This window comes from Podarcis pityusensis (genome assembly GCF_964106645.2).
Source record: "Podarcis pityusensis genome assembly, chromosome: 2".
NCBI lineage: Eukaryota > Metazoa > Chordata > Lepidosauria > Squamata > Lacertidae > Podarcis > Podarcis pityusensis.
The window spans coordinates 119,898,302-120,125,084 of NC_138029.1; the positions used below are offsets into that span (position 1 = coordinate 119,898,302).

General features: G+C 46.9%; 18 protein-coding genes and 1 long non-coding RNA gene across 47 annotated transcripts; 9 read left to right on the forward strand and 10 right to left on the reverse strand.

Moving 5' to 3' along the window:
• Positions 1–2,299: 2,299 nt before the first annotated feature.
• LOC308469470 (uncharacterized protein) lies at positions 2,300–10,541 on the reverse strand. 2 transcript variants are annotated; one of them, XM_080991972.1, is made up of 3 exons: positions 10,351–10,541; positions 8,605–8,794; positions 2,300–6,795 (listed from the first exon to the last, which is right to left on the reverse strand). In XM_080991972.1, the coding sequence occupies exons 2-3, from the start codon at positions 8,636–8,638 to the stop codon at positions 4,688–4,690; spliced, it is 2,142 nt and encodes a 713-aa protein (XP_080848098.1). In that variant the 5' UTR covers positions 8,639–8,794; positions 10,351–10,541; the 3' UTR covers positions 2,300–4,687. The 2 variants fall into 2 exon arrangements, with proteins under 2 accessions (XP_080848098.1, XP_080848099.1); XM_080991973.1 differs by lacking the exon at positions 8,605–8,794 and having other exon boundaries at positions 10,351–10,398.
• A 4,256-nt stretch (positions 10,542–14,797) lies between these two features.
• Positions 14,798–20,410, reverse strand: LOC308469474 (uncharacterized protein). Of its 2 annotated transcripts, XM_080991985.1 has the most exons (3): positions 20,063–20,410; positions 18,184–18,271; positions 14,798–17,510 (listed from the first exon to the last, which is right to left on the reverse strand). In XM_080991985.1, exon 3 carries the CDS (start codon positions 16,968–16,970, stop codon positions 14,847–14,849), a length of 2,124 nt encoding a protein of 707 aa, XP_080848111.1. In that variant the 5' UTR covers positions 16,971–17,510; positions 18,184–18,271; positions 20,063–20,410; the 3' UTR covers positions 14,798–14,846. The 2 variants fall into 2 exon arrangements, with proteins under 2 accessions (XP_080848111.1, XP_080848110.1); XM_080991984.1 differs by lacking the exon at positions 18,184–18,271.
• Positions 20,411–20,583: 173 nt separating this feature from the next.
• On the forward strand, positions 20,584–33,933 carry LOC308469636 (uncharacterized protein). Of its 4 annotated transcripts, none has more exons than XM_080992375.1 (10): positions 20,584–20,701; positions 22,727–22,861; positions 23,312–23,438; positions 24,151–24,231; positions 25,119–25,189; positions 26,846–26,972; positions 28,051–28,131; positions 29,213–29,293; positions 30,341–30,418; positions 30,888–33,933. In XM_080992375.1, exons 2-10 carry the CDS (start codon positions 22,808–22,810, stop codon positions 31,916–31,918), a joined length of 1,731 nt encoding a protein of 576 aa, XP_080848501.1. In that variant the 5' UTR covers positions 20,584–20,701; positions 22,727–22,807; the 3' UTR covers positions 31,919–33,933. The 4 variants fall into 4 exon arrangements, with proteins under 4 accessions (XP_080848501.1, XP_080848502.1, XP_080848500.1 ...); XM_080992376.1 differs by lacking the exon at positions 20,584–20,701 and adding an exon at positions 20,731–20,887 and having other exon boundaries at positions 22,727–22,852; XM_080992374.1 differs by lacking the exon at positions 20,584–20,701 and adding an exon at positions 20,732–20,887.
• Positions 33,934–37,413: 3,480 nt separating this feature from the next.
• On the forward strand, positions 37,414–46,140 carry LOC308469512 (uncharacterized protein). 4 transcript variants are annotated; one of them, XM_080992083.1, is made up of 4 exons: positions 37,414–38,533; positions 40,768–41,796; positions 42,642–42,756; positions 43,663–46,140. In XM_080992083.1, exons 2-4 carry the CDS (start codon positions 40,975–40,977, stop codon positions 44,736–44,738), a joined length of 2,013 nt encoding a protein of 670 aa, XP_080848209.1. In that variant the 5' UTR covers positions 37,414–38,533; positions 40,768–40,974; the 3' UTR covers positions 44,739–46,140. The 4 variants fall into 4 exon arrangements, with proteins under 4 accessions (XP_080848209.1, XP_080848206.1, XP_080848207.1 ...); XM_080992080.1 differs by having other exon boundaries at positions 37,414–38,514; positions 40,764–41,796; XM_080992081.1 differs by having other exon boundaries at positions 37,414–38,501; positions 40,764–41,796.
• A 5,154-nt stretch (positions 46,141–51,294) lies between these two features.
• On the reverse strand, positions 51,295–63,856 carry LOC308469813 (uncharacterized protein). Of its 2 annotated transcripts, XM_080992783.1 has the most exons (4): positions 63,752–63,856; positions 56,839–57,795; positions 55,545–55,671; positions 51,295–53,900 (listed from the first exon to the last, which is right to left on the reverse strand). In XM_080992783.1, the coding sequence occupies exons 2-4, from the start codon at positions 57,586–57,588 to the stop codon at positions 53,338–53,340; spliced, it is 1,440 nt and encodes a 479-aa protein (XP_080848909.1). In that variant the 5' UTR covers positions 57,589–57,795; positions 63,752–63,856; the 3' UTR covers positions 51,295–53,337. The 2 variants fall into 2 exon arrangements, with proteins under 2 accessions (XP_080848909.1, XP_080848910.1); XM_080992784.1 differs by lacking the exon at positions 63,752–63,856.
• Positions 63,857–68,451: 4,595 nt separating this feature from the next.
• LOC308469736 (uncharacterized protein) lies at positions 68,452–79,551 on the forward strand. Of its 3 annotated transcripts, none has more exons than XM_080992625.1 (4): positions 68,452–69,131; positions 70,853–71,794; positions 74,184–74,262; positions 76,196–79,551. In XM_080992625.1, the coding sequence occupies exons 2-4, from the start codon at positions 71,072–71,074 to the stop codon at positions 76,915–76,917; spliced, it is 1,524 nt and encodes a 507-aa protein (XP_080848751.1). In that variant the 5' UTR covers positions 68,452–69,131; positions 70,853–71,071; the 3' UTR covers positions 76,918–79,551. The 3 variants fall into 3 exon arrangements, with proteins under 3 accessions (XP_080848751.1, XP_080848753.1, XP_080848752.1); XM_080992627.1 differs by lacking the exon at positions 68,452–69,131 and adding an exon at positions 70,634–70,699; XM_080992626.1 differs by lacking the exon at positions 68,452–69,131 and having other exon boundaries at positions 70,789–71,794.
• Positions 79,552–84,221: 4,670 nt separating this feature from the next.
• LOC308469352 (uncharacterized protein) lies at positions 84,222–92,922 on the reverse strand. The gene is made up of 4 exons (XM_080991674.1): positions 92,855–92,922; positions 90,279–90,991; positions 89,452–89,533; positions 84,222–87,895 (listed from the first exon to the last, which is right to left on the reverse strand). Exons 2-4 carry the CDS (start codon positions 90,984–90,986, stop codon positions 85,872–85,874), a joined length of 2,814 nt encoding a protein of 937 aa, XP_080847800.1. The 5' UTR covers positions 90,987–90,991; positions 92,855–92,922; the 3' UTR covers positions 84,222–85,871.
• An 848-nt stretch (positions 92,923–93,770) lies between these two features.
• LOC308469783 (uncharacterized protein) lies at positions 93,771–103,979 on the reverse strand. The gene is made up of 4 exons (XM_080992724.1): positions 103,958–103,979; positions 98,248–99,002; positions 96,554–96,683; positions 93,771–94,555 (listed from the first exon to the last, which is right to left on the reverse strand). Exons 2-4 carry the CDS (start codon positions 98,995–98,997, stop codon positions 93,966–93,968), a joined length of 1,470 nt encoding a protein of 489 aa, XP_080848850.1. The 5' UTR covers positions 98,998–99,002; positions 103,958–103,979; the 3' UTR covers positions 93,771–93,965.
• LOC308469722 (uncharacterized protein) lies at positions 100,309–106,370 on the forward strand. Of its 2 annotated transcripts, none has more exons than XM_080992594.1 (3): positions 100,309–101,959; positions 103,794–103,898; positions 105,559–106,370. In XM_080992594.1, exons 1-3 carry the CDS (start codon positions 101,293–101,295, stop codon positions 106,314–106,316), a joined length of 1,530 nt encoding a protein of 509 aa, XP_080848720.1. In that variant the 5' UTR covers positions 100,309–101,292; the 3' UTR covers positions 106,317–106,370. The 2 variants fall into 2 exon arrangements, with proteins under 2 accessions (XP_080848720.1, XP_080848719.1); XM_080992593.1 differs by having other exon boundaries at positions 100,312–101,958; positions 103,772–103,898.
• A 3,549-nt stretch (positions 106,371–109,919) lies between these two features.
• LOC308469530 (uncharacterized protein) lies at positions 109,920–116,837 on the forward strand. 2 transcript variants are annotated; one of them, XM_080992123.1, is made up of 4 exons: positions 109,920–110,062; positions 112,225–113,038; positions 113,898–114,006; positions 115,395–116,837. In XM_080992123.1, exons 2-4 carry the CDS (start codon positions 112,322–112,324, stop codon positions 116,546–116,548), a joined length of 1,980 nt encoding a protein of 659 aa, XP_080848249.1. In that variant the 5' UTR covers positions 109,920–110,062; positions 112,225–112,321; the 3' UTR covers positions 116,549–116,837. The 2 variants fall into 2 exon arrangements, with proteins under 2 accessions (XP_080848249.1, XP_080848250.1); XM_080992124.1 differs by having other exon boundaries at positions 109,928–110,062; positions 112,279–113,038.
• A 3,143-nt stretch (positions 116,838–119,980) lies between these two features.
• On the forward strand, positions 119,981–129,540 carry LOC308469702 (uncharacterized protein). Of its 4 annotated transcripts, XM_080992548.1 has the most exons (5): positions 119,981–120,746; positions 121,930–121,991; positions 122,396–123,156; positions 126,898–127,033; positions 128,063–129,540. In XM_080992548.1, the coding sequence occupies exons 3-5, from the start codon at positions 122,422–122,424 to the stop codon at positions 128,788–128,790; spliced, it is 1,599 nt and encodes a 532-aa protein (XP_080848674.1). In that variant the 5' UTR covers positions 119,981–120,746; positions 121,930–121,991; positions 122,396–122,421; the 3' UTR covers positions 128,791–129,540. The 4 variants fall into 4 exon arrangements, with proteins under 4 accessions (XP_080848674.1, XP_080848673.1, XP_080848675.1 ...); XM_080992547.1 differs by lacking the exon at positions 121,930–121,991 and having other exon boundaries at positions 119,982–120,746; XM_080992549.1 differs by lacking the exon at positions 121,930–121,991 and having other exon boundaries at positions 119,983–120,746; positions 128,066–129,540.
• Positions 129,541–131,245: 1,705 nt separating this feature from the next.
• LOC308469679 (uncharacterized protein) lies at positions 131,246–144,943 on the forward strand. Of its 2 annotated transcripts, XR_013982128.1 has the most exons (5): positions 131,246–132,277; positions 134,078–134,862; positions 137,553–137,673; positions 138,423–140,015; positions 140,055–144,943. XR_013982128.1 is itself a non-coding variant. In XM_080992482.1 (4 exons), exons 2-4 carry the CDS (start codon positions 134,122–134,124, stop codon positions 139,202–139,204), a joined length of 1,644 nt encoding a protein of 547 aa, XP_080848608.1. In that variant the 5' UTR covers positions 131,246–132,277; positions 134,078–134,121; the 3' UTR covers positions 139,205–144,943. The 2 variants fall into 2 exon arrangements, 1 of the variants encoding a protein (XP_080848608.1); XM_080992482.1 differs by having other exon boundaries at positions 138,423–144,943.
• Positions 144,944–146,267: 1,324 nt separating this feature from the next.
• On the reverse strand, positions 146,268–148,730 carry LOC308470082 (uncharacterized protein). The gene is made up of 2 exons (XM_080993349.1): positions 147,560–148,730; positions 146,268–147,480 (listed from the first exon to the last, which is right to left on the reverse strand). Exon 2 carries the CDS (start codon positions 147,011–147,013, stop codon positions 146,339–146,341), a length of 675 nt encoding a protein of 224 aa, XP_080849475.1. The 5' UTR covers positions 147,014–147,480; positions 147,560–148,730; the 3' UTR covers positions 146,268–146,338.
• Positions 148,731–152,645: 3,915 nt separating this feature from the next.
• LOC308469614 (uncharacterized protein) lies at positions 152,646–159,450 on the reverse strand. Of its 5 annotated transcripts, none has more exons than XM_080992330.1 (4): positions 159,224–159,450; positions 156,292–157,086; positions 154,807–154,936; positions 152,646–153,520 (listed from the first exon to the last, which is right to left on the reverse strand). In XM_080992330.1, the coding sequence occupies exons 1-4, from the start codon at positions 159,386–159,388 to the stop codon at positions 152,847–152,849; spliced, it is 1,764 nt and encodes a 587-aa protein (XP_080848456.1). In that variant the 5' UTR covers positions 159,389–159,450; the 3' UTR covers positions 152,646–152,846. The 5 variants fall into 5 exon arrangements, with proteins under 5 accessions (XP_080848456.1, XP_080848458.1, XP_080848459.1 ...); XM_080992332.1 differs by having other exon boundaries at positions 159,216–159,435; XM_080992333.1 differs by having other exon boundaries at positions 159,212–159,435.
• A 3,006-nt stretch (positions 159,451–162,456) lies between these two features.
• On the reverse strand, positions 162,457–173,272 carry LOC308469491 (uncharacterized protein). Of its 2 annotated transcripts, XM_080992021.1 has the most exons (5): positions 172,915–173,259; positions 170,480–171,209; positions 167,670–167,805; positions 166,077–166,328; positions 162,457–163,987 (listed from the first exon to the last, which is right to left on the reverse strand). In XM_080992021.1, exons 1-5 carry the CDS (start codon positions 172,950–172,952, stop codon positions 163,074–163,076), a joined length of 2,070 nt encoding a protein of 689 aa, XP_080848147.1. In that variant the 5' UTR covers positions 172,953–173,259; the 3' UTR covers positions 162,457–163,073. The 2 variants fall into 2 exon arrangements, with proteins under 2 accessions (XP_080848147.1, XP_080848148.1); XM_080992022.1 differs by lacking the exon at positions 166,077–166,328 and having other exon boundaries at positions 172,915–173,272.
• Positions 173,273–176,163: 2,891 nt separating this feature from the next.
• LOC308466654 (uncharacterized protein) lies at positions 176,164–187,328 on the reverse strand. 2 transcript variants are annotated; one of them, XM_080987587.1, is made up of 5 exons: positions 187,218–187,328; positions 184,529–184,691; positions 182,916–183,568; positions 181,930–182,059; positions 176,164–180,848 (listed from the first exon to the last, which is right to left on the reverse strand). In XM_080987587.1, exons 2-5 carry the CDS (start codon positions 184,599–184,601, stop codon positions 179,425–179,427), a joined length of 2,280 nt encoding a protein of 759 aa, XP_080843713.1. In that variant the 5' UTR covers positions 184,602–184,691; positions 187,218–187,328; the 3' UTR covers positions 176,164–179,424. The 2 variants fall into 2 exon arrangements, with proteins under 2 accessions (XP_080843713.1, XP_080843714.1); XM_080987588.1 differs by lacking the exon at positions 184,529–184,691.
• A 2,193-nt stretch (positions 187,329–189,521) lies between these two features.
• On the reverse strand, positions 189,522–197,417 carry LOC308469450 (uncharacterized protein). The gene is made up of 4 exons (XM_080991929.1): positions 197,304–197,417; positions 194,410–195,354; positions 192,465–193,209; positions 189,522–190,962 (listed from the first exon to the last, which is right to left on the reverse strand). The coding sequence occupies exons 2-4, from the start codon at positions 195,106–195,108 to the stop codon at positions 190,217–190,219; spliced, it is 2,190 nt and encodes a 729-aa protein (XP_080848055.1). The 5' UTR covers positions 195,109–195,354; positions 197,304–197,417; the 3' UTR covers positions 189,522–190,216.
• Positions 197,418–197,545: 128 nt separating this feature from the next.
• On the forward strand, positions 197,546–205,243 carry LOC308470177. Of its 2 annotated transcripts, XR_013982222.1 has the most exons (4): positions 197,546–198,232; positions 200,212–200,290; positions 202,070–202,200; positions 203,369–205,243. It is a non-coding gene; the product is annotated as an uncharacterized lncRNA (long non-coding RNA). The 2 variants fall into 2 exon arrangements; XR_013982223.1 differs by lacking the exon at positions 197,546–198,232 and having other exon boundaries at positions 199,841–200,290.
• A 5,597-nt stretch (positions 205,244–210,840) lies between these two features.
• On the forward strand, positions 210,841–222,249 carry LOC308469657 (uncharacterized protein). 5 transcript variants are annotated; one of them, XM_080992431.1, is made up of 4 exons: positions 210,841–210,978; positions 217,363–218,223; positions 220,422–220,560; positions 221,306–222,249. In XM_080992431.1, exons 2-4 carry the CDS (start codon positions 217,540–217,542, stop codon positions 222,178–222,180), a joined length of 1,698 nt encoding a protein of 565 aa, XP_080848557.1. In that variant the 5' UTR covers positions 210,841–210,978; positions 217,363–217,539; the 3' UTR covers positions 222,181–222,249. The 5 variants fall into 5 exon arrangements, with proteins under 5 accessions (XP_080848557.1, XP_080848561.1, XP_080848560.1 ...); XM_080992435.1 differs by having other exon boundaries at positions 220,422–220,551; XM_080992434.1 differs by lacking the exon at positions 210,841–210,978 and adding an exon at positions 211,403–211,423.
• The last annotated feature ends 4,534 nt before the right edge of the window (positions 222,250–226,783 follow it).

Below are 226,783 nucleotides of genomic sequence, written 5' to 3' on the forward strand. Positions count from 1 at the left end.
GAGTTGGAATTCAAATGGTTTGAATTTTATTAGGTTCATTAGCCCCCCCCCCCTTCACTGCCAAGTCCCAAGGTCGGCTACACCAATAAAATATGCACCTGTAAAGCAAACAAAACAGTTCCAACCTTAAATATATGGTTAAAAACCTTTCCCAATATATAAACAACGGAATGCGGAATTGTTGTACTTTAAAATCATATAATGGTAGATTTCGAAGGGACCACAAGAGTCGTATATCCACCTGCAATTCTGGAACAACTAATGCATCCCTGATGGATGACCATCCAACCTCTTCTTAAAAACCTCCAAGGAAGGAAAGTTCCCCGTCTTCTGACGGCGACCATTCCACTGCCCAATGGCTCTTACTGTCAGAAAGATCTTCCTGATGTTTAGGTCGGAATCTCCTTTCCTGTAATGAAGCCATGGGTTTGAGTCCTGCCCTCCAGAGCAGGAGAAAACAAGCATGCTCCCTCCTCCATGTGACAGCCCTTAAGATATTTGATGATGGCTCTCATTTTTCCTCTCAGTCTCCTCTTTTCCAGGCTCAACATACCCAGCTCCTTCAACCATTCCTCATCAGGCTTGGTTTCCAGACCCCTGATCATCATGGTTGCCCTCCTCTGCACACGTTCCAGCTTGTCAACATCCTTCTTAAATTGTGGTGTCCAGAACTGGACACAGGACTCCAGGTGTGGCCAGACCAAGGCAGAATAGAGAGGGACTATGACTTCCCTTGATCTGGACATGACTTCTGCTGATGCAGCTTAGAATCGTATTCACTTTTTTTGCCACTGCATCACACTGTAGGCTTGTGTTAAGCTTGTGGTCCACCAAGATCCATAGATCCTTTCCACATACACTACTGGCAAGTCAAATGTCCATCACCTTATATTTGTGCAGCTGGCTCTACCTGCCTAAGTGGAGAACCTTGCATAAATTTACATATGGAACTTTAAATTTCACCGTTGTGTGTTTTTACAGTGAAATGCATGGAGATGTGAAAACACATAAAAATATTGCAGCTGCCAAAACAGTATGATGCACTTAAAGAAATGTGAAATCCAAATAAGGAGTTCTGGCCTTATTTGGCTGGTGCGTGAGTTTGTCTTTTTCCTCTTCCCCCCGGATTCCTTTTTCCTTTTGTGCCATAACAATCGTAAGCCTGCGGGCAGGAACCACTATGTTCTACCTGCATATGTTTCAAGGCCCTGTGCTTCTGAATACCATGTGTTGGAAACTGTAGGAGAGTTGTCGTCGCACTTGGATCCTGCTGTGGGACTTCCCATTGGGGAACACAACCCCTCTGCCCTGAAAACAGCTCCCTAGCTTTGCAATATGTTAGTCGGACATAGCTGTCAGGAAGGCAAAGTCTGCCTAGAACCAGAAGCCAAGAATTAGCCGCAGCCAATTAATAATGTTACAGCACAGGGCTAAGAGAGTCCATCACATCCCTGAAGCCCACTTAGGTCAAACCTGCCCTGTTGCAGCAGGTTAACACAAAGCAGGAAGGCAGAGGCTGCTAAACCAGTTTTGGGGGAGAGGGTGTTTATAAACAAATCATGCTGCCAAAGGAGATATTCACTGGATTATCTTTTCAGGGTGACCCTGGTGCCCTAGCATGTTAACATTCACACACACACACACACACACACACACATCCTTAAGATATCAATGACTGTCTGAATAAATATTGTAATATTAAAATTTTAGAAGTTACTTGAAAGTACTAATCAGGCCTAGGACCAAATTTGGAGATAGTTAAATAAATGAGATTTAGATTGTTAAGAAAAGTTAAGAAATCTCATTATAAATGGTATATTCTTTTTTAAAAAATAATGATATTGGAAACTGCTACATTCAGATACAAGGAAATTCAGATGGGAGGGACTAGAGGAAGTCAAATAATATGTTTATGGGATTGGAGTTTAATTAAGTAATTAATTTGTGTTGATTAAGTGTTTGTTGTTATATTTTCTGTTTTAATTTGTTTTAGCAGTTCTATTGGTTATTTTATTTTATTTTTGTCTTATTTGTTTTATAGTATGTGTGATATTTGTATAAACTTAATAAAAATTATTGGGGGGGGGAACCAAATTTTAATTTTACTTAAAAAAAAAAGGTATCAATGACTTCCCTTCTTCTCTTTCCCTGGTTCATTTTGCATATCCTAAATCCCTGCATATTTTACAAAAACTAAACCATTCAGTGTTCCATTATTGCATCCATCAAAACTTGTTTACACTGTTGAATTTATCTTAATGCTGTCCTAGCAGAGTGACCGGAATAAAGCAAGCATGAGTCCAGAGAGAAAGGAGCCTTTACTGAGGTAAAATTTGACCAAAACAGTACATATAGCTTGAGGAGAAACACGTGAAGAGGTTTGTCTTTGTTAGGTCAGGCCCTCTATTGCATGGCGTTGGACTGGATGATTCTCAGGGTCCCTTACAGCTCTACAGTTCTATGATCTTGTCAGTCAGGGAATGAACCCCTGAAGTCATACACAGAAGAATTCCTGGGTGTACTTCCAAGAATAATAATGCAACAAAAAAAAGAACAAACTGCTGTCTCTGGGCAAGAGGTAGTAACAACATGAATTGCTTCAGCCCTGGACCTTGACGTCTCTATGCCGGAAGATATCCAACTCTATTGTTCTGTGTTAGCAACACCAACTTTCATGTTTTCTTTACTTAGGGATGCAGGTGACACTGTGGTGTAAACCACAGAGCCTAGGGCTTGCCGATCAGAAGGTTGGCGGTTCGAATCCCCACGATGGGGTGAGCTCCCATTGCTTGGTCCCTGCTCCTGCCAACCTAGCAGTTCGAAAGCACAAAGTGCAAGTAGATAAATAGGTACCACTCCGGCGGGAAGATAAACAGCGTTTCCGTGCGCTGCTCTGGTTCGCCAGAAGCAGCTTAGTCATGCTGGCCACATGGCCCGGAAGCTGTACGCCGGCTCCCTCGGCCTGTAAAGCGAGATGAGTGCCACAACCCCAGAATTGTTCGCCACTGGACTTAACTGTCAGAGGTCCTTTACCTTTTTTTAGTTACGGCTCCGGCTGAGAGAGCTCTGAGGATGCTCAGTGGCAGAGCACATGCTTCTGCATGCAGAAGGCTCATGGTAGAATTACAGAATTGTAGAGTTGGAAGGGACCCCAACAGTCATCTAGTCTAATAATAATAACTTATACTCAGCCTATCTGGTTGGGTTCCCCAGCCACTTTGGGCGGCTCCCAACAGAATATTAAAAACACGACAAAACATCAAACATTAAAAACTTCCCTAAACAGGGCTGCCTTCAGATGTCTTCTAAAAGTCAGATAGTTGTTTATTTCCTTGACATCTGATGGGAGGGCATTCCTGTCTGGTTCCCTGTATCCTCACTTCTTGCAGGAAGGGAACCACCAGAAGGCCCTCAGAACTGGAATTCAGAGTCTGGGCTGAACAATGGGGGTAGAGACGCTCCTTCAGGTATACTGGGCCGAGGCCGTTTAGGGCTTTAAAGGTCAGCACCGACACTTTGAATTGTGCTCAGAAATGTCCTGGGAGCCAGTGTAGGTGTTTCAGAATCGGTGTTATGTGGTCTCAGCAGCCACTCCCAGTCACCAGTCTAGCTGCCGCATTCTGGATTAGTTGCAGTTTCTGGGTCACCTTCAAAGGTAGCCCCACGTAGAGTGCATTGCAGTAGTCCAAGCGGGAGATAACTAGAGCATGCACCGTTCCAGCAATGCAGGAATCCTGGCCACAGCAGTCCCTGAGCACAGGACCTCTGTGTAAAAACCTTGGAGTGCTGCTGCCAGCCAGTGTAGTCAATATGGAGCTAGATCAGCGGTCTGATATTGTGTAAGGCAGAGTCCTTTGGAGAGGGGCTATAGGAGAGAAACTGATTTCTCTGCAACCCCATTCCAGGTAGGGCTGGCAATGTCTCCTGCCTGAAACCCTGGAGAATAACTACCGGTCTGTTTGGAACAGGATATGTGGGAAACCGTTCCTGTGAAATATTCTACAGAAGGAAATCCTGGGCAAAGACAGCAAAACATCACTTAAGTACTTTCTGTCAAAGAACTAGTAACATTTCTGTTTTACTTTTTCATTTTTCACATCACTATGAGTGCATGTAACAGGTAGCAAAACCTATACATCTTTACACACCACTACAAGAGAAACAACGCAGTTCTCCTTCCCTCTTTTGCTACAGCGAAATGCAGTGTGCACTTGGAGTCCACATTTATCTATTTTTTTAAAGAACAAGAAAAATATTGAGCCTTGAGGCCATGTAAAAGCTAACAGGTTGATTGTGGCATGGTCATCTTTTGTGGACTAAATCTTAGATGGCTAATAGTCAAAGGAGAAAACAGTAAGGTGGTAGTTGAATGGCAATGAGGTTCAAAAATTAGAGTTAGTGACTCTTTGAGCTCAAATATATGTAAAAACAGACACACCACTGACCTTTTGCAGTGGCAAACTGGCGATTTCAGCAATTATAATCTGTAGGGGAGTGCAGAATCATTTGCATGAAACAGGCGCAGGTGGCAGATGTTCTGGCACCGCTTCATTGACTGACACAGGTGATGCAACAAATGCAGCCACCCCAAATCAACAGGGTATATTCACCAGAGACCTATTTCCAACATTCTTCTATAAAACGAGTGCAGCAAGCCACCTGCCAGCCATGCGACGTCACTATAACATCATGCGATTGACAGGTGGTTTGTTCCACCCACCTGTCCCATTTGGCCCTCTTGGTGGGGCCAGATAATGATCTGGCTCCCAGAGCCTAAAAGGATCTCCACCCCTGATGTATATGATTTCTCTTCCGTGTGGATTCTTTGATGATAAGAAAGGCTAACACTATTAGTGAAGCTCTTCCCACACTCTAAGCATTTATGCGATTTCTCTGTGTGGATTCTTTGATGGGAAGAAAGGCCACTGCTCTGAGCGAAGCTCTTCCCACACTCCGAGCAATTATATGGTTTCTCTCCCGTATGGAGCCTCTGATGATTAGAGAGGGTATTGCTTCGGCTGAAGCTCTTCCCACAGTCTAAGCATTTATATGGTTTCTCTCCCGTATGGGTCCTTTGATGGTTAGTGAGGTGGGTCTTCTGGTTGAAGCTCTTTCCACACTCTGAACATGTAAATGCTTTCTCTCCTGTATGTAGTCTGTAGTGTATTGCTAAAGTTTGGCTACAACTGAAGCTCTTTCCGCACTCTGAGCATTTAAAGATTTTTTCACTTGAATGGGTATTTTGGTGGTAAGTAAGGTTACTGTTGTGACTAAAGCTTTTCCCACATTCTGAACATTTAAATGGTTTCTCGCCTGTATGGAGTCTCTGATGATTAGACAGGCTACTGCTATGAGTGAAGTTCTTGCCACACACTGAGCATATATATGGTTTCACTCCAGTGTGGATTCTTTGATGATTAAGCAGGTCATAGCTCTGAAAAAAACTCTTTCCACACTCACAACATCTAAATGGTTTCTCTCCTATATGAATTTTTTGATGGTAAGAAAGGCTGCTAGTATTAGTGAAGCTCTTTCCACACTCTGAACATTTATACGGTTTCTCTCCTGTGTGGAGTCTCTGATGACTAGAAAGACTACTGCTATGACTGAAGTTTTTGCCACACACCAGGCATTTATAGGGTTTTCCTCCAGTGTGGATTCTTTGATGATAAAGAAGGCCATAGCTCTGAAAAAAACTCTTTCCACACTCAGAACATTTAAACGGTTTGTCTCCTGTATGGATTTTTTGATGGTAAGAAAGGCTACTGCTATGAGTAAAGCTCTTTCCACACTCTGAGCATTTATACAGTTTTTCTCTTGTATGGATTCTTTGATGAGAAAGAAGGTGATTGCTCTGGCTGAAGCTCTTTCCACAATGAAAACATTTATACGGCTTCTCTCCTGTGTGGGTTCTTTCATGATAAGAAAGGCTACTACTATTAGTGAAGCTCTTTCCACACTCTGAGCATGTATACGGTTTCTCTCCTGTATGGATTCTTTTATGTTTACAAAGGCTACTGTTATGAGTGAAGTTCTTTCCACACACTGAGCATTTGTATGGTTTTTCTTCTGTGTGGATTCTTTGATGAGAGATGAGGCCACTGCTCTGACAGAAACTCTTCCCACACTCGGAACATTTATATGGTTTTTCTCCTTTATGAGCCCTTTGATGATAAGAAAGGCTACTGCTGTGAGTAAAACTCTTCCGACACTCTGAGCATTTATAAGGTTTCTCCCCTGTGTGGATTCTCTGATGAGAATGAAGCTCACTCCTCTGGCTGAAGTTCTTTTTGCAATGAAAACATTTGTAAGGTTTCTCTTCAGTGTGGACTCGTTGATGATATGAAAGACTGCTGCTGCTAGTGAAGCTCTTTCCACACTCTGAGCATTCAAACGGTTTCTCTCCTGTATGGATCCTTCGATGATTAAAAAGGGTACTGCTCTGCGTGAAGCTCTTTCCACACTCTGAGCATTTATATGGTTTCTCACCTGTGTGGATTCTCTCATGCACAATGAGATGTTTCCTGTAGTTGAAGCTCCTTCCACATTCTGAACATTTAAATGGTTTCTCCCCTTCATGCAATCTTCTAAGATTTCTAAGGCTTGATATCTTAGTTAGGACTCTTGTACTTTGGGGGATTTTTGCCTGTTTCTTTCCTGTGTGACATTCTTCCGGCATCACAATTTCACTGAAGCCAGTGCCTTCTGGAACAACAGCTTTCTCCCTCAAATTCTCTTCTGCTTCAGTTTTCATTCTCTGCTGCTCATCCTTTTTATTGCTCTCCCTCCCATCACCTGCAGGAATACAAAGGGAAACCTGATCAGGGAGGAACAACTCCCAAAATTAGGGAACAATCCCAGCCATTTACTGTGTGAATGACAGAATGGGAAAGACAGTGGGGAGGCAGATCCTGCAATATACAGGTAATGACTGATTTACACACAATTGTGCACATCCCAAACCAGGAAGTGACCCTGAAACAGCAGAACGGGGGCAGGGCAGAACACTTTACGCCAATGTGTACGGAGACCTAGAACGTAATCCTCATGGAAAACAAGGATTGCCTGTATTAAAACAGCCTTGGGTCTGAGGTCTGGCTCTGCAGCTGCAAGCAAGATTGATTACCTGACAGGAAGAGAGGTTCTCCCTGGCAATACCTTCATAACTAAGAAACATTCACAGCAGGAGATTAAAATAGCAGCTGGCTCCACTTTCCAAGGGTGTCACAATTAAGAGAAAACAAGTAGAGGGGAGCTAGAAACAGAGGGTGAAATGTAGAGATTCAGCAAGAGAAAAATACAGAGGGTGAAGGAGAGGAAAAGTGCGTCTTATAGAGAAAAAATACGGTACTTTATTTATTGCATTTGTCTTCACCTTTTTCTCCAAGGAGTTCCAGGTGCCATACTCGGCTCTTCCCAACCTCAATTAACCCCAACAAGCCTGTGATGAGAGCCAGTCTCAAGAAACTCATTCTAATGAGTTTCCTGTCCGAGTGGTGATTGGAACCTTGGTCTCCCAGGTTCTAGTCCAGGCATAGGCAACCTCAGCCTGCCAGATGTTTTGGTACTACAACTCCCATGATCCCTAGCTTATTATTATTATTATTTTTATTTATTTATTTATACCCCGCCCATCTGGCTGGGTTTCCCCAGCCACTCTGGGCAGCTTCCAACAAAATATTAAAATACCGTAATACATCAAACTTTAAAAGCTTCCCTAAACAGGGCTGCCTTCAGATGTTGTCTAAAAGTCTGGTAGTTGTTGTTCTCTTTGACATCTGGTGGGAGGGCGTGCCACAGGGCAGGTGCCACTACCAAGAAGGCCCTTGGCGCTGGACCTCACTGTCCAGATAGAATGATGGGGGTGGAGACGCTCCTTCAGATATACTGGACCGAGGCTGTTTAGAGCTTTAAAGGTCAGGAGTAGCCAACAGGACTAGTGGTCAGGGATAATGGAAATTGTAGTCCCAAAACATCTGGTGGGCTGAGGTTGCCTATGCCTGTTCTAGCCAGACACTACAACACACTGGTTTTACTCCAGAGGGGAAGGAGAACAGACTTAGAAGGGGTTGGTAAGGGAGGGAGGTCTGGGGAACAGGAAACCTTCAAGAACAGGCTGAATGAAGGCAGGGAACCTATGTTAAAGGAAGTCAGGGGGCGTGTAAGAAGAAGCATTTCCTGGAGGAAGCAAAACTTACAAACAAGACGGGATCACAGGTGACAGGCGGTCTCTGAAAGCAAGAGAAATTTTGGGCTTCTGACAATCCTTCGGACAGGCAGAGGGGGAAGGGAGCGACTGTAGTGCAAATAAAACAGGGGACCCTAAACAACTGGGGAAAGGGTTTTAAAGAAAGCATAGAGGAACAATTTATCGTTCTATCCATTTTGGACCACTCTGGTCCTTTGTTACACAGGAAGGCCAGGGTGGTCTGGAACGTAATGGACAATAAATTATCCTTTTCCCCCTACCCCATGGTTTTCTGAATCCTGAGACAGAAAGGATCTGGCATGGCTGCAGGAGATTCTTCATACAGATAATTAAAAAACAAACCACCAATACTCCCTGCTTTCAGTAACTCAGCCAAGAAAACGAAGGAACCTTACCCACAGAATCCAGATTTCCATAATTCTCCTCCATAACTTCCCTGTGCAGGGCCCTCTGGCCTGGATAAAGCAAAGCTAGCTCACTCCTCTGTGGAAAAGTGCACAGCCACCTTCGCAAAGATCACGGGAGCTTGAAAGCTGGAAGAGGAGGAGCCTTCCTCTCGCAGATCGCTGCATCCCAGGAAGGATACTGTAGAGCGGTAAAAAGGGGCAGAAAAAAAGCCACCACAATGAAAACACTCTGGTTTTCTTTAAAGTCCATTCCTACGGCAGCTAAGTACCATCTTCACCCAGGCCTCTCCCCTTTTACAGTGGTACCTCGGGTTAAGAACTTAATTCATTCTGGAGGTCCGTTCTTAACCTGAACGGGGCCTCCTGCTGCCGCTGCGCGATTTCTATTCTCATCCTGTGTAATAGGAATTTTATGGTCTTAGATATATGACAATGTTCATAACCGCACGTACATAGATCAACACAGGAAGGCCAACCTGGAACCATTTTGATTCCTAAACTGACCAAATGTTTTCTCTGCAAGGTCAAACGGGAAAAGTCTCCCCATTGTCTCTTTCCTCACAAATCCTGTCTTAAGGACACATTTAAGATATGAATAGGGTGTGAGCCTGTGACCTGGCCCAGGAAATAAGTATTTTACCACTACAAAAGAATGGCCAGGCTCCCCAGGCAATCCAATCAAGTAACCTGCCAGACAGGAGATAAACTGCGACAAGAGAAAAACAGCATGGAAATGTTCTGTTTTAGACCGCCTTTTCTGGGATGTATCTGAGGGGTGGTCTTAGGTTACACCCCTTCTGTGATGTATGTATAATGTTTCTGGGGGTGGTCTTGATCTAAAGGAGGGGAATTTCAAAAGTCTTTGTAAGCCCTTACACAGCATTTTTGTGGGTCCTCCTCCTTTCCTGCGAGTGAGGGGAGCACCCTGTTGCAACAGATCAATAAAGATCAAGCTTACTAGCTGCTTTGCTTCTCAATATTTTCTGGTTGGCCTCTGTTATTCTCTCCTACCAATAGGGAACCTATGTAAGGACTCTATATGGGCTCTTGGATACCCCATAAGGGAAGAAGGGCATATTTTTATTTACAACATCCTGAAGCAAAGTTCTTAACCCGAGGTACTATTTCTGGGTTAGCAGAGTCTGTAACCTGAAGCGTCTGTAACCCGAGGTACCACTGTATTTATTTAACCAGATAAACCAGGACATCTGGGCATCTTGGGATGGGCAGTGGCTCCGTGGCAGAGCACCTGCTTTGCAAGCAGAAGGGTTCACCTCCAGGTTTTGCTGGGGAAGAAGACCCTGTGCCTGCCATCGGGAGGGTCGCTGCCAGTCCGTGTGGACAGCACCGTTGCTCTGACCAATGGGCTGGGGCGCAGGGAGCTTTGTGGAAACTTCCATATCCCCATCCTCGCGCGATTCCAGTCGCCTCCTTTGCAAGATTCAGTGGGAGGCGGATTGCTACGCTTCGGGGGAAGGGAGGAGGCTCACGGGCAGAGCACCTGCTCGGCATGCAGAAGGTCCCGGGCTCCATCCCCAGTTGGGCCGGGAAGAGCCCTGGCAGAGCTGCTGCCAGCCTGTGCAGGCAATACTGAGCTGGCTGGACCACTGGTCTGATTCAGCGACGGGGTTTTCCTTCTTCCCTCCCTCCCCCCACCTCCGTCATCACCCCCCGAGCGGCCCCCGAGGCCCCCTTTGCGGCCTCCAGAAACCTCAGCCCCCCCCCCGCGCCCACCTCAAGCGCCGCTCGGCCGCCGTCCTTCTCCTCCGCCGCCCTCCGCGCCTCTCTCGCTCTCGCCCCAAGGCACGACGGGAAAGCCAGTGCCGCCGAGCGCGGCTGCCACGGAAACTCACTGTCCCGGTGGCGGAAGGAAACTACGACTCCCAGCAGCCACCGCGAAGGGAGGACTTAGAACGCCCAGCTGCTCCGCGCTGATTGGGAGGGGAGGGGGAAGAAGAGCGGTATGTTGCTATTATTACCTTCTGTCTTGTCGCGGCGGCTCCCGGCCTGCAGGTGGCGCCGCGCTCTCGCTTCCGGGAGGTGACACTGAAGTCACCTCCTAAGATAATAGTACTGGTCGGAAAGGATTGTAACACTTGCAGAATGCTTTTTAAAAAATTGATCTGCTCAGAGATCCAGGAGTAAACTGAGCAAAAAGGCAAGATGTTCAATCAACGGTGTTCCATTTACATGCACATACTTCCACTGCTTTTCCCCCCTAAAAAATGTTTAGGGGCACTCTCATTTTCCTACTCATAGTGAAATAGGTAAAGGTAAAGGGACCCCTGACCATTAGGGTCCAGTCGTGGCCGACTCTGGGGTTGCAGCGTTCATCTCGCTTTACTGGCCAAGGGAGCTGGCGTACAGCTTCCGGGTCATGTGGCAGCATGACTAAGCCGCTTCTGGTGAACCAGAGCAGCACACGGAAACGCCATTTACCTTCCCGCCAGAGCGGTACCTATTTATCTACTTGCACTTTGATGTGCTTTCAAACTGCTAGGTTGGCAGGAGCTGGGACCGAGCAACAGGAGCTTACCCCATCGTGGGGATTCGAACCACCGACCTTCTGATCGGCAAGTCCTAGGCTCTGTGGTTTAACCCACAGCGCCACCCGCGTCCCTCTCATATTGAAATACTGCCCCTCAATAAGGCCAAACTTAGATTCACAAAATGTTTAGGAGCATGCATACCCCTAGAAAAAAAGCACTGAATACTTCCCTTTAGGATCTATCAAAATTTTATTAATAACAAGTGAACATTTCTTAATTATAAGCATGGCAACTCCACAAGGTTTTGAGCCCCCTATGCAAACCTGCACCCCCAGCCACCCTCCTCCCAAGAATTTTGTCTCGAAAAGACTTCTGCTTCTGGGTCCCCTGCAGCATAACAATGTCTGGCTACTCTCTGTTTGAGGTCACTTCTGTGATGAAGGAGGGAAGCCCAGGACAGCCTCTCCAACCCCCCTCTGTTGCTGACTTGAACACAACGGCCCCGCAGGGTCACCAAATTGTCTCAAAGTAGTCTTATTAAGCTTTTTTGCATGTCCACCATGCACAGTAAAATGTCCCTTCTTATTTTTCAAACTTCCAACAAACATTTGGAACTCCTTTCTACCTTCCAAATTATCTCACAGGTTTTAAATACCAACAGAACCTCATTTTATAAAATTTCTCTTTTAAGATCAGAATACAATGTAAATTTTGGCCCTTTGGTCCAGATGTTGCCACTGTTCCATCTGTATGTTATAACCATTTTTTGCCCATTTAACCACGCATGCCTTACTTAACTACGTCTTGAATTTCAGATTTCAACAAATGCTGATACATTTTTGCAACAACATGCTCATCGTCTGTCTCTGGTCTATACCAAAGAAAGTATATCCACCTTTTCTATCAGATCCCTTTCAAATTGTGAACTCCGGTTCATAAAACCATTTTGCCTAGCTAATTTGAACATTTACTTTTAATTGGTGATATTGAAGCCAGTCTGTCGCTGCATAACAAGCACCAGCAAAGGTCTGTAGCTTAAAAGTTCCATTTTAAATCTTTATCATTTTCTCATCTTGCCTAATGTGTCTAAGCAAAACTTCCAAGACCAAAATGAAAAGGAACAGGGAAAACAGCCAGCCTTGTCTAGTCCCCTTTTGTATCTCGCAGGGTTTTGTCAATTCTCCATTAACAATTATCTGAGCTGTCTGTGATGTATAAATCAATTTTATCCATTTAATGAGCCTCTTCTCCTTCATGGATCACTGCCTTGTCGTGGTGAAAGGGCTTGAATAACTCAAGAGAAGCTATGAGCTATGCCGTGCAGGGCCACCCAAGACAGACAGGTCATAGTGGGGCATTGGGACTAAACGTGATCCACCTGGAGCAGGAACCGGCAAGCCACTCCAGTATCCCTGCCAAGAAAACTCCATGGACAAAAACAGGCATATAAAAGAGACCCTGATGTTGGGAGAGATGGAGGGCACAAAGAGAAGGGGACGACAGAGGACGAGATGGTTGGACAGTGTTCTCAAAGCTACCAGCATGAGTTTGACCAAACTGCGGGAGGCAGTGGAAGACAGGAGTGCCTGGCATGCTCTGGTCCATGGGGTCACAAAGAGTCGGACACGACTAAACAACAAAAATTAGCCTCTTTAGGTATAAGTGTAATGTTGGCCTCTCTCCAACTATCTGGTACCTTACCACTCGGTAAAATATTGTTCATAGTCCGTTGCAAAGGTTGTGAAAGCTCATCTTCAAAACATTTATAATAATAAGCCAATAGCTGATCTGGCGCTTTTCCTTCTTGATGGCCTCAGATAATTCCAGAATAGCTATATGACCATTCACAATGTGTCTTTGAGAAACTGAAATCTTTGGTAAATGCTGTCTCTGTAAGTATTCATCTTCTTTTTTTTCAAAAAAAGAAATCGACCTTTATACAACTTAGAATAATATTGATGGAATGCTTTTTTCATATTTGTCTTATCTGTTATTACGGCATTTCCTTCTTGCAATTTTAATATAGCTTTCCTCTCTCCTTCCGCAGCTTATACACCGAACATTGCCTAGTTTATTAGGAAATAAAAAAATATGTACAGCTCAATTCAATATAATTTCTGCAAGATAGACATTGCAAGCATAGAAAACTGTCTTTGCAGCATCTTAATTTGTCAAGTAATATTTCTTTAAGTTGGAGAACATTCCAACTATTTCCCCTCTTGTCTAATCTCAGGCAGAATTATTTGTACAAAAGGTTTGCTTGCATCCCCAACCATTTGTATCCCTATGTCCTTACCTGAATTATTCTCAAAGAATTATTTTAGCTTCTGTTTGCAGTCCTGCACAACCTTTTCCTGTTGCAGCTACATTTCAATGAGTCACCATCTAAAGAAACCATTTTTTCTTTTTAAAAGTCACTATAACTGGATTGTGATCTGAATAAATCTATGGTAATATGTCAACTTTATCAACCCCAGTAGCCAGTGTTTTAGATAACCAAAGTATATTTATAAAATGCTGTTTTTTCTTCATTTGGGGTATGGAGGCCTACAACCAAAGTTTGTCCAACATACATACCTTGTTCACCAGAAAGTATCAACAGAGTTGAGAATGTATATATAAAACAACTCACTTTCTTTTCTTCAGTCCTGTTAGTCCTCACCTAGATTCTTTTTTATTCAAATAGTTTATACCCTTTCCCCTGTGTTCCTTGTAAACAATTCTACATGCAATTTTCCCCCTTCAAATTATGAAATATCCCTAGCTAAGCAAGTTATTTAGTCCATTCCTTTATCACCCAATTTCGTATCTTCAAATCTCCACTTTCTGTTGTGATTGCTGTGATTTCCTGGCCCCATCTTGTATTTGTGTTTATTCAATTTCAGATTTAAATTTGTCCATAAATCTTTGTTCTTCAGAAGTAAAAATTACTCCCTCTGGTATGTTCCATCTAAGCTGGATTCTTTTCTGTTTCAGTTTACCTGTAAAAAATAATTAGTCTTTTCTCTTATGGGGACTCTTCAGGGGAATCTCTTTCAACACAATTACATCTGTATTGACCATTTTCAGCCTAGTATCAAAATGTTGCTGTAAGACTTGGTCTCCTAGTCCCCCCCCAACAAAATGTAAAAACGCTAAGAAATACAAATATATAAATTGATGCAGAAGATTTTAGAAGTTAATGTTCAATTGAAGCAAGACCTTCTTTCCAGGACTAATGGATATGCAATTAGAAAATGATTGTGGACGATTATTTGACTACATGATTATAGCAGCAAGACTTTTATTATGCAGAAAGATGGAAAGATTTAACATTACCTGCTATGGAGGAAGCGTGGAAATTACTGGACTTGGCTGAGATAGCAAAGCTGACGTGCTTAATCACAGAAAAATCATTCTTATTTAATAATTATTGGAAACCCCTTATGGGCTTTTTGTGGGTGGGGGGAATGAACTTGTGATATCTAGGTTTGGAGATTGAACAATATACAGGTTTATGGAAAGTATAATTTTGGAGTGAAAATTTTGAATAATTGTTTATATATAGCTGACAAAGAAGGAATTGGAATCCCTCCCTCCTTCTTTCTCTCTTTTGCCTTTTTGTATTTTAAAAAGATATTTTGTATTTGATACTAATCTTTGTATCTCTTCTTTAAAGCTTCAATAAAAAGACATTTTTTTAAAAAGAGGCCTTATTAAGAAAAGGATTTAATCACACACTTGTGTAAATAGTTTCTCCCCTTAGTGGTTTCTTTGATGTTGAGAAAGTTTTGATTTAAGACGAAAGCTCTTTCCACACTCCTTGCATTCATACGGCTTCGCCCCTGTATGGGTTCTTTGATGCTTAGTAAGACCTCCTGTTTGGCTGAAGCTCTTTCCACACTCCTCACATTTATATGGCTTCACTCCTGTGTGGATTCTTTGATGCTTCTTAAGGCTTCCGCTGCAACTGAAGCACTTTCCACATTCCACACATTTAAATGGTTTCACGCCTGTGTGGATTCTTTTGTGTGCAGTTAGGTTTCCTTTTATAGTGAAGCTCTTTCCACACTCCTCACATTTAAATGGCTTTTCCCCTGTGTGGGTTCTTTGATGTTGAGCAAGAAGTGATTTAAGACAAAAGCTCTTTCCACACTCCTTGCATTCATATGGCATCGCCCCTGCATGGGTTCTTTGATGGGTAGTAAGACTTCCTGTTTGGCTGAAGCTCTTTCCACACTCCTCACATTTATATGGCTTCACTCCTGTGTGGATTCTTTGATGCTTCTTAAGGCTTCCGCTGCAACCGAAGCACCTTCCACATTCCACACATTTAAATGGTTTCACGCCTGTGTGGATTCTTTCGTGCGTAGTTAGGTTTCCTTTTATAGTGAAGCTCTTTCCACACTCCTCACATTTATATGGCTTCTCCCCTGTGTGGGTTCTTTCATGAAGAGAAAGAGAGCTGCCAACGGTAAAGCTCCTTCCACACTCAACACATTTATATGGTTTCTCCCCTGTGTGGATTCTTAGATGTATAATAAGATAGTGTTTCTTACTGAAGCTCTTTCCACACTGCGTGCATTCAAAAGGTTTCTCCCCTGTGTGGCTTCTTTGATGTACAGTAAGGAGTTGTCTCTGGCTGAAGCTTTTCCCACACTTATCGCATTCATATGGCTTCAAACCTGCATGAGCTATTTTATGCTGGAAAAGATTTGAGCTATATTTGAACCTCCTTCCGCATTCTACACACCCATACGGCTTCTCCCCTGTATGACTGATTTGATGGGAACTAAGGCTTCCACTGCAACGGAAGTTCTTCCCACACTCCATACATTTATATGGTTTCTCCCCTGTATGGATTCTTTGATGGAGAACAAGGCTTCCGCTATGGCCGAAATTCTTTCCACATTCCAAACATTTATATGGTTTTAGCCCTATGTGTATTTTTAAATGTCTAGTTAGATAGCTCCTGTTTCTGAACTTCTTTCCACACTCCACACATTCAAAGGGCCTCGATGCTGTGTGGATTGTTTGATGTTTGTTGAGTACTGAAGTACAAGAGAAGCTCTTTCCACATTCCTTACATTTATATGGTTTCTCCCCCTTGTGTGTTCTCTGATGTAAAATGAGGTGTGCCTGTTGACTGAAGCTTTTCCCACACTCCATGCATTCATATGGTTTCTCCCCAGTGTGGCTTCTTTCATGGACAGTAAGGGCTCCTTTCTGACAGAAGCACTTTCCACACACCAGGCATTCATATGGTTTCTCACCTGTGTGAGTTCTTTGATGTACGTTAAGGGCTCCTCTCTGAGCGAAGTGTTTTCCACACTCCATACATTCATATGGCTTCAGCCCTGTGTGGGTTCTTAGGTGCATCGCAAGTTTTCCAGCATCTCTGAAGCTCTTCCCACATTCTATACAATCATATGGCTTCTCCCCTGTGTGGATTCTTTGATGGATGGTAAGGGCTCCTGTTTGACTGAATCTCTTTCCACACTCCACACAGTGATATGGCTTCTCCCCTGTGTGAGTTCTTTGATGTATAGTGAGGATTTTGATACAACTGAAGCTCTTTCCACACTCCACACATTCATATCGCTTCTCAACTCTGTGAGTTCTCTGATGTGAAGTAAGGTCTTGCCTTTCACTGAAGCTCTTTCCACACTCTTCGCATTTATAGATCTCCCCCCTTGTGTGGATTTTGCAGTGTCTGTTTAAATTTGATATAGATGTGAATGTCTTCCCACAGTCTGGGCACTTTTCCCTTCTTCTCTTGTGGTCTTGTGGAACAGGGAGTTTGCGGACGTTGGTGCTCTGAGAAGTAGAGGTTTTATTTCTCTGGTTTCCCACATTCCTCTTTCGACCCCTTTTCTTTCCCGCCATCTCTCTTCCAACCTGTTTTTCCTCAATGTCAGAAGACTGTCAGAAATCGGCCATTATGGGAAAAATGAAAAGAAGGTGGGTATCCTAGGAGTTCAAGATTTTAAAAAGGAAGTAAAGATACTTCTTTCTTCCCTCACTCTACAGTTTGATGTGAAGTATGGTTTTCACTACAACTGAAACTCTTTGTACCATTCATGTGTTTATAAGCATTCTTCCAGTCTGGAATCTCTTATCCTTAGGGCAGGACTGCAACTGAAGCTCCTCCTCATTTATATGGTGTTCTCCCTTCTGTGGGTTCTGCAGTGTCTATTTAATTTATATTTCAATATTTTCCCCAAGACTGGATACTCTTCCCTTCTGTTCAGTTCAAAACCTTCTTGCGGGCGCAGGAATTCATGGGCATCAACACCTCAAGCAGCTCAGAATTTCTTCCACTCCTCTTTTCATTCCTGCTGATTTTTAAATATTTGTTTCTTCATGTTATACTTGCTCCTTCCCAAAGAAGCAGCGCCTGACAAGTCTCACTCTCCTGCACATCCACTGCATAGGATTAAAAAAAACAATAACACTGCATCAGGAGTTTGAACCAGAAACCAAGGATCGTGTTAGGGATAAAGGCTATTTAGCTGCCTCCCTTAATTCAGTTTTCTCCCCTTTCCTCACTGCACAAAAACTGCTTAGGACACTAGTATGACGGCTATATTATTCACATATAATGAAAGCAATATTGGTATGCATCTAATTGAATATAGTAAATAATAAACAGGACACTGAAAAATAAATAGGTAACAGCACATTAGCTTAATGAGAAGTTAGGGTGGGTTTGTAAGAACAGCTAATGGATTCTGCTCTGAGACCTGCGGTTATAGGGCGGTATACAAATCTAATTAATAGTAATAATAATTCCTGGTTGGTTGGAAATCATATGGGTGGGTTGTGACTGTTGTGGGAAATGGTGTTGTAATTATGTGACCGGTTAGCTTATGAATATATGTTAGTTCAGGGGGTATAAAATATCATGTCTGAGAGCTACAACCTTGCAGCCCCTTTGGGATTTCCAGATATTTGTATTTATAAGGGCATAATTCTTCACTTAAAGCCATTGCCTGCTGGCATTCATTTTTTTCAAAATTTATTTTTTTTCTCATATATAATGTTTCCTATATCCACTAGATGTGACTCTTTCTCTTATCTTTATTTTCTCCCTTCTTACCAAAAAACCGACGCCTTCTGTTCCCCCTCTATCTCTCTTTGTTTTGAAGCACTTCTTCTGACAAGCTGGCTGTTCCTAAAACAAAGTTCTGTTCACACAAAGAAGAAAGATTCAGGTAGGTGTTGGTCTGACGTAGTCGGAAAAAAATTAAAAAATTGTCCAGTAGCACCTTAGAGACCAACTAACAAACTTAAAAAGAGAGACATCACCTTGCCAACAAAGGTCCGTATAGTTAAAGCGATGGTTTTCCCAGTAGTGATGTATGGAAGTGAGAGCTGGACCATAAAGAAGGCTGATCGCCGAAGAATGGGTGCTTTTGAACTACGGTGCTGGAGGAGACTCTTGAGAGTCCCATGGACTGCAAGAAGATCCAAGCTATCTATTCTTAAGGAAATCAGCCCTGAGTGCTCACTGGAAGGACAGATCCTGAAGCTGAGGCTCCAATACTTTGGCCACCTCATGAGAAGTGAAGACTCCCTGGAAAAGACCCTGAAGTTGGGAAAGATGGAGGGCACAAGGAGAAGGGGACGACAGAGGACGAGATGGTTGGACAGTGTTCTCGAAGCTACCAGCATGAGTTTGACCAAACTGCGGGAGGCAGTGGAAGACAGGAGTGCCTGGTCCAGGGGGTCACGAAGAGTCGGACACGACTAAACAACAACAACAACAAACAAACGTAGCTGGTCGTTGGTCTCTAAGGTGCTACTGGACAATTTTTTAATATTTTTCGACAAAGAAGAAAGTTATTTTTAGCTTTTCCTGTTAGTCTCTGCAGCAGAAGGCGAGGTGGAGGGGAGGAAAGAGACCTTGGAGATGGCTTTAGTTTTTTAAGCTTCTTTTCTTAAAACCAGTCAGGTAGCACCTCTAAAAGCAAATTTAAACCTTTGCCCAGGAATAATAATAATAATAATAATAATAATAATAATAACTACAACAGGGCAAGAAGAAGAAGAAGAAGAAGAAGAAGAAGAAGAAGAAGGCGGTCAAGGTATAGGGAAATGAAGGCCAAGGTATCAAGAGGAATTATCCCTCTAAATAGGGAATTTTTCTTCCACTCCAAAGCCCCCTCTCCTGCTCTGCATTCCCTTCCTCCTTCTCCCTTCCTGTCATGGGATCTCCTTTGCATTCAAAGGCACTCTGCACTCCTCACACCTCCCCTTGGGGCTGAATGGGGGTTTGGGATATGAGCGGCTGCCTCCTTTCCCTGGACATCCCCTGCCGGCCAGTGCAGCCAATACTAGTTGAGCCAAGGGGTGCAAGTCAGCTTCCTTCGCTCCTACTGAAGCAGCTCGCCCTTTTGAACCCCGAGGGAATCTCGCTTCGTTTGCAACGGAAGAGACCACAGTTCATGGGCAGAGGGACACACTTTGCATGCAAAAGTGGGGCAGACAAACACACACACACACACACGGAAATCCCGGATAGCCGCTGCCAGTCCGCGCAGGCAACGCTGAGCGAGGTGAACGGTTAACTGATGGTCTGAACTCAAGATTATTGAGGTTTTTTCCTTGGCTGGTTGATGGTTTGTTGTAATAATAATAATAATAATAATAATAATAATAATAATAATAATAATAATTTATTATTTATACCCCGCCCATCTGGCTGGGTTTCCCCAGCCACCCTGGGCGGCTGCCAACAAAACACTAAAATACAGTAACTTATTAAACATTAAAAGCTTCCCTAAACTCGGTTTGCAGCCGAGTTTCAAATTTGGAAGCGGCATCCACCCCGTTCCCCAGTTCTATCTCACCCACGCATCTAGCATTGCTTGAAATGTCAAATAAAACCCCGCCGCGGGGATTCGAACCACCGACCTTTCGATCGGCAAGTCCTAGGCGCTGAGGCTTTTACCCACAGCGCCACCCGCGTTACTTACAGTTTATTTGTATTTGCAAGGCCGGCTGCAGATTTCATGCCTACGCCATGGATCTTGCATAAAAAGAGAAAGAGAGGTTGAGAAAGGGCGGGAAGGAGGGAGGAAGAGGAGGAGCTTTGGTGGGATTCCTAGGAAAGTGCAAAGTGCCTTTTCCCCGGGCGATCTGCCGGTCTCCGCACCTGCCCTCTGCTGGCTGGAGCCGTGCGTCATCATCATCATCATCATCATCATCATCATCATCATCCTTTATTTATATCCCGCCCATCTGGCTGGGTTTTCCCCAACAGAATATTAAAAGCACGATAAAACATCAAAATTAAAAACTTTCCTAAACAGGATTGCCTTCAGATGTGCAAACACACACATACACACCTCAACACATTAAAAAAAAATAGGCGATGTGTTTTTTGGAATACGAAGTTTTATTTCTAAACAATATTTTTGCCCTTTTGTTGCTTTGGAGACCAAGAGAACAAGTGGGAGCAACCAAGAGGCTTCGAAACGGTTAACAGCAGCGACAGGGCTGCCGTTCCTAGAGCGGAACGGAATGCTGGCGGGAGAGGAGGAGCTTCCGCTTCCTGTTCCGGTGGAAGTGGGCGCGGCTGCGTCTGTCCGTCCTCGCAGAGGCGCTGGAGGCGGGTAACTGGGGGGAGTCGCCAGGTCAAGGGGCGGAATTGGGGGGCGAGAGGGAGGAGGATGCCAGGAGGAAGAGGCGCAAAAGGGATGGAGCCCCGTCCCTCCTGGAGGGAACTAAGGGGCGACGGGGAAAGGTCGTCCTCTCCTGGGAGAGGAAGCGGGAGACTTTGAATGGATCACCCTTAAATTGTAAGTTTCCCTTCCTAGAGAACTTGAAGGGCTGCCACAGAATGTCCTTTTCTCTTGACTGCAAATTTGACAGTCTTAACACTCTTAATTGGGGCTAAGACATATCCAGCCCCATTACTTGCACACTTGCCATAAAAGACCAGAGCTGTACATTTAAGATATATTCATGCCACAACTGCATTTCAGTTTTCTGTGCCACAGTAGTTTTCTGTGCTTTGGCTTTCACTGCCTTTCAATAAAGGGTACAGTGGTACCTCGGGTTACATACGCTTCAGAATACAGACGCTTCAGGTTACAGACTCCGCTAACCCAGAAATAGTACCTCGGGTTAAGAACTTTGCTTCAGGATGAGAACAGAAATCGTGCTCCGGCGGCGTGGCAGCAGCGGGAGGCCCCATTTGCTAAAGTGGTGCTTCAGGTTAAGAACAGTTTCAGGTTAAGAACAGACCTCCGGAACGAATTAAGTACTTAACCTGAGGTACCACTGTATATCCAGGTACCTAAACGAGCAAGTTTGTTCTGTAGCTGGCTGATCTAAGCACCATTTATACTCTTGTTGGCCAGAAAATCATAATCTTGGCCTTCTGTTAATTTATCGGCAGGCTTTCTTGTTACACTATGTGCTGAACACCTCCAAGTTATTTTTGAGGCCCAGTCAGAAAAGTGAGTGGAATACTATATCACCAGCGTACATCAATATTGAGTTCTTTCTGTTCCTAATTCTTGGACACGGGGAGTTTGTATTGCCTAAACACGGCACCAAATGATTAATTTTGTTGTTGTTTAGTCGTGTCAGACTCTTCGTGATCCCATGGACCAAAGCACGCCAGGCAAATGATTAATACAGAAGTGGAAATGAGTGGAAGGCAGAATGCAGCCTTGCTTCACTCCTCACAACGTTCCTAAAGCATTAGTCTTACTGTCATTTAAGCCTACTCTGAGCTTCATTTCTGTGTTGTTCTTGTATAAATAGCAGGTCTGCAGTTGATGTTGGCAATTTGACATTTCTCTGTTTCAATTTTTCTTAATATTCTTAGTATATTTCCTTATAATATAGTTCAGAGTAAAACATTGGTCCATGGTACAGGCAGTGACCATCTTAGGTGCACTCAATTGATGCGCAATTGCTGAGACGGGGAACAGAGGCAGGGAGCATTTATATGCGCTCCAACTACGCACGGGGGACCAAAAACAAAAGGCCTCCTCGGTACTGTTTGCAATTTTCTGCCTTTAGGAGATTTATATAACGCTTAATCCCAAAGTGGCAGGTGTTTATTATTATTATTATTATTATTATTATTAGTTACATTTAGTCACTTTTTATGAAAAGTAAACTCAAAGCAATCTACAATATGATACAAAAATCAAAGGCACTCTAAAACAAAGCAAAACAAAAGCTATATGAATGTTTGTCAGTCCAAACCAAAATTTTGGCGCTTGCATCAAGGGCTGCTGTTTAATTTCCTCTCTTTCCTGCACTTTTCTTTTGCTAACTGCTATGCTTGCAAGGGCAAAAAATTATGTTTCTGTTAAGTACAGCAGTTTCTGCAAGAGCATTCCGGGCAAAAGTGGAAAAAAAGAATAGAGAAACAAACAACTTCAGGTCCACATTAAAGTCCAGTATGACTGAGGCCTTATTTATTTCCGTGACATCTGATGGGAGGGCTTTCCACAGGGCGGGTGCCACTACCGAGAAGACCCTCTGCCTGGTTTTCTGTAACTTCACTTTGTGCAGTGAGAGAACCGCCAGAAGACCCTCGGATCTCAGTGTCCAGGCTGAATGATAGGGGTGAAGACGCTCCTTCAGCATTTTATCAGTTTGCCTTTTTATTCCATCAGGAGATGTTGAAGGGATGCTGGCAGAAGTGTCACCGAAAGGATCCAAAGAGCAGGTGGAGCAAAGGAAGCTGAGGGTTCAAGATGGAGGCAGCAGGCAAGAGGGAAGACGAAAGCAGAAGCCAGAGGGTAATTCAGGTACGTCTCAGGGTGGTGAAAATCAAATTCACAGAGAGGAGAAAAAGTATGAATGTACAATGTGTGGAAGTAGATTTGGTTATTGCTCAACTCTTACTTCACATCAAAGAGTGCACATGGGACAAACCTTATAAATGCTTTGAATATGCAAAGAGTTTCACTCGCAGCAGCCTGCTTACTAGACATCAACAAACTCATGGAGGGGACGAACCTTATAAATGCTGGGAGTGTGGAAAGAGCTTCCGTTGCAACGGTGCCCTTACTGAATTCATGCAGGGGAGAAACCCTACAAATGTTTCAAATGTGGAAAGAGCTTCAGTGGCAGTCACTCCTTTACCTTGCACTGAAGAATTCAAACAGGGAGGAAACAGGAAGTGTTGTACTTGACCGCTTATGTTACATTGCACAGTTTTGTGTGTGTGATAGGAACTGCCTTCCGTTTTCCTCCAGGTTCTGGTGTCTTTTGAGGAGGTGGCAGTATATTTCACCCAGGAAGAGTGGGCGCTCCTGGGTCCAGCTCAGAAGGCTCTCTACAGGGAAGTCCTGCTGGAGAATTATGAGGAATTGGCTTCTCTGGGTAAGCATCCTTTGGTTGAGAGATGTGTATGTTTGTTTCCCCAAACCCATTGACCACTTAAAACGTTAAAGAAAAAGAACCTCAAAGCAGTTTGCAGAAAGAATAAAGCAATAACATTATCAGGAAAATAGCTAAAAAAACAACTATTTAAACCATTCCAAAAATGATTAAAACCAACACTGCCCTAAAGACCAGATTGAAACACACGACAACTGTCTTGTTTGCCTGGAAAAAGTGACGTAAACAAGAATATTTTTATTTGTTGTTGTTTAGTCATGTCCGACTCTTCGTGACCCCATGGTCCAGAGCACGCCAGGCACTCCTGTCTTCCACTGCCTCCCGTAGTTTGGTCAAACTCATGTTAGTAGCTTTGAGAACACTATCCAACCACCTTGTCCTCTGTCGTCCCCTTCTCCTTCTGCCCTCCATCTTTCCCAACATCAGGGTCTTTTCCAGGGAGTCTTCTCTTCTCATGAGGTGGCCAAAGTATTGGAGCCTCAGCTTCACAATCTGTCCTTCCAGTGATCACTCAGGGCTGATTTCGTTAAGAATGGATAGGTTTGATCTCCTTGCAGTCCATGGGACTCTGAGGTGTCTCCTCCAGCACCAGAATTCAAAAGCATCAATTCTTGTTTTTATTAGCAGGTTCTAAATAGGGTGCCATGAAAAACATACCCCTAACAATGATGTATCTTCTGCTTTTCCCTCAAAGAAGGGCCTCTGTTTCCTCAACCTCGCCTCATCTCCTGGTTGGAAGAGGAGGAAGAGGAGTTTGTCCAGAAGAAAGAAGCAGGTGGGTGCCTGAAGAATACAGGAAGTGCATCGAGCCCGGCTTCCTGTTCTCGAGGTGGCTAAGCAGATCCCTGTGGGCAGGCCATGAGCTGTGAGCACAACAGCAACGCTTCCCAGTCGTGATCCCTGTTGTGAGGTTTTTTGGTTTCCCGTTAATTTAATTATTTGTTTTTTTTCAAATTACAGTTTTACAATCACATATCCGAGGCCAGTCTTTTTGGGACGCGGGTGGCGCTGTGGGTTAAACCACAGAGCCTAGGGCTTGCCGATCAGAAGGTCGGCGGTTCGAATCCCTGCGACAGGGTGAGCTCCCGTTGCTCAGTCCCTGCTCCTGCCAACCTAGCAGTTCGAAAGCACGTCAAACTGCAAGTAGATAAATAGGTACCGCTCTGGCGGGAAGGTAAACGGCGTTTCCGTGGGCTGCTCTGGTTTGCCAGAAGCGGCTTAGTCATGCTGGCCACATGATCCGGAAGCTGTACGCCAGCTCCCTCGGCCAATAAAGCGAGATGAGCGCCTCAACCCCAGAGTTGGCCACAACTGGACCTAATGGTCTGGGGTCCCTTTCTTTACCTTTATCCAACATACAACAATCTTGTTCGTTCCAAGCACTGAGCTTCTCTGTGGTTGCTCAGTCATAACTATTTATATTTATTATCTGCTTTGCTCATAAAAAGGACCCAAAACGACTTAACAAAGAACTCAGAGGTGCTTCAGAGTAAAACATCCCTTCCTCAGGAGCTTGAAAAATGGACAAGCTGCTTCCAGTCAGTTCAAGAACCAGCTTGAAAAAGTAGTTGAGCAAACCCATGCCACCTTCCTTCCACGTACATTTTGAAGGGAAAAAACAAAATGTTTTATCCTGCTACCTTTTCCATGCCACTTTTGCAGGTAGTCGAAAATGCCGCAGGTCCTCTCCTCTTTGGGATGAAGTGGAAGGAATGGCCCTCCCTTCAGCTCAGGTAATTGGGTCTGGAGGTCTCCTCCTGTGGCTTCTTCGTTTGTTTAATCGGTTAGTGTTTTCTGAGGCAGCACATAAAATTCTCTCAGCATGGTAGAAATAGAGTAGAAACATAACTCCATACAGCAGGGGCACAGACGGTGAGGCCTCCCCTCTTATTGGGGTCCCCCTAGTGAAGCTGAGGAGCTAACTGGCGCCTACTTTGAGCCCTGCTTTGTCTGTTTGCAGGCATGGTTTTCATAATAATAATAATTTATTATTTATACCCTGCCCATCTGACTGGGTATCGCCAGCCACTCTGGGCAGCTCCCAACAGAATATTAAGAGCACAATAAAACATCAAACATTAAAAATTCCCTAAACAGCGCTGCCTTCAGATGTCTTCTAAAAGTCAAATAGTTGTTTATTTCCTTGACATCTGCTGGGAGGGCGTTCCACAGGGCCATTACCAAGAAGGCCCTTTGCCTGGTTCCCTGTAACCTCACTTTTCGCAGTGAGGGAACCGCCAGGAGGCCCTCGGAGCTGGACCTCAGTGTCTGAGCTGAACGATGGGGGTGGAGACGCTCCTTCAGGTATACTGGGCTGAGGCTGTTTAGGGCTTTAAAGGTTAGCACCAACACTTTGAATTGTGCTCGGAAATGTACTGGGAGCCATTGTAGGTCTTTCAGGACCGGTGTTATATGGTCTCGGTGGCCATTCCTAGTCACGACAGACCCTCATGCTTTTTGCACACACTGTTCTTATCCTCCGTCCAGGCAAGGAAAAAAAGCAGCAGGCAAGGAAAAAAGCATCAAGGACACATTCTAGCTGGGCACAAACCTGTGGTGAGGGTTTGCCAAGCCCTCTTAGCACGTTTCTCCCTTTTGTCCTGAGTCTGAGCATCTTCAAAGCCCATGACCCTTTTGCTAAAGGCTGTTCTCCAATTGAAGCGCTCGCAGGCAAAATGGAAGAGGAATGAAATCCCCTCTATACAAGATTGGATCCAAAAGCTGACAGAATATGCCGAATTAGACGGTCTATCAGAAAAAATAAAGAATAAATCAAAACAGGAATTTGTTTCAAAATGGGAGGTTTTCAAAGAATATTTGAAAAATAAATATAGTAGTTTAAATTCTGTTGCAGCATTCAAGGAACTTCAGTAATAGTTGCAAGGTAGATATAAGGAATCAGATATATTAAGAAAAAGTTTAATTATGATAAAAGTGTGTATTGGCAATAAGTAATATGAAATCGAAATATGGAATAGATGGGAGGTTGGGTCTTTAGTGTTAAGACCAATATGTGTTTTATTGTTTGTTAAGAAAATAATGTGTCTATGGTTATTCCTGTGTGTAATTTGGTACTTGTGTTTTTTCTTTTTTCTTGCTGTATCAATAAAAATTAATAAAAATTAAAATGAAGTGCTCGCAGGTCAATGTTTCCTATTTGTCAGTGTTTATACTCCTTTTTTTTTAGATTTGCTTTGAGAGAGTCTTTCAACCTCTTTTGTTGACACCCCTGGTGTACATAAAGACTCACTATGGGGTGGTTCTGGAGGTGGGTTCTCATTACGGTATCTTTTACTTCCCTTCCTTGGATATTTCTCTCTCTTTCTCTTTTCTTTTTCTTTTTTTGGGAAGGTACCATAAGAATTATGGATATTTCCGCCTTTTTTCAGAGTTTGGTGTCCTTTGAGGAGGTGGCTGTGTACTTCACCAGGATTGAGTGGGCTTTGCTGAATTCAGGCCAACAAGAACTCTACAAAGATGTCATGCTGGATAATTACAGGAACTTGGCCTCTCTGGGTAAAGATCCCTCTGCACTCACCTTCTTGAATTCCTCATCGTTCTCTCCATATAGGAGAGAAGTCCATGGTCAGTTCTGGCTAAGCCAAGCCTTACTGTGCTAGCTGCCAAAATTAGACAGGCGCCACCCAGCTTAGCTGCCTACTGAGGTCATTTTGGGCTAAAGAAGATTTTTCCCTTGAGTTTTCACCCAGACATTTGGTCATTGATTCTGCTTGTATTGATTCGGAGCAGACTCCCAATGTATAGTCAGCAGAGTAAAAACATAAACACACTTCAGGGAGCATGGTTTGGATTGAATAATAATAATAATAGTAATAATAATATATTTTTTCCAATGCAAAGTTATAAAAATCCATATATATCAATCCATATTATCCATGGTAATTGTTATACAACAAGTGAAATCAGAATCCTGCCAATGTTTCCATCTGCTTAAAGTGGTCTCTTAGCTAGCATATAAACTTTTCCCATTCTTTAGAAAAGCTTTTGTCCTCTTGGTTCCTGAGTTTTCCAGTCAGCTTTGCCATTCAGTAAGCTTGGTTTGCCATTCCTCTCTGGTAGGGACCTTGTCTTCTTTCCATCTCTGGGCTAGCAGCATCCGGGTGGCTGTTGTTCCATACATAAAGAGTCTTTTCTGGTCCTTTGGGATGTTGGTACCTGTAATTCCTAATGGAAAAGCTTCTGGTTTTTTAACAAAAGTTATTTAAAATATTTTTTTTCATTTCATTATATATCATCTCCCTTGCAGTCCACTGCCACATTTTCTTTACATTTCCAGCAGATATTTGTACTTGTCCTATACATTTTTGCCAGCTTGGTAGGAGTCAAATACCACCGGTACATCTTTTTCATATAGTTTTCTTTCAGAGTACAACATGCCGTGAATTTCAGGTCTGTTTTCCATAACCTTTCCCAATCTGCCATCTGAATATTACGTCCCAGATCCTTTGTCCAGTGTATCATTACTGACTTGACCAGTTCATTTTCTGTACATGGTTTGGATTTTCTGCAAACCTTTGCAGTCCTGGGTGCCGTCAATAACACTTTTTGCTCTCTTTCTTTTTGTTCCATGAAGAAGGGCCACTGATGCCCCATTCGGACCTCATCTCCTGGCTTGAAGAAAAGGAAGAGTGGTTGGTCCAGAAACAAGAGGCAGGTAGGTCCTTGGGTAGAGAAGAAGATGGAGGGCGGGGAAACCTGTGGCTTTTTGGAGCTTGCTAAATTAGAATCCCCATGGGTGGTTTCGTCGTCTCCTGGTGTTTTTGTAGTACATTCTATGTAGAATCAAAGAATTGTCAAGTTGGAAGGGACCCTGAGGGTCATCTAGTCCAACCAACTGCAATGCAGCAATCTTGACTGAAGAATCCATGAAATGTGGATGGAGCAATTGGTGATAAATGGTGTTGGTTTGGAGATAGATGGATGTTGCTATATCCACAGTTGCTTTGGTGATGTGGTTGGGGTCAGTGATGGATGGATATGGTTGCTTTGGTGGTAGATGGAGTGGTTTGGTGATTGTGGGAGTGGCTGGTGCAGTGATGGATGGAGATGGAGTTGCTTTGGTGACACCAGACTGATGTTTCTAGGTCCATCTAGTGCTCCCCCTCTCTCATTCCTGTCCCGTTTCAAAGATCTGGTCCTTTGGGTTGGAATGGAGGTATGGAAAAGAGACAGCATGGTTTGGATTTTCTATAAATCTAGGACCTAAAAAGCCTAGGACCCTCGTACTGCCTCTCCCGGTATGCCCCACGGAGGACCTTAAGGTCCATAAATAGCAACACCCTAGAGGTCCCGGGCCCTAAGGAAGTCAGATTAGCCTCAACCAGAGCCAGGGCCTTTTCAGCACTGGCTCCGGCCTGGTGGAATGCTCTGTCTCATGAGACCAGGGCCCTGCGGGATCTGATTTCTTTCCACAGGGCCTGTAAGACAGAGTTGTTCCGCCTGGCCCTTGGCTTGGAGCCAATTTGATTCCCTCCCCCTCTTTCTTTTTTCCTTTCTCCTCCTGTGATGAGGCTGCATTTTAATGTTTTAATGTTGTATTCTAATCTTGTTTTTAAGTTGTATTTCAGTCAACTTGTTTTTATTATTGGTTGTTAGCCACCCTGAGCCCGGTCTTGGCTGGGGTGGGCGGGGTATAAATAAAATTATTATTATTAGTATTAGTATTATCATTATTAACTTCTGCACTCACATGGGCCATCAATAACAATTTTTGCTTCTTTTTTAATCCCATCAAGAAGGGTCTCTGATGCTCCAATCAGACCTCATCTCCTGGCCTGAGGAAAAGGAAGAACTGCTGGTCCAGAAGGAAGTGGCAGGTAAGTCCTTGGATATAGAGCAGGGATGGGGGAAACTCTATGGTCTTCTACTTGTTGCAGTAATGCAACTCCCATGAGGGGTTTCGTCATCTCCTGGCATTTTTGTAGTACCTTCTAAGCAGAGTGGATGGAGTGGCTGGTCATGGGAGGAGTTTGACGATTGAGAGGGTTGTTGATGGATGGAGTGCTTTGGCGATGGTGGGAGTGACTGGTGGAGTAATGGATGATGGTCAAATAGCTTTGGTGACCCCAAATGGATGTTTTAAGGCAGGCACCTCCCCAAACTCAGCCCTCCAAATGTTTTGAGACTACAATTCCCATCATCCTTGACCACTGGTCCTGTTAGCTAGGGATGATGGGAGTTGTAGTCCCAAAACATCTGGAGGGCCGAGTTTGCCTATGCCTGTTTTAAGGTCTGTGCATTGCTCTCCTCTATGCTTGTCTTCTTTCAGATATCTGGGAGGTTGAGATGGTGTCAGGGACTGGACTGAGGAAGAATGGTGTGAGCCACCCCCTTTTCCTGAACCTTCCCAAGGGCAGGAGGACAGTATTGATTTAGTTTGCAGAGCGGCATAGCCCAGAGGGGGAAAGCTGGGAAATACTGGGTGAGGAACAGGAGACAGCTGGCAGATTCAGTCCTTGGACATCATTTCTGACGCCACACCCCCCTCCCTCCCCTAAGACTAGATGGACTTGGAAAGGGATGGAACAGAAAGCGCAACGGAAACAAGCTCAGATTGCCCAATGTAGGAGTGATGTAGATTAATGGGGACAGAAGGGGTAAACCTTTACTGGGAGCAATGCCATTTTTTAGCATGATATGCATTCCTTGTCTCTCGCTGTGATTATTAAAGAACTTATCTGGTAAGAGCACTCTTTTTGTTTGATCTGCTTAATTACTGCCACCGGGGGAGGGATCCGATTCCCTGAAGCCTGGCAGATGAGATGGAGGGCTGAAAAGAGAATACATGGTTCGGATTTTCTTTGACCTTTTGCAGTCACAGGTGGCATCAATAACAGTTTTTGCTTTCTTCTTATCCCATTAAGAAGGGCCTCTGGTGTCCCAATTAGACCTCACCTGGTTTGAAGAAAAAGAAGAGTTGTTGGTTCAGAAGAAAAGGACAGGTAAGTCGTTGGATATAGAAGATGGATGAGAGAAACCCTGTGGTCTCCCGGATGTTGCTGAATTGGAACTCCCATGAGTAGTTTCATCTTCTCCTGGTGTTTTTGTAGTACATTCTGTGTAGAGTGGATGGAGCTGGTTTGGTGATGGATGGATGTTGCTCATATATAGTTGCTTTGGTATGGAATTGGGGTTGGAATTGGCTGTTTTGGTGATGGATGGGCTGTTTTGGTGATGGCAGAAGTAACGAGTGGAATGGTTTGATTGTTGGAGTGGTTTGATGATTGAGAGGGAGAGATTTGTTTTTGGCAATGGATGGCGTTGGTTTGGTGATAGTGAAAGTGGTTGGGGAGGGATGGGGTGGTTCAATGGTTAGAGCAGATGTAGTGGTTTGATGACTGAGGGAGAAACTCAGAGTGATTTGCGCTTTTTACAGGATCTTCATTTTCTGTCTGCCCCCTCCTCATGCAGGTGATGGACAGGACAATGAGAATTATCAGGCGCCATATATAGCGTTGTCAGAAACAACCACACGTGATACGGGGAAAGAAATGTTTGGAAATCAAAGAGAAAGGCACAAGGCAAACCAATCAAAGCCTAGGCAGAAGAAGCAATCTGCTTCCCAGGGGGCTGAGGTCCATGAACTCCTGACCCCTCCAGAAGACTGTAAAGATAATAAGAATATTACGTGTCCAGTGTGTGAGAAAATATTCCAGTATAGATCACAGTTAAATACACATAGCAGAAGTCACACAGGAGAGAAACCATACAAATGCACAGAGTGCGGGAAGAGCTTCAGTACAAGCAGTTCCCTTACTGCACATGGAAGAACCCACACAGGAGAAAAACCGTATAAATGCATGGAGTGCGGAAAGAGCTTCAGCCAAAGAGGAAGTCTTATTGCCCATCAAAGAACCCATACAGGGGAGAAGCCATATAAATGCATGGAGTGTGGAAAGAGTTTCAGTCAACTTGGACATCTTATTTCCCATCAGATAATCCATAAAGGGGAGAAACACTGTAACTCTGGACATGTGGACTGTGGAAAGGGCCTCCATGATAGCTTAACCTTTACTGAACATCAGAGAACCCGCACAGGAGAGAAGCAGTATAAATGTTTGGAGTGTGGGAAGAGCTTTGATATGAGAGGAACCCTTGCCAAACATCAAAGAATCCACACAGGGGAGAAACCATATAAATGCATGGAGTGCGGAAAGAGCTTCCGGGCTAGCTGGACCCTTTGTATACATAAACGAATCCACACAGGGGAGAAACCATATAAATGCTTGAACTGCGGAAAGAGCTTCCGGGATGGCGGAACCCTTGCCAAACATCAAAGAATCCACAAAGCGGAGGAAAGATATATCTGCACAGACTGTGGAAACGTCTTTCGAGGGAGCGGTAGCCTTACTTTACATCAAAGAGTCCACACAAGGGAGAAGCAGTGTGCTGGGTGGAACCTTTCCGAACAGCAAATAATCCACATACGAGAAACCATGTAAATTTATGGAATGTCAAAATGCCTTCTGGTATTCAGTTACTGACTCATCCTTTTATGCATGAAAGCATTAACCTGAGCCAGAAATGAGCTCTAGTTAACTGCTCCTAGCAGCCATTCTTTATCCCTCTCTCTTTCTCTCCGACTTCCTGAAAGACACCATTACCCGGCATGGCTCCCAGCTCGAGAAAACCACACGAATGAATCTTTCTACAAGAGTTTTCTACAGTCCCCGTCTTTGCTAACACAAAGACTACACAGTTCTTTTCTTTTCAAACAGTTTGGAACCTTTTCTTCGTTGCTTTTACCGCCAACGGATGGAGACTTTTTTGCTGTAACTTCTGAAACTAGCCCAGCTGTTTTCATGGGGAACATTTGTTTAAAGGCGAATGAGGGCAGATATAGAATCTAACCACATTTTTATGTGCTTGGTAAGGTAAAGGTAAAGGGACCCCTGACTGTTAGGTCCAGTCGTGACCGATTCTGGGGTTGCGGTGCTCATCTCGCTTTACTGGCCGAGGGAGCCGGCGTACAGCTTCCGGGTCATGTGGCCAGCATGACTAAGCCGCTTCTGGCGAACCAGAGCAGTGCACGGAAATGCCGTTTACCTTCCTGCCGGAGCGGTACCTATTTATCTACTTGCACTTTGACGTGCTTTCGAACTGCTAGGTTGACAGGAGCAGGGACCGAGCAACGGGAGCTCACCCTGTAGCGGGGATTCGAACCACCGACCTTCTGATCAGCAAGTCCTAGGCTCTGTAGTTTAACCCACAGCACCGCCCACGTCCCTATGTGCTTGGTACCAATCGGCAATTGTGCTAACTCTGTATGAGAAAGTAAATCTTTTTGTCCAAACGTCTCTCTGCAGCATCAGGTTATGGGGCTCAGGCAACACGTAGGTCGGAGGTTTTCAACCTTTTTGGGTCCCACGGCTCCCTTGACGAACTACCTTCTTTCTACGGCACCCCTGTGGGGCTCTGGAGCCCAGTTAGGTCACTCCTTGCCTGCCGACCTGGCAGACTCTCACCCTTTTTCAAACACCCTCCCTTGCGGCGTGTTCCATCAGTCTCCTTTCCTCTCCTCTCTCCTTGGGAGTCCTCCAGCCGCTGCTGCCGCCTCTTTAAGGAACTTGTCTAGAGTAGTAAGCTCTTTCATAGAACCATAAAATTGTAGGGTTGGAAGGGATCCTGAGGGTCATCTAGCCCAACCCCCAGGAATCTTTTGCTTAATGTGTGGCTCAAACCCATGGCCCTGAGACTGCAGACCTTGGACTGAGTAAATGTGAACTTATCCAGATGATACAGGTCAGCAGTACAAAGCTGTCAAGGACCAATTAATTCCTGGCATGCACAAAACACATTGGGGTGAGATATCACTACATTTTTGAACATGTCCAGAGTGGAATTGTGGAACCAGTTTATTGTCCCATCAGACAGCTGACATACTGAGCAAACCTTTACATGTGAGGAGCTTTGGGTCAAGATGGGACTCTTGAGGGGGAGGGACTTAACATGCTGTTTGTATGTTCTTTGCATGTACACATCTGCTTGTCAGAGAAGAGAAACTGGCAATATACTTCATATCTGAAGAAGTGTGCATGCACACGAAAGCTTATACCCAGAACTACTTAGTTGGTCTCTAAGGTGCTACTGGACAATTTTTTAATTTATTTTGGCAATATACAGTTACTGACTTACACCTGTGTGCATGAAATTGTTAACCGGAGCCAGAAATCAGTTCGTTAACATGGGAGAGACTCCTAGCAGCCTTTGGTTCTTCCTCCCTCTCTCTTTCACTCTTGCCTTCCTGGAAGACGCCAGTAGCCAGCATGGTTCCCAGCTCAATAAAAATCTACATCCTGTTACATTAAATTAAACTTAATTCTTTTTGTAATATAACTTATTTATTTTCCTTTTAAATTGCTTAGAACCTTTTCTTCCTTACTTTTACTTCCAATGGACAGAGACTTGTTTGCTGCAGCTTCTAAACCTCTGCAAGTAAAATCTTCACTTTTCCAAAGCTATGTGTCTGAGATTTATTCTAGTCTAAGTATTTTCATGGGGAACAATTGTTTGAAGGTGGATGAGGGCAGATGTAAAATCTAACCAAGTTTTAATGTGCTTGATACCAATGTGCTAACTCTGCTACGAGAAAGAATATTTTTTTCAATCTCTCCAGCATGGGAAAAACATATGAATGTATGGCATGTGGAAGGTATATGAACACCTTACACTACATCAGGAGTGGGGAACATCCAGTCTATGCTTGTCTCTCCCAGGCAGGGCCAGCCCACCCTTTAGCCTCTAACTTTTATTCCAGCACCCCTTTGAAACATCTCCATTCTCCCAGGTGTTTCATAAAATCATACAGTTGGAAGAGACCCTGAGGGTCATCTAGTCCAGTCCCCTGCAGTGCTGGAATCTTTTGCCCAATATGGGGCTCAAACCCATGACCCTGAGATTAAGAGTCTCATGCTCCACCAACTGAGCACGTCCAGGTCTTAGGATGTGTTGAACTGGTTTTAAAGTTAACATAGTATTAGCTAGGTCCCCCCCCCCCCAATTATTTCTATCTTTAATATATGAGAGGCTTTAATTCGGCTATCATTTGATGTTACGTTTTTGTGATTTTTTGTTGTTGCTAGACCTTATCATGCAGGATTGTTCCAATTTTATTGTATATTCATTGAGATGTTTTCATTTATTGTTTGTGACTACTAAAGTTTGTTATGTTTTTAGAACTGTTGGTGTGAATTATGTGATTGTTTCTGTAAGCCGCCTTGAACACGGTTTAATCATGGAAAGGAAGCATACAAATACATGGAGTAAGTAACGGAGTAAGGAGGAGTAAGAAATTCTCAGAGTAAGAAGTCTGCAAGCTCTTCCCATCTTGGGAACATGGTTGGGACTGTTGATGTACCTGTTGTCTCCATGAGCCTCCCACCTCTCTCCTCTCCTTTGTCACAGCCCATCCTAGATAAGGAAGAAGCACACATCTGGTAGTTAACTCTTTATTTGGCAAGAGAAGCACTTACAGCAGCTTCTATGGTTACACACACTTCTCTAGGCTCTAGGCAGCAGTCCATAGGAGGTCTGAGCCCTAGAGAGCAGTTGCAGCAGCAGAGGTGGTTGCAACTTTTCCTTCTAGCTTATATACTGTCCTTTGATGGGTTACACACCCACAACCTTAGACTTTTCCTGCATAGAAGACATCACTGCTTTTACCTTTTCAAGGTCCTCCATTATATGTTACATTCCCCCCTCCCCCAAATTATCATTTAGCCTCACGTGTTATTTTTAGAAGGCAATGTCTTCGGTTTTCCGAAAGGAGCTTATGTGCTTCTTTATCAAACGTTGACTCTATTCTGAACTTAAAACTGCAAAGCGTTTTGCTGGTGGTCAACAAAAGACATTTAAAGACTCAAGGCAAATCTTTAAAAATGTAGTATAAACACTGACAACTGGGAAACACTGGCCTGCGAGCGCTCCAGCTGGAGACCAGCCTTTACCAAAGGTGTCATGGGCTTTGAAGACACTTGAACTCAGGACGAAAGGGGAAAATGTGCTAAGAGGAAGGCATATTTGGCAAACCTTCACTGTGATCAACTGCCCGGAAACCAATGTCCCCACTGTGGAAGGATGTGTGGATCCAGAATTGGCCTCCACAGTCACTTACGGACTCACTGGTAAAACTGCGTTTATGGAAGACAATCTTACTTTGCTACAAAAGTTGCCCGCTCACAAAAATAAAAGCAGGTTTGAATTCCTCACACCCATTTTTTGTGGCTGTCATTGGAGATAATGAAGGTGCACCCTTTGGGGGTGAAGCGTATTTTTAAATCCCATTGCTGATTCCCCCCTCAAAAAAATCCCCTAAATTTCACCTCCTGAAGTGACACGTACTATGCCCTGGCTAGGGCTGGTGAAACGCACCCGCCTGAAGAGCTGCTGCCAGTCTGTGCCGGCAATAGTAGGTGGACCAGTACCTAATCTGTATAAGGCAGCTTCCTGTGTCCCTGCAGCAGGGCTTCTCCTTCCAGACAACTTGAAAACACGCAAACAGACACACCCAACCCGCTTCCTTTGCATCCCGCGCTCCGCCTCGGGGCTCCTCCTGGCGCTCACTTGGCGTCCCTTTGCCAGGGCAGGAAGCGACCGCCCCTTCCTCCTTTCGCTGCCTCTCTAGGACGCTGCGCATCTCTCGGTTTAACCCCCAACAAGCCGGCAGGCGGTGAGAAGATGAGCCCGGCTGGATCAGGAGGTGCAAAAGAAATTTTGGTTTACGGTAACAGATGCAAAGGACGCAAATTGCCTCCATCCCCTAATAACGGTATTTCAGGAGTCATAGAAATCCCAGAATTGTAGAGTTGTTGGAAGGGTCCCGAGGGTCATCTAGTCCAACCCCCTGCAATGTTGGACGAGGCAGCTGTTCCTGCGACCACAAGCCAAGCAACCCAGATGATCAGATCACATCTCTTTAAAAAGCAGGATAAGGCAGCAGGATTGTGAACCTCACGTTTAAAGATATTGTTCATTGTAGTATAATATACTTAGCTAATTTTCCCCTTTGCGGAATTCACTGTTTTCTGTAGCATACAACCGAAATGAACGAACGACTCTATTAATTAGAGCCTTTCTTTCTTTCTTTCTTTCTTTCTTTTCCTTAATTCATCTGACCATCTGTCATGGATGCTTTTTTAATTAATTAAATTTGTATATTTGGTTGACCTGATTGACATCCTATACCTTTTTAAAATGTGGCTCTTCTTTGGGGAGAGGGATGTTATTGGGTTATTGTTTTTATTTTGATTTTATATATTGTGATCTTTTTTGTGAACCACCCTGAGACCTCCGGGTATAGGGCAGTATATATATAAATAATAATAATAATAATAATAATAATAATAATAATATACCACACTTCATCTGCTCTCAGAGCGGTTCACAACATAAAAATAACAAAATGCCTAAAAATAACAAGAGCTAATAATAATAATAATAATAATAATAATATACACAAACCAATAAACCCCCTCCTCTCCCACATTGCTGGGGGTTGGACTAGATGACCCTCAGGGTCCCTTCCAACTCGACGATTCTACGATTCTCCAGTTGATGCTATTGTCGCCACTTTGAAAAGACCAAACTTTTTTACGTGCCATCGGGGAGTTTCTTCATCCCTGCAGCAGGAAATTCAGAGGTGCAAGAACATTGCTCTGGTGGCCCCGGGTAGCCTTGCTCATGAATTTGCCCAGCCCTTTTTTAAAGTCTTCCGAATCTGTTGGCCAACAACACTCCTGTGGGAGGGAGTTCCACAGTTCAAAGCTTCCACTGTGTGAGGAATGACTTGCAGGCACCTGTCATGAACCTTTCGTCATTCGTCCTCGCTGGGTAACCCTGCTGGTTATAGATGATGGTAGAGGTCCTTCTCCTCCTAGGAGACCCAGTGGGAGGCCATCCAAGGAAGCTGAATTACAGCTCATCACTTGTATAAAATACAGTGGTACCTCGGGTTACAGATGCTTCAGGTTACAGACTCCGCCAATCCAGAAATAGTACCTCGGGTTAAGAACTTTGCTTCAGGATGAGAACAGAAATCGTGCTTCCGTGGCGCTACAGCAACAGGAGGCCCCATTAGCTAAAGTTTCGGTTAAGAACGGACCTCCGGAATGAATTAAGTACTCAACCCGAGGTACCACTGTATTTTATTGGGGGCCCCAAAGGGACTTTGGCACCTAGAAGTTGGCTCCTGTGAAGCACATCAACCCTTAGTGTGGAGAATGGGTAGGCAAACTAAGGCCCGGGGGCCGGATCCGGCCCAATTGCCTTCTAAATCTGGCCTGCGGACGGTCCAGGAATCAGCGTGTTGTTACATGAGTAGAATGTGTCCTTTTACAGTGGTACCTCGGGTTAAGTACTTAATTTGTCCCGGAGGTCCGTTCTTAACCCGAATCTGTTCTTAACCTGAGGTACCACTTTAGCTAATGGGGCCTCCCGCTGCCGCCGCGCAATTTCTGTTCTCATCCTGAAGCAAAGTTCTTAACCCGAGGTACTATTTCTGGGTTAGTGGAGTCTGTAACTTGAAGCATATGTAACCTGAAGCATATGTAACCCAAGGTACCACTGTATTTAAAATGCATCTGGGTTATTTGTGGGGCCTGCCTGGTGTTTTTACATGAGTAGAATGTGTGTTTTTATTTAAAATGTATCTCTGGGTTATTTGTGGGGCATAGGAATTGGTTCATTTTTCCCCCTTCTAAATATAATCCGGCCCCCCACAAGATCTGAGGGACAGTGGACCGGCCCCCTGCTGAAAGAGTTTGCTGACCCCTGGTGGAGGGTCTATGAGGAGAATTTTTTCATGCACCAAGTGTCCCTCACACATGGAAAGGGTTAAAATAGCAAATGTGCCATTCCTAGAGAGGTGTGCATGTGAGAAATCACATGGATATGACTTTTTTTTTTTTTAAAAAAAGAGAACATCTGCTTTTCCCATTCCTCCACCTCCTCTCCTTAATTATTTCCTCTTTTACTTACTGGAAACAGAAGCTGGCTGTCTTGAGACTTTCTCCTGGCCGAAGATCCAAGGTGAAGCTGGCTGGTGAGAGGACAAGAGGAAAGTTGGGGTGGTGCCCCCTAGAAAAGCTGCTCTGTCCCCACATTCTGACCCTTGGTGCATCTACCCCAGTGCTGTCGACACTGGCCGGCAGCACCTCCCCGGGGTATCAGGTGTGTTTCTTACCTGGACATGCCGAGGGGACATTGTGCATGAAAAGCAGGTGCTCTGAGAGGCAGCAGCCCTCTGCTGAGATAGGAACATTCGCCCAAAGAATTTGGGAAACACTGTTTTGTCAGGGAGCTGCTAAGAGCTGTCAGGTGACATTTTCTATTTCAATAATAATAATAATAATAATAATAATAATTTATTATTTATACCCCACCCATCTGTCTGGGCTTCCCCAGCCACTCTGGGCGGCTTCCACAAAAATATTAAAATACTGTAATCCATCAAACATTAAAAGCTTCCCTAAACAGGGCTGCCTTCAGATGTCTTCTAAAAGTCTGATAGTTCTTGTTCTCTTTGACATCTGGTGGGAGGGCATTCCACAGGGAGGGTGCCACCACTGAGAAGGCCTTCTGCCTGGTTCCCTGTAACTTGGCTTCTCACAGGGAGGGAACCACCAGAAGGCCCTCGGCGCTGGACTTCAATGTCCGGGCAGAACGATGGGGGTGGAGACGCTCCTTCAGGTATACTGGGCCGAGGCCGTTTAGGGCTTTAAAGGTTAGCACCAACACTTTGAATTGTGCCCGGAAACGTACTGGGAGCCAATGTAGGTCTTTCAAGACCGGTGTTATATGGTCTCGGCGGCCACTCCCAGTCCCCAGTCTAGCTGCTGCATTCTGGATTAGTTGTAGTTTCCAGATCACTTTCAAAGGTAGCCCCACCTAGAGCGCATTGCAGTAGTCCAAGCGGGAGATAACCAGAGCATGTACCACTCTGGCGAGACAGTCTGCAGGCAGATAGCGTCTCAGCCTGCAAACCAGATGGAGCTGGTAAACAGCTGCCCTGGATACAGAATTGACCTGTGCCTCCATGGACAGCTGTGAGTCCAAAACGACTCCCAGGCTGCACACCTGGTCCTTCAGGAGCACAGTTACCCCATTCAGGACCAGGGAATCCTCCACACCTGCCCGCCTCCTGTCCCCCAAAAACAGTACTTCTGTCTTGTCAGGACCTCAATCTGTTAGCCGCCATCCATCCTCCAACCACCTCCAGACACTCACACAGGGCCTTCACCGCCTTCACTGGTTCTGATTTAAAAGAGAGCCTGCAGAGTTACAATTCCCAAGATTTGCCTGGCAAGAGGGATTGGTTTTTAAGCCACACTGGTCTCCTAACAAGTCTCGGCACCCGCTGGCAGACGAAATTGATGGAACGTGTAGAAATGTCTAGTTTAGCTGGAAGAATAAGTGATCAGGAAGAAAGAACTTTGAAAAAATAATGGGGAATTGCAGAATGTTTGAAAAACTACTGTAAACCACTTTAAACGTTGGCAGGTCTAGAATAAATTGAGCAGTTGCATTTATAATGGAAGGGAAAACCAGGAAAGGAAAAGTAAGGATTAATTAGAATATGCGGCAGTAAAGGGAAAATAAAATGAACCATAGAAGGGAGTGAAGGGAAGTTGAATATGCTTGTATGGTTTAAATTCTGTAATTTATGTAAATGTAAAATTGAAAATGACAAATAAACCTCTCACCACACTTAGCAAACTAACTTCCCAGGATTACTTGTGGGAAGCCATGACTGTTTAAAGTGGTATGATAACTGCTTTAAATAACCGTTCCTGTGGAAATCGTAAGAGACCTGCCATCCTGATATTTGTTGAGAATTCATTTGATTCCATGTTGGTCATTTATCCTGTATTTTATGATTTGACAGTGTTAAGGTTTTTAAACTTTTTAAAATTATTATTATTATTATTTATTAAACGTCTATACTGCCCTTCATCCGTAGATCTCTGGACAGTTCACAACACAAAAATACAAGATAAAACCACAAAATATGTAATAAAGAGAGCAGCAGCAACCAAATTAATAAAACCCACCTTCCCCCCACCCCACCCCATCCCAGAAACACATTTAAAAGGGTGTAGGATGTTTCTGAAAATGCAAATAACAAATTAAGAAATAATAAGAATAAAAGGGTATAGGATGCTTTGTGATGTTTGCATGATTTTACTGGATGCTGCCACAATAAAAAATAAATAAAAAAGAGCTGGGGGTTTTATATCTATTCTTCTAAATAAATAAATGAAATATTTTGCTCTGTGTTCTTTTCTCCTGCAGGCAGATTTGGTGTTTATTCTGGAGTTTTCACCGCATCTTTGGCAAGAAAACAATAGACGCCACCCCAGGAGACCTGGGCACCTATAACTGCTCCAGCAGCTATAACTGCCCTTCTTCGGAATCAGGTCACTGGTCCAGCGGGCTTAAGACTTTTTTTATCTTCCGAGGTTCAGGAGGAAGATTCCCCATCCTTATCCTTGGGTGGTGGACGATGGAAATGGCAGAGGGGTTTGTCATGGCATCGCCGGATTCCCAAGAAGAAGTCCCTTCCGGGCAGGAAGGACGGCCCAAGATCAAAACAGAGGAGACCAGCTTTTCAGAATTTGAACCCGAGATGGGGGCGAAAGGGTCCGAAAGAGCCCCTCGCGTCTTCCAGGCGGGGAGCATTCAGGAATTGCTTTGCAAGGCATCGGGGAGACAGCTGATGCAGGTTCCAGGCGAAGGGCTACTTCAGGAATGGGAGAGCCAGTGGCAAGAGTTCCTGGGGACCTTGGAGTCCCCCAACTTGAGGTGGGAGGCTGCCCAGATGCCAGAGGAGCCCACCCCCTGGGACGACGCCAAGGCCTTCCTGGCCTCCTTCGAGCAAGTGGCCAAAGCCTGCCGGTGGCCCCGGGAAGAGTGGGCGGCCCGCCTCCAGCCGGCCCTCAGCAGAGAAGCCGAGCAGGTCTTTTGGAGCCTGGAGGCCGGAGACAGAGAGGATTATGGGAAAGTGAAGGCGGCCATCTTGCACGGGGACGCCCTCAGCAGGGAGAAGAACCGCCAGTACTTCCGGCGCTTCTGCTACCGGGAAGCTGAGGGCCCCAGAGGGGCCTACAGCCGCCTCCAGGAGCTCTGCCGGCGGTGGCTGAAGGTGGAGAGGCACTCCAAGGAGCAGATCCTGGAGTTGTTGATCCTGGAGCAGTTCCTGGCCATCCTGCCAGCAGAGGTCCAGAGCCGGGTAAGGGATTGCGGCCCGGAGACCTGCTCCCAGGCGGTGGCCCTGGCCGAGGATTTCCTGCTGAGGCAGCTGCAGGTGGAGGAACAGGAGCAGCAGGTGAGACGGGGTAGTGAACCCCCATTATAATTCTGTTAAATCTCAGGAATGGGGTGGGGAACGTACAGAAGAACCTGCACCATCTCGTCTAGCATCTTAATCTCACAGTGGATCCTTAGCAGGACCTGAGGTCAACTGCCCTCCCTGCACTTGCATTCCCCAACAATGGACGTTGTTGGTCTTGGCCACGAAAGGTCTTCATCAATATCAATGTGACAGCCATTTTGTGTGACGCGACACACAGCCAACGTAGCTGTTTTGTGTCATGCCGCCCTCCACTGGGGAGCCATTTTGTGATGGGCGGCCATTTTCTTGACATTCCAATTGTGTCCTCTGGCCTAGAAAGATTGGTGATTGCCTCTTGCCATATGAACCTACCCAGACCCTGAAGTCATCTTCTGAGGCCCTCCTTCGTGTGCCACCTCCTCGAGAGGTCCAGATGGTGGCAACGCGAGAACAGGGCCTTCTCTGCAGTGGCTCCCCACATGTGGAATGTTCTCCCCAGGAAAGTTCACCTGTTGACTTCACTATACACCTTTAGGCGGCAGGCAAAAACATCCGTTTTTAACCAGGCCTTTGGTTGACCTGACTGACATCCTATACACTTTTAAAATGTGGCACTTTCTGGGGGGTTGTTATTGGGTTGTGGTTTAGATTTTGATTTTACATATTGTGATCTTTTTGTGAATCGCCCTGAGACCTCCAGGTACAGGGCAGTATATAAATTCAATAAATAATAATATTATATTGACAACTTTCAGTGCGATTGGCGGGTGCCAAATCCGATTTAAGCTCACAGCGGCCACACTCTTGATTTTTCTTGCTGTGTTTTGTGCCTGATTCAGGTGCCTACAGAGGCGAATGTGAATCCACCCAAGGAAGAAGAGGTTCTGGAGCCCGAAGAGGTGCTGGGGCCCAGCTGGGAGATCAGTGATGCTAACCATGCTGGTTTTCTGTTGTGTAAGGCTGTCTTCTTCTTCTTTAGACCAGGGATGGAGAAATCTGTGTTATTAGATGACTCCAATTCCCACAATGCCCATTTCTGCCTTCCTCCTCCAGCATGCTGGAAATTCAGATGTTCTTGCACAACTCCAATTCCCATAATGCTCCTTTCCATTCTTCTGGGACTTCTCCCATAATTCTGTTCTGGGGCTTCTCCTTACCCTCCAGATCAGATCTGAGGAAGGCACAGGGGACACATGGGAGGAAGAAGAGGAAGGTTAGGGTTAGGGTTAGAGTAAGGGAAGGGAGGCGGGTGGCGCTGTGGGTTAAACCACAGAGCCTAGGACTTGCCGATCAGAAGGTCGGCAGTTCGAATCCCTGCGACGGGGTGAGCTCCCGTTGCTTGGTCCCTGCTCCTGCCAACCTAGCAGTTCGAAAGCACATCAAAATGCAAGTTGATAAATAGGTACCACTCTGGCGGGAAGCTAAACGGCGTTTCCGTGTGTTGCTCTGGTTCGCCAGAAGTGGCATAGTCATGCTGGCCACATGACCCGGAAGCTGTACGCCGGCTCCCTCGGCCAATAAAGTGAGATGAGTGCTGCAACCCCAGAGTAGTCTGCGACTGGACCTAATGGTCAGGGGTCCCTTTACCTTTAAGGGTAAGGGTGGGAGCTAGACTAAGATGCCTTTGAGGTCTCCTTCCAACTCTACAATTCCAGAGAATTATTAACCTGGTGATTAATCAATGCAATAAATAAAAATTAAAATAAAGTAAAACAAATAAAAATAATACAATAACTATTTTCTGCATTGGCTGGGAGAGGAACTTGATGCCCTTTGGGATCTCAGCCACTTCTGCAATTCTAATTAAATAATGTGTCGACGTTTTAAAAGTTGTGCCGTGTTCTTTCTCCCTCTTTCCAGGCGAACCCACACTAGGCGATCCCGTTTCTGGGGACGCAAAGACCTGCCACCTCTTAGAAAGTTCCTTGCAGAGAGAACCCCGGGGGCCGCAGCTGCAAAGCATGGGGCGAGACGTTCCCTCATCCAACAATCAGGAAGAAGTACCCAGAAGTCCTAATGGGCTGGCGAGAGGGACAGAAGCAAGTCCAAAGAAAACAGCTGCCTGGGAGCTGCCAGGGACCCCGGAGACCGAGGCCACCGCCTCCCCAAATGGGAATAGCGTCAAACCGAAGCCGCCGCTGGGCCTTCGCCCTGGGCCAGGACCCTACAAATGCTCCGAGTGCGGGAAGAGCTTCTGCCGGCGCTCCTACCTGTCCCAGCACCACCTCATCCACACCGGCGAGAAGCCCTACGAATGCTCCTACTGCCAGAAGGCCTTCCGGGCGCGCTCTCACCTCACGAAGCACAGGCGCCTGCACACGGGCGAGAAGCCCTACAAGTGCGGGGACTGCGGCAAGGGCTTCCACCAGTCGTCCAACCTCCAGAAGCACCTGAAAATGCACGTGGGCTCCCCGATCTACCGGTGCCCCGATTGCGGGAAGAGCTTCGGCCAGCGTGCCAAGTTTTGCCAGCACCGCAAGGCGCACGCCGGCGGGAAGACCTACCGGTGCTCACGGTGCGGGGAGAGCTTCAGCGAGCTCCCGCTCCTCCGCGCGCACCGGCGGAGCCACGCGGCGGAGCGGGCCTACCAGTGCCCCACCTGCGGGAAGGCCTTCGATCACCGGTCCAGCTTCCTGAAGCACAGGGTGACCCACACGGGGGAGAAGGCCCACAAGTGCCCCACCTGCGGGAAGGGCTTCAGCCAGTCCTCCAACCTTCACAAGCACCAGAAGATCCACACGGGGGAGAAGCCTCACAAATGCCTCACCTGCGGGAAGTCGTTCACCCAGAGCTCGCACCTCAACTTCCACCAGAACACCCACAAAGGGTTCAAGTCGTACAAATGCTTAGACTGCGGGGACAGCTTCACCGACAGGTCGCACCTTATGAAACACAAGCTGAGCCACGCCAGCACAAAAGCGGCAACGTCGGCCTGAAATCCCCCTTAATTTTATAAGGCGGGTAAATTACGTTTATTTTTTACATTTATATGGCACTTAGGCCTTTGCACATTGACTGTTTCCCTCTGTTCCACAAATTTGTTAGGAAGACTTGGGCAATCCTCTCTCTTGTTTCTGCTCCCGCACTCAGCCCCACTCATCCGCAATATGTGGGGCAGATGATATTGATCTACCTTAACAACAACTATAACTTTATTATTTATACCCCGCCCATCTGATTATTTATACCCACTCTGAGTAGCTTCCAACACATATTTTAATGTATTTTTAATCTTTGTTGGAAGCTGCCCAGAGTGTCTGGGGAGACCCAGCCAGATGGGCGGGGTACAAATAACAAATTATTATTATTATTATTATTATTATTATTATTATTATTAGAAATACAATAAAATGTCAAATGTTAGCAATAACAATCTGATCTGATACAAGAAGAATGAGAATAACTTTTCACATAACTTACATCAAATAAAGCAGTCTTCTAAACAGTTAAATAGCAGCAAATAACTAAACTTTGCAGGAAGGTTATAAGCCTGGAAGCAGCACTGGGTGCTTGCAAAGTGCCTTTGGTGAGGGATTTTTGGCGGAAAGACCAAAGTGGCTTGGAGGTTTAGAGGACCAAAAAAAAAAAAAAAAAAAGGATGTGAAAGGGAAAGAGGTGGAAACGAATTGAACTTCCTAGCATCATTTTAATAATAAGTTATGACCAGATGAATCAGCATTGATTTCCCCCCACCCCGATGAAATTGCTGTTTGGATGACTTAACTGATTTAACTGTGAAATCTGATTCTTAAAAGATGAATTAGCAGTGAAGTTGTTGCTTTGCCGAGAAAAGCAAAAAGACTTTGCAGCACCTTTTGAGATTTACATAAATCTTTTTAATAGCGGATGCTTTTATGCACCATTTCATCAGGTGCCTGCAGCATTATCTTAAGATACCTCCCCTTCCCATGGTTTAATCTTCCCCTCCCCACAAGAGCTGCAGCATCCGTTAAATTAATTAAATAAGCAGATTAAATCAGTTTTAATATATGTTTGATCGAGCGCCCCTCCACCCCAAGATACTGTTGAACTAAAGCTCCCCCCAGCTCAACTCCAGTCAGCCCCAGCCAACACAGCCAGTGGTCTGGGATGATGGGACTTGGGAGTCCAGCAATATCTGGAGGGCACCAGATTGGGGGAGGCTGGTTTAAGGCCTTGTGGCGGGGAGTTCCGCAGATGGGGTGGCCAATTCCTTGTTGGACTCCGACTCCATCAGCCCTAACGAAGATCGCCAATGGCAAGGGATGATGGAGGTGGTAGTCCACAGGCCCACCCCTGTTCTCGACTAATGAAATATCCTTAATGCTGTTTTTAAAAATAAAAAAGTTATTTGTTTTATTCTCTCTTGCCTATCTTTTCAACTTCCCTTTGAGACAAAATTACAGGTCTAAAAGGTGGTTTTGCACTGTCCATTTAAAGTACCACACTGCTTCTCCAAAGAGCTGTGGAAACTGTAGTTTGTTAAAGGTGCAGTTCCCAGGATTAAAGTGTTGTGACACTGCTGTAAATGTACCGTGAGGATGGGGCCATAGTCAATCATTTCAGCCGAGTGAAAGTTACTGGTAATTGAGGACAAGCCAAAGAGGCCTCACTGTGGTCCTTTGACTAAAAGTGTCTGGTACGCCACATACAGCCATCAGACTAATGTTATGCAAATGGCAGAGAGTGAAAACTTACTGATCGACTAAAGGCTGCAAATCCCATTCCTCACAGGTGGGGAACCTGTGGCCCTCCAGAAGTTAATGGACTCCAACTTCAACCATCCCTGACCATTGGGCAACGCTGTCTGTGGCTGCTAGGGGTCCAGCCACCGCTGGAGGCCCACAGGTTCCCTCGTCCGTCCGATACACCCTCTTCTCTTCAAGAAAGCCCTGTTAAAACTTTTCCGCAGAGGCATGTGGAGGGTATCTGAAATAGACTCGGAGTCGAGAGTGGAGTTCATGCTCTTTATTCAGCTCAGAGTGGTGAGGAGGAATGGAAGTTCCCCCGGAATGTCTGCTTTATATACATTATTTACACAATGGGCCCCATGTGATTGGCTAATTCCGAGATTCACCTGTAGGCCAATCAGGTTGCAGATTCACTTCATCTGGAGCTGGATTGGGTGGCTCCTGTGGACCAATCATACTGCTGCATTGTTCTAGGACCAATCAGACTGCTGCCTTTTGGATCCTATTCAACTCAGTACATAACACCATCCCTCCATTTTGTCTTTGAACCTCTGTTTTTATCTTTCCATGAATGGTATGCTTTAAAGTAGGGTTGGAATCCCCCCCCCCCCTTTTGGTGGATTGTTTTATCTTTTTGTGAACCGTTTTGAGTTTTTGTTTTTTGCTGGGAAGTTCTGCCTTTGCACATGAGTCTGGGAATGTTCAGTTCACATTGAGTTCATGAAACATCACACCCTGACCTGTTCTTAATGCATTGTTGACCACATCTACAGAATGCGATTGCTATGTTCTTTCAAGTCATGCAATATCAATCATTAGTAATTGTTTATTATCAATCACTAGTAATAGTTTAACAAGGAGGATTTCACACCTGTCCAATTCTGTGTTCCTTTTCCCAACCTTTAATCTATTGATGATTAATGCCTATATTCAACCTTTGCATTGTATTTGTGTTAACCAATCAGCAACAAGCACATATGTGGCAATGCTGTAATATTCAATAAAAGGGACTCGCCGAGACATGCTCAAGAGATGCCTCCCATATGACACTTGTCACTCGTCTGTCGTTCATTTCAACCCAACAGTTTTTAACAGTCAAGCGGTGCATACATTTTATGAAAACAAACAAATGGTGTTTATTCTTTCGAAGAGCTGTCCAGCTCCCTCGGTGGGGAAAGACGTCCTTAGATTAGGGCACAAGCAAGAATGACCTAGGTAAAGGGTAAAGGGGACCCCTGACCATTAGGTCCAGTCGTGGCCAACTCTGGGGTTGCGGTGCTCATCTCGCTTTATTGGGAGCCAGCGTACAGCTTCCGGGTCATGTGGCCGGCATGACTAAGCCGCTTCTGGCAAACCAGAGCAGCGCACAGAAACGCCGTTTACCTTCCCGCCGGAGCGGGAGACTGTTGAAGCCTTTAAATGTATGGTGACTTGTGCAACGAAATTCGCCCTCCCGCTCCTCCCCGCCCACCTCCATAAGAGGATCGGGGTGGTGGGTGGGGAATCCAGTGCCCATTGAGACTGATGGGGCCGAAGGCAGGGGGGGCAGAAAAGGAGGCGGAGCCACAGTCAGTGACTGGCAGATCCAGCTAATTCCAGTTCGGAAGCTGCAGTACACAAATAGTCCATCTAGTTCGAGATTGTGTACACTGGCTGGCAGCAGCAGCTTTTAGGCCTCTCCGTGGAGGTACCGAGGATTCAACCCGGCGCCTTTTGGGTGCAGATGCTCCACCAACTGAATCGTAGAGTTGGAAGGGATCCCCGAGGGTCATCTAGTCCAACCCCAGTTTCTCCCAGTGCGGGACTCAAACCCATGACCTCCCGATTTAAAGTCTCATGCTCTGCCAACTGAGCTAGGCCTCTTCCATCCCCATCCTCTGACAGGCAGTGCCCCTCTCTAGACTGATTGTAAGTCGGGAAGTGGGCAGGAGGGAGCTGGATGAACCAGCCTTAATGGGTGGTGAGGAGCAGAGGAGAATAAGGGGATTTAGGTGCTCCAGCCAACTTACATCTGTGAGATGTCTTTTTTATTTTATCTACTAAATTTGTATTGAGAGTGGCAGCTGCCTCGGATGTAGTAGAAGGAAGCAGGAGATCCGCACCATTTTCGATCGATGGCTCTCAAATCCCATGAAAAATAATTTTATTAGGAATGGATAATGCTCACCGTGCTGTTTGCTTTAAACACACACACGCACGCACACACACGAAAAAACCCCAGTCCCCTGCTGCTAGGAATTTGCAGTATGAATTTCAGGGATGAGCTTTGCTTTGTTTCAGGAAGGGATAAGGACAGCAGCTGCACACACGTCCCTGCTTTCATAGCACACAGCTTCCCCACAAAAAATCCTGGGAGTTGTAGTTTGCAAAGCTACAATTCCCGGCACCCTTAACAAACTACAAAGCCTAGGATAAGCGGGGGGGGGGGGGAGAGAAGGATATGCTTTAAATGTATGTTGCATACGCAAGGAAAATATGAGTTTTGAGAAGTGGGGAGAGGAGGAGTGAGAGAGATTGGTCATCCCCTGGCTGCTAGAGTGGGGAAAAAATATCCTTGGTGGCTCATTCAACACACTATTCTGAATATTTTTTTTTTAATAATTTTTTTTATTAGTTTTACAATATACATTCAAACACAGTTTAACATCCAAATCTCACCAACAACTTCTTTTTGGACTTCCTCCAGCATGTCTGATAATTCTCCGTAGTATCACATTCTTACACATTTCTTAATTCAATATTGCATTTTATCATTATTATCCTTAACATAGTTTTAAAGCAATATTTCCATCAGTAATTCTCACAGAGCTTCTTGAAAACGTACAAATGTTAACTGTTCATCACATACATTTTTTATATATTCTGTAAATTTATTCCAGATCTCTGGTCTCGTCGGTTCCGAATCCTCCGTTAATTTGTCCATTTCTGCGTACTCCATCAGTTTCATTCTCCATTCTTCTTTCGTAGGCACTGAATATATATATTTTTTTATAGGGTAGGGGGCAGTGGGGATGCCTTTGAGACTCTTAGATGTTTTGCGTTTGTGATGGCTTCTTTGGAGGAAGGCTGCGATAGAAACTGAATCAATAGTAACAAATTAATTCCAAAAGGAGGCTCCAGCTTCAAATTGCTGGACTAAAACCTATCAGGAAGTCTCGTTTTATTCATTTGCAAATGAAGAGAGACAATGGTTGCTTGCAGCTGTTAACCAAGAAAGCAAAGACCAGGGTGATTGCATTATCACCATTTACCAACACTGAATGGGGCATTTGGGCTTGTTCTGCGTAGGGTTCAACTTTTATCCTAATTGTCTCAGGAGACTTACGCATTTCCTTGCAATCTGTCTGCACCTTTCGGAACTTATTTCCCTCTGCACGCCGCTTAGTGATGCAATTACAAATTTGCTGCAATGTAGTCCTACGCGTATTTTACTCAGAAGTAAATCCCCAAGGTGTCACAAAACACAGCTTTGTGAAAAGAGAATAGTAAGGTCTGTAAAATCTGAGCATTAACTAGAATGTTGCGAACCTACAAAGACAGGATAAGCAAACCGTATTGGAGTAAATATGATTTAAAATTATGATTAATGATTTATATGGATCAAGAAAGGAAGATTAATTGTATTTGATTAATTGGGAAAATAGTCAGGTAAATGTCTAAACAGGAACTGCACATGCAGACGATGGAAACAGGAATGGATGGTAAAGTAATTTTTAAATTGGTGTTAAATTCTAATTAAATTGTTAATTTAAAATTTGGAAAACTAATAAAAATTGATTGGTTAAAAAAAGAGAAGTAAATCCATAAGAAATATTTGTTATATGTTTGCAGCACTATCTGTTGACGCTGCCTGTTAAAAGTTGCCAGTCCATGCTCTGCAAAATTTTGGCGCATGTCACACCACATGCCCCTGAGCATGGGCAGAGTGCCACCCCATACCCCACTGTTGAGGAGATCTAGATGGATCAATGGCCTGGCTCAGGTACAAGGCAGCTTCCTATGATTCTCTCACCATTTGGCTTGTAAAAGTAGGTAGGCAAAAAATCGAGAGAAATGTTCAGCGGCAACTCGCAGGTTAAGCCCCAGTGGAATCTGGGAAGCACAAACAACCCTCCTATGCTGTACACTAAACACCAGGTTCTTTGGGGGGGGGGAATGGGGGGGTATATTGCCTCTGAACCTGGATATTCCATTTTTTAAGAAAAGGAACCTATCATGTTCAGCAGGATCTGCAACGAAGTGTGGCAGTATGGAATGCTGGCTGCTCTTCAGGTTTCTAACCACTCCACTTTAACAGTGACATTCCCTCTAGTTCTGAACCTCAACAGGTGGGTACCAATCATTATTTAGCCAAAATGGAAATACAGTGGTACCTCAGGTTAAGTACTTGATTCGTTCCGGAGGTCCGTTCTTAACCTGAAACTGTTAACCTGAAGCACCACTTTAGCTAATGGGGCCTCCCGCTGCCGCTGCACGATTTCTGTTCTCATCCTGAAGCAAAGTTCTTAACCTGAAGCACTATTTCTGTGTTAGCGAGTCTGTAACCTGAAGCGTGTGTAACCTGAGGTACCACTGTATACATGAATAGGCCTGGAGAAACTCTCAAGTTTTGCCGAAGTGCCTAAAAGGTTATTGGCAAGAAGAGCCCTTATCTAGTGGGCGAGGGAAACAGCCCACAGTGGGCAGTTGTGTTCAATGGTGACAGAATACAACCTACTTGCTTGTTTTGGGGGGGGGGGAGAAGAGATGGAATGGAGTATTCTGGTATAGGGCAAGGCTGGCTGGCAAGCACCCTGTTGTCAAGAACAACACACAGGATCCATTGAGCAACTACCCAATTTTAATAGCTCCAAACATAACAAGCTCCAAACTTGTCACAAAAGACTTTTTTTAATTTAAGATTACAAAAAACTTGAGATAAGAAACTTTATAAATAAAACCTCAACATGTTTTGACAGGAGTATAAAAGCGTGGGCATTCAGAACTGTAGACACTCAACAAGGGAACCAAAAAAAATTAAAACGGCTTCATTGGTTTGCAACTGGTACCTGCTGTTCGGCTCATTTCTAGGATGCTTGGGGGAAAAGCTAGGCTACTACTGAACATTTAAACAGATGGGCACAATAGTGGTAGACTAATGAGAGAACGAGATCAATACATTAGGATCAGCTTCTGGGACAGATATTATCTGGATTCACACATCAATAGCCAAACCACAGTGACTGTGCTTGAGGCTGATTTGCTCCCCCCCCCCCCACTTCCTGGTTCGGCCAAACCATAGTTTACTGTTATGTTCAAATCAGGCAGATGGTAGCATACTGAGAAGGGGGAACTTGCTGCCCTCTTGATGCTGTCAGACAACCAATCTCCATCCTTTGGCCATGGTGGCTGAGGAAGATTGGAATTAGGAGTCTTGAGGGCTGAAACTTCCCCACCCCTGTGGCTCCTGCAAACCATTGTTTGCCCAGTTCGAGATGTGTGTGACCCCAAGTTACCGTCACTGTGGCTGAACTCTGTGTTGCCCATTAGATGAAAAACAGCACTTGAGTATGGGGGCATATGTGTGTTAAATAAGTCTGGGACCAAACCATCTTTCTAGTGGTTCAAGAGAATGTAAATATAGTTATTAAATTTGGGGAACTAAGGTATGGCTTAGCCATACAGCAGAATGAAGTGGTATAGTCCTAGAGGTAGTGGAATGGACGGTACCATTTTGGAACCCAGACGGGATCCCACATTTAATTTTAATGGTGCCTGGACCAGGGGAAGAGCTCAAGTACAAAAACTGATCCGAAATAGAATGTCTTTCCCATGACAAGGGGTGTTTTTCTAATTTTTCCTCACTAAGGTTTGTTTAACATGGCAGAGCTTTCGAAAATGGTACCCCCTACCAACATCCTAAAATAGTACAGTCCACATTCAGCCTCCAGCCACCTCAGGATGCTTCCCTCTAATTCTCTCCCCACAACCTAATCTGTGGAGTAGGCTTTTCTCCAACTGATGTTATTGAGAAGAACCCGCCAAATTTTTTTTTCCTTCAGAAAGGCAGATTCACAGAAACACCAGAATGCAGATAATTAAAACACACATGTAACATGAACAGTAGAATTAACTCTTGCTTGCAAAAAGCTCAACATGCCCCATAACACCCCACTACCAACCTCAAATTCAAAACTGCTTCTCCTACTTGATCTTCCCTTCTAACACACTCCACTCCTTTAATACATTCAAGGGGCTTAAAGCCATGTAAAAAAGACCCTGATATATTGCCTAAGCTTGGTCACTAATTCAGAACAGGATAATGCAACATACAGCTTTTTGGGGGGGGGTGTACTTTATTTTGGGTATAGCTTCACCATGAGGAAGAAATAACAAGAGGGGCGGGACATCCTGCCAAGCGATGCAGGATGTTTACATGTAGAAGAAACACATGCTTTGAGAGGAATTTCGAAAAGAACTCATTTTGGCTGGATGGTGGCTGGATTTTTTGGGGGTGGGTGGCCCCACACGACGGGTTGAATCATCCCTGATCCATTTGGGCATGGCTGCCTCCTCCACATAGGCTGCCGAAACCAGGAGATGCACTCAGATGGCCAGAAAAACAACACACATTGTTGGCAAGAAGAGGAAGGAGCTGGAACGAGACTGCAGGTCCTGTCTGAGGCAGACTTTGGAAGCTGGGATGTTCTGGACCACAAATCCCACCAGGAATTGTGGTCCAGAACATCTGGAGGGTGCCAGGGTTGGCAACGAGAAGCCCCCCTCCTCTGGTTCTGCCCCAGAGAGATTTAACCCAGCAACGCTATCCGCTCCCACCCTTATTCCTAAAATCCCGCTAATTCCCTCCCGCCAAGTCGCAGGCCGCTCACAGCTTCGCCTTGCTCTTGGTGTGGATCAGCTCGTGCTTCTCTCGCTGCCACTTGCGGTCGAAGCCCTCCCCGCAGAAGGGGCACTCGTGGGGCTTCTTCCCGGTGTGCTGGCACTCGTGCCGGACCAGATCAGAGCGCCAGCAGAAGCCCTTGCTGCAGAAGCAGCACTCGTAGCGCTTCTCCCCGGTGTGGAGCATACGGTGGCGGTTGAAGGTCGCCAAGCCGTTGAAGCCCCGGCCGCATTCGGGGCACATCTTGATCTGGCTCTTGGGGGCGGTGTCTGGAGGAGGGGAGGGCTTCTTGAGCTTGGGCTTGACATCCCGAGGTGGAGGAGATGGAGGAGGTGGCGGCGGTGAGGGAGGCGCCTCGGCCAGGTTCGGCAACTGGGCTTGCTTCAGCCTATCCGAGCGGCGCTGCTCCTGCGTGCCTCCGGCCTGCTTCCAGCGGGACGGCAGGACTGCGTTTGCTCTTCCGGGAAACCGGGCTCGCAGCTTCACTTCCCCGTAGCGGCCCCACTGGAAGGTCTTCTTCTTCCTTGCCACGCCAGCCTGCCCATAACCTACAAGAAAGACATATGTGTAGAATCGTAGAATTGTGGAGTTGGAGTAAGCATGGACCAATGGTACCAAATAGCTCTACTAGAAAAATTAACCAATGAACTGAAACTGACACGGGGACAAATACAAGAAGACACCTTCACCCCAGTTGGCTCCCCTTTATCACATATCACAGCCCAACAAGACAATGACAAAAACCCACCAACAGCATACAAATCAATACGGCTAACCTGATCCAAAACACCCACCCACCTCACTCACACATGAAAACAAAGACCACAGCCAACCACAAATGAATAACCACACCCTAGGCCAACCCCAACCTCTCTCACCACCAAAGGAACACGAGCGAACAGCAGAGAACCTGCACAAGCAAAGCTGACATAAAACCCCACATATATTAAGTAAAATAGAAACATCGCCACCTGACCCCACCCCCACCCATCTTTGCCCACCCTCCACCTCTTTCCCCCCTTTCTTCCTAATGTCTCAACAAATGAAACTGATTTGTAAAAATGTTACATGGGGGAAAAAATACGAGAGAGACACTGCAAACACTTTTGTAAATCAAGAAAATCTTTAATAATAATAAAAAAAGAATTGTGGAGTTGGAAGGGACCCCGAGAGTCACCTAGTCTTACCCCTGCAATGCAGGAACCTCAGCAAGCAATAAAGAAAAAATAAAAATTTATTACTTATACCAAGCATCCCCAAACACGGCCCTCCAGTTGTTTTGGGACTACAATTCCCATCATCACTGACAGCTGGTCCTGTTAGCTAGGGATGATGGGAGTTGTAGTCCCAAAACATCTGGAGGGCCGAGTTTGGGGGTGCCTGACTTATACTCTGCCCATCTGGCTGGATTTCCCCAGCCACTCTGGGCGGCTCCCAACAAAATATTAAAAACACAATCAAACATCAAACATTGCCACTACCTCCTGAGGGAGACCATTCCACTGTCAAATGGCTCTTCCTGTCAAAAAGTTTTTCCGTATGTTTAGGACCTTCCTTTAGGTAGGGATGTGGAGCCCTTTTTAGCCCCGGGGGCCGCACTGCCTTCTGGGCAACCATTTGAGGGCCAAATATGAGTAGTGGTTAGGGCCAGAGCCAAAACAGTTTTATTTAGAGCATTTTTAACCCACTCAAAAATACTACCAGAGTGCCTTGCATACAACCAATTGCGACATGACCGTCCCTGCCCACAAGCATACAATCTGAAACGACAGGGCACAAAAGGAAAAAAGAGAGGAGGGGAGAAGAGGGAAAAAAACTAAACAGAAGCACCAATAAATAGTAGTTTTTATAAAGATCAGGTGGTTGTCTCTAGCTCATTTCCTGTCAAAAAGGTTATGTGTTAACTACACACACCAATCAATACACTCCTCTTTATCTGAAACAGAAAATCTTAACACAAGCTGGTTTCAACATATGCCTTACAGCTGGTTGATAGAATATAAAATTTTGTTTGTGTGTGGGTGTTTCCTCTATCCTTTTTTAATTTTGCTCTCTATTGGCTTTGTTTGGCTTTTATTGTAGCGTATGTTGAAAACCTTGAATAAAATTGATTAAAACAACATCAACACTGCTCCACACTGGATCTCCTCTTCCTACCGCTAATTCCAGGCAAAACTAAGAGCCCTGCTTACCTGTGTAAGTCTTGCGTGATGATGAACTGGGCTCCCCTTGGACCTCCCTCGAAGCCCAAGTTTGCAGCGGCACTGTTTCCAGCGGAACTTCCTGCTTCTTGCGAAGATCTGCAGCCTCTTCCTGCTCCTGGAAAAAAATAAAGAGCAGAAAAAAGGGAGACCACTGAGGAGTGGAGGAAAAGGAACAGAAGGCAAAGTGCTCAAGTCACCAGTGTGGTGCAATGGTTAGAGCGCTGGATTATGACCTGAGAGATCAGGGTTCGAATCCCCACTCGGCCATGTAATACACCAGGCGACCTTGGGCCCAGTCACCATTCTCTCTAGCCTGAGCTACCTCACAGGGCTGTTGTCAGGGTAAAGAGGAGAAACATGTAATAATAATAAACTAGAAGGAGCTCTTTAGGTAAGGCACTGAATGTATTCAATTTTGGCTTCTTGTTTCCGGTGCTCCTTGAATGGAGTTTCTCCCAACACTGCGTAAGAGAGACAGATGGAGATAATCAGATAATGATGGGGGAATTTCATTATCTGTTTTCCTCTTTGGTTGGAAGAGGGACCAAGCTCTCACCCGCAGTTTGCCTGGCGGTCTGGCACTTGCTTCCCATTGGAATGCAAGGGCAGGCAACGGCACTGGGTGCATGGAGTACTCTGGATGCCACGAAACCCCCTCCCCCATCCCGTTCCTGGAAGCACAGGTTATCCTGTTAATTGGGCTTTAATTGGAGCAAACTACAGGCCAGAGACAATGAGATAAGAAACTGAAAACAACCCAGCTACAAAGATGTAAAAGGTTTGGACTGAGAGCAGATTTCTGAGAGCAAAGGGCCTTCTCGGTAGTGGTGCCTGCCCTGTGGAACTCCCTCCCAGCAGATGTCAAGGCAATAAACAACTATTTTACTTTTAAAAGACAACTGAAGGCAGCCCTGTTTAGGGAAGTTTTTAATGTCTGATGCTGTATTGTTTTTAATATTTGGTTGGAAGCTGCCCAGAGTCAAACCCGGCCCGATGAGCGGGGCATAAATAATAAATTATTATTATTATTATTATTATTAGGCCCCAGAGGCTCGCTCAGCTTGAACTGGAAATTGGGGGTTGGCCAAAAAATATCCTGCATTGCACAGGGTTCAGTGAGATGATCCTAGTGTGTCCTTATATTTCGCCAAAAAAAGAAAAAGCGAAGTTGAAGCCATTGGCTTTGGTTGCTTGCACTGCTGGGATATTTGACTTTTGCAACCATTTGCTGGCTAGCAGCTGCTTGCAAACCTGGGGGAAAAAAGGAATGCAACCTTCTTACCGGTTCTTCCCCCCTTTCGGCCGCTTGCAACCTCCTCAGGAAATCTTCCGCCAGAGCCACGGCCTGCAAGCAGCTCTCCGGCACACGCTCCTTGACCCAGTGGTACATTTCCTTTGGCAGGACGTTGAGGAACTGCTCCAGGAGCAAAGCCTCCAAGATCTGCTCCTTGCTGCTCCTCTCCGTGTTCAGCCACTGCTGGCACAGCTCCTGGAGCCGCGCAAGGACTTCCCGGGGCCCCTTGGCCTCCTGGTAGCAGAAGCGGCGGAACTCCTGGTGCTTCTTCTCGCGCGCCAGGGCCTCGCGCCTCAAGATGGCCGCCTTGACCTTCTGGAAGTCTCCGCGGTCCTGGGGGTCCAGGCTGATGAAGGCCTTCTCCGCTTCCTCGCCCAGGGCCGGCAGCAGCCGGGTCACCCACTCCCTCCTGGGCCAGTGGCAGGCCACAGCCACCTGCTCAAAGGAGGCCAGGAAGGCCCGGGTGTCAGCCCGCAGGGCCAGCTCCTCCGGGGTCTGCTCCTCCCAGACGGAACCTTCCAGAAACTCCTGGAACTCGGTCTCCCACTGATAGTGACCGCTGCTCCCTACTCTCGGCTGGCTCTCTTGGCGTGCCACGTATCCCCCGGCATCTGCCGAACGGCTTGCCAAGGGGCTTTCGAGGGTTCCTGCCTCGCCGGCCCCCGTTTTGAGACCTTTGGGGTCCTCCCGAAGCCGGGTGCGCTCAGCTTCGGCCCTCCAGCGGCGTGTGGCGGCCATTTTAGCTCTGCCGGCTGGAAGTATTGAAGCTTGCAGCAAACGAATGGCAAAAAATGGCAACTTCTGGTCCTGCGCTTGTGCAGCTGCTCCCGACACAAGGGGACTCCCTGGGCAAGTCGTGCAAGGGTTTCGCGGCCTGCAATTTTTTTGCCAAAGAACCGAGAGAGCTTGCAAGCAACTTTTTTTTTGTTTCCAAAGGCTCCTTTCCTGAAAGAGAACGCAAAACAGGAATGTCAGAAGGAACAGAAACCCACATGCCAACAGCCACTTCCCAGGTCTTCTGAGCGCTAGGAAATTTCACACTGCACCTTGCTGACAGATCTGGAAAAGGCAAAACTCGCAAGACACAGAGAGAGAGACAGAGAGAGAAGCTCCTCTCGCTCTCTTTGCAAAGTCTTTTGCTATGCTTTTGCTGCTAAACCTCACACTGGGCTGGACCAGGAGATGCACAGCATTCATGCTAAATTGCTACAAATTACAAACCTCTGCAGGGAATACAAGAAGCTGTCTTACTTACTCCTTTGCCCTTCCTTGGAGGTTTTAAAGCGGCGGTTGGAAGCCTTAGCCATGGATGCCTTAGCTGAGATTCCTGCATTGTAGGGGGTTGGACTAGATGACCCGTGGGTCCCTTCCAACTCTACAGTTTTATGACCTAGGTAATGGAAAGGGCTGTATCTTCAATGGCAGAGCACCTGCTTTGCATTCTACAGTTCCTAGGTTTAATTCAGGATGGGCTAGGAGCCCCTGCCTAAAGTGCTGCCAACCAGGGTAGACAGAACTAAACTAGACTGACTAAAGCTGATTTGGGATAGGGCAGCTTCTGAAGACGGGACTGAGCTCAGCGACAGAGCAGCTGCTCCGCAGGCCTAAGATCCCAGGTTCAATCCTGGCATCCAGGGCTGGGAATTTCCCCTGCTTGACACTTTGAGGGGCCACTGCCAGTCAGTGTAGGCCAGTGCTTCCAAAATTTAGGTCTCCCGCTGTTTTTGGACTACAGTTCCCATCATCCATGACTTCTGGTCTTGCTAGCTAGGGATGATAGGAGTTGTAGTCCCCCTCCAAAAAACAGCAGGAGCCCCAAGTTTGGAAAACCCTGGTGTAGACAAGAATGTGGTGGACAAAGGTTCTGTCTCAGTATGAGGCAACTTCCTATATTGCTCAGCCCAGGGACCAAATGTGGCCCTCCAAGCCCCTCTACACGGCCCTTGGGAAACTGTTCCCAAGCCTGCATACCCTCTAACATTTCTCTGATGAAAACAGGGACCCTTTTTAAGCATCTTTGCTGGAATTAACCTGCTATACTGAGGAAAAAAACTGACACACCAGTGACTTTGTCAGCTGTGGCCCCTGGCCCCATCTATGTGGCCCCCAGAAGGTTGCAGTTCAGCCAACAACGTGCAGAGGGCCAGAGGTGTTCCCACTCCTTGCCCCTAGACCTTGCTTCCAAATCCCCTTCCCAGGATTCCTCTGGCTAAACCTGGTTTTAAAACCTCCACATTTAAACAAATACGCCATCGAGCCTCAAACATTTAGGCCCCATTTGCACTACACTGGGGGGGGGGCAATATGAATGAAATATTGGGAGGCCGGTTAAGGCTCACCCCACATAATCGATCACATGACATGGTGCACGCACACCATTTGAATGGCAATGCCCATCAACTTTTTTGGGGGGGGGAGGCTGGCCCCCTCAAATATTCCATTGTGGGGAGGCCGGAGCCCCCAAAACTCCTAGGAGTTGGCTCCTAGGCACTGCGCATTCGAAGCAGCATCATTCCACTTTAAACAGTCCAGGTTTCCCCGACATAACGCTGGGAGTTGTAGTATGTGAAGGGTGCCAAAAGATGTCAGGAGACGCCCATTCCCCTCAAGTTCTCTGGGAAGAGGGATTTGTTGTTAAACCACTGTGGGAATTATAGCTCTCCGAGAGGAATGGGCGCATGTGTCTCCTAGCAGCAATCAGCACTCTTACCAAAATACAGTTCTCCAGGATTTATTTATTTTTTTTGGGGGGGGGGAAAGGGAACTATGAGAGTTTAAAGTGGTATGATACTGCTTTAAATGTGTAGGGCAGAGGACCTAATCCAGGGATTTGATTTTATACACACACACACTTGTTTTTTAAATATATATATAATTAAATTTCCACAAATTCACATAAAATTCAAATACATATTTTTTTTTCTTTTGTTTTATTTACTTCCCATCCCACTTTCCACGGGTACCCCCCCCAACTTTAAAAACCATTAAGGCTAGTGCCCGCCCCCCCCCCCCATTCTCAGACTTCCTGTGTTGTTTTTAAGACAGATGTTGGCTAGCCAAAGATTGAGAAAAGCTGTTCTGAGCCCTTTCAGGAATGGAAGGTGCCTCCAGGGCAGAGATTGGCAAATCCCATTTTATCACTTTGCTTTAAATAGATTTGGGAGGGCAATCTTTTGTCTCAAGTGCACTGCCATTGTCCCCGCCAGGACTGACACAAAGCCAGTCTGAATGCTTTTGCAAGAGGTCTCTTCAGGACAGGTGTTGACATGGAAATGGCTGTAGTAGCACAGGTGAGGAGTTTTTCTAAAAAGGAAAAAAAATCCCTGCTGCCTTTACATCTTACAACTTAACTGATTTTTAAAAATAAATTTGAAGAGTGAAAAGCTTTAAAAAAGCAACAGCGCTGTTCTAATCATACGGTGAGATCTTTCGATGAAGAGTGGTATATATATTTATTACTGCTTTGAGGGTTGTTTTTTTACAATGACGCAGTGTGCAATTTATTTACTAAATTAAAAAAAAATCTGTATCAGATCCATGTTGCTAAGCACACATTTATCATGTAAGCATGCTGCTTTTCAAAACACATTACAAAACAACAACATCCTATGCCCTTTTAAAATGTGGTTTTTGTGGGGGGGGGGGGTATTGGGTTGCTGTTTTTATTTTTATTAGGTATTTTCTGGTTTTATATCTTGATTTTATTCAGTGAACCGCCCTGAGACCCCGGGGTATAGGGTGGTATATAAATTCAATCAATCAATAAACAAACGAAACATTTTTGTGACTAATTTTTTCCTGGTTTAATATTTGTTTTGCACACCGCCTTGAGTTCATTGGACGAAAGGTGGGACTCAAGTATAATAATAATAAATAAAACAAAATAGTTGATACCCCCAGCTCGGCCTAACCTACCAAACAGGGTTGTGGCAAGCAGAATTAGATTGGAGGGAGACCTCCCCTTAACCCCCCACCCCAAATATCTGTGAGCACAAAGGAAGGATACAAACAGTGTATAAATGCAATAAATAATTTTTTAACCCTGTTTTATTTGCTCTTATGTGTTTTTATATCCCCGCTTTTCCAAGCCGGAATTAAGATTGCTGGAAGAAATATCAAGAACCACAGATATGCAGATGACACAACTTTGATGGCAGAAAGTGAGGAGGAATTAAAGAACCTTTTAATGAGGGTGAAAGAGGAGAGTGCAAAATATGGTCTGAAGATCAACATCCACAAAACTAAGATCATGGCCACTGGTCCCATCACCTCCTGGCAAATAGAAGGGGAAGAAATAGAGGCAGTGAGAGATTTTACTTTCTTGGGCTCCATGATCACTACATATGGTGACAGCAGCCACGAAATTAAAAGACGCCTGCTTCTTGGGAGAAACGCAATGACAAACCTAGACAGCATCTTAAAAAGCAGAGACATCACCTTGCCAACAAAGGCCCGTATAGTTAAAGCTATGGTTTTCCCAGTACTGATGAATGGAAGTGAGAGCTGGACCATAAAGAAGGCTGATCGCTGAAGAATTGATGCTTTTGAATTATGGTGCTGGAGGAGACTCTTGAGAGTCCCATGGACTGCAAGAAGATCAAACCTCTCCATTCTGAAGGAAATCAGCCCTGAGTGCTCACTGGAAGGACAGATCCTGAAGCTGAGGCTCCAATACTTTGGCCACCTCATGAGAAGAGAAGACTCCCTGGAAAAGACCCTGAAGTTGGGAAAGATGGAGGGCACAAGGAGAAGGGGACGACAGAGGACGAGATGGTTGGACACTGTTCTCGAAGCTACCAGCATGAGTTTGACCAAACTGTGGGAGGCAGTGGAAGACAGGAGTGCCTGGCGTGCTCTGGTCCATGGGGTCACGAAGAGTCGGACGCAACTAAACAACAATTCTCTAGTTGTAGGCCACCTTTCCATAACTAAACCATGCTCAAGGCAGCTTGCAGCATGAAAAAAAATCTACCCAAACATAGCAAAAGTGGTAATAGATAGCAAATAAAAACATCTCAATAGAGTGAAGTCCCAGACTAGGGAGAAAAAGGCTTTTTAATAGGCCTTTTGAGATCTTTCCCAGTCTGCATCTGTATTGGAATCATTTGGGAGATGTTTTTGGTTTTTTATTTTAAAGATGTTTTATTACTGGGCTGCTCTGGGAGGAAGGGCAAAAGATAAACTTAAATATTCACCAACTGTACACCAATTAAGAGATTTTTGAAATATTAAGCAGGACACACATATAGGATTTTAACTTAACAAATTTTAATATAGGATCCACTCTATTTTTGCGATTGTAAGCTGTTTTAAATAGTTTTTAATATTGATTTTTAGTTGTAACCCTACCTGGGACTTTACGGTGAAGGTCGGGCAATTATTAATAACGATTCAAGCCATCAAATCATTACTAAATTTACACCCCACTTTTCCATATGGTTTTCACAGCTGCTGTCCAAATCGTTACTTTAAAAAAGCATTTAACTATTAATAGAAAACTTTAAAATATATTTTTTAAAATAAGAAAATGAAAGCAACAGGAATTAATAATTCAGCTGAAGAGAACAGAGAGGATTACAGAACTGATGGATAAGAATAAGGATTATCATTTGGGGTCAGACTAAAAGGAGGGGAAACCCAGGACAGGAGTCAGTGCCGGTCCTACTCTAGACCCATTTGAGTGTATAGCCATGTTTCATTACTTGTCCACTTAATCACTGATCCTTTGGATAACAGCACAGTTATCAACAAGGGCCATTGCACCATTGGTTTCTCTGTTAATGTTACTTTTGAAACTCTTCACAGAAATACAAAAAAACCCCCCACCAAAACCCTCCAACCTAGGTCAATTCATTTCAATAGGCCTACTCTTGAGTAGGACTAGCACTGAAAACAACCCGCAGCCACCTCATCCAGGAATGCAATTTCTTCTCCGGAGGGAGGAATAAGAGGCAGCGCTGCTCACACCTTGCTGGAAACTGGTATTTAGAAGGTAGACTGCATCTGGCAATAGAGGCTCGCTCTATTCAACCATTGCCACCTTGTCTAGGGATCTGACCTCACACACAACACATGCCAAGCTGGTTTTACTTGTAAAAGGCACAATTTACAACACCTTTCCCCATATGGCGACTTCCAGTTGCTTTGGGCTGGAGGAATGCGCCATTGCATAGCGACAGAACAGCTGCTTTGCATGCAGAAGGTCTACGCAACATTGGGCTAGGCAGAGCCATGGTCTGAGTCAGTACAAAGCACCTTAGAAATCACAGAATTGCAAAGTTGGAAAAGGGACCCGAGGGTCATCTAGTCCAACCCCCTGAAAGGCAGGACTCCAGCGTGGGGCCCGAACCCACAATCCTTCTTTGGGTTCCAAGAGGGGCTGGGGAAACCTAGCCAGATGGGCGGGGTATAAATAATAAATTGTTATTGTTATATTATTCCTTTGTTCCAGTTTAAACTGCCTTTCATTTGGAACCTTGAGCACTAGAAACTTTAAAAGGCAGTCACAGCTCAGTGCTGGAGCGTCTGCTCCGCACGCAAAAGGGTCCAAGCAGGAAACCTTGGAGAGCCGCTGCCAGCCCGTGTAGGCAAAACGGAGCTCAAATGGGCCAATGCTCCGACTCAGCATCTTATGGACTCCATCCAACCCCCATGGCTTGTGTGACCATGCCCCCCCCAAGCTGGCGAACTTTTAAGATGCGTTAGGCTTAGCCAGCACAGTTAAGCATCAAGTAGTTGCAGCAACAACAGCAAAAATCCCCATTTGGAAGGAACCCGGTTGGGGAAGGTTGATCTCAAGGATGGAGCCTGTATATAGAGATATATAGAGATATATATATAGTGGCAGGGCGTTCCAAGGGCCCAGCTTCCACCCAGTCCCAGATAATGGGTTCAAACTCACCACCGCTTCCAGCCGCCCTCCAACACCCAGTTTGCTGGAATGAATGGAATAGACTGAGACCAGACAGGGAGGGGCTCCTTCAGCAGGTTGGTCCCTCCCACCAGCCCCGCCCGCTTCTCACAATTTTTTTTTTTTAAACCTGGGGAAATTTTGGGGAAGGGCATCTCTCAGATTTAACCCTTTGTAGGACCTCCCAGAGGAAGGGGGGGGGAGGATTAAGGAAAGAGGGACTCTTATCTGTTCAACAAGATTTGTATACCGCTTGTTCATAAAACAAAGGATTTACATTCAGTGGTTTACATACAGCCAATGTGAAATATTCCTATATATCAAACTTGAAAAGCAGCAGCTTTGATAAATAAAAATGCTCTCCTTCCCGGATCCAAAAATGCGGCTGGAGTTTTTTAAGGAACCAGAGACCCTGGCAAAGCTGCTGAAAGGAAATGGGAGCTGGCTCGCATGATAATAGGAGACAAAGTACTGTAAAGGATTTAGGAAATATTCTGCAGACTTTTCCCCCTCTGGCGGGGCTCCTGTGGTTTTAACAGGACAGCATTCAACAGGTTTAATACTCTCCCCCCCCCCAACCGCCAATAATTTTTATTTTAACACTTTACAAAAATAATCACTATATTTATATCCTGCTTTTCTTCCAAGGGGTTCAAGACTTGTTCCTCTGCTCCCGCCCTGCTGCCTTAATCCTCACAACAGCCCTGGAAGGTAGACTAGGATGAGAGTGAGTGAGTTTCGTGTCAGAGGAAAGATCTGAACCTGGCTCTGGGTGAAAGCTGGCCCTGTTGAATTTCTGCATGTTAAAGGTAAAGGGACCCCTGACCATTAGGTCCAGTCGTGGGCGACTCTGGGGTTGCGGCGCTCATCTCGCTTTATTGGCCAAGGGAGCCGGTGTACAGCTTCCGGGTCATGTGGCCAGCATGAGTAAGCCGCTTCTGGCGAACCAGAGCAGCGCACAGAAACGCCATTTACCTTCCCGCCGGGGCGGTACCTATTTATCTACTTGCACTTTGACGTGCTTTCGAACTGCTAGGTTGGCAGGAGCAGGGACCCAGCAACGGGAGCTCACCCCGTCACGGGGATTCGAAGCACCAACCTTCTGATTGGCAAGTCCTAGGCTCTGTGGTTTAACCCACAGCGCCACCCGCGTGGGCTGCTGTAAAAGGCACCTGATGTGGGGCGATATTATATTAATATACTTCTACACCTGGTGTGTATGCATGTTAATTGTTTTTAGAACAGTTTTTGATGTTGCAGTTTATAGTTTGTTTAAAAAAATAATTGCTTTTATGTATGTGCGTGCAGTGGTTTTAACTGTTTTTATATTCCTAACATATAATCATGAAATCCTAGAACTGGAAGGGTTCAAGTTGGGCAAAAGATCCTTGCATTGCAGCGGTTTGGACTAGATGACCCTGGGATCCCTTCTAACTCTACAATTCTAGGATTGTGTATTCTAGGAACACCGTGCAGTGCAAACATCTCAACACAAGCATTCATGACAGGCGGCCATCCAACCGCTGCTTAAAATCCTCCACCTTCTGAGGCACTCTATTCCACAGACGCTTTTATTATACAGTGGTACCTCGGGTTACATATGCTTCACGTTACAGACTCCGCTAACCCGGAAATAGTGCTTCAGGTTAAGAACTTTGCTTCAGGATGAGAACAGAAATCTTGCTCCGGCAGCACGGCAGCAACAGGAGGCCCCATTAGCTAAAGTGGTGCTTCAGGTTAAGAACAGTTTCAGGTTATGAACAGACCTCCGGAACGAATTAAGTACTTAACCCGAGGTACCACTGTATTGTGGATTGCTTTGGGGCACCTCATGGGAAGAGAGTAATAAATGAAATTTCACACACCTCAAATTGCAATCCTGAGCATTTCTGTTCAGATAAATTGAGTCAGGTCCCTTAACTTCTTTTCTTTTCTTTTCGCCAATTATTTTTATTGATACTCCAGAATTTTTAACAAATTGTCACCAAATTAATACAAAGTCAATATGTACAAATTTGAAAGTTGACTTCCCACCCCCCGCCCGCCAGATGTCGTTTGCTCTCTCATTTGCTGCTCCCAATAAAATAATGTTTTACAGCTATCATTTCAAAATACATTCATCCCTTCTCCCTACACATCACCTGCTCAATTACCAATTTCTGCTATGGCTTTTATACATCGTTATAACTTGTCCTCCAAATAGTCGAGTAGAGTACCGGTAAATCCTCTTCCGTCTATCTATAAGAGTTGTTCATCAATTTTCAGGTCCCTTAACTTCAATGGGTCTACTCTGAGTTAGGACTAGCATTTGCTCCAGAGTAGACAGAGAGATGTTTTCCTCTCTCTTTCCTAATACCAGAAATTTGGTATTAACCCAGTGAGGCTGAACGGTGAAGGACTTCTTCACGCAGCACAGTTAAACTGCAGAACTTTAAAAGAGGATTGGACAAATTCATGGAAGATGAAGGAGTTCTCTTTTAAAGCACATTCAAAGCATTTAAATAAACATTTGCAATTTTATTTACAAAAAACAAGAAACCTAACAGTATGACAATATAGAAGTATATATAAACACCGTTGATGGAATCTTTTGAGGAGTTGGAGATGGCGTTTATAAGTGGTCCATGTTTTACAAGCATATAGTAAGGTTGGTAGTACAATAGCTTTGTAAACAAGCATTTTGGTTGCCCTGCGAATGTCCCAAAAAATTTTACACATCATTTGGGAAGACAGGTGAACTAATATCGGTGTACTGGAAGAAGCAAAGATCACCAGAGTCGAAGCAATGATTCTTCAACATCAACTTTGTTGGACCAGTCATGTTGTGCGGATGCCTGATGATCATCTCCCAAAGCAACTACTCTATTCCAAATTTAAAAATGGAAAGCATAATGCTGGTGGTCAACAAAAGAGGTTTAAAGACTGTCTCAAGGCAAATCTAAAAAAATGTAGTATAAACACTGACAATTGGGAAACACTGGCCTGCGAGAGCTCTAGTTGGAGAACAGCCTTTACCAAAGGTGTCATGGGCTTTGAAGACACTCGAACTCAGGACGCAAGGGAGAAACGTGCTAGGAGGAAGGCACGCTTGGCAAATCCACACCGGGTTTAACTCCTGCACAGAAACCAATGTCCCCACTGAGAAGGAAGTGTGGATCCAGAATTGGCCTCCACAGTCACTTACGGACTCATTGTTAAAACCGTTTTAATGGAGGACAATCTTACTCGGCTATATATGTAATGTAATGATTATAGATAATGTTACGGGGGGGAAATCAATAAAAAATATTTTTTTAAAAATAAAATAAAGCACATTCAAAGCACATTCTTTCCCTCAAAGAATTCTGGGCGCTGTAGTCTGCGAAGGGATTCTCGGAACTGTCACTCCGCAACAGATAAACTACAGGACCCAGAATTCTTTGAGGGAAAGAATGTGCTCCAAATGTCTTTTAGATCTATAGTGCGTAACACAGCTTTAAAGCACATTTTAAGCCCACAAACAATTCTGGGAACTGTAGTTTGTTGAGGGTGCTGGAACTGTAAACTCTGTTGAGAGGTAAACTACAGAGACCAGAATTCTTTGAGGGAAATCAAGTACTTCATATAGTGTATGTAGGCAGCCAAGGATTGCGGCTTAAGTTATTCAGCACCAAAGCCTTACTCTGTAAAGTCCTAGGTGCCTTTTGTACATATGTTTATTGGAAAGCTGATCTAAAAAATGTGCCCAGCAGCAGACAACCAAACATAATTTGTAAGAAGTAAATTTAGAATTGAATTCTTTTATTGATTCATCACTTCTGTACGTGTCAAGCCAGAAGTAAGCCGCAGTGAGTTTAATGGGACTTACTCCCAGGTAAAGACTGCAGCCTTAATTGACCTTTTTTTAAAAAAAAGTGTTCCAGTTATCCAGGTAAACAGGGTATTTCTGTATGCCTACTGGCAATACAGATTTTATTGATAGATAGATAGATAGATTGATTGATTGATTGTTAAATTTATATGCTGAACTTCCTCCAAGGATCACAAGGTTTTTGAATGTCTGATGTAGATTTTTTCAATTTCGTTGTTCTGTATGGGACAATAAAGATTATTGTATCATACTTTACGATCCTAGTCTGTACCTGTGCTCAGTTTGACATTGTTCTGCCAAACGGAATTGTTAGTAATTGTTGTATATATGGCATTGTGTTTACATCAGGAGTTGTTTCTACATTTCTTCATTTATTAATGGCCTTTGACATAAATGCCTCAAAGCGATTTAGACATATAGAAATATTTTTTAAAGCAGGTTGTTTTAAAAAAACCACACACCTGAAAATAGGTTTCAAAACCATTCAAATAATGAACATCAAAGGCAAGAGACTTTCATCCAGTTGGAGAAGCTTGTGGAAAGAAACAAACAAACAAAAATTGTCTAAGGGGCAGAGCTTGAATGACCTGATGGGATTTTTGCTTTTTGACATATGGCATGATTTTATTTATCCCCCGCCCCCGATTTTATTAAATCTTTTTCATACTACAATAAAATACTGTACAAATATTGAGGCGTATGGTCAAATTTTTACCAACATGCAAATATCTGGCTCATTCAAGACTATACGGAACCTGTGAGGGAACTCACGACTGGAGAATCCTTTTATTTATATAAATCTTTATTATTTGCAAAGGGAACCTCTCCCTTTAGAGGCTATTATTATCCCTTTAGAGCTGTGCTGCATCTTTGCACTTTTTTCCTTCCAGGCTGCGATGCTTTGCGGCTTAAATATTTCACGCTTCATTTTCTTTTTGTTACTGTTGTTGCCTGTAGCGAAGAAAATGAAAATAATGTAGAAAGGGAAAGGAACAAAAAATGTATTATTTTTTCTTCTTCGTCTTCTGGAAAACACAGCACTCTGAAAAAGGAATGTAAGTCCGCAGCATGGAATTGCTTTTGATTGTTGATGTTCTTTCTTCCGGATATTTTTAGGAGGAAACGGAATTTTTTTTTTTAAGCCGCACCTGTTGAATTTCTGCCTGCTTCGTACAAGACCTGCCGGATAGCAACCTGGTCTACTGAGGCGGCAGCTGCAGGCGTTTCAAGAGCCCCTCCTGCTTCTCTGGGAGCTGCAGGTTTGAATTTACCCAAGAAGGGTTAACCCAATAGATCCGGTGACAGCTGCTAGAGAGGCCGCAGACATCTGGGAGGAGGGAGAAATGCAAAAAAAAGAAAGACCAGGGAGTCCCTTCCTTTCCTGTTCCGCCTTCACCCTCCATTCCTTCCCAACCTTTTGCACAAAGTAGCTTCATCTCCCTCTTTTAATTCCTCCAAGCGGCAGTTCTGGGGTGGTTGCATTGAAGGCGCCTGAGGACCTGAGAGGCTGGGGCTGCTGAAGTGAGTACAAAAATAAATGCAAATATTCCTATTATTTTTTTGTTTTGTTCATCTTTGTGCAATGCAAGGGAGAGGGAGGGAGCCCAGCAAGGGGGCGAGGGAGGTCCGCTGTTGCTCAGGGGCAGTGCAGCTGCTCTGAATGCAAAAGGCCCCAAGCATCCTCATTTAGGGCTGGGAATACTCCTTTCCCGAGAGCTGCTGCCGACCAGGGTAGGCGATGCTGAGTTGGGCAGCCTGGCGGGTCAGTCGGTAGAGCACCAGACTCTGCCATCTCAGGGCTGTGAGTTTGAGCCTCACCGTTGGGCAAAAGATTATTGCATTGCAGGGGGCTGGACCAGATCGCCCCCGGGATCCGATTCTGCAATGCCGTGATTCTATGACTCTGTTTACGGGAGCTTCCCATTTAAACAGCTCTTCCATTAGGACTGAGGACTGGAATCTTCACTCTGCCTTTAAGGAAAGAGATAGAGCACCTGCTTGGCATGCAGAAGGCCTTGAGTTCAATCCCGGACATCTCCAGGCAGGGATTGGGAGAAACCATGGAGAGCTGCTGCCAGTCAGTGCAGACAGTACTGGGTTAGATGGGTACTTTGGCTTTTTATTGCCATAGCTCATGCAGAAGGTTGTGGGTTTCATCCCTACTGGCTTCTCCAGGGATGGGAGAGACCCCCTGCCTGAGCGCTGCCTGAGCTGCTGCCAGTCAGTGTGGATGTAGAATCATGAAGTTGGAAGGGACCTCGAGGGTCATCTAGTCCAACCCTCTGCAATGCTGGAATCTTTTGCTCTACATGGGCCTCGAACTCACAACCCTGAGATGTGTGAGAGTCTCATGCTCTGCCAACTGAGCCAACTCTATCAGTTCCGTGGTTGGTGGACCTACGGATTGACTTAGAATAAGGCAGCTTCCTAATCTCAGTCTGGGGTCGCCAACCTGGTGCCCACAGACACACAGGCCGAGCCTTGCATGGCGCTCCTGAGAGGACTTTTCTTTCCCTCCTACCAATCAGATAGGCATGAACAAGGCTGTGCCTTGTAGCTGATAGAAAGCCGTGTGTTTTATTTATATATATATATATTTGCTCCACCTTTTCCCCCTGACAAGGACTCAAAGCAGCCTACAGATAAAAATTGCAGATGTCCCTGGCCTGGCCTGGCCTTGAAAACAGGAAAAAGTCATGGAAGTAGTGTGACACATTCACACCACCCATTAAAAACCCTGTCAGTGAGTTTAACCATTCATAGAGTTGGAAGGGACCACGACAGTCATCTAGTCCAACCCCTTGCGATGGAGGAATCTTTTGCTCAATGTGGGATTCGAACCCATGACCCTGAAATTACTAGTCTCATTCTCTACCAACTGAGCTACCGTGCCGCTTTAGACAGGTATGGCTTCTTCCCCCAAAGAATTCTGGGAATTGTAGTTTGTTAAGGGAGTTGGTAGGAGACTGAGAAGGCCCTCTGCCTGGTTCCCTGTAACATGGCTTCTCCCAGCAAGGGAACCGCCAAAGGCCCTCAGCTCTGGACTTCAGTGTCCGGGCAGAATGATGGGGGTGGAGACGCTCCTTCAGGTATACTGGACCAAGGCCTGCAAAAAAAAATTCTGTTTTTTTATTTTTTACAAAGGTTATCTTAAACATTTTTTGTCAATTCATTATCTCCTCTATTCTTTCCTTTCTTTCCCCACCGCTACAATTTTGTGCTTTGTGACCTGTACCCATCAGGACCACTTGCAAATGACTGCTGGCTGAAGGATCCCTTAGTCAAATGGCAGCGTCTCCATCGTCCCACACGCCTTAGAATCACAGAACGGACGACGGAGCCAAGGAACCTTCCTCTCTCTCTTTCTCTCTCTCTCTCTCTACCCGGCGGTTGGTGTCCCTCCAGGCCGACGGCCGCCACTGGAGCTCAGGCAGGCCTGAGATGGGATAAGGCCCCTACCGATGGCCTCCAGGAAAGCCGTTCCGAAAGAAGGGGGTTCGCCGCCAGTCCTGCGCCTCCAGGCTGTTCCAGAGCCCCGCGTGAAAATGGAGGAGAAGAGCCTAGCCTGCGGTGCCAAGCCAGCTGAGGGGGCGAGGAAAGGCCCTCGTTCGGCACCCGCCGCTGGCGCCCGGGAGTTCCTGCGGCGGGTGACGCCGCAGCAGATCAAGCAGGAGCCGGATGAGGGCTTGGCCCAGCGCTGGGAAGCCCAGTGGCAGGAGTTCCTGAAGGTGGTCCAGTCCCCTCACGCCGGGTGGGGGAGCCCGCCGCTGCCGGAGCTGGTGGCCTTCAAGGACCCCAAGGGCTTCCCGGCCTCGGGAGGGGCAGCCCCACAGGGCTTCATGCGGGGGGGCGGCTGGAAGGTCAAGGAAGAGGTCCTAGAGGAAGATGCGGCGAGTGCTGAAGCCCAGCGCCACCGGTTCCGGCACTTCAGCTACCGGGAGGCCGAGGGGCCGCGGGACGTCTGTGGGCGGCTCCGGGAGCTGTGTCACCAGTGGCTGAAGCCGGAGAGGCACACCAAGGAGCAGATCCTGGAGGCGCTGGTCCTGGAGCAGTTCCTGGCCATCCTGCCGTCGGAGATCCAAGGCTGCGTCAGGGAGCGCGGGCCGGAGACCTGCGCCCAGGCGGTGGCCCTGGCCGAGGGTTTCCTGCTGAGGCAGCAGGAGGCGGAGAGACCCCAACAGCTGGTGAGAGGAAAAGTGGGGAGGAAATGAACAAAAAAATCCCTTCTTGGGTCACATTCATGCCATATTTATTTATTTATTTATTTATTGAATTTATGTGCCGCTCTGTGGGTTAAACCACAGAGCCTAGGACTTGCCAATCAGAAGGTCGGCGGTTTGAATCCCTTTGACGGGGAGAGCTCCCGCTGCTCTGTCTCAGCTCCTGCCAACCTAGCAGTTCGAAAGCACCTCAAAGTGCAAGTAGATAAATAGGTACCGCTCTGGCGGGAAGGTAAATGGCGTTTCCGTGTGCTGCTCTGGTTCGCCAGAAGTGGCTTAGTCATGCTGGCCACATGACCTGGAAGCTGTACGCCGGCTCCCTCGGCCAGTAAAGCGAGATGAGCACCGCAACCCCAAAGTTGGCCACAACTGGACCTAACTGTCAGGGGTCCCTTTACCTTTACCTTTACCTTTACTGCTCTATACCCGGAGGTCTCAGGGCAGTTCACAGAAAAGATATCAATATATAAAATAAAAATAAAAACAATTAACTCAATATCACCCCCTCAAAAAGGGCCACATTTTAAATAGGATGTCAATCAGGTCAACCAAACGCCTGGTTAAAAAGGAATGTTTTTGCCTGGCACCTAAAGATGTGTAATGAAGGCGCCAGGCAAACTTCCCTGGGAAGAGCATTCCACAGATGGGGAGCCGCTGCAGAAAAGGCCCTGTTCTTGCGTTGCCACCCTCTAGACCCCTTGAGGAGGAGGCACACGAAGAAGGGCCTCAGAAGATGACCTCAGGGTCTGGGCAGATTCTTATGGAAAGAGTCGGTCCTTGAGGTATTGCGGTCCTGAGCCGTTTAAGGCTTTATAGGTCAAAACCGGCACTTTGAATTGGGCCCGGAAACTAACTGGTAGCCAGTGAAGTCAGACCAGGATTGGTGTAATATGCTCAAACCTTCTTGCTGAGGTGAGCAACTTGGCCGCTGAATTCTGCACTAGCTGAAGTTTCCGAACCGTCTTCAGAGGCAGCCCTACGTATAAGACATTGCAGTAATCTAACCATATGTTTAAAGCACTGTGATACCACTTTAAACAATCATGGCTTCCTTCCCAAAGAATCCTGGGAGATGTAGCTGAGAGAGGGCTGAGAGTTGTTTCTGACGGCAAGCTGTTTGATAGTGGAGTGGTCTCCCTCAGGAGGTTGTGGGCTCTACTTCCTTGGAGGTTATTAAGCAGAGGTCGGGTGGTCATACATCTGATCCATCCCAGAAAACATGCGCAACACCCAGGGATGATGGGAGTTCTAGTTCAAGAGCAGCTGGCGCTCTAAAGGTCCCCCAAGCAGTGTTTGAAATTAGCCAGGCGCCAAGCGCATTTTGCACTTCCCCCTCGACCATTTGTGACCAATTGCATTCCTGGGAATCATTTAATCTGGAATGTTTTCACCCACTAGAAACACATCCTGGAGAATTCTTATCTGTTATATTTTATCTGCACAATCAGAGTGAGTTTCAGGAACCAAAATGCTTTTTCTGTGCCGCCTGAGCAGGAGCAGTCACCATTAAGAAAAAGAGGATTAAGTCAATTAGGATATGCAGAAGATATTAGAAATAAATTTAAGGAACCGCAGAAAGAGGAGGAAGGAAGTCAATTTTTGAAATGTCAAAAATGATTGTGAAATCAGTGAAATGTATAAATCTGAAAAGTACAAATAAAAATTTGAAATCAGAAAAAGAGGTCAGAAGAGGCCTATATATATATATATATATATATATATATATATATATAATCATGATAATGATAATAATAAATTTTATTTATACCCCGCCCTCAGGGCGGCTAACACCAGTAAAATTACAATAAAAACATAATGGGGGGGGGGAACCAATTTAAAATACAGGTTAAAATGCAATTTAAAATGCGGCCTCATTTTAAAAGTAGCCCGTAGACTGAGCGTCAGACTGAGTCCAAGCCAAAGGCCAGGCGGAACAGCTCTGTCTTGCCGGCCCTGCAGAAAGATGTCAAGTCCCGCAGGGCCCTAGTCTCTTCTGACAGAGCGTTCCACCAAGTCGGGGCCAGTACTGAAAAGGACCTGGCCCTAGTTGCACTGTCCTTGGCTCAAGTGACTTTTCTTCTTTTAAGTTCTCAAGTCCTTAACATAGCTCAAAGCTAACCTAGCCTAAACTAGCCAGAAAATCACAGTCAGTCCACCATTTGAAAAATAAGACTTTAGAGCTGTCTTGCCCCCAAATAGTGACTGTAACCTTGGTTGGGGTTGCTGGGAGTTATAGTTCAGTACCCAGAGGGCCTGAGGTCCCCTACAAGCAGGTCTGTTGCTCCGGCGAAGGTGGCTGGGTTTGTCCAAATCTCTTTGTGCTTCACTTTTAACCAGCGACCCTTGTTCGCAGGTTCTAGATTCCTTTGAAGAAGTGACGGTGAATTTCCCGAGGGTGCAGCAAGTTTGCCTGGGAGCTTCTCGGAAACAAGGTAAGAATGGGGGCGCCCGGCTTGTTTCTTCGTTCCAGGTGGGGTGGCCGTGTCAGCGGCAAAAAGGACATAGGGGGATGGACTGGGCAGCAAGGGCATTAAAATACAGAAGGCTAAAGAGTTATAAAAGAGAATTGCTGAACAGCAATTGAACAACAACAACAACAACAACAATTTATTATTTATACCCCGCCCATCTGGCTGGGTTTCCCCGGCCACTACAATAGAATTAAAGCAAGATAAAAACGGATTTATTTTTTATTTATAGCTAAAAAACAGCACAGTGCTATTTAAAAAGCCCATTCACTTGGAAAATTTGGTCAATCTGCAAAAGCCTGTTGGGCTACAACAATCTTCTCTTGCCAGTGGAAAGACGACAAGGAGAGCCAGTCTGTTTGATCATTCCCTTCCTTTCTTAATTAAATTGGTAAGGTTCGCAGGCTGGGAAGGACTTGCCCAAAAATTTATTGACAGCTGCACGTTATAGCTAGGAAGTGGAAGGGGCAAGGTGAATATCAAATGGAAGAATGGTATAAAGAGGTGTGGGATATGGCCATTGATGATAATATGTGCGATTAAGGTAAGACGGGGAATACGCAGGAGAAATGATTCTGAGGAGATAGGGAAGGTGTTTGTAGAATTTGTACTGTTAAAATGGAAAGGGGTCAAACCATCGCAAGAGGTGTTGAAATTTTGGGAGGTTGAATGGTTACAATGGAATGGTCTCAGTGGTGGGGTGCACATTTTTATTTCAATTCTTATTTATTATTATTACTTTGCCAAAATAATAAATATAATTATTTTTTTAACAATATAAAATAAAATGGCAAATTATTATTATTATTAAGCTGCAGAATATAACTCGAAAGAGAGCCAATGTGGTACCCTCTGCCTATGCCCAATTTGTATCAACTGTAATGTCCATATTCTCCACTCCTAAACCACATCATCCTACGCAGCAATTGTGAAGGTGAGCAGGGGGTGGACTAGACGGCATCTAAGGGCCCTCTTCAAACTCTTGGGATTTAATTTTTTAATTCATTTGCATTCCTTTAACCCCCACCACAACCATGCAAGGCCGGGTTAGGCTGAGAGACAGGGACTGTGAGCTTCATGGCTGAGCTGGGATTTGAACCCTGCTCTCCCGGATCATGGTCCGGGACTCTTAATTGCTGGCTTGCTGATTTATAATTTTACGGTTTCCCTTCACTCTTTTTTTAAAAAAAATCTTTATTAATTTAAAATATATATATTTATGAAAAACAGACGTACCTACAAGTAAACAAACATACAATCAAACAAACAAACAAATAACAGAAAAATCAAACAAACCACCACCACACTATAAGATAGTAAAGGTAAAGGGACCCCTGACCATTAGGTCCAGTCGTGGCCGACTCTGGGGTTGCGGTGCTCATCTCTCTTCACTGGTGAGGGAGCCGGCGTACAGCTTCCGGGTCATGTGGCCAGCATGACTAAGCCGCTTCTGGTGAACCAGAGTAGCACACAGAAACGCCGTTTACCTTCCCGTCGGAGTGCTACCTATTTATCTACTTGCACTTTGACATGCTTTCAAACTGCTAGGTTGGCAGGAGCAGGGACCCAGCAACGGGAGCTCACCCCTTTGCTGGGATTCGAACTGCCAACCTTCTGATCGGCAAGTTCTAGGCTCTGTGGTTTAACCCACAGCGCCACCTGCGTCAAACAAACATACAATCAAACAAACAAATAACAGAAAATCAAACAAACCACCACACTATAAGATATAAGAAGATTAATATAATTATCATAATATATACTCCTGGTATTGAACACAATTATAAAATTTATAGAGAAGAAATTTAAAACTGACTTCCAATTAACCTCACTGTACTTTGTCTATCCATTACTTTATACCTCACAGTTACATCTCCACTCTTTTCTTTGGTTCCAGCGGGGAGCAGGCTGCTCAGCGAACAGGAGAGGCAGGTCCTTCTGCAACAGCGGGAATACCTTGAACGGGAGAACCCCAGCGGGGCGTTGGTGCCAAAGCCACGCGGGAGCCTCTCTCAGCGCCACGAGCTGGAGAAGGCCTCTGAGAACCAGCTGCGGGTGGAGAGGCACCTGGCCAAGCGCCCGCCGGAGGCCGTCCCATGCCGGGTGGGCTTCAAGGACCTGGGCGAGATCCTCTTCCAGGAGAACCAGCGGCAGAAGCGGTGCGTGGTCCTGCGCCGGAGAATCCACACCGAAGAGCGCCTGTACAAGTGCCAGGACTGCCGGAAGAGCTTTGACCACCGCTCGCACTTCATCCGCCACAAGAAGATCCACACGGGCGAGAAGCCCTTCCAGTGCGCCGACTGCGGCAAGAGCTTCAACCGCAACTCCAACCTCACCACCCACATGAGGACCCACACGGGAGAGAAGCCCTACAAGTGCGCCGACTGCGGCAAGAGCTTCCGCTGGAGCTCGGACTTCATCGTCCACGAGAGGACGCACACGGGAGAGAAGCCCTACAGCTGCGCCGACTGCGGCAAGGCTTTCCGGCGCAGCTCCAACCTCACCGCTCACGAGAGGACGCACCGGGGAGAGAAGCCCTACAAGTGCTTGGACTGCGGGAAGAGCTTCACGCGGGGCCTCTACCTCATTGCGCATAAGAAAACGCACATGGGCGAGTGAGGGGTGTGGTTTCTCCGGGGGTGGGTGGGGTGTTTCGGCATGACCCACATTTTGGATGGGGTAGGGGGCCGGCTCCGAGTTGCACCCATCTAGCAAGGCAGCAAAACAGGAGGGCTGTTTCTTCAACACCTTGCTTGGGAGCTTCCTGGAAGCATCCGATTGGCTGGGATCCCGGATGCCAGACTTAGACCCTCTTGGTCAGATCCAGTGGGCTCTCCTTGCGTTTTCTTCGTGTGAAGATAAAACCAGGCGGCTGCGTCTTCGAACTGCAAACGGCCGGGCCTGGTTTTGGACGCTTGGCAACCTTCCCCTGCTATAGGCAGCTGCCTCGTAGCAGGTCGTGCTATAAGTCGGTCTTCCACTACAGAAAGGGGAAACAAATGAGGCTGGACTCCCAGATCAGCCCAAGGCAGCCGGGCTCAATGATCAGGGGCGACCAGAGTTGTTATTACAGCGGAACCTCGGTTTTCGAGCATCTCAGAAGCCGAACAATTCGGAACCCAAACGCCGAAACCCCAGAAGTAGTTGCTTCCGTTTTTGAACGCGCCTTGGAAGTTGAACGGCTTCCAAGGCGCGTTTTTCATTTCTTCCCATTGACTTTGCGGTCAGCCCATTGATCCTCTGTTTTTGAACGTTTTGGGAGCCGAACGGTCTTCCGGAACGGATTACGTTCAAAAACCGAGGTACCAGTGCATTATTATCGTTCCAAATTGTATCTCCTTCCACGCATGCAATGTACAAAATTCAAGGACAGCAGCAGAGAGGTGGTTTAAAAAGACACAGATCAGAACATGAATTTAAAAACTCCAAACCACACACTTCAGGGAACGTGCGGCCCTGTTCAGGGCAGGCAACTTAGCAGCTTCCTGGACCGGAGAACCTCTCGCTTTATTAACCCTCCCCCTCCCTCCCACTGCATCCAGGCCCCAGTCCTGGGCCTTCCCAGCCATTCCCGATTCAGTTTCAGAGAGACAGAGTTAGGCATGCATGCATGGATGCTTTAGTTTCGATGCCTGCATTGCGGGGCGGTTGGACTAGATGGGGTCCCTTCCAGCTCTACAATTCTGTGATTCTATGATAGCTGTCGTAGTCCAAGCTGTTGTAGTCCGATGGCATCAGGAGGGCCACGCACCCATCAGTGCCAGCTCTGAACAAGAGCAGCTCTCCAGGCAGAACATCTTCCCCATCATTGACTGATGGAGACGGGAACTTTTGGTCCTCCAGGTGCCGCAGAACTACAACTCCCATCAGCCCCAGGTGGTACTGCCCAATGGTCAGGGGTGGTGGGAGCTGTAGTCCGGCGAGACTTTGAGGGCGCCAGGTTGAACGCTGGACCTTCTGTGTGCAAAGGAGTCCAGCTAAAATTCCTTTGCTAGACCGTGGCAAATCTCCTTCACCCGCCATTTTGGGGAAGGCATCAAATTCAGCTTTCATTTTAAAGAGAAAACTAAACTGAGTGACAAAAAGGAAAGCGTGTTAAGGGTTTAAAAGTTTAAAAGTTTGTGGGCAAAGTCTGGAGAAGCCTTGTTAGCTAGAAAAGGGAGTCCGTAGGGTTTCTAGCGGCTGTCTGTCATCTGGCCTAGAAGTGGGATAAATTTCTGCCATGTATGCAAATATATGCAAAGAACTTCCACTTTTTGGCTACTGAGGCTTAACGTTAACTTCTTGCTTTTAAAAAATATGACGCTGCCCCGATTTGGCTGAAACGACTGGGCTTACGCAGGAGGAAGCTATTCTGCCCCAAACAACGTGCCACTAAAAGCCAATTCCAACCCCCAGATTTATTACTATTTATTTATACAGTGCAATCAAATGTACACCACGGTTTACAAAACTCAGGCAGGTTTTTGGCAACTGGTTGTAGCTAATGCTCATGGTGGTTAGGAATAGAAGCTGAACACCAGATATTTTTTGGGGGGGGTGTGGGTGGGAATGGAGGAAAGACAAGGTGAGTGGGCTGTTGCCTTTTTTTGTTGCCTCTGGGGTTCTTGGAGATGTCGTAACTGGCTACTCCGGGAAACGGATGCTGGACTTAAGGCCTTTGGCCTGATCCAGCCTAAAATTTTGAGAAGTGAAGATGACCGGCTGAGGTGGGTGGGGGCCAGGAAAAGTGATGGAAAACGTGGACACCACAACGCCCCCTTTCCCCCCTTCACCTGTGAAATGGGTCTAAAAAGCGAAGCAGCACGAGAGGGTCGGAATTGCATCTCATCCCCAGAACTCAGCACGCGAGAGAATCTCTCTGGACCGTAAAGCACTTCGTACCTCTGAGGCGTGGGCTAGGCCCCTTCCGTTGCATCCCGAGATAGTCCTACTTATATCCAAAACCAATGTAGTCAATATTTATGCCTTGTATTTTCAAACACTTGCTCCTTCTTCTTCTGCCCCCCTCCCCTTTTCTCCTTACCTGAGAATTTCCCTCAGGTTTTCAACCTTTGATTCCCACGCAATGTTAACGTCCCTTAGGTGGTCTTGTAATAAATTCTTCCCTCTTTATGGCGACATATATTTATCTCTGTATATCTATATACTTGAAAAATGATGGCTGAGTGTATCTCCTACCTTTGTTTGTTTGATTTTTTTAAAAAGACAACTAATAATAACAAGTTGAGATTAAACATTCTTTTTTCAGTCTGCCTCTGCGCCTGGGGTGTTAACAGCAGGGAAACTGGAGTGTGGTTTTATTTATAAACCCTTGTCAGGAGATCCATGACGTGTTGGCAGAGGTGGGGGAAAACCCTGGCCCTCCAGATGTGGCGGGTTGTAGTGGTTAGTGTTGTTCTAGGATCCGGGAGACGAGGGTTCAAATCTCCCTGGCCGTCACTGGGGCCTGTCACTGCCTCTCACAGTGGTTGTTAGAATTAAATGAGGAGCGGAAGAATCAGGTATACCACCACGAGTTGCTTGGAGAGAGAAAAAAGTGGGCTATAAATTCAAATAAACAATAAACTCCCATCATCCCTGACCATTGGACATACTGGCAAGGGCTGAGTCAGAGTCCAACTGCAGCTGGAGGGCCCTTTGGGAGTCCTCATGGAGATAGGCTCAAATCAGAGCTTGAGTCCCTTTGAGGCAATGCTTAATGGTATCTGCGCATGCGCTGTTAATTTAGAGCACATTTTCAGTGTGGAAGATTCCCTAAGAGGTAGAAGAAAGGACTCCCCGCCCCCCCAGTGCATAGTTGTTGTTTTTTAATTAATTCATTTATTATAGTCCAGATGTTAATAATTTGCTTTTGCTAACCTAGATTCCAGTTGAGGAAGCATAGCAGAGGCAGCTGTAATGATGAACAGATTCGAAAGTGCCATGATTATGGTCCAGTGGGCAGAGAAACAATCCCCGACTAGTGATGGGGAAGCAAACCCTCCCTCTCTTCCAGGGCCAAGCTTACAGTTCAGGGCTGCAGTCGGATAGCCCCACCAAGCCAGATCACCTCAGCATGGAGCATGGGGTTCTCCATTATGCATTTAATGCTGTATTGTTTTTAGCACTCTATTGGAAGCTGCCCAGAGTGGCTGGGGAAACTCAGCCAGATGGGCGGGGTATAAATAAATGTGCCCGTCATTCCGTCCCATCTCGCCTGCAGTCAGACGGATTATGTTGAATGTTCCAGCAATAATCACATTAATAACTCTCCGGAAGTCTTCCAAGTTGTGAGGAAGGTCCTTCTTAATATTATAGGTCTGGACAGCCACTGCAATCCCAGCACAGTTCACTGCCACATCCACACAGCCAAACTTTCCCCGTGCCAGAGCCAGTGTGGTGTAGTGGTTAAGAGCGGTGGACTCGTAATCTGGGGAACTGGGTTCGCGTCTCCGCTCCTCCACATGCAGCTGCTGGGTGACCTTGGGCCAGTCACACTTCTCTGAAGTCTCTCAGCCCCACTCACCTCACAGAGTGTTTGTTGTGGGGGAGGAAGGGAAAGGAGAATGTTGGCCGCTTTGAGACTCCTTAGGTAAAGGTAAAGGGACCCCTGACCATTAGGTCCAGTCGTGGCTGACTCTGGGGTTGCGGTGCTCATCTTGCTTTATTGGCCGAGGGAGCCGGCGTAATGCTTCCAGCTCATGTGGCCAGCATGACTAAGCCGCTTCTGGTGAACCAGAGTAGCACACGGAAATGCCGTTTACCTTCCCGCTGGAGCGCTACCTATTTATCTACTTGCACTTTGACGTGCTTTCGAACTGCTAGGTTTGCAGGAGCAGGGACCGAGCAACGGCAGCTCACCTCGTTGCGGGGATTCGAACCGCCGACCTTCTGATCGGCAAGTCCTAGGCTCTGTGGTTTAACCCACAGCGCCACCCTTGCATTAAAGAATTCATACAGGGAAGAAACAGAAAGTGTTGTACTTCACGGCTTATGTTGGCAGGAGCAGGGACTGAGCAACTGTAGCTCACCCTGTTGCGGGGATTCGAACCACCGACCTTCCGATTGGCAAGTCCTAGGCTCTGTAGTTTAACCCACAGCACCACCCACATCCCTTAGTTGAGACTCCTTAGGGTAGTGATAAAGCAGGCTATCAAATCCAAACTCATCTTCTTCACATCTGACTCTGATGTTACCTCAGCCGGAGCAAAGATGTATCTCTCTCCCAGCGATGGGGCCACGCTCTCCCCATCGGACTTGGGCAGATCCACAAGCACAGCACTGCCTCCCTGTTGCACCAGCCGCTCTGCCGTGGCCCGGCCTAGGCCTGAAGCCCCACCAGTCACCAGGCCTACCATTCCCTTCAGGATCCTCAGTGCTGCCGCCATGTTTCTCCCCGGAGGTCCCCCCCCCCCCAAGCGCATAGTTAAACTATGGAACTCACTTCTGCAGGAGGCAGTGACAACCACCAAGGTGCTATTTTCAATTAGAGAAAAAGCTGAGTTAAGGAGACACAATAGAAGTTTTTTAAATCTATGCATGGAGAAAGCAGGTGGGTTTTTCTCCCTCGTAACACTAGAAATCATGGGCATCCAATGAAGCTGAGGGACACTCTGCCTATCTTCAAGGAGCCTTCGCTTTGACAGACTGGCCCCTGCCATGGCAAAGGTGGGCCAAAGACCAAAAATCTAGTGAGGCCAGGTTGAAGTTAAGGCCGACCACAGAGGTGGAGGGACTGCATGCCTAACTGGGGCAGTAGGAATGGAATGGAGCATCCGAGGGAGAAGCGGAATGGAGTATCTTGGACGGCATGGCTGGCATTCTAAGAAGCACAGCACACTGCAATGTTTTCTTGCAGGGAGCCCCTGACATTCCACAAAAATGGCATTTCTATTTATAATTCTCATTAGGGACCAGGAGTGGCTTTCTCCTGACACAAAGGCAGCTAGCTCCACTTAAATGTAGGGGCTGTGCACTGCAGAATGTCTGGACACCATGGCAGCTCAGAGAGAACCTCCCTGTTCAGAGGTAAAGGTAAACGGACCCCTGACCATTAGGTCCCGTCGTGGCCGACTCTGGGGTTGCGGCGCTCATCTTGCTTCATTGGCCGAGGGAGCAGGCGTACAGCTTCCGGGTCAGTGGCCAGCATGAATAAGCCTCTTGTGGCAAACCAGAGCAGCGCACGGAAACGCCGTTTACCTTCCCGCCGGAGTGGTACCTATTTATCTACTTGACTTTGACATGCTTTCGAACTGCTAGGTTGGCAGGAGCAGGGACTGAGCAACGGGAGCTCGCCCCACCGCAGGGATTCGAACCGATGACCTGATTGGCAAGTCCTAGGCTCTGTGGTTTAACCCACAGCGCCACCTGCGTCCCTCTGTTCAGAGGTACTATACTTTTAAGGGGCAAACATCAAGCATCAACTTGCTGTTTGCTAGAGGAATTGGATGGATTGGATCAGGGGTCAGCAACCTTTTTCACCCGGGGGGGGGGCGGTCCACCATCCCTCAGACCATGTGGTGGGACGGACTATATTTTGGGGGGGGGGAAATGAACGAATTCCTATGCCCCACAAATAACCCAGAGATGCATTTTAAATAAAACCACACATTCTACTCATGTAAAAACACGCTGATTCCCGGACTGTCCGCAGGCCGGGTGATTGGGCCACATCTGGCCCACGGGCCTTGGGCTGCCTACCCCTGGATTGGATGCTAGTCTATATGAGATCCAGGAAAGTAACCGGACTTGGAACGTTGTGTAGAGTTCTGGTCATCTTGCCTTAAAAAAATATATCATGTAAAAGGCTCAGAAAACGACAACCAAAGTGATTGAGTGGGATGCAACAATTCCCATGTGTGGAAGGTTACGTTTGGGATTTAGGACAAAAGGAAGTACTTTACACGGCAGTGTTAAAACTTTGAATCTTGCTGCCACAGGGAGCAGCAGAGGCCACTGATGTAAGAGGATTAGACAGATTAATGAAGGATAAAGCTGTCCAGTCAGAGGCAGTATGTGCCTTTGAATAAGAGTCGGGTGGGAAATGAAGGCAAGGAGAACCCACATTACTGCATTATTTCGGAAGTTTATTTGGGATAATTGTCCACCTCGTATATCACACAAGTTGCCTCATCTGCAGAGGTGGCTCTGGGTTCTAGACATGTCAAAGAGAGAAAGCAGCTAGGCCACTTATTTCACAGCTTCATTAACTGTGAACCCTGAAATTTGGGGTCCTGTTGGGATTTCTGGGTGTTAACTATGAACCCCTGTTGGATGTATCACCAGTTTGGGGCAGCCCTACAAAATGCAGGGGTTCAGTTAACAAAGGTTTTGATCACAACAAGCAGAGCGATGTGCTCCTGCGAAATTGACTTTATGGGGTCACCCTGATTTGAAGATGTGGTTCGCATGTGGGGTTTTGTACACAGGATCAGCTGATGGGAAGAGGGAGAATTTTTTACAAATAGCCTTTACTGAGGGCAAGATGCTATTTACCAGTGGGCACTGAATGGCAATATTCTCAATTACAATACCTGTCAGTGTCCATTTATGGTCCCAGGCTACCTGAGAGATCGTATCTCCCTATATTGAACCTGCTCATGCACTAAGACAGTGAGCCCCTTCCCAGCTCAGACAGTAGAGCATAAGAATCTCAGGGTCATGGGTTTGAGTCACACGTTGGGCAAAAGATCCGGGCTACTATCAGGGCAAACTATATTTTAATTGCAGGTTCTAAATGTGTTCTGCTGGATTTCAGCTTTTGTTCTTAACCAGTTTGCTTTTATTACATTATTGCATTTTGTAATGCTTTTAAACGTTGGAAGCTGCCTTGAATTCCACACGGGGAGAAAGGTAGGAGATGAAAACATTTAACGGTAATACTAAATTGCTGGGGGAGTGGGGGAGTAATTGGATCGTAACAAAACACCAGACAGAGTTGCTATTGTTTCTCAATATTTACTGGAAGCTTGTAAAGTAGGAGATCAACAACTTAAGGAGCAGAACAGACAAATAAAGAGTGCGTCAGAAAATGCATTTTACAAAGAATAAATTGTACTGGGGGAAACATATGCAGCGGCTACAAAGCATGTTAACTCCAATCAAAGTCACAGAAACACTAACTCTATGTACGCCAACCTTGTTTGGTAACTGATTTGAACATTTGGAGCACATATTATCAATGTATGTGTAAATTAAGATGGATGCACTGATGTTTATTGCGCTGTGCATGTGAGCTGATTATTTGGCTTCCTCCTTCCCTCTCTCTTAACAAATTTGTATATAAAAAAGGGGTGTGAGTTTTCGGATCTAAAAGTTTTTTCTACTCTAACAGTTTGGTAGCCCATGTAAGTATTGGAAACTAGGTCCCTTAGGAAACTGGGTTCTTACACTGTGTAATTAGCATTTCCATATTCATTAATTTCCATATTAGCGGGGGGGGGGCCCAAAATGGAGAATTTGGTGTATATTATACCAGGAGTGCCTGATATTTTATTTTTTTAATTGTTGGCCGGATTTTAATTGAACTCCATTATGAAGGTATTTATTATGGTAGATATAGTTCCTTCCCCAATTGACAAATTGATGACAATTATCAGAGCTATAAAAAGAGAGGATGATAAAAGCACTGGGATGAATTAAGTGTCCACACATTCAGTTTTTCAATCCAAAATTTAAAGGTACATTTTAGGAAAGGGTTCTCTAGTGGAGATAAATGAATTTGCTCTAATTTTGTTTAAAGGTATTTAGTTGTTTTTCCATATCAATCCATTGGTTTTTGTTGCCATCACTGCATCAGATAATTTTGAAAGGCCTTACAAATGCTGTAGATAACTTTGGCTGTAAATCTTGATTCCCTCCCCACCCCCAACGTATAAATGAACTAAATAAATTCTGCCACAAGTTTAGCTACTGAAAGTTTTAGCTACTGAAATCAGTAGGCAGAACTTTAAATTGATATGAATTTGGGTCTAACAATTTTATGGCAGCTACTCTTCCTAGCCACGCCATACTGAAAAAAAATTCCCCCCACCACTACTTAACATTTATTAAAAAAGGATTTAAAAAATCATTTTGAGACGTTTCTAGGGATAAGCACTCCTATGACACTGTTGTTTATTGGAAGTGGTGTCAAATGAGTTACTTTTTTGTTCTTCTCTGGAAAGTCCAAAACATTGCTGATTTTTCAATAATTTGTTTAACCACATTGTTAGCATATAATCAAGGCACCACACCTAAGAATTCCCCTCTCATATTTTGATGGTTTGAAAATTACAAATTTGTTATCAAAAGCTTACTCTAAAGAGAGAAGAAATTTTATGTTACTTTATATAACGGACTAAATTCAATGTTTGTGGATTGGGTCAGCGACCGACCTGTCCTTAATAAAACCTACCAGGTCTAAATGAATTATATTTTGGAACTATATTACAGTCTTTTAACCAAAAGGCTAGTAAAGAAGCTGGCATTTTGTCTGATTAAACTAAACAAATCGAAATGAGCCAGGAAATTTGGAAGTCAGCAACGGGGATGGGAGGCCTTTTCTGTGGTGATTCCCCCCTGTTAAGTTGCTCAGACTCGCTCTCGAAGGCCTACAATTCAGAGTGAGACGTCTTGTGTTTCGCGAGGCTGGCCCTGCAAAAAAAACTCTCCTCACATTCGGAGCATTTGTAAAACTTCTTTCCCATCCAGATTTTCTGGTGTCTTGCGAGGCGTGACACTCGATCAAAACCTTTCCCGCAGTCGGGACATTTGTGCCTCTTCTCTCCCATGTGGATTCTCTGGTGACTTGCGAGGTGCAACGCTTGACCAAAACTTTTCCCGCAGTCGGGGCATTTGTGCTGCTTCTCTGTGTGGATTCTCTGGTGTCTCGCGAGGTGCGACGCTCGACCAAAACTTTTCCCGCAGTCGGCGCAGCTGTGGCGGCTCTTCTCGGTGCGGATCTCTTGACGTCTTATTAGGTGTGACGTCTTGCTGAATGTTTGCCCATGCTCAGGTTGTGGGGAGGTCCCCCCTTGCACATTGGGGACCAATTTCATTCCCCCATGAGTGTTTCTCCTATGCAAAGCAAGATACGAATTCCATCTGAAACACTTTCCACAATCGGAGCACTTAAAGGGTTTCTCTCCAGTGTGGATGCGCCGATGTCTTATTAGTTGCGATATCCACCTGCACTCTAGCCCACACTCGGGACATGGGCATGATTTCCCTTGTCCGCTGGATACTTTGTGCCAAAGGGGGACCACTTTCTGTCCCTGGTGAGCCTTCTGCCTATGACGGGAAAGAGATGAACCCCACATGAAACACTCCCCGCAATCGGTACACTGATAGGGTTTCTCTCCAGTGTGAATCCGTTGATGTGCTTTTAGCACTGATGAGTGGGAGCATATTTTCCCGCACTCAGGGCATGGGTGACCTTTCTCCTGCCCACCAGATATGTTGTTTTGGAGGGGGGAAGATTTCATTTCCTGATGCATCTCCTTTCTGTGACTGGCAAGACAGGAGCTCCGTGAGAAACACTCCCCACAGTCAGCGCATTTGTAGATCTCCTCTCCAGCGCGGAGGCAATGTCTTATGAGGTGCGAAGCCTTGCTGAATCTTCTTCCACACTCACAGCATCGGGAGGGTCGCGTGCTGGGTAGTTTTTTCAGAAGAAGGACCAGTCTCTTTCCCTGGTGAACCCGTTTTCTATGACAGTCAAGAGATGAGCTTTGGGTGAAGCACATCCCACAATCAGCACATTTATAAGGTTTCTCTCCAGTGTGAACAACTTGGTGTCTTATTAGGTGCGATGGCCTGACAAACGTTTTCGCACACTCAGGGCACGGGTAGGATCTCCCTTCTCCACTAGATTCTTTTGGCAGGGGGACGGTCAATTTCTTTCGCTGGCGACACACCTTCCCATGGCGAATATAACCTGACTGCCACATAAAACGCTCTCCGCAATCCATACACCGATAGGGTTTCTCTCCAGAGTGGAGGCGTTTATGTATTTTCAGCTGTGATGGCTTGAAGAATATTTTCCCGCACTCGGGGCATGTGTGGTGTCCCTTCTGCCCACCAAATACATTTTTCCGCAGGGTGGCAGATTTCATTTCCTGGTGCACCTTCTTTCTGTGGCTGTCAAGAGATGAGCTCTGTGAGAAACTCTCTCCACAATCTGTGCATTTATAGGGTTCCTCTCCAGAGTGGTCTCTTCCAATATTTTTAAGGGGCTTCTCAGCCGAATGCAGTATCAGGTGTTTTCTCAGGTGTGTTGGGCAACTAAAGGTTTTCTCACAGTGGGAACATTTGTGCAGTTTCCTCCGAGTGTGCGAGGCCTTCTCACTTCTCTTGCCATTGATGGTTCCCTGGTAGATCACAGTTATACTTGCTTCCCTGTCAACCTTCTCACAAAGAACAGATCTTTGCCCATCTTTCCTCAGGTAGATCACCTGCTGCCGTTCCGCTCTGTGACTATTCTCCAAGACGTCTCCCTCCTTCCAATACTCGGGACTGTTGTCCTTGGCTCTCTCTGCCGACACACCCCATGGCCCCATCTCAGGTGGATGGTTCTCTTGCCCATTCTCTTCAGGCAGATAATTCTCGCTTCCATCTTCCTGCACTGTCCCAAGATCTGTTGAAATGACAAAGAGTTCTCCTGTTAAGCGTTTACATGGACCAAGAGAATGATGAAGGGCACGTTTTCTGTCTACCTAAGTCTTGCCAGAAACTAAAATAACAACAACAACAACAACAACAATAATAAATTATTATTTATACCCTGCCCATCTGGCTGGGCTTCCCCAGCCACTCTGGGTGGCTTCCAAAAAATATATATTAAAACACTGCAATACATCAAACATTAAAAGCTTCCCTAAACAGGGCTGCCTTCAGATGTCTTCTAAAAGCCTGGTAGTTGTTTTTCTCTTTGACATCTGGTGGGAGGGCATTCCACAGGGAGGGTGCCACTACCGAGAAGGCCCTCTGCCTGGTTCCCTGTAACCTGGCTTCCCGCAGTGAGGGAACCGCCAGAAGGCCCTCGGTGCTGGACCTCAGTGTCTGGGTAGAACGATGGGGGTGGAGACGCTCCTTCAGGTATACTGGACCGAGACCATTTAGGGCTTTAAAGGTCAGCACCAACACTTTGAATTGTGCTCGGAAACGTCCTGGGAGCCAATGTAGGTAACAGTAAATAATTACAAACTCTCATCTTTGTAGTTTTATCTACAGTCATACCTCTTGTTACGTTTGCTTCAGGTTAAATCTTTTCAGGTTGCGTTCTGTGGCGACCTGGAAGTACCGGAAAGGGTTACTTCTGTGTTTTGCCACTCGCGCATGCACAGACGCTCAAAATGACATCACACGCATGCGCAGAAGCAGCAAATCACGACTCACGCAGGTTGCGTTCTGCTCATGTTGCGAACGGGCCTCCGGAACAGATCCCATTCGCAATCAGAGGTACCACTGTATTTTGACTATTGGCCTTTGACAAATTTCATGGTTACGTTTTGATTCTATAAGGATTTTCTTCAAGCTTTGACCTGAATAGAAAGGTCAGATTGTTATTGTACTTTCTTTGCAACAGGGTGGATTTGATTTAAATCATTAGTCAGTAAGACTTAATTTAAATCTTTTTTTCCCCCTTCTTTTTTTTTTACAGAAAGACTCATTCTTGCTCGTATAATCTTAATATTTACAACCAGATGAAGGTTTCATTTTTGGAACAATAAATTTTCAGAGTATTTTTACAGTTATATCAAAAATTACAGATTTGGTTATACTATTAGAAATACATAAATCCGATTTAAATTTTAAAAATCCAATTCTTTTGGGGTTTTTTTTAAACATTGATTTTTATGCATCACGCTTTGCAATTTTATCTGTTTTGAATGTATCTTTACACTGGATCAAAACTGTATTTCATCTACTTAAGATATTTAGAAGTGTTTCAGATTTTTTTAAAAAAAGATTCTTACCCAACTTAGCTTGATTTTGTTGGCTGGTGGATAGCATCATCCAAGTTGTGCCTGCTAACCTCTGTAACCATTTCCTTCTATTTCTAACGATCAGGCTGAGCATGCGATTCCGCTGCGGCCAAAACAGCCACATACAAAGAGGAAAGTATCCACAGCCTTGTGGGGGAAAGCCCAAACGCTTGCAGAAAGAAACTCTGGTTGAAGGAATTCTTACCAATGTCAGTGTCATCCTCCCATGATTCACTCTCTGTCTCCTGAAGAAGATTCACAGATCCTTCCTCTGGGAGCGTAGCCACCTACAAGAATAATGCAAAACCCATCAGGCGGGGGTCGTGTCTTAACAGAACCATTCCCTTCGATCATTTAGCACCTATTAGAGAGATATTTGCACAGTATGGAAATGTAACATGGTTCATTTTCAGTGGAGGAAACTGAAATGTAAAAGTCGCTTAAATAAACCTGCTAAATCACCTGTTAAAGTTGCTTAAATAAACCTGCTAAATCACCAATTTAGGTTTTTTTCCTGGGGAATCCAGCGGAAGTTTTCTGGAAAATCTACAGGACTTTTCTGTTTTAGCAGGCTGACATGTGATTTGGTTCCATCTTTGTTGTTGTTGTTGTACACCAGCTTTACATTTGTGTGTGTGTTGCTGTTTTTAGATGTTTTAAACAGGTATTTTACTATTACTGCTTTAACACTGCTGTGTTTGCTACCCTGAGCTCTTCTGGAAGGAAGTGCAGGCCGCAGGGTATAAACATTTGTGGAAATTGGGGTAAAAATGTATGAGATTTTTAAAATGTCACCTGCAGTGATGTGGATTTGCCAGGAAAAAATCTGCTGCCCTGTGGGTTCTTTTCTCCTGTTTTATACATCTTTGTCAATTTAATTGGTGTGTGGTACCATCTATACATCATTTTTAACAGATTTTCTTTTAACAAGACCCGAGTTATTTCTAAGCGCTATGGAAATTGTCCACTTGGGAGTTAAGGCCCGTTTTAAAGGCAGAGACCGATTTTGTCCTCGATTCAGCTCTCTCTTACCTGCTCTTCTCTTCTCTCGGGCACCAGGTGCCTGATCAGGAAATCCTCGGCCAGGGACACGGCATGGGTGCTGCTCTCGAGGCAGTGCTCCTTCATCCAACTCTGCATCTCTGGCGGCAGGACAGCCAGGAACTGCTCCAGGATCAGCAGCTCCAGAATCTCCTCCTTGGAGTGCCTCTCGACTTTCAGCCACCGGTAGCAAAGCTCCTGCAGCCGGGTGTAGGCCCCTCTGGGCCCTTCGGCCTCCTGGTAGCTGAAACACCGGAAGTGCTGGCGGTGCTTCTCCCTGATCATGGTGTCTCCTTGCAAAATGGCGGCCTTTACCTTCCCATAATCCTCTCTGTCTGGGCCCTCCAGGCTTTTAAAGGCCTGCTCGGCTTCGCCACCCAGCGCAGGCAGGAGCCGGGCTGCCCACTCTTCCTTGGGCCACCGGTAGGCTTCAGCCACTTGCTCGAAGGAGGCCAGGAACGTCGGAGCATCGTCCCACGGGGTGGGTTCCTGCGGGGCTCCCGAGGGAGGAAGCTCCACTGTATTCAAGTACTGTTGCCACTGTGTTTCCCATAGCTGGGTTGAATTCTCTTGAGGTTCCTCCTTCACATTAAGCCAATCTCCTGAGCTTCCAAGGGAACACATTGCTTCAAAAGACTGGCTTCCTTCTCCATCATCCATCATCGGCTTGCAATCCGCGCCCTCTTGTTCAACCATCATTGGATCTAAGAAAATAAACACAATAGCACTAATGAGATCCATCCACCAAGTCTTGAATCCCAGAGTGGCGTTTCAGATGCCACAGGGAAGGCAACACCAGTGTCAGAAACTCAGAAATATACAGGTAAGCTGGGTGCCAAATGGCTCCTCAAACAAAGGTTACAGTGGTTCTCACTCGAGATTTTTTGTTTTTATTAAACGTTTAAACAATTTTTCCCAGTAGATGTACAGTGGACGCTCGAGTTGCGAACGTGATCCGTGTGGGATGCACGTTTGCAACCCGCATCTGCACACGCATGGGTTACAATTCGGCACTTCTGCACATGTGCAAAGCGCAATTTAGCGCTTCTGCGACTGCTGAAACCCGGAATTAACCAGTTCTGGTACTTCCGGGTTTTGGCGGTCCGTAATCTGAAGAAATGCAACCTGAAACATCTGTAACCCAAGATATGACTGTACAATGGTACCTCTGGTTACGTTACCTTCGGGTAACGTAATTTCAGGTTGCAAACACTTCCGGGTTTCGCTGCGCGCGCATCTGTAAAAATACTCTGCGCACTTCGCAGAAGTGCTCTATCGTGCTGCACATATGTGCAGAAGCGGTGCCTCTGGATACGGACTTTTCAGGGTAAGTATGGACCCCTGGGGTGAATTAAGTTCGTATCCAGAGGGTGCACTGTATTTATTTGTAAACAGCAGATCCACAACTCAGCATGGCAGTTAGAACTTGCTATTTGGGTAAAACTAAAGTTTCAACTAGTCACCACTAAACTTTGTTGCCTTTTAAAAATAATTTTTATTGAATTTTACATTTTTATCAATTATATATTCTTATATAAAAAAGAAAATAATAATATGTTTAAATATTTTTGTGTTTGAGTATCATAGGCAAGTAATTTAGTGGAGACTAAATGTTTGCTTTTGCAGGGACTGAAAATTCTAAACAAATAGCCCCACTGAACTCAACAAGTTTAATTCAATCAATAATGATAAAAATAATAAAAATAAAAACTGCCAAGTAAACACTGAATTGTAGATACAGGAATCTGCCAAGGAATTTTTTTTGGGTGGGTGTGTGTGCTTTTAGAGCAGCCCCCCACCAACTGAACACCCTCCAGATAGGCAAGTTAATAGACATGACTAACTTAATGGGCCCACCCTGAGTAGGACTTACTATGATTTACGTATTATTACCTGCCCTCCACACCAAGGTCACAGGACAGGTTACAACAATTAAAACAGAATGGAAAAAAACCGTTTAAAATAAGTTAAAAGTCACAGAGAGAAGAGACTTTAAAAATCTACATGCCAGGATACAAGCTAACATTAACGTGGAACGCTTCCCAGCTCCTTTGGGAAATGAAAAACGCGACATCCCAAATCTAGTCCCAATCGATTTAGGAAACCAAAAAAGGGAATCCTTTTAGGACCAGTTTAGGAATGGAGGCGATCTCCCCAGTCGATATGGCGGGGGGTAAACATCCCCACAAACCTCACACGGTTTCTAAATTTCGAGCCCAATTCACTACATGTCCTCTCAGAGGCGAGCCCCACGAAGTTCAATGGGGGCTTATTCCCAGAGAAGCGGGTAAAGGATTACAACCTGCAACCCTGCAGGCGCTTACTTGGGAAGGATCCCCATTGAATCCCACGGGGCCTTACTTCCGGGTAAAAACGTGGCAGCAATCCTAAGCAGCCTCTCTAGGGAGCCAGCCCCGTTGAATTCAGAGGGGCTTTGCTGGCTCACAGGATCAGATACCTGCTCACCTCTCTCTTATTCTTACTATTGCCAGAAATTCTTGTTTTTATTGCTGTTATTAATTAATATTATTGTTATTACGGAACTATCCTCTCTGCAACTCACCTACCTGGTCGCAACCGCTCTTCCCGCGCTCTGCAACTGGCGATATCGCTCCCGGAAATGGATCTCAACGCTCTGACCGGAAACCGGAAACGTGAGCAACCCTTACTCCCCAACTCTATGACCTTTATGGTTTTGGGCCACTCTAGGACTCTCCTGAGACCATGGCATCTGCAGAGTCTTGTACCAGCTGGGCTTTTTTAGGGTGGAATTTTGGGGAACCTGATTGCAAGTGGCCAGCTTTTCTTCTCCCATCTCTGTCTGTAAAGCAGCAAATCGCCTTTTTCTCTCTCTTCCTGGTTGTTTCTGTTTCCTTTTTCAATCTTACTTGTGTATTTGTTTCTAGAGTCTTGTGGAACTGAGCTTTTTTTTTGTTTTTGGACTAGTGAGGATAGTGGGACTGAGAGCTTGTGCCAGGGGGAAATAGATGCCACAGTATTCTGAATTTGCTGCGAGAGAGAACATGACACCCCTCTGGAAATTGTTTTTATTTTATCTTTGATTATTTGCATATTTATTTAGTCATGTCCTACTCTTTGTGACCCCGTGGACCAGAAGCACACCGGGCACTCCTGTCTTCCAGTGCCTCCCACAGTTTGGTCAGACTCATGTCCAGGCTGAACGATGGGTGTGGAGACGCTCCTTCAGGTATACTGGGCCGAGGCCATTGAGGGCTTTCAAGGTCAGCACCAACACTTGGAATTATGCTTGGAAACATGCTGGGAGCCAATGTAGGTCTTTCAGGACCGGTGTCTACAAATAAGTCTACAAATGGCAGCAACTGAGCTTTAATTTACACATTACAAAGCATCGTGTGGGTGATGTTTCAAGTCCCTGCCCTCTTCTAAAAGACAGGTCCTTTTAACGGGTTCCAAGATTTCAGTGGAAAGTTATCGTTCTTTTGAAAACTTCAGCAAATAAAGTTTTTTTTTCAAAAAGTCATCTTTATTAAGCACACCAGAAATCTCGATTCAACGTACAAACTTTTGCTAGGAAACAGAGCAAACCACAGACTACTGTGGACTCTTCCTTGACGAAATATACCCCACTTGTCACGCAAAAAGACTGCTCACTGTCTAGTCGCAAGAATGCCGTTTTCTATGGACATTTTCCTGGTTTCAGCAATTCCCCCCGGTGCAGAGTCTCTGGTGACTAGCAACCTGCAATCGCCCGCTAAACGTTCTACCGCAGGCCACGCATTTGTAGGATTTGTCTCCTGTGTGGGTTTTCTGATGCCTAGTAAGGTCTGAGCTGGCGCTAAAGCTCCTCCCACAATCAGGGCAAATGTAGGGCTTCTCCCCTGTGTGGATTCTCTGATGTCTTACAAGGTCCGACCGCCAACCAAAGCTCTTCCCACACGCCAAACACTTGTAGGGCTTCTCTCCTGTGTGGACCCTTTCGTGGGAGATGAGGTGCGAGCTCTGATTGAAGCGTTTCCCGCAGTCTGTGCAGGCGAACGGCTTCTCCCCGGTGTGCGTCCTCTCGTGCTTGATGAGATCCGACCCGTATAGAAAGCTTTTCCCACACTCCGGGCACTTGTACGGCTTCTCTCCTGCGCGGGTTCTCCCTCTGCTTTCGAGGAATTCCCCCGCGTGGCTCTTGATCTGAACAGCATTGATTTCGGCTTCCCACAAAGAGTTCTCGACAGGTTGTGGTTGCCTGGGCTTTTCTTCACAATTCTTCTCTGGCTTGTCTTCGGGGCCATCGCCTGCAATGTATTTTTTAAAGGGTGAAATGAGTAACAGACTGGACAGGAGTAGACAAACTGAAACTCAGCCTAGTGACGACGACAATGATGATGATGATGATGTTGATGATAATAATAATAAATTAAAGGTCAGCACCAACACTATGGTTTTTTTATTGTATTATTTTATTAAAATAATTCAACATTAATACAGTGGTACCTCGGGTTAAGTACTTAATTCGTTCCGGAGGTCCGTTCTTAACCTGAAACTGTTCTTAACCTGAAGCACCACTTTAACTAATGGGGCCTCCTGCAGCTGCCGCGCCGCCGGAGCCCAATTTTTGTTCTTATCCTGAAGCAAAGTTCTTAACCTGAAGCACTATTTCTGGTTTAGCAGAGTGTGCAACCTGAAGCTTATGTAACCCAAGGTACCACTGTACATACATATTACGAATATACAAACAAACTTACATTTCATACAGTCCTTAAAAATATTCATACATACCCACACATACTTTCTTTTCCCACCACCATCCCTCACCCCTCACCCCACCCTTGTGTTCGACTTCCAGTCTACTCAATTGCAGTTTCTTTCCACTTCTATTACTTTCTTTCACACATTTTAAAGCCAACTTTCTGCTTCTTTTTCTGTTACACAATGTTATCCATCTTATTTAGTATTTCAGCATTTATGATGGAACTTATTTTTTCTAATAAGAGTTCTGATTTTTCAATATGATTTTGCAAATATCCTTAAAACACCAAATTATTGGAGTATTACAATATATCCAAAACAATGGGAGAAATCGGAAGGATCCCAAAAGAGAAGATAGACAAGGACTGGAAGGTGTTTAAAGGAGCACCAACACTTTGAATTGCACTTGGAAACATACTGGGAGCCAATGCAGGTCTTTCAGGACCAGTGTTCTATGATCTTGACGGCTGCTCCCAGTCACCAGTCTAGCTGCCGCATTCTGGATTAGTTGCAGTTTCCGGGTCACCTTCAAAGGTAGCCCCACGTAGAGCGCCTTGCAGTAGTCCAAGCAGGAGATAACCAGAGCATGCACCACTCTGGTGAGACAGTGTGCACGCAGGTATGGTCTCAGCCTGCGTAACAAATGGAGCTGGTAGATAGCTGCCCTGAACACAGAATTGACCTGCGCCTCCATGGACAGCTGTGAGTCCAAAATGACTCCCAGGCTGCGCACCTGGTCCTTCAGGGGCATTTACAGTCTGTAGAACCATAGCTCAGAGGAATAAGGTCCCAGATTCAATACTCAGCATCTCCAGGTAGGGCTGAGAAGGTCCCCTACTGGAATTCCACTCCCAGCTGCTGCCAGTCAGTGTATACAGTACTAAGCTTGGTGGACCAATGATTTGACTCAGTATAAGGAAGCTTCCTATGTTCCTGTGTAAGGTAGAGGTGTTTGGTTTGTCTAGACTGGAAGGTGGTGCTCTGCCTGTTTTGGACAAGCTCAATTTGCCATGAAATGCCAGGTCCATATGGTTACAAATATATAACAATATTATAGAGGTGCTGTTAGACTCTGTGCTACTGTTTAAAGCAGAGCGGGGCACCTCCAACCGCACAGGTGGCCCATATAGGTATTGAACCCCCAAATTTGGGGTTGTCAGCACCATGTGATAACAATTTGAACCATTGGTGTTGACCTTTAAGGCCCTAAACGGCCTCAGCCCAGTATACCTGAAGGAGCGTCTCCACCCCCATCGTTCAGCCCGGACACTGAGGTCCAGCTCCGAGGACCTTCCGGCAGTTCCCTCCCTGCGAGAAGTGAGGTTACAGGGAACCAGGCAGAGGGCCTTCTCAGTGGTGGCACCCATCATGTGGAAAACCCTCCCTCAGATGTCAAGGAGATTAGAAGACATCTGTAGGGAAGTTTTTAATGTATGATGTTTAATTATGTTTCCGTATATGGTGGAAGCCACCCAGATAGCCTGGGGCAAGGCAGTCAGATGGGTTGGGTACAAATAAAATTATTAATAATAATAGTGCCTGACCTTGTTGCATGCTGCCCTTGGTATACGCCTGCGTGGCTTCCCCGAAGAGGCGTCCTCTTTGCTCAAGGCACGGCGGGACCTCCTCCTTCTCGGGGAAGTCCACCACGACTTCCTTGTAGGGCTCCAGTTTCTGAAAGAGCAGAGAGGGTCTCTTTTGCTTATTTAGTTCATAAAATCTATATGTCGCTTACAAAAGATAAAGCAGCAAAATCAATAAAAAATGACAACCCTGCTTTAAAACATACTTAAAATACCGAGAAGGCCCTCGATGGGGGTGGAGATGCTCCTTCAGGTCGAGGCCATTTAGGGCTTTAAAGGTCAGCACCAACACTTTGAATTGCGCTTGGAAACGTACTGGGAGACAATGTAGATCTTTTAGGACCAGTGTTATATGGTCTCAGCAGCCACTCCCAATCACCAGTCTGGCAGCCGCATTCTGGATTAGTTGTCGTTTCTGGGTCACCTTCAAAGGTAGCCCCACGTGGAGCGCATTGCAGTAGTCTAAGCGGGAGATAACTAGAGCATATATTCATTCCCATGGGTGTTGGGGGTAAACAGCAAGACAGGGTGTGCAGTCTTCGCGGTGCTTATGTGAAGAGCAATTCGCTTTAAACCACAGAACTCAGTCTCACAGAAGACATTAATAGTCACCAACCTGGATGGCTTGAAAAATGATTAGACAGATTCATGGAGGAGAAAGCTATTAGTGGCCACTAGCCGCAGTGGCTCTGCTCTGCAATCCCTCCTGCAAAGCAAATTCAAGTAAGTTTTGAGGGGGGTTTAAAAGAAGAAATACTGTCATTTTATGCTAAGCGATATTTTCTGGCAGAATATTACGAACTTCTTTTCTGGAACAGTATTGCTGATTATTGTTCACAATTGTCAAACGATTAGATACAACATACCGAAGAAAGAAGAAACAGATGTAAAGGTGAATTAGATAACCAAGAGCTGTGTGGTGAATGCGGTGGAAGTCTTTTATAATATTATAACTAGGATTTATATATTGTAATGTTTGAAGTATGAATTTGGAATTATTATGAAAAGTATTTTTTCTCTTCATTCTTTCTTTCTTTTCTTTCTTTCTTTTATTTTTCGTCTTTCTTCTTTTCTAGTCTGCATTCTGGAAAATTATGAATGTTTTTATGTATGGTTATGTATTGTTTCCATTTCCTTTTTTGCTTTTCCATTTTTTTGGTAACATCTAATAAAATTTAGAGGAACGCAGGTGGCGCTGTGTGTTAAACCACAGAGCCTAGGACTTGCCGATGGGAAGGTTGGTGATTCAAATCCCCGCGACGGGGTGAGCTCCTGTTGCTTGGTCCCTGCTCCTGCCAACCTAGCAGTTCGAAAGCACGTCAAAGTGCAAGTAGATAAAAAGGTACCGCTCTGGCGGGAAGGTAAACAGCATTTCCGTGCGCTACTCTGCTTCGCCAGAAGCGGCTTAGTCATGCTGGCCACATGAGCCGGAAGCTGTACGCCGGCTCCCTTGGCCATTAAAGCGAGATGAGCACCGCAACCCCAGAGTCGGCCACGACTGGACCTAATGGTCCCTTTACCTTTACCTATGTATTGTTTCTATTTCCTTTTTTTCTTTTCCTTTTTTTGTAACATCTAACAAAAATTAAGAAAAATTTAAAAAAGAGACAAAGAAAGAAGAAACAGGTCATTAAGCTTATACTCTGGCTCCTCACCTGTCGCTCCAGCCTCTCAGCGTTGAGCTGCCTCCTCAAGAAATCTTCCACCAGGCCTGCTGCTTGGGAGGTGGTCGTTGGTTCCTCTCTGCGGACCCAGCCCTGCATCTCCTGGGGGAGGATGCTCAGAAACTGCTCCAGGACCACCAGCTCCAGGACCTGCTCCTTGGACCGTCTCTCTGGCTCCAGCCACAGACGGCACAGCTGCCGGAGTCGCCCGCATGCCTCCTGCGGCCCCGTGGCCTCCTCATAGAGGAAGCGCCTGAACCGCTGGCGGTTGGCCTCTGTCCTGGCAAAATCCCCCTCGTCCCGTTGGCCACTGGACGCCATTTGAACGCAGGCCGGATGGGCTTTTCCGCCGGGCCTTGGCAAGAGCCACCTCCCTCTCTCCTCCAGAAGCCACGGGCTGCGCCTAGCAGTGCCCACCAACACCCTGCCGTTGTCTACCTGCAGGGTGGATTCCCCCAGCTGTGGATCCATCTGTCCACAGTGAGGGAACTGCACAGCCTTCAGGAAGTCCTGCCACTGGGCGTCCCAGCAAACGGGAAAACTTCCTTCCGGCTCCCGCTTCATCTGCTGAGGAGCAGCCCACCAAAGGAACTCCTTCAGACTCTTGGCCTCAACGGTGTGAGGGATTCCTCCTGCTCCTTTTCGTTGGCCAGGGCCTGCCGAGTCCAGCTTCTCCATTTTGATTCCTGGGACCTTGAAACTTGGGCAGACAAGCTGCGTTCTCCGTTCCTCCATGGCCATTTCTCCTGCTCAAGTCGGAGAGAAATAAAATAGGTTACAGATCAGTAAGAAGTTTCCTGATGAATTGGTTGGGAGTCATTTTGGACTCCCAGCTGTCCATGGAGGAGCAGGTTAATTCTGTGTCCAGGGTGGCTGTCTACCAGCTCCATCTGGTACGCAGGCTGAGACCCTACCTGCCCATGGACTGTCTTGCCAGAATGGTGCATATGCTCTAGTTATCTCCTGCTTGGACTACTTGCAATGCGCTCTACGTGGGGCTACCTTTGAAGGTGACCCGGAAACTGCAACTAATCCAGAATGCGGCAGCTAGACTGGTGACTGGGAGTGGCTGCCGGGACTATATAACACCGGTCTTGAGAGATCTGCATTGGCTTCCAGTACGTTTCTGAGCACAATTCAAACCATTGGTGCTGACCTTTAAAGCCCTAAACAGCCTCGGTCCTGTATACCTGAAGGAGCTTCTCCTCCCCTATCACTCAGCCCGGACACTGAGATCCAGCGCCGAGGCCCTTCTGGTGGTTCCCTCATTGCGAGAAGTGAGGTTACAGGGAACCAGGCAGAGGGCCTTCTTGGTAGTGGCGCCCACCCTGTGGAATGCCCTCCCACCGGATGTGAAGGAAATAAGCAGCTATCTTATCTTTAAAAGACATCTGAAGGCAGCCCTGTTTAGGGAAGTTTTTAATATTTAATACTGTATTGTTTTTAACACTTGATTGGAAGCCCCCAGAGTGGCTGGGGAAACTCAGCCAGATGGGCAGGGTATAAATAATAAATTATTATCATTTGCCTCCTACGCAGTAGAGGTTACTGACATTTTTAGATCTGTGGCCACTCTGGGACTTTTTATTTTTATTTTTGCCTTTAATGATAGTACAGTAACTCAAATTTATTCAAAATCGCCTGGTTTTAATTTGCGCTAATTTTTCAAGTATTTTCAGGTATTGAAATCTCTCTCAGATCACTCTGGGATTTTTGAGCAAGTGCCATTTTGAGTATCCCAGGTCATCTGCCCACAGCCCCTGTCGAGACTCAGAAAAAGAAATGTGCATCCTCACATTTCATTTTTCCAAATGATCTAGAGAAAGGTTGGCTCTGGTAGAATGAATCTGAGCCCGGCTACTATTTTTAAATGGTTTCCCCTCCCTATTTTGCATTGCATGGATTAATTCCATTCCACCACGCCACTATGAATGATCCTAGCTTTCAGCTTAGGGCTTAAATCACCCACCTGTCTGTCTTCTGCAGGAGTCTAATGCCAGGAGGAGGGCGGGGCTTAGACCCAGGAAGTTGTCCTCATTGTTTACTTCCCCCATCCAAATTTCCTGGGCCGCTCTAAGAAACGGAGCTCGGTGGATTTAACCCTTTGAAGGAGCAAAGACCGGACCCAGAAGCTAACAGAACAATTTGCATTAGGACCAGCAGCCTCCCAAGCAGCGAGCTATTTTTGCAATGCTTTTTATCGCTGCAGGAGAGCAGCAAGGGGCATAGCGTCTGCTTTGCATGCATCCCCGGCATCTCTAGGTAGGGCTGCAAAACTAGGGAGCTGCTGCCAGTCCGTGCTGGCAATATAGAGGTAGATGGCCGGTTAATGGTTAAATCAACAGCCGCGGCTCAATTCCTAGCGAGGAAAGAAAAAATGTGAGAGGAGGAGTGGAGCGGGACAGAGGACAGCCTTCCATGCATTTCCTTGCCCGGCTTTGCTGCTAAAATGCCGCCTGGCTGAGATTTATTTTTTGCATTGCCAGGAGGTTGGTGCATGGGGTGCAATGAATGAGGTGCGTGTTCAGAAAGTGCTGCCCATTGGGTAGAGCATGTGCTCCCTGGCATGCAGACAATTTCCAGGTTCAATCGCCAGGGCTGGGAGAAAGAGACTCCCTGCCTGAAACTCTGGAGAGCTGCTGCCAGTCCGAGCTGCCAGCACTAAGCCAATAGCCCGACTTGGTATAAGGCGGCTTCCGAAGTTCCTGAGAGTAGCAGGCACCCCCTCTTTCTGAATTGTATCAGCAAGGAGTCCCCGTCCCCCCTGCATAGAATTCATAGAATTGTAGAGTTGGAAAGGACTCCGAGGGTCATCTAGTCCAACCCAACTCGAACCCATGACCCTGAGATCAAGAGTAATGCCTTGGAATGTGGGTGACCCCTTTCCAAGTTCACGGTGAGCTCCGGCCCCTCTTTTTCTAGAAAAATAGCTCTGGGTGGAAGGCCAAGGGCAGGCCCACCGTCCTCATCTGTCCTCTGCCCCACCACACACTAGTGAGGGAAAGAGCTGCGTTCAAATCCTCCCTGCAAGTGGAAATGGCTCTAGCAGGAGTCGGGGAACCCTCAGCCTCCTGCCTTCAGTTCCCAGCTGCGTTAGAGCGGTGGCTTCAGATGGGCTTGACCCCTGAGAGCGAGGAACCACACGCCCGCCGTCTCGAGGAAGAAGGCCAAGCATGCGCCGTGGGACAGTTTCTGAGGTGGACTGTGGAACAGATGAAGCAGGAACCGATCAACGGGGTGTTGTCTCGGCACTGGGAAGCCCAGTGGCAGGCTTTCCTGAAGGCCTCGCGGTTCCCTGGGTTGGACCGGGGAGACCCACAGACTGTGCTGTGGGGTGGCGGCAAAATCTTCCTTCCCCATCGGTCCATTGGCCGGCAGATTATGGCAGAGCAAGGGGCTGGCTCCCCAGCTGGCCTCGGTGCGGAGGCCCAGCGCCAGAGCTTCCGCCGGTTCCGCTACCAGGAGGCCGAGGGCCCCCATGAGGTCTGCAGCCGCCTCTGGTACCTGTGCCACCGGTGGCTGAAGCCGGAGAGGCACACCAAGGAGCAGATCCTGGAGCTGGTGATCCTGGAGCAGTTCCTGGCCGTCCTGCCGCCGGAGATGCGGAGCTGGGTCCGGGAAGGAGGCCCAGAGACCTGTTCCCAGGCGGTGGCCCTGGCCGAGGAGCTCCTTCTGGGGCAAAGAGAGGCGGAGGAAGAACAGGTGAGGGAGGGTGTGCTCACCTGGGCCCTGTGGGCCGGGTGACCTGAACAGCTTGGGATAGCTCTGCTGGTAGAGCACGAGACTGTTGATATCAGGGTTGCGGGTTCGAGGCCCACCTGGGCAAAAGATTCCTGCATTGCAGGGGGTTGGACTAGATGACCCTCGGGTTCCCTTCCAACTCTACAATCGTATGAAAAGCTATACATATAGGGTAGAATTCAACTTAGCGCTAAGTGGGATGTGCATGTACGGAACAAAGTCTGTTCATACAGCATAACTCCCCCCCCCCCCATTCTCTTACAAGTTTAGGGGGTTCCCTCAACCCTCCAGAGCAGATATGGGGGTTGAAATATACTCAGAGTCGAGTGTGGATTTCATGCTCTTTATTCAGCTCATAGTAGTGAGGAGGAATGGAAGGTCCTCCGAAATGTCTGCTTTATATACATTATTTACACAATGGGCCCCACGTGATTGGCTAATTCCGGGATTCTCCTGTAGGCCAATCAGGCTGCAGATTCACTTCCACCTGGAGTTGGATTGGGTGGCTCCTGCGGACCAATCATACTGCTGCATTCTGGATCCTATTGTTCTAGGACCAATCAGACTGCTGCATTCTGAATCCTATTTTTCTAGGACCAATCAGACTGCTGCATCCTGGATCCTATTGTTCTAGGTCCAATCAGACTGCTGCAGTTTGGATCCTATTCAACTCAGTACACAACACCGGGCTTGTGGGGGGGAGGGGCAGGGGAAGCCCTGTTGTGTGAGTGGACCTTGTTCTATATGCACAACTTACTTGAATCTCTGCCCAGATATTTATCGTTGTATTATTTATTTTTTTGTATCTAATATGTACTTCTACAAATCAATTGTTTAACGCAGGCTTCGTCAACCTTGGCCCTCCAGATGTTTTTGGCCTACAACTCCCATGATCCCTAGCTAGCAGGATCAGTGGTCAGGGATAATGGGAATTGTAGTCTCAAAACATCTTGAGGTTTAATGGTTTAATTGTTTGAATTGTCTTTTTCTTAGCTGCCTTGGGTGGTGTTATGTACTGAGTTGAATAGGATCCAAATTGCAGCAGTCTGATAGGTCCTAGAACAATAGGATTCAGAATGCAGCAGTCTGATTGGTCCGCAGGAACCACCCAATCCAACTCCAGGTGGACGTGATTGGCCTACAGGAGAATCCCGGAATTAGCCAATCACGTGGGGCCCATTGTGTAAATAATGTATATAAAGCAGACAGTTTGGGGAAACTTCCATTCCTCACTACTATGAGCTGAATAAAGAGCATGAAATCCACACTCAACTCCGAGTATGTTTCAGGTTGCAAAATAAGTTTTTTATAAAAATAGATTGTTAATGGACCAAAGTGGAAAATTTAAGGTTAGAGTGTCTTAAGTTAAATTTTAGAACGAAAATTGAGAAAGATGGAAAGGACTTGCTGAAATAGCTAATTGAACTAGAATACAAAAAAGGGAGGTGTGAGGAGGTCGATGAAACAAGTATATGAAAGGTAAAGATATGGAAAGGTTGGATGTGTTTTTAGATGTTTTTGTTCTGTTTTTTTGTTGTTGTTTTATTGTATTGTTTTCTTTTTTCTTTTTTTGATGTAAGGTATTGTTTTGTTTTGTTTAATTCTTTATTGTTCTCTTGCTTTTTCTGTAACTTGTAAACTCTTAATAAATATCTTTTAAAAAAAAACAAAAACAAAATAAGTTTTTTAAATTCAGTGAAGAAGCACAGACTGTGTTCTCTTAGCTGGCAGAGACCTTTGCAAAACAAACTGAAAACGCTGCCTCCTATTTCAGGTGTCGGGCCTGTCCCAAGTCCTGAAATTTCCTGATGATGAAGAGGAACAGGCGTCATCTGAGTCTGGACAGGGGCTCCTCCGTGGGGAGATCATACAGGAGAGCGGAGATTATGCCATTTCTCTGGGTCAGCATCTGTAGTGTGGTATTTCAAATATTTATTTCCTTTACCTGAAGGATATTTACCTTTCTCTTCAGCCGAAAATGGTCCCCAGAGTGGCTAACAGAGATATGTAATGGGAGAATCTGAAAGACAGTGCACAAAAGGAAGAGGGATTGGGAGGGAGGAGGAGATTGAGATTCCTAGTTGAGATTCCTGCATTGCAGGGGGTTGGACTAAATGATCCACCGGGTCCCTTCCAACTCTTAAGATTCTACAAATCTATGAAAAAAACGACAGGCAGCGGTTGCCAGAGTGTCCTAGAAAGATCATTAACATTGCAGCCCCTGCCCTCAGGCTTACAGTCTGAAAGACATGGCCCAAAAGGAAGAGGGTTTAGGAGGGAAGAGGACAACACACAACTTAGTTACAAAGCTGTTTTTAAGACCAGCTGGAACGGGCCATAAGGTGCTGGTGTCTCAGCTAACCCAAAGGGATTCCTTTCTCTTCTCTTCTCTTCTCTTCTCTTCTCTTCTCTTCTCTTCTTTTCTTTTTTTAGTTTTTTATTTATATTTTTCAAATTTATACATTTCATTAGTTTTGCAATCAATTTAACATTTCAGAATTGGACTTCCTTCCCCCTCTTTCTGCGGTTCCTTGTTTTTTATTTATTTTTTTAAATTCTGCATATCCAAATTCATTTAACTTGTTCCTTTAATTATCTACTGTAAATATATACTCTTATAAAACTGCAGGTTATTACAATAATCCTGCTAATGGTTTTATCTGTTTACAATTTATCTGTAAATATTCAATGAACCATTTCCATTCTTTTATTAAAAAAATTTTTAGCTTGATTTTTTCATTCTTCCACTTAGTTTCGCCATTTTTGCATATTCCATAAGTTTTAATAATAACAAACAATTTTATTTATACCCCACTCTCCCCAGCCAAGGGCAGCTAACAACCGATATAAAAACAAATTGATTGAAATACAACTTAAAAAAGAAGATTAAAACTTTAAAACATTAAAACATTAAAATGCAGCCTCATTTCAATGGAAACTTAAATCAAAAACATTTTTGGGGGGATGAAAATGTCAAGTCTTCACCAAAGCCAACTATCCAGACTGGTCCTACATGAGCCAGAAAAAAGCCAGGGAAGTCCCCAAATAGGAGTTCCATCACAGGAGGAAAAAAGAAAGAGGGGGAGGGAATCAAGTTGATTCCAACCCAAAGGCCAGGTGGAACAACTCTGTCTTACAGGCCCTGCGGAAAGAAATCCGATCCCGCAGGGCCCTGGTCTCATGAGACAGAGCGTTCCACCAGGCCGGAGCCAGTGTTGAGAAGGCCCTGGCTCTGATTGAGGCTAATCTGACTTCCTTAGGGCCCGGGACCTCTAGGGTGTTGCTATTTATGGACCTTAAGGTCCTCCGTGGGGCATACCGGGAGAGGCGGTCCCGTAGGTACGAGGGTCCTAGCATCCATTCTCCCTTTACTGGGACTTCTGCTGTAGGTAGTTGGAATGGCTGTTGCCAGGAGAGACCAGGGGTTCTTTAGCTGTGACTTCTGCATCATAGGGGGTTGGACTAGATGACCATTGGGTCCCTTCCAGCTCTACAATTCTGTGGCTCTGAACATATGTGCACGCACACCTGTACATACTCACTTTATTCTTATTCCAACAGATGATGCTTGGGGGACTGAGAAGGATTGGGAATCGCATGAGGTGTGGTCGGGAGGAATTAAGAGCGGAGAGGAGGAAGCTGACACTGAGAACCGAGAAGACATCCTCAAGGGGGTGAATCGAATGGAGATGTGGGACCAGAGACCCGTAGCCAGCCAGTTTGGAGCGTTCTACGAGCTCTCGGCCCATCAGAAACCACGGCTGGAGAAGCAGAGCACCTGTGGTGTTTGCGGAAAAGGCTTCAGCCGCAAGTCAAACCTTCTCCGACATCAGAGAATCCACACGGGAGAGGAGCCCTACAAGTGCCCGGATTGTGGGAAGAGGTTCCGCTGGACCACGAGCCTCATTGCGCACCAGAAGATCCACACGGGGGGAAAGCCCCACGAGCGCGGGAAGAGCTTTGACCACAGCCAGAACTTTGCACAGCACCAGAGGCTCCACCGTGGGAAGAAGCCACACAAGTGTGTCGATTGTGGGAAAAGTTTCAGGCGGAGCTCGAATCTGGCTATTCATCAGACGATCCATGCAGGGGAAGAACCTTTCAAGGGTGTGGACTGTGGGAAAAGCTTCAGCTACAAGTCAAGTCTCAGCCGGCACCAGAGGGTCCATGCAAGGGATGAAAGATTCAAGTGTCCGCTCTGCTGGGCAAGCTTTGCTTTTGAATCCAGCCTCACTAGACATCAGAACATCCACTGCGGGAAAAGTTTCAGCGACGGGCAGGACCTTCTTGCACATCAGATCATTCCCGCCGGCACATAAGCAGCCAGACTCTGTTCTAAGAGGCTGGAGTAAAATAAAATATTTTTGCCTTAAGGGTGGCGGAAATGTTTTGGTTTAAAAAAATATATATATTGATTTTCACATTTATCACATAAAAAAAGAAAGAAAAAGGAAGAAAAACAATACAATACACAAAACAACATAGAAAAGACACACAAAAAAGAATTTTTTACTTCCAAATCCTAATTTCATTTCATTGATAACTGACTTCCTCGAATCCCCTCTAACTGAATTTCATTATATCTCCTGTTTAGCAGTTCTCCAAATTGATATTTCTAATAATATTATCTTCTTACATTTACTAACTTCTTCTCCTTTATTAAAATTTTAATCCTTAATGTTTATTAACAACATATTCTTATTCTACCCCTAAGCCTAATTCTTACTTCCAATAAATTTCTCTTAATCTTATGTTAGAATATTTAGCCAAATATATCTTTAAAATTCTTCCAGTCCTCTTGTGTCTCCTCTTCTTTCTGATCACAAATTCTTCCAGTCGGGTCGGCCAGCTCCAAAAAGTCCATCATCTTCATCTGCCAATCTTCTATTGTTGGTATCTCTTGCAATTTCCAATTTTTGGCTAATAAAAGTCTTGCCACTGTAGTGGCAAACAAAAACAGTCTGACATCTTTTTTGGGCAATTCCAATCCTTGGGTGGTGGAAATGGTTTTGATACGCTAAGTCACATATTCTCCCTTTGTGACCCGGATGCAAAAAGAAAGCAGAACACAAGTGCGCACACAAATTTGTATTGTGAAGTGCGGGATCCTATCCCTCTTTGTTTTCTCCCAAGCAAGCAGCATTGCCTTGCCCTATTAGGGCCACTCTGCTCTCTCTATTTAGGGAAGACAACAAATATTGAGCAGACAAACAAACAAACAAACAAACAAACAAACAAACAAACAAACAAACGGTGCAAGGAATCTTCCATTCTACACCTAGAAAAGCTGTCAATTAAAACAACTTGCAAACATTTATACATCGAACTGCCTGCTTCACTAATTTAGGGAAAGGGCACAGAACTGTGTGGGGTTGTGGGTGCGACATGACTGGGGTCCACAACCAGATAATCTGTTTCAACACTACAAGGCTCCCATTTGCTGCTGGAACATCCGCTCCATGTGCCCTAGGAATGTCACTGCCCCCATTCTCCATTTGGGTTCCATCCCACACCAATGTGATGGGTTCCCAGCAGTGAGAAGTTCCCGGGGCAATGCCACCCTTTGGGAAGAGGAATTGCTGGAGGATCAGGGTGTGTTGCAATATTTTGTTTAGTTGAGTGATTGTCCCTTCCTAGCCCGCAGAACTGAACCTATACACACCAGGAGCAGCTTTTCAGAGCATGGAGATACACTTGACTCCCAAGTTTCTACAGTTCAGACGGCCTTTAAGTAGGGGAAACGCTGATAGCCATATCTCAGTGGAGCAATTTTACACGGAAGCACAATTTAATGAATTGGCATTGCTTCCCTCAAAATCCCAGTTAGGCTTAAGTGTTGTGTTTGGGGTAGGGATTGGGGCAGCAACGCCAAGGCTGTGCGTTGGATCCAAAGGTTTGTAGCTTGCTGGTAAAAGATCTGCTTTGCATGGTTCAGTCCCCAGTATTTCCAGGTAGGGCTGGATACATCCCTTGCCTGAAAACCAGGTTAGCCACTGTCAATTGCTGTAGACAAAGCTGGACTAGACAAGCTTTTGTTGTTGTTGTCGTTTAGTCGTGTCCGACTCTTTGTGACCCCATGGACCAGAGCACGCCAGGCACTCCTGTCTTCCACTGCCTTCTGCAGTTTGGTCAAACTCATGCTGGTAGCTTCAAGAACACTGTCCAACCATCTCGTCCTCTGTCGTCCCCTTCTCCTTGTGCCCTCCATCTTTCCCAACTTCAGGGTCTTTTCCAGGGAGTCTTCTCTTCTCATGAGGGGGCCAAAGTATTGGAGCCTCAGCTTCAGGATCTGTCCTTCCAATGAGCACTCAGGGCTGATTTTCTTAAGAATGGAGAGGTTTGATCTTCTTGCAGTCCATGGGACTCTCAAGTCTCCAGCGCCATAATTCAAAAGCATAAATTCTTCAGCGATCAGCCTTCTTTATGGTCCAGCTCTCACTTCCATACATCACTACTGGGAAAACCATAGCTTTAACTATACGGACCTTTGTTGGCAAGGTGATGTCTCTGCTTTTTAAGATGCTGTCTAGGTTTGTCATTGCTTTTCTCCCAAGAAGCAGGCGTCTTTTAATTTCGTGACTGCTACCAGGGAATAAATCAAATTAACCTAAATGGAAGTCTCATCAAGCATACAGAGGGTTGCAGTCTAAGACCCAGATTTGCAACCTCAGCTTGGAGGCTTGCTGAACAACCTTGGGCCTGAATTTCACACACAAAAACCACGTTTTTGCAATTAACATGAAAATGAGTGTTAAACTTGCACTATATTATGTTATATTTCTGGAAGTGTCTTCCATGTCGGGTTAAAGCTCAAATGCAATGTATAAATTTGCAGTTAGGGTCATGCCATGAGAACGGATCAAACTGCCCCTGCGAATGTAGATGTGTGAATGCAGATAAAAGGAACTAAATCAAACGAATGCCCCCAAAGTAGCCATGCCCACTGAGTTCAATAGGGCTACTCTGAGTAGGGCAGGCGTCCAATGCTCAAAGTCTGAACACACTCAACCATTGCACCATACTTCTGGAACTCCTCGCTGCAAGATGTGAACTGCAAGGTCATTTGTTTTGTTTCCCCCCCAACTTTGAATTGATATTTTATTGGGGGAGGGGGGAATCAAATATAAAGCAGCAAAGTGATATGAAAAGAAAAAAAGAACAAAACACACAACCTTGTAATGAAGGGGACAATGACATTATATGAATATATTCAAAAAGACATAACCCATACATTCTTTTATAAATTCAATATTATTATCCTAATACTAATGTAAATATGAATAGTCTATTACATTTTGTATAAATTCGTTCTAAATATTGTCATATTCATCCAAGCAGAGTCTGCAGCTGTGAACAGTCTGCTGCAAGTGTAATCATGTTATCAATCCACTGATTTGTTATTTCTTATTACAGATTAAAGGAGATCATGTCTTTACTCTTCCAGTTCATCAACATCAGCCTCTTGACTACCATTAGAGCGCGTAAAATCCATTTTTGTTAACTTTCGTATAGTAGGTATACAGTTCAGAAGAATATTCTCTGCTGAATTTTAAAGTGTTTTTTCAACTGAACAGTCATAGTCATACAATCCAGCGCTGCAAGATCCTTTGTTGAAGGTGTTGGGAACTGCAGCTCTGCGAGGAGCAAACTACAACTCCCGGGATTCCTGGGCAGGCGGAGCTGCGTGGGAATGTGCTTTAAACGCGTGGTGTGTACGAGAGGAAAACACCCGTGCAAAAGAATATTCACGCGTTTCCGAGTGGCAAGGGAATCTTTCGCAATCAACAAGAGAGAGGCACTTGTAAGGATCAACTGAGAGCGGAGGAGCCTCGATCCCCTGGGCACGATCCATTCATTCAAAAGCAAATAAATAAATAAATGCAAAAGAGACCAGGATGTGAACCTAGCATAGCACAGCCCGCTTCCTGGTCTGGCTCCACCCTTGCCCGGAAACTGCCTTTTGAAAATACATGCATGGTGTCCCCCCCAACACCCCCAAAATCCTCCAGCAGTATAAAGATTTAGGGTACCCCATCTGCACTGAGGAAGGATCTGGAGCGATCTGGTGAGTTGAAGGAGAGCTTGCTGGGAGGGAGCCCCTGATCCAAGGGGAATCGTCGCGTTGTCAAAAACAGGTTAAGAATGAGGCGTAATTATTATAATAACACTGAAAAGCAAGGAGGGTGGAACATTAGAAGCCGCCTTAGACGGAGTCTGTCTTGCTCAGTGCTGCCGACACTGGCTGGCAGCCGCTCTCCTGGATTTCAGGCTTGGGACCTGGAGATGCTGGGGATCGAACTTGAGACCTCCCGCTGAGGATCCTGACCCCATCGCTTAATAATTTCCCCCCACCCTGCCTGTTGTAGCAATTGTAATGTGCTGGGCTAGATGTCGTATGATTTTTAATCCAGTTTTTAATCACTCTTATTTCTTACACATTGCATTTTATTGCACTGCCGTTTGGATTCCACAGGATCCCGATTCTAACCCCGCAGAAGAAATATAAAAGCCATAAAAAATAAAATTGGGGTGGGGAGAAGAGTATTTAATGCAATGCAAAGAATAAGCTGCAGACCACTTGGTTAAGGCTTGTCTCCAGACCGCAGAAAAAGCGCTCGTGCACCAGAGTCCAAAAACTATGGAGCCCATTCAGTTCAATGGAGGTGCTCTGAGCATGGCAAGGATTGCATGCTACCCAATAGGATTTACTTCTGAGTAAGTGTGGGTCCGTCCACTTCTTTATGCTGCATTTAAGCAGCACAGGAGGGATTTTGGCTGCACCTTGGCTCTACATCATAGCTTAGCACAAAGAATCCTGGGAATTGTAGTTTTTAAAGGGTGCTGCTGACGGTTGCTCGGAGCCCCCTATTCCTCCCCCGAACTACAATTCCCAGAGTTTCCTCGGAAGAGGAATTGATTATTAAGCCACTCTGGGAATTGTAATTCTGCGAAGGGAATAGGGGTCTCTTCACAACCCTCACCACTCTCAGCAAACTACAGCTCCCAGGGTTCTTTGGGCCAAAGCCAGGACTGTTTAAAGTTCTGTGATACTGCTTTAAATGGAAACTGCAGACGAGGTCAACGATATTTCAATAACACCCACCCCAGCCCCAAAATTCCCACCATGGGTCATGGAGGCAGTGCCCTTGCAGTGGGAGGGGGTTGGACTAGACTTCCTTTAACACGCCTATATAATTCAAAATTTTATTTACATATTACATTTATTTTATTTCTTAAATGTATATCCTGCCATTATTATTATTATTATTATTATTATTATTATTATTTATTGAATTTATATACCAGGGCAGTTCACAGACTAAAATCAAGATATAAAACAAAATACATAATAAAAATAAAAAAACAACACAATAGCCCCCCTGCTCCCAAAGGAGCATATATGGGGGAGGGACGTATTGCTTCAAATTTGCATGTATTACATAATTTACATATTTTCTGCATATATTTACCATAGGTAAAGGTAAAGGGACCCCTGAATTAGGTCCAGTCGTGGCCGACTCTGGGGTTGCAGCGCTCATCTCGCTTTACTGGCCGAGGGAGCAGGCGTACAGCTTCCGAGTCATGTGGCCAGCATGACTAAGCCGCTTCTGGCGAACCAGAGCAGCGCACGGAAATGCCGTTTACCTTCCCCTATTTATCTACTTGCACTTTGACGTGCTTTCGAACTGCTAGGTTGGCAGGAGCAGAGACCGAGCAACAGGAGCTCACCCCGTCACGGGGATTCGAACCGCCAACCTTCTGATCGGCAAGCCCTAGGCTCTGTGGTTTAACCCACAGCGCCACCTGCCTCCCTCGTATTTAGCATATGTGGCCGTTATTTCTAGGAACAGTGCAGGGGTGGGGAACCTAAGGCCAGGAGGGTAAATGCGGCCCTCCAAGCTTCTCTTTCCAGCCCTTTAATGTCTCCCCAGCTCTCACCCCTCATTGCCCTGCCTCATACCCTCCCTGAGTGGTTTTGCCTGACCGGACTGTGCCCTTGAACTCAGGCCTCTCGCCTGTTTGGATAGAGAGGGGTGTGTGTAGATACTAGCTGACCATACGAGGGCAAAATCTACATTTGCCGCTCCAACCCCTGATGCCTCTGGGCCTGCTCAACACTCTCATGCGGCCCTCGGAAAGTTGCCCAGAAAGGAATGCGGCCCCCGACTTGAAATAGCGACTCCTGTGGGATCATTCACTCTCCCATCCTCTTCTTTCCCCCTCCAGGGAGGAAACTCGACGTGACTATTTAGAATCTGCGCTCGCCCTTCTTCCTTCTAGAATTTCCTTCCCTGCGGTGCCCTCTTTGTGAGATCAGCCCGGGATGAAAATGGAGGAGCAAGACCCGGCGGGCGAGGGAACGAGGAGGAACGACCCCTGGGCGCTCCAGCCCGAGACCGTGGGGGAATTCCTTCCGAAGACGCTGGGAGAAGAGATTAAGCAGGAAACGGACGAGGGGTCCCTGCAGCAGTGGGAGGCCCAGTGGCAAGAGTTCCTGAAGACGGTGGAATCCCCTCCGTTGGGACGGGCGTCCCCGAGTTTGCCGGAAGAGGCCTGGGACGACACCAAGGCCTTCCTGGCCTCCTTCGAGCAAGTGGCCAAAGCCTGCCGCTGGCCCAAGGAAGAGTGGGCAGCCCGGCTCCTGCCGGCCCTCAGCGGAGAGGCCGAGCGGGCCTTTGGCAACTTGGAGGCCGCGGACAGAGAGGATTATGGGAAAGTGAAGGCGGCCATCTTGCGAGGGGACGCCATGCGGCAGGAGGAGCAGCGCCAGCGCTTCCGGCGTTTCCGCTACCAGGAGGCCGAGGGTCCCGGAGGGGCTCACAGCAGCCTCCAGGAGCTCTGCCGGCAGTGGCTGAGAGTCGAGAGTCGCAGCAAGGAGGAGATCTTGGAGCTGCTGATCCTGGAGCAGTTCCTGGCCGTCCTACCGCTGGAGATGCAGAGCTGGGTCAGGCCGCGCGGGCCGGAGACCTGCTCCCAGGCGGTGGCCCTGGCGGACGACTTCCTGCTGAGGCTGCGGGGAGCCAAGAAGCCATCCAAGCAGGTGACGCATGTTTGCTGCCGGGCTTGCGGTGCAGCGGCGTAACCGCGGGCCCATTCAGCAAAGCTAAGCAGGGTCCGGTACGGTTTCGAATTGGATGGGGGACCGCATGTTGAGATGGGGGTTGGACAAGATGACTCTTGAGGTCCCTTCCAACTCCGTGCTGGAGCAGGGGTTGAGAAGGGAAGCTGCTGGTCATGGTATATTATTATTATTATTATTATTATTATTATTATTATTATTATGTTCTTTGTTGAGAGTTTGCCTAAGAACCCCATGAATACTAACCTCCAGTTCCATGATGAAGGAAAGGCAAGCTCTTGGTGTACATAGGGGCAGCCATGATTATGATTATTTCTTTCCACAGGACCTGTAAGACAGAGTTGTTCCGCCTGGCCTTTGGCTTGGAGCCAATTTGATTCCCTCCTCCTCTTTCTCTTTTCTTTTTCCTTTCTCCTCCTGTGATGAGGCTGCATTCTAATATTTTAATGTTTCAATATTTTAATGTTGTATTTTAATCTTGTTTTTAAGTTGTATTCATTCAGCTTGTTTTTATTACTGCTTGCTAGCCACCCTGAGCCCGGCCTTGGTTGGGGAGGGCGGGGTATAAATAAAAATTATTATTATTATTATTATTATTATTATTATTATTATTTTGAGGTCCTGAGCTATGTTAGTGACTGATTTGTTTTTGAGAGGTGCACATAAATGTGTACATGCAATTAAAAAAAAGAAAGAAATTCAGCCCTCCTTTATTCTTCCCCCCATAAGTGTTGAAGGAGCAGCCATGTACTGGGTGTGAAAGAGGATTAGGACAATCCCTTTAGCTCTCCTCTGAATGGGTTTCCCTCTGCTGTTACAGGCGGCATTTGAGGAGACGGATACAAGCCGGGCCTTGTCTGATATCGAGCCGAAGCAACTGTGCGTGGCGGCAAAGCTGGAAGATGACAACAGGGAGGCAAGCCTGTTGGGTAAGGAGGGGACGGTTTCTGGAACCTTCTGGAATGTTCTGGAACATTCTTAACCTCAGACCCCTAAGACTCTTCCCAGACCACATGCCCCTCTGCCTGAGGTCACACCTGTCATCATCATCATCATCATCATCATCATCATTTATTGAATTTATAAACCGCCCTGTACCCAAAGGTCTCAGGGTGGTTCACAAAGAAGCCACTAGCCTGACTCCACACCTGCCTTGAATATTTTTGCCTACAATTCCCACAGTTCCCTGAGAGGAGGCATCGGGTTGTTGTTTTGAATACTTAAATGTATTTTATTCCATCATACATATGATATACACACACAAAGGTAAAAAATACAGAAATATCAGAAAGAGGGCCATGTGTCCCTTCTCTTAATCTGCCAACAAAATTGGAAGGTGTGAGAAGACGTTTGTGAGCAGAAACATTAAGAGGTCCATTATTTCCCATATTGGTAGTGCCAAAGAATCCTGGAGGTTAGTTGTTATTGGTGGAAATGATATTGTACACACAATATTAAAATGTTCCGTATCTTCTTGGCCTCGGAAACCAATATATTGTGGGTTATATTTTCTGCCATCTCCTGGTTCCATACATTTTTACACACCAGAGATATCTGCAGGCCTTCCAGAATCTTCCGTTTTTGTCCTCTGCCAGCAGCCACGTTGCCAGTTCTTTAGGTTGCAGTCTTTATGTGGAAGCTGCAAGGTCATTTGTCCAGTATTTCTTTAAGGTAATAGATACCTCCTGATACACATTGGACCAGAATTTTTTTTACCAGTGAGCACTCGCAAAATAAGTGGGGGGAAATATTCCTCATGCTCAACATCCCCACCAGCAAAGATATGTCATTCTTGAAGGAACTGATTGTTCAACCACTCTGGGAATTGTAGCTCTGTGGGGGGAATAGGGGGTCTCCTGGCAACTCTCAGCAGCCTCAACAAACTACATTCCCCACAATTCTTTGGTATAGTACTGCTTTAAATGTATAATACGGAGTGGGGCCTCTGAGTCAGCCCTAACCAAACCTCAGAGGAGCAGAGCAACATTTATTTGTTTTATGGCATTGCATTTATAGCCCACTTTTTTTGTCCACGGAGCCCAAGATGGCATAATTTAATCCCCACCAGCTGAGAGGCAGTGACTGGCTCAAGGTCTCCCAGTTAGCTTCATGACCCAAGGAGGGATTTGAACTCTGGTCTCCCAGGTCCTAGTCCAGAATTTTCACCACGACACCATGCTGGCTTATGTGGTAGGTCAATATTTTCTCAACATCTTTGAGGTCCCCACGTTCCTCCCCCTGCTTTAGAAGACCGGTTTGAGAGATTTAGTTTTCTCTGTTGGGTCCTTTATTGAGTTCCTCCTCTTAATTTCAACAGGTGATGAGTGGAAAAGCAAGAGCGAAGGGGAGCTGTGTGGGGATTTCTCAGGAAGAGCCAAGTACGAAGAGCTGAAAGAGAATTTCTGGAGCCAAGAGAGACCTGTGTCCATCCCTCACCGGGGTGGAGACTTCCACGAAACCCTGGTCCAAAAGGAAAACCAAACAGAAAAAAGAGGGAGCGGTTTCCCCAGTGATCACTGGGGAATCCACACAGAGGAGAAGCAAAATAAGACCGCAATGTTTGGGAGGGACTTTACTGAGAGCAGACAGCTTACCAAATGTGCAACACTCCAGAAGGAGGAAAACACGTATATATATCTGGATGGTGGAGAGAGTTTCAGTCACGGTTCAGATCTTAGATCACATCAAGATGCCCCCAGAGGTGACGAACAGTATAAATGCTCGGACACAAACAAGAGCTTCTGTGATCAGTCCGACCTTCCTAAACATCCGAGAATCCCCAAAGGGGAGAAGCAGTACAAATGCTTGGTGTGTGGGAAGTGCTTCGGTCGGAGCGCGCACCTCACTTCGCACCAGATAATCCACACCGGGGAGAAACCGTACCAGTGCCTGGAGTGCGGGAAGAGCTTCGTACAGAGCGCCCACCTCGCTTCGCACCAGATAATCCACACCGGGGAGAAACCGTACCAGTGCCTGGAGTGCGGGAAGAGCTTCAACAAGAGCACAAACTTCCTCAGGCACCAGAAGCTCCACAAAGGGGAGAAACCGCACCAGTGCACGGACTGCAGCAAGAGTTTCTCGGACAAGCCCAGCCTCATCCAACACCAGCGAGTCCACACCGGTGAGAAGCCCTACAAATGCTTGGAGTGCGGGAAGAGTTTCAGCCACAGGGGGAGCCTTAGCGCACACCAGAGAATGCACACAGGGGAGAGGCCATATATGTGCTCTGACTGTGGCAAAAGCTTCCGTGACCAGTCGAGCCTCATTAGGCACAAGAGGATCCACACCGGGGAGAAACCGTATACGTGTTCTGAGTGTGGGAAGAGCTTCAGCCAGAGCACCAACCTCACTTTACATCAGAGAATCCACACGGAAGGGAAGATGCCCTCCGAACCTGCCCACATGCTTAACGCGGGAATGGCCGTCTTAGTATTTTCCACGAATCCTGCCAACGGCCTGGTGGCATCGTAGAAGTCGACATGGTTATTGCAGCATGTTAATATGCCACAGACTAGAATTCCCTTAATCACATGTACGTTTTCGGACAACAGATGGATCCGTTCCTTTCGGAGCCACACCCATCCTTGGTTTCTGAAGCTAGGAAGGTAGTTAGAAGCAACAGAGTCTTAACAGTAGTTGTTTTTAATGTTCTCTCTGGAACTTTTCCCGTTGTTTTGTTGGTGCGTTTTGGTGGGATGGCATGAATCACTTCATGGTAATTTTTATGTAAACAGAATAAAATAAGGATAAAACTGTGTAACTATTTGGAGTGAAATGGGTTCCGGACAAAGCACGTTTCTGAAATTCACATGAAAGTGCCCATGTGGGGAAAATGAGTGAGATCTGCAACAAAGTGTTGCATCATGGAGCGCCTCCTGTTGAGGGTGCCAGCCTGCCAGCCATGCCCTTTTGTAAGATACTCCATACTAACCCTCTCCAACAGTCAACATTCTGTGGTCCTTGAGCATTCCCAGTTTTCACTGAGATGTTTTGGGTCATCTCCTCCCCGGCCCCCTCAGTTAAGAGATTTTTCTCCTCTAAAGATACTTTGCACTTCTGCAGAATTTAGGATTCCCTGAGCTTGCTTGTGCCTCCCTGTTGTGTGGTGAACCTTTGGCCCTCCAGATGTTGCTGTTTGGCTGCGGAACAGACTCCCTCATGATGTGGTGGACTGTCCTTCCGTGGTGGTTTCTAAGCCGAGGTTGGATGGCCATCTGTCATGAATGATCTAGTTGAGATTCCTGCATTGCAGGGGCTGGACTAGATGACCCTGGGATCCCGTTCCTTCCAACACTGCAATTCTAGGAGCAGAGCGGGTGACAAATGTTCATAAGTGGCCTTAGTCCAGACCTATTTCTCATTCGAGCCTAGGACTTCCGCCTCTAGAGTGACAATGGAAGCTGGTCCGTGAAAGCCAATGGGGCACTGCCTCACCAACCTCAGTCTGCCCACAACTAGCCCACAAAAACCTGTCATCCTGTCCAGAAGGTGGCCCTGGCTGTCACCTTCCTTTTCCTCACTGAGTGTTGCCCCTTAATGAACTCAACAGGGAAGCAGAAGATGGAGAGAAAACTAGAATTAGGTGCCATTGCCTCTGGTGCCACCTCAACACACTTTATGTGGGGCTACCTTTGAAGGTGACCCGGAAACTACAATTAATCCAGAATGCGGCAGCTAGACTGGTGACTGGGAGGGGCCGCCGGGACCACATAACACCAGTTCTGAGAGATCTGCATTGGCTCCCAGTACATTTCCGAGCGCAATTCAAAGTGTTGGTGCTGACCTGTAAAGCCCTAAACAGCCTCATCCCAGTATACCTGAAGGAGCGTCTTCACCCTCATTGTTCTGCCCAGACACTGAGGTCCAGCTCTGAGGGCCTTCTGGTGGTTCCCTCACTGCGAGAAGAGAAGTTACAGGGAACCAGGCAGAGGGCCTTCTCGGTAATGGCACCCGCCCTGTGGAATACCCTCCCATCAGATGTCAAGGAAATAAACAAGTGTCTGACTTTTTGAAGACATCTGAAGGCAGCCCTGTTTAGGGAAATGTTATGGGGGAGTTTTTAATTTTTTATGTTTTATCGCATTATTATTATTATTATTATTATTATTATTATTATTATTCTGTTGGGAGCTGCCCAGGGTGGCTGGGGAGGCCCAGCCAGATGGGCGGGGTATAAATAAATTATTACTATTACTACTACTACTGTTGGGCTACCTGTTTTCTACCCTATCAACCCCAAAGGACACCAATCACCAGGGCTGAGAAGTGGCATTCTGCTGCAGAACATGTGTCTCTGGGTGGCCACATTCATCCCATATGCTTAAAGTGCTATGATACCACTTTAAAGAGTCATGGCTCCCCCCCCCCCCCCCGAATTCTGGGAACTGTATGCTAAGGGTGCTGAGAATTGTGAGGAGTCCCCAAAGTGCTTCAATTATTCATTCCTCTTCCCAGGGAACTCTGGGAATTGTAGCTCTGTGTGGGGAACAGGATGTCTTTCCTAACAACTCCCAGCACCCTTAACAAACCACATCTCCCAGAATTCTTTGTGGGCAACCGTGATAATGCGGTATCTTGGCACTTTAAGGGGAGCATGGGGTGTTGGGGGAGGGGTGGTACCTCTGGTGGAGGTCATGTTCTGCTCCTTCTGGGGTCGTTTGTCCACCTTTGGTCACCACCTGCACTCAGCACTCACCTGTGGCTCCTAGAAGCCGTCAGCATGCGACAGCGGCCACAATCCCAGGAAACGGCTTTAACTGGCTGGCTAAATCAAGCGAGGGCAGCCGATGGGTCTCAAACCCTCAGTGAGTTAGGGACTCCCCCTGCATGCAAAGACAGGCTGTAGCGGATGGAGCAGGTGAGATCAGGAGCGAGTCTCACAGTCAAGAAGATGGTTTCTGCATATGCTGCAGGTAGCCCATCTAGGAGAAGGAAAACTCTGATCCTAAACCTCTGCTGCCTCACAGGACGCCTTCAGGAATAGAAAAGGCTAAGGAGAAAACCCTTTCACAAATCCAAAGCGGAGTCCCTAAGGTGGTTGGATGGTGCCTCGTTTGCCTCCTTCCAAGTTGGTGCCAAACATCTTGCTCTGCTTTCGTTTGGACCACATCAGTGAGGTGTGTGTGTGTGGTGGGGGGTCACTGCCCAGGCTTGTGACCCCGGGAGGTCACCTTCGTGCTGTTAACGAAGCAGTTTTGCTTCACCCCTGGAGGCGCACTCCATTGTCCCTGGAGACAAACACAAGCCAACATAGAGCCTTAAACCCATGGTGTAAATGAGGCCCAAGCCTTTCTCTCTTCCCCTTGCTACCCCATCCGTTTACAATGAAGATGGACGTTCGAGAAGTCGGATAGAGAGAACTTTCTCCCACCTTTTTGTAGCACTGGAACTTGCGGACATACCATAATGCTGAAGGTTGGAAGATTCAGGACAGATAAAAGAAAGGACTTCTCATGGTGCACAGTTGAGCTATAACAACAACAACAAAAACAACAACAACAACAACAACAACAATTTATTATTTATACCCCACCCATCTTGCTGGGTCTCCCCAGCCACTCTGGCGGCTTCCAACACAATATTAAAATACAGTGGTACATCAGATTACATACACTTCAGGTTACAGACTCTGCTAACCCAGAAATATTACCTCGGGTTAAGAACTTTGCTTCAGGATGAGAACAGAAATTGTGTGGCAGCAGCAGGAGGCCCCGTTAGCTAAAGTGGTGCTTCAGGTTAAGAACGGACCTCGGAACGAATTAAGTACTTAACCCGAGGTATAATGCCTCAAACATTAAAAGCTTCCCTAGACAGGGCTGCCTTCAGATGTCATCTTAAAGTCGGGTAGTTGTTGTTCTCTTTGACATCTGTTGGGAGGGCGTTCCACAGGGCGGGTGCCACCACCAAGAAGGCCCTCTGCCTGCTTCCCTGTAACTTCGCTTCTCACAGTTAGGGAACCGCCAGAAGTCCCTTGGCGCTGGACCTCAGTGTCCAGGCAGAAAGATGGGAGTGGAGACGCTCCTTCAGATATACTGGACCGAGGGACTCCCACAAGAGTCCCAACTTAGATAGCTTTAAGAGAGGATTAGACAAATGCCTGGAGGACAAGGGCTATTGATGGCAACTAGCCACAGTTGGAGGCCGTAATGCTTGCTGGAAACTGCAGGAAGGAAGAGAGATGTCAGCAACAGTAGCCAGAATGCTGACACGCACAGCTTCACTATCATGAGGACTAGCAACGAAAAACCAAAACCAAAAAGAAACTTTGATTCACAGGGAGATGCACATATTCCCCCAGTATTCGTCGTTCTTATGTAGTGCGCACGGTGACATTTGCAATACATTGGCTTGATCCAGCAGAAAAATCTTAAGGTGCTGGGGATTGAATTACTGCCTGGAAAATGCAGATCCTTTGAAAACTGCCACACTCCCTTCTCCTTCCTGCGGTTTGGAGCCTTGCAGCCCTGACGGGGCCTTCCTCCAAAGGGTTAAGCTGACAGAGCGTTGCTTTCCTAGAAAGAGCAGGAAAGGGATGCCAAGGAGCATTAAGGAAGGGGGTGGGAAAAGGAGGGTGTTGTTGCTGCACCCCTGGCCTCCTTTGCAGCTGCAGGAGAGAGTGGTGGGCAGGAAAAAATCCTGAATTTTGGAAGGTGCATGGACAGCTGACCGGGTAAAAAGGATGGGGAGAAGCTGGTTCCAATAAAGGGGGTGGGAAGCAGAAAAGGGGAGGGGGCTCCTCAAGGACCTCCAAACTCATCACACATCCTATTTCCTTCTCTTTTTTTTGCATCCCAGTGTCAGGTCTCCTTTTCCACTCAGCTGCTCCCTGATTTGACAAGCGAAGAAGACCCAAGTGGGTGGATAGTCCAGGCAGCGTTTATTTCTCTCAGGGCAGGTGGGGGGGTGCTTTGTTTCAGCTCATGGGGTGCCACCCCTTTGCGGCTGCCTCCTAGGGGCCACTGACAAGGGTGATGGGCAGGAGCAGAGGGAAAGTAGATGTGATTTTTTTTTTTTTTTTTAGCTTTGTGTATAAGGGGAGGGGTGGTACCTCTGGTGGGGGCATGTCATGCTCCTGGGGTAGTTTGCCCACCTTTGGTCTCCAACCTGCACTCAGCTCTCACCTGTGGCTCCTAGAAGCTGTCAGCATGCATACATTTCATTCCAAAATTGTTTAAAATAATATATGAAATATATGAAGAAATCAAAAATATGTTTAACATATATTTTAGTAAAAAACCAGAGGCATTCCTTTTAGGTATAATCACAAACGATATTCCTGACAATCATAGGAAAGTATTCCTCTACCCGACAACAGCTGCCAGGATGCTCATAGCAAAAAATTGGAAAGGGAGAAAAATTCCACCAATGAAAGAATGGCAAATTAAATTTTGTGAATATATAAATCTGGCAAGACTCACAGCATTCATAAGGGGACAATCGGACCATAAATTATTAAAAGAATGGGGATGTGTTAAAGAGTATATGAAAAAAACATTGTTCTGGAGTAAGCCTATCGGTATGTGATGAATGATGCTTTGCAGGGGTAAAGAAAGAGAAAAATGGTGTAAAAAGTATAAAGATAGAGGTAATCTATATTAGACACAAAAACTTAGAAAGAGTAAAAATTTTGAGGTCTTAGAACAAAGGAAGGAAGTCAATATGTGTATATGTATGTAATGACTAGATTAGAATGATGATACCGTTTTATTTGTAGATGTGTGTTTCTGTTTTTTTGTGTTCTTTTTTCTCTGCGTTTGTTTTTCTTGCTTGTACTGTTTTATTTTGGATTCAGTGTTTGTAACTTTTGTTGTAACTTTGCATTGAAAATAATAATAATAATAAAATTTAAAAAGCTGTCAGCATGCAACAGCAGCCGCAATCCTGGGAAACGTATTTGACTGGCTGACTAAACCAGGTGAGCGTAGCCAATGGGTCTCAAACCCTCGTTGAGTTAGGGGCTTCTCCTGCAAGTAAAGACAGGCTCCGTGGAATAGATGAGACCAATAATGGGCCCAACAGTCAAGAAGGTGGTTTCTGCACGTGCCGTAGAGGGAAGTGAGGGGCAGATGGGGCTCCTCCACCTGGGAAGGCAGCCCATCTAGGAAAAGGAAAGCTCTGATCCAAACCTCCGCTGCCTTGGGGGAAATCTGTTGTAGGGATAAAACAAAGAGAGGGGGAGGCTCATAAGCCCCCTTGCTTCTTCCTGACTCTTTAAGAGTTCTGGGATCCGATGAAGGCAATCTTACATCAGGCGCTGACAGTTCACCTTGTGCTCGTTCTCCTTTTCTTTCTCGTTGATCTCTTCCCCCATTTTTGTAGGTCGACGCACCTCTTTTACGCGAGGGATGGAAATGGAGGAGCAAGAACTTGCAGGTCCCACCTCAGCGGAAGGAAAAGGAAAAGCCCATCACGTCCTCCAGGCTAGGGGTGTCGGGGAATTCCTGCAGAGGAGACCCTGGGGAACCGTGAAGCAGGAACCGGCTGAGGACTCCCTCCATCACTGGGAAGCCCAGTGGCGGGAGTTCCTGAGGACGGTGGAGACCCCCAAAGAGATGTGCTGGGCATCCCCTCCGCCACCAGAAGAGCCCAGCCCCTGGGACGACGCCAAGGCCTTCCTGGCCTCCTTCGAGCAAGTGGCCGAAGCCTGCCGGTGGCCCACGGAGGACTGGACTGCCCACCTCCTGCCGGCCATCAGCGGAGAAGCCGAGCGGGCCTTTATCGGCTTGGAGGCCAGAGACAGGGAGGATTATGGGAAAGTGAAGGCGGCCATCTTGCGAGGGGACGCCATGAAGCGGGAGAAGAACCGGCAGCGCTTCCGGCGCTTCTGCTACCAGGAGGCCGAGGAGCCGAGAGGGGCTTACAGGCGGCTCCAGGAACTCTGCCGCCGGTGGTTGAGATTCGAAAGGCACTCCAAGGAGCAGATCCTGGAGCTGCTGATCCTGGAGCAGTTCCTGGCTATTCTGCCGCCAGAGATCCAGGGCTGGGTGAGGGAGTGCGGCCCGGAGACCTGCTGCCAAGCTGTCACCCTGGCGGAGGATTTCCTGCTGAGGCAGCGAGAGGCCGAGAGGCAGGTAAGCCAGGTGAGGCCACTTGGCAGAATTCGTTGCCAGGTTGCAGGTGAGACATACTGAAGTTGGTGGTGTTGAAAGTGCAACGGCAGTGTGGGTCGACGTATGCTCCGGGTGAGGCACAAACTCACAACCTCGGAGAGCTAGTGTGGTGTAAGGGTTAGAGCAGGGGTCAGCAAACTTTTTCAGCAGGGGGCCGGTCCACTGTCCCTCAGACTTTGTGGGGGGCCGGATTATATTTTGGAAAAGAAAATATTAACGAATTCCTATGCCCCACAAATAACCCAGAGACGCATTTTAAATAAAAGCACACATTCTACTCATGTAAAAACACGCTGATTCCCAGACCATCCACGGGCCAGAAGGCGATTGGGCCGGATCCAGCCCCCAGGCCTTAGTTTGCCTACCCATGGGTTAGAGTGTCAGACTAGGACTTGGGAGACCAGGGTTCAAATCCCCACTCGGCCATGATGAAGTTTGCTGGGTAACCTTTAAAATTCCTAATAGAAAAGCCTCTGGTTATTTTAAACATTTTTTTCAATTCATTATATATCATTTCCCAGAATGCTTTTATTACCTTACACATTCACCACATATGATAAAAGGTGCCTTCTTTTTCTTTACATTTCCAACAGATATTTGTACCTGATAATTGCTAACTTAAAAAGGTAAAGGGACCCTGACCATTACTGGCCGACTCTGAGGTTGTGGCGCACATCTCGCTTTACTGGTCGAGGGAGCCAATGTACAGCTTCCGGGTCATGCGGCGAGCATGACTAAGCCGCTTCTGGCAAACCAGAGCAGCACACGGAAACGCCATTTACCTTCCCGCCGGAGTGGTACCTATTTATCTACTTGCACTTTGACATGCTTTCGAACTGCTAGGTTGGCAGGAGCAGGGACTGAGCAACGGGAGCTCACCCCGTTGCAGGGATTCAAACCGCCAACCTTCTGATCAGCAAGTCCTAGGCTCTGTGGTTTAACCCACAGCGCCACCTGCATCCCTTATATTTGTTAACTTACTTGGTGTTAAATACCAACAGTACAGTACATCATTTTGATATAATTTTCCTTCAACGTACAGCATGCCATGAAATCACAGCAAGTTTTCTGGGTACCCTTGGGCCAGTCACTGTCTCTCACCCTAACCTACCTCACAGGGTTGTTGTGGGGGTTAAATGAGATGGGGAAGATCCATTTACGCCACCTCGAGCCCCTTGGAGGAAAAGGTGCAATAAATAAAAACCATAAATTATAAATGCAAGTACTCCATTAGGTTTTCCTCTATAAGGAGTTCTATTTTCTAGGGAAACTCAATCTTAATTTGTCCTTCAGGATTTTTGGTGGGGTTTTTTTTGGGGGGGGGGGAGAATAATTAACCCCTTATTACTCACCTTCCCGGCCATGTTGCTTGCTTGTTTTTATTTAAGCCATTTATATGCTGCTTAAATGCAGTAGTCTCTAAGTGGTTTTCTAAGATACAGTACAGGAAAGGTAAACATCAGTTAAAAGTATAAAATCAGACTTAAACTGTCTGCTAGAATTTTTTAAAAAAATGTCTTTAGGGAGCACTGGAACTTCAACAGGGAATATGTGCTGGCGGTAGTCTGTCCCCATCAACAGTCCGCATTTTACACCAGCTGGAGCCTCCAGACCAGGCCCAAGAATGTCCCCACATGGAGCACATTGAAATACCGTATTTTCCGCCCTATTGGACGCACCGGCCCATAGGACGCACCTAGGTTTTTGGGGGGGAAATAAAGGGAAAAAAATTTATTCCCCCCCAGCCGCGGATGTCTGCCCGAAGCGTGGGCTCCCCAGGCTTGCTGATAGCTTCCTGAAGCCTGGAGAGCGAGAGGGGTCGGTGCGCACCAACCCCTCTCGCTCTCCACGCTTCAGCGAAAGCCTGCATTCGCCCCATAGGACGCACATAGATTTCCCCTTCATTTTTGGAGGGGAAAAAGTGCGTCCTGTAGGGCGAAAAATACGGTAATTGCGTCTGGAGGCTATCGACGCTTGGATCACTGTGGTCAGGCTACCCCTGTCCAAGAATGGCTGCAGTTGGCTTCCTGACCATAGCTGGTAAAAGGTACCGCTAGCCATAGAGGCCACCTCAGCTTCCAGTTCTCTAAATCTGCCTTTCTCAACCTGTGGGTCCCCAGATGTTCATAGAATCATAGAATCATAGAGTTGGAAGAGACCACAAGGGCCATCGTGTCCAACTCCCTGCCAAGCAGGAAACACCATCAGAGCACTCCTGACATATGGTTGTCAAGCCTCTGCTTAAAGACCTCCAAAGAAGGAGACTCCACCACACTCCTTGGCAGCAAATTCCACTGTCAAACAGCTCTTACTGTCAGGAAGTTCTTCCTAATGTTTAGGTGGAATCTTCTTTCTTGTAGTTTGGATCCATTGCTCCGTGTCCGCTTCTCTGGAGCAGCAGAAAACAACCTTTCTCCCTCCTCTATGTGACATCCTTTTATATATTTGAACATGGCTATCCTATCACCCCTTAACCTCCTCTTCTCTAGGCTAAACATGCCCAGCTCCCTTAGTTGGGCATGTTTAGCCTAGCCTCCTCATAAGGCCTCCTCATAAGGCATCGTTTCCAGGCCTTTTACCATTTTGGTTGCCCTCCTCTGGACACGTTCCAGTTTGTCAGTGTCCTTCTTGAACTGTGGTGCCCAGAACTGGACACAGTACTCCAGGTGAGGTCTGACCAGAGCAGAATACAGTGGCACTATTACTTCCCTTGATCTAGATGCTATACTCCTATTGATGCAGCCCAGCATTGCATTGGCTTTTTTAGCTGCCGCGTCACACTGTTGGCTCATGTCAAGTTTGTGGTCAACCAAGACTCCTAGATCCTTTTCACATGTACTGCTCTCAAGCCAGGTGTCACCCATCTTGTATTTGTGCCTCTCATTTTTTTTGCCCAAGTGCAATACTTTACATTTCTCCCTGTTAAAATTCATCTTGTTTGTTTTGGCCCAGTTCTCTAATCTGTCAAGGTCGTTTTGAAGTGTGATCCTGTCCTCTGGGGTGTTAGCCACCCCTCCCAGTTTGGTGTCATCTGCAAATTTGATCAGGATGCCCTTGAGTCCATCATCCAAGTCGTTGATAAAGATGTTGAATAAGACTGGGCCCAAGATAGAACCCTGTGGCACCCCACTAGTCACTCTTCTCCAGGATGAAGAGGAACCATTGATGAGCACCCTTTGGGTTGTTGAACTACAACTCCCATCACCCCTAGGTAGCAAGGCCAGGGCTCAGGGATGATGGGAGTTGTAGTCCAACAACATCTGGGGACCCACAGGTTGAGAACTGATGCTCTAAATGCTAGGGGATGATGGGACTTTTAGTCTAGCAGAAACCAGAGGTTCACAGGTTCCTCATCCCTGATATAGGAGACAGAGGGGAGAGGAGATAGCCACCTTCAAACATCTGAAGGGCTGTCCCATGGAAGATGGAGCAAGCTTGTTTTCTCCTGCCCCGGAGCGTAGGGCCAGAACCAATGGATTCAAGTTACAAGGAAGGAGTTTCCGACGAAACATCAAGAATAACTTTCTGACAGTAAGAGCTGTTTGACAGTGGAAATGTCTCCCTCAGGAGGTTGTGGACTCTCCTTCCTTGGAGGTTTTTAAGCAGAGGTTGGGTGGCCACCAGCTTTAGCTGAGTTTCCTGCATTGCTTGGGGTTGGAGACCCTTCCAACAATTCTGTGATCTAAAAAAGGTTCTTCTCTGCTGTTTCAGGTGGTCTTTGAGAAGGCAGCTCTGAGTTCCTCTGAGGCAGGCCAGGCCCCATCTGAGGTCGAGCAGAGGCAGCTGTGCAGGGAGGCCAAGCAAGAATATGACGACGATATCGACGAGGAAGAGGCCGGCCTGCTGGGTAAGGAGGGACAAGCCTTGCTTGCGCCCAAGTTCTTCAGCGCTCTGTAGTTGCTCCCTTGGCATTGCAGGGGGCTGGGCTGGATGCTACAACAGGCAGAAAAATCATAAAGTGGTCAGCCAAGACCCGATCTTCAAGTGCTTCACAGGACAAGACATTTGGGGAGTCACCCCTGCTTTATTGCTTTGTAGATCAGAATTGTGGAACTCTAGATGTTGCTGGACTATAATTTCCACCAGACCTGACCATTGGCTGTGCTTGCTGGGAGCTGTAGTTCACCAGCATCTGGAGGGCTTTTCCATTCCTCACCTATTTGCTAATGATCACCTCTGCTAATTAGAGTCTCTTGGTTTGAACTCTTGCTAGTTCTTTGCCTTTTTTATATACATTTTTATTATTTTTTTAACATAGTAATTCCAACATTCATACAGCTTAACTTCTCATCTTATACAATATTTTGGACTTCCGTCAACGCCTCTGATGATTTTCCGTTCTTTGTCACTTATTATGCATTTCTTAATTTCATATTACCTTTAATTACCCTTAACTAATAATTCACCTCATTGTCTTTTTTGCAATATTTCAAATAATTCACCTTACAAAACTTCTTGCAAACCTACTAGTGTGATCTGTTCATCACAATTACTTTTCAAATAGTCCGCACATTTACTCCGGTCTTCTGAGAATCTCTGGTCCCGCAGGTTTCGAATCCTTCCAGTTAGTTTATCTAATTCTGCATAGTTCATCAGTTTCATCCCCCATTCTTCTTTCGTCGGTAGTTCTTCTTGCTTCCATTTTTGTGCCAGCGATATTCTTGCTGCTGTCATTAAAAACAACTTACAGTCCTTTCTGTTTATATCGTCTCCTACAATGCCAAGTAAAAATGGTTCTGGTTTCTTAATAAATGTATATTTCAACATCTTTTTCATCACATTATATATCATTTCCCAGAAGTTTTTCACTTTTTTACATTCCCACCACATGTGATAAAATGTCCCTTCTTTTGCTAGTTCTTTGCCTTTATCCCAGCAGGAGCTGTGTGGGACGGTGAGATCGAGGTGGAGCCAGACGCAGCATCTTCAGAAACACTTCTGCATCAGGAGGTGGAAGAGCACTCTGAAGATCAAGGCAGGCCAAACAGGCAGCCGAGAAGGAATCTGGAACCAAACGAGAAGAGGAGGAATAAGTCCGTCGCCATTCAGGTCGGCAACTTCCACGAATTCCTCAGCCAGCAGAAGGGAAAGAGGCCGAACAAGTGCCTTGTGTGCGGCAAAAGCTTCAGCTGCAAATCGAGCCTGAAGGCCCACCAGAGAGTCCACACGGGCGAGAAGCCGTACAAGTGCTCCGAGTGCGGAAAGAGCTTCATCCAAGTGTCAAACCTTACTGCACACAAAAGAACCCACACAGGGGAGAAGCCCTACACCTGCTCGGAGTGCGGAAAGAGCTTCAGCCGGAGCGACCATCTGACTTTACATCAGAGGACACACACAGGGGAGAAGCCGTACATGTGCGCCGAGTGCGGGAAGAGCTTCAGTCAGAGCACCGACCTCACCTCACACCAGAGAATCCACACCGGAGAGAAACCTTACAAATGCTTGGCGTGCGGGAAGAATTTCAGCCGGAGTTACCGCCTCACTATCCACCAGAGGATGCACACAGGGGAGAAGCCGTATAAATGCCTGGAGTGTGGCAAGAGCTTCAGTCGGAGCGACCATCTCACTTCACATAAGAAAATGCACCCGGGGGAGAAATCATAAAAATGAAGCTTTCCTCACACATAGAACAGTCACGGCTACCCTGTCTGGGAACCCTCTCACAATGGAGAAACTATAAGTGCTCAGAGTTTAGCAAAAAAAAACAACTGTTACAGTGGAACCTCGGTTTTCAAATGTAATCCGCTCCGGAAGACCGTTCAACTTCCAAAACGTTCAAAAACCAAGGCGCAAAGGGCGGTCTGCAATTTGAACGGAGAAAATTGAAAATACCTCAGCAGAAGCCGTTCAACTTCCGAGGCGCGTTCAAAAACAGAAGCAATTACTTCCGGGTTTTCGGCATTTGAAAACTGAAACGTTCAGCTTCCGAGACGCTCGAAAACTGAGGTTCCACTGTACTTTAAATAAGGTCTGGTGATGGGGGTAGGGTTTGTTTCAAAAATTGGAATCGAAGCAGAACAGATCCTGAGGACAGCAAACGTTTGAAAATATCCTGCCAATTCTCCAGCAAGCAATTAAATTGCCAAAGGAGGCAGTTTTCCAGCTGCTTTCCAGATATATAAAAGTTTTGTGTCAGCAGTCACCTTATGCAAAAACTACATAAAAAGAAAGTTTTCCTTGATTTTTTTTTTTAAAAAAACATTATGTACTGTTATATTCACCTCGTATTTCTTTAAGCAGGCAGCAAACTGTCCTTTACAGATCTTTCTCCTCTGGATAGATTTGCATGCTGATATGTAAACGTGTTCAGGGTTGGTTTTAAGCAACATCAAAAATAAACAATGTTAAAACGTTTCTCAGAGGAGGTTGTGCTTTGATGGAGTGGTTCCCAGAGGCAGTAGTGCTTCTGAATACCAGTCACTGGAAACTATAGGAGGAGAGATTTGCTGCTATACTCAGGTCCTGCTTCCAGGCTTCCCATCAGGTCATCTGCTCAGTCCCTGTGAGAAAAGGATATTGGACTAGATGGGCCCTTGGCTCTTATGCTCTTATATGTGGTCTGTGATATGGATTCCGGTGGCCTGCGGCAGTATCTGTGGATATGTGGTTGAAGCCGGGATGTGACACATTCCATCTCATTCCAAACATGGATAATAAAAATAATAATTTTATTATTTATACCCCACCCATCTAGATGGGTTTCCCCAGCCACTCTGGGCAGCTCCCAACAGAATATTAAAAACACGGCAAAACATCAAACATAAAAAACTTCCCTAAACAGGGCTGCCTGCAGATGTCTTCTGAAAGTCAGATACAGTGGTACCTCGGGTTACATACGCTTCAGGTTACATACGCTTCAGGTTACATACTCCGCTAACCCAGAAATAATGCTTCAGGTTAAGAACTTTGCTTCAGGATAAGAACAGAAATTGGGCTTCGGCGGCACAGTGACAGCAGGAGGCCCCATTAGCTAAAGTGGTGCTTCAGGTTAAGAACAGTTTCAGGTTAAGAATGGACCTCCAGAACGAATTAAGTACTTAACCCGAGGTACCACTGTAGTTGTTTATTTCCTTGACATCTGATGGGAGGGCATTCCACAGGCCGGGCGCCACTACCGAGAAGGCCCTCTCCCTGGAATTGTAAAAAAAAAAGGTAAAAGACCCCTGGACGGTTAAAGTCCAGTCAAAGCGACTGTGGGATTGTGGCACTCATCTCGCTTTCAGGCCGAGGGAGCTGGCGTTTGTCCGCAGACAGCTTTCTGAGTTATGTGGCCAGTAGGACTAAACCGCTTCTGGCACAACGGAACACTGTGACGGAAACCGGAGCGCATGGAAACGCCATTTACCTTCATTGGAATTGTACAGTGGGAAGGTCAACCCATGCAATGCAGGAATAGTCATGATTTCTGATTGCCTTTTAATATATTTTATGGTATTACTGTCTGAATACTTTAAAATGTAAATTAGAAAATAAAAATCATAAAAAAGAAAAAAGTTAAAAACAGCTATCTGAAACATCCAATAAATAAATAGCTAGCACCAAGAAGAAGCTGATGACAGATTGAAACACATATCGACATCCTTTGTATCTGGGTAAAAGGGACCCCTGACCATTAGGTCCAGTCGCGGCCGACTCTGGGGTTGCGGCGCTCATCTCGCTTTACTGGCCGAGGGAGCCGGCGTACAGCTTCCAGGTCATGTGGCCAGCATGACTAAGCCGCTTCTGGCAAACCAGAGCAGTGCATGGAAACGCCGTTTACCTTCCCGCCGGAGCAGTACCTATTTATCTACTTGTACTTTGACGTGCTTTTGAACTGCTAGGTTGGCAGGAGCAGGGACCGAGCAACGGGAGCTCACCCCGTCACGGGGATTCGAACTGCCGACCTTCTGATCGGCAAGCCCTAGGCTCTGTGGTTTAACCCACAGCGCCACCCGCGTCCATGTATAAAGGTTTGTTGTTGTTTAGTCGTGTCCGACTCTTTGTGACCCCTTCGTGACCCCCTGGACCAGAGCACACCAGGCACTCCTGTCTTCCACTGCCTCCCGCAGTTTGGTCAGACTCATGTATAAAGGTAGGATTGTCTAAACAAGAATGTTTTGAGGAGCTGAAAAGAAAACAGTGAAGGCCTTGCCTGCCCAGTGTCAAGAGGCAGGGAGTCCCAAAGAGCCACACTGAAAGATGGAGTTATTACAAGTGCTGAACGAGTGTTACGGGGCATTTGTAGTAGTGTCAGCGCCGCAGGTTGAAGGTGCCGAGTGGGCATATATGGGGCAAAACGGTATTGCAAGTGAGCTGGTCCCAAGTTGTGAAGGGCTTTATATACTAATGGCAACAGCTTGGGAGAAGAAATGGCTAAGGAATAAACCCTAGACAAATCCGGAATGGAGTACCTAAGGACATTGGATGGTGCCTTTAGCAACTCCTGCTGGTGCCAAATGCCTTGTTCTGCTTTCCTTTCGCACCGGCGATCTGCCCAGATGTATTGCTCTGCTTTCCTCTGGACCACATCAGTGAGGCCAAGAGGCGGGTATGGTCATCTGGGCAGCCCAGGACCGCCATACACACTGCCCAGGCTTGCACCTGGGCATGGTCACTTCGGTGCAGCTAAAAAACACAGAAGGCAGCAGTTGCAAGTTACGTGTCTCTGCAGCCACAGCAGGCGCTGCGATTCTCCATCCGTTTGACTTCACCCCCGGAGGCGCACTCCATTGTCGACAGATGCCAACAAAAATTGCATTTAAATTATCTGCATTCTGTGAGTCGCATAGAGAGCCTTGCCAGAGCCCCAGAAACTCAGTCATTATTTTTTTTGCAAAAGGAGCAAAACACTGAAAGCTTGTGCGCGATCTTTCCCCCCGGTACGCGCGTTTTTACGCAGCCACCTTTCCCCCAGTCTCTAACAGGGAGGATGTCAACACTAGACGCCCCTCCCTACGTCTCTGTCTCCTCCTCCGGAAATGGGCTTTTCACACGCTCTTTCTCTCTCCCACCCCAGCTTCTACGATCAGTTTTTCTTCTCGAAAGTCTATTGTGTGTGTGTTTCGGTGGGGGCGCGCGACAGGTTCCCAGGGAAGAGCGAGCCGGGTTCTTGGTGAGTTGCAACTTTGAACTGCAAGCGGGGGATGGAAAACAATTGATCCCCAAAGTGGGATGTGGGGAGGAAGAGGGGAATGTTGCATCGTTTCATGAAGCGGCCAGAGAGGGGCTCGATGGGGCGGCGGGTCGAATCATTTCTTTGCATTGTCTCCTAATGTCACAACCTAAAATAGACGTGCGAGTCTGGGAAAGATTCCGGAAAGGATAACCAAAATGATCCGGACGATGGAACAGCTCTGCTGTGGAGAAAAGATTAGGAATACATCTAGGGCTTTTTTATTTTGGAGAAAAGGCAAGTCAGGGGTGTGGGACCTGGTTGAAGGGGTCTAGGACATAGCTGTCAACTTTTCCCTTTTTTAAAGGGAAATTCCCTTATTCGGAATAGGATTCCTCACAAGAAAAGGGAAAAGTTGACAGCTATGGTCTAGGATTACGTACGGCTGGCTGGCTGTTGTAACCTTTCTCTTTCTGAACCAGGTTCTATTACTGCATACAATCAATGTACAATCTACGCCCCCAAAATGCCACGAACAATTAAATAGTTAATTTTTAAAACATTTCTAAAATAAAACCATGTTACTACTACAGAGCCGAATAAGTATTATAAATAGATGGAAAAGGTGCTTAATAATGGGAGCAGATACTTCGACGGGGCTCTGACTTGTTCTAGATTTCCTTTAAAGCTTTTTCTTGTCACTTTTCCCTAAAATGCATTCATTTTATGTCTTCAGAAATACATGCAATCAGTTCCCTGCCTTGAAACTCCTGACTCCCTTCGGATATAATAAGTTGCCAGGCTCCACTATTTTATACTTTTTCTAAACCTCTCTCCCTCCTTAAACATCTTTTAACATCATTTAACTGTCTCCCATGCTTTCCTTTATTAGATCTAATATTAGGTTTCTGATATTTCCCCCGCGCCTTTGTGTAAAGGAGTCTTGCTCGATCTTGTTGACTTGCTCTTGTCATTATTGTTGTTGTTTAGTCGTTTAGTCGTGTAGGACTCTTCTTGACCCCATGGACCAGAGCACGCCAGGCCCTCCCGTCTTCCACGGCCTCCCGCAGTTTGGTCAAACTTATGCTGGTAGCTCCGAGAACACTGTCCAACCATCTCGTCCTCTGTCGTCCCCTTCTCCTTGTGCCCTCCCTCTTTCCCAACATCAGGGTCTTTTCCAGGGAGTCTTCTCTTCTCCTAAGGTGGCCAAAGTATTGGAGCCTCAGCTTCACGATCTGTCCTTCCAGTGAGCACTCAGGGCTGATTTCCTTCAGAATGGAGAGGTTTGATCTTCTTGCAGTCCATGGGACTCTCAAGCGTCTCCTCCAGCACCATAATTCAAAAGCATCAATTCTTCGGCGATCAGCCTTCTTTATGGTCCAGCTCTCACTTCCATACATCACTACAGTGGTACCTCGGGTTACACACGCTTCAGGTTACATACGCTTCAGGTTACAGACTCCGCTAACCCAGAAATATTACCTCGGGTTAAGAACTTTGTTTCAGGATGAGAACAGAAATTGTGCGGCGGCAGCGCAGTGGCAGCAGGAGGCCCCATTAGCTAAAGTGATGCTTCAGGTTAAGAACAGTTTCAGGTTAAGAACAGACCTCCAGAACGAATTAAGTTCTTAACCCGAGGTATCACTGTACTGGGAAAACCATAGCTTTGACTATATGGGCCTTTGCTGGCAAGGTGAGGTCTCTGCGTTTCAAGATGCTGTCTAGGTTTGTCATTGCTTTTCTCCCAAGAAGCAGGCGTCTTTTAATTTCGTGACTGCTGTCACCATCTTGTCATTATAGAGTCTCACAAACACAGTGGAGAGATCAGCCAAGGTGTCACCAGGATGAAAATGGAGGAGCAAGACTCTGTGAACTGCATGGTGAAGACTGGGCTTGGAGGGGCAGGAGCAGCCCCTCATGCCCCACAACCAAAGAGCGCCAGGGAATTCCACCTAAGGAGGCCGGAAGAACAGATCAAACAGGAAGAGGATGAGGGAAAGTTTCAGAGGTGGGAAACCCAGTGGGAGGAGTTCCTGAAGACAACGGAGTCTCCCCACTCAAGCTGGGGGACCCCACGGTTGCCGGAGGAGCCCACCCCTTGGGATGACGCCAAGGCCTTCCTGGCCTCCTTCGAGCAAGTAGCCGAAGCCTGCTGCTGGCCCCAGGAAGAGTGGGTGACCTGGCTCCTGCCGGCCCTCCGGGGAGAAGCCGAGCGGGCCTTCAGCAGGCTGGAGGGCCGGGACAGAGAGGATTATGGGAAAGTGAAGGCGGCCATCTTGTGGCAGGACGCCATGCAGAGGGAGAAGCAGCGCCAGCACTTCCGGCGCCTCTGCTACCAGGAGGCCGAGGGGCCGAGGGGGGCCTACAGCCGGCTCTGGGAGCTTTGCCACGGATGGTTAAGGGTCGAGAAGCACACCAAGGAGCAGATCCTGGAGCTGCTGGTTCTGGAGCAGCTCCTGACCATCCTGCCCCGGGAAATGCAGAGCAGGGTGAGGGAGCGTGGCCCCGAGACCTGCGCCCAGGCGGTGGCCCTGGCGGAGGACTTCCTGATGAGGCAGCGAGAGGCCGAGAGAGAGGAGAAACAGGTGAGGCCGTTGCACAGCTGCCTCACACTGAGTCAGACCATCAGTCCCTCCGGCTCTGTGTTGTTTGACACGGGCTGGCAGCAGCTCTCTAGGATACTTATTTGCATGTTTTGTCTTGTATTTTATTCTGTGAACCACCCTGAGATCTTTCAATGAAGGGCGGAATATAAACCTAATACAGTGGTACCTCGGGTTACAGACGCTTCAGGTTACAGACTCCGCTAACCCAGAAATAGTACCTCAGGTTAAGAATTTTATTTCAGGATGAGAACAGAAATCGCATTCTGGCAGCATGGCGGCAGCGGGAGGCCTCATTAGCTAAAGTGGTGCTTCAGGTTAAGAACAGTTTCAGGTTAAGAACGGACCTCCAGAACGAATTAAGTGCTTAACCTGAGGTACCGCTGTAAGTAAATAAATAAATTTTCAGACTGGGAGAGGTTCCCAGCCCTACGTAGAGATGCCAGGGATTGGAACCTGCACACAAGACAGATGTAGAAGGTAGAAAGTTCAGTCCCTGGTCTCCAGGTGAAGCTGGGAATGTCCGCTGCCTGAAATGGTGGAAAGCTGCTGCCAGCCAGTGTTGACAATACTGAGCTAGGTAGACCAATAGACTGACTCTGTATGAGGCAGCTCCTATGTAGCCAATGTGGAGTTTGACCATTCCTACAGGCAGAGCTGTAGCTAGGTGATCTTGCGCCCCTGGCAGAACTGTCCAGATTGTGCCCCCTAGCCACAGACAAATTAGTTCTTTTTTCCACCTCGCCTCCAACCCCCTCATTCAATTCACCCTCTATTAATAATAATAATAATAATAATAATAATAATAATAATAATAATAATTTATTTCTGCCCCACCCATATGGCTGGGTTTCCCCAGCCACTCTGGGCAACTTCCAACAAAATATTTAAAAAACCATTTCTTATGAGGCAATAATCAATATTTATATTTATGAACATATTTTTAGCCGATTTTGTGGGGCCCCCCATTACCTGTGCCCCTGGTGGGGGCCCACCTCACCACCCCCTAGCTACGGCCCTGCCTACAGGGCAAGATCTTAGATTTAAAAAAAAGGGGGGGGGATTTTAATTCACAAATTTCAGTATCATAAAGCATAACAATAGCAAAACAAACAGTTGCAGATCCCTGATGTGTTGCCGTGACAGTATATAATTGGAAAGAAGTGATGAGCATTAAAATTGGGTAAGCAGTAAAAAAAACTGGTATCGGAAATAAAGGTAAAGGTAAAGGGACCCCTGACCATTAGGTCCAGTCGTGACCGACTCTGGGGTTGCGGTGCTCATCTCGCTTTATTGGCCAAGGGAGCCGGCATACAGCTTCCGTGTCATGTGGCCAGCATGACTAAGCTGCTTCTGGCGAACCAAAGCAGCGCACGGAAACGCTGTTTACCTTCCCACTGGAGCGGTACCTACCGTATTTTTTGCTCTATAAGACTCACTTTTTCCCTCCTAAAAAGTAAGGGGAAATGTGTGTGCGTCTTATGGAGCGAATGCAGGCTGCGCAGTTATCCCAGAAGCCAGAACAGCAAGAGGGATTGCTGCTTTCGCTGCACAGCGATCCCTCTTGCTGTTCTGGCTTCTGGGATTCAGAATATTTTTTTTCTTGTTTTCCTCCTCCAAAACCTAGGTGCGTCTTATGGTGTGGTGCATTTTATAGAGTGAAAAATACGGTATTTATCTACTTGCACTCTGATGTGCTTTCGAACTGCTAGGTTGGCAGGAGCAGGGACCGAGCAACGGGAGCTCACTCCATCGCGGGGATTCAAACCGCCGACCTTCTGATAGGCAAGTCCTAGGCTCTGTGGTTTAACCCACAGCGCCACCCGGGTCCCTTGGTATCAGACATAGGCCCTCCCAAATCCAGGGTGGGTAGTTGGACCTTGTGGAACTCTCAGGAGGATCATTTATGAAAGTTAGGAATGCAAACCGTACTCAAATTGACTCAGTGCAGTTTGGCCTCTCGCTCTCCATGTATCAGGCAATAATAATAATAATAATAATAATAATAATAATAATAATAATATATTGAATTTATATACCGCCATATACCCGGGGGTCTCAGGGTGGTTCTCAGAATAAAATCAAGATATAAAACCACAAAATACATAATGAAAATAAAAACAACCCAGTAGGTGAGCAAGAGATGCTTATGCCAATACACAGTCACTAAGCCCTGTGCCCAACTCACCATTCCCCTGTCATTCCCCCTACATTAGTCCCCTAGTTTCCCCTTCCCACCTTAGGTAATTGTTGTAAGCTGCCCAGGAGGGTGGGGTATAAATAATAAAATTATTAGTAGTAGTATTGTAACTACTAAGCTCACTTGTCACTTTCCCAATCACATTTCTTCATGCAAATCCAGGATGGTTGTGTGGCTCTACAAATCCTCCAATGGGGGCTGCATGATGACAGCCTTACCTTTTTATGTATATGGGGAGAAAAACCAGAGACCGTTTTCCAGCCGCCAGCCACTGTTGAGCTGTCTGTAGCAGGGAGGGAAAATAGGAGATGATAGGAGAAGAGGAGATTATGCAGATGACATAATCAATTTTAAATTTTGTATCCTGTATGCTTTCATAATCGAAAGTCACTCTGGGACGTTTTTGTAGTAAATGACAAGTAAACGCATGTCATCCCCATCCCCCTCATCTTGCACTTTGTCTTCCATCCAGATCCTGATGCCGTTTGTGGAGGTGGCTGTGAGTTTTTCTGAGGCAGGCCCGGCCTCGGCCGACCTCAAACCGAGGGAGCTGTGCCTGGAAACTAAGCCAGGAGGTGAAACCGTCCTTTTGGGTAAGTCTGCTCCCTTGCCCTCGAGTCTTCGGATGCTCATAGAATCATAAAGTTGGAAGGGAGAAAAACAGAAGACAGAAAAACAGTTAAAAACAACAGTTAATTGAATAACAGTCACAACAGAATGGAATGCCTCTCTCATGTGACCCACAGTCAGCCAATCACATAAGAGCTACTGCCAAAGGAAAAACTCCATGCTAAAAACAGACAACATAATTCAACATAAGCAGCTTCTTCTTTGGCGATCACTCATAGGTGAGTAAGATTGTCTTCCAGAAACACGGTTTTAACAGTGAGTCCATAAGTGACTTTGGAGGCCAATTCTGGATCCACATGTCCTTCCACAGTGGGAATATAGGTTTCCGGGCGGGAGTTGATTATGGTGTGGGTTTGCCAAGTATGTCTTCCTTTTAGCACATTTCTCCCTTTCCTCTTGAGTTTGAGCATCTTCAAAACCCATGACACCTTTGATAAAGGCTGTTCTCCAATTGGAGCACTCACAGGCCAGTGTTTCCCAGCTTTTTTAGATTTGCCTTGAGACAGTCTTTAAACCTCTTTTGTTGACCACCAGCATTACGCTTTCCATTTTTAAGTTCGGAATAGAGTAGTCACTTTGGAAGACGATCATTAGGCATCTGCACAACATGACCAGTCCAACGAAGTTGATGTTGAGGAAACATGCCCGTTTTAGAAAATTAAGCTGTTAACGTTATTTACAGTAGCTGGCTTTTTTCTCTCATTTGCCCCAGATTATGGACAAGGAGATGAAAGCAAAGAAAATAAATACCATCTTGAGGATCTAAAGCCCATGGAGCCTTCTCAAAGGAGAGCCAGAGAAAGCTTTCCTCAAGATCACGGGGAAGAGGGAGCCTTTGAGGATGAGCACGGACCTCGGGGGCAGCTGGCTGACCACTGCCTCGGGAGCGCGATGATGGATCGATCCATTTCCCCCATGTTGGATGAGGAGGCCTTCCACGGGAGCCTCAGGTGGCAGAAATCAGACTCCCTCAGTGTCCCGGAGGAAGCTTTCCAGCAGGGCCCCATCACGCATGATGCTCAGGAGGGGTCCTGCCAGTGCGCAGAGTGTGGGAAGGTCCTCAGCCGCAAAGACCATCTCAAGAGGCACCAGCAGATCCACACGAGGAAGAAGAAGCCCCACCAGTGCTCCTACTGCAGGAAGTGCTTCCGTCAGAGGTCGGACCTCGTCTTCCACGAGAGGATCCACACGGGGGAGAAGCCACACAAATGCTCCGCCTGCGGGAAGAACTTCCGCAGCACTTGCCAGCTGATCGTCCACGAGAGGACGCACACCCGGGAGAAGCCCTACAAGTGTTCCACCTGCGGGAAGAGCTTCAGCCAGAACGCCAACCTCACGGTGCACCTGAGGACCCACACCGGTGAGAAGCCCTACAAGTGCTCCGCTTGCGGGAAGACCTTCATCCAGAAATCCCACCTCGTGAAACATGAGAGAATCCACACCAGGAAGAAGACGTGCCGTTGCGTAGCTTGGAAAGAGCTTCCGCCGGAATGAGCTCCTTCCCAGCCGCAACGGCTGCTTTGCTGGAGGAGAGCTGGACCATAAAGAAGGCTGGTCGCCGAAGAATGGATGCTTTTGAATTATGGTGCTGGAGGAGACTCTTGAGAGTCCCATGGACTGCAAGAAGATCAAACCTCTCCATTCTGAAGGAAATCAGCCCTGAGTGCTCACTGGAAGGACAGATCGTGAAGCTGAGGCTCCAATACTTTGGCCACCTCATGAGAAGAGAAGACTCCCTGGAAAAGACCCTGATGTTGGCAAAGATGGAGGGCACAAGGAGAAGAGGACGGCAGAGGACGAGATGGTTGGACAGTGTTCTCGGAGCTACCAGCACGAGTTTGAGCAAACTGCGGGAGGCAGTGGAAGACAGGAGTGCCTGGCGTGCTCTGGTCCATGGGGTCACGAAGAGTCGGACACGACTAAATGAATAAACAACAAGAACTTCCAGGGAAGGTGTACCTCACGGAAGAAGCCGCAGGGAGGAGAACGGCATGAGCGCTTCATCTGGGAGATGAGTTTTGGTCGTGATTTTGCCTTTAGCGAACCTCAGATAACCCACCAGGAAGAAATATCCACCCAGAGCTGCCCGTTGGGGCTGGTAGGCTGGAAAGCGGGGAGGTCGACAGTAGGTGGCGCCAGAGAGCCAAAGACAGGCAGAGCTGGCTAATTCTAGCTTCACTGCCCCCACCTCCCTGTCTTCTTCCCTGCTGTGTTTGACAAGGGGCAACACTGAGACTGAGAGAGCAGGAGCTGTAACTCAGTGGCAGACCTTGCATGTCCCAGGTTCAAGCCCCACTGTTTTTGGGTAGGGCTGGAAGAGAGTCCGGTCTGAAACCCTCAAGAGCTGCTGCCAGTCAGTGTGGACAGTGTTGAGCTAGATGGACCCCGTGGTGTGACTCAATATAAGGCAGCTTCCTATCCTGTCAGACTGAGGAGGAGGAGAAAGCTTAAAGGCAGGGCTGGGCTGGGTGGTAACTAAGCAGAGTGCTGAAGGAGGGCAGGCTTAGGTTGCCCTAATCGACCAGCCTTCAGTGTGTGGGGTCAAAATGAATTCACAGCAGCCCTTATGTATTACAAAAGGCACAAAGCAAAGTGGAACCCTTCCGGAAAAGGCCTTCTGTGCGAGTCTTCACTGACTCCAAATCCCATCCAACTCGACTATGGGAAAACTATCCAGGGAGAAGTATCTGCTTTTCCTTGACTCTCCCTGAGTGTTCTAATGGGATTTCAAATCTGGCTATTTGAAGCGCTGGAAAGAATCCCTCTTTTTTTGTTTTTGTTTCACAGGTCCTGACGACTCCCCACTTATACGCGGGTTTCATTCCAGGGCCACGAAATCCTCTAAACACCCTTTAACCCTGTGCCACATTCTCTTCGAATCCAGACGAAAAATACTGTATCAAAAAATATCAGCAACTAGAGTTGAAGCTCTGGGGCTGGCTGGAGGCTGGAGGATGAGCAGAAAAGCAGCCGCTGATGTGGTCTCCTCTACAGCTCCCTGCCACCATTTCCGGGTTTGAATTGAATTTCCTGGCGCCATATACTGTACGAGGTCGTGCATGAGTCGAACACACATAATGGGGGGGTGGGAGAGGAATGCCTGTGCTGACTTTGTAAGAAAGGTCCCACCTCCCTGCAGAGAGGAAGGGTCGCGGAGAAGTCCAGTTGCACCAGGAAGTGGTCTGACCATGGCACTTCTTTTGTTTCGCTTTTACTTAGTGTCAGATGACCAACATCCGTAGAGGTAAACACCAGGTCCAAGGCATGTCCGCGGCTATGGGTTCGGCCAGACTTATTCAGGGACAGCCCCATGGAGGCCATGCTTTCCACGAAGTCCCAAGCGGCCCCTTGTAAGGTCGTGTTGGCATGGATGTTAAAATCCCCCAGGACAACCAAACTAGGTGTCTCCAGGAGATCATCCGCCATGATCTGAAGCAGCTCAGGCAGGGAATCCTTGCTGCAGCGGGGAGGTCGGTACACCAAAAGGAATCCTGTACTGCCCCTATTGCCCAACTTCCAGAACATGCACTCAGACAACTGGATCTTCCCACTGGGACGCCTGGTGCAGACTAATGACTTCCTAAAAATCACTCCAAACCCCCCCTCCCTGCCCATATGACCTGGGTTGCTGCGCGTAAGAGAAACCTGGTGGACAAGCAGCAGCAAGGACAGGCCCATCTGCTTCATCCAACCAGGTCTCTGTCACATGCCAGGTCAAATCCTCCATCCACAATCAGGCAGTCTTATTCATCATTGACCTGGCATTGCACAGCAGCACCTTCAGGTCATGTGGGTTTCTCTTGCTGATTCCAGTATCCATCCGGTCAGGACCAGACCTGGAGGCAGGCATAGTCCTCAAACAACGACTAAACCTGCCTCCTCGGTAATGACACGGTCTGGTTTTTTTTGTACAACTTAGGTCCAGGGTATCTTGGGCGTCACCTGAATTCTTAGATCCCAGCTCCATCACTTAGATCCTCTGCAGAACCATTATTAGTTGTTCCCTTGGTTGTTCGCCTTAGGAGCCAGGCGAAAACATTCCTCTCCAACCAGGCCGATTGATATCCAATGCCTTTTTAAATGTGTTCTGGAATGGGTAGAATTACTGGTTTTTTTGTCCTTATTTTTAATTATGTATTTTGTGTTTTTTGTAATTTTATGTTGTGAACTGCCTGAGATCTACAGATGATGGGTGGTATTGTAGCCTTTCAGGCCTTTCCCATGGGTCGGGTGAGCGTTGCGCCCGGGGAGGGAGGAAGGAGCCAAACAGACACAGAGGGTAGGTTCAGAGAAAGAGTTTTTATTTCTGCTTCCCAGGCAGCAGAAAGGCACTTGCGTGGTTAGTTCACAGCAAGCAGCAGTTTTAGAGTAGAAACAGACAGCCTATATTCTCTTTAGGGTCCCCTTTCCCCTCCCCAGGAATCCAGCCCCACGAGTTTGCACATGTATGTTGGCAGAAACAATCTTCATTCATGATGAATAGAAATTGTCTCTGCACTCTTATCTGGCACTCCTGGCACCATTCCCGGGGTCTATGCGTCAGCGCGGCCAAGACAGTTGCAACCTGGTAAGATAAGTTGGATGCGCCATCCCGTCTCTTACTCGGGACTGACAAGGCCATCTTTTATGCCTTCATGGACTGAGAAGAGGAGAAGGCTTTGTTCATTTAGCTACTTTGTTTTATACAGGAAAAGCTAATACATTTTAAGTTTGCATCCTCAAAGAAAGAAATACAGCTCTAGCTAACGCATTTTAGCTACTGAATCCTCAAAGAAAGAGTTTGGGAAGTCTTGGGGCCTAGTTGGGGGTGACTACACAGTCAGGTTTTGGGTAACCTGTCCCTTCATTCCCCCCTCTTATTTTGGACAGCCTTCCGGCTCGTCCCAAGGCACTGGCTGGTATTCTCAGGCTAGTGCTATAATCTGGGGCCGAACCATTCGTGACACCATTTTATGCATCATATTTTGCAAGCATTGCAATAAGCAAGGTACACAGGAGCAGAAAAGAAGCAAGATTATCAAGGGGCCTAGTAACATCTCTGGCAAGACTACGGGTGGGGCCTGGGCCTGAGTTTTCTTCCTGCCCTCTGCAGCTGATGGTGAAGGCTTCGCCAATGCCGGCAGCATACTGCCTGCAGGGGCCTCATCCTCGTACGATGGGGAAATTTTATTTTTTTTCTAGAAAAAAAAGCCATCCTCCCATAAAACTGTATATTCAAAGGGAACGAAAAGAAAACGTCCTCTTTCAATCCATGCTGGATTCTTCTGCCGTGCGTAGAGGTGCCAGCTTCCTGGGGGTGGCACCAGCAGGGCGGTCGTCTGGTGGGCGCCAAGAAATGGTGAGCTGAAGGGGCTGGTGTAGATTAGTTGTAATAGCCCAATCTGACACTGCCTACTCGTGTAGAGTATGAATGAATGAACTTTATTACGGTCTCAGACCAGAATTAAAAAAGCATATAGATAAAATAGCAATTAGGATTTTTAACCGATAATTGTTAGAGCAAATGAGGACAAGGAAACAGGCATAGGATAAAACATTTGGATAAAATACAAGATTAAACACGGATAATGGATGGATAAAAAACTGATAATTAAAACAGAGAAGAACTAAAAACAAACAAAGACACGCAGTTAAAACAACTGTAAGAGCATAAGAACTAAAAGACTCGCAGTTAAAACAACTATAAGAGGCTGCAGAGTAGAAGCCTCTTAAATAGAGGACACTCACAACATTAGAAACTGCTGTGCAAATATGGTTAAAACAGACAATTAGAACAATGTACAACACTGAATTTAGCAACAATGTACAACGATAAACTGTCCCAGGGAGTTGACTCAGAATCACCCATGGAACCATGTTTGGGGCTTTTCATGCCGGACTATTTTGAATTGGGCGATGGTCTGCGCCTACAGATCTGTACACAGAATCTGGTGACCATCCAGGTCATCTTCTTGTCTTTGCCTAACAGTAAAAGGTCAAATTTTTGCTTTTGCGGGAGGTCGGCGAGCCTCACCAGTAGGGGATCCATGCCTCTTCATAAGAGGGACATCTAAAGAACAAGTGTTCTGGGCTTCCTATCTCTCCCAATGGACAGGTGCAAAGTCTCTGAGCATAGGGGACTTTTTTAAAAGCTCCATCCAGGACCGGCGAGGGAAGAGCCGAGCTTCTGGCAAGTGTAAAGGCCCTTCTTGCAACCCTAGATACAAGAAAGAAGAGATATGCTGCCGGTGCGGCTATATCTCTCTCGATTTCTCCAATTCTATAGGACCTTGCAAAGTCCTGCTATCTCTCGGTGTCTAATATTCTTTTCCTGACCATAGCTTTTGCCTGGCCCAAGCCCAAACTTAGAAGGGCTTGAGGGGCAAAACCCAGTTTCCGGAGGGTGTTCAGGACTGCAGTCTGCCAGCCTGACTGGAATTGGTCACAGAGGATCAATGGGGCTATCCCTCGGGGGAATCCTCAAAGAAAGAATTTGGGAAGTCTTGGGGCCTAATTGGGGGTGACTACACAGTTAGGTTTTGGGTAACCTGTCCCTTCAGTATACTACTACTACTGCTACTACTACTGCTAATAATATTTTTCAGTAGACCAATGGTTTGGAGTGATAGACAACAAAATTTGCTCCTTCTTTACGCTGTCCATGTAATGTGGTTGGCTGTTGGAAATACAGGGATTGCTGACTTAAAAAAAAAAGATGGGGCAAATTGATGGGGCCGGGCAGTCTGCCTAGCGATGGCTATAAGTTGCAAGAGCCCAAAGAGAACTTCCATATGCAGAGGCAGTGTACCGTTGAATGACAGCTGCTGAGCGATAAACAGTGAAGAAAGGTTTCTGGATGCATCTGACTGGCCCCAGTTGGGAGACAGAATGCTGGGCTTGGCGGCGATTCTCACCACCAATGCGGAGAACGGGTTTGTCAGAGCAGGTTGTCGGATTTGTAACAACAGGGATCATTCAGTTAGTCACCCAAGAGTTAATTCCCCCCCCCAGTCAGTTAACCAAATGGTTGCAGAGGTGTTGCTTAGCAACCAGCCATGATCTTTGCTGAGGTAACATGTGCTCTGATTGGCTGTGCGATTCTGAGGGAGTTCCCTCCTGTACTTGGTTAGTCATTGTATGTCTTCCTGCTATGTACAAGGCCTGACCGAAACAAAACCCTCTGCTTATTTCTCCTCAAATTATACCCTGTTCCTATTCAGTTTACTTGATAAAATACTATCTTTTTGCTCTGGACTCCATCTGCTTTATTCAAGTCATTCCTCTAACAAGCTAACTTTTCATTAAAAGCCATACATGCGGTGATACGACCCCCATCCCTGCAGTTGCACTTCAGCCACGAATCCAGTATTATTTTTATTACTTTTTACAACATCCAGGTATACAGGTTTATCCGGGGTTCTTTTGCATTCATAAAATAATATTGGGAGGTGGGGAAGTCCTTGCATTAAGGTGCTTGAAAGCAGGGGTGGGGAACACTTTTGAGGCTGAGGGCCACATTCACTGCTGGGGAATCTTTTGGGGGCCACATGGCACTGGTATGTGGGCAGGTTTTTACATACATCCTGCAGGCAAGCAAGAGGCCTTACTGGAGTTCAAGGCTGCACTCCAGCCTAGTAAAAACACCTGAGAAGGACATACCAGTGAGGGAAGTTGACTGGGGAGTGTTCTGAGGGCCACATAGAGATGACCGGGGGACCGCTTTTCGGCCCACATTGGAGGTTCCCCACCCCTGATTCACAGCATAAATCCGAAGTGTGGCCTAACCTTTTAAATGATAAAAACCACAGAGTGCTTTCCTTCCGAGGCTGACTATTTTAAATTGCGAAGCGACACTGGATCTTAGCCAAAAGGCCGAGAATACACAGGCCCTGATAGCTGCAGGTTATGAGAAAGCTAGAGCAATAATCCGCCAACGAATTTGGGATGTGGAACTGCAATGCCACGTGAGCGAGATGAATAAACACCCAGCAATAAAAGATAATGAGAGAGGATTTACCCCAGCAAATTATTTGTCAAAACTACAAATACCCAAATACAGGCGGTCATTTACCCTCGCTAGATTCAACGTGCTGCCACCTGCCTTATTGCGGGGCAGATTCGAGGGTAAACCATACACGGAACGAGTTTGCCCCTGTGGCTTGATGGAGGTAGAAACTGTCTCTCATGTCTTGTTACGCTGCCGTTTCTATGGGGATATACGCTCGGTATTTATCACTCCTGTTATACAAAAATCTCCAAATGGGTCCGAACTTCAATGTCTAAAACTCCTGGTAGAGGACAAGGATCTAGAGATTACGCTAAGGGTGGCCAAATTCTGTGCGACTGCCATAAAACTTAGGGAACAAGCTGTGCTACCAAAATGATTAAGGTTTTAAATGATAATTTTAGGTTATATTTTAGTGATCAAGATTTAATATATTTTTTTAACTGCCGCTATATCTGAATTGTCTCTGTTATACCCAATTGCAATTCAATGTATCCCTGTTGTGTTTTATAATTTTCCTGATATTGTAATTGACCTGGAACTGGTCTGTGACCGTAACAATAAAATTCTAATTCTAATTCTGAGAAGCAACACAAGAAAATGCACGATTGCATTTTCAAAGGGGACAGTGGAATTCCAGAGGTTCAGGATGAGAGCCTGACCTCTGCCGGGCTCTCTTCAGCGTGGTTTCTTTTGCGCAGCAAGAGGAGCGAGATCTGGCAGAAGCTTTCGCCGCACTCGGAGCAAGCATACAGTTTCCTGCCGACATGGACCCGCTGGTGCCGGGTGAGGTGCGACTTGCAAACAAACCCCTTCCCGCAGTCAGGGCACCGGTGGGGCTTCTCACCAGCGTGGCCGTGGCCGTGCTGAATGAGGCCCGAGCGGGAGCCGTACTTCTTCCCGCAGAGAAAGCAGGCGTACGGCTTTTCCCCGGTGTGGATTCTCTGATGTCGGGTGAGGTCCGACATCCAGACGAAGCTCTTCTCGCACGCGGAGCAGTCATACAGCGTGTTCCCTTTGTGGACTCTGCGGTGGCCGATCATGTGCTTCTTGTGAGTGAACCTCTCGCCGCACTCGGTGCACTGGTACATCATGGCCCCGTCGACGTTCTTCTCCTGCTTGTAGAGGCCCGAGTTTTTCAGTGCCTTGCCGATCACGACGCAGCTCTTGGGCTTACGCTCTGGCAAGGTTCCGGCAAATATCTTCTTGCCTATTCTGCAAGGAACGGGTTTGCTCCTGGACTGCCTCTGCGGCCTACGAGGATCCCCAGAAGCGTGGTCCTCACAGAGGTCCTCTTCTGTCACACCTCCTGGAGACATCCCACATGGTTGATCTAGCCGGTCAGAGGTTTCCTGCTGACTGGGCCTCTCGCCATTCCCACTTGCTTGCCAAACACCTAGTGGAACAAAGAGAAAGAAAGAAAAGGATCCAGAGGGAGCCCTTTGGTCTTTTCTTTTTCTTTTAAATCATTTTTACTGAATTTTACATTACAAATTTAAATTCAAACATTAAACATCAACATCCTCATTTAGGATTCTCTGAATGCTTCGACTTCCCTCCGCCCTTCGGTGGTTACCATTTTCAATCTTTTTATTTTCAACTGCTTCCCGTAATTTTCTCTATTTTTAAAAAAAGAATCCATTTACAGTGGTACCTCTGGTTACAGACGCTTCAGGTTACAGACTCTGCTAACCCAAAACTAGTACCTCGGGTTAAGAACTTTGCTTCAGGATGAGAACAGAAATCGCGTGGCGGCAATGGGAGGCCCCATTAGCTAAAGTGGTACCTCAGGTTAAGAACAGTTTCAGGTTAAGAACGGACCTCCAGAACAAATTAAGTTCTTAACCCGAGGTACCACTGTATACCATAGTTTTTCATACTTTACAAGCATTACTAAAATCCTGCCAAAGTCTTTAGTTGTTTACAATGTTCTCTTAAGTTCGTTGTAAATTTTCCCCATTCCTTCTTAAAGTTATTCTCTTCCTGCTTTCTGACAAAGTCCTGACCAGAGACAAATGGCTGATGACGATGTTGGACTACACTGAAAAGGCGAAATTGACCGGGAAAATCAGAAACCAGTAACCCTTTGGTCTTTTCTAAGTTATAACAGGAGCCAATGTTGTGTTAGTGCTGCAAAGTGCCAGACTCGGACCTTCCGGAGCTGGGTTCAAATCGACGAAGCTCACTGGATGACCTTGGGCGCCACTGCCTCTCAGCCTAAACTACCTCACATGGTTGTTGTGAGGAGTAAAAGAAGAGGGAGAGAACCACGTACGCCACCTTGAGCTCCTTGCAAGGAAGGGAGGGAGGTGAGATACAAGAGCAATAAATACATACAGACACATCAACAAGTTGGATCCAGATTGGAGGAGACCCTCCTGAAAGCAACGGGGGAAGGTTTCCCCATCTCTGTCCTACACAGCTCAGGACTGGGTTACTCGAGAATCTGCTTTGATCCCTTATCTACCCAGTAGGCCTGAGGCCTGTAGGGTCCAGGGATCTCAGAAGCCTTCTCCACCGTAACTCAAAAGCAGGGCTGCCATTCTCTGCTGAGATACGACAGATCACCCACTTGGCGGTACTTTCCGGAAACAGTCAGAAGCCATATTTGTTACGACAAGCTTTTCCATCTGGGTGGGTTTCACTTCATTTCACTTTTATTCTGCAAGGAGGTGTTGTTGGCTATGGAGTCTAAGGGGCACCATCGGTGTGAGACCCTAAAATTACTACCATCGTGCTGCTTGCCGTGTTGTTGTTGGTTTTAAAAGTGGGGGCTTCATAGATCAGCCTACCATCAAAGCCTTAGCTTTAGATGACAACCCCAACTCGCCCTTCAAGAAAATTTAACATTCTCCATTAAGAATGTGTGTCCTGTTTGATATACAGTCATAACTCGGGTTACAGACACTTCGGGCTGTGCGATTTCGGGTTTCTCACCGTGCCGAACCTGCAAGTACCAGAACGGGTTACTTAAAGGTTTCGGTGCTTGCGCATGCACAGAAGCGCTAAATCATGCTTTGCGCAGAAGCGCCAAATCGCGACCCGTGCATGCGCAGATGCAGCGCTGCGGGTTGCGGACGCTGCAGGTTGCGAATGTGCTTCCCGCACAGATCATGTTCGCAACCTGAGCGTCCACTGTACTGTATTGCAGTCTTGGGCAACCAGGTTTTGAACTACAACTCCTGTCAGAGTGATTGTTGTTGTTGTTTAGTCGTTTAGTCGTGTCTGACTCTTCGTGACCCCATGGACCAGAGCACGCCAGGCACTCCTGTCTTCCACTGCCTCCCGCAGTTTGGTCAGACTCATGCTGGTAGCTTCGAGAACACTGTCCAACCATCTCGTCCTCTGTCGTCCCCTTCTCCTTGTGCCCTCCATCTTTCCCAACATCAGGGTCTTATCCAGGGAGTCTTCTCTTCTCATGTGATAGGAGTGATAGGAGTTGTAATTCAAAACAGCTAGAGCCCCCCCCCCCCAACCCTGAAGCTTTCCTTTTAGGGAATATAGGGACGAAAATCCCCCAAAAAGATGATTGTGTATGCTACGACAGCAGCAAGGATTTTATGTGCTCAAAAATGGAAAGAAGAAGAATGGATAAGTAAGGTGATGAACTATGCAGAAATGGAAAAGTTAACAGCTGAAATAAGAGAACCTAATGATGACAGCTTTGTGGAAGAATGGTAGCCTTTTTTGGACTATTTAAAGAAATATTATAGAATGATGAATTCGTGAGCAGGATCTGAGGCATGATCAGCAGAAAAAATTAGGACTCGCTATACTACATTTTTACCAGACATTGACATTTTGAACAAGTCACTACACTTTTAATCCTTTGAAAATCCTTTCAAGCGGCTGCTTTAAATTTACCTTTTTGGGCCAAGAGTTTTTTCTCAAGGTAAATATATGTATACAGTCCCTGGTTACTATAAAAACTGGTTGCTATTTAATGTTTTTAATTATGTTGTGGATATGATTGTACAGTTGTACCTTAGAAGCTGAACAGAATCCATTCCGGAAGTCCGTTCAACTTCCAAAGCGTTCGAAAATCAAAGAGCAGCTTCTGATTGGCTGCAGGAAACTCCTGCAGTCAATTGGAAGCTGCGGAAGCTGCGCCGGACGTTCAGCTTCCAAAAGGACGTTCGGAAACCAGAACAATCACTTCCGGCTGTTCGAAAACCAAGGTACGACTGTAGTTTGTAAGAACACCTTTACAGAATATTGGATAAAGGAATATACCTACAAGGGGAATGAAAGATGAATGAAAGGATACTATAATATTGTTATGATATAAGAGATAGATTAAAGGGTGCAGGAAAGGGTGAGAAAATAAAACCAACCATGGAAAACGGGATGGGAAGTTGGAAAAACAAAACAAAAAAACAAAATTATGTATTGAAGAGTATATGTGAGATTTTTTTCTTTTTCCCGTGAAATCTAATTTTTTAAATAAAAAATAATAAAATAGGGACCATTGCCATTTAAAAAGAAACAGCTAGAGGGTGCCAGGATGCCAAAGGCTGTTATCAAGTGTCCAGCCTTGCACTAGGTACTGTACAAGCTTGGTGACTTACAAAGGATGTCTAGAATATAGATCAGTATTAATGAGCTGTAGTAGGCCTAATGGAGCTTCTAGATGTCCCAAACGAAATAGGTTCATCCTTCCTTTTTTGGACACGGGCAAGTCACTGGTGAAAGCCACTTTTCAGAGAACGAGCATTCATGCAATTGCAATTCTATGATTCTATAAGATCCATCGTGATCCCAGAAGTTCTCTTTCAATGCCTCCTGCTGGCCTGCTGGATCTTGCTAAAGACCCATCAGGTTTCCCACATTCAGGGGCCACTCAGTTTGGAAGCAAGACCTGAATACAACAGGCCTGGACCAGAACAGTGGGCTCACCTGGTCCAGCACCCTGTTCTCAGTGTGCTCAACCAAATGCCCCACCATTACAAGACCTGAACGCACCAGCACGACTCTCCCCATTTGTGATTCCCAGCGACTGGCATTCAGAGGCATATACAGCTTCTGGCATGAAGGGAGAACACGAGCCATTGCAGTTAGTAGCCAGTCACCAGTGTCGAAACAATGGTTCTTCGTTGGACCGGTCATGTTGCCTGATTGTTGTCTTCCAAAGCAACTGCTCTATTCCGCACTTAAAAATGGAAAGTGTAATGCTGGTGGTCAACAAAAGTGGTTTAAAGACTTTCTCAAGGCAAATCTTTAAAAAATGTAGTATAAACACTGACAATTGGGAAACACTGGCCTGCGAGCACTCCAGTTGGAGAACAGCCTTTACCAAAAGTGCCATGGGCTTTGAAGATGCTTGAACTCAGGATGAAAGGGAGAAACATGCTAAGAGGAAGGCACGCTTGGCAAACCCTCACCATGATCAACCCCCATCCAGAAACCAATGTCCCCACTGTGGAAGGACGTGTGGATCCAGAATTGGCCTCCACAGTCACTTACAGACTCACTGTTAAAACCGTGTTCTTGGGAGACAATATTACTTGATTATGGTAAAAGGTAAAGAGACCCCTGACCATTAGGTCCAATCGTGATCGACTCTGGGGTTGTGGCGCTCATCTCGCTTTACTGGCCGAGGGAGCTGGCGTACAGCTTCTGGGGCATGTGGCCAGCATGACTAAGCCGCTTCTGGCGAACCAGAGCAGCGCATGGAAACGCCGTTTTACCTTCCCGCCAGAGCGGTACCTATTTATCTACTTGCACTTTGATGTGCTTTCAAACTGCTAGGTTGGCAGGAGCAGGGACCGAGCAATGGGAGCTCACCCCATCACGGGGATTCGAACTGCCGACCTTCTGCTCGGCAAGTCCTAGACTCTGTGGTTTAACCCACAGCTCCACCCGCGTCCCTTCTACTCGATTATGAGGGATCGCCAAAGAAGGCACTGATAACCTTAACCTCCACTGATTTCTCCAGCTCCCTTTGCAAAAGCAGATGCTGCCATGTCTTGTGTATGTCAGATGAATATGTCCTGCCTTTTGTCTTTCCTGGATCTCTCACCATTCAGCTTCGCTGGACGTTAGTGTTATGGGCAGGAAAGAACTTCCCTCTGTCCACGTTCTTCACAAAGCCAGCTAAGCTGGTGGCCCTCATTGCCTCTGTGGGAGGGAGTTCTGTAGTTTAACTGTGCGCACTGCGTGAAAAACTACCTTATATTGCCTGTCCTGACTCTTCTGAAATTTGGCTTCATTGGGTGTCCACAAGTTCTAGTCACCTTTGAAGGTGACTCGGAAACTGCAATTAATCCAGAATGTGGCAGCTAGACTGGTGACTGGGAGTGGCCACCGGGACCATATAACACCGGTCCTGAAAGATCTTCATTGGCTCCCAGTATGTTTCCGAGCACAATTCAAAGTGCTGGTGTTGACCTTTAAAGGCCTAAACGGCCTCGGCCCAGTATACCTGAAGGAGCGTCTCCGCCCCCATCGTTCTGCCTGGACACTGAGGTCCAGCACCGAGGGCCTTCTGGCTGTGAGAAGTGAGGTTACAGGGAACCAGGCAGAGGGCCTTCTTGGTAGTGGCGCCTGCCCTGTGGAACGCCCTCCCAGCAGATGTCAAGGCAATCTTTTACCTACAACTGAAGGCGGCCCTGTTTAGGGAAGTTTTAAATGCCTGGTACTGTATTGTTTTTAATATTCGGTTGGAAGCCGCCCAGAGTGGCTGGGAAACCCAGCCAGATGGGTGGGGTACAAATAATAAATTATTATTATTTTATAAGAGAGGGTGAAAAACCTCTTTCTCCAAAACCTGCATAATATTATACCCCTCTATCATCATGTTCCTCACTTTTTATTCTTCTACGCTAAAAAGCTCTAAAGGGTGCAACCTTTCCTTCGCGGAGAGTTGCTCTGGCCCCTTGATTGTTTTTTGGTTGTGTGCGTGCAGACAATTGCTCCAAAAATAAATAAATCAAAAATCAAAATAGCCGTGGAAGGAATGGAGAATATTCTTTATTGTGTTAGCAACCGAATGCTCCTGCATTACACAATGTCTAAACACAGGACATTTTTGCGACTGAAGTTTAGCCCGGGTGAGCAATCCACTCAATCACTCATTGGCAGTACTGATCTCCTGCATCTCACCCCGCTGCCATGGAAAAATAACCCCCCTGCAGTCCGTGCCATCTTTATAGCTTAGCGCGCAGTGTGGATTCTCTGATGTCTATTAAGGCAAGTATTGCGAGAGAACCTTTTCCCGCACACCGGGCACTCATGGGGCTTTTCCCCCGTATGAATCCTGCGGTGCGTGTTAAGGTTAGCTTTCTGGCTAAAGCTTTTCCCGCACCGCGAACACTCGTAGGGTCTTTCCCCCGTGTGGATTCTCTGGTGAGTGTTAAGGTAGGAGCTGCGAGAGAACCTTTTCCCGCAGGTGGGGCACTTGTGAGGCCTCTCGCTCTCGCATCTCTTGCGGTGCCCGAGAAGGTGGAACTTCTGGCCAAACCGCTTCCCGCAGTCGGAGCACTTGAATGCCTTTTCTCCCGAGTGGATGTTCTCGTGCTTAAGGAGGTTCGCGCTCTGGCCGAACCTCTTCCTATACGCGGTGCAGACGCTTGGTCTCTTACCAGTGTGACTCCTCCGCTGGTGTGCATCCTCCTTCAGATCCTGGAATGTGCCCCCAAACGGGACAGACACACCGACTTCTCGCCCCAAGTCCGCTTCCTGGTGCCCACCCCGAGCGTTTCCCTGCTCACGGAAACAGGAAACGTCCTCTCCTGCTCCCCAAACCGACGTCCCACGTGGTGACAGATGCTCACGATCTTCAGGGCTGTACCTCTCCGCTTCGTTGAGGTTCGTCCACCCTTTAGCTCCTGAACGGGAAAATAAAATTTCAGATAAGTGCTGGAGATGCAAAGAGGTTGAGGGTACGTTTTTTCATATGTGGTGGACTTGTAAAAGGGTAAAAGAGTACTGAGAAATAATTGTAGAATGAACTGAAAAAAATGTTTAAAAGTACTTAAGAACAACAACAACCAGTGTTTTTTTTTTTGTTGGGGATAATTCAGACGGAAATTCCCAGGTTTCAAAAAACGGTTATTTATGTATGCAACAACTGCGGCCCGTGTTTTGTTAGCCCAAAAATGGAAAATGAGCGAGGTCCCAACCAAAGAAGAATGGCAACTTAAACTGATGGGATATATACAGCTTGCGGATTTAACATATAGAATAACAGAACAAGAAGAACATACGTTTAAAGCAGATTGGAAAATGTTATGGTTCATTTTGCATATCATAAATCCCTGCATATTTTACATAAACTAAACCATTCAGTATTCCATTATTCCATCCATCAAAGCTTATTTGCATTGTTGAATTTATCTTAATGCTGCTAACGTTTTCAAGTGTACATAATTTCCCCCCATATATTCAATAAACATTTTCCAATCTTTTCTAAACGTATGTTCTTCTTGTTCTCTTATTCTATATGTTAAGTCTGCAAGTTGCGCATATTGCATCAGCTTAAATTGCCATTCTTCTTTAGTCAGGACCTCGCTCGTTTTCCATTTCTGGACTAACAAAACACGGGCTGCAGTAAGGTAGGTGGTTTGAAAGCCCGTGACGGGTGAGCTCCCGTTGCTCTGTCCCAGCTCCTGCCAACCTAGCAGTTCGAAAGCACACCAGTGCAAGTAGATACATAGGTACCGCTCCGGCAGGAAGGTAAACGGCGTTTCCGTGCACTCTAGCTTCCGTCAGTGTCCCGTTGCGCCAGAAGCGGTTTAGTCCTGCTGGCCACATGACCCGGAAAGCTGTCTGTGGACAAACACCAGCTCCCTCGGCCTGAAAGCGAGATGAGCGCCGCAAACCCATAGTCACCATTGACTGGACTTAACCGTCCAGTCCTTTTACCTTTCACCTTACATAAATAACCTTTCATTGTCATATTGTCAATCTATTGACTAAAGGGGATGTGATCCCCTTGTCCGCCCATGAATTTGTCTAATCCTCTTTCAAAGGCACCCAGGTTTGGGGGCCAACACTGCCTAGTGGGAATGAGGCAGCTTAACTATGAGCTTAAGTGAAGAAGGACATCCTTTCGGCGGTCCTGAACCTTCCAACCTATTCCAAGCGCCTTAAGACACACCTTTGCCATCCTCACCTGTCAAGAGGGCCTCTCCGTTGTCAGCTTCCTGCTTGGTCTCCCGGCGCATCTGCCGGTGGACGGGGTCAGAAGGAACCAGTTCCGGCTCGCAGAAGCTCAGGACCACCTCCTCAAACGGCACGCTTACCTGAAATAGCAGAGGAGATTCTCTAAGGACAGGACTTAGGGCACGGGTGGGAGGGGGAACCCCCTGACCCACAGGTTGCATGCGGCCCTCCGTCAGACTTCCCCTGGCCCTTTGAGTTCCCCTCCAGCCCATCAGCTTTTCAGCAAGGGATTACACGAGCAACAGAGGAAAGGTTTGCAATTATGGATGGGAGATGCTGTCCTTTATTATTCTCGCCTTCTCAGTCTTTCAAGTTCCTTTCTCCACATTTTTACATAGGTTCGCTGGTTCTTTTTATTATAAATATATCTATATATTGGGTTTTGATCAAGATGATGATTGGTGGAATGATCTCTCTAGGGAGGCACGCTTGGTGCCTTCATTATATAGCTTTAGGTGTATAACGTTCCTCTTCCACCAGGGCTTTGGCTGATTAACATCCTGTATCTTTTAAAATGTGTTTTTGGGAGGGGGAGAGCGAGGATTCCTAGTTTGTTGGTCTTGTTCGTGTTTTTATTACGTATTTTGTGTTTTTAGAATGTACAGTGGTACCTCAGGTTAAGTACTTAATTCGTTCCAGAGGTCCGTTCTTAACCTGAAAGTGTTCTTAACCTGAAGCACCACTTTAGCTAATGGGGCCTCCTGTTGCTGCCGCGCCGCCGGAGCACAATTTCTCTTCTCATCCTGAAGCAAAGTTCTTAACCCGAGGTGCTATTTCTGGGTTAGCGGAGTCTGTAATCTGAAGCGTATGTAACCTGAAGCATATGTAACCCGAGTTACCACTGTATTTTTATGCTGTGAACCCCTCTGAGATCTACAGATAAGGGCTGATATATTTAACAAATAAATGATAATGATAATAAACAGTAAGAGTCAGCACAATTTTTGTACCTGTTACTTGGCTGCAGAAATGCACTGTAACATTTGGAGAATCGACCATTTTGATGGATGGCAGTGTTTTAGTTGGAAAGCGCTTGGAAATGTGTCAGCTACCTAACGGCCAACCGAATCAAGTCAAGTCGTTTTATTATGGTCAATGACAAGTATCCAAACGAAACACCAATTACAAAATTTCCCGCCCATCTGATTCACTTTATCTGCAGCCTTTACAGCCCCAGGCATTTGGCTAATTAAACAATCAACGGCCTTTTACCCTACGGGTTTTTTAAAATTGTTTTGCTTGTTATTATGTTTGCTTGTTATTATGTTATGTATTTTTTATTATTATAATATAAAGAGCCCTGTGATCCTTGGATGAAGGGTGGTATAGAAATTTAATGAATAATAAAAAAATTAAAAACCTGCCCCCCTTCCCCAGGTTACTGGCTGCTCATCTGTTCCCAACTTGGGGAAAGCAAAGAACACAAGGAGCTCACCTGAGGTTTTGGCTGCTCTGCCTCCTGCTGCCTCAGCAGGAAGTCCTCAGCCAGGGCCACTGCCTGGAAGCAGGTCTCTGGCCCCCGTTCCCTGACCCAGCTCTGGATCTCTGGAGGCAGGATGGTCAGGAACTGCTCCAGGATCAGAAGCTCCAGGATCTGCTCCTTGGAGTGCCTCTCCACCTTCAGCCACCGCCGGCAGAGCTCCTGGAGGCGGCTGTAGGCCCCTCGCGGCCCCTCGGCTTCCCGGTAGCAGAAGCGCCGGAAGTACTGGCGGTTCTTCTCCCTGCTGATGGCATCCCCGCGCAAAATGGCCGCCTTCACTTTCCCATAATCCTCTCTGTCCCGGCCCTCCAGCCTGCGGAAGGCCCGCTCGGCTTCTCCGCTGAGGGCCGGCGAGAGGCGAGCTGCCCACTCCTCCCGGGGCCACCGGCAGGCTTCGGCCACTTGCTCAAAGGAGGCGAAGAAGGCCTTGGTATCGTCCCAGGGGGTGGGCTCCTCTGGCGGCTGCGGGACCCCCCAACCCACGTGAGGGGACTCCACTTCCTTCAGGAACTCCTGCCACTGGACCTCCCAGCGCTGAAGGAGCCCTTCCCCTCCTTCCTCTTTCACTTGGTGCTGGGACGGCATCTTTTGCAGGAATTCCCGGATGCAGCCCCTCTGGTGGGGCTTCCTCACACTCTCTGCTCCCTCCACCGGTTTGGGGGCTGCTTGGCTTGGTTCCTCCATTTTCATCCCTGGCGCAAGCTTCTCGTGCAAGATCACAGAGGGGGCTGAAGAGGAGGTCCTGGCTCCCTGGGCAAAAGAGGCATTTATGTTATTATTTATTAAATTTATATGCCGCCCTACGGCCCCAGGTCTCAGAGAAATGCGAGTGATTTATTTGAAATGTTAGCAAAGACACTCAAACAAGGCAGACAAGAGTCTGGAGAGAAGTCCTGCCTCAACACTTTACTGAGAAAACTGAACAAAGTAAGCCCACAAGAATGAAAACACTCTACAGAGTATGATCTGAGGAAAAGGAACATAGAGAAGCATTTTGTACTTCAAGCCTTGCATGTAGCAGGGAGACACTGACCCAAGCATACGGAAGAAAAACTACCTCAGAACTGCACAGCCAATCACAGCATTTGCTACCTCAATGAACATCACGCCACTCTGCCTGGTTGCCAAGCTGATATCAGCTGATATCAGAATTAACCCTTACATTTCAAACTGAATGATCCCTGCTATTGCACTTACAAAAAGAGCAACCTCACGCCTGTGGGGAGGGGAGGGGGAATGTGGCCTTTCAATCTTCTCTGTCTGGTTCTTGCGACTCTTCCCAGCCTAAATCCTTTACTGGCTCTGATTTGCACCCTCTTTAGGTGTTTTAACTGATTATAATATTGCATTTTAAAACTGCTATATCCGGCCCTGTGCAAGTGGCTTCTGGAAGGTTTCCCATAAGAGAATTTGCCCTTTGGGGTGAAAAAGGGCGCCATACCACTGCAATAAAATACACCACTTGAGGTAGCAACTCCAAAACAATTACAGAAAAGAAGAGAAAACAGTAGCCTAAAAATTAATAAATCATAAAACACCCAGAGTAAAAGTACAGTCGTACCATGGTTCTCAAATGGAATCCATTCCGGAAGTCCGTTCAACTTCCGAAAATGTTCAAAAACCAAGGCACAGCTTCTGATTGGCTGCAGGAGCTTCCAGCACTCAATCGGAAGCCGCGGAAGCAACGTCGGACATTTGGGTTCCAAAGAATGTTCCCAAACTGGAACACTCACTTTTGGGTTTATGGTGTTTGGGAGCCAAAACGTTCGAGTCGAAGGCATTTGACAACCAAGGTATGACTGTAGTTGCACTGGCCTGTAACAGGGATGAATTATATTTGCTTTTAAAAACTTGCAATCACTAAAATAAGGCAGTCCTAAAAATATATCAGGTGGTTCTTAAAAGAAGACCCCAATGTACAGTTGCCAACTGTCCAGAAAAATACAACCTGGCCTGCTCCTCCTCCTTTAAGACAGTTCTGATCCCCAGAAATCAGACAGCACAGCTTTTCATGGCTTCAAAATAAACATCATAAGGATCACCTGACACATCTTATACCTGCTGTTCCTCAAGGGGCTACATTACAAAATGGAAGACAATGGCCGCTGCTGGCTTTCCATAGCTGTCAACCTTCCCTTTTTTGGCGGGAAATTCACTTATTCCAGCGCCGTTTCCCGCTGCTTCCCACTGCTATCCCAGATTGTTAGTTATCCTGTAGACTGTCCCCGGGACAGCTGAGGCTGCTGATCCCTTCTTTTCAAATCTGAAAGTTGACATCTATGTTTCAGCCCAATCCGGCAGCAAGCCTTGTCTCATGTTCTCATGTTAGCGACAGCCCTGGGAGGTAGGCTGGGCCAAGAGAAAGCAACCAGCCCAAGGTGACCCAGCGAGCATTGTGTCTGAGGGAGGAGGGCTGGAACCTGGCTTGCTATTATCCTAGTCTGACTTTCGCAAGAGCCCTCAGGATCAGGTCAGCAGCCCCTCTAAGTCCGGTGTCCTGTTCTCACAGTGGCCAGTCTGTGGGAAAACAGGAGCTGAGGGCTGTGGTTTCCAGCAACTGGGATTTCTATGCATTGGAACCCAGGAAGCTGCACAGAGTCAGACCCCTGGGTCCATTGTCGTCAATGACAGCCAGTGGCTTGCCAGGGTTGCAGACGGGGGGTGGGGCTGGAGTGGGGCATGGTTTGCCCTAACCTAGAGATTCTGGGGGCTGCAAATGTTGCAAGGCACCTGCTCATTGCAACCTTGGCTGTTCGTTTCTTTCCAGCCACCGAAGGAATCCCTCTCGCTTCTTAACTTCTTGCATCTCTCCTCCCGCTTAAAAAAAGCAAGCAAGCAAAAGCACAATCTGCAATTTGAAGCAATTTCTAAGAACTCACCCCAAAACCACACGCACACACACTCTCTCTCTAGAAGAGGCTCCAACCAGCTGGAGAGGAAGAAATGGCACACAGGAAGTGAAATTGTGACTTTTCACGTCCTGCCTCGCCTGCCTCTCTCTCTCTCTTTTGCACATCCCCACACCCAAACATGCACACCCACACTTCCGCATTTCCACCCTAGGAAGCCTAAACACACCTCCCAGAACCCCTCTAGGACTCGCAAGGAGCTCGCTGGTTTTAACTCTTCGAACACTTTGAGTGGGTTGCGGGTGTTTGCCCTCGCGTGGCTGTGAGGTTTAGTGGGTAGAGCACAAGCTGGGAAATGTGCATTTTATCTATTCTATACATTGATTGCGTTTAAATCATTCTAAACATTTCGTGCTGGTTCCTTTTGGTTTTTGGTTTTAAATAGGAAATGTTTTTTGAATAGGAAATGTTGAAGAATTATAGAAGCATAGACTATCTGACTTTTAGAAGACATCTGAAGGCAGCCCTGTTTAGTGAGGTTTTTAATGTTTGATGTTTTGTCCTGTTTTTAATATTCTGCTAGGAACCACCCAGAGTGGCTGGGGAAACCCAGCCAAATGGGCAGGGAATGAATGAATGAATAAATAATAATAATAATAATAATAATCCCAGAATTTCAGAGCTGGAAGGGGATCCCTGAGGATCTTCTAGTCCAACCCTCTGCAATGCAGCTGTCCCATACGGGGATCGAACCTGCAACCTTGGCGTTGTCAGCACCTGCTCTAACCTACTGAGCCTGCCACACACAGAGAGACAGTGTGGTGTAGTGGTTACTGTGATAGACTGTGATCAAATCCCCACTCTGCCATGAAGCTTGCTGTCACCAGCTCTCAGTCTAACCTACCTCACCGGGTTGTTGTGAGGATCAAATGGAGAGGGAGAGAACTACATAAGCCACCTTGAGCTCTGTGGAGGAAGTAACGCTTCTGAATACCAGGAGGGGAAATATGCTTTTGTGCTGGGATCCTGCTCGCAGGTTTCCCTTTGGGGGCATCTAGTTGGTCACTGAGAGAACAGGATGCCGGGCTCAATGGACCTACTTTGGCCTGATCCAAAAACCAGACTCATCTCAAGTTCATATGTATATATGCATGTGTTTGTATAATTTTATTACATATATGTATTCTATTTCATAGAAACATCAAAGCGGTTTACAAGAGAAATACATAAAAACATTAAAAAGTAAAAAAAAGCAGGCATCTGTTGTGGAAGGACGTATTCCAAATTAATGGCATGGATCTAGTGGAATAGGAAAGTCTTCAGCAGCCCTTGTTTAATAGGTTATTGTATTTTAGTGTTTTGTTGGAAGCTGCCCAGAGTAGCTGGGGAAACCCAGCCAGATGGGCGGGGTAAAAATAATAAATTATTATTATTGTAACGATGAAGCAGAAGATGTTTGCTGAATCTCTATTGGCAGAATATTCCTCAATAAGGTAAAAAGGTAAAGGACCCCGGACGGTTAAAGTCCAGTCAAAGGCGACTATGGGGTTGCGGCGCTCATCTCACTTTCAGGCCAAGGGAGCTGGCGTTTGTCCACAGCTTTCTGGGTCATGTGGCCAGGATGATTAAACCACTTCTGGTGCAACAGAAGACCATGACGGAAACCAGAGCGCACAGAAACGCCATTTACCTTCCTGCCACAGTGGTACCTATTTATCTACTTGCACTGGTATGCTTTTGAACTGCTAGGTTGGCAGGAGCTGGGACAGAGCAATGCGATCTCAATCCGTTGTGGGAATTCGAACCACCAACCTTCTGATCGGCAAACCCAAGAGGCTCAGTGGTTTAGACCACAGCGCCACCCTCAATATTGGGCCGATGACACTACAGGTTCAGTTTCTTGTTGCCGTCAAATGAGCCTCATTAGGTCAGGGAACAGCCAACGATGCTCCTGTGTATGATCTCAGTGATGCAGCCAGGATCTAAGGCAGGCATAGGCAAACTCAGCCCTCCAGATGTTTTGGGACTACAACTCCCATCATCCCTAGCTAACAGGACCGGCGGTCAGGGATGATGGGAATTGTAGTCTCAAAACATCTGGAGGGCCAAGTTTGCCTATGCCTGATCTAAGGGTTCAGGCGGTCCCCAAGGTGCCCTGGACCTAAGTTGGGTTTTCTAAATTAAGACAAGGACCTTTAACCTGCCTCAGTAGCAAACGGGTGACCAGCACAGAAGCTTAAACCACTGTGCCACATGATATCGGGCAGATGCCCCCATCAGCAGCCTGGCTGCCACTTTCTACACCTGGACCTGGTACAGGGAAGACGGGCAGGTGTGGATGGGCCGAGGGCAGGCTGAGTTTGGGGGAGCAGTGACTCATTCTCCCTCATGAACCAGCCTCTCCTGCTGGGTGGTCCTTCTTTCCTTGATACTCCTCTGAGGAAGCCCCCTCAGTTTCCAGGTCTGGTCTCCAGACATAGACCCTCCCAGGAGCTTGGGACTGACACCTGTCTTTCAACCTCTTTGCCTTGGGTTTTGAAACTTAAGAAGTATATTTTCAGAACCCACCTTATTTTTCTGATTTTAATGTGCTTGAAACATCACGGTTCAATTGTTGCAACTCGCCCTTCACCCTTAAAACTGAAAAATCATTTATTTATTCTATACGTGTGGTTTAAAATTATTCTTATTTATTCAATTTGTATACAGTGGTACCTCGGGTTACATATGCTTCAGGTTACAGACGCTTCAGGTTACAGACTCCGCTAACCCAGAAATAGTACCTCGGGTTAAGAACTTTGCTTCAGGATGAGAACAGAAATCATGCTCCGGCGGCTTGGCGGCAGCAGGAGGCCTCATTAGCTAAAGTGGTGCTTCAGGTTAAGAACAGTTTCAGTTTAAGAACAGACCTCCGGAACGAATTAAGTACTTAACCCGAGGTACCACTGTATAGCCGTACCTCGGAAGTCGAACGGAATCCATTCCGGAAGTCTGTTCAACTTCCAAAATGTTCGGAAACCGAAGTGCGGGTTTTGATTGGCTGCAGGAAGCTCTTGAAGCCAATTGGAAGCCGTGGAAGCTCCGTCAGGCTTCCAAAAGAACGTTCGAAAACCGGAACAGTCACTTCCGGGTTTGGGGCGCCCGGGAGCCAAAACGTCCGAGTACCAAGGTGTTCGGGATCCAAGGTATCCACAAGTCTTAGGGTGGTTCGCAAGAGTGTGTGTGTATGTCAAAGAGAAAAAATGAAAATGAGCAATGAATACAAACAAAATTCCCAAGGTGAATGTATTTTTTTTTTACTCTAGGAAATATTCATTTAGGAGGGGGAAAAACAAGTACAGGTTCACAATAGCACACACGCGTGCAAAATACATTATCACAGTTATTTACCTGTTTGGTTTCTCACTTGCCCTTCACCACAAGGGTGGGCTCCAACCATATAAAAATACAAGGTTAAAATCAGCTTTAAACGATATACCTATAGAACAGACTGGATGTTGCGCCTCTGGCCGATGATGAAATCTGCACGACAAAGATGCCAGATGTGAGGAGGGAATTCCAGAGTTTAGGGGCTGCTGCTGCAAAGGCCCTGTCTCAGGCTGCCACCCACCAAACGTCTGATGGCAGAGGGGCTTCCCAGAGCAGGGTCCCCTCTGCCCATTTTAACACTCCAGAGAGTCTGTAGGGAAGGAGGTGGTCTCCCCGATATTTAGGGCTACCCCTGGGCTTACTTTTAATTTTGTTTTTAAGTTGTATTCATTCAACTTCTTTTATTATTGGTTGTTAGCCGCCCTGAGCCCGGCCTAGGCTAGGGAGGGTGGGGTATAAATAGAATTTATTATTATTATTATATTATTATTATTATTATTATTATTATTATTATTATTATTATGTGGCTCCCCCCTTGTGAATCCTTTCATGCCTAGCCAGGGTGGTGTGAGTGTTGAAGCTCTTCCCACAGGCTGAGCAATGGTATCGCTTGGCCCCCGCGTGCGCTGTCCGCTCGTGGAGCATGAGCTGCTGCCGCTGGCCAAAGCTCTCTGCGCAAAGGGAGCACTTGTGCGCCAGCTTCTCTCCCGCGTGGCTCTTCTTATGTCGGATGAGGCCCGGGCGGGAATGGAAGCGCTTCCCACAGTGCGGGCAGGCGTGGGGCTTCTCGCCCGTGTGGACCGTCATGTGTGCCAGCAGCACTGACTGGTAGCTGAACCTCTTGCCGCAGGTGGCGCACTGGTGCGGCTTCTTCTCGCCCGTGTGGATCCGCTGGTGCACCAGGAGGTGCGAGTTGCAGCTGAAGCGCTTCTCGCAGAAGGAGCAGCCGTACGGCCTCTCGCCCGTGTGGGTCCGCTCGTGGCGCGTCAGGTCAGAGATCTGGACAAAGGTCTTCCCGCACGACAGGCACATGAACGGCTTCTCGCCCGTGTGGATGCGTTCGTGCATGAGCAGGTTGGAGTTGCAGTTGAAGCGCTTCTCGCAGAAGGAGCAGCCGAACGGCTTCTCGCCCGTGTGGGTCCTCTCATGGCGCGTCAGGTCAGAGACCTGGACGAAGCTTTTGGGGCAGTAGGCGCACTTGAAAGGCTTCTCCCCGGTGTGGGTCAGATTGTGCCTCAGGAGGTTCTGCTTGCGGTTGAAACTCTTCCCGCAGTTGCCGCACCGGAAAGCCTCTTCTTGGAGCGGGGCCCTCTCGCGTCTGGGCCGAGAGACGCTCTCCGCTGCTGTTCCCGGGTGCTCGCCGTCCTGCCGGACCTCTGGACAGTCCAATCGCCCGTATTTCTCGTCACACTCCCTCGACTGGTCATCATAACCTGTTGGAATGGGGGGGAAAACCACCCAAAGTCATTTTGTTGGTCTTCACTCAGGGGAAGACTCGCGGGGTCCGAACTGGAGAAAGGCCCCAGCTAAAGAAGAACTGATGGAATATGCGTAGCTTGCGGATCTAACATATAGAATAAGAGAGCAAGAAGAACATACGTTTATAGAAGATTGGGAAATGTTTACTGAATATATGGGGGGAACTATCTACACTTGAAAATGTTGGCAGCATTAAAATACAGTGGTACCTTGGTTCTTGAACTTAATCTATTCCAGAAGTCCATTCGACTCCCAAAACAGTTTAAAAACCAAGGCGCCAATTCCGATTGGCTGCAGGAGTTTCCGGAACTCAAGCAGAAGCTGCGTCGGAAGTTCGGCTTCCAAAAAATGTTCACAAACCGGAACACTTGCTTCCAGGTTTGCGGCGTTTGGAAGCCGTTTTGTTAGGCAACTAAGCCGTTCGAAAACCAAGGTACGACTGTAAATTCTACAGTGTAAACAAATTTTAAGGTTGTTTAATGAATATTTCAAATTGTAAAATAGAAAACTTAGTAAAAATCATACATGAATTGGTGAAAAGTGAAAAGCTATTGCAAGAATACCAAAAAAAAATACACACTACAGTGTAATAACCTAGGAAAGAAACATTTCCTGCCATTATTTATCAACGCAGAGGGCTGGATTAGATAACAATTGGGGATCCCTCCAACTGTACAATTCTATGAAAGAGTTACCCAAGGATGGGCTTTGTGACCTGTGATTTTTTACTAAAGTGTAAAGTGGTGCGTGTTGGGGCAAAAAAAAAATTCCAAATTTCATATCTGTCTGTCTACGCACTTACTGGGTCTGAACTGGCGACGATGTACCATAAACAAGACCATGGGGCTGTAGTGGATAGTTTGATTAAGATGTTTACCCAGTGCATGGGGGAAAAATAAAATAAAAAGGGGAAGTTCCATAAACAGTTCTGGCTCTGGCCTTGCCCACCTCTAGCTAAATTTTCTTAAATACAAGGTGTGACTGGAAAGTTGGGTGAATGGTCACAGAAATCGGACAGCGAGAAATATTCAAACATACAATTGGCATCGGAAACCCACAAAACGTTCACAATTGTGTACGGAGATGAAGCTGTAACTCGAAAGACGGTGTATGAGTGGTTTAAGGTTTCCATGAAGGGCAGCAAACTATTGAAGTGACCCTCCGTCTGGATATTGATACGGGATCGGTGTTTGTCCATCTGAATGATGGCGGAAGAATTGCATATTCCACGTGAAATTGTTACTGAGGTTCCTGAGTTGTCCCACCCTCCATATTCTCCCAATCTGGCCCCATTGGATTACTTCCTTTTTCCAAAACTGAAATCTGAAAGGGCACAGATTTCCCAACATTTCACACGTCCAAGCTGCTGTGACAAGGAAATGGAAAGCATTACAAAAAGGACTTGGAGATCCCGGGCCACAGGGAGGTTAGGCTGGCCTCAACCAGAGCCAGGGCTTTTTCGGCTATGGCCCCAATATCTGGTGGAATGCTCTGTCACAAGAGACTAGGGCCCTGAGGGACTTGACATCTTTCTGCAGGGCCTGCAAGACCCAGCTGTTCCACCAGGCCTTTGGCCAAGGCACCAGGTCTTCTGTAATCCTCATAGAACTCTAGCCCAATGGTTGCCATTAATTTGACTCTGAATTCATTTTAGAATGAATTGATTTTAGAATGCATTTCAATTGATTGTGATTTTATGTAAACTGTGTTGTTTTTACTGTTGTTAGCCGCTCTGAGCCTGGCTTCGGCTGGGGAAGGCGGGATATAAATAAATTTATTATTATTATTATTATCCAGAAGTTTCCAACAGTTCTACAAACGTTGTCAGCGGTGCAATGTATCCAAGGCGGCTTACTTTGAAGGCCTATAGGGCCTGTGTGTTCAAATATTTCTCGCCGTCCGATTTCTGTGACCATTCACCCAACTTTCCGGTTGCACCTTGTAGAATAAATCACTGGCTTCATCCCCCAAAAGATCACCCTTCAAGGGGATGTCGCTTTGACAAAAAACAGTAGTTCCCTAACCCTTCATCCTGTCTCTTACCAGGGTGGGTTTGTCGCTGGGCAGCGATTTCTGTGTTGTCTCCTCCACAAAGCAAGGTTTGTTCATTGCTCTCCAGACAAGATTCTTGCTGCTCCTTTTGCCCAAGCTGACTTTCTGGGAGGCCTCCCTGCTTGTGATTCGGGGAAACATCCTCTTCCGCTGGCTCCGCAGATGTTCCAGTTGGATCTGCCTCCTTCAAATCCTCTTCTGCACATTTCTCCTCCTTCCTTACATTCATCCAACCTTTCGTTGCTGGAGAAAAGAAGCAGGGAGGTCATTCGCTTGGGCGTAAATGGAAATGTGGAATTAAGAAATGAAGACCAGGAAACTGCCATTGCTTGCCAGTTCATATCCGGGGCTAACTGAAGGCGCTCACGCTAGTGTTTAAAGCCTTGAATGACTTGGGACTTAGGCCCCAAATCTCTGGGAGAGTGTCTCCTTCCCTACTGACCCTCTCGGCTGTTTAGATCAGTTGTTTGACGTCCCTAAGATGTTTGTGACAGGGGTCTGTGGCAGTTCCTGAGATTCCCTCCCCACAGAGGCTTGTCTGGCGCCTATTTCAATTTATTCTAAGAGGTCTACAAGAAACGTTAACATTGTCCATAAAAAGTTAAAATATTTAGAAGCGGTTCATTTAAAAAAAATGCATATAAAAAATAACAAACGCGATCCGAAAATGGGAGTAGAAATGCTGATTTGACGTTATTACATTTTTATTTCAGCTTCTATTTATGCTGTCATGACTCTTAGGGTGGATTAAAGATCTTCAGCAGAAGGCCATCTCTGCATGTCTCCTCCCTCTGGGGTGAGGCCAGCAGGGTCGGTGTCTTCACGGTGGTGGCTCCTCAGTTTCAGATCACTGTTCTGAGAGCGTTTATTATATATATTATAGAATAATACTTTGTTATACAGTGGTACCTTGGTTCCCAAACGGCTTAGTTGTCGAACAAATTGGCTCCCGAATGCCGCAAAACTGGAAGTGAGTGTTTCGGTTTGTGAAGGTTTTTCAGAAGCCAAACGTCCGACGCGGCTTCCGCTTGAGTGCAGGAAGCTCCTGCAGCCAATCGGAAGCCCCGCTTTGGTTTTTGAACCATTTCGCGAGTCAAATGGACTCCCGGAACGGATTAAGTTCAAGAACCAAGGTACCACTGTACTTTATAATAGGAGCCCAACTTTTCCTGGACCTCTTTGGACAAGGAGCAATGTTTATTAAATACAGCTCTTTTAAAATGCTTCCACTGTCTAATCTTCACCTTTCTCAAGAAACTACGAATGTGACTTCCAGGAGATACCGTACTTTTCCGTGTACAAGACTAGGTTTTTTTTTACTTCAAAGTTATGTGGGAAACTGTGGGTCGTCTTATACACGGGGCATTCCCCCCCCCCACTTCTCTTAACTTGGAGTCCCTAAAAATATGGGGCGTCTTATACACGGAAAAATACGGTATTTAAGAGTCTTCAAATTCCTGTAATGTAAATGTAGCAGCTCCGGGGTGTGTGTGTGTGTGTGTGTGTGTGTGTGAATGCAGCCATAGCTGAAGCCAAACCACAAACCTCCACAAGCCCAAAATCTAAACCCACAAGCAACCTTACCCAACAGCTCAGCATCCCTGCTGACTTGCTCCTCTTTGGCCCGCTGGCCAAACACATTCCACCCGAGGTCAGACAAAGTCTGTTCTGCCTCAGAGGACTCTGTTGCCACCGCCTCTTCTTCCGGTGGATTCAGCCCCTGAAATTGCACCAAGGATATATGTGACGTTAACATATGAGAGTGCTGGAGGTGAAATAGTTAAACAGGTTACCCAATCAGAACCCAGGGGGTGGAGTCAGAGGGACTATAAAACCAGCTCTGGGAGGGGCGAAGGGAGGAGTTTGTTGGGAGTTGGGTGATTGGTTGGAGTGGGAGTGAATTGGGATAGAGTCTGTGGGTAGGTTGAGTTAGCGTAGCAAAATAAGCTGAGTCAGGAACAGTTAGGAGCTAGGAAGACAAGTAAAAAACTGAGAGGTGGTTTAGTGAGTGAGAGCAGGTAGCGGAAGTTATAGGTCTGGATAGGCACCCCATGATTGCAATTGACCGATACCGTTTATGAAACCACACGCTTGTTAAACCGCAATAAATAAACAGAAGTTTATGTTCCAATTTAACCCTGACTGGACTCAGTATTGTACCAGGTAGGGCCTGGGTGGTGGCAGCGAGAAATAAAGTGGTGGCACAGGGATCAATAGATGGTGAAACGTCCGGGGACCCTGTGTGATCGCCACAATATCTTTTTAGGGCAGAGAAACAAGATGAGACAGAGGATGACTCCTGTGCATGTCTCCAATGTCAGCTCAGAGCCACGGAAACCGAAGCGCTTACTTATTGGAGTAACAAATAAATCATGTTGAAAAATAAGGTTGAGGTGCAAGAATCAGAAAGGGACAAATCAAAGTACAGTGGTACCTCAGGTTAAGTACTTAATTCGTTCCGGAGGTCCGTACTTAACCTGAAACTGTTCTTAACCTGAAGCACCACTTTAGCTAATGGGGCCTCCTGCTGCTGCCACGCCGCCGGAGCACGATTTCTGTTCTTATCCTGAAGCAAAGTACTTAACCCGAGGTAATATTTCTGAGTTAGCGGAGTCTGTAACCTGAAGCGTATGTAACCTGAGGTACCACTGTATGTGAAGGACGTGCAGCCATGCACGAGAATAGTGAAAGGTGATGATTGGAGCAATTACAGCAAGCTTCGGATTTTGCAAGGCGCTTCAAAAGCTGATATATGCATACATTAAATGTACACAACATCAACCCCCCCATTCCAATATGCTGCAATATGCTAGGGTTGCCATACATCTGGAATTTCCAGGACATAGCCAGAGTACTGCAATCGGAAGCAGTGTCCGGGCGCAAATTGTTGAAAGGTCCGCAAAAATCCAGACATAGGGCAACCCAAGTCTAGAATTTTCTTAAAAATAGCTCAGCTTTGGCCAAAAAGAAAAAAGAAAAATAAAGCTCAAGAACTTTACCAAAAGTTTTTGAAACATGGCAACCCTATAACATATAATGCTTCAGACGACACCTTATGAACTCATGGATATTTACATTGATGATTTCATGAGATTTGTTTCAGAACCTGGGAATCTTAAGGAAAAAAACAGCAACGTGGTTCCCTGGAAAATGTTCTGATGCCCATTTTTTTCTAGAACACCCTTCTCTCTGCCACCCTCTTTGTGGAAAAATACATTTTCAGAAATGGATAGGGGGACTTCCGGTAAGAAGATGGCGCCTGAAGCAAGTCTCCTGTGCGTCTCAGAAGAGTGAGTAGGAGTTTTAAAAAAATAATAAGGGGAAAAGATACACTCCCAGAAAACTAATAATAATAATAATAAATTTTATTTATATCCCGCCCTCCCCAGCCGAAGCCGGGCTCAGGGCGGCTAACAACAATCAAATAATCAAACAATCAAATAATCCAACATTCTAAAACATTTCATTATAAAAATTAATTAAAATCAAATTAATGGCAACCGTTAAGCAAAATTCTGTGCAGGTTGCCAAAGGAGGGAGTCAGGCTGGGCCCTGACCAAAGGCCTGGTGGAACAACTCTGTCTTGCAGGCCTTGCGGAAAGATGTCAGGTCCTGCAGGGCCCTAGTCTCTTGGGACAGAGCGTTCCACCGGATTGGAGCCGCAGCCGAGAAAGCCCTGGCTCTAGTTGAGGCCAGCCTAACCTCTCTGAGGCCTGGGACCTTCAGGATGTTTTTATTTGCAGACCGTAGGTTCCTCTGTGGGGGATACCAGGAGAGGCGGTCCCGTAGGTACGAGGGTCCTAGGCCGTATAGGACTTTGAAGGTTAAAACCAGCACCTTAAACCTGATCCTGTACTCCACCGGGAGCCAGTGCAGCTGGTATAGTACCGGATGAATGTGATCTCCCAGCGAAGACCCCATAAGGAGTCTCGCCGCGGCATTCTGCACCCGCTGGAGTTTCTGGGTCAGTCTCAAGGGCAGCCCCACGTAGAGTGAGTTACAATAATCCAGTCTGGAGGTGACCGTCGCGTGGATCACAGTGGCTAGGTCAGGGCGAGAGAGGTAAGGGGCCAAGCTTATATCCCAGCCAGATAAGGACTCCGGGATTCGCTGGACGGCATTTTAAACATCCTCCCTTCTTTTGAGGCGCTTCTAAAGCCCTTTGAAATCCCGCTGAAGCCATCCAAAACGGCTGGACGGCAACTGTCGACACCTAAGACAGTCCCCTGCCTTTGGCCGCAGCTCCTGAAACCCAGCAAAAGCTATTCTTCTGCCTAGATAGGGATAGGGAAAATGTCCCACCACAGAATGCCATCTGGACCTCTTCCCTTCTACATCAGGACAGGTGAAAATCTGCCCTGCCCTGATCCCGGGCTGCTCAGGATCCCTCTCACCTGTGGTCGCTGCCTCGCGGCCTCTGGCTGCCTCTGCAGGTAATCCTCGGCCAGGGCCACCGCCTGGGAGCAGCTCTCTGGGCTCCGTCCCTTGACCCAGTCCTGCACCTCCGCCGGCAGGATGGTCAGGAGCTGTTCGAGAAGCAGCAGCTCCAGGATCTGCTCCTTGGTGTGCTTCTCGACCCTTAGCCACCCGTCGCAAAGCTCCAGCAGCCGGCGGTGAGCCCCTCTCGGCCCCTCGGCCTCCTGGTAGCAGAAGCGCCTGAAGCGCTGGCGCCGAGTCTCTCTCCGGAAGCTGTCCCATTGCAAGATGGCCGCCTTCACTTTCCCATAATCCTCTCTGTCCCGGCCCTCCAGCCGGCTAACGGCCCGCTCGGCTTCCCCGCTGAGGGCCGGCAGGAGTCGGGCCGCCCACTCCACCTTGGGCCACTGGCAGGCTTCGGCCACTTGCTCGAAGGAGGCCAGGAAGCCCTTGGCGTCGTCCCAGGGGGTGGGCTCCTCCGGCAACTGGGGGACCCCCCAGCCAGAGTGGGGAGACTCCAGGGTCCTCAGGAACTCCTGCAACTGGGCATCCCAGTGCCGGTGCAGCCTGTCCTCTGGTTCCTGCTTAATCTGTTCTCCGGATCTCCGGTTTTGTCCTCTAGGGCTGGGGGCATTTCTTGCTCCTGCCACCCTTTCCCACACAGGCGGTGCGACGTCCATTTCCTCGCCAGCCACTCTTTCGCAGTCTCTAGGTCAAATAAGAGGGGAATGGGGTTAGGCGCAACAGCGGCTGAGGCTGCCACAAGCCAAGGCACTTCTCCTGTGAGGGAAAAAACAGAAATGAGAGATGTTGTAAACAAGATCTGCCCTTCTTCCCTTATGGGGTATCCAAGAGCCCATATAGAGTCCTTAAGTGGGTTCCCTATCGGTAGGAGAAAATAACAGAAGCCAATCAAAGAATATTGAGAAGCAAAGCAGCTAGTAAGCCTGATCTTTATTAAAGCTGTTGCAACAGGGTGCTCCCCTCACATACAGGAGGATGGAGGAGGACCCAGAACAAAGGTGTGCTTGCCCTTATATAGACATTTTAAATTGCCTGCCCTGGAGTCCAAGACCACCCCCAGAAACATCATACATACATCACAGAAAAGGCGGTCTACAACAGAAATCTGAGTGCGTTGTTTATGTCCTGTCTGGCAGATTACCGGTTAATGGTCACTTGATTGGATTACCTGGGGAGCCTGGCCAGTCTTTTGCAATGATAAATACTTAGTTCCTGAGCCAGGTCACAGACTCACCCTATTCATACACAGACATACCCTTAAGACAGGATTTGTGAACGAAAATACAATGGGGAGGCTTTTCCATTTTCCTTTGACCTTCGGCCAAGGGTTCCCCATTATTATTACATTATAACAACATTAACTTACTTTGAATAAACATACACAAATTTATTGATTGTTAACATAATAGACAGATGATTTAAGGATCATGATAATTTGATAATATGCAGAGAATAATATGTGTTGAAAAATCAGAGAGAGGAACTGAGGGAAGTCTGGGGGGGAGGGAGGGAGGGTTCCTTTTTGGGGAGGGGGGAGGGGAAAATGGGGGGAATGAAAAGAAGATATGTTTTGATAATTTGTTATGTTGAAATTCTCAATAAAAACAATTTTAAAAAAACAACATTAACTTACAACTGTACTATAACTATTTACAAATGGCAGCCATACGAAATTGGATCTGCTGCAGGAAGCCCACATTTAACTGGTGCAAATTCAGCTTTACAAACTTGGCAATTTTATTTTTATTTGTAAAAGGGGTAGAAAGAGGCAGGCGTCCAGGAAAAAAAGACGTTGGCAATCCTATTGAACCCAAAATGTTTTTGGCTATGCGCACTAGGGCAAAAGATTCCGGCATTGCAGGGGGTTGAACTAGATGACCCTCATCCGCCATGGCCAGAATGGGAATGATGGGAATTGAAGTCTAGCAATATACGCCCTGGACTAAACTATAGCACAGCTACTCCTTTGGAAACTTATTACGAAACCAACTGTTATGACACCCGCTCCTTTGCCTCCTCCTTCCTTGCCAGCCAGGGACCTCCTGCTTCTGCACTCCCACTCACCCCGTCCCTGTTCCTTCCACGGACTTCCCAAGCCCACAATTGAGTCCATTTAGTTCAATAGTGCCTACACTGGCTGGCAGCGGCTCTACGGATCGAAGCCCTGCCTTATCAGGAGACGCCGGGGATCAACCCTGAAACCTTCTGCATGCAGTGCAGATGCTCTACCCACTGAACCTCAACCCCCTTCCCAAGGAGCGCGCAGGAAGCCGCCTCCTAGGGAGATGCACCGTTAGGTCCGCCCAGCTCAGCACCGTCTGCACTGACCGGCAGCCGCTCCCCAATACAGCGGGCGGGGGAGGGAAGAAGAGCCCGCTCCCAGCCTTACCTGGTGGCGGCGGGATTTGAACCCGAGACCTTCCGCATGCAAAGGGTGTCCTCTGCAACCAACTCCCAGCTGGAGACCTTAATTAAAATAAACCAGTTTCCGGAGGAGGGCTGGGAGGAGGAGGAGAAGGAGGAGGAAAGCTCAGCCCAGCTTTGCAAAGGGGGACGGATCAAAGGGGAGGCGCGCTTTGTTCCATTTCACAACGCGCGGCTCACTCCGGAGTGAAGCCGGCATGGATGGCAGGCAGTTCTGCAGAGGGGCGTCCCTTCTAACCTCCAGGTCGCCATTTCCAGGGAGGGAGGGAAGGGGATCCCCCTCCCCAAATCCTGGCTCTGCGCCCACCCCAAAAAAGCTCCCGCTTTCTGCACCTGGTGCAAAAGCCTTTTTATTTCTCCACCTGCAAGGGGGCCTTTTCGGGGAGCAGCCTCTTAACAGCCGCCTGCTTCTGGCTCTCCGTTGAACAGGCAGGACAACCGGTGAAGAAAGTGGGAGGAAAGCGGGTCTGAAATGCTGTATGAAACACCCACCCACCCTATCCACCCATCCCTTTGGCCCCCTATATGGCAGCGCCAGGCACTTGGGAGCCGGAAGTGAGAGCACCAAGCCGCCCTATGCTTTCCCCTTCCCTCTTTGGCCAAGGAGCCGCTACCTTTCATATCGCGCAGGCGCGCGCTCTCTATTGGTCCGCCTAGAGCAGTGTTACCTACACGGGCCGGCAGCGGCAGGTCCAGACGGATGACGTACTCACTTCTTTGGAAATGCTGCGCTTTGACATATGGAGCACAGCAGGCTGCCCTGGTACTGAGCTAAACCATCGGGCTCAGTATTGCCCACACGGACTGGCAGCAACTTTCCCATGTTTCAGCCCTACCTGGAGGCGCCAAGGCAAATCAGGTGGTCCTCTTCCTTTACAGGGATGTAGTCAAACCATTGGTCCACCTAGCGCAGTAGTGCCAGCACTGACTGGCAGGCGCTCACCAGGATTTCAAAGAAACCTTTTGTCCCAGCCATACCTGAAGATGCCAGGTATGCATGGAAAGCAGGGTCTCTTCCCCCTGGCCCTTCCCCAGACACTCCACCCATATAATCCCACCTGCTTATTCTCTGCCCCCAAATCCATGATCATTTTGAGGGTTCCCTACCTGAAAAGGTTTCCCCCAGTGCTCTGTGTGTGATTGGGTTTTCCCCCAATGTATTTCTCTTTCCTCTTGGTTTTCACGTACCTATGTGGAGCTTGTGGCCAGTGCGGCTGATAAAGCAGTTAACACATTTATTAGATATTGGTTGTTGTTTAGTCGTTTAGTCGTGTCCGACTCTTCGTGACCCCATGGACCAGAGCACACCAGGCACTCCTGTCTTCCACTGCCTCATGCAGTTTGGTCAAACTCATGCTGGTAGCTTCGAGAACACTGTCCCACCATCTCGTCCTCTGTCGTCCCCTTCTCCTTGTGCCCTCCATCTTTCCCAACATCAGGGTCTTTTCCAGGGAGTCTTCTCTTCTCATGAGGTGGCCAAAGTATTGGAGCCTCAGCTTCACGATCTGTCCTTCCAGTGAGCACTCAGGGCTGATTTCCTTCAGAATGGATAGGTTTGATCTTCTTTGCAGTCCATGGGACTCTCAAGAGTCTCCTCCAGCACCATAATTCAAAAGCATCAATTGTTCGGCGATCAGCCTTCTTAATGGTCCAGCTCTCACTTCCATACATCACTACTGGGAAAACCATAGCTTTTACTATACGGACCTTTGTTGGCAAGGTGATGTCTCTGCTTTTAAGATGCTGTCTAGGTTTGTCATTGCTTTTCTCCCAAGAAGCAGGTGTCTTTTAATTTCGTGGCTGCTGTCACCATCTGCAGTGATCATGGAGCCCAAGAAAGTAAAATCTCTCACTGCCTCCACTTCTTCCCCTTCTATTTGCCAGGAGGTGATGGTTTTTTGTGTTTTTTTTATGTTGAGCTTAAAACCATATTTTGCGCTCTCCTCTTTCACCCTCATTAAAAGGTTCTTTAATTCCCCCTCACTTTCTGCCATCAGTTATTAGATATAGGGTTGCCATATTTCAGAAACAGGACACCCTGAAAGTTACTGAGCTTTTTAAGACAACCCCCAAAGTTTGTTGAGCTCTTTCCTACAAAAATGGCTATTTTTTCGATTGACTAGCCAGGACAGATCCAGGACAAAGCACCATCTTTCAGAAATTGCCCCCACCCCGGACATCAATTCCATCTTTAAAATCCCAGTAATATCCAGGGAAATCCCTATTAAATAATAATAATTAAGAACATAAGAACCTGCTGGATCAGGGTTCAATGGCCCAACTAGCCATGGCAAGGGTGCCAACTTGAATAAAATATATTTTGGGGGGATGATGTGGTGCACATACAACATTCAAATGGCAATGCCCATCAATTTTATTTTATTGTGGGGCCAAAGAGGAAGAAAGGCCCCTAGGGGTTGGCTCCTATGAGTCATGGAATCAGAGAATTGCAGAGCTGAGAGGGATTCTGTTCTCCGCTGGCCGACAAGATGCTGTGGGAAACTCGAAAGCAGGACCTGAGCACAAGAACGCTCTCCCTTCTTGTGGTTTCTAGCCATCAATAGCCCACTCCTCCGTGAATTTGCCCAATCCTCTTTGGAAGCTAGCCATACTGTGGGAGGGAGTTCCGCCGTTTAACTCTGCGCCACACGAAGGACTTTCTTTTACCACTGTTGCGGCTACATTCACAACTAATCTCGCAGCCCGACCATCTGACGAAGAGGGAATGATGGAAAATCTGTTGTTTATTACTATCACATTACTTTAATAAAGGTAAAGGGGCCCCTGACCATTAGGTCCAGTTGTGACCGACTCTGGGGTTGCGGCGCTCATCTCGCTTTATTGGCCGAGGGAGCCGGCACATAGCTTCTGGGTCATGTGGCCAGCATGACTAAGCCGCTTCTGGCGAACCAGAGCAGCACACGGAAACGCCATTTACCTTCCCGCCGGAGCGGTACCTATTTATCTACTTGCACTTTGACGTGCTTTCAAACTGCTAGGTTGGCAGGAGCAGGACCAAGCAACGGGAGCTCACTCCATTGCGGGGATTCAAACCGCCGACCTTCTGATTGGCAAGTCCTAGGCTCTGTGGTTTAACCCACAGCACCACCTGCGTCCCTTACTTTACTTTACTTTACTTACTTTAATAGCCCCCACCAAAAAGTATTAATTGAAATAAAACACACACACACACACAAAAAAACCCCCAACACCATGAGGTGGGTGAAACTTTTATTTCAGCATGGAAAAGAAAATATTTTTCTTCAGGAGGTTCATGTCATTGCGGAGGTGCGAAATCTTTGGCCCACCAAATGTTGCTGACCTACAACTCCCATCAGACCCAGCAAACATGGCTGATGGCCAGGCCTGCTTCTTGGGGTTTCAAGGGAACCTCTCACAAATTTAATAATGAAAAATTCAATTTCGTTAAAGGAGTACAAAGGGACGAGCCACACAATAAGTTCATTTGTGGGTGATGCTTGCACTTAGGCTGACTCCAGCGTCCTCCGGCCTTGGGTGCCCAAATGTTGTTGGACTACAACTCCCATCACCCCCTGCCATCTTAGCCAATGATGAGGGATGATGGGAGTTGTAGTCCAACAACAAGGTTGAAGAAGATTATACAGATTTGAGCAGCTCACAGCTGGAAACTCTTAATTTAGTTGCTACATGTGATTTTGGGGGCAGGAGGGGATTAAAAAAATATGAAAAGTTTTATGCATTAACATGCCCAACTGAACATATACCGTAATAATAATAATCTGAATTTAAAACATGCCAAAAAAACATACCAAAAGTTTTGTAATGGTTATCCCCCGCAAACTGGAAATTGCTGAAAAATGGGAGTTGAGTTCAGCAACTTCTGGAGAGTGTGAGGTTTGAGAAATCTGCCTTAAGTCTGTTCTACTCTAGATCATGATTTCAAATTCCCAGTGACTATGAGATTTAGGAACATGATTTTTGTGCCACGTGGCAAAGGGGGATATTGCTGCAGGGCGAAACCAGCGGGTTCAATCTGCTCTGTTGCACATACCTTGGTGAGACTTGAGAACAGATGAGAGAGGATAGCACAGGGCCCTCCAGCATAGCTGTCAACTTACAGATTTGAAAATAAGGGACCAGCGGTCTCGAAAATAAGGGATCAGCAGCCAAAATAAGGGATTTTAGTCAACCAGCAGCCAAACGAAGCCTCAAGTGGTGGTTCCCACAGTGCAGCAACCCGGCAAAGGGGATGCAGCAAGGAAAACGACCGTCACCTCTCTGCTGGGAAGCGCTGAGCAAAGGCGAGTCCCCAGGCAACGCGGCCGATTTGAGTGGCACAAGGCATGCAAGCTCCACCCCCCAGTCGTTCTTAGACTCCTTATTGGGTGAGCAATGCAGCCAAGCAACACAGTTGGAGCCTCCCTCCTCCCTGGCCGGCAGGGAGGGAGGGAAAGGAGCTGCTTCCTTTGAAACCTGGGGAATTTAAGGGACATCATCAATAAGGGACAGCAGCGGGACATGGCGTTGGGATAACAGACTGTCCCGCCAAATAAGGGACGCTTGACAGCTATGCCCTCCAGGTGTTGCTGAACTACAACTCCCAGAAAGCAATGGTGGGAGTTGTGGTTCAGCAACATGGGGAGGGCACCAAAGGTCCCCCTGCCACCTTCCAACCCACGACTTCCAATCGGTATCTGTGACGTACAAATTTGAGCAACTACAACTCCCATCATCCCTGACCAGTCAATGGATGATGGGAGTTGTAGTTGAACGACAGCTGGGGGGACCCAAGGTTGCCAGAACAATGAGCCCCAAAGGAAGGAGGGAGGAGAAACTTTGGCCCTCCCAAAGGTTTCGGAACTACGACTCCCATCGGGCGCAGCACAAGCACATGGGAGTTGTAGTTCAGCAACACCTGCAGGGTTCCCTGCACCTGTACAAAGGAAGCAAGCTCTCGCAATAAGTGGCGACTCTTACCCAAAATGGGAGCCGTCCCCTGTGAAAGTAGCATCCTGGATTTGGAAGCCAACTTTCTGTGCGACTTGCGCCGTGAGTGAAGTTGAACATACAGGCGGCTGCAGAGCCCCGGCGATTTCAGAGAGGCTCTGGCAAGCACAAAAATCATTCCCTGTGTGCAGACACTGCTGCTGCTCCTCTTTCTGGGCCACTTCCCGTCTGGTTAAAAAACAAAAACGCGAACTCGAAGCCCCACATCGGAGTCCCCTCTCCTGTTGCGCACGGATCCTTTCCCATGTTTGGAATTCCAACCGCCCCATTTTCTCTCTCCCAGGTCCGCTCAACAAAGCACCTCGACTCAAAACTAATTCTCTCTCTCTCTTCGCAATTTAGAAAATAATAAAACAGGACCTACCCAGTCCCAGAACTTTCGACCGCTTTGATACAATCGGCAAAGCCAAGCCATAAAGTCTGGACAGCATTACTTTCAGCTTATGTGTAGCCCTGCCTCTAGAAAAGTAGCAGGTCAGCGAAGTTGTATCCCTTACACGCTACATATCTACCTGCAAGGATTTTTCTTTCTTTTTTTTCGTGGCGGAGAGGTGGTGTGCACAAAATATTCCCACATCTAAAACATCTCTGCACTGCAGCCTATAGAGGTACGGTCTGAGAATTGGTTCCCCCACCCCGCAAAAAAAAGGAAAGAAAAAAAAAAGGTGAGATTTCAAGTGGCAGGATGGACTTATAGGTAGCACAGAAATCAAGGCAAAAAGCAGTGGGTTCTGGCTTCAGGGAACGCAAAATCAGGTTCGCTGATGGCTGGTAGGGTGGAACGCTAGGAGCCTAACAGTAGGTGGCGCCACAGCCAACGACAGAGTCAACAGCAGGCAAAGCCAACTCGTTTTTGTCCCCATCTCCCTCCTCCCTGCTGGGTTCTAAAAGAGCAACATTGAGGGGAGGAAGGCGACAGGCAGCGCCACCCCTGGGCTGGCAGTTGGGGGCTATCTGGGTGCAGACTGAGGTTGGTGGGGCAGTGCCTTGTTTGCTCCTAATGGGCTGTTTCCCACTAATCAGGTCCCTCTTTGTAGGTTTCAAAGGCTTAGCACTCTGAGCACCCCAAGCCTAGAGGGCTCCTCCCTCCTCTATCTGGAAAAGGGGTACACATTGAGAAGAGCCAAGTGGCCGGGACAGGATGGGCGTTTTGGAGAGATTTGCTTTCTCCCCACCTGCATTTTCAGGCACCTTCGTTTTATGCACTCGGAACAAACCTTCTTCCCAGAGCAAGCGATTTGCCATGACTTTTGGCCTAGGTGGGCTTGTGACACTCCTGTTCACTTTTAAAGGGGTTTATATCGATCGGTGCCCGACTCTGGTAGCGGCGGGAAAATAATGCATCGATATTCCAGCACAGCTGCCCGAAAAATGCCCCTTCTAGAGAAGACGGGGCGCTAACGAAATGCCAAAGACCCAAGTCTTATTACGAAAAGGGGAAGAGAGGAGGATTTGATTATCTACTAAGGTTCATCCAACCGATTTTTCATGAGTTTCCTTCTGCGTGGATTCTCTGATGACTAATGAGGTTTGAGCTCTGCGTGAAGCTTTTCCCACAGTCCAAACACCGGTATGGTTTCTCCCCTGTGTGTGTCCTCTCATGTGCCACGAGGCTAGAGCTGCCACGAAAGCTCTTCCCACAGACGGAGCACTGAAAGGGCTTCTCGCCGGTGTGGATTCTCTGATGTGTAATGAGGTGTGATTTGTAGCTGAAGCTTCTCTCGCACACCACGCACTGGAAAGGCTTCTCTCCCGTGTGGATCCTTCTGTGCGCGCTGAGGCGGGAGCTGACGCTGAAGCTCTTCCCGCATTCGCCGCACTGGTATGGCTTCTCGCCCGTGTGGATCCTCTCGTGGCTGACTACTTCCGAGCTGCGCAGGAAGCTCTTCCCGCAGAATGAACACCGGTAGGGCTTCTCCCCGGTGTGGGCCCTCTCGTGCGCGAGGAGATCTGAGCTTTCGCTGAAGGTTTTCCCACAGTCCAGACATATAAACGGTCTCTCGCCTGTGTGGCTTCTCTGATGCTTCCTGAGGCGAGAGCTCACGCTGAAGGTTTTCCCGCACTCAGAGCACTCGTATGGCTTTTCCCCCGTGTGGATTCTCTGGTGGCTGTTGAGGTACGAGCTCTGGCTGAAGCTTTTCCCGCACTCCAAGCACTTGTACGGCTTTTCCCCCGTGTGGATCCTGTGATGCGTGATGAGGTTCGAGATGTCGCTGAAGCTTTTCTCGCACACCGAGCACTGGTAAGGTTTGTCGCCGGTGTGGATTCTCTGATGACTAACAAGGCCCGAGTTGCGCCGGAAGCTCTTGCTGCAGTACAGACATTTGTATGGCTTCTCTCCAGTGTGGGTCCTCTCGTGAGCGATCAGTCCCGACTTCACACTGAAGCTCTTGGCGCAGTGCGAGCACTTGTAGGGCTTCTCTCCCGTGTGCGTCCTGCGGTGGGCAATGAGGCTCGAGCTCACGCTGAAGCTCCTCCCGCAGTCGGAGCACGTGTACGGCTTCTCTCCCGTGTGGGTTCTCTCGTGAACGATAAGGCGCGACCGGAGGCTGAAGCATTTGCCGCACACCGAGCACTTGTGAATTTTCTCTCCGGCTTGGTCTGAGCCCTGACTGAAGTTTTCTTCGTAGACGATGATCTTCATGGGCAGCTTGCCCTCGCCCGTCTCCTTCTCTGCCGCGGCTACACCGAGATCTTCGTAACCACCCGCCAATGGGATGGATTTTTGCAGCCTCTTCCTGGGTGGCTTTTTCGACGGCTTATCTGATTGCGGCGGCCTTTCAGGTAGGTCTTTGTCAAAGAGAGGGAAGGTCTCCTCAAGGCCTTCATCGGATGCCTCACGCAGCCCCTCGTGCTCCCTGTTCTCTGGCTGGGGGCTCCCTTTGTTGTTCTCACTAGGGCACAGGTTGCCTAAAAGGAACAGTTTTGGGGATTAGCACTGATAATCATAATCGTCTGTTTTATCTGAATGCCACTTTCTCACAGAACGGTGTCCAAAATGGCACAAATCATATCAAGTGAGCAGTAAGTGTGCTTTTATGTAAGTCGGAAGGTGCCCAGAGTGGCTGGGGCGATCCAGTCAAATGGGCGGGATACAAATAATAAAATTACAGTGGTACCTTGATTGTCTAACTTACTCCATTCCAGGAGTCCGTTCAACTCCCGGAACCGTTCGAAAACCAAGGTGCGGCTTCCGATTGGCTACAGGTGCTTCCTGCACTCAATCGGAAGCTGTGTCGGACGTTTGGCTTCTGAAAAGTGTTCACAAACCAGAACACTTCTGGGTTTTCAGTGTTTGGGAGCCGAAACATACGCGTACCAAGGTGTTCGAGAACCAAGGTACGACTGTATTACTGTTATTATTAAGTTCCAAACATATCAGAAACAATTACAAATCATCAGTCTCAGTCACAGACCTGATAGAAATTATCACAATATCAGCAAGAACCCCAAAACAAATTTAAGAATCAAAATCAACGGCTTGGCTCTGGGACTTCAGAAGTTCAGAAACTAATATAGAGTCAGACCATGGATCTAGTGAGCATAATATTGCCTATGCCAATTGGCAAGATTTCAGGCTGACGTCTCTCCCAGCCTTAGCTGGAGATTCCTGTCTCTCCCCAACCCCCTTCTTTCTTTTCTCTCCCAGCCTTTCCCTCTCTCTCCCCCTTCTCCTCAGTCGGTATAACAGGAGACTCCTGATCTCGGGGTTGTGGGTTCGAGCCCCACATTGGACAAAAACATTCTGGCACTGAAGGGGGTTGGACTAGATGACCGCCATGGTCACTTCCATCTCTATAATTCTATGATCCTTTCCCAACCTGTCTCTCTCCCTTCCCCATCTCACCAAGCCTGCCTCTCCCTTCCTGTCTCCCCCTTTGTTTCTCTTCTAGCTCTCCGCTTAATGGTTTGGGTCACAGGAAGCATGTTGTGCATGCCAACATCCAAAGGAACCAATTTTAAAATTCAAATGAGCGCAGTGGCACCTTACCTCGTGAAGAACTGTCCTCCGCAGCAGTCTCCTCCTTGACCTCTAGGCCCTGCTGTCTCTGCTCAGGGTCCAACAGAGCTCCTTCGGCCTTCAGGGACGTCTCCCTGGCATCCTCAAACAATCCCGGCACCTGAAAGACCAGGAAAGAGGCTGAAAGATACAGCATGGGGGGGGGGGGGGAACGCCACAGGCGAAGACAGATTCTAAGCCCACCCTGAACAACTCTCAGACCTCCCTTACCATTTCTTGTTGCTGTTGGTAAGCCAGAACAGAAAAATCAGCTTCATTCCCACGACGGGTCGTTATTTATTCATGTTTTTTTTTAAAAAAATATTTCTTGCCTGCCCTTTGTAGTAAGGTCCCAAGGCGAGTTAAAACAATTAGAACACAATATTAAAAAGCAATTTAATATTGGGACCAAAAAACCCACACACACTTTGAGTGTCAAAACCAAAGGTAAAGAGGTGGGTCTTCAGCGGTCTCCAAAAGCTGTGCAATGGGGGTCGCTTGTGCAGAGGATGCACTGAGGGGCCACCCCACAGAATGCTCTCTCCTGGGCTGCCACCCCGCTAACTTCTGAGGGAGGAGGAACAACCAGGCGGGTCCCCTCTGCCAACCTCAGCACCCAAGAGGGTCTGTAAGGAAGGGGATGCTCTTTCAGATATTTGGGCTATATCCAATGCAAGTGCTGTTGAGAATTCTATCCATTATATTTTCTCTGCGCAATCGGAACGGATTTCAGGAACCAAAAAGTCGTATTGAAAAAAGTCGACTTTCGCGCTGTCTAGCCCCACAAATGGCCACTAGGTATTTCGTTTTGGCGACTGTAACCCTGGTTTGAGGAGCCATTTGGCGCCCCATGGCCTGGGGAGAGTGAGTGTGGCCAAGCAGGGGGCCTGACAGACAGGTCTGGAGGGCCACATTTGCTTCCTGGGATGGAGGCTGCCTATACCTGGATGAAAGATTTAAGAGACCCAATATCTCACTTGTGCTTCCGGCCTTTCGGGCTCTCGCTGCCTCTGGAGAAAATCCTCGGCCAACATCACCGCCTGGGCGCAGGTCTCCGGGCAGCCATCTTTGACCCAACTCTGGCTCTCTGGCGGAAGGATGGCCAGGAACTGCTCCAGGATCAGCAGCTCCAGGATCTGCTCCTTGGTGTGCCTCTCCGGCTTCAGCCACCGGTGGCAAAGGAACCAGAGGCGGCTGCAGGCCTCGCGGGGCCCGTCGGCCTCCTTGTATTGGAACAGGCGGAAGTGCTGCCGCTGGACTTCGGTGCTGATGGCGTCGACCCGCAAGATGGCCGCCTTCACCTTCCCATAATCTCCCGCTTCCCTCTCCTCAAATCGCGGCCCTTCCTCTTTCAGGCCCGGTATGAGCTGTGACATCCACTTTCCCGGACGGGTGTCAACAGCCTTCTCAATGGATGTCAAAAATATATCGTCCCAGCGCGGCGGGTCTGGAAGCCGGGGGTCGTCCGCTTCCGAATGAGACGTCACCACCATCTCCGTGACGTCCCTCGTGCAGACTTCCTCGCGTGCGGCAGCCGCTTCATTTTTCACCAGAGCAACGTGGTTGGTCACACCAGCGTCCTCAGAAACGTGTGTCTGTCTTCTAGGGCCTCCATCGGCCATTTTCTCACCTGTTGTATATAATTTGTATTACATTTTCTGTTGTACAATTCAAGGTACTCCTTAAGAGATCAATGACGTTCCTTTTTCTCTTTCCATGGTTCATTTTACATATCATAAATACCTGCATAGTTTACAAAAACTATACCATTCAGTATTCCATTATTACACCTAAAGGTAAAGGTAAAGGGACCCCTGACCATTAGGTCCAGTCGTGGCCGACTCTGGGGTTGCGGCGCTCATCTTGCTTTACTGGCCGCGGGAGCCAGCGTACAGCTTCCGGGTGACATGGCCAGCATGACTAAGCCGCTTCTGGCGAACCAGAACAGCGCACGGAAACGCCGTTTACCTTCCCGCCGGAGCAGTACCTATTTATCTACTTGTACTTTGACGTGCTTTCGAACTGCTAGGTTGGCAGGAGCAGGGACCGAGCAATGGGAGCTCACCCCGTCACAGGGATTCAAACCGCCGACCTTCTGATCGGCAAGTCCTAGGCTCTGTGGTTTAGACCACAGCGCCACCCGCGTACAGTCTTCTAATTCTCTTATAGTATATGTTAAGTCTGCGAGTTGTGCATATTCTGTCAACTTAAGTTGCCATTCTTCTTGGGTTGGGACCTCACTCATTTTCCATTTTGGGGCTAACGAAACACAGGCCACAGTGTTGGCATACATAAATAAACTTTTTTGACCCCTAGGAATTTCAGTCTGAATTATCCCCAACAGGAAGGACTCTGGTTTTTTGGGGAAAGTACTTTTTAACATTTTTTCCCAATTCATTATGGATCATTTCCCCATACTCTTTCACCCTTTAACAGGTCCACCACATATGAAAGAATGTACCCTCGACCTCATTGTATTTCCAGCACTTATCTGATTCAGTCTTATGCAGTGTTATGCAAGCCTACTCTTGAGTTAAATGCCATCTGTAAATCATTTTCAAGTAGTTCTTCTGCCTGCCCATTTTCTCACCTGCCCACTCCGTTGGAAAAGGTTCCTGGAGGCCCAGCGGAATGGTCCCCACCTCCTCCTCCTCCGAAGCCATTTTCTCTCCCCAGATCGAGGGCAGCTTTAGCCCAGCTTGGCTATCTCCACTCCAGATTCAACCCCTTCTGTGTCTTCTTACTAAATGCAGCTGGGTTGGGTGTGAGAAACAACACTTTTATTTGTTTGTAAAGATAAATGCCCAATGGCAACAACAATAATAATGAATAGATACGACCTGCATCCACGATCTCTGCTTTCCCCAAACAAGTGAAGACCTTTTTTGTTCCAACAGGATTTCCTAGCTGGGCAAATGGGGTCTTTACTGCCAGTGTCCTCTTGGAACCTTAGAATTATAGAATCATTGACTTGTAGAATTGGAAGGGACCCTGGGGGTCATCTAGTCCAACCCCCTGCAATGCAGGAATCTCAGCCAAAGCATCCACGACAGATGGCCACCCGACCTCTGCTTAAAAACCTCCAAGGAAGGAGAGCCCACCATCTCCTGAGGGAGTCCGTTCCACTGTCCAAACAGCTCTTACTGTCAGAAAGCTCTTCCTAATGTTTAGTCAGAATCTCCTTTCTTGTAACTTGAAGCCATGGGTTAGAGTCCTACCCTCCAGAGCAGGAGAAAACAAGCTTGCTCCATCTTCCATGGGACAGCCCTTGAGATAGTGGAAGATGGCTATCCTATCTCCTCTCAGTCTTCTCTTTTCCAGGCTAAAGATTCCCAGCTCCTTCAACCATTCCTCATCAGGCTTAGTTTCCAGACCCTTGATCATCTTGGTTGCCCTCCTCTGCACACATTCCAGCTTGTCAACATCCTTCTTAAATTGTGGTGCCCAGAACTGGACACATTATTCCAAGTGTCGTCTGACCAAGGCTTTTACTTCCCTTGATCTGGACACTATACAGTCATAGCTCAGGTTACAGACGCTTCAGGTTGCGTTTTTTCAGGTTACGGACCGCTGAAACTCGGAAGTACCAGAGTGGGTTACTTCTGGGTTTCGGTGGTCACGCATGCGCAGAAGTGCTAAATCGCGCTTTGCGCATGCACAGAAGCGCCGAAACACAACCCGCGCGTGCGCAGACGCAGGTTGCGAATGTGCATCCCACACAGATCACGTTTGCAACCCAAGCGTCCACTGTACTTGATGTTGATGCAACCTGGAATAGCATTAGGGGTTTTTTTGCTGCTTGACTCATGTTAGGTCTTGTTTTTTTTTTAAAAAAAAATGTTGGTTTTGTGTCTTTTAACAGTTTTTAATTATTTTGTGTGTAAATCGTCTTGAGGCAGTCGTTTAGAAGGAAATTCATAAAACAATTGTAATAAAAAATATTAATAATTACAGTTAGATTGATTATTATTATTGGGATGTTGTCAACTCATTCATTTCATCCGCGCAAGTATTTCCACTTGTGCAATGGAGCCTCCCCCACTTATTCTTCAGATATGGGAAGTGTGCAGGGTGTCAGGATTCACAGAATGCTGTGTGAGATAGTAAGTCTGCAGGCTTGAGTTTGCTGGCTGATGCAATCAGCCTGCAATACTTTCTATGGAAGTGCTGGGTCAGAAAGACTCAGCAGTAATGTGCTGTCAGTTGATTGGCTGTCATTGGTTTAAAAGGAAAACCTGTCCATCAGTAAGTGTGGTGGTGCAGAAGAGTGTGGTGAGAGAGAGAGAGAGAGAGAGAGAGAGAGGTCTTCGTATTTGCCTTAAGGTGCAGCCAGGTACTCTGTCTGACTGTATGAACTGCTCGTGTATTATAGCCTGTAGATATTTGTATATATAGCTCACAATAAATATACTGCACTGAAGAACCTGGAATTCTGAGCATTTCTGCTAAAGCGCTGCGGAGAATTCGCGACACAGGGTGCAGACTTGGTGTGAACGGGGGATGTTCCTCTGCCCAAGTAGAAATCCTTGTGCTGATGGAACAAGTTAGCTAGATGCAGCCCATTCGTAAGAATTCTTAGTAATGAATAAAGATTAATAATCAACAATGAGCCTCAGTTGGTTGAGCATGAGACTTAACCTCAGGTTCGAACCCCGTATTGGACAAAAGATGATTGCATTGCAGGGGGTTGGTCTAGATGACCCCAGTGTGCCTTCCAGCTGACAGTTCTACGATTCATTTAATCCCGCCTGAGGCCAGGCTAGGCGGAGAGGCAGCGATCTTCAGAGCTGAGCAAGTATTTAAACCTCAAACCTTCCTGGCTCGATGGCCCACACTCTTCCCCGCCACACCAGATTGGGGACAGCGCAGCAACCCTGTGCATCTTTACTCAGAAGCAAGTTCCCCTACAGACTATAATCTGGAGTGGGAGGGAAGCACTGCAGGGATACGAATGCATTGTATTCCAGGATAAGATCTCGTGCATCTAATGAAGCGGGCTGCAGTATCCCCGAAGCAGACAACCATCATCAAATCGTTAGCCTTCCAGGTCACACAAGACTCTTTGTTGTCAGGGCTCCCCTCTCTGGAAATGACCGTCCTTGCAGGAATTCTTACATCATTCAGGCATGGACGGTTGGCTGAAATCTCCTCTTTATTATTATTATTTGCAATTTCTGTCCTTAATCATCATCATTCTGTCTTTAACCATCATCAATAATAATAATAATAATAATAATTGCACATGCATCTCCCCCAACTCTCCTCCATCAGTCACTCACCTTTTGCAAAGATTGCAAGGTTGCAACCCTTCCTTGCAAGGTGGGTGCAAAACACAGATCCCTGGGAGCTGGATGCACAATTCAGAAGGCGAATCTGCCCTCCCCCCTCCTCGCAACTCCCCTCTTTCTCCTCCCCCTCCCGCCACAGGAAGGAACTCGCCAGCCCCCGAAAGGTCCTCCCCCAGGACCTCGCTCTCGAGTCCCGCCCCGCCTCTCTAGCAACGGCCCACTCTGTCGCTTTAACCCCTTGCGCGCCTCGCGGCAAAGCAAACCAACCATGCGGGGTTCGCGTAAGGCGGGCGCGGGAGGCTTTTTTTAGTCCGCTTTCCCTGCTGGACCCCCTCGAGAGGTGGGGGTGGGGAGTAGGTGCCGCGATGGGCGGGGCCAGAAGCAAAAGGGGCGGAGCGGTTGGCTGCAAAGTTCCATCTTTTTGTTGCAATGTCCAGTTTTGCACAATAGGCTGGTTGCTTTTTTTCTTTCTTTCTATTTTATTACAAAGGATCATGGAATTGCAGAGTTGAAAGGGATCCCCAAGAGTCATCGAGTATAACCACACTGCAATATAATGATGATGATAATAATAATAATTTATTATTTATACCCCGCCCATCTGGCTGGGTCTCCCCAGCCACTCTGGGCGGCTTCCAACAAAATATTAAATTACAGTAGTCCGTCAAACATTAAAAGCTTCCCTAAACAGGGCTGTCTGGTAGTTGTTCTTCTCTTTGACATCTGGTGGGAGGGGGTTCCACAGGGCGGGCGCCACCACAGAGAAGGCCCTCTGCCTGGTTCCCTGTAAATTGGCTTCTCGCAGCGAGGGAACCACCAGAAGGCCCTCGACGCTGGACCGCAGTGTCCGGGCAGAACGATGGGGGTGGAGACGCTCCTTTAGATATACTGGATGATGATATATTATTATTTAAACGCCATCTATCTGGCTGGGTTTCCCCAGCCACTCTGGGCGACTCCCAATAGATTATTAAAAACACAATAAAACATGGATGCTTTAGCTGAGATTCCTGCATTGCAGGGGGTTGGACTAGATTTAAGATTCTATGATTGCAATGCAGGAATCTCAACATGCATTTCACTGTCCGATTTGAAACCATACCAAACCCCGCTTAGCTTTGTAAACGTGCAAGCAAGTTTTGCTGCACATAAAACGGAGAGAAGTTATAACAACGGAACAAAATTTAAAAGATGAAAATCAAACTCGGCACATAGATTAAGTAGAGTGGTGACCGCTTCCTAAAGCCTGGTGCCTTGCTTATCCGGCTTTGGGAAGGCAGCACGAGGGCCGAGGGAAGCATGTGATTTTGGCTTTGCTTCTACCCCCACAGTAGGTTCCCTGTAGGAGTACTTGTGAAGCCCACTTGGTATGAAAAGTTGGGCCGCCCCGATTTAGTCACCTAGGTTGCTTTTGAAGGTTTTGCTGGTTTCACCTGCATTTTTGATCCTTCTACGGATACTGATCTTATAATAATTTTGTGGCTTTTAGCTGTGTTTTATCCTACAAATTTTAGAATGTACACTAAGGTTGTGGCCCTCCCTATGTCAGTGGGCTTCATCTCCCATTAGCCTCAGTCAGTATGGCCAATGGTCAGGGATGATGGGAGCTGTACTGAGGGGGTTGGACTAGATGACCCTTGGGTTCCCTTCCAGCTCTACAATTCTATGATTCCTGCAGCATCTGAATGGCTACAGGCTCCCCATCCCTGGTACGCACCAACTGAAGGGCAATTCGATCCAGCAGCTTACTAATCTTTCTAAATCAATTAATGAAAACCTGGCTGGTTTTATGTCTGTATTATTAGTAAATGTGGCTGGTTTTGTGTGTGTGTCATTAGTAAATTTTCTGTTTATGCACACCACTGAAAGATTACCTTTATGATGGTGCATAAAAAGTTTTCCAAATAAGAAATAAGATGGAAGCCTGCTATCTGGGGTTAAAAAAACAAAAACAGAAGCTGAAGTTCTCTAATCATGCCAATATCACTTTCCTATGCTGATGAAAACGTTGTGCTTGAAATAATAATTATTTAAAAAAAAGCAGGCAGGCTGAGAATATGCTCCTATGAGAAGCAGTGATGGCCACCAACTCGGATGCTTTTAAAAGAATGTTGGACAAATTTGTGAAGGATAAGACTATCTGTGGCTACTTGCCCTGTCAAGAGGCAATATGTCTTTGAATACCAGTCACTGGGGATCAGAAATAGGGAACATTGGGCTGTTGCTCTCGGATTCTGCTCTGCGGGTACTGAGACATTGACAGAAGTGAGCCAGCAGTAAATCACACCAAGCAAGTTGGAGTTAACTCTTTATTAGCAAAAACAGGATATGCACACGAGTGTCCGGCCTAATGAACAGAGCAACTGATCTCCTCCATGAAGCAGTGGCTGAGACTGAAGGCCTCCCCACGGCTGCCTAACTCCCCTCCTCTCCAGGGCCTTTTCCGAGCAATCGGAGACTGTGCCTGTATAAAGCTAACTGCCCCTCCGTCCTCTTCATTCTTCTCCTGGTTCTGGGAGAACAAGGGGGAAGGGAACTTGTTGCAGCAGGAAGGTGAGACATCCGTGACTCTTCACCAGCCAGAATACTCTCTCCTCCTACCCTCCTGCTTCAGCTTCTGCCTCTGATTCTGGGCTGCTCTCTGCCACAGACTCTCCCCGCTCACTAAGCCCTGTTACCCCTTCAGCTTCCGACACCTCTTCTCCCAAGTCTGCTCCCTCTTCTCCCTCATTGTTGTCCCAACACCATTCCACAGGCCCTGACCCTTCTTTCCTTGGGGGTTCCCCAGCTGGCCGACCTGTATGCTGGACTGCAGAGACCCCCTTTGGCATGATCCAGCATTGTTTGTGAGGGAAGAAAGTGAGGCAGACGTGAAGGTGGAACAATGACAAACTCCACAGACTGCAATCAATAAGGAGAAGGAACGGAACAGGATGGCAGTGGGAACCACCTGGTCAGACGAGAAAGTGTGGGGGACTGCAAAGTGTCGCTCAGTCACAGTTTTTCCTCTTCTGGCTCTGCTTTGAAGTGGCGCTGGGGTGTGTGACGGGAGCTGGCAGCGAGGTGGCTGGCGAATCTCCGGGACTCGGGTTCGTTAAGGGAGGGAAAGGCTCGAGGCTGGTGGAGGGACACAGGGGGCCTGGCGCTGGGTCGGGTCCCGGAACCAAGTCTTGTGCCCCGGCAGGAACGTGCATCCCGGGTTCGTCTGGGGTGGGGGAAGGCAAGGGCATCGTGCTGCTCCCGGAGGCGCTGGCCCGCCTCTCCCCGGAGTTGGGAGCGGCCTGCTGGGCCGACCACGGAGGGCTGAACCCCGGAAAGAGGCTGGGAGAGGGGTATCTCGGGGTCGAAAAGGCCGTCGCAATGGCCTCCATGGCGGAGGTCTGCCTGCCCATGAGGTCAGCCAGGGTCTGGTGGGAGCGTTCAATGGCCGCGATCATGCGGTGAGTGGTGGCGCGGTCCTCCTCCCGCTCCTGCTTTTCCTGGCGCCTCTCCTGCCTGTCTTCAGCACGCTCCTCTTGCCGGGTGTTTTCGAAGGCCTGCAGGTCCTGCCGGTGCAGCTGCCGCAGTGCGTCCACAAGGTCGGCGTTCGCCTTGGAGGAGGACGCCATCGCTGGGGAGGATGTGGGGTCCCCCGGCCGCCGGGCAGACTCCAATCGCTGGCGCCAGTTGCGCTCCCGCCGGAAGCGCATGCGATCCATGTTGCCGGCGGTCGGCCTTCTCGGCTCCTCCGCAGCGCCTGAGGAGAGACAAAAAGAAAGAGAAGGAGTGAAGGAAATAAAACAGCCATCGGCCCTCATCACAGAATCACAGACATTCGAGGCCTAAAGGAAAAGACAAGCACAAAACACACATCTTATCTGATGACATTTCGGTGTAACTACTGTGGGTGAGAATCTTTAGTCAAACTGGGGCAAGTTCAAGGTGTTGGCACTAAAATACCCAATGCAGCTCAGCACCACGTTCCTCCACAGCAGGGCTGGGCAATTATCAGCTTTCCAACATCATAATATGTCGCCAGCTAAACTTTATTATTATTATTATTATTATTATTATTATTATTATTATTTTATTATTTATACCCTCTTCCATCTGACTGGGTTTCCCCAGCCACTCTGGGCAGCTCACAAAATATATCAGAACATACCAAAACATCAAACATTAAAAACTTCCCAATACAGGGCTGCCTTCAAGTATCTTCTATATCAGGGGTCAGCAACCTTTTTCAGCTGTGGCCAGGTCCACCATCCCTCAGACCATGTGGGGGGCCGGACTATATTTTGAAGAAAAAAACGAACGAATTCCTATGCCCCACAAATAACTCAGAGATGCATTTTAAATAAAAGGACACATTCTGCTCATGTAAAAACACGCTGATTCCTGGACCGTCCGTGGGCCGGATTGAGAAGGCGATTGGGCTGCATCCGGCCCCCGGGCCTTAGGTTACCTACCCCTGTTCTATATGTTATGTAGTTCTTTATCCCTTAACATTCGAGGAGAGAGAGCATTTCACAGGACAGCATTCCATGACAAATGGACTATCAACCTCTTCTTAAAAACTTCCAAGGAAGGAGAGTCCATTGCCTCTTGTGGGAGCTCATACCTGTTTACATTCACTTGCTCTGATATAAGCTAATTGGTCTACTTTGACCCTAGGCTTGGAACCCAGAAATGGGAGCTACTTGTAAGAGTTGGGTATTTGCCCCCTCTGCCCTCATATTGGCAAGTGAAGCGATGGGAAGTCCTGGCCAAAGTGAGGGCTCAATAAGCAATCCGTAAATGGCTGCTCTTAACTTTTCCTTTTAACTGGTAATTTCATGGTTTTATTCTTTTCACAAACTGCTTTTTAGGTTTGGTCATTTTCTTTTTCACAATATAAATTTTGCAAAATAAATAAGCGAAACACACATTCTGCCTCCGACAGAGGAGGGAGAATGTTGACATCGCACCTCACAGCCATTATACAGTGGTACCTCAGGGTAAGAACTTAATTCGTTCTGGAGGTCTGTTCTTAACCTGAAACTGTTCTTAACCTGAGGTACCACTTTAGCTACTGGGGCCTCCCACTGCCGCCGCCGTGCAATTTCTGTTCTCATCCTGAAGCAAAGTTATTAACCCGAGGTACTATTTCTGAGTTAGCAGAGTCTGTAACCTGAAGCGTCACTAACCTGAGGTACTACTGTATGCCACAAAAAAACTGTGCCCAAGCCACAAAGCGCCACAGATAAAAGTGCCACTCACTTGACACCTGAGGTTCAGCAGGGTTCTCTGGGGAGGGCAAGGGGACACTACTGCCCCGCGGCGGCTCCTCTTTCCCCACGATCGGCACATCGTCGTCCTTGGACGGCTTTCGGGCCTGCCTGCCCAGTTCGGCGGCCGCCCCCCGGAGCTCTTTGGGAGGGGAGGCCTGTGGCAAGAGGATGACGTACTGCCGCTCGTTCGCGGCTGCCTCCGGGGCGGCGCTGGCTGCTTCCCGGGCGATCCTGGTGGCGGCCATGGGGTTGAGGGGCAGCCTCTTGCGCCTCTTGTCCAGCCGCTCGACCACGCCGGCCCCGCACACCTTGCCGCAGACGATGCCCTTGCGGAGGCAGAGGAACTGCTCCAGCAGCTTGAAGTAGGGGGCGGTCTTGGGCGCCCTCCCCGAGTGGAGGTTCCCGCACTTGATCTCCTTGTAGCCGCGCTTGAGGTCTTTGGCCCGGCTGCGGCACTGCTCGGCGTCCCGCTCAAAGCCCCGCTCGCGGAGGCGGTCGGCGATCCAGGCAAAGAGCTTCATGTTGCGGTACTGCTGGCCCAGGGCGATCTGGACGTCCTCCGCTTTCCAGATGTCGATGAAGGCGATGGTCTCCTTGCGGGACCAGGCGTCCCGCCGTCTCCTGGGCTCCGGGGAAGGGAGGTTCACATCCGGGGGGCTTGGGAGAGAATCCGCCAGGGAGAAAGGCTCTGCAGCCACCTGAGAGCTCTCTGGGTCCGTCGTCATTTCCGCATGCTGCAAAGAAAAGAAAGGGGGAATGAAACTTTGGGCAAGTGCAGCTCAGTGGTTAGTTTATTTTTTAAAAAACCAAACCAAACACTTGCATCATATCATTGGCTCCCGGTACATTTCAGAGCAGAATTCAAAGTGTTGGTGCTGACCTTTAAAGCCCTAAATAGCTTTGGCCTCGCATGCCTGAAGGAACGTCTCCACTTGCCTTGGTTTTGCCTGGAAGAGCTTAGATTTGATATCCCACTTTATCACTACCCTAAGGAGTCTCAAAGGGGCTAACAATCTCCTTTCCCTTCCTCCCCCACAACAAACACTCTGCGAGGTGAGTGGGGCTGAGAGACTTCAAAGAAGTGTGACTAGCCCAAGGTCACCCAGCAGCTGCATGTGGAGGAGTGGAGACGCGAACCCGGTTCACCAGATTACGAGTCCACCGCTCTGAACCACTACACCACACTGGCTCTCCAGCTGACCTCCACACTGAGAGGGCCTTCTCAGTAGTGGCGCCCGCCCTGTGGAATGCCCTCCCATCAGATGTCGAAGAAATAAACAACTACCTGACTTTTAGGAGACATCTGAAGGCAGCACTGTATAGGGAAGTTTTTAATGGTTGATGTCTTACTGTGTTTTAATTTATTGTAACCCAGTCAGAGGGAAATCATATAAAATCAAATGAAATGAAATAATAAAATAAAAATAATCAGCATCAGCATTAGCAAAGCTGTTTACATCAACAGAAATAGAAAACTATACACTATTGACAGGAGCGAGCCAGCAGTAAATCACACCTAGCAGGCTGGAATTAGCTCTTTATCAGCAAAAAGGATCAACACAGGAGTGTCAGACCTAATGAGCAAAGCAACTCATCTCTGACAGGTCTCGCATCCATGAAGCAGCTGCCGAGGCTGAAATCTCTCCATTTCTCCAGGGTTTTCCCCAAGCAATCTGAGATGGTGCCTACTATCCCCTCTGCTCTTTTCATGCCTCTCCTGGTTCTGGGAGACCTGATCTTAGGAAAACAGAAAGATGCTTTCTGCTAAGTCATGCAATTTGGTTCCGTCTTCACTGACTCTAGGATTTCAGACCGGGTTCTCTCCCAGTCTGACCGGGAGATGCCTGCCTCACTGCCCCTCTCAGCCAGCCTCTCTCTCCACCTGGCTATCATCCGCCAAGCTTCCGGCGCCTTCCACGCAAGCCACCTCTCACCTTTTGCTCCTGCCTCTCAGCCTCTTGCTTCATCTGCAGGAAATCCTCCGCCAGGCCCACCGCTTGAGCGCATGTTTCCGGGCTGCTCCCAGTCACCCAGCTCTGGAGTTCGGTGGGCAGGATGGTCAGGAACTGCTCCAGGATCACCTGCTCCAGGATCTGCTCCTTGGAGAAGTGCTCCGGCTTCAGCCAGTGGTGGCAAAGGTACCAGAGGTGCCCACAGGCTTCCCGGGGCCCCTCAGCCTCCTGGTAGCGGAATTCCCGGAAGCGCTGGCGGAGGGTGTCCCTGCTCGGAGCATCTCCACCCAGGACCTCCTCCTTTGCTGCCCCGAAGCCCCTTCTTCCAGTGTCCGGGATGAGCCTGGGGGCGGCTTCCTGGCGAGCCCACCGGCATCCTTCCACAGTGCCCTTGAAAGATGCCAGAAGCTCCTTCGCGTCATCCCAGGGGGTGGGTTCCGGCGACTGCACGTTGTTGCCCCGTCCGGACGGAGGGGACCGCGCCGCCTCGGGGAATTCTTCCAGCTGGGTCTCCCAGCAGTCGGAAAGGCCCTCATCCGGCTCCTGCTTGACCTGCTGTGACGGTGCCCGGCCAAAAAAGGCCCTTGTGGTCCTGGACGGAGCCGGGTGGGAGCCCCTGACCTTCCCTTCCAGCCCCGCCAACGGTTTGAGCCCTTCCGACTCCCGGCCCTCCATTTTCATTCCTGTCCGAATACACCGTATGCAATGGGAGGTGTGAGGAGGCCACACTTGCCCAGTCGTCACTCCCAAACCTTTTTCCTCAGGCGCTCGTGTCTCCAAAAACAATTCCCAGCCATGGGTCACTCTCTTCACATTTGCATGGGCGTCTCTTAGCAAAAGCTGAGGACATTGGGATGCTTAAACCAGGAGGAATCTTACACGGCAGTGGACAATGTTGAAGGCCTGAAGGGATAGCTTTTTCTCCTCCTGAAGAAGAAAAGATAAAAATTAATCATTGTGACTACAACAGAGGGCCCATCATTTTGTGCAATGCTTCCCAAGCCTTTTCCCCACATGGACCTCTTCAAAATTACTGAGGGTTAGGTGCTGTATGATTTTTAAGTGAATGCTTTCGGCTTTGTTTCTTTCGTATCTTGTATTTTTCTGTATTGCAAAGAATTCTTGATTATGTGTTTTGCGTTTTTATATTGTGATTTTTATCGTGTGAACCGCCATGAGACCTGCGGGTATAGGGGGGTATACAAACTTAATAAATGATAATAATACAGTGGTACCTCAGGTTACATACGCTTCAGGTTACAGACTCCGCTAACCCAGAAATAGTGCTTCAGGTTAAGAACTTTGCTTCAGGATGAGAACAGAAATCGTGCTCCGGCGGCGCGGCAGCAGCAGGAGGCCCCATTAGCTAAAGTGGTGCTTAAGGTTAAGAAGTTTCAGGTTAAGAATGGACCTCCGGAACGAATTAAGTACTTAACCCGAGGTACCACCGTAATTGTTATTATTGCCAAAGATTTTAGATTGTGTTTTTCACAGAAACACCATGGACCACTTGAATGAAGCTTGAGGGGCACAGTTATCTGAATACGTTAGCTTTTTTAGTCAACAGCAGCAGCAACAACAAATATATGTAAATAAATAATAATAAGAGTAATACATTGCTTATTAACAGTACTTTCTTTGTCATGGGTCTCACTAGTACGGAGCACCATCACTTTCTGTTGCTGTTGCTAACTATGGCACCATTTGGTGCTGTCACCCACGGCACTTTGATCAAAATATTACCACCGTCACTTCATTATTTTTATTTTTATCAAAAAAACATTGCTGCTGCTTCTTCTCATCATCGACTCAACTTCTTACCAGCCTTTTTACCATCATAAAATCCCTGGGCTGGTTACAGCCATTTTAAAAAACCACAACATTAAAGCCAGTTTGAAGCAAATCACATACAGCTAGGAGTGTTTTGTTGCTGCTTACTTTCACAAAAAAATAAAAAAATATCAACAACTCAGGATTCTTGGGTTGTCTTTGTTTTTATTATGTATTTTGTGGGCCATATGTGTATATATATATATATATAGAGAGAGAGAGAGAGAGAGAGATTGAGAGATTATTGTGGTGAACTGCCCAGAGATATATGGGTATAGGGCAATATACAAATTAATTAATTATTAGAGTGATCAATCAATCAATCAATCAATCAATCAATATTGGGGGACCCCCACCACAATTAACTAACTAATTTTGATACATAACTTTTATTAAATTTTCTAATTTACATTTCAAAATATTCATTTAAACAATCTTAAATCAATGACTTCCCTTCTTCCCTTCCCGTAGTTCATCCTGCATATCACTAATTATTAATTAATATTGGGGCGACAACCCCCCCTTCCCACCCCCCACCGCAAAGGAGCAGGGGAAGAAACTTCCCAGAATTGAGGGCGCCCGCTAAGGGCAAGCGTCGGCTTCACTCGCCCCTCGTGAGCATGCTCCGAAAAGGGACCCCCCCCCCCTGCGCGCATGCCCGGAGGGGGCGAGCCAGCGCTGGGCTTCCCCCAGCCGGCAGGCGAGCGTCACGGGACGGGGACCCCACCTTCCTCCTTCCCCCCCCCCCCAGCGGCGCCCGCCTGCTCTCCTCTGCGCGGGTGGAGCTCGCGGCGTCTGCGCGCGCGCGTGGATCTTTGCGCGGCTAGGCATGCCACGCGCGGATCTTTGCGCGGCGCTGCTTTTCTTTTGCAAACAAACAACAACAGTGTATTGGGAGGGGAAATGGTGGGGAGGGAGGAATAAAAGGAGAGGATCGGAGCGAAGAAGGGAGGAAAGGGAGGAGGGGAGGGGAGGAAAATAAGCTGGTCTCACTCCCACCCCCACCCCCCAAAAATATAAGATCCCCCCGGCCCTGTCTCACTCACCCCTCCTGCAGCCCAGCCCAGGTGCCAAACTTCACTCCTGCGGCTCCTGGGAAATCCGGACTCCAGATTCCCACGCACGAGGGGAAGGAGGGAGGGAGCAAAGCAGGAAGGGGACGGATTAGCCCCTGACATCAGGAGGCTTGGCCTCACATGCCACCCACACTGGCCTGTCTAGGAATCCGGAGTGAGGCCTCGTTTAAACGCTGGCCGATTTGGAGCGGATCTCTCCATCCATCCATCTATTGCGGGGGGGGGGCGGGGGTAGTGGAAACTTTATTTCCCTCCCTCTCTCTCTCTTTCTCTTTCTCTCTCTCTCTGCCTTCCTTATATCTCAGGTCCCTTTCTGCCCATCATTACACCTCCATGCTGGGAAAGGAAGGTGGAGCTGCACCGGGTGGATTTCTGCCTGCCAGTTTAGTTCAATCAAAGGCGCAGCAAGAGGCCTGCCCGCTTTTAAAAGAGCACTGCCCAGTGGCCTCTCCAGGAATCTGGAGTAAACCTTCATTTAACTGCAGGCAGTTTTGAACCGGGTTTTTTTGTGTTTTTTTTGAGGGGGTGTCACACTCCCCCTTCTCTGCCCTTCTTCTGCCTTTAATAGGTAGTGGCTGTTTCTTCCCATCTTGGCACCTCCGTGCAAGGGAAGGGGGGAGCATGAGCTGCATCGGTTGGATTTCTGCCTGCCGTTCAGTTAAATTAAGGGTCCAGCAAGATGCATACCCGTCTTTAAAAGAAGATCTTTGCTCTGTCTTACATCCCACTGACTGGTTTCTCTAGGAATACAGAGGAAGCCCTTTTTCTGTAGCTCATCTAAACGCAAAGAAGTCCGGATCTGGGATCTGGTTTCCGCTGCCTCGTTCTCTCTCCCTGCCAGGCGGAAAGATCCAGCAGTGGACGTTTCTCCCTATCATTTCACTTCCTTGCTGCACCTGGTGGGTTTCTGCCTGCTACAAGCTGGTAAAGTTGTAGCGGAGTTCAGCCATTTTTATTTAGGAAATGGTAATACTATTTCTTTATTATCTGAGATTGTTAATGACAGGGCTGCTGCCTCTTTAATAGGTGCGTGACAGTAGGGAACTCCACAGGTGAAGCTTTGCTCCAGATGGATTTCTGCCTGCGACATAGCCGTTAAAGGCGTGAGAAATACTTTGCCTTTATTGCTATTTATTTATTTTCTGGCAGGGCGGCTACACTTTTAATACTACCAGTACAGGAGGAAATCCAGCAGGTGAAGCTTTCCTGTTACTTCATACAGAGAAAATTTGACACAGAGAAAAAATGTTTTCTCATAATACTGTCAGAACATAAGAAGAGCCCTGATGGAATATGCTGCCCCAAATGTAGGGCACCGTCTGAGATGGGCTTTGAAAGAGGATTTGACAATATTTTGGAGCAGAGATGTCTCAGAGATGTGCTAGGGCAGGCCTAGGCAATTGGTTCTGTGAAACAAGGAAGACTCGTGCAAATTTCCTTTTTTAGTTATTTTTAATATGCTATGAGCCACTCCAAACATTTTTTTTACAATGGAAGGGTGGGATATATATGTTGTTGTTGTTTAGGCATTTAGTTGTGTCCGACTTTTCGTGACCTCTTAAATATATAAAGCAAATTTCTTAAAACAATGTGGCTTACTGTGGTAAGAGATCTCTTACAGTAAAATAATAATAATAATAATAATAATAATAATAATAATTTATTATTTGTACTCCGCCCATCTGGCTGGGTTTCCCCAGCCACTCTGGGCGGCTTCCAACAAGGATTAAAAATACATCGAAAGGCAGGTGTCTCTCGTTTTTATGAACTTGTGCGCACAGATGAAGTGTTCTGTGAAACGCTGAAAGCTGGCATACTCCAAAACTCGTTTAAAAACCTGGGAGAGAGAGGAGATCCCAGCAGACTTTAGGGATGCCAAAATTATCAATCTCTTTTTAAAAAAAAAAAAATGGTGACAGAACGGATTACGGAAACTATCGGGGCTTCTCTTTATTAGCTGCGGGCGGCAAAATTCTTGCAAGGATCTTAGCCTGGCTCGGTCAACTGACTGAGGACTTTGGGTTGGTGAGAAAGGAACCTGTCAGTCTGATGGAGGGCAACCAGCGATGCCTAAAGCTGTTCCAGAGTGAGAAATTCCACGCAATGACAAAGTGCATTGGGGTGAAGAAGCACCACTTTGTGCAAGAGGGACTTGTGGAGCTGTCTTATTGCCACACTGAGGAGATGACTGCAGTTCCAGAACCTACGTGTAAAGCTTGGACTCTAGGTGTGAAATATACTTGGAGTCGAGTGTGGATTTCATGCTCTTTATTCAGCTCATAGTAGTGAGGAATGGAATGTTTCCCCGAAATGTCTATTTATATACATTATTTACACAATGGGCCCCACGTGATTGGCTAATTCCAGGATTCTCCTGTAGGCCAATCAGGTTGCGGATTCACTTTTACCTGGTGTTGGATTGGGTGGCTCCTGCAGACTAATCAGACTGCTGCATTCTGGACCCTATTGTTCTAGGACCAATCAGACTGCTGCATTCTGAACCCTATTGTTCTAGGACCAATCAGACTGCTGCATTCTGAATCCTATTGTTCTAGGACCAATCAGACTGCTGCAATTTGGATCCTATTCAACTCAGTACATAACAGGGCAGTTGAATAAAAATTGTGTATATAAGTGTATGTTGTATTGCCTGAGAAAGGGGCATGTGGGATTATATCAACACTGAAGCAGTCAAGTACAACATTTTCCTGTTGCCTAGAGTGGACCCACAGGGGAATGTGGCTCCAGAAAAGGGAGGACTTCCTGCCATACCTGTTCTGGAGCCCCCTCCCCTGGTGTGTGACCAGGTAGGTGGGTGTGGCCCGAGCAGACCCTTTAAAAGGGCTGAGCACATGGCCATCTCCCCTTTCTCCTTTAGGACTTCCCTCTTGGAGCTCCTCTTCTGGTTCTTATCCAGCAGCACATGGTTCATCTTTACAGAGGATAGAAGCCACAAGGTAAGTAAACTTTACTCTTAAAGAAGACTACTGTGGTGTTGTTGTTATTATTTTAAGAGGGAAATACTAAGGGGAAACTTACCAGGAACAAGCAAGACTGGATTGCTTAATTTAAAGGATTCTAACGAATCACCAACTTGCAAGGGAATGTGTTCTGATGGCTTTCTCACTAGCGTGAGTGAGGAGGGATAATATTTAATCAAGACATCCTCTTCTACCTTCCTCAAAATCCCCACAGATTCTGGGTTCTCTGTGTCCAGTAATTGGTCTTTCTAGAGCTATCCGATTTAGCCACTGTGGAAAACAGAATGCCCATGGTCAAGCTAACATATTATCAGGGTCAGAAATATTTTTTTAAGGAAACCACAAAAGTTGATGGTATTACGTTGACAATATGTGAAACCGAGCCACAGTTTTTTGAAAAACGGAACAAGAAAGCTATTAAATCCAAGTGCGAGAGGGGAAAAGGGGATCTTTCTCTCTCTGCTGTTTAATTTCTCTTTTTAGATCAATCTTCCTCCCTGGCACAGTTGTTTTTCTGTGAACTCCAATTCCCAGCAGCCTTTGCACTTCCCACCTGGCCCCCTTTAGCTGAGCAAACACCCAAGTGGGACAGGGAAGTGGCTTGAGATGAAGGAAAGTCTGTGAATTCACCACTGTCTGAAGGGGTGGGCTGGAGCCTATTATTATGATGTATATACCGCTGTTATAAGAAAAAAACTGCTCCTTTTCCCTTCGGGGGTATCCAAGAGCCCATATAGAGTCCCTTATTAAACTGTTGCAACAGGGTTCCCACTCACCACACACAGGAGGGAGGAGGAACCCAGAACAATGGTGCACAAGTCCTTATATAGAAGTTTGAAATTGCCCACCCTGTAGCCCAAGACATCTCCCCCAAAAAACACCATACATACATCACAGAAGGAGGCAGAAATCCTGCCTGCCAAGATACTCAATGGTCACTGATTGCATTAGCTGGGCAGCCTAGCCATTCTTTTGTGATGGTAAATACTTTAATTCCTAAATCCAGGTCACAGGCTCACCCTATTCATACACAAATATGCCCTTAAGTCTGGATTTGCAAGTGAAGAGACAATGGGAAGGCTTTCCCATTTCCTTTCTCCTTGCAGAGAAATATTTGAGGTCAATTTAGAAGAGTCAGAATGGTTTGGGAGAGTCAAAATGGCTTCAGGATTACTCTCCTGTACTATTTCAGACACGTGGTTTATATACTTATGGAAGTGTTTGCCCTGTACATTTATGAATGTTTATTTTATATTTGTCACCTTAGAATTCTTATAACACCACCCTATACTTGGAGGTCTCAGGGCAGTTCACAGTACAAAATCAAAATATAAAACCACAAAACATATAATCAAAATAAAAACAGCAACCCGATCACCCCCCAAAGCACATTTTAAAAGGGCATAGGATGAAGTAGGACTTACTCATGAGGAAACAAGCAAAGGCTTCTGCTCTTCCACACTGTTCTCAGTGTTTACCTCTGCTTTTAGTGTTTATTGCTTCTGTCTACAATGCAGTTAATATTTGTATATTTTATTTAACCTGTTTTATTAGTTGTTATCGGCCTTTGCCAGACAGCCCTAAAAGATCAATTCTACCAAATGAAGACATAATTAATCCCACCAGGTAATAAAATGCATTGAACCAACGAAACACATGACATTTGTGGATTTTCTAATATTAACAATTCAGCCTGGTATTGGCGCTGCAACTGCTTTGCGCTTTTTAGACATCTCTTGTTATCTTTTCACACAGGTAGTTTCCTGCCCTCCATAGTGAAGGCGGTGCTTCCAGAGTGACAGCAGGACCTTGGCCAATCAGCCTCTTTGGAGTTTGTGACGCTGCGTCCGAAGGTTCCCTTCTCTAGGCTGGCAGATCTGGAAATGGTAACATTGGCCGGTTTCCTTTGTATTTTTTTAGTTAGTGGTTAAGATAGAGAGGGTGAGAATCACTCAGCAAACCGTGGGCGCGGATCTGAGCTTTCCATTTGTGCACGTCCTGAGTCCATTTTAATGGTTCCGATTCTCTCCCCTGGATTTATAGCTAATCCAGAAAGCTCGCAGGCTGGAATCGGGACAGGAACGGCAGGGAAGCCCAGATTTACAAGCCGCTGCCTGATTATTGCTCTGGGCCTTTTAAGAAACAAACAAATTGGGGGGGCGACATAGGAGCGTGGCTGTTATGAGCAACCTTATCCAACGGGGGAGGGCGAAAGGTTTAAAATACATGCACACACGTATATAAGTCAACATGTATATAAGTCCAGTTATCTCCTGCTTGGACTACTGCAATGCGCTCTGCGTGGGGCTACCTTTGAAAGTGACCCGGAAACTACTGTATTTTTCGCTCTATAAGACACACTTTTCCCCTCCTAAAAAGTAAGGGGAAATGTGTGTGCGTCTTATGGGGCAAATGCAGGCTGCACAGCTATTGCTAAAGCCAGAAGAGCAAGAGGGATCGGTGCGCACTGATCCCTCTTGCTCTCCTGGCTTCAGGGATAGCCATGCAAAGCCTCTTGAGCGCAGCCGGAGCGCTCCTGCCTCTTCGCTCAAGAGGCTTTGCGTTGCTTTCTTGTTTTCTTCCTCTAAAAACGAGGTGCGTCTTATGGTCGGGTGTGTCTTACAAAGCGAAAAATACGGTACCACTAATTCAAAATGCAGCAGCTGGACTGGTGACTGGGAGTGGCCGCCGAGACCTCATAACACTGGTCTTGAAAGACCTACGTTGGCTCCCTGTACGTTTCCGAGCACAATTCAAAGTGTTGGTGCTGACCTTTAAAGCCCTAAATGGCCTTGGCCCTGCATTGCAGAAGGTTGCAGGTTCAATCCAGACAGTACTAAACTAAGTGGCCAAGATTCCTATTCCCTTGTGTAGGTGAGGATCATGAAGGAAATATTATATTGTGAGCTATTTTCATAAAACAACAACGCTGGGAGTGTCAGAAATGCAGGATACGTATGCGGCACTCAAAAGTACCCTCTGAAAGGGGATCTGCTTATCTGTATTTCCTATTCTCAAGATTCCTCATTTCAATCAATCTACTTTCCTAAACAGGCAAAGAGAAAGTGGCAGCCAGGAGATGAAGCCAAAGACGCCTGTGCCTCCGAAGAAAGTTGCAAGAAGACCACCTGGGCCACAGCCAGGATGACGATGCCTGATACTTGCAAGGAGCAAGACCTGTGCATTGTCTATGGGGAACCCATCCGGCAAAAGCCCATCATCCACAAGAGAACGGGGGGTCAGCAGGAAGCCTACCCAGTCGAGGAGGAGGAGGAGGAACCCCTTCCTCATGGAGGAAGTTGCAGATCCCCCTGGGAAATCCCAGTGTGGAAAATTCCTGGTGCTCCGAAGGAGCAGGATGTGTGCATTGTGGGTGAGGAAAACATCTGGCAGTTCCCCAAAACCGGCGAGAGAAAGGCATGTTTGCAGAAAATCAGCTCAGGGGAGGGTCCAGTTTACAGCAAAGGAGACTCCAGTGTCCCAAGTAAAACTCCAGCTCAGACCGTTGTTGCTGCCACAGCCAGGATGACGATGCCTGATACTTGCAAGGAGCAAGACCTGTGCATTGTCTATGGGGAACCCATCAGGCAAAAGCCCCTCATCCACAAGAGAACGGGGGGTCAGCAGAAAGCCTACCCAGTCGAGGAGGAGGAGGAGGAACCCCTTCCTCATGGAGGAAGTTGCAGATCCCCCTGGGATATCCCAGTGCAGGCAATTCCTGGTGCTGTCAAGGAGCAGGATGTGTGCATTGTAGGTGAGGAAAACATCTGGTAGAACCCCAACATCTGCGAGAGAAAGGCGTGTTTGCAGGAAACCCACTCAGTGGAGGGTCCCGTTCACAGCAAACTAGACTCCAGTGTCCCCAGTGAACATCTAGCTCAGACTGTTGGTGATGCTGCCAAGGGACAAGACATCTGCATTGTGTCTGAGCAAGGTGTCCTACAAAAGCCCATCATCCATATCAGAATTGGGTATCCTGAGGAAACACACCCAGGGGAGGATGAAGTTAAGCCTATTGATGGTGGAGGAGATTGGAAAGCCACATTGCAGCCCACTGTTGGTGCCCCCAAGGAACAAGACATCTGTGTTGTGTATGGAAAGATGGTTAGTCAGAAGCCCATCATTCAAGGAGGAGCCTGCAGTGAATCATAGCCCCTGTCTCCCACCCCTGTGGGAACAGGAACTGACTAATGAGGAAGACCTTCTATTTACATCAATGTGTTATTTGATTGATTGATTGATTGATTGATTGATTGATTGACTGGTTGCATTTATATCTCATCCTTTTCTCCCAGGAGGTGCACATGGAATTCTCACAAGAACCCTGCAAGGTAGACTAGGCTGAGAGGCAATGACTGGCCCAAGGTTCTCCAGAGAACTTCTGGGCTGAGTAGGGATTCGAACCCTGGTCTCCCAGGTCCTAATCCAATACTCCAACCACTACACCACATTTATTTTATGAGCTGTCTGGAGTGCAGCAGGCTCGCAATGTCGTTGTCTCCATTCTCCACAAGAAATGCAGGAACGGAAAGGATAGCGATTTCATACAGCTATTTCTGTATAATTAGCCTAAAATCCCTAAGATCAGGAACGCGTTTCCACACATGTTTTCCACCTACTCAAATTTATCTGTTTGTCTCTGCATGTATTCTTTAATGAGCAGTGAGGTCTCAGCTGTTAAGGAAGCTTTTCCCACAACCCGGGCACTTGATAGGCCTCTCCCCTGTGTGGATTCTCTTGTGCGCCATGAGGAAGGTCCGTCCCTGGAAGGTTTTCACACACACCAAACTCTTGTACGGCCTTTCTCCGGTGTGGACTCTCTGATGTGTGATAAGTTGAACCCAGACCCTCTTGGGGTGTTAATGCTGTGAGCCCCTCCACTGTAAGCTCAGGTTTCATGTATGTGCAAATAAACCATGTATCTTAAAAGACGCCACAGTCTGTCCCTCATTCCAAAGGAAAGTGAAGCCTAGATAAGCACCAGGAACCCCTGGAATCTTTTTTTTTTAAAAAAATTCATTTTTCTTTTTCATTACACATCTCATATTCATAACATTTACTATGCATTCCTTCCTCCCTCCCGCTCCTAGGCTTCCTCCAACTTCCGCTTCTAGTTTGTTTCTCCTTTCACCAACTTTGCTGCCTCCTAAAAGAAAAAGCTACTAATAACATATTTATACAATAACACCAAACCTAAAAACATAAAAATAACAATGAATGCACCATATTATTTCTCTATCTTCTACACATTTTCTAATGCTAACAATGTGAATGTTTATTTAAATCCTGCCATCAAGTCTATAGACTTTCTTTGTTTCTGCAAATATAATATAAATGGTTCCCATTCTTTTTCAAAGTCACTGTTGTCTTTTTCTCTTAGTCTGTCATTTTTGCCAGTTCTGCATAGTTCATCAACTTCTCTTGCCATTGTTCTTTAGTTGGTATTTCTCCAGTCTTACAGTTTTGTGCAATCAACATTCTCACTGCTGTAGTGGCATACATAAATAAAGTCCTCTTTTCTTTCGGTATGTCTTGGCCTAAGGAACCCCTGGAATCTTGCACTGCTCAGAGATGTGGGGCGTGCCTGCGACAATGCGTGCATGTGCATGCGAACTGCCCTCGAAGAGGCGTTCCTCTTTCTCTCACGCACATTAACACCCTAGAACAGGCATGTTCCCCTCTCACACATGCACATCTTAAAAGAGGCACGTCTCCCTTGTATGCACATCCAGAGAAGGGCATCCCCTCTCTTTTTCTCTCTCACACACACAGAGAGAGAGAGGAGAGAGGAGAAAATGCCTCTTTCACAAAGAAGGGAATGCCTCTCCTCACACCCTCACATACGATACAACAATCTTTATTGTCATTGTCCCATACATACAGAACAACGAAATCGAAAAAATCTACATCAGACATTCAAGAACCAACAAGCCTGCTATCCCAACTATCCCAGCCTGGTTAGCCCCTAAAAACTCTTGATACCCCATAATTAAACACAATATACTCCCACAGAGACTACCTTACACTGTGTTTAAAACCAAAATCACATTTGGGTAGAAACACTTTCTTAGGCGGCTAGTCCTAGTCTTTCTAACCCTGTACCTTCTTCCAGAAGGCAGAAGCTGAAAGAGATCATTTCCGGGGTGCGCACTATCCTGCGCTATCTCTGCAGCTTTCTTGTGACACCTGGAAGCGTAGATTTGATCCAAGGTGGGAAGAGTGCGCCCAATTATTCTCTCCGCAGTCTTTACAACCCTGGACAGCATTGTTTTTTCCCTTGCCGCGCAGCTCCCAAACCACACACACACACCATAAGTTAATACACTCTCCACAGTACAATGGTAAAATGCCATCAACAGGTCCTCTGAGATATTATTTTTCCGGAGGATTCTCAGAAAATATAACCTCTGCATGGAAAGAAGGCAGCCCTGTTTAGGGAAGTTTTTAATGTTTGATGTTTTATTCTAATTTTAATCTGTTGGGAGCCGCCCAGAGTTATTATTGCTACTACTATTATTATTACTTCTCGTCTTACCAATGAAACCCTGGTCCCTCCAGCATCACCCAGGCAGGGCCTTCTCACCTGCTCCTCAGCCAGGGACGCCGAGACAGGCATTCTCATTTCAGTGTCAATTAAGTAAGGGTTGCCAGATTTCAAAAAGTCTTTTTTGGGGGGCAGAGTTGTTGAGCTTTAAAAAGGGTTGAGTTATTTTTTAATGAAATTTGCCCAAATCTACACTGCCCACGTGGGCTGCCATACGTCCAGATTTTCCCGGACTTTCCTGCGATTTCCGCCCAGATGCTGCTTACGAGGGCTAAATACCGGCTATGTCCCAGAAATTTAGGCCTTATAACAGGGGGGAAACGTCCATTTTTAAAAAGCCATTTGGGACACAGGAAGCTATCTCCCTGGCACGCTAGACTCCTGTTTATGGATTTCAGTAGTTCTTCCAGGGTTTCTGACACGATCTTTCTGTGAGGAAAAGAATCCAAAAGCAGGAGGACAAGGTGGGGTGGAATAAAAGGCCTCTCCTTAGACACATCTGATTTCCTGTCCCTGAGAAAACCCTCTGAAGGGTTGCTAGGCAGCAGGATTAAGTGAATTGCATTTCAGTTCAGATGAAGCCCCCTCAGGGGTTAGTGCTGCCAGCTGAGTGCAGGGCGACACGCCAGCAGTGCTAAAATGAATATTATTTTTTTGCGGGGAGAAAGGCAACACTGGAACCGTTCAGGAGAATAGCAAACACTAGCAGCAAACTGGGCAAGGGAGATTATTCTCTGTGGAGCAGGGTCTCCATTTGGGATTAGGCTGCAGGAGATAATCCAGCCTAACGTCACACTTCCAAATTCCATATGTTTCATTTGTTATTGCACTGTTTTGCCACCTTTCCTCCCAAGCGCCTTCAGGTGGCATGCATAATTCTCGTGCTTCCCCATTTTATCCTCACAGCAACCCTGACAGCGGAGGTGGAACATGGCCGCTGAAGCTAGGAGCCGTTGACAGCCTTTCCCTTCTCTTTTAAAGCCATCCAAGTGATTGGGCTGCCTCCTGTGGCAGGGAGTTCCATAGTTTAAGTGATTGGTGAAGAAGTTAAGTCCCCAAGGAACATTCACCCACCCAGCTCAGGGAGTGTCTGGTTCAGGGCTTTTTAATGAGGGTGAAAGCTCATGTAAGTAGCAACGCCTGCATCAAATCTCCTTAAAAACAACTCAGGATGAGAGCCTAATGCACAAATACACATTTACTGAGAGCAATCTGATAGTGATTTAGATCCCTTGGCCATATATTATCTGCATTTGCCTAACAATGAGATGCTTGCCTGCTCTGTTTACCTAACAATGAATATACCCGACTGGACCCTTCGAACCTGTTTGCTCACATCTGGCTTTCAGCAGCACACATACGTGTGTTTAATGCAAATCTTGCAAGCTTCTGGACCGGGATCGGAGAAAGGTTGGCAAACTAGGGAGAAATATGGTGTCCTGAGAGTTATCTTGCTCCCAGATTTTGCTTCAGCCACCAGCAATGGAGGACAGCCTTGAACTCTGATCATGTTTCTTGGTCATCTGTGCCAGAACAGGGTCTTGAATTAGATGGGCCATTGGCCTTATCCAGCAACCCCTTCTCATGTTCATAATAATGGCTCCCCACCCTGGCATGAACCACGGTTCCCAGAAGCCCTTGCAAGACCCAAAGGAGGTTACAGACCAACTTTTTTGTTAGTGCAAAGCCAGTGCTATATACTACAATGTGCATTTAAATCACACAGTTTCTCCTAAGGGATCCTGAGAACTAGTTTATTAAGAGCACTGCGAAGTGTAGCTCTGTGGGTGAGAAACTACATTTCCCATGATTATTTGGGGGAAGACATGTGCTTTAAAAGGGTGGGTTTTTTGGTGTAGTTTACTTCTGAGTAAAGGGACGTGGGTGGCGCTGTGGGTAAACCTCAATGCCTAGGACTTGCTGATTGCAAGGTCGGCAGTTCGAATCCCCGCGGCGGGGTGAGCTCCCATCGTTCGGTCCCAGCTCCTGCCCACCTAGCAGTTTGAAAGCACCCCTAAGTGCAAGTAGATAAATAGGGACCGCTTTATAGTGGGAAGGTAAACGGCGTTTCCGTGTGCTGCGCTGGTGCTGGCTCGCAAGAGCAGCTTCGTCACGCTGGCCACGTGACCCGGAAGTGTCTCCGGACAGCGCTGGCTCCCGGCCTCTTGAGCAAGATGGGCGCGCAACCCCAGAGTCGGACACGACTGGCCCGTATGGGCAGGGGTACCTTTACCTTTAGACATGTATTGGATTACACGTTAACCCATCCAGGTTCACAATACTCTTCTTTCTTCCACAAACTTGCACCACTTCCTTTCTCTAGGACAGGCATAGGCAAACTCGGCCCTCCAGATGTAGAATCATAGAATAGAATCATAGAGTTGGAAGAGACCACAAGGGCCATCGTGTCCAACCCCCTGCCAAGCAGGAAACACCATCAGAGCACTCCTGACATATGGTTGTCAAGCCTCTGCTTAAAGACCTCCAAAGAAGGAGACTCCACCACACTCCTTGGCAGCAAATTCCACTGTCGAACAGCTCTTACTGTCAGGAAGTTCTTCCTAATGTTTAGGTGGAATCTTCTTTCTTGTAGTTTGGATCCATTGCGCCGTGTCTGCATCTCTGGAGCAGCAGAAAACAACCTTTCTCCCTCTTCTATGTGACATCCTTTTATATATTTGAACATGGCTATCATATCACCCCTTAACCTCCTCTTCTCCAGGCTAAACATGCCCAGCTCCCTTAGCCGCTCCTCATAAGGCATCGTTTCCAGGCCTTTGACCATTTTGGTTGCCCTCCTCTGGACACGTTCCAGTTTGTCAGTGTCCTTCTTAAACTGTGGTGCCCAGAACTGGACACAGTACTCCAGGTGAGGTCTGACCAGAGCAGAATACAGTGGCACTATTACTTCCCTTGATCTAGATGCTATACTCCTATTGATGCAGCCCAGAATTGCATTGGCTTTTTTAGCTGCCGCGTCACACTGCTGGCTCATGTCAAGTTTGTGGTCAACCAAGACTCCTAGATCCTTTTCACATGTACTGCTCTCAAGCCAGGTGTCACCCATCTTGTATTTGTGCCTCTCATTTTTTTTGCCCAAGTGCAATACTTTACATTTCTCCCTGTTAAAATTCATCTTGTTTGTTTTTGCCCTGTTCTCTAACCTGTCAAGGTCGTTTTGAAGTGTGATCCTGTCCTCTGGGGTGTTAGCCACCCCTCCCAGTTTGGTGTCATCTGCAATGTTTTGGGACTACAACTCCCATCATCCCTAGCTAACAGGACCAGCTAACAAAACATCTGGAGGGCCGAGTTTGCCTATGCCTGCTCTAGGAAAACATCAGGTTTGTTGTTTTTGTTGCCTTTGTTGTGAACTACAATTCCCAGAAGCCCTTACGAGCCCCAAAGCAGATACAGCGGTACCTCGGGTTACATATGCTTCAGGTTACATACGCTTCAGGTTACAGACTCCGCTAACCCAGAAATAGTACCTCAGGTTAAGAACTTTGCTTCAGGATGAGAACAGAAATCGTGCTCCGGCGGCGCGGCGGCAGCAGGAGGCTCCATTAGCTAAAGTGGTGCCTCAGGTTAAGAACAGTTTCAGGTTAAGAATGGACTTCCGGAACGAATTAAGTACTTAACCCGAGGTACCACTGTACTAGCCACCTTCCCTTTGTGGGGAAACCAGCCAATTTTAATACAAACAAACCAAAGCCCCCAATGCACAAGCGGGATGGAACCCAGAATAAGGACAGGGGTTGGGAAGAAAGAAAGAAAGAAAGAAAGAAGAAAGAAACTCCCGATGCATTGCAAAGAAAATACAGGACAGTGATAAAAAAAGGAAGAAAACCCATTGCACTACTAATACTAATGTGACAATAATATCCGGGCTTGCATCCACCCTTTGCTTTGCCAAGGAGGAGGGGGGAGAGAGAGAGCAGATTCCTAGAAAGGAGCCCCAGAGAGTTAGTCTGGCCTCTTCCTGCCGTATCTCCTCCCCCTGCAAACGGAGTCTTGTGAAGCCACTTTCCCCCCGTCGCCTTCCTTCGCCTCCGGGAGTGGCTGCAGATCTGGGGGGTCTCCGGAGTGGGGGGGAGCAGGTCCCTTCCGGAGGGGAATCTGGGTAAGTTGCACCCAAAGAGGAGGCGGAGAAAGGGCACGATCCTGAGTGGGTGGGGGAAGCAAGAGAGGGAGATCTGGCGGGGGATCGAGTCGCTCTCTTCGCTCCGGAGGGGAGAGAGAGAGAGAGAGAGTTCGCTCCCTTCCTCCTCTAGCCGTAAGACATAAGGAAGAGGAGCAAGATCCTGGGTTCAAATCCTCCAGAGCAGAGGCTCTTTGCAAGAAGGGAGGAGGAGCTGAATTGCATCTGTGCATGTTGAGCTCGTTTAGGGTGCACTCAGTTTGGGAGAGGCAGCCCCATTGAAGCCAGGAGGGCTTACTTCCGAGTAGACCCGGCCAGGATAGCCGCTTCATAGCCTGCTTTGTTTTCTAAGGAGCTCAAGTCGGTGTGTGTGTGTGGTTATTTCACCACCACCACCATTGCCTGATCCTCACTACAACCCTGAGAGGTAGGTCGGGGTGGGAGAGGATTGAGTTGCTGAGACACAGCCAGAGGGTTTGAAATTGAATTGAAGCCTGCCCTGGTCTGACGCTTTTAACTGGGCTGCTCTGTTAAAAAGAACTCTCTAAAAAAAGTATGTATCTATACACACATGTGCACATACACAAACACACACAGAAAAGTGGAATGGTCTTCCTCTGGAGGTGGTGGACTCTCCTATCTTGGAGGTTTTTAAGCAGAGGTTGGATGGCCATCAGTCATGGATGCTTCAGCCCAGATTCCTGCATTGTGGGGGGTTGGACTAGATGACCCTCGGGTCCCTTTCCAACTCTCCCATTGTTCTATGATTCTATGTCTCTTTTTTATATTATTTTTTTATTCTATGTCTCTTAACGTGCCTTGGGGCTCCCAAGAAAGACTGCAGCCTTTAACCTTCCTAAAGGGCTCAACCCCGTTCCTCGTCGATTGCTTATAGAGTAACAAAAAAATAATTAACAATTCCCACCCCCTCTACAAAAAGTTAATTTTTAAAAAGCAAAACCTACACGTAAAAGCTAAAGATGGCACACGGTGTCTTGGAAGAGGCGTTTCTCCTGCTCCCCTTTGCTTTTACAAAGCACATATTTCATTTGGAGATTGTGTGCGAGTATATGCAAATACATTTAATATATGTATGTAAATTAATGCAAGGCAGTTTGCAAAAAGGCATGGTAAAGTTGTGATTTATTACTGGGGTCCCCAATGTGACGCCACAGTGCCCTCAGGCCCCTCCTCTGACTCCCACCAATGTTTCTTGCCCCTCCCAATTTGTTACTGAGGGTTTTTGGGGAAGGTGGGTGGGTTATCTTTCTTTTTGGATCAAAATAAAAAAATTCCTTCCAGTAGCACCTTAGAGACCAACTAAGTTTGTTATTGGTATGAGCTTTCGTGTGCATGCACACTTGTGTTACCTGCTTCTTTTGTCTAGGTTTTATTTGTTCTTTGTTTTGATGTTGCTTTGCGCGTGAGAATACTGACTACTGCAGTTTTTCCCATCTGTGAAATGGGCATTTGGCGCACTCAACGTAGTTCCTGAATTGCCTGACGCACACAAGTTTATACATGTACCCCGCACCTTCTCAAAACAAGGAAACTACATTTTTGTTTTATTTAAAGACGAAAACACAGATTCTTGAAGAGAAGGAGAACAGTGTCTCTTCTACAGATAAGATCTCTGGGTGATCAGCTGTAGATTGGCAGCGGTACTGATCGCCCAAATGTCTAAAAGGAATTGTCTTAAACCGGGGTCAGCAAACTTTTCCAGCAGGGGGCCGGTCCACTGTCCCTCAGTCCTTGTGCAGGGCCGGACTGTATTTTGAAAAAAAATATGAACAAATTCCTATGCCCCACAAATACCCCAGAGATGCATTTTAGATAAAAGGACACATTCTAGTCATGTAAAAACACACTGATTCCCGGACTGTCCACGGGCCAGATTTAGAAGGCGATTGGGCCGGATCCGGCCCCCGGGCCTTAGTTTGCCTACCCATGGCCTTAAAGGCTGCCAAAATGAAGAAGGCTAAACCATTAGTGGACATTTTTTAAGTGTGTGTGAAAAGACTATGAGTTCAGCGCTGTTCTAGTACTGACAGAAAAAAGAAAGAAAAAGAAAATCTCTGGGTTCAGAATATGCTCAGGGGCACCCTGCTCTAACTGAGCGTCTTTCGCACCTGGTTCTGGTTGGTGGGGGGGCCTGAGAAACTTCAAGTCTGCCCCACCCTTGGCTTCAGCCCTACGCAAACATGTATGATTCATATCACTGAATTGTGTCAAGTGATGTCCTGACAAAAGGAGCTTTTGGGGAGGCAAAACCTGTTTGCAACAGAATGCAAATGAAAAACTGTTTGATAAATTAATCTGGCTACCCAAGTACGGGGTACGAGAAACACAAGCAGCAGAAGGGCAGTGAAATAATTAAATAAATTCGTGTTTAAAAATTGGGCACGGCATGGCAGTTGAATAGATCTGGGATGGATGGATGGATGGATGGACACTTAGAGTTCAAAATTCCCACTCTGGCCATAAAGCTTGCTGGTCTCTATGGGCCAGTCACTGTTTTTCTGCCTAATCTAACTTTCAGGGTTGCTGTTGAGGTCAGGGGAAAGCAAGGACTGTGAATGCTAAATTCTAAGACCACTGATCATGCACTATTCTCCTTGGCTGTTTTTAGGGGTCCCCCACCAGCCTTTTATTCTCTAAAGCTTTTTTGTTTTTTAAAGGCTTTGCAAACCTCAGCCCCCCCCCCAAGCCTGGGGGTCTCCACCTCCCCACCCACGTCCCTGGATGTTTGTCCATAAAGTAGGGGTGCCGTACGTCCAGTATTTCCCAGATGTAGCTGGGAGTCGCCCGCTGGAAATAGCGTCTGGGCGGAATTTCCAAAAATCGGCAAAAACGTCCGGGAAAACCGGGGGGGGGGGGTATGGCAAGCCATGTCTGGAAGTGTAGATTTTGTGTCCTGATTTTCACTTTTTGAAATACGGCAAAAGACCCCCTACTTGGAAATCAGTGTTTGCTCTGAGGGTAGAGAAAGCCGTGCACAACGGCTTATGTGGCATTTGCGTAGTTATGTGTTATTTTTTAATTTTTTTGCAGGGTGAGGGGTGTAAGATTGCTTGTAAGATAATGGCATCTGGGGGAAGCTTCTCTTTGCCAGGAGGAGTGGCTTGAGGTTGCCATAATGGCTACCAAAACTCCTTAAGGAAGAAAATGAGATGGGCTGCTTTCATTACAGTGCAAGGGGATGTGGTCTGAGCTCACATCTGAGGCTGAGTTTTCCGAGGGATTTTCTTTTTCCGGAGAGATAATATGTGTTCTCTCCTAACCACTTCCTCCTCTGCTTTTAAAAAGGCTCTGTTCTTTTTCTGTCGTTCTTGGTGTGCAGACGTGGCTGAGGATCTTGGGCTTCCTGGTCCAAATTCATATGCCATCACCCCACCCCTCTTTTTTATAACATTTTTTATTGGTTTTACGAAATTTTATACATTTTAACCATTTCAGACATGAAAACAAAAGGTTCTGTTGAACCTTCGGACCTCCTTCCCTCCCTCAATGGGTTCCACATTCAAGATAAAATTCTCTGCATTTTTTTCCTTTATCCATCTGTTCAATATCCCTGACTATGATTTTAACTGTTTACAATGGTCTTTTAAGGAAACTAAAAATTTACTCCAGTCTTTTAAGAATACTTGATCTTCCTGGTTTCTGATTTTCCCTTCAGTTTCCTTCCTTCCATCTCTGGGCTAGAAGCATTCCCGCTGCCGTCGCTACATACATAAAAAGTCTTTTTTAAATCCTTTAGGCCAAATTCATACCATACATTTAAAGCACCTTGATACCACTTTAAACAATCATGGCTTCCCCCCATTTTCTTTTTTTTGGGGGGGGGGAACTGTAGTTCGTAAAGCGGACAGTCCCCACCCACCCCGAGCTACAATTCCCACGGTGGATTCACCATGAATCTCTCTTTTGGGAATTGTAGCTCTGCGAGGGGAATGGGGGGGGTGTCTCCTTTTTTATAATTTATTTAATCATTTTTTCAATACAAACAACAACCACCAAAAAACACATACAACAAAAACCACAGTAACACTAATAACACAATTTAACCATTCACATTTGAGTACTGATATACCTATAACTACACCTTTTTAACAATATTTCCCCATTTCTCCTCCCCCCACCTCCCACCACTGTCCGCCTTATCGCTTAAGTGTTCCTTCCAGATTTCTTCATATTTATCCATTCTTAATTTGCGTCGACCTGCAGTTTGTTCGTATGTAGCTAGCCTGTCCATATTGTCAATCCATGTGCTCAGTGGAATCTTTTTGCAACTCTTCCAGTTCATCAAAACAAGTTTTTTTGCTTCTAATATGGCACGGTACATCCATTTTTTTAGACCCCTTGTAATCTCCCATGTTTCCGGTATATAATTTAGAATTAAATTCAGTTCAGGAATAGGGGGTCTCCTAAAAACTCTCAGCAGCCTGAACAAACCGCAGCACCCAGTTTGTTGAGGGTGGTGGGACTGTGGCTAGCAAAAACTACAGTTCCTATGATTATTCGGGGGGAGTCAGTGACAGTTAAAGTGGTATAGGAGCGATTTAAATTTATGGTGTAAATGTGACCCTAGAAGTGGGCTGGTAGTCTTAAAGTTTTGGGGGAATCTGCTTTATTTTTGTTCCGTTCCAAGATGGTGGCGTGTTCATACGCTGCGGCTCTGAGCTCCCAATACTTCACCTACTCACTGTATACAAGTTGTACAAGTGACAATAAAGTATTTCAATTTTACCAGTAACCGGAAGTTTCTAGTAAAGCCAGATACAAAATGGCGGCTCAAGGGGTTGGAGCCAATGGCAGCTGCAGGCCACACACCCTGAGAAACCACACATCACTAGAAACCGTCATGGCTTCCTCCAAAGAATCCTGGGAACTGTAGCTCGCTGAGGATTCTCAGTTGCTAGGAGACTCCCATTCCCCTCACAGAGCCACAATTTCCAGAGTAATCAGTCCCTATTCCCAAGGAAATTTGAGATTTGTAGCTCTCTGAGGTGAATAGAGGTCTTTAATAGATGAAATTTCCAGTCTGTTACATCTAGGCCACTGTTAGAAATTAGCCAGGCGCGTTTTGCGCCTGGTGTGGGTCCAATTGCGACCACGTGGAGATGTCTAGATGCTAAGTTGGCTACTGACATCTCCATCTGGCTGGCCACTCCAGCTTTCTTAAGCGGGTCAGCAGAAGAGCTCATTTACTGCATTTATATCCCACCTTTTTCTCCAAAGAGTACATGGTTCACCCCCCTCCTCAGTTAATCCCAACAACGACCCTGTGAGGTAGGTTAAGAGGCTGTGACTGACTCCAAGGTCACCCAATGAGCTTCATAACAGAGCGGGGATTTGAACCCTGATCTCCCACATCCTGGTCCGACACTCTGACCACTACACCACCCTGGCTTACTAGAGTCCTTATGCTGTGGGACAGCTCTATAAAATTAAGTGGGTAAAAAAATATAGGGAAAGCAAAATGTCACTCAGAGCAGGATCTTGAATATTTTGAAGCTTGAATATGTTTTATTCTGGATTGTTTTATTTGATGCTTCATCGTGTCGTAAGCCGCTTTTAGACTTTTCCTTTAAAATAAAAAGCAGAATAGAACTGAAATTAAGTAGGGCTGCTGTATGTTTGGGATTTCCCGGCCATATCTGGGATTCGGAAACAGCATCCAGGCGGAATTTCCGCAAATTGGCAAAAATGTCTGGGAAAACCCATGCATCTGGCTGCCCATGTTAATTTTGGGGGGCAAATTTCCTTAAAAATAGCTCCAAAACTTCAAATTTTGCAAAAAAATAAAAAAAAGCTAATCAACTTAACTTTTGTATCTGGATTTTCAGTTTTTGAAATATGGCAACCCTAAATTAAGAAGAAGAAATTTCCTTGGGGAAAAACTTAGACATTACATTGCGGCGACCGTAACCTAGGTTTCATGTGATAAAAAGTTTCTTCCTTTTCTTTACACTTCCAACATTGCTTACTTGTTTTATACATTTTAGCTAATTTCACAGGGGTAATATACCACCTATACATCATTTTCATCACATTTTCTTTCAAAGCATTGCATGCAGTAAATTTTAATCCTTAATCTTTCCACAGTTTCCCCCAAATGTTTAGCTGTATATTATACCCAAAATCTCTGGCCCAATGTATCGTAACCGACTAAGTAGAAATGCTTCTGGTAGGAATGTAAAAAAGTGAAAAATTTCTGGGAAATGATATATAATGAGATGAAAACGATGTTGAAATATACATATATATCTGGGTTTCTAAAACTGATCTAGGTGCAGGCTGGACATGTCTGCAGGGCCTCTGGGATCGCTTCCCACTTTCTCAAAATCTGCTCTCTGTCTCCCTCAGGAAAAGCGCCACATTTTGCGGAGGACCGCTGCTCCCTTTGTGCCGACGTGGAACGGCGGACGCTGCGCGCCCGGGATAATCCGAGTCCGGGAACGTCAGGGCGAGGAAAGGAAGAGCCGGGCGAACACCTAGGTGCATTCAGGAGATTTGCCGCCTTCGGGAGCGAGTGCGAGGGAAATGTCCGCCGAGCAGGCCCCGCGGATCCTCCAGGAAAAGAGCATCCGGGAATTCCTCCAGAGGAAACCGGGAGAAGAGATCAAGCAGGAGTCACGCGACGGCCTCCTTCAGCAGTGGGAAGCCCAGTGGCAGGAGTTCCTGAAGACGGTGGAGGCCTCTCATCCGGGGCCCCCGCAGCCGCCCGAGGAGCCCACCCCCTGGGACGACGCCAAGGCCTTCCTGGCCTCCTTCGAGCAAGTGGCCGAAGCCTGCCGGTGGCCGCGCGAGGAGTGGGTGACCCGGCTGCTGCCGGCCCTCAGCGGGGAAGCCAAGCACGCCTTTGGCAGGCTGGAGGGCCGGGACAGGAAGGATTATGGGAAGGTGAAGGCGGCCATCTTGCAAGGGGACGCCATCAGCCGGGAGAAGAACCGCCAGTACTTCCGGCACTTCCGCTACCAGGAGGCCGAGGGGCCGCGAGGGGTGTACAACCGGCTGCAGGAGCTCTGCCGGCGGTGGCTGAAGGTGGAGAGGCACTCCAAGGAGCAGATCCTGGAGCTGCTGATCCTGGAGCAGTTCCTGACTGTCCTGCCGCCGGAGATCCAGGGCTGGGTCAGGGAACGGGGGCCCTCATCCTGCACCCAGGCAGTGGCCCTGGCCGAGGATTTCCTCTGGATGCAACGGGAGTCTTTGAGATGGGAGCAGCAGGTGAGAGACCCCGCTTCCTCTCCCTGCCTGACCCCCGGGGCGCCAGATACGGCCCTCCGGACCTCTCTGCCTGGCCCTTGCCAGCTCTGCTTTGCACTGCCTGACTGGGGCACGTGCTTGAATTCCGATCAGATCCCTTGCTTGTGTGGATAAAGGATAGAAAGGGATCTGTGTAGAAGCTAAGTCTCCTCATTATGTTTGCCTCTGGCTACAAATCCTTTTTTTCAAAAAAAATTATTCATTTTATAACACAAATAAACAACACAAACAGAAAAACAAACAATGCAAACAAATTCTTGTCTTATCCTTATTTTTTCTAAACATTGTTAGGTGAGCTTTCCCAAGTCCTCCCTATCTGATATTCATTTTACCTCATCTTTAGCAGTTTACATATATCAATTTTTAACCATTTTTTAAACATACTTACTTTTACCATAATAATCTTCACATTTTATCCTTTACAGATAATACTATTTTAAAATACACTGTCTTCTACTTCTAACCCTACAGCCTATATCCACTTCCAAAGCTAGTCTAAGATTTAAATATTAACACATTTTTTCAAATATTCTTTAAACGTCTTCCAATCTTCTTCCACCGTCTCTTCACTCTGGTCTCGGAGTCTCCCAGTCAGTTCGGCAAGTTCCATATCGTCCATCATTTTCATCTGCCATTCTGCGATAGTTGGTAAATCTTGTTTCTTCCAATTCTTCGCTAGTAATATTCTTGCAGCTGTTGCGGCATACAGAAAAAAAGTAACACCCTTTTTGGGGATTTCACCCCCCACTATACCAAGTAAAAAGGCTTCTGGTTTCTTAATAAATGTGTTTTTCAACACTTTTTTCAGTTCATTATAAATCCTTTCCCAGAAGTCTTTTACCTTGGAGCACGTCCACCACATGTGGTAAAAGTTCTGGCTACAAATCCAGCAATATCTGGAGATCCCAGCCAGATGGACAGAGTATTATTATTATTATTGACAGGGAATAATCATCACCATCATCATCTACTGGTTTCCCCATTCCTGTTCTAAGCAGAGCCTCACTCAGATGGAAGATAGAATCCAGCAGACCTCCTCAATGCCCCTTTTTCACTTTTGGATTTATTATAATTACACGTTTATCCCACGTTTTCCTCCAGTGACCTCAAGGTGGCATACGAAACATCATTCTCCCCTCCCCATTTCATCCTCACAGTAGCCCTGTGAGGTAGGTTAGGCTGAGAGGCAGCGACTGGCCCAAGGTCACCCAGTGAGCCTCATGGCTGAGTGGGGATTCGAACCCTGGACTCCTGAGTCCTAGTCGGACACACTAACCACTACACCACCCTGGCCTTTTGTCTTTGTCCAACACTCTCACCGTTACACCATGCTGCTCTCTTTACCTGCGAAGCTAAAAGCCTGCCAGTATTAGAAAGGAAAAGGTATTCAACAGGAAGCGGGGCCAGCAACCGAGAAGGCCCCGTCCCTTCTCTCCTCAAAGTGTTGTTTTCTCAATAGGAAGGGCCTGGTGGGGAAGGTTTGGTTTCCCACAAGTTTAAAGATGAAAATTCTTTCATCTTGACATCAGATGTCAAGGAAATAAGCAGCTATCCTATTTCTAAAAGACATCTGAAGGCAGCCCTGTTTAGGGAAGTTTTTAATATTTAATGCTGTGTTGTTTTTAACACCTGATTGGGAGCCGCCCAGAGTGGCTGGGGAAACTCAGCCAGATGGGCGGGGTATAAATAATAATAATAATAATAATAATAATAATAATAATAATAAAAAATCTATTCAGCCCCCCCCCCCCCCCCAATTTGGCAAGTCTTAGCTTTAAGCAAATGCCTACTTGCAAAGCAAAATACTGTTTTGTTGTTTCCTTCTGGATCTTATATTATGTGTCATTTTTTGCTGTTTCGTTCTGTTTGTGTGTAAAATTTCCCCCTTCAGGTTGTGATTTACAAATTTCAATAAAAACTCTCTCTCTCTCTCTCTCTCTCTCTCTCTCTGGAGAGGCAGAGAGATGGTGATTGGTCAAAGGTCACCCATTCAGCTTTGAAGGGGAGCTTTCTCCCAGATCCCAATGCAGGTCTCTAACCACTACACCATACTGCCGTTTGGGGCTGAGTTGGTGCCAGGCTCTTCCCTCCTTTGCTGTTGTCCTGCCGCTCCCGCTCCTTGGTGCTGCTTCATGTTCTGGTCCTTCCTACTGTTTCAGGTGGCAACGGCAGGGGTTCCTTTGGCGGCGGTGGCCGTTCCACTGGCCGAGGCGGAGCCAGTGGCACCTGATTCTGGAAAGAGGCAGCTGTGCATGGTGGTTAAGCAGGAGATGGATGCCGTCAACATCAGTGCCCACGGTGAGCGTGGAATGCTGGCCCATGGGAAAGAAGTACTGAATTCAGGCGAATCTAATATGCCATCGAATTTAATGTGCACCTCAGTTTTCAAAACCGAAAAAGTATTTGCTATGTCAGCGGTGTTTTTTAAGCTTGCCGTCGAATCTAATGCGCCGTCAAGTCTGAGGCGCACCCTAATCTTTGCAATGTAACTATTGGAGCAGACCACATACATGGGGAGAAAACAGTAGATCTGGCTGAAAGATGTGCACTGATCATTGCAATGCAGTCCTAAATATTATTGCAGTGGTACCTCGGGTTACAGACGCTTCAGGTTACAGACGCTTCAGGTTACAGACTCCACTAACCCACAAATAGTACCTCAGGTTAAGAACTTTGCTTCAGGATGAGAACAGAAATTGTGCGGCGGCAGCAGGAGGCCCCATTAGCTAAAGTGGTGCTTCAGGTTAAGAACAGTTTCAGGTTAAGAACGGACCTCCGGAACGAATTAAGTCCTTAACCCGAGGTACCACTGTACTTCTGTCTTGTCAGGATTCAACCTCATCTGTTAACCGCCTCCAGACACTCACATAGGACCTTCACTGGTTCTGATTTGAAAGAGAGGTAGAGCTTCAGGTATTTGTAGATGGATATCATGGCTGGGGAGACCCAGCCAGATGGACGGTGTACAAATAATAAATTATTATTATTATATTATTATCACCTCTCAGTCTCCTCTTCAACAGGCCTCTCTCTCTTCCGGCAGGTGACATCCGACAGGGCGAAAACAGCGGGGAAATCCTTGGGCTCCAGTTGCAAAGAGTTGAGCAGCAGAAGCTGGAGGAAAACTTTGGGAATCAAGGTGGGCCGAGGCGGAGAACTAGAAACCACCCGGCCGAGAAGTGGAAGAAGCCCCCCATTCCTTGCCCCGGTGGCGGGTTCCACAACGCCTCCATCTCGGAAGAGAAGCCCATCGAGAAGAGGAAGTACAAGTGCAATGTCTGCGGGAAGTTCTTCAGCTACAAGTCGAGCCTTAAAATACACCTGAGAATCCACACAGGGGAGAAGCCCTACAAATGCCAGGAGTGCGGGAAGAGCTTTATCCGGAGCGACCTCCTGGCGTCGCACCAGAGAATCCACACCGGAGAGAAGCCCTACAGCTGCTCCTACTGCGGGAAGAGCTTCTGCGACCTGTCCACCCTTATCAAACACCGGAGAATCCACACCGGGGAGAAGCCCTACGTGTGCCTGGAGTGCGGCAAGAGCTTCAGCCAAAAGGCGATCCTGAATTCGCACCAGCGGATCCACACCGGGGAGAAGCCGCACAAATGCCTGGAGTGCGGGAACAGCTTCAGCAGGAGCACTTACCTTACTTCTCATCAGAGAATCCACATGGGCGAGAGAACGTACAAAAACATCGGCTTCTCTGAGCAGTCGGGCCTTATTCACCCTCAGAGAATCCACATCGAGGAGAAACCCCATAAATGCCCGGAATACAGCCAAAACTTCAGCCAGCCGTCGTCGTGTGCAACACACCAGAAAATCTACGCGCTGAGCGACACTATCAACGTTTTCGAGTGTGGGGAGAAACTTCAACTGGAGGCGGCGTCTTATGAGACTTCTGAGCGTCCTAGCAATTAGCCTCATGTCTGGTCGCCCGCGGTGATTTGAGCTAATCCAGCAGGGATTAAAAGCCACATTCTTTTTAAACGGCAGCACTGTAAATGCTCCTTCAGTGGAGATGCAGACAGGGCAGGGGGCGCGATTTTATATCCTTTTGCATTCTGTTTTGCAACTAGCTGTAGGGCGGCTGCCAGGTTTGAGAGCAGAGGGAGGGATGCTGAGTTCTCGTCGTTTTCCAGCTGCCCTTCCCGTCCCCTGCGCTGGCATTCCAAGTTACCAAGCAGAGGGAAAAGCCATCCCAGCCTTTGCCCTTCGGTCGGCTTGCGTGTTTGATCTGTCTCAATCAGTTCAGCCAACTGACCTGTAAAATATTAGTCATGTATCGTCAGATAATGATCAAGTACAGTGGTACCTTGGGTTACATACGCTTCAGGTTACATATGCTTCAGGTTACATACGCTTCAGGTTACAGACTCCACTAACCCACAGATAGTACCTCAGGTTAAGAACTTTGATTCAGGATGGGAACAGAAAATCGTGCTCCAGCGGCGCGGCGGCAGCAGGAGGCCCCATTAGCTAAAGTGGTGCTTCGGGTTAAGAACAGTTTCAGGTTAAGAACGGACCTCCGGAACGAATTAAGTACTTAACCCGAGGTACCACTGTATTTGAAAAGGCTACCTTTTCATTAGAGCCCCCCCCCCTTTTTAATGACTTTCCCCAACTCTCCAAAGTTACAGCTGTTGAGGACTGCATTCCCTTGCAGATAAGCTTTTTAAATCTTTTTTTTGAGGGGCGCGTGCTGGTATTGGATGGGGGCAAAGAGCCAAAAGTGGGCAGTTTGAAGGGTTGCATAGCATTCTCTCTGCCACCTCATTTCTCTCTCTCTCTCTCTCTCTCTCTCTCTCTCCCTCCCTCCCTCTTCCTTGTCCCCAGCGTCTGGTGTCCAGAGGTAGACTGCTGCAGCATATGGCGGCTCCATTGGGTCACCCACATCCCATAGAAATTTTGCAGGCTTTCCCCGTCTTTTTGGTCTACAGTCATACCTCATGTTACGTCCGCTTCATGTTACGTTCTTTCAGGTTGCGTCCTGTGGCGACCCAGAAGTACCAGAAAGGGTTACTTCTGGGTTTCGCCGCTCGTGCATGCGCAGATGCACAAAATGACGTCATGCGCAGAAGCGGTGAATCGCAACCCATGCGTGTGCAGACGTGCCGCTGCGGGTTGTGTTCTTTTCATGTTGCGAATGGGCCTCTGGAACGGATCCTGTTTGCAACCAGAGGTACCATTGTACTTACTGGGAAAGCTTCTCTCTCTTTTTCTCTCTCATACACCTACACATAATGCAGAAGAGGAAATAATCACAGGAAGGTTAGACTAGAGAGCAAAGACTAGAGTGGGTACACAGAGGGCCAGATGAAATGAAGTTGGGGTGGCGCAGCCTTCCCACCGTTGATTTAAAGTCTCACTTGCGACTGTACCCAGTGAGCATCGCTCTAGCCTGTTCCTTCTACTCGCCACCCCCCCCCCCCGAGACCCAGTCCCCTGCAAGAGTTTTACGAAGCTGCCAGCAGGATCTCATTCTGGGGCAGGGGAACTTCCTGCAGCAAGAAAGTTAGGGAGTCCTGGACGGACCTTTGACTCTGATTTCTCCCCGAGATTCTTTTCCTCTTGGGAGATTGCCTGCAGTCCTAACAGGTGGCCAGTAGGAGGCGTGTTGCTGGGTTAATAGTTTGCCCCCCCTTTCCCAAATCTTATAGGTATTGGGGGGGGGAGGGCAAGTGGCCTGTCCTTGCTAACAACTGACACCCTGGAATACTTAACAATATTTGGTAAGATGATTATTATTTCTTTGATCATGAAAGTGAAGAGCTTGTAAGAAGGTTCAAGAAGACGCTCGCCTGTCCCTGAAAAACCTGGGTTCTCACTTGATGCTGGTGAATCCTGACAGTTTCTGTGTGGCTCCCCTGGAGCCTTTGGAGCCTCTTTGGGTTGGAAAAGCTCTTGTCGCAGCCTGGGCACCAATGTCCTTTCTCCCCTGCTTGGATTCTCTGATGAGATGTAAGGTTTGCACCCAAGAAAAAGCCGTTTCCGAAGTGCAAGCTTTTATTCAGCTTCTCTCCTCCTCTGTGGACAATCCTGGTTTCCTTCTTCTCTGCCGCTCCCTGCTTTCCCACAGCCCCTTCACTTGCAATCTCGAAACGGACATTGTCCCTTCTTCTCTTTTATGTTGGCGTTAGCAGAGCCGGGTGGATTTGGCTGTGTCGGTGGGCAGGTTTTTGGCCTACTCCGCAAGGCCTGCGCTTTTCTTTCCCCTCTGCTTGCAAATGCATAATGGCCACTCTCATATTCGGGAGAAAGTAAAAATGAGGGATGTGCTCAGGAAGATGAAAGGACTGGATCTGAATTGCCCCATCAGAGACACCAGCCATTCGGTACTGTGCCTCTTCACCATTTGAATTGCCCCGTCCTGATCCTTGGTCACACCTGCGTGCGACGGAGCGGTCGGCTTTTTAAACATAGATAGGTGATTGGCAGCTTTGCTTTGCTTGTGAAGATGCACCCCTCGTGCGTTTTTTGCGGTCTCTCACAGTGGCCTCCTTGAAAAAGAGGGCTTTGGTAGGGTGGGAGGCAGGGAGCCCAACAGCAGGTGGCGCCAGAGCCAACACAGGCAGATCCTAATCTAATTCTGCTATTCTCCTTGCTGAGTCCTACAAGGGGCAATGCTGAGACTGGTTGCCAGGTGCGTTGGGAGGAATTGGGATGGAGGTTGGTGGGGCAAGAAGGTGTAGGATTTTTATAACGACAAGGCCCACGAGGCTTCTCTGCGTTGCGAGTTCGCCTTTCTGAGGCTGAATTCTTAACCTCCCTTTTCTCTTCAGCTGCTCTTCTGCAGTTGAAATCTTCCTGAACTATAGGCTCCCCCCTCCATGATGCCGTCGCAAACACCAATTCTCCTGAGCCCCTAGCACAGGTATGGTGACCCATCTTCATATTCCCTTCTGAGAACCTCTTGAGGGGGCCATGTTCCAGTGGTGGGTGAGGCCAGGGGCAAAAGGGGTGGAGCAACAAATACATTTTTGGGGGGCGGTATACTTCTGTACAGTAGGCCCGTTTCCAAGCCCCTCTTCTCTTCCCCCGGCCTGCAAGAAGCATAACCAGAGTGCAGGAACGCATCCCAGCCAGGCAAAACCTCTCCAGGAGACTACGAAGTGGGGGTCAGTGAAGGGGTGGCGTAGGGAGAGGTCCGGGGGGTTTGGAGGGCTGTGTTTGACTTCCAAACCCTCGCCAGTACCTTAGGGATTCCTGATTCTGACACCGAAGAATGGCTCAGAATTTCTCTGCCTTAAAAAGATCATCTCCCCGAGTATGGTATAGCTGCGGGGGAGCTATCTTGAGCCGTAAAACGTGTCCCCAACCAAGAATGCTTGCCCATAGTTTTCAGAGACAAGTCTTTATTTCAGACCTTGGCATCAACATGAGGACAGATGGGTCCAGCCTTGTGTTTAACATAATGTGCCTGGTCGCCAGAGGTGATCGCGAGCTCTGTGCAGGCGAGCAAGCAGGTTGACGGAGGAGGAACGGCTTGTACTTCTGTTCGCCTGCTTGGTTTCCATCCTAGTTGCAGAGGGACAAAACACCTTTCTCCAAACCAGCATGGAAATTCAAAAGAGGGGGTATGGCATGATCTGCCTCTCCTCCAGCAGCCCTCTTGGTTACAAATCACATTATATTTTTTTGCTAGCCTAAGATGCTCATAGGCGGCGTTTGCATCTTGACTGTGGCGGAAATCAAGAGCAGGCTTGGGGTTTTTGTGTGTGTGTTTTGCTTTTTCCCAGGCTAACGATTGTAGTGGGGCTTAGTCGGATCCTGACATAATTATTTTAAGTTCACTATTTGATTGTCAGTTCATGTTTCTCTTGGCAACTGCAGTAGATGTTCTTTTGAGGGAGCTGTTTCTAATCAAGCTTGAAATTTGCCGAATGACAAAGAATTTGATCTCCGACAACTGGTTTGCCCCAAGTGGGGTTACCTGGACTTGGACCTTTTGAGTTCAGGAGCAGTTCTTCGCAAACCTCATTTTGGAAAAACTTGGCACCCATAAAGTCAACCTGTTCAGACTTTCCGGAGATTTAAATTTTATTAAAAGGCAACTTTTGCTTTTGTTGTTGTTGTTTAAATGCTTTCCTATTGTCGAAACTTTTGATTGTGCTTTTCAAATAGTTTTTAAAAATGTACTTTTTTCTAAAAACAAAAAACCCTGTTTTTTAAAAGGTTTTATTAAGTTTGTAACCTAAACTGCTTTCTGCGTGAGAATTGAGATGTGTATGATATTTTAAATATGGTAAATAAAATACCCTGGGTCTCTAGAGATTTGTGTGATTATGGTGGTAGCGTTTTATATATTAAAGATAATGCTGAATTATCTTTTGCTTTCTGCTTGACGTAATGTACAGTTATATGCAGAACAGTCATAGCTTCCTATGTTCCTAATTTCAAGGTGAGAAGATTAAGCCTTGTGGCAGGCAAATGTGAAAATCCATTTTCAGCGATTGGGTAACAGCAGAACGTTCAGTATTATTGGGGTGGCTCATATTTGGGCAGGTGGGGTGAGGTGTGCCCC

What these genes read in the sequence shown, in the direction of transcription:
- LOC308469470 (XM_080991972.1), bottom strand. Translation starts at nt 8,638, where the DNA reads ATGGAGGAGAATTATGGAAATCTGGATTCTGTGG. An exon ending in TGGAAATCTGGATTCTGTGG is followed by an intron (nt 6,796 to 8,604) that starts GTAAGGTTCCTT and finishes GTATTCCTGCAG; the next exon opens with GTGATGGGAGGGAGAGCAAT.
- LOC308469474 (XM_080991984.1), bottom strand. Translation starts at nt 16,970, where the DNA reads ATGGCGGGAAAGAAAAGGGGTCGAAAGAGGAATGTGGGAAACCAGAGA.
- LOC308469636 (XM_080992375.1), top strand. Translation starts at nt 22,808, where the DNA reads ATGGAGGCAGCAGGCAAGAGGGAAGACGAAAGCAGAAGCCAGAGGGTA. An exon ending in GGTCCAGAAACAAGAGGCAG is followed by an intron (nt 28,132 to 29,212) that starts GTAGGTCCTTGG and finishes AATCCCATCAAG; the next exon opens with AAGGGTCTCTGATGCTCCAA. An exon ending in GGTCCAGAAGGAAGTGGCAG is followed by an intron (nt 29,294 to 30,340) that starts GTAAGTCCTTGG and finishes TATCCCATTAAG; the next exon opens with AAGGGCCTCTGGTGTCCCAA.
- LOC308469512 (XM_080992083.1), top strand. Translation starts at nt 40,975, where the DNA reads ATGGAAATGGCAGAGGGGTTTGTCATGGCATCGCCGGATTCCCAAGAA. An exon ending in TGGAGGAACAGGAGCAGCAG is followed by an intron (nt 41,797 to 42,641) that starts GTGAGACGGGGT and finishes TGCCTGATTCAG; the next exon opens with GTGCCTACAGAGGCGAATGT. An exon ending in CCATGCTGGTTTTCTGTTGT is followed by an intron (nt 42,757 to 43,662) that starts GTAAGGCTGTCT and finishes CCCTCTTTCCAG; the next exon opens with GCGAACCCACACTAGGCGAT.
- LOC308469813 (XM_080992783.1), bottom strand. Translation starts at nt 57,588, where the DNA reads ATGGCCGCCACACGCCGCTGGAGGGCCGAAGCTGAGCGCACCCGGCTT. An exon ending in CCGAAAGGGGGGAAGAACCG is followed by an intron (nt 55,672 to 56,838) that starts GTAAGAAGGTTG and finishes ATTTTTTTCCAG; the next exon opens with GAGCAGGAAGAGGCTGCAGA. An exon ending in ATCACGCAAGACTTACACAG is followed by an intron (nt 53,901 to 55,544) that starts GTAAGCAGGGCT and finishes TCTTTCTTGTAG; the next exon opens with GTTATGGGCAGGCTGGCGTG.
- LOC308469736 (XM_080992625.1), top strand. Translation starts at nt 71,072, where the DNA reads ATGGCCTCCAGGAAAGCCGTTCCGAAAGAAGGGGGTTCGCCGCCAGTC. An exon ending in CGGAGAGACCCCAACAGCTG is followed by an intron (nt 71,795 to 74,183) that starts GTGAGAGGAAAA and finishes CCTTGTTCGCAG; the next exon opens with GTTCTAGATTCCTTTGAAGA. An exon ending in GGGAGCTTCTCGGAAACAAG is followed by an intron (nt 74,263 to 76,195) that starts GTAAGAATGGGG and finishes CTTTGGTTCCAG; the next exon opens with CGGGGAGCAGGCTGCTCAGC.
- LOC308469352 (XM_080991674.1), bottom strand. Translation starts at nt 90,986, where the DNA reads ATGATGGTTGAACAAGAGGGCGCGGATTGCAAGCCGATGATGGATGAT. An exon ending in CCGAGAGAAGAGAAGAGCAG is followed by an intron (nt 89,534 to 90,278) that starts GTAAGAGAGAGC and finishes TTATTCTTGTAG; the next exon opens with GTGGCTACGCTCCCAGAGGA. An exon ending in GGAGGATGACACTGACATTG is followed by an intron (nt 87,896 to 89,451) that starts GTAAGAATTCCT and finishes TCATTTCAACAG; the next exon opens with ATCTTGGGACAGTGCAGGAA.
- LOC308469783 (XM_080992724.1), bottom strand. Translation starts at nt 98,997, where the DNA reads ATGGCCATGGAGGAACGGAGAACGCAGCTTGTCTGCCCAAGTTTCAAG. An exon ending in CTGAGAGGCTGGAGCGACAG is followed by an intron (nt 96,684 to 98,247) that starts GTGAGGAGCCAG and finishes CTGCTCTTTCAG; the next exon opens with AAACTGGAGCCCTACAAGGA. An exon ending in CAAGGGCAGCATGCAACAAG is followed by an intron (nt 94,556 to 96,553) that starts GTCAGGCACTAT and finishes AATACATTGCAG; the next exon opens with GCGATGGCCCCGAAGACAAG.
- LOC308469722 (XM_080992593.1), top strand. Translation starts at nt 101,293, where the DNA reads ATGGCTCTAGCAGGAGTCGGGGAACCCTCAGCCTCCTGCCTTCAGTTC. An exon ending in GAGAGGCGGAGGAAGAACAG is followed by an intron (nt 101,959 to 103,771) that starts GTGAGGGAGGGT and finishes CTCCTATTTCAG; the next exon opens with GTGTCGGGCCTGTCCCAAGT. An exon ending in AGATTATGCCATTTCTCTGG is followed by an intron (nt 103,899 to 105,558) that starts GTCAGCATCTGT and finishes TTATTCCAACAG; the next exon opens with ATGATGCTTGGGGGACTGAG.
- LOC308469530 (XM_080992123.1), top strand. Translation starts at nt 112,322, where the DNA reads ATGAAAATGGAGGAGCAAGACCCGGCGGGCGAGGGAACGAGGAGGAAC. An exon ending in CCAAGAAGCCATCCAAGCAG is followed by an intron (nt 113,039 to 113,897) that starts GTGACGCATGTT and finishes CTGCTGTTACAG; the next exon opens with GCGGCATTTGAGGAGACGGA. An exon ending in CAGGGAGGCAAGCCTGTTGG is followed by an intron (nt 114,007 to 115,394) that starts GTAAGGAGGGGA and finishes TAATTTCAACAG; the next exon opens with GTGATGAGTGGAAAAGCAAG.
- LOC308469702 (XM_080992548.1), top strand. Translation starts at nt 122,422, where the DNA reads ATGGAAATGGAGGAGCAAGAACTTGCAGGTCCCACCTCAGCGGAAGGA. An exon ending in CCGAGAGGCAGGTAAGCCAG is followed by an intron (nt 123,157 to 126,897) that starts GTGAGGCCACTT and finishes CTGCTGTTTCAG; the next exon opens with GTGGTCTTTGAGAAGGCAGC. An exon ending in GGAAGAGGCCGGCCTGCTGG is followed by an intron (nt 127,034 to 128,062) that starts GTAAGGAGGGAC and finishes CCTTTATCCCAG; the next exon opens with CAGGAGCTGTGTGGGACGGT.
- LOC308469679 (XM_080992482.1), top strand. Translation starts at nt 134,122, where the DNA reads ATGAAAATGGAGGAGCAAGACTCTGTGAACTGCATGGTGAAGACTGGG. An exon ending in CCGAGAGAGAGGAGAAACAG is followed by an intron (nt 134,863 to 137,552) that starts GTGAGGCCGTTG and finishes TCTTCCATCCAG; the next exon opens with ATCCTGATGCCGTTTGTGGA. An exon ending in AGGTGAAACCGTCCTTTTGG is followed by an intron (nt 137,674 to 138,422) that starts GTAAGTCTGCTC and finishes CATTTGCCCCAG; the next exon opens with ATTATGGACAAGGAGATGAA.
- LOC308470082 (XM_080993349.1), bottom strand. Translation starts at nt 147,013, where the DNA reads ATGTCTCCAGGAGGTGTGACAGAAGAGGACCTCTGTGAGGACCACGCT.
- LOC308469614 (XM_080992330.1), bottom strand. Translation starts at nt 159,388, where the DNA reads ATGCGGAAGTGTGGGTGTGCATGTTTGGGTGTGGGGATGTGCAAAAGA. An exon ending in CAGAGCAGCCAAAACCTCAG is followed by an intron (nt 154,937 to 156,291) that starts GTGAGCTCCTTG and finishes CTGCTATTTCAG; the next exon opens with GTAAGCGTGCCGTTTGAGGA. An exon ending in CGGAGAGGCCCTCTTGACAG is followed by an intron (nt 153,521 to 154,806) that starts GTGAGGATGGCA and finishes TTTCCCGTTCAG; the next exon opens with GAGCTAAAGGGTGGACGAAC.
- LOC308469491 (XM_080992021.1), bottom strand. Translation starts at nt 172,952, where the DNA reads ATGCGGAAGGTCTCGGGTTCAAATCCCGCCGCCACCAG. An exon ending in TCAAATCCCGCCGCCACCAG is followed by an intron (nt 171,210 to 172,914) that starts GTAAGGCTGGGA and finishes TATTTGACCTAG; the next exon opens with AGACTGCGAAAGAGTGGCTG. An exon ending in CCGCGAGGCAGCGACCACAG is followed by an intron (nt 167,806 to 170,479) that starts GTGAGAGGGATC and finishes GTGCAATTTCAG; the next exon opens with GGGCTGAATCCACCGGAAGA.
- LOC308466654 (XM_080987587.1), bottom strand. Translation starts at nt 184,601, where the DNA reads ATGGCTTCGGAGGAGGAGGAGGTGGGGACCATTCCGCTGGGCCTCCAG. An exon ending in TTTTCCAACGGAGTGGGCAG is followed by an intron (nt 183,569 to 184,528) that starts GTGAGAAAATGG and finishes TATATACAACAG; the next exon opens with GTGAGAAAATGGCCGATGGA. An exon ending in CCGAAAGGCCGGAAGCACAA is followed by an intron (nt 182,060 to 182,915) that starts GTGAGATATTGG and finishes CTGGTCTTTCAG; the next exon opens with GTGCCGGGATTGTTTGAGGA.
- LOC308469450 (XM_080991929.1), bottom strand. Translation starts at nt 195,108, where the DNA reads ATGAAAATGGAGGGCCGGGAGTCGGAAGGGCTCAAACCGTTGGCGGGG. An exon ending in CTGAGAGGCAGGAGCAAAAG is followed by an intron (nt 193,210 to 194,409) that starts GTGAGAGGTGGC and finishes TTTTCTTTGCAG; the next exon opens with CATGCGGAAATGACGACGGA. An exon ending in TGCTGAACCTCAGGTGTCAA is followed by an intron (nt 190,963 to 192,464) that starts GTGAGTGGCACT and finishes GTCTCTCCTCAG; the next exon opens with GCGCTGCGGAGGAGCCGAGA.
- LOC308469657 (XM_080992431.1), top strand. Translation starts at nt 217,540, where the DNA reads ATGTCCGCCGAGCAGGCCCCGCGGATCCTCCAGGAAAAGAGCATCCGG. An exon ending in CTTTGAGATGGGAGCAGCAG is followed by an intron (nt 218,224 to 220,421) that starts GTGAGAGACCCC and finishes CTACTGTTTCAG; the next exon opens with GTGGCAACGGCAGGGGTTCC. An exon ending in CGTCAACATCAGTGCCCACG is followed by an intron (nt 220,561 to 221,305) that starts GTGAGCGTGGAA and finishes CTCTTCCGGCAG; the next exon opens with GTGACATCCGACAGGGCGAA.